Here is a 288,358-nt window from a genome sequence, read left to right as displayed (position 1 = left end):
GGGGTCCCATATCACTCCAACTGCACACGCCCCTCACAATTACAGAGCCTGCACTAAACTGAATAGTCCTCTGCTGACATGCAGGGTCCATGGATTCATGAGGTTGTCTCCATACCCGTACACGTCCATCCGCTCGATACAATTTGAAACGAGACTCATCCGACCAGGAAAGATGTTTCCACTCATTAATAGTCCAATGTCGATGTTGACCGACCCAGGCGAGGCGTAAAGCTTTGTGTCGTACAGTCATCAAGGGTACACGAATAGGCCGTCGGCTCCGAAAGCCCATATTGATGAAGTTTCGTTTAATGATTGGCACGCTGACACTTGCTCGGTCGCAGGTTAGAATCCTGCCTCGGGCATGGATGTGTGTGATGTCCTTAGGTTAGTTAGGTTTAAGTAGTTCTAAGTTCTAGGGGACTGATGACCACAGATGTTAACTCCCATAGTGCTCAGAGCCATTTTTTTGACACTTGCTGATAGCGCAGCATTGAAATCTGCAGCAATCTGAGGAAGGGTTGCACTTCTATCACGCTGAACGATTCTCTTCAGTTGTCGTTAGTTCCGTTCTTGCAGGATCTTTTTCCGGCCGCAGCGATGTCGGAGGTTTGAAGTTTTGCCGAATTCCCGATATTCATGGTACACTCGTGAAATGGTCAAATTGTCGTACGGGAAAATCCCCACTTGATCGCTACCGCGGAGATGCAGTTTTCCATCGATCGTGCGCCGACTATAACACCACGTTCAGACTTATTTTAATCTTGATAACTTGCTATTGTAGCAGCAGTAAACAAGTTGGTTGGTTGGTTGTTTGGGGAAGCAGACCAGACAGAGACGTTATCGGTCTCATAGGATTAGGGAAGGATGGGGAAGGAAGTCGGCCGGACCCTTTCAGAGGAACCATCCCGGCATTTGCCTGGAGTGATTTAGTGAAATCACGGAAAACCTAAATCAGGGTGGCCGGATGCGTGATTGAACCGTCGTCCTCCCGAATGCGAGTCCAGTGTCTAACCACTGCGCCACATCACTCGGTTAAATGAGTTAACAACTACATCAGACATTTGTTGACTTATAAAGGCGTGGCCGACCGCAGCACCGTACTCCGCCTGTTTACATATCTCTGTATTTGGATATGCATGCCTATACCAGTTCCTTTGGCGCTTCAGTGTACTATACCTCATTATTATTTCTCAGAGTAATACTATACAGGGTGTCTCAAAAGGAATGGTAATATTCAGGGATATGACAGAAATGGCCATTGAGAGAAAAAACTTCATGTGGACGAAGGCCCTAGCCGATCTGTTTCTGAGATATAACAGATCTAACGTTGATATTTATTTATTTTCTCTATTATGCAATACGTTGTCAGGTTTACAAATTTACAACAGTTGGTAAATGTTAAAACATGCGTTTTACAAAAAATACGTATTTTTGACACAGTCACCTCTAAGCATTATCGTACACGTCACATTACGACTGTTATAGCGTTCAAAATAAGTATTCGAATACCCCACATCAAACTTCAGTGCCTTTGAGCGTTCGTAGGAGAACGTTTTGTGGTGCTTGTGTGAGCGCTTCTACACGTTCCCAGATGCGGGCAGCTCACGTACACACCTTTCGTTTGTACACTTCAGACTTCCTCCAAAAATGTAATGACGTAAGGTCGCGCGATCTTGGTGGTCAATTAACTGTACTACCGCAACCAATCGAGCGATTAGGGTAAGTGCGACTGAGATGTTCTCTCACAAACCTGGGAAATTTTGGAGGGGATTCGTCATGCTGGAAGTACACTGCAGTCCAGTTGGCCAAAGGAACGTCCTCAAGATGTTTAAGAAATAGAATTTATCAAAAAATTCCACATATTCTGTCTCGTAATATCCAAAAAACACATGTACATTTAAAATGTTCTGTCTTGGAAACCATTCGGAATAGGGAATGGCCAAAGGAACGTCCTCAAGATGTTTAAGAAATAGAATTTTTCAAAAAATTCCATATATTCTGTCTCGTAATATCCAAAAAACACATGTACATTTAAAATGTTGTATCTTGGAAACCATTCGGAATAGGGCAAATGTCCATATTAAATTTTTTTACTTCAAATTATCGCTCCTGTCATATCCTAGAATATTGACTATTCTTCCTGGGACACCCTGGATTTGTTTTTTTCTTAGTAACTTGAGTGATACTGTACATGAAGTGTACGTAGTGGAAAGGAGCTGTTGACCGCCTAAAGTAAACATGTTTCTCTAGACAAGGTGTCCCAAAAAAACACCGACAAGGAAGGCAAATTAATCGGCTTTCAAGAAGAAACCAATATCCGGAAATGTTCAGCTTAGGTGCAGGAGAGCGTCTAACTCCGATAGCGAACGTTTTGTGACATTTCCGATTCATTTTGGGTGTTGGATAGGAAAGGTATGCAACCCTTTAGCCATCTGTGTACTGCGGATGGACGACGTGAGCCTAATAGCATTCCTGAACATGCGATTTATTTTTCCACATAACCCTTGAGTGCACCCTACTGCGGACCTTTTGTGGCATGCCAGTGCAGTAACGTTGTCGAAAAGAGTGCGAAATGTGCGAATACACAGCTGCAGAAATGACCGACGTGGTGCTTGCATACGGCAAAGCGGATTGTTATGGGAGAGCTGCCCCAAGACTGTATGCGGGACGTTTTCTACCTTCTCGGCCTCAGAGAAGCCGGAAAGTTGCACGTAGGTATTTCCCGCATGAGGTGTGTTCATTGTACAGTAAAGTAGTAACACTTTGTGCTTGGTACTTGCGAATACTACCCCAGTCAACTGTTTGTCCTCTGATAACTGCCGAGACGTGATGAGTGTCGTCCACGCTCGGATGGAACACCACAGTTGGAGGACGTGCTGACATTGTTGGAAGAGGATCCAGCTACCAGCTCTCAGCAAGTGGCATAGGCGCTGCACACAGGTAAAAGTACCTTGTGGAATGTTGTCCATGAACGCCCGCTCCATACATACCATCTGGAGAAAGTCCAGGCATTGCTGGAGGAGGAATACCTACGACGAGTATAGTCTGCGCAGTGGTATTTACAACAATGCTTAAGCCACTCATGACTCCCGAGTTGGGGCTATTTACGGAAAAATGCACGGTTAATAGAGACGGCGTATAAAACTTATCCAACATGTGTTTTTGGAATGACGAAAATCCGCTTGTGCAGGTGGTTCACAGTATCCAACACTGGATCGGTATTAACATTTTGACCGGAATATCTAGTGATCGTATCATCGGATCGTATCTAGTGCTAGGCAAACAGGTCCGATCTATTCACGTTTATTAGAGATGTTCTGCCAACTCTATTGGACGTAGTGCTACTAAATGTTCGGCTGGACAAGTATGTGACGGAGCTCTAACACATTATGACTTCAGTGTGTGGAATCACCTCAAGGTCTCATACCCCAATCGATGGACTGGCGGGAGTGAACCAGTTCCATGGCAAGCACTATCGCCAAATCTGACACTACTCGACTTTTTTCTGTCAATGAGTATCAAGAGTATCGTGCATGACACATATGTAACGTCAGCGGAGGGCATTATTGCTGGAGTTTACGGAGCGATTGGAGTACTTCATACGCTACCGCACGCATTGGTTCACGTGCATGGGCTCAGCAATGCTGATGTAGGCTCCAGACGTAGGCTCTGCATTGACGTAGGAAGTACGGAATTCGAAGTCCGGCCTTAGTGTAGACAGCGCGATATGCTACTCATGTTGGGTTTATTGGAGTAATGTGGAACGCGCTTCCATCACGGACTTCGACGCTCTCCAGCGCCCAAACCGTGCGTTTCCGGATATGAAAAGTGATCAGTGTGAATTCCCGCACAACAGATAAACAGTCGTCGTTTTTTGACATCCTGTATAAATTCCACAAATATTTTCGTCCTTGAAAATGAGATAATCTTTTTAGATCTTTTGTTTTAAAGCACTCCGTCTTCAGGCCACAAGCGGCCCATCGGGACCATCGGACCGCCGTGTCATCCTGAGCTGGGATGCAGATAGGAGGGGCGTGTGGTCAGCTCACCGCTCTCCAGATCTTTTCTTTTGTAATATGCTGTAATCAGCATTTTTAACTACAATGCTTGAAGAAATAAATGAAGAATCCAAAACGGAGAAGGAAATCTGGTCAAATTTTCAAAAAACTTGTCAGTATGAGCCCACTTATCAGTAAGATATTGTGCCCACTCTGGCCTGGATACAAGCACTAATTATACGAAGATCCTATCTGTTCTTTCGGACATGTCCGGAAGAACAGAAACTATCATCATATAGATAAGGCTTACCGGTCAATGATCTTCTTCAGTGTGGATGCACTCACATTGCTCAAACTCGTACGAGAATCGGTAGACTGACTGCCGCGAGTAATGAGTATAGTGGGCCGGGGCGCTACAAATGTAGTGTGTGGACAGTAAGTTGGAAATGTGGGTCTCACGGGGAGCGTACCAGAGATAATTCCCTGCATTCGCACTATCCTCTGTGTCCCCGATGACTCAGTCGGATAGAGCGACTGCCATGAAGGCAGGAGATCCCGGTTTCGAGTCCCGGTAGGAGCCCACATATTCAACTGTCCTCGCAGATATTCATCAACGTCTGTAAGCAGCTAGTGGCCTGGATTTCATTGTAATTTCAAGCATTAATTACATTGGGAAGGGTGTCATGAAGCCGTTTGTCCTCTCTTGGGGCAAGGTGGCCCATAGCTGTTTCAACTGGAACTTGATATCCCTAGTAGTAGCACTGGGCCAGAGTTGACTTAACAGTTGATCTCATAAATATTCTATGGGAGACACATCTGGTGACGTTGCTGGACGCAAGAGTACCCCTACATCACACTGACAGTTCTTAGAGAGACGTGCCATGTGTGAACAAGCATTGTCCTGATGTGGAACGGCACCTCGATAATGTCGCCTGAGGATGTACCGTTGTGCCATCAGAGTTTCCTGAGTCACTACGAGCCGTGACCTGAAGTCATACCCGAAGGCTCCTGACACCAGGACTTCAGGAGTAACATCACAGTGCGGCGACAAAACATTGGAAGAACAAGACATCTCCCCAGGTCGCCACCATATTCGCCGACGATGGTCATGCAGGGCGGTGTGAACCGCGAATCATTGCTTAGCTCAATCCGACGCAAGTCGTCAGCAGTGCATATTTCTCGGCCATGGCTCAACACTAAATGCAGCCTATGCGTGAGACGGTAATTCCCCGCTCGCGTTGCTGCTAGTCTGCAAACACTGGTGCGAGATGAAGAACAATGTTGCACGGTGTCCACTACGTATTCTCGAGTGGCTAGAGCACATATGAAGAGGTTACTAGATGCTTTGTGCACATTATGGCGATCCTCCCTTCTAGTGGTTATAAAGGGGAGGAGCAGAACCTGTACTCTCGTTCTCATACAGCTCATCACCGGGCCACTGTCGCTTTCGAGTGTCCCCCAGATCTGGATGTTATACGAGTCGACAAGCCGGCGAATAGGAGAACCGTAGTGAGGCCCCTTTCAAACTCAGTCAGGTGCTGGTAATGCTGAGACGCACGAGTACGTAGTTTCACTCAACATCTGGCGCTTATCATGCCCCCCCCCCCACCCCCCAGTACCGCAACAGGTTTGGTAACAAAATTAGACAGGAACAACACTAACGCGCTCAGGTGACCTGTCTACCTTCCATAGATGATTGCAACTTTAATCATAACAGTTGATGGTGTGTGCTAGTAGAAAGTTACATTGACATCTGACCATGTCTTCCACGTGCTTTACTGTTTCTGTCAGGCAGTATATTTTCTCTATTACCGTACTTAACATTTAATTTTTTGTTTAATTAGTATTAGGTCATCTAGAGTCACAATATAAGTTTATATTAACTTCAGTTCATGACGGAGCTTTGAGTAGATTACATTTATATTCTAAAGACGTGATGCGACAACCGTTAAATGGTAACATCTTTGAATTTACTTTTTATATCTCCTAATCAAAGTTTCTTAAGCTAGTTTTAAGAAATTAAAAATATATGCTACCACTCTATTTTCTCGCTCGTATTAATCTTTGTATATGTAAGTTCAAGTCGTCTCTTCGCCTCCGCTTGTATGTGCAGGCTAATCTTAGGAAATACAATAGGGATTTCGATCCGGTTTTCACTAACGGATACACTCATCCACGAGGAAGATTTTCGTATATAATCTATAAATATTTCGTTCAAGTTTTCTAAATTACTATGAATTAAAGTTAAGTTGTGAAACGATGCCAATGCCACCTAGCTACCAACCGTCATAACTGTACATAGAGCACCAGTAATTTGAAGAACCACAAAGCTTGGACAATTTTACAACTAGTGGAAACAGCTGCTGAGGCATCTAGTGTTTCTCGTAGCATTCCTCCCGCGGGTGGGGTAAATTCTTCGGATCGACCCAAGATTGGGGAATTCTTTCAGCCTTCTGATGATCGAATCATTCAGCAGCAGTAAATTGAGGCTCCCCTAAAATTACTTATTTCCTCGATGTCACCCATTCAGGTAACATCGTAACGACCGACTGTTGTTATTGCAGTGGAGGCGATTGGCGGCCAGAGAATCCTACCCGTCGACCCAAATGATGTAATGCCTGACCCCTCTCATGTGCGTCGATCTGAATGACAAGGATTCCATCCCGCACAGTGGGCCTCTGCAGCTCCTTGTTTGCCTCCTACTTTTGTTAATGTTCAGCGACTACCTACGTACCCGACTGCCGATGGCGTATTGTCTCGCAGTAGTTGTAAACAACGCGTCCAACCTGAGTCCATGATGGCCCGTAAAAAGAGGAAACAAAGATTCCAGAGGTAGGGAGCTTACCTCTGCCTCGTCAGTGGATTAAGCAATGGATCTTGGCACACACTGATGTCGTAATTCAGTTGGTCAGCAGATCGAATTTCGCTTCTTGTTATTCAAGTACGCCGAGCGGGATTAGCCAAGCGGTCAAGGTGCTGCAGTCATGGACTGGTCCCGGCGGAGGTTCGACTCCTCCCTCGGGCATGGGTGTGTGTGTTTGTCCTTAGGATAATTTAGGTTAAGTAGTGTGTAAGCTTAGGGACTGATGACCTTAGCAGTTTAATCCCATAAGATTTCACACACATTTCAAAATTTTTATATTTAAGTACGAAGGTTTATATGTTTTTGGTTTGAATGTTAATAGGTTGGAACGGGACCTGCGGCTCGCTTTGTTGCTTAAGTTTATCTATGACTGCTGTAAGGATGTCGTATTTCTTGTTTAATGTGGGTCCCTAATGTTCCATGGGAACTGCCCAGCTTCCTTTAAATTAGTCTCCCAGTTTTAATTTCTGTCGGGAATTGCATGACGTAGTTCGTTCCTCGTAACTGCAAGATGTTTGGGTCTGTAAATATTCGACTCTTGTTAGATTTACCTGTTTTACTACTACGTCTAGCAGTAGACTTGACAGATTTGTCTATCTGAGTGGTTGCGTAATAGGATTTTGCCTGTCGATGTCATCCCCACAAACAACTGTACGATGACTGTTACTTCAAAACACACGCGAAAGGATATTAAATTGTTTCGATTGCCTTGGACGCTGAATGTGGCGCACTTGGAGGATCCCTCTGTCTACGAGGTAATCCAGGAAGTGAGGGACCGTAGTCGTCGCTCACCGGTGCGATACGCCTCCATTTTCGAACAGTGTGATCAACCGGCAAAGCCTAGCCTCCGACAAACGTTGATACGATTCTGCGCTGATAGAGCATGGGAATTTCGGAGGATGCAAGAATTTTACTACTCCCTCTTACGTGTCTCTCTTGAAAGTGCTAATCAAGCTCCGCTACGGATTGCAGCCGTCAGGCGTGTAAAGGCCCAATTGTTACAGCTGAAGCCGCGTCAAATGGAAGTGTTAAGGATGCGATCCAAAGCATGTTCCGTGGTAGCGGCTGAAATAACTTTCCTATATTACCTGATTTGACATCATACATGTCGTCAACGTGCGTGTGTCACGTCTCTCAGGATTAAATATGGCAATGTTGTGACGGCACAGGTTGACATATTGCATGCTCAACATCAGTTCTGTGCTGGTCTGCATGAGGTACCAGATCCAGACGGTATGTCATCCGGATAGTTTTTTCGAGCTGTTAATCATAGACGTACACCTGCTCATAATGCTGCGTCTATAGACGCATTTCAGTGTGACGATGTGTACTACTTAATTGTCAAATCGTCTTCCTGTAAGTCTCAATGGTTGGATGGTCTGGCTTAGGAGTTTTATGTGCCTTTTTTGCCTTTTTTGGATACTACTTTTTCATTGGTTTTAAACGAAGGGTTCAGAAAGGGGGGGGGTTGTTCCCGACTTGTTTAAAGTCGGCAAAATTGTGGTAATTCTTAAAAGTTCTGGTCAGGCAGCAACTGATAAATTCTGATTATAAGACAATGGTAAGGGCGGTACTTAGCTGGGTGTCTGTGTCCCTTGGGAAAATTGTTACTGACCATCAAAGTTGTAATACTGGTCGTATTATTCCGAACCCTGGTAACTGAGTATCGTCATGTGACATTGGTGGCTGCTCTCACTTCTGTCCCTGGAGGTCTGGAAAGTTTGGATTTTAACAAGGCATTCGATGGGGTCAACCACGGCTTACTGTTTCAGGTACTGGAAGCCGTTGGGTTCACAACTGACACGCACAGGCTCCTGTACAATTTACTTACGGGTGTACAAAGAGGTCAATGGTCAACCGATACCACTGATTACCATCCGTAAGGATTTTCGTAGAGAAAGTCCGATTTCAATGTCTTTATTTTGTTCTTTTACTTGATCCCTTTTCTCGAAGAATCTTCGCTCAGTTACAAGGATGGACATTCTTGGGCGAGACGATATCGGTGCGCGCATACGCGGACGATGTGTTGGTGTCACTACGTTCTCCCGCTGAGATTCCATTGATAACAGCTACTTTCCATATTTTTTTGCCTTGTATCTGGTGCATGCATCAACGAAGGCAAATATCGAATGATGAATTTACGGGGTTTTGATAACGCTGTCATTTCGTGAGCGACGGCGGTCGATAAACACATATCTTAGGGAGTCATAACTGAACATTCTGCACTCCAAATGACTACACTTCCTTGCTAGTCGGTTACGAAGGATATACAAAATGCAGTTCTGGAACATCAAATGCATTCCCTTAACCGCTTCAGAAAGCCCGGATCCTGGATACCTGCGTCTTGTGCAAAGCATGTTAAATTACTCAGATCTTTCCCCTTCCCAAGATGATGGCTGTCTAGCCACTTATTTTAGTTGTCTAACTAAAATAAGTGGCTGGCAGTTTTCATGGAAGCATCACATTTCACAATTGTGATATGAGATTGTTGCGCGTACTCGTTCTATCGGAGGTTATGCATTCACGACTCTGTTATTTTACTGCCCGCACTGCCGGGCAGTCTTGAGACCCCTATCGACGTTCGTCGTACAATTTTCCAGTTAAAACATGTTAGTTAATTTTGTACTGCTGCCAGTTATTTTGGAGCTGACATTCTACATCGGTAGCATCTCACTACAAAATTTTTGTTTATGTGCATGAGAGGAATCGACTGTACTGCACATGTTGAACGGGTATCGCGTAACACTTCTTGGAAGACTGTGTGATTGGCTTCGGATTCTCCTCATCGACGAGTGCCGGATTTTTCTGACACCTGATGATCATCGTAGGTGAGTGCTGGGGCAGCTAGGTATCAATGCATGTTTGAAGCACGTAGTTACACAGGCTCAGCAGGGAAATGCGTCATTCATATTTTCGTCATTATAACATACATATGTTGCTCGCCTCTCATAGCTATCGAGGATGATTTGAGAGTTGTTCAGCACTAAAGCAGGAACTTTTAACGTATTGTCCGATCCCACAGTTATCACTTCGGTGACAGTTTTGTCTCTGGAAATAGTAATACACAAACACACGGCAACTCCATCATGGACACAGGTCTCTAGGAGTCAGGAATCAAATGAATGGACTGATCTGCGGTACCTGTTGACATGAACCCGACTGAACACTCTGGGGGCCAAAAGTTCCAGTATGTCGTTGTAGGAACACTCCTGACAAACTGGGCTACCTCAGAAGGGTTGCTGTAGATGAGTGGAACAGTATGTCAGTGAGGATCCGAACATGTTGCAACGCACATGGAGAGCAAATATCGCATTGACTATTATCCAGCATCAGATATTTGTTTCATAGATGTGCACTTATGAAAAGAATGCCTTTATTTCAGTTATTGTTTTGTTTCTGTCCCATACTAATATTTATTTTGTTTCATAAGGCTTATTCTTTCATTCCTTATCTTTTTCCGTCTAAGCCCACACATGTTCGCAGACATGCTGGTGGCGATAAACTTGTTTGAGTGTTACATCAAGAAGGAACAAGTAAAAATGGATTCTTGTAAAATGATACTAGTAATTCTAGATAATAGAGATAGATATAAATGGTAGGTAAGATAGCCCAATAAACTATGAACCATAAATGCATGGCTAACCTACATTTATAACTATTGTTGATAAAGAAGTAGAGATTTCAGGAAATGTGGGTATGAAACATAATCACTAGTGCCACGAGCTGTGGTGATGAATGTAGTGTACCATGGTGAATAGCGTCGCTGGCGGACATGCTGTGGGTCACTACTTGAATCTCGTCCACTCGCAACTATATGTTATTTAGTACTTATCATTTATGGAAAGTTCTTGAAGCACCTTATCTTTGTAATGGTAGTGTATTCTATAGTACTCTTGATTTGTACAAATACCAGCATTCTGGATTATTCCACGTTTGTATAAATTGTTGCACTCTCCATCTAGGACTTTAGTTGTACTCTGGCTGTACGTTGGTGTCAGTAATAAATGAGATTTCAGTTCTAAGTGTTGTGTTTGATTGATGCCCCCTCCTTCGCTGTGGCTCGAATTAGGCAAAGTAGAAAACGTCGCTTTCGTGGACGGGAACCAAAATACAAGCACCACGTCGTTCCTAACATCTTTGTATTCAAGAGACAGATGGATTCCAAAACAGTAATAAGACAGCTGCACGTTAGACGTTCTTCAATGTTTTCTGAAGAAGCTGGTCAGTACTTGACGAAATGGCTGAAAGGATTCGACAGAGTCGCCAGATGCAGTAGGTGGGATGACATGATGTGTCTTGCAAATGTGTACTTGAACTTGAAGGCCCAGCCAAGCAGTGTTTCGAAAACAAAGAAGAGAATTTTACATGATGGGATAAATTCCAGGTTGAAATGAAGAAAACTTTTCACAATATCAGCTGCGAGTCGATTAGCGGCAAAACAATTGAACTGGGGTCCAACGTCATGAACAAAGGACACACACGTACATACAGAATGTTTTGTCCCTACGCCAAATCGTGAATCCGAACGTGACAAAAGCAAGCAATATATCACTCTCCATGAAAAACTAACATAACTTATATACATAGTTCTTATGGTAAAGAATGTCACAACGACAGAGGAATTCATCAAGTGGTACCAGTGAAACGAAGAAATGGCACAGAGAAGAGTCGCACGAAAGAAGTACGACCGATTGTTGAATGTAGTTACTATAGCAGCTGTGGAAGACCACCATGAGCTCGCCTCTCTTATACCTTAGATAGTGAGAGAAGAGATAGAGCAGTCCACGGCAGTTAGAAATGACAGACCGAGTATACAGAAGATACAAGCCATAAATGTCGATCTCACACGTCTTGAGGTAGAAGAGAATGCCGAAGAAGTGTATCAGTCCTTAGCACTAATCTCCGCCGCTATTCGAACGTGCCATGAAGGAAGGACTCCCCCGAGTTCCCGGGTTCGATTCCCGGCGGGGTCAGGGATTTTTTCTGCCTCGTGATGGGTGGGTGTTGTGTGATGTCCTTAGGTTAGTTAGGTTTAAGTAGTTCTAAGTTCTAGGGGACTGATGACCATACATGTTAAGTCCCATAGTGCTCAGAGCCATTTGAACCATTTTTTTGAAGGAAGGTCTCCGCCATCTCGGACTTCCACCGCAACTGTCAAACGAAAACCCAATATTCGACCAAAGCTGATACAAGCAACTTCTCGTCCATGTACAACGCCCCGCAGAAGAACAGGTGTTTGGGGGACAGAGGACAACATGCCAGTGTGCTCCTACAGTGGACTCCCTGAACGCGTTGTACGCTGCTGCAGAGAAAGAAGATGAGATTTAGACGACTGCTAGTCGTCAGCCATCACAACAATTCTGTTCACTCCAGTCGACTGAAGATCATTATAGTCGATATGCTGCACGAACCTGGCCGCCGTAACCAGGACGAGGTTTCGCGCCAACATGCCTTAGGAATTACCCATCGCCGAACACAGGTACCAGCCGGTCCCTTAGCCGCCGACTTCAGGAAAACTACACGAGGCGAACATCTACGCAGATGAGGCCGCTACATATTCATATCCTCAGTGGAAGACAGTCACTAAGATATCAGGAAATCTCGCTGACATTATAATCGACGGCCAGCCTCTACCTTCCTTTTCTGTGATCACGGACGCTTTTCGTCATCAGCTAAGAAACGAGCACGAAAGCGACTGTACTGAAAGTCGAAAATGGGAAATAAGTCCAATCGACGGGAACATGAATTGCAAGAACAGCTATCAATGATAGACACAGTCCGAATTAATGAAATGTAGTCATAATGTTATTCTCAGATGGAACCACTTGTAGGTATCACAAGCATTGACAGCCTGTTGAAGAATGGAGCTACGTAACAAAGACTGCTCTTGGCGCTTGTTTGCCACTGAAGACGTTGTTACCCCACCATGTTCAATAAGACAAGTTGTAATCGACATTCGAGAGTGATATCCATTCTACGTCAAGCATCGGATGCTTTCAAATCCAGGAGGGAGAAAAGAGAAAGCAAGCGGCCCATGGTAAAACATCGTATCAACACTAAGGGATCATCCACCATTTAGGCAGCGCTGAACTACGGATAATCAGGGAGGAAGTATTGATGACACCTCAAACTTCCTGAGAGGAGTAAAGTATTTCACAACGATGAATATGCAGCTAGGCTACTGGCAGATCGTGGTTGACGAAACTAATTGCCTTCATACCTCCAGACGACCTAAATGAGTTCAAAATAATGCTGTTTGAACGACGTAACTGTCTAGTGGCCCCTTTTCGGTTAGAGGGCCCACACAACAGACAAGCTAGGTGGGCTGCCGACCTTCCTTCAAGAGAACGTATTCAAAACATCGCCAGTGAATGTTAACATCGAAAGACTTCCCGCATAAACACGGCACTATTTCGTGGAACGCCATGTGACAGAGGGCCACCAATTAGAATTAATGTGACTAAGTGTATCACTCGTCAGAATCGGTGTTATAAGCAAGCCAGCAGAATGATATCAGCAGTGCGTACCTACAGGTAGTACAGCTTCATCCAATACTGTAGCCCGGTAGACCCTCGCCCTAGTGCCCTGTACAAAATTGTATCTTGTTGGGCGTAACGCCACATTGGAATTGTGTAACGTAGTATTTTGGTTGTTAGTATTTCTTTTCATTGTGATGCAACTTTTATCTCGCTTTTGGCACCACAAGCCGGCCGCGGTGGTCTCGCGGTTCTAGGCGCGCAGTCCGGAACCGTGCGACTGCTACGGTCGCAGGTTCGAATCCTGCCTCGGGCATGGATGTGTGTGATGTCCTTAGATTAGTTAGATTTAAGTAGTTCTAAGTTCTAGGGGACTAATGACCACAGCAGTTGAGTCCCATAGTGCTCAGAGCTATTTGAACCATTTGGCACCACAAGAATTATTGTGTTTCTTGTTGTTCTTGAGTTTGGAAAGTACTGCACAACAGGAAGGCGTTTTAGTTAAATAAAGTGTGTTCATACTTGATCGTTAGTTCTTTCCTGGCGACCGCAGGACTCTACAAAAATCTTCCACCCACCTTAGAACTTACGATGGATTTTCGAAGACATTTGAAAAACACGTAAGCCACCTGTTACACATCTGAAGCGTGTCCAGACTGCAGGTCTCCTCCTGAATCCGAAAAAGTTCTCTTCATCCACTAAGAAATAAACAGATTAAGCATATCCAACGTAAGTACATAAAACTGCAACCAGTCACGTTTTTAAATATTTATTGTTCCATTGTGTGATGTGGTGCCAAGTGGCCATCACAATAGAAGCAGGCAGATGGATACTAACAAACAAAAGACACCCATACTGTCGTAGTAACTACAAAACTAAATTTGAGATCCAAAGCGACAGATGAACAATACTCATGGCGATGCATTATAGTATGTTCCATCCTCTTGTCACAGAACCATAAACGAGCATTATGGCTGAAATAGATATGTAACTTCCGGAAAATCATCTGAAGATGAGTCTGAAAAGATTAGAAAACCGGTTCATGGAATAACAAACAACTATTAGAAAAAGTTACAGGCGGCAGTGTTATATATTTATAAACAAAAAAAATGGTGGAGTACCTAGAGAATGGCAATAAGTCCGTCGCGATTCAAAGGAAATAAGAGCAGTCACAGACCTTCAGACTCGTCAGCGCAGTCGTGTTGTGAGAAGCTTCCTCGGAATGTGCACGTGCGAGGTGCCGGGGCTAGCAGTGTATTTAACACTAAATTCTTCTAGAATCTTCATATGTAAATGATGCTCTAAGCCCCCCCCCCCATCTTTTCTAACTCCGACTTCTGCTGTTGCATATGGATTAAGAAGAAACGCGAACTGACTGTAATTGACCCTGCAAGTTGAGTAGAAAAGAGTTTGGCACCTGCTAGAATTTAATTTGGTAGAAATTAATTAAATAAAGGAAAGTTTCATTAACGTAATGAGAATTGAAAAGGTTGCTCTACCGATTAACAGAATGAAAATTCTGTCCAAAATAACAATTTGATTTATTATGACTAAACTCAAAATAATAAACAAAACATGAAACATTTACAATACATCAAATTGGATACTGAAATAAATGCTGTGAAGGTGAAGTTGTCCATAAACTAGATTGTGACATTTATGACTAAGTGGTATACGGAGCCAATTCCTTGCAACTCAAATCTTAAGACAAACACCCAGCCAACCCAAAATTATTTGCTGCTACAGTAGTGAGAACTCAGACAATGAACACCCAATACAGAACAAAGTTAGAAACGACGAACAGGCGCGCTCTGCTGAGCTCTGGCTATCACCTAGCAAAATTCCCTAATCTGCAGGTGCTGCGGACATAAATTACCAAGCTGTCTTCTTAACTGCAAGAACACGATCTGGCGTACCGGAGGCGATGGCTGATCCCTTCGACGTCCCGTCGTGGTGATGATGATGATGTCGCGAGTATAACCAAAAACAAATTATCCTGGTCTGGTTGTTCCAGACTAAAGACTTCCTAGCAATACAAATGCGCCTCTGAGGCAGACGAACAAGGCCCGCCACACAATCACTGACGGTACAGTGATTGATTTTAACAAGTGAAGTCACACAGTAACTCAGATACAGTCACCTTTAGCCAAAACTGCTCAAGACAGACAACATAGGGCGCTTGTACGCAGAACGCTCAATTGCCAACTGTACTCGGAAAGTTAGGTTGAAGTCGAAACTAAAGCAACTTCGTTAAATAAAAGTATATTAGACAGCCAACGGAAGGCAGGCTGTCCAGAGCAGCGAAAGCTCAGTCTTGTAACCTACTCTGACCGAAAGGCGAGAGCCGACTCTCTGAAGAGCAACCGTACAAGCCGAACATAGAACATTCTCGCCCCCAAGAGAGTGGCCATGGTTAAACGTTTCAATCAGCAACTCGAAAACCGGCGGAAAATTCCTCTCTATTGCCGATGCACTACAAGTCCACCAATGGAGATACTTGGTGCCAATTTCTGCGCCGGTTTTGCTACGTGACGGTGCTATCCCGTGAGCAAGCCAATCACAGTTACGATTTTGCAGAAAACGCGGGAATTTGCCCGCCAAGACTGCCTGGGAACACAGGTTATTCCCACGCCTCGCCGGTAGCCCGCCAGAATGTGTTTTCACTATGTTTCTGCGAAGTATCGGAATCTCGAGCCCAGCCGCTCCGTCAGGCCCCTGTGGGCGTGTCGCCGCGGCTCTTATGAAAATGCCGGCGTCTGGAAAGCATCCACTCGACTCCATCACACCCGTCAGCTTAACCCTTTCAATTTCAGCAGAACCCGCTTGTCACGGAACCACCTTGGTGACTAGAGACGCTTGTGAAGTCCGCATGTGAAGGAATAGCAAATTTGACCGCATGCAATTAGAGAGGAAAATCGAATTAATCAGAGTATTATATAAATATGAGAGGAGTCTCATGCCACCTCTCACACGTACTACCGTGGGTTCAAAACAACTTCTATACCAAGGCATACCCCCGCAAGAACAACTACATGGGGACGCCAAATTTTCTGGAACGAGGCGCCAGAAAGATCTTTTCTTGTCCTTATGGAGGCGCTTTAATCAGCATCTAGCATTATGTAACGAGAATGACTAGACAGAACTGTACACTTTCTCAATCGGTTTTGGGATAAGGCTATATCTAGTTTCAGGAAGGTGCTAAGAAGATGATAGCTTTGAGTCCAGAGCAGGGAAGAGTGAAGGATAGTGTCCCTAGAAGCACAATATTTTTTTTTCGGTACTTCAGTTTAGTGACTGATTTTAGAATCACACGAAGTCATGCGCAATAGAGACCACCATAAGCATTTTTTGGTATATTAGTTTTGTTGTTGTTAGCGTGAAGTTTTGTTTCGCACAGCATTTGTAAATGTGTAGTGTTCTACTCATTTAACTTATATATAATACAGATCTTTAACATAATGCAGCGCTTCAGCAACCGTGAATGGTTCAGACAATAAGAGATTCAGCTGTCATTTGCAAGGTAAGATTTTTTAGTTTACCTAGGTTTCGATACCAATAATGATGTCTTCTTCAGAACCTAAAAATTAACCCATACGGACATATATAAAACATTGAAATACATAATCAATCTAATGATTTTGTAATGAGGAAAATCGTGATACTTACGAAAATTAAATTAATCGGTAGCTCAGATGGTATAGCACTTGCCCGCGAAAGGCAAAGGTCCCGAGTTCGAATCTCGGTCGGGCACATAGTTTTAATCTGCCAGGAAGTTTCAAGCTGTCTCAAAATTACTTAGCGGAACGTAAATTATAAACAAAATGTGACAGGAAACAACCCTTCAAATGGACAAATGCCTACCTATGGTATAGTACAGTAAACAATTTTCCTAAGAACTAGCTACTAAGTCAGAGCAAGAAAATTTACATTCAAATATTGTAATAAGAGGGCGAAACCCCACTACAACAACTAATAAAATAGTATGAGAGACACAGGCGTAAGAAGCATGAAATATCTTTAACATAAAACGGGCAAATTGAGAAACACCTTTGCAACTGGTGTCATTACCAGTATAATACAAAATAAATGGAGACATAACGTATATCAGAAGTCACATAGTGCTCAGAGCCATTGAACCACAATGTACAAAGGCACTATAATATAGGGGCATTGCAGATACGAAACAGCGTCGGCCATTCGAAGCGAACCGCGGGTCAACTCTACTGGAGTAAGGGTTGAAATCCTTCGAAATAATTAGTTTTTTAGTTGCAGCTGATCATTAAGTAAATTTTTTCTATCAATAATAAGATGTTTAAAAATTTGCACTTCTTCAAGGGTGTCTAACATACATCCTTTGACTTTAATATGCAAGCGATCTGCATCTTTTAGAGGCTTGGGAGCATGGGCCATTTGAACAAGATGTTAAGGAAATGTAGATCCTCGTACACCATTACCGCTTCTAGTCGCAGATGGGCCACACGGGGCAGCCGTGCGATCTAGGGCGTCTTATCACGGTCAGCGTGGCTCCCCCCGTCGGAGGTTAATAAACGACCTACCTTGTAGGATACGTTACCTATAAAGGGAACTGATATGTATTTCGTTGCCTGGTCTTGATTGTGGATACCTGATCTGGAAAGGGTGGTAGTCTTTCTTCGTGTATTTTTTGTTAAGCAACTGTCTCACTATACTGGAATTATATCTATTACTCTGAGCAATGTTTTCGAGGACCTTTAATTTGTTCAGTAAATTGCTGTAAATTAAGCTGCCCACAGCTAGAACACAGGGTTGCGAATATAATTTATTATTAAAAGAGAAGTAATTGTATTTGAGGGTGGTGCGTAACAGACCCATTAGTTCATGAGTCTCAGTGGCAGATAAATTTTATGTTCTCGCAAGTTGGTTTCTATTATGTCCATCGTCTACTCAACAGGTAAATTAGTATGTTGTTGTTGTTGTTGTCTTCAGTCCTGAGACTGGTTTGATGCAGCTCTCCATGCCACTCTATCCTGTGCAAGCTTCTTCATCTCCCAGTACCTACTGCAACCTACATCCTTCTGAATCTGCTTAGTGTATTCATCTCTTGGTCTCCCTCTACGATTTTTACCCTCCACGCTGCCCTCCAATGCTAAATTTGTGATCCCTTGATGCCTCAAAACATGTCCTACCAACCGATCCCTTCTTCTAGTCAAGTTGTGCCACAAACTTCTCTTCTCCCCAATCCTATTCAATACCTCCTCATTAGTTACGTGATATACCCATCTAATCTTCAGCATTCTTCTGTAGCACCACATTTCGAAAGCTTCTATTCTCTTCTTGTCCAAACTAGTTATCGTCCATGTTTCACTTCCATACATGGCTACACTCCAAACAAATACTTTCAGAAACGACTTCCTGATACATAAATCTATATTCGATGTTAACAAATTTCTCTTCTTCAGAAACGCTTTCCTTGCCATTGCCAGTCTACATTTTATATCCTCTCTACTTCGACTATCATCAGTTGTTTTACTTCCTAAATAGCAAAACTCCTTTACTACTTTAAGTGTCTCATTTCCTAATCTAATTCCCTCAGCATCACCCGATTTAATTTGACTACATTCCATTTTCCTCGTTTTGCTTTTGTTGCTGTTCATGTTATATCCTCTTTTCAAGACACTGTCCATTCCGTTCAACTGCTCTTCCACGTCCTTTGCCGTCTCTGACAGAATTACAATGTCATCGGCGAACCTCAAAGCTTTTACTTCTTCTCCATGAATTTTAATACCTACTTCAAATTTTTCTTTTGTTTCCTTTACTGCTTGCTCAATATACAGATTGAATAACATCGGGGAGAGACTACAACCCTGTCTCACTCCTTTCCCAACCACTGCTTCCCTTTCATGCCCCTCGACTCTAATAACTGCCATCTGGTTTCTGTATAAATTGTAAATAGCCTTTCGCTCCCTGTATTTAACCCCTGCCACCTTTATAATTTGAAAGAGAGTGTTCCAGTCAACATTGTCAAAAGCTTTCTCTATGTCTACAAATGCTAGAAACGTAGGTTTGCCTTTTCTTAATCTTTCTTCTAGGATAAGTCGTAAGGTCAGTACTGCCTCACGTGTACCAACATTTCTACGGAATCCAAACTGATCCTCCCCGAGGTCCGCATCTACCAGTTTTTCCATTCGTCTGTAAAGAATTAGCGTTAGTATTTTGCACCTGTGACTTATTAAACCGATAGTTCGGTAATTTTCACATCTGTCAGCACCTGCTTTCTTTGGGATTGGAATTATTATATCCTTCTTGAAGTCTGAGGGTATTTCACCTGTCTCATACATCTTGCTCACCAGCTAGTAGAGTTTTGTCATGACTGGCTCTCCCAAGGCCGTCAGTAGTTCTAATGGAATGTTGTCTACTCCGGGGGCCTTGTGTCGACTCAGGTCTTTCAGTGCTCTGTCAAACTCTTCATGCAGTATCTTACCTCCCATTTCGTCTTCATCGACATCCTCTTCCATTTCCATAATATTGTCCTCAAGTACATCGACCTTGTATAAACCTTCTATATACTCCTTCCACCTTTCTGCCTTCCCTTCTTTGCTTAGAACCGGGTTGCCATCTGAGCTCTTGATATTCATACACGTGGTTCTCTTAACCCCAAAGGTCTCTTTAATTTTCCTGTAGGCAGTATCTATCTTACCCCTAGTGAGATAAGCTTCTACATCCTTACATTTGTCCTCTAGCCATCCCTGCTTAGCCATTTTGCACTTCCTGTCGATCTCATTTTTGAGACGTTTGTATTCTTTTTTGCCTGCTTCATTTACTGCAATTTTATATCTTCTCCTTTCATCAATTAAATTCAATATTTCTTCTGTTACCCAAGGATTTCTAGCAGCCCTCGTCTTTTTACCTACTTTATCCTCTGCTGCCTTCACTACTTCATCCCTCTGAGCTACCCATTCTTCTTCTACTGTGTTTCTTTCCCCCATTGGTGTCAATTGTTCCCTTATGCTCTCCTTGAAACTCTGTACAACCTCAGGTTCTTTCAGCTTATCCAGATCCCATGTCCTTAAATTCCCACCTTTTTGCAGTTTCTTCAGCTTTAACCTACAGGTCATACCCAATAGATTGTGGTCAGAGTCCACATCTGCCCCTGGAAATGTCCTACAATTTAAAACCTGATTCCTAAATCTCTGTCTTACCATTATATATTCTATCTGATACCTTTTAGTATCTCCAGGATTCTTCCATGTATACAACCTTCTTTTATGATTCTTGAACCAAGTGTTAGCTATGATTAAGTTATGCTCTGTGCAAAATTCTACCAGACGGCTTCCTCTTTCATTTCTTAGCCCCAATGCATAATCACCTACTACGTTTCCTTCTCTCCCTTTTCCTACTGACGATTTCCAGTCACCCATGACTATTAAATTTTCGTCTCCCTTCACTACCGGAATAATTTCTTTTATCTCATCATACATTTCATCAATTTCTTCATCATCTTCTGAGCTAGTTGGCATATAAACTTGTACTACTGTAGTAGGCATGGGCTTTGTGTCTATCTATCTTGGCCACAATAATTGTAATATCAAATGGTACGAGTTTTGTGATGTCAGAACAAGCTAAATTTTTGATTTTATTGGTCAGGTCTGCCGAATTTTTGACAGAATAACTTTTTTCAAACATAAAATTCTCTTTCAATTTACAGTGTGGGAAGCTGCCTAATTTGTGATATGCACTGTTGGTACTGCCAACGATCGGGTGGTTAGGATGGGAACTTTTGTGAACCTTAAACTGGCTTCTTAAAATAGGTGGTTTATAAGGCATTTTTTATGAAACTCGCCGATTAACTTTTTTGTTCTATTAAGACTCGATCTGATGTCATTTTGGAGCACGGATGTGTTTGGTCCACTTCGATTGGCACGATGCAATTTTCCTCAAAAAACTTTGCTGTTTTGGGGATGTACTCGCTTTTGTAGGTGATAATTAACGAATTGCCTTTGTCGGCCTTAGTTATCAGTGCTTCGTTGTTTTTAAGCTTAAGATTAATACCCTTCAACGCTTTATGTACAGTAGAAACAGGATTTTTAACAGTTATCTTTGTAGACAATTTTACAGGCATCATAAACTATTCTTTGCGAATATTTTTTGCTATTTTAGAGGAACCAACACCAGCTTTGAGGTCGACAATAAAATTTTCTACGCTTTGAGAAGTACATCTAGATTATACATTAAACGTGAAACCTTTAAATAAAATGCTCCTTCTCTACTTCAGTACTCGTTCGCAAAATTAGGGAGGGCGGCCGCTCAATTACAAGTGTTATGAAGGCCAGAAGCATAAACACAGTTTAATAATTGGTAATATTGTCTGCCGCGAGTAATGAGTGTAATGGGCAGGGGCACTACGAATGTAGAGTGAGGACATTCAGTTGGGAATGTGGGTCTCACGATGGGCGTGCAAGGGATAAATCCCTGCAGTCGCACTATCCTCTGTGACCTCGGTGACTCAGATGGATAGAGAGTCTGCCATGTAAGCAGGAGATCCCGGTTTCGAGTCCCGGTCGAGGCACACATTTTCAACTGTCCCCGTTGACGTATATCAACGCTTGTCGACATCTTTGGGCCTTGATTTGACTATCATTTCAACCTTGTTTCCTTGCTGCTTACGTGTGACCCTTATTCCTGGGCCGGTGTAGCTCCGTCTACGTTTTTCTTATTGCTTTTAGTATTGACAGACATAATCGTATGATCATGCGTCTTTATTCTGTATTATTTTATTTTGCGACATGGACAACGTTTTGCCCTCAAAATAACTTAATTTTTGTAAGTATCACGATTTTCCTTCTTATAAAATCATCAGTTTGATGACGTATTTCAATGTTTAGTATGTGTCCGTATGGGCAAATTTATAGGTTCTGAAGATGATACCATTATTGACATCGAAACCTAGGTAAACTAAAAAAAATTTACCTTGCAACTCAAGGCAGAATTTCTTATTGTCTTATTAATAATATGTTAAAGCTATTTGGAATATACTATTAATTCTTCAGGTACAGTATTTTATGGTGTGAAAATTGACGTATATTTTGCACAGTTAAGGCATACTTCGTCGATTATACAACATCTCGTGCCTTGAACTACAAGAAAGTCTTTTACCATGGAACATGCGACACTTGCAACTGAACTGAGTGTCTCTAATTTCTAAACAGTTTTAACCGTCTTGAAAATGGAAATTTGTTAGTTTCAAGTAGCTTGTGTGTCGATATTTAACTTTTTGTTACTACTTATGCTTAACCTGAATTGACATAATTATTAGCGGTGTGTAGTACAGTAATAATGTAACAGGTAGATTTTTAAATACGGTATGGACAAGATTTTCTCGACTGTAACGCTTTTAAATATAAAACCAGCGTTTGTTCGTAGCTAAATAACGATGTTGTACCTTGGAACATGTTTTCATATTTGGAAAATTCCTAATTTTCTGGAGTAACTTTCGAAGTTTCAGAAAAATACTGCATCACATAGAAAGTGAATTACATCATTTAAAAATGGAACAATAAGGTATATTAAACTTCTATAGTAGGCTAGCTAAGAGCAAAAGTCTAAAACGTGTACTACAGTACCACACTCTCTCCTCGTCTCCAAGTTAGAAATGCACTACTCTTCAACCGAGAAAGGGTGTTTTTCAACGGTTTAGGCCATCAACAAGTTCCGCAGGAAGGAAGCAAGGAAGGAAGGAAGGGCATTAGAGACGTAGCAGAACTCTGATTTTGTCAAGGATGGAAAAGGAAACCGTCTGTGCCCTGTCAAAGGAACCATCCCGGCATTTGACTTGAGAGATTGAGGAATATCATGGAAAATCTAACTATAGATGGCAGGACGCAGGTTTGAATCGCCAACCTCACGAATGCGAGTCCAGTGTGCTAGCCACTACGCCATTTCGCTCGGTTACAAGTTCAGGTGGTATTTATTTGGCAAACCAGTCACCACTGCAACGGGCCATCGCTGTTGCTGTAGGTTGACTAGCCTGAAGGATTCGTAGGGTCTGTTGGTGAAGTGGGACTCTGGGTGTTTAGAAGTACGCCGTCACAGTGGCATACAACAACGGAGGCAAATACAACGACGCAGACTATCTTTCATGGAATCTTTTGGCGGAACACAACAGCGTGGAGGAAATGTGATTCACCGCTGCGAAACTGCATTGCTGCTGAACAGTGGGACAGTCTAATACTGCTGAAAATCGCAGAATCGTTGAAGGAGGAGAAGCCCACCACAGGGCAATTCCAATTAATTTAAGGAGATATTTATAATAAGAACTATTGCCTAATGGGGTGAAAATGGTTGCTTCCGCGACGCTCCAATACCTGGACATCTGAGATTTGTGACGACTGTAGATAGGGTCAGACGCAGGGATGCTTTTTCGGTTCTTTATTGATCCCGCGGACTACATGTGAGCCTCTGTAAGGAATGCCAATGCCGGAAGCACGTGAAGCAGTTACTTCTGGGGTATCTAGAACTGTAATCGATTTCTTGTGCGTGTGTATGTGGGGAAAGCGAGGGGGGAGGGAGGAGGGATGGCGAGGGGGTCACCGAAGTCGACTGCCGGAACTTCGGAAATTTCAAAGTTCCTTCTAGACTAAATTTGAGGCACAGAGCACCGCGTGTGATACTCTAATCTTGAAAAAGTTTTCCAGACGAGAGTGGTATCAGAGGTAATTTCACATTGCTACATCACCACATCACCTACAGGATGAAGACTGTCTACCATCAACTTTAATAAGATATGCTCTCGAGATCTCTTAACGTCGACCAGAGAGATTAGTTCACGAAGCTGCCCGTCGTGACATTCGTTCACAGCGTTCTTTCTGCTGCACGGTCGTGAGACCAAAACAACCATTGAGACAATGTTCCCGTTTCAACTGGAGTGTACTCGTAATGACTACGTAGAACAATCCATTGACAGGACTGAATAATCAAGGCAGTCTACTGATATGTGGATCCTGGACGCCCAGGAGCAGTATCGAAAGCGCTACAACGCGAAAAATCCAGCAGTGAGATGCCGACCGGGAGACATAGTATGGATTTTTGCGCCCACGGTAGACAGTTGACGAGGGTACGAACATACGGAATAGGTTCGGTACGAACATACCGAATATGTTCCCAGGCATGCGAGTGACCTGAATACCTCTTAAGTAATATTACTCTGTACGCTGTCCTCGGCGGCGAATATTCATCAGAGAAAAGGGTATCGTCAGGAAACTGTGATAGGATCGCTATTATTCCCTACATAAATGATCTGAAGGACAGGGTGAGAAGTAAGCCGTGGCTGTTTGCTGATGATACTGTGGTGTGCGGGAAGCTGTCGTCGTTGCGTGACTGTATAAAGATACACGGTGACTTAGACAAAATTTGTGATTGAAGTGTCAAATGGCAGCTAGCTCTAAATGAAGAAAACCATAAATTAATGCAGATACGTAGTGAAAACAGTTCCTTAATTTTAGAATACAGCATTAATAGTGTGTTACTTGACACAGTCAGATCTATTAAATATTTAGGCGTAACGTTGTAAAGCGACATGAAATCGGGTGAGCACTTAAGCTTAAGCAGATTCGCTGAACTCACAAATATTACGCAGATGCTTCGGGACGCTCTTTTTGAGGAACGCTAGTGAGATAATTTAGACAACTGGCAACTCAAGGTGTCTATAGAACGAGTCTGCTGCTATCAGCGTACATTTGGCGGAAGGATCAAGAACACAAGATAAGAGAAATTAGGGTTGGTACGGAGGGATATAGAGTCGCTTTTCCCTCACTCCCTTTGCGAATGGAACGAGAGGGGAAAGGACTAGTAGTGGGACAACGCACCCTCAGCCACACACCGTACGGTGGCTTGCTGAATATGTATGTAGATGTAGAAAGTTGCTAAAGTCTTATTTTGGGCCAGGTCGTATCCTTCATCGTTTGTCGGATGTCACACATAATGTCGAGGATTATGACCCTTCATCAAGAAGACAAAAACGAAAAGACATCGTCTATGTCCTCGGCGTGAAGTCATAATGGGGTCCAGAGGTGCAGGCTCATAAATGGAGTTCAAGAAAACCGAAGACGCACTCGACAATTGCAAAGCTTCGACGAGAGAGGCTACTTTCGATGTTCATCGTAGTGAAGAGGACTTAACAACACGACCAGAACGCGAGGATCCATCAGTGCCGCTATACCGAATGTCTACATCCAGGGTGCTGATCAGCTTACTTTTTCTTTTTTTTTTTGTGGACAAAATGGTTGTGCAGAGAAGCAGCGATTAGTATGATTAATCAATAATTCAAGAACAGTCTTAATTGCGTTTATTATTATTATTATTATTATTATACCGCCACCGGTTTCAACCCGACGTAGGGGTCATCTTCTGGGCGTTCTGTAGACAGGACTGACACCACCAGTAGTCGACCAATGGTGTAAACGCCCAGAAGATGATCCCTACGTCGGGATGAAACCGGTGGCGGTAGAATAATAATAATAAATGCGATTAAGACTGTTCTTGAATGATTGATATAGCTTACATTTTAATCTTCAAGAGGAGAGTAAATATAACCATATAGCCGGCCGCGTGGCAGAGCGGTTCTAGGTGCTTCAATCGGGAACCGCACGACCGCTACGGTCGCAGGCATGGATGTGTGTGATGTCCTCAGGTTAGTTAAATTTAAGCAGTTGTAAGTCTAGGGGACTGATGACCTCAGATGATAAGTTCCATAGTGCTCAAAATCATTTGAACCATTTATAAGCATATAAATATTTTTATGATCATGAGGTAATACTAAAAATTTTTGTTGCGACTAAAACTGGAAGAAGCATTCTAGTTTTTAATCATAATTACAGGAATCAGTAAATGTCCCATTAAAATTTAATGCAAGAATAGAAAATGACTCAACCATTCGCCACAGAATTGTTATAAAATAAACAACTGTGTTTCAAATTTCATAAATTATTTTTATATGCATGGGTTATTAAGAGAAATCAAGTAACGTGATGATATTGTAAAAATGAAATCTGAAAAACCAATTTTGGGAAGTTTACCGTATGAATCCACATAGGAAATGTATTGCAGTGACAAAAAGAAATATTCATTTTCCTTCTGCACAAGCGAATTCGTTTTTGTTAGATAATTCTTTTCATTTCATCAAAGTAGAAGTAACATTAATAGAAAGTAAAATTTCTCCTTTTTGGATAACGACAAAAAGTTTGGAAAGAAAATAAAATATGCTGTAGATGAGCAAATATTTTGTTTTAATTGACAGATATATTAAGGTATTTTGAAATTAGCACGAAGCACTTAAATGAGAATTATTTATTCATAACATATAAAGGAAAGAAGACAGTCTAGGCGTGATACTGATTTATCATTGCCGTAGTCTTTTGTTTTAGTTCAGATATAAGTTTTACTTTGATTTCACACAGCATCATGCATAGACGAAAGAAGAAGACTTTGTAAAATGCGTTAAATAAGTTGTCAACACTTTTCTTTTCTGAAATTTATAATTATTTTCTTAAAAATTATATTATGATGCAAGCGTTAGTTGGAATTGCTTAGATGATGGTGGAACATTGTATTTTCTTATTTATTGTATTATGTGTGCGGTAGTAACAACTTTCGCAAAGAATGGCCGCTGGAAAAAGTAGACTGAATGTTGTAAACTAAGATTTGCTGGTCACATTCGTTTTGACAGCACACGCCTTGACATTTATCTTGTTTGCTGTATGTACAACTGCGAACCCAGCCTGCGATAACTGAAAAAGAAGTTTCATATTTTTATGAAGAGTACTTTAGCATTAAAATTAAAAAAAAAGTAGTTTTCATTATCTGTGCAGACGTGACTTAAACGGGAAACAAATTATAGCTAAAGTGGTTCAGTGCGGCTGCTGAAGCTGGAAAGAAAAACCGTTCTGACTGTAATCCAATAAGAAGAGCTCCCTTCAGCTGCTGCCTTGGTCTTGACAGCTTGCATCGGCTTACGCTGTCAGAAATAGCATACGTCGACGAATGACAGGAGCTATAGATCTAAAATCCTGTTGTTGCCATCGTAGCTTCACATGTGCACAGTTGTCTTACTGGTTGACGTTCCAGACCCTTCAAATGTGTCTTTGGAGCCTTTATTCTTCATAAAACAATCACTGAGATTTCCTAAAATCGGTAACAGAACATTATGAAACTACGTCAACGAGGACCTCAAGAATTTATACTCAGGTACCGCTACTGAATAGTACTCATTTCATATAACACAAATGAGGCGTAAAGTGATACACATACAAGAAGTAATGGATCTGTTCCTCGTAAGGTGTGTAGTAGAGGATACTATATGTTCTAATGTCATTTCCCCCGTTTCCTTCCGGATGGTGCGCAAAAACGACAGATAGGAGGTCTGTGTATGAACTCAAAACTATCTAATTTTAACTTCACAGTCTTTTCGCGAAATATGTTTAGGAGGAAGTAATGAGTCGGTTGACTATTCTAGGGAAGATAGTCATACAATTTCAAAATTAAATCAGTGTAATTTACATAAACCTCCCTTGTAGCGTTTCTCATTGGAGTTTGATGTGCTTCTCCGTAACCCTTTAGTGGATACTAAACATTCCCGGGACGCACTGCTCTTCATTTGGATCTTCGGTCTTTGCTCTTTCAGTTCTACCTGGCAAGGGACCTAGACTTCTGAGGAATATTCAAGTATAGATCCCAGGACAGTTTTGTAAGCTGCCTCCTTCGTGGTTAGACTACGCTTCCAGAAGACCACGTGACAGAGGGCTCTCGTAGTCGGAGCCCATTACAGTAAAATTCTTGAGGAAGGATTCTTTCAAAAATAGCATCAATTGTTTTATTACATGAAGATACAGTCATATATCGAGAAGAATTTGATTGAAACTCCTGAAGAGTCTTCCAAAAACTCTGTCTGGAAACTGTCTTTCAGGTGATTTGTTTTATGTGATCGTTCCATTTCTAATCGCTCCGTACGCATACACCCAGATATTTAAAGGATGCAGCTTTTCCTAAGACTTTCAGCAAATGTTTAAGCAAACATTGAAGGGTCTATCCACCTATATATTCGAAATGCGTTACATCCAATAACACTGTGTCTCAACTACCAATCGCTGCACCAAACATCTATCCTCCGCATGTCTTAATCGATTTCGCTACAATTTTCAACTATATAGGAAGGTGGAATAACACTAATAGACTTTTAGAGGGACCTTGATCTAGAGACGAGAGGAGGGTCTGAAATAGAAGCTTCGCCGGGTCTGCGCCATCGTCTGTAGATACATCGACAAACAGTGCGCAGTGGAGACTAGTAAAATCATCCTAGATATGTCATACTGCACGTCGTAAACGGCCAGTCAGGTGTCACAGTGCGTATGCAATATACATAGTCTTTTTTAGATTAAACGAAACTCCGACTCCTTAATTACATAAAGCATAAGATAAGCTAATTATGTCAACAGTCAAATAGCAAATGTGGAGAAGGTGAGTCTAAAAAAGTGGGTTACTAAACTACCGGAGAATTTTCAGTAAGTTCCTAGAGCTCACCTATCTCCTTGTAAGTAGTCGCAGCCACATCACACTAGATGACTGAAACACGAAGTAGAGGATAGGGAAATTTTCAACACAAAGTGTGTTGTATATTGGGAAGATTGATTAGACTCTCCAGCGGGAGGAGCGTTTATAGCAACACGCAGAAGCGTTAGATCCATAGTGAAGTTCAAAGTGAATTTGTCTATGATATAACGTGGACAAGAGCAATCGGATCCCGTGGACACATATTAATAATAGGTGTTTCTACCGATAGCCAGATTCAGAGTCATCGGTCACAGAGTCATTCAAAGATTGCTAAAGCTCGAGGGCACGGAAATGCTCAGAGCACGTGGCGACTTTCACTTGCTAAAAGGTCGATTCGGAAAGCTGCGTATACGTTATTGGCGGGACTGATAAAATCTTGCGAAATAATAATGAAACCTTTGACCAGCAACTTGCACCGAGATTGTACAATACTTATGCATTTGTGTTGTTAATTCCCGCTACGTCATGTGTTAATGGGCGGAAGTGAAAACTTCGGCAGACAACTTCACTTCTTGCGAAATAATACTGAAACCTTTGACCAACAATTTGCACTACAAGTAAAGATATACTGATAGTGGCCCAACACCTTCTGTATAGTAGCTAGAAGCATCGTGGGTAGCCACATCTTATACTGATTTACATGGAGTGGAATTCGGACAGCAGTATTAAACAGTAACTAATTATACAAGACTGATACCAGTATATGCATCTTACAACATATAGCATTTATAATTTAAGTAGAAGACTCTCCCTCGTAAACTGACATACGGCCGGGAGAGCGGTGTGCTGAACACAATCCCCTCCATATCCGCATCCAGTGACGTCTGTGAGCTGAGGATAACATGGCGAGCAATCGGTACCGTTGGGCTTTCATGGCCTATTCGGATGGAGTTTAGTTTTTTAGAAGCCTCTGCGTCACCTCTTACCGTGAGACATAATATCTTAATACTTACCACACACGACGAAATTGTTACTGTGCGCATATTCCATGATCATTCGACTAGAGTTTCTCAGTTCAAGCTCAAGATGAATTTACCTATTGCTTTACTAAATTCGTACAAACAATCAATTACGGGCGTGCACCTAAATCGACAATGACCACAGACACCAGTTCTTGACCCCTGATTCCCAAGTTTGGAATAGATCCTAATAGTGCAGTCAAAGCTAGCACATTAATGTATACGTTACTTTCATGTCTTTGCACACGTAACGAGTACCATTATAAAAATCAGTAATTGAAACAAATTCTCTGAATAGAATCAACAAGGGAACTCGCACTGCATCGTCGCTCTCAACACAACGGAAACCTCACAGTAGGTACACACAATTATTCAACAAATGTAATAAGCTCCAACAAACTTCCATGTCATACGATTTCTTTTTAATAAAGAAACCTTATAAAACAGCTACAATCAGAAAGTGCATCTATGTGCGCTGTTGATCTATTTGTGTTAATGACGTCTGCATATCTCTTAAGTGATCACAACACTTGCAATACTCTTCCAGTTACGATGAATTATTATTATCAGTTATCAGATAAATAACTTACTGCTAAGGTTCCTGGTTTATTAAAGAAGCCTAATTTTTACAAACTGCATTTATCATCAAATTAATATCCAGAGATATGAACTGGTTACTCAGTCAGCGATTTAATCTACTCTGTCTACAGGCTGTATGTTTTTTTCACGTAAAGAAATAAATGTGTTTGCTACACGTCTATATATTTTTACATCAAATAAATAATCCAGAATTATTCTCTTGACATCTCCTGTCTTTAAGGTAAACGAACTGCTTTGAGTTTCTAGACTTGAGTCTGTAATTATTTTGTGATAACATTATCTCAGACCTGACGTCAAAATACTAAATTTTTAAACTTTGATTACTTCGTACATTTAAAGTTTAGCTTCAAATAACATCTATATGTGGTAGTACCCAGTGGTGTCTCCGTGAATGAACTTCATTATTTTCATTAAATTAATTCCCTTCTCTTCTTTAAGGAGAAAAGGTCTTTTACTATTCCTTCTCTTATGAGAATATTTTCAATGTTTTTTAAATTAAGAGCCAGAACTCCTTCTTTCAGTCTAACACACCTTTGCCTTATTTCCCTTTTGTACACAGAAAATGTCGGTGACGGTGAGCGAGTGACAGTAAATTACAACTCACAATAAGCGAGTCGACATTTAAGTAAGAAACTGCAGTCAAAAAACTTACGTGCTGCCATCACATCATATCTTACCATTTACTCAACAGCAGCAAAACTGAACCTCTTCAGGTATCGGCTGTTTGCGACCCACTATCTTTTCCTATATTAAAAAGTCACTCGTCATAAAAAAGTAAGTAATGGTAAAGCCTTGACGTGCATAAGTAAATGGTTCCTATTAATTATTAATCGACTTATAAAGAGGGATACTGGCAATGAATGGGTGAAATTAACACTGTACGAACAATCTAGCCAACTAATTATTAATCAGCTTTAAAGGTTAGGTCTTTTCAGTGAATGGGTGAAATTAACAGTGTACGACGAATCAGTCCTCACGTTCCAAAAGCTGGGCGCAGTCGCCGAGAGCGGTTCTAGGCGCTTCAGTCCGGAACCTTCGACTGCTACGGTCGCAGGTTCGAATCCTGCCTCGGGCGTAGATGTGTGTGATGTTCTTAGGCTAGTTAGGTTTACGTAGTTCTAAGTTCTAAGGGACTGATGACCTCAGATGTTAAGTCCCATAGTGCTCATAGCCATATGAACCATTTTTTTAACGTTCTAAGATTATTTCGTGCCAGCAAAGTACCAATCGTCACTAGCTGAATTCCTGTTACTGAAATCGGAAAAAATGACGTTTTTACAACAATAAGGCACTACGCTGTTTTCTCGGTGAGTGCATAATTCTTCAACCCTCCACGTCGAACACTCGATTCAGTCATAAAGCATCAAATTCCTACACTAAACAGTTACCACAACACCCAACCATAAATGAGTATGTGGTCTGGGCCATTGGTACGAATTTAGAGAACCCTTCGGATCAGCATGTGATTCCCATTTAAACTCATGACTCATTAACAAGAGATGGGTATACGTACAGTCTGCATAATACAACTCTCGTTTCCTATAAATATTTAGCCCACTACTCACTCTCAAATAGCCAGACCTTAAAATATTCACCACGTTAACCATTTATAAAGAATCCTCTAACAGCTGCAGTATGCAACGGTACCTAACAGTTACTGCTGCTGGGTGCACTTCCTAAACAGCATCTCATACGAGCAAGCCAGTTGCGTCTTTCCCTGTGGTTACTTGTACTTTAGATACTGGTAGTCGTACTATGCACAGCTATGTTTAAGAAGAATAGCTCGATGTAATCAGAGGATTGAGCAGCGCGCGTCTCCTTTCATGCACCGCGGAAAATTCATTGCAAATAATAACCTTAAGCTGTGATCGTGCAGTCAAATAGTCTACGCGTTGACTAGAATTGAGAGTTAATAAAATACACAGAAACACAAAATAGAAGGTACATGAATGATTTAATAACAAGGGTTCTGTTGTACTGTCTGTAACTGAGGTAGACGACAGACAATCATGTTGAATAATGTTTATTCAAGAAGGGATATCTCAGATAAATGGGAAATGGTCCTATGTCAGTCAGTGAAATTAGAAACAGGAAATGCCCTTATTAAATGCTACGTTAAGAACGTTAAGGGAGTGGTAGCAAAATCTCCAAACTAAATTGTAATCAAAGATACCTGAAAACTAAGACCATTTCGTGACCACAATACAAGGAACATTCACTAGCTGTACAGAGTTCAGAGGTAAAAATGATGATTTACAAGTTAGCATACGCGAGACAACTAACAGTAACTCATACAGTTTGTATCCTCAGTTCCGTAATACAAGCAAAAAGAGTTAGAGTCCTACGCTGGAGCACATCATCCCTCTCGAAATATAAAATCCTTTCAGAAGTTAGAGTATGGCAGCTGCCATTCGCAACCAAGAATCAGTACAAATCGTTACTACAGGCAGGTCTACTTCCTTTAAGCACAAACGTAAAAGTGTCACGAATCACTACCTTGAGCTCTTCACTCGAAAAGTCCCAATCCCCACTTGTCTCTAGTGGCATTTCGCTAATCTCTGACTTTCCGTTGGCTGAATGTCGTCCCCAACAAAAACACATTGTACTTAAGCTCTACACTCATGATTTGACTCATATGACAACTTCCCAGACTAAACTAATACATTACAACAATATTTAAGTAAAGAAATGTTATAAATATTCTGTCGCACTCAGCTCAGTTACAATAATTACAGATAAAGGAATGTTGATAAACAAATAAGATAGTGTTTCCGCACAAGTGGGCTCACGTTAAATGACAACGAATTATCGTTAAATACTATTCAAACTATTATTTATGCCTTCTTGACAGAAGCGCCTTTTGTTTCCCATTTTCAAATGTGGTTTCCATTATCACATGCAATTGACCACTTTTATAGCACTTATAATCAAAATTTAAATAAATTCAGTAAGAAAATAATAAAATGTTCATTAAATAACTACTCAAGTTTAGATATATATGAGGTATTCATGTTGCGTTCATTTGCTGTGTAATTGTGGAGAATACGATGTTGCGACAAACCTTTGCATCAGGGGTCTCCAAACTACGGCCCGCGGGCCGAAACCGGCCCGCGAGGGCCGGCAAACCGGCCCGCGTTAGCTGGCCGGACATTCCCGGTATCCGGCCCGCCAAGTATTTGAGGTGTTACCTAAACTGCCAACAATTGAGTTGCGAGGCCTATCGCGACCAATACACCGCGACATTGTCGGAGCTCTATCTTTACAAAGCGGAAGATCATGGTTAAACTTGTGGCTATCCACAATAAACAGACAGACCATTCTCCGTGCGATAGTGAAAAAAAAATCGGTTAACAGACAAGTTTGGCGAAAACATTTTAAGTAAAAAAATTCTTTGCATTTTATTCTACTCACTACTCTGGTGCAAGTCTTTCAAATGGACGCCACTTCGGCGACTAGCCTTAGTAATCAATCATTATGGAAGATGTTTCTTAAGCGAGGTTTCACTTTCTTTTGATTAAGTCGTAAAATACACATAGCAAGTAAATCGTATAAAATATTTTTATTTAAAGGCAATTGAAAGAAAATACAATACCTGGTGTACATAATGATATTGGATATTTTAGTTGCAACTGATATATAAAATTAACTGTAATTAATTTACATCTTGAAAAGTCACAGAGTATTCACGTAAAGAATTTTAACATCTTAGTGATAATTAGTGACTTTTATATAGCTGCAGCTTTTCTGTAGCCTTACATTACGATGATCGTGGAGTGCTAGGGTGCTTTAATCCCCCTAGGTAGATCTTGGCCCTTATGACTTCATGGATGAGTCAATGTGGCCCGCGGACTAAAAAGTTTGGAGACCCCTGAATTGAATAATAAAAAAGACACGAAACATGTCATAAGTCAGTAAATAAAATAGATACAGATTAGTGGCTTTCTGCTATGACAGCTATCGTGCAATCCTATTATCTGAGATATCGCTTGTTGAAATCGCGTGAAGCTTTTAAAAGCTGATAATTCAGAAATTCATTGTGAAAATGTTTATTCGCTGTGAAATATTAACTTTTGTAGTTTTAAAGATATTGAATATATTGTTGTGTCATTGGATGCGCAACATTTGCATGAGATCGCAGATTATTCAGATTTGCTGTAATACTTGACTGTGAACTATTACAGGCTCTTGAAGAGCTGTAAGAAGCCGTCGTTCAGCTTGTCTGACACTCCAGCATTTTGGTGCATCTCCTGCACAAAGGCGATGCGATCATCAGTCGTCCAAATTCCCAGCTTTTGCATTTCCTCATTTCCGGCGACGCGCGCCAGGTCTCTGCATCTGAGCTCGCCTGGGGTGGCGCGTGACGTCCTCGTCCCGCCGACTCACACCTAGAGCAGCAAGCAAACTACGCTCTCTTCAGTCCAGGCCTAGGGCGGTGAATAAATCACCCACATACTTGTAACTTATAAGTAGATATCCTCCGGCTACCTCGAGTCAGTCAGTGTTCATACCAATAAAACTTAATTCACTCCACACTATTCCACTCCATTTAACATTAATATAGATAGCAATAGATATTCACACGTACCTGTACTGAGAATAACTGGTTCAGTTAGGCTCTTCTCCATCAATTCTTCTCTAATAACAGTTCAACCCCGACTAATTTAATCACCTGTAAAACCATTTAGGAACCTTTTCTAAACAAATGTAGAACATACCATTGCTTTTAACAAATTATTCAATTGTTTGATGATCTCCGACTCTTCCTCTCATGACTAGCTGCTGTGAAAGTAGTCTTTGCAGCTCGAACCACTCAAGGTGCCTGGGTACGGTAAACAGCATCCTTTCAGCTCCCATTTGAATTTCAGCCACGCATCAGCATTAGTACACTATAAAATATGTTTCGAAACGATACATGTAAGCAACATATAATAACATGAAACACACATTCAATACACATTATTTACAAGTCGGCCACTACGAAAATATGTTAAGACGGTGCAGACTGCCATGACAACGCTTCAAATAATAGTATTTACTTTTGACTCATCACAAATGTCCTGTAACTAGCCTGACAACCCATACACGAAAAAGTATTGTAGATCTTCTAGTTACGAACAGAGCTAATCTTTAAAAAAACTGACCAGTGAGAGAAGGGCTAATGACCTTGATGCTATCACAGGAACAATGATCACAAAAGACATAAAAGTCATCAAGAAAGCTAGCAAAGTACGTTGGTTTTCATGACCAATTTCAGCAGCACCTGTTACATACCAGGTACTCAAAGCGCTGGTATTTCTGTCTCAATGTTACTGCAGATTAAATTGTATTAACCTTAAAACGAAAAAACTAATAATAACTGAAACTAGGAGAGTATTTGTGTTTCGTAGAACTGACAGAGTGTTACTATAAATTCATTTAAAAGGCAAACTGAGGACATTTATTTCAGATCTGACAAACGCAGAACAGCTGTGTTTATATTGAAAAACTACAGTCTGAATAAGTACGTTCCAAGTGAACTGATACAAGACAGAAAAGACCCATCTTGATTTAAAGGCACCTTTCGTAGATCGTTGCTAAAGCAGGTGCTACAACGCTTTCGCTACAAAACAAATTGCAGGGTACTAATAAAGAGAACTTTGTAGCAACTCTTGCATCTGTAAGAATATCATGCGTGAATGTTACCCTAACACTACACACTCATATGATGGCAAAAGATTAACAGCAAATTTGGTGAAATTTTGGTGAATGTAAAGTCAATTAATGGATCGAATCCTTCCATTCAGTCTCTCTGGATCTGTCTGGCGTCGAAACTGAAAACAACGCACTGAAAGCAGAAAATCTAAATATCGCTTTTCCAAATTTATTCACACCGCCACACATACCTGCAATAGAGAGATTTCGATGTTGGCTCCCTCGATATTGAAAAACGTAAGTGGTATTGAACACAAAACGAACAAGGCACCAGGCCTTAACGGAATTGCAGATTTTACGTTTAATGAGCTGCGGAATTATCTCCTTCCCTGTCTCTTATTTATCGGGAATCGCTAGAGCCGCGAACAGTCCTGTGGCTCCATGAAAAAGAAAGATTAATACATTGACGCATAGAATTAAACATTAATGTCGCTAACAGCAGTCTGTTGCATGATAGTAGAACTTATTTTAAACTCAAACATTATGATACTCCTGGACTAAAACATGTGTGTTGTAAAGAATGTACACGAACTGAGTAAAAATCACGCTTGTGAAACAGTGCTTGCGTTCTCATTCATAGCGTCTTCCAAGCATTAAATGCAGGCCAACACATTTATTCCGTCTTCCTTGATTTTCGAAAGGCCTTCGCTACTCTAGCATATTGTTTGATTACTAGCCCAGGTCATAGTGGTATTTTCACAAATATGTATCTCAAGGAATATTTCACGAATAGAATCCAGTACGTTATACTGGATAGTGAATGTTCCACAGAAACTAAAGCAACGTCGGGTGTGCGCCAAGGAAACATAATGGCACCTATAATGTTTTCAAATTACAAATGAGCCTGTGTGAATTCCTAAGGGACCAAACTGTCGAGAACTTCGGTTCCTAGACTTACACACTACTTAAACTAACTGAAGCTAAGAGTAACACACACACACCCGTGCCCGAGGGAGGACTCGAACCTGCGGCAGGAGTGTCCGCGCAATCCGCGACATGGCGCCTCTAACCGCGCGGCCACTTCGTGCGGCTTCAAATTACACAAACGATATATCAGGCTGTGTCGGCAGAAATACAAGACTGATTGCTCTGGTCCACATGAATGCATCGTCCTCGCATGATCGTAAGAAGCTGCAGAAAGCCTTATACACAACCTTTTTTTAAACGATGAAATGTTTTGCGAAACGTCTTTGAATGACGCTTGACCAATATTTCCAGGCCACCAACAGCAGACTGCACGCTCTATGTAATCCATTGTTCAATTATCCTCGAGCGCTTATTTAAAATTTTAGGATTCTACGTTAATCACCGAACTATAAATTCTCCGGCGGCACCTTATTTACTGTACAAGATTTCGAGAATATTTAGAAGTTGCGTCAAATATTTCTGTAATCTGCATTCTTTCTTATTTTGGACAAATCATTTCATAAAAATTTGGATTTTTTATAGCTTCATTTTATTTTCAAGTTTTGTTCTGAAATCATGAAATATAAAATATTTAAATCTCTTATTATTAAGATTATTTGCATCAAGACAAAGAAGACAAGTTTGAATTTTTGCTGAGATTAGATATTTGTTGAAAACATAGACGCCACACTGGTCAGTTTGATACCCATTTTGTTCTCTTCGTTTGGCTGTGAAAGTCAGACAAAAATTCATTGTGTAATTTTTAGGCAGCTTTTGCTAAATACCATTTTGGTGGATCTGCATCAGCCTTGGCCTCATGTGTAGCCGGTCGGTCCGCGAAACTCAAATGCTTGATAAAAGTTACACAAGGGATCGTTAATGGAAAAAGTGGATCCTAGTTTTCCAGGTACCGGTATTCCCCACAATTTACTGTTAACTAACGTCATGAAATTGATTTACTAATTACAAAGGAAAAGCTTGGAAAGATATTTATTACAATCCTGAGTTTGCACAAATTTATAAAGGGCACCACAAGATTTGTAATAAATTACACAGTACAAACATAAGAAATGAGACATTAAACTAAGTTACAATGAGAAATGGCACAGGTGGCAAAGATAATTTAACAGGGAAATGGGGTTCGAGCAAATCAACTTCTTTATGTATTAATACCGTCAAACATAACTGCAAAATGAAATTAGGGAATGCACGGTCGTACTGAAAGGAGAAAATTAGATTACATGCAACCTGCCGCCCACATTATCCTGAATTGCCAGCTTGAACTTATTTATTAGTTTACTCCTTAGTTTGCGTATCCAGACCAGGGCTTTAACATCCTAAATCTGCCTAGCAACAACACGAACCAAATATATTCCAAAAATATCCACTACAGTAATAATGATAATCGACACTAATAATAATAACAGTGGTAAAGTGCGTTAAGAACGATGTAGATTAGTTTAGCACATTTCAAGCCATGTTTAGTGTTGTCAGAAGTGGAATCAATAAAGGCAGAGGAGAAGATTAAAATGGCAGTAACAGTGGCTGTTAGAAAAGCACAAACATAGGGGAGAGAAAAGTTGTGGAGGAGATGGAACTGATGTGAGTGAGCTGCAGGCTAGTATATGGGAGAGACGGCTATTTTGATAAATGGACTATTACATGTCTTTTGAAGAGTGGAAGGAACGTAATTTCTCTGATATTTTGAGAATGATTGTTCTGAAGTAAGGTTCTTGATTCATAATATATTGAAACGTTATCAGATACTTGACTCCGTTCCGCCATAACCAGCTAATGCCGCTAGATACTCTCATACTTGTAAGTTTGCCATCCAAGAGCCACCTCTTAGCAGAAACCTGCTACTCGATAGAAAAATTCCATGAGAAAAAACTTATTAGATTGAAATCTGCCATGAGAATGATACTAAAATAATCAGAGCACACGTCTCCTGTGCTTGCTTTGCTCAGAGTCTCCATCAAAAAACCATTGCGCACGAATGAGCACAAATTTCGTTTCCCACTAAACAACAGAGTAATTCTTTATACTATTAAATTCTCCCACTATGTACCCTTCATACCGTTCTCAGAATTACAGGTAAGTGTGTAACGTTACGTGTCTTTAGGTGCGCTGATCAGCCGCCAACAATCGCTTTGAGGTAAGGTGTATTTGACGTACGGCTGAACGCTAGCTCCCCCGGAGCTCAGCGGGAACCGTTGCGCCAGCTCCAAAGGAGCTTGGTGCGTCAGCAAAGGAGTGGATGTTGGTTACACCCAGGACGGTCCCTTAGGAGAACAGACAATGCTTCGAAAATGGTGGAGTGTTAGACAATCTTACAAATGGCAAAGTTACATCTCTCTGAACTTCGACAAAACCACAGTTGCATATTAATGCTAATCTACATCAGCAATCTCAGACAAATGAGGCACATCCAATGACACAACAGTAATTCTGTACCTTTAAAACTACAGTAGTTAATATTTCACAGTTAATAAATATTTACACAATGAATCTCTGAATTAACAACATCTATATACTTAATTCGATTTCAACAAACGATATCTCAGATGATGGTGTTGCACTACAGCTATCATCCCTGGAAGCTATGTATCTGTATCTATTTTATTTATTGATTTACGACGTCTTTTATATCTTTTTTACTACGCTAATGCTTTTCAGAACACTATTTCTCCACATTTACACAGCATCGATACCTCTTAGTTTGTCATGAACAGTTTACTATTTGCCAGTAACTTCATTTAAACATTGACTGCAAGTGCTATTAAGAAACTTTGCTAATTTAGAAGTGGTCATTACATGTGTTAGCTGGCACCACTATTTAAAATAGAACCAAAAAACGATTCTATCAAGAAGGCATAAATCATCGTTTAAATGAAGTTTAATATCAAGTCGTTGTCATTTAGCGAGAGCGCACTTTAAGAAAAATACTAGCTTATTCATTTATTTTCAATTATTGTATGTGGTCTAGCGTGACCAAATGCTTAAAACATTTCTTTTATTTAAATTGTGTTGTAATATGTTAGTTTAATGCAGGAATGTGATCAAGATTAGTCAAATCATGTCTCTAGTATGTAAGAACGATGTATTTTTGGTGGGGATGCCCTTCAGCCAATTAACAAGCAGACAGTAGCGTAACACTACAGGAGTCAAGTGGAGACTGGGGCTTTTTGCGTGAAGAGCCCAAGTGGACGACTCCACGGTGTACTTGGTTTCGAGTGCTGGAAGAAGGCAGACCTGCCTATGGTAGGTAGATTTTGGGTGGTGAGCAGCCGCTGGGAGACGTTAGTTTTTAGAAGGTTTCAGAATAAATGAAAATCAGATTCGCACCTTTCATGAGAGATTTATACATCGCAATGGCAAGGTGAATATGACACCTAAATTAATTTGGCAGTAATGAGCCTATACAGTATGTAATGCAGAAAGGGATGACAAGCGATGGTAGTTAACACACGGTTCCTATAATGCATTTTTGAGTGGAAGGTGAAACAAGCAGCGAGGGGCGTTTTAGTCTGGAATTCAGAGGGACGAGGGCAGAGACAATGCTGCACTATAAGGGGTACAACGGAAACCATTTAAAGGGGTGTCCCAGGCGGAAGTCAACGAATGACCAGGTGGCTCAGAGAGAGAGAGAGCGAGTATAACGACCCATCTGAGGGAGGGCAGGAAAGAAAGCTTTTAGAAAACTGTATTTCGGAATTAAAAAATGGATACGAAACAAGACCAGTAACGCATTTTCGATCATATGTCCAGTGAGTGGTACACATGTGCGAGAGTCAGTGTACGCATTTAGGCATCTGGAATGGGTACAAAACATCTGATTGGCAGAAACGCTAGGAACGAGAAAAGAACCAAAGTTCCGACGCAATTTAGTGGCAGGGACCTTGTGATTGGTAGAGAGAGTTTCCACAAAATAAGGGGAACGCTCCTATTGGTAGAAAACATCCGTGTGATGTGGAGAACGAAAGAATACAGGTGGAAAGACAGTTTAGCTTTGAGTAAGACGAGACTGAAATTTTCGAGGACTCTTCTCTGAACTGGCGTCAAGTGCAGAATGGAGCGCATAATGCCCTATACGACGCAGAGGAGTAATTTGTGCAAAGACTGCGTTCACAGTGGCTGATATCCAGCTAGGAATTAGCTGTAGCATCGTTTAACTCCAACTGTGGAGAAATGAACAAGAAAATTAATTAACTGTTCTTGCGAGAACTGTGAGGGCATTATAATATGAATGCTACTCCAACCATGAGCGTGTATATCTCCACATTCCAAGGCTAGAGATGACTACATGTTCTCTCGTATAATGAGAAACGCAGGGAATGTTTCTGCTGAAAAATTCAGCAAAGGTGTAAGCAGTTTTATAGGAATTTCAGCGGAAGAGAGCGGCTCAGCAGACGACAGCTCATCATAGCTTAAGGTAAATACTGTGTGCAGAGGCGTAAACTTGTTGGTTCACTAGCTTGCGTCCACTATAAACTGGAGCGACCTTGGGTAATCTTTAGCTCAATTTGTCACACAGCTAACCACCCACTGTATACTTGATTGTCATTCTAAAAACAGTACCGAACTTTGAACAGAAATCGGGCGATTTTCGTAGTACCGACCCACATCATAACGTAATTGTGAGAACAATTTTGTAAAGAACCTTCTAGTTAAAATTTAATATTGTCGAGTTTAGGATAATTTAACCTTCTGAGAGTTAATATTTAATACTCTTGCGTTTAGGATTATTTCACTCTTTGATGTTGACCAGATACGTTAGCCGGCCGACGAGGCCGTGCGGTTCTAGGCGCTGCAGTCTGGCACCGCGAGACCGCTACGGTAGCAGGTTCGATTCCTGCCTCTGGCATGAATGTGTGTGATGTCCTTAGGTTAGTTAGGTTTAACTAGTTCTAAGTTCTAGGGGACTAATGACCTCAGAAGTTGAGTCCCATAGTGCTCAGAGGCATTTGAACCACTTTTGAGATACGTTATCCTGACAACTGTTTTTTGTTGAGACATTGAAAACTGTGTAAAAGCGTGTATTTTTGTGCTAATATTGCGACATTAAAGACGTCATTTCAACTTACACAGTTGTCTTCAATCCTAGAATAAGTAAACCGGAATTATTGTACCTTTACAAATGGCGACTCTGCCAGGATGGCAATTGGTCTGCCTGGATGGTAATCAGTTAAATTAGTCAGACAAATAAAAATTTTTCAATTTTGAAAAAAAAACAATGTTTTCGTATTGTTTTGCCACGAGATTACTCTGTGTATGTAAATGTATAGACGACAGAATACAGCAAATGTGTGATCCAATGTGTAGAAAAGTTGTATTAGCAAGTAGAAAAACATTTGTCATTGTGTAGAAGTAGGTTGTGCATGACCCTGATGGCGCGCTCGAAGTTGTTGGGGTGTATTTGAAAATCCATAAACAGTGTTTCTAATCATGTGTACATAATCTAAGAAACTTGATGATATTTTGGAAACATGTAAGATCATATAACTTTATGCTGACGAGAGTGCAAGCTCGCACAATTCTGGAAAGACAGAGGTTAGCGAGACGATCAGAGATGGTGGAAGAATGGAGCGTACCGCAGATAGATCAAACTGAAAATCTTGACAAAATAGAGATTGATGTACAACATAAAGTATCAAGTGCGAGTCACGGAAACTTAGGAATGGTGGCAGTTTCACGATTGGTATCAGAGTCGGGGAATTCACAAAAACGAACTAATGACGGATATAGTGGGTCAGAAATAGAATCATAGGACGAGCAACATCGGTACCTTGAACCAAATATAGTAGTTTTGAACGAAACAGGACAGTTTCCATCAGAAAGAATGTGTGTAAGTGCGTCTGCACTATGCACAGAAGTTGGTGAAACGCCATGTGAAAGAAGTGAACGGCAAAATTTTCATCAAATGGTGACAGGTGAAGATGGGGAAGAGTCAGACAGTGTGTTTGCAATATTGAAGCAACTCAATATTGTCGTAAAGCAGACAAATACAAGGTTAGCAGACTTAAAAACAGAAACGGCGGATTTAAAAGCAGAAACAGCAAATTTAAAAACAGCAACAGATGTCGGGTAATCGGCCACGAATGCTGCCTTAAATGGTCTCCAAATTGAAACCTATGCTGGGTTGGAAAAAGTCTTCGAAGATCAGCAAAAATTACGAACGAAGGTTAATGAAGAGTTTACGGAAATACAAAGAGAGGCGAGAGACTCGCGTCAGCTTATACTATCGTTAATGGCTGACCAGAAAAAGATGCGTGCTGACGTTGACCAGGTGCAGGGTGCAGTGTCTAACGTTAATCAAACAATGGATAAGTTATCACGTAAGACGCCTGGTAAGGCGCAACAGATCGTGGAAGAGCTCAATGTCAGAAAACGTGTCACGCGAACCGCATTAAAACGATTCGACACACACATTGAAAACATAGTCGTACAGAATTTAAACAGTATACCGAGAATCGTACATAAGACAGCAGCGAGGTGACGGAATCGGTGGTATCATCCGACACAGTGATGGACAGAAATCCAGAAATAAACAAGTCATTTGTTCAATATTCCGTAGGAGCAGTGGAAACACAAAAACGTCCTGAAATTCCAGTCATATATCCATAAGAGGTTGTGTCCATAATTACGGAAGCGAAACAAAAGCAGATAGGAAAAGGACAGTTAACACAGCTGAGCGAACCAGGTAGTGTACGGTGAAAGCAGACAATGGCGCGAGAAACGGCAAATGTGCACATTCCTGCAGAGCGGCAGCCGATTGTCCGAACCTACGCGAGTGACGCGAGAGAAGATCAAGTTACGGCGACACATATACAAATTGCGCAACTTCCAAGTTACAGTACAACAGGCTATAGACCCCAAGACAATATGAATCTAATAGGAAGGCAAAACATGGAACCAGTAACGGGAAACGTAAACAAATCTTTCAGTCCGATACACGAGTAACGGTACGGTACACATAATTGCACACCACTGCGTAGATACAATGCTAAATGGGGCATAAATACATCATATCAAGACCCAAATGTGGTAGAACGAGTACAGGAGAACATGACACGGTCGAAGGGAACGAGTAATGTTGTGAAAACACAAACGCCGTATGGTAAAAGAGAAAAAATTGACAATGATCACTTTTTGACAGTCAGAAAATGCCAAAATTACAAGGAAAGTGGGAACGGCTTACATCCATGCACATTTATAAATAAATTTCTGATCGGTTTACCAGAACATTGGCCACTTAGTCAAAAACTTGACGTAATTTGTGGGCATGTGGATGGTGCAATAGAGGAAACCATGCAAGAGTAGCATTAAACTGTCAGTCGTATTGTAAGGTCACAGCTATTTGCACGGCTGCAGAGTTTTGCAGTAAGTTTTATTCCATCAGGTCAAACTGTATTGGAGGCGGGCAATGAAGTCTCCAGCCTCGACCGTTGTGTAGTCAGCTGCTGGCGTCATAATGCCCCATCTGTCATGGTGTGCGGATCACGAGAACTGCTCTGTGTGGAGCGTACTAAAATCACTTATTCATCTCACCTAAGAAGCTACATAACTACGATAAATATGATCTGCTTGTTTTAAAAATTAATATATGAACTTTTATAATTTAGAAGAACAGTGCGTAAAATTTTCATGCGGATAACTTTAATGGTTTTGAAACTATAAAAAACCTTTTAAAACACATACTTTGTAAAGTAAATTCAGAAAGGAATCACGGCAGTTTAAGTTTCTTTGTCATTTGAAAATACTAACAGCACTCTCAGTGCACACGAGTTCTTTTTAAAGAATTTCAATTCTAAACAGTAAATAATTTTTGTTTCGTAAGGAAAATGATAATTTCAAAGTTGATAATTATATTTTGTGTTAGAGTGGGAGTAGATGAGAGTGAATGTGAGTGTGCATATGGGGACATACGTCAAATTTCAATTTTATAATATTTTAATCATCCGTAACTAGTAAGTGTTACGTAACTAGGATGTCCTGAAAACAGTGAATCCCTCTAACTGGTGGATGACGTATGTCTAGGAGCGTTTGCTTTTGTAATTAAGCAGCCAGGAAGATAGTAAGAGGATACTTAGTTCCAAAGTATATTTCAAACACAGTTTTCTTTTGAGTTTCGTTTGGTTTGGTTTCGTGGAACATTTGTGAAATTTTGCAATATGAAATGACATCTGCGAATGCTGATTGGAGTAAAGCGGTTTGCGCGCTAAATTGATCATGAAAGGTTAATCTGATTAGACGATCATTTTGATCAAGCACTGAGAGAAAAGTCTTTCCGCGTAATTGAATGAGTTGTATGCCCTGTGAGTGACGGCGTGGAGTTAGTCGTGGACTCGCTGTCGGACGAGGAGGTCATGTTAAGTGTGTCCGAAAAATTTATCTGTAAGATGAAGAAATGACGGTTTAATCACCCTCGGTTTATATCACCGTGCTCGCAGATGCAGTTACGGACATTTTGGTGAAGTTTGGAGACGTTTTGGAATGTTGTTTGCAGAATAAACCGCGTGTGAAACTATCGGATTTTGTGAATCTTCTACGTTGCGTGTTCCATATGCATGTACAAAACATTTTGACGAGCATCTCCTTTCGAAGAATCCACTGAAAAGGACCGAATGTGAACTCCTTTTGTAACAGCGTATTGCTTGTGTGAATCTCGTAATATTTCGGGTTGGACTTAGCACATTTCTGGATGTCGGTGGTTTTCTTCAACGCTGCTTTTCTCATCGTCTACGTAGTACATACGAATGCAGAGTAACAAGTGGTGAATGGACGCTATACTGAGGTTGTTGGACATCAATAATTAAATCACAACGCAGGGGGCCAACTCCGCCCCGCCGCAATTGGTGCTGTTAGGCCGGGAAATCAAATAAATAGTACTATATAGAGGTCGGAAGAGTATGAACTGTATATGAAAAAGCAGCAGTGTTTAATTGAACTCGTTAAGTGGTCACACGCGTGTGAAAAAAGGAACTGAACTGTAGGACGAAAGACACGTGAGCAATTAACTGAATGTGTTTTAGAAATACGACAACGAGTGGAACGAGGCAACGGACTTCGGCAGTGACATCAGAGATGCAAGGGGTGACATCGCGATACAGCAGCCAGGCAGACAGAGCAGTTGGCAGCAGTGGACGGAGCGGTGGCCCGTAAACTGGACCGGTGGAAGCAGGGCCTGGAGAACGGACTCGCGGTATCGCCTCAACGTGCAGATCGGCAGGAAGAGAAGATAAGTAGCGTTCTACTGAAAGTTTTATGTGTGTGCTGAAAGACTGTCTGAAATGCCTGAAAACAATCAGGAAATTGCAGATGAGGTAGAATTGGAGAAAGTTAAAGCTGAAAATGATTACATGAGTAGTAATTTCAGTTTTGAAGTATCATCATCAAATACGAGTAGCAGCTTGACAGACTCGATGTACGCTAATTATAGGACGGATATTTAGCACAAAGTATCGGAACCTTGTACCCCGATTGTGTCTGTAGCTATTCCAAAAACAAATCAGGAAAGAAAGTCAGTTACTTGTGTTCCAAAGGGCAGTGTTTCCGAAATGCTAACAAATATTTTGACGCATGTAAAGGGAATGGGCTTAGAACTTAATGGTAGAATTAGTGGAATGGATTCCAAAGTGACCAAAACGAGGTCAGACATAAAAACTTCACTATGCTCTGAAATAAATGAATTGCAATCCGAATTTGATCAGGAATTTAGTAACTTGTCAGTCGAGCTGGAATCTAAAATGGAGGACAAAATGTCTGAGTTATAGGAATCTTTGAAAAATGATATGACTTTGTTCTGTAATAATGTTAAAAGTGACATTAATCCGGTCTGGCGAGAATGTAACGCTGCTATTGCAATGGTGAAAAGTGAATTAAATTCGCGAATTGAGCAAGTTGCTGAGGATAGTGACAAATAAAAGAGGAAATAAATCTAGAATAAAGTAAAGTAAATGATCAGTTTCACAAAGCTGAGAGACACTGTGAGGATAGTCATGTGGTATTGGAAACACAAATTAATGAAAGGAAAGATGTGTGTGCAAGATTTGGAGTGCAAGTGTCCAGTAAGATCACTAACATTGAAACTAATATCGAGCAGTTTAGTACTAGCGTGAATGAGCAACTGTGTAACCATGAAAGTATATTACCAAAGTTAAACAGGATGTTGGTAACAGTAATGTTTGTGTTATGTCTAATGGTGTTGTGGAATCTTCAGAAATTGCCTATGTTACGCATTGCCATTTTCTGAAATTTGATCAAAATAAGAATGTTCACCCTACATTGTTTTGGAGTGATTTCTAAGACTATTACCTGAAGTGTGGAACGACAAGCAGAGGATTGGTAACCTCTAATCTAATGGGAGAAGCTAGAATCTTGGGAACGTGACCTCAAATAAATACGATAAATTAGTGGAATTTTAAGCAATCCTTTTTCGAAGAGTATTGGGGAAAAAGCAAACAGATTGAGATATTAAATAAATTTTGGGAAAAGTATGATCCAGAGAGAGAGGGTATTAGAAGATTTATACAGAAATGGGAAACTACACTGTTAAATATAGCTGGCAAGGTTGAAACAGAGCAAATTATTATGGGGATCGAAAACAAGTTCCCGTTGTACTGGAGAAATAAGATCATTTCAGCACCTAGGGATGACATTGACCGGTTTATTCATTATCTTGAGCGAGTAGAAAACATATTAAAAGAAGAGGAAAATAACAGAAGAGTGTATAGCCCTCTTGTTAGGTCAAATGACAACAGAGACGAAGTCAGTGTAAACAGAATAGGCATACAAAGAGCTAATGGTTAACGGGGTAGACACAGAGGGAGAGGAGGTACTGCTGGAAGCAGGTTCATTAACCCGCACTGTCGTGCCAGCTACTATCAGCTGAGAGACAATGACATAACGGGTAGGCGGTGCCTGACAGGTGACACAAACGTCAGAGGCAGTGACGTTACACCGGAGGAAAGCTGTTAGCAGTCTGTAATAACGCTAGCTTTTGCAGACTGAAATCACGTAAGTTAAACCCGCTATCGACGCCCTTTATTAAGAAGGCACCTACTAAACAACATGGGGCTAGCATACTAGACAGTAGAAGGGTAGAGGAGAATGACACTACGAAACATATTGGGTTAATTAAAAAATGCAGTGGGTTTTTGTGAAGGGGGAGCTCAAATAAAGAAATCAGGAACCATATTAAGAAGGACCTAAATACAGGAAGTGAAGACTCAGAGCAGGAGGTGGAGATAAAGCAGCACAGCGAAACCGACGTGAGACTACATGTAAAGTGTGGAAGTAACACTAGGGGGATACAAGAGGAGGTTGTGAATAGACTGAATCAAGTAATTTCGGAGAGTAAGGATGAAGGGACGGAAGTGAATGAGTTAAATAATTCTGACAACACCTTGTATAGGGTTGCAAATACAAAGAGTAGTGAGAAGGGTGAGAATTTAGAATGATGTTTTGATTTGTCTATAGTGGAACGGATGGTGAAAGCCGCCACCAATAATTAAGTGAAAGGGGCGGGCTACTTAAATTAAATGTGCTTTCCACAGAAGGGGTAGGTTTTGATAGGCGTCAAGTGGTGCAGGATTTACTAGATGAACCCGAGTCTGTAGCCAGAAAAGAATATAATGGACAACCTATAATTGAGGTGATAGCGTTTAAAGAAAATGTTCCTTGTTCAATAGATACTCGTTCGGAAGTATGTGCAGTGTCTCAGAATTTTGTGAATGCTCTCCCTAAAAGTAGACAGATTGTTATACTGCCTGTAAGTGGGTTGAAAATTGTGGTGGCCACTGGGAAATGTAAGTAGGTGGTTAAACAGGAAATACTGCTACCAATCATACATAGTAAGTGGATTACAAATAGAATTAAACTTTTTGATTATTAATGGACTCAGTGTTGAGATGTTGGTAGATGGCGACTTCGTGCATAAATATGAAGGATGGGTTAATTTTGGGACAAATGATGTGATTATTAGAGTAACTGAAAAACCTGTAGTTATCCCCTTTACAGGTAAAAGGCAAATAGTAAATGATGAACAAAGTGATATTCCAATAAGATACTGTAGGAGCACTCAGGTAATCGAGTGCTATAATGAATAAGGTGAAAGAAGGGAACTGGATCATTCTGAGAAAGAAAATGTCAGGATTAGGTTCGACGAAAAATTGGAAGAATTAACAGAATTGACTGACATACAAAAAGATGATTTGAGACAAATTTTGAACAATCATTGTGAAGCATTTTCAGACCAACCGGGCCTATTGCTATTTGACTGTAAAAGACTACGCACATTTTTTTCGAAAGCCATTCTCTGTGTCAGAAGTACATAAAGAAGCAGTGAGAGATATGATTCGAAAAAAGGCTCTGGAGAGGAAAAGGAGACGTGATGCGGGGGGCAGTCCAACCAGTTTTCAAATCGGTGGCTTAGCGCTTGAGAAAAACAAAGAGAAATGCAGATAGCTTACGGCTGAGACGAAAAAGTTTACTGATGAATATGTGGGACTTTTTATGATTATAGCCAAACCTCATGCCCATGCTTACAAAATAGAGTATGTGAAATCATACAAATTACTGGGCTCAAGAAATATTGTTGATTTAAGAAGGTATGTACTGAAGAATCAATTAAATAGCAGTAACTAAAAGCCTCAGGGGACACGCATTCTTTTGAGCTGTCAGGTGGTTAACGAGCACCAGACAACCCGAGTTGTGGGCGATACTATTTACTTTCTTTTCGTGTTGTCAACCTTACTCTTCATCATGCAGAACTATCGGTATCGTCTTTCCCTCTCTGGCGAGGCTGGGGGGAGTGCGGGAGGGGAGAATTGTCGGTTTTATGTTTGATTTTTGTAATTGTCGAGAAAAGAGCATGGTGTAGAAGAACAAATAATGAAAGATACTGAAGAGACAAGTTTAATTAAATCTATGGAATATTGAGTTACCTTGTGGGGAATAGGAATAATCAAATATGAATCCGCCGAGTCTTGTTTTATGCACTCTTAACAACCATCCTGTTCATCACTCAGAATTTTTGCTATTGTTTTTCCTCCTTCCTTATAATGCTATAGCTAGTAAATTTAATTAGAGGAATAAAATAACTAATCAGATGAGCGAGAATTGCCTATTAATGACAGAAAAGAACAGTTGAAAGCAATTTGGAGAAGTATGATCACGTGTGACTACCATAGTGTGAAGGGTTGTCGGAAGTTTTTGAAAAAATTAATATGTTCAAAGGCAAAAGAGGATTACCTGCCGAAAGAGTAAAGATAAAATTTATACTTTATGACTTTTGAAAGACACAGAGAGGTGGACTTATGTGTGTTTAATATTTTCAGTAATATAGGTTTTTCTTGAAGATTGTGTACGCGATGAATAGCACCACAGAAGTGGCATGAGTAATTTTTGAGTATTTTCTGCTAAGACTTTTGGTATGCTTTGCCAACAAATATGTATTTCTTATGTGTGTTAAATGTGAATACTGTATTGAGCCACTGAAGCTGGCTAGGATATTTTTCAAAGACGTTTCCTGAAAACTTTGTATGAAATAGGTATTCTTTGTACATAGTAGTATGTAGGACATGAGTAATTTTAGTGATGTCTCAAAATTGTTTTCTCTGTTTTGTATGATGTACATAGGAAGTATGGAGCAACTGCAGGAGGTGAATGTACTATTTTCAACGCTCAATAATTTTGTATCTATTGGTATAATGTCTAACGACAATTTTCGGTGCCGCTGAGTGTGGCAAACGTAGTTTTCCAGTATATTTTCTGAGGTTGTAATTATTCTTTGTGTATAATAGATTACCTGTAAAGCTAAGCAGTTTTCTGAAAGAAGGCTAGAATTATTTTTTGGAGCAGTAAAATTTGTAACAACAGCTTGCTTAACAATAAAAAACAGATTTTGGAAATAATATTTCAGTAGTAGTGCCAGTTTTGAGTGTACTATAAAAGATTTTTGATAGCAGTTAATTCATTTTTCAATGATTTAATTAGCATTAAATGGAAAGAGATGTTGAGCTGAAAATGAATAGGAATTGGCCTGGGAAAGAAAATAAAGCTTTGAGTAAATAATTACCGGAGTACAGCAAAGTTTTTAAAAGAATCCCTTTTTTCTCATGGAAATCTTTGCTATTGAGTTGAGAGCAGCAATTGTGGACTAAAGTGTATATATGTATGTGTGTTAGGAATAAGACCTAGAAATTAAGAATGGACATTGAGACGGACTGTATATTTCAGGCACGCAAAAATGTAACAGAGCCAGATACGCCGCTGGGAAAGAACTCCAGGACGGACGCTACATCCCCAGTGACATCCCAATATATGGTTACAGGTGAAATGTCAGTGATGTTTATATTCAATTGCTTCGTTAGTGGAAAAGCACCCAGTTATTGTTCCCACAATTACGTTATGATGTTGGTCAGTACTACGAAAATCGCCCGATTCCGATTCTATTCCGGTACTATTTTTAGGATGACAATCAATACGGTGGATGGTTAGTTACATGACAAATTGAGCAAAAGATTAACCAAAGTCGCTCGAGTTTACAGTGGACGCAAGCTGGTGAACCAAGAAGTTTACACCTCTGCACACAGTATTTGCCTTAAGCTGCGACGAGCTGTCGTCTGCTAGGCCGCCGCTCGCTTCCTCTGAAATTCCTATAAAACTGATTACACCTTTGCTGAAGTTTCCAGGAGAAACTTTGCCTGTTTTTCTTGTTATACGAGAGAATATGTACTCATCCCTAGTCTTGAATGTGGCGATATGCACCCGCATGGCTCGAGCAGCATGCATATTATAATGACCTCATAGTTCTCGCAAGAACAATTAAATAATGAGCTGGTTCGTTTCTCCACAGTTGGACCTAAACGATGCTGCAGTTGATTTCTAGCTGGATATCAGCCACTGTGAACACAATGTTCACACAAATTACTCCTCTGTGTCGTACAGAGAATTATGCGCTCAATTATGCACTTGACGCCAGTTCAGAGAAAAGTCCTCCTAAATTTCAGTCTTGTCTTACTCACAGACGAACTGTCTCCCACCTGGGTTCTTTTGTTCTTCACGTCACGGCTTCTTTCGACCAATAGGAGAGTTCCTCTTAGTTTGTGGACCAATCACAAGGCCCCTACCATTAAATTGCGTCGAAACTTAGGCTCTTTCCTCCTTCCTAGCTCGTTTCCGCCAATCGGACATTTTGTTCCCATTCCAGATGCGTAAATGCATGCATTGACTCTCTCACATATGTACCACTCGCTGGACATGTGATCGAAAATGCGACACTGTTCTTGTTTCGTATCCATTTGGAATTCCGAAACACAGTTTTCTAAAAACTTTCTTTCCTGTGCTCTGTCAGATGGGCCATTATACTTGCTCTCTCTGTCTGAGGTTCCTGACTTCCCGCCAGGGACACCCCTTTAAGTGGATTCCGTGGTACCCCTTGTAGTGCAGCCTTGCCTCTGCCCTCGTCCCTCTGAATTCCAGACTAAAACGCCTCTCGTCCCTTGTTTTACCTTCCGCTCAAACATGCATTATAGGAATAGTGTGTTAATTGCCATCTATTGAGTGTCATCCCTTCCTGCATTACAAACTGCTAGGCAAATTTGCTCATTACTGCCTAATTAAGTTAGGTGTCATATTCACCTTCTCGTTGCGATGTATAAAGCTCTCATGAAAGGTGCAAATCTGACTTTCATTTATTCTGCCACCTTACATGTCCTCCTCCTTCAGCATTCAATTTCATGCTGGGTGAATCAGTGGTTGAGAAATTGACTGAAGTCAGTGCAAAATTGGTTGCAACTGCTGACTATAGCAATTGACATATTTACTGGCCAACTTCCCATTTTCATATTTTATGTAACTTAAATAGTGGTTAGATTCAGTCTCATTATTTTACATTCTACTTGCTTTCATGTCTCTGGATTAGACCTCTTAAATAATTCTTTTTCCGAATTTAACATTGATTCTAATTTTATGATTTGTTATACAATTCTATTTAACTAATCTAAGAAATTTTTTCTTTAAAAATAGTTAACTACAAGTTTAATTTTGACTTTAATTTAAATTCTTTGAGTATATATACACTCTTGGAAATGGAAAAAAGAACACATTGAAACCGGTGTGTCAGACCCACCATACGGACACTGCGAGAGGGCTGTACAAGCAATGATCACACGCACGGCACAGCGGATACACCAGGAACCGCGGTGTTGGCCGTCGAATGGCGCTAGCTGCGCAGCATTTGTGCACCGCCACCGTCAGTGTCAGCCAGTTTGCCGTGGCATAAGGAGCTCCATCGCAGTCTTTAACACTGGTAGCATGCCGCGACAGCGTGGACGTGAACCGTATGTGCAGTTGACGGACTTTGAGCGAGGGCGTATAGTGGGCATGCGGGAGGCCGGGTGGACGTACCGCCGAATTGCTCAACACGTGGGGCGTGAGGTCTCCACAGTACATCGATGTTGTCGCCAATGGTCGGCGGAAGGTGCACGTGCCCGTCGACCTGGGACCGGACAGCAGCGACGCACGGATGTACGCAAAGACCGTAGGACCCTACGCAGTGCCGTAGGGGACCGCACCGCCACTTCCCAGCAAATTAGGGACACTGTTGCTCCTGGGGTATCGGCGAGGACCATTCGCAACCGTCTCCATGAAGCTGGGCTACGGTCCCGCACACCGTTAGGCCGTCTTCCGCTCACGCCCCAGCATCGTGCAGCCCTCCTCCAGTGGTGTCGCGACAGGCGTGAATGGAGGGACGAATGGAGACGTGTCGTCTTCAGCGATGAGAGTCGCTTCTGCCTTGGTGCCAATGATGGTCGTATGCGTGTTTGGCGCCGTGCAGGTGAGCGCTACAATCAGGACTGCATACGACCGACCACACAGGGCCAACACCCGGCATCATGGTGTGGGGAGCGATCTCCTACAATGGCCGTACACCTCTGGTGATCGTCGAGGGGACACTGAATAGTGCACGGTACATCCAAACCGTCATCGAACCCATCGTTCTACCATTCCTAGACCGGCAAGGGAACTTGCTGTTCCAACAGGACAATGCACGTCCGCATGTATCCCGTGCCACCCAACGTGCTCTAGAGGTGTAAGTCAACTACCCTGGCCAGCAAGATCTCCGGATCGGTCCCCCAGTGAGCATGTTTGGGACGGGATGAAGCGTCGTCTCACGCGGTGTGTACGTCCAGCACGAACGCTGGTCCAACTGAGGCGCCAGGTGGAAATGGCATCAAGCCGTTCCACAGGACTACATCCAGCATCTCTACGATCGTCTCCATGAGAGAATAGCAGCCTGCATTGCTGCGAAAGGTGGATATACACTGTACTAGTGCGACATTGTGCATGCTCTGTTGCCTGTGTCTATGTGCCTGTGGTTGTGTCAGTGTGATCATGTGATGTATCTGACCCCAGGAATGTGTCAATAAAGTTTCCCCTTCCTGGGACAATGAATTCACGGTGTTCTTATTTCAATATCCAGGAGTATATATATATATAAATTTGTATCATCTCAAAAATTTCGTTTTTGTAGACTGATTGGATTTTTGTTTGTTTACCTAATTTGTGTTAAATGCTGATGGATATGTATTGAAGTTGAGGAACCCTTCATTTAATATTATCCTCCCCTTTTATAATAAATGTTACTATTCTCTAGCTTTCATATTAATCCTAATTGAAGATATGTTCATTTCTTACAAGTAAGCTTTATCATCTGTAACTCAAACATATCCATTACTTTACAGACATAATTGTATACATTAATATGGTTATAGTCCCCAAAAGTCTTAACTCTAGACAATATGACATTACAAAAATTTTCAAATTTGACTTTTACAACCATATTAAATTTCTAATCCTACTAATTACTTTACAAAATCTAAATTGACCTCATGGAATACCTAAGCCCCTTCATATTTATCTATCCTATATTTTTAATGAACACATTATACTAGAATCTTAACCCTCCAAAAATGTTAATATTAGGTTTTCGTAACTTAAAAATGTTAAAAAAAGTAATATAAGAAAATATTATTGACATGTAAAGATGAAAAAACAAATCGTTAATAAAGATCAATTGCTAATACCTATAATCTTCAAATTCACGTATTTTTAAAGATAATAAAAATTTTCCTTTTTTCTCAGATAGTAGTCTGTCACAGACAGTCCTTTCTCCTATATTTTTAACATGGTTTACTAAAAATTGTTATTTCTTCTTCTTCGAGTGTCTCCTCCGAACATGGAATGACAGTCGGTCTTGTGACTCGCCGTTTTTCTGTGAGCATGGACGCTTGGTATGTGTCTCGCCGCGTTTCCGTTCAGTACGGAATGACCGTCAACAGAGAGAAAGGTTGCTGAAGGTCTGAGCGTGTCGTGAGTGCGTGGTTGCCTTTGTTTCATATTGCATATTCCAATGGTGACGTATTGCAGATCCCTTTTTGATAGCATTAACTTTTGTTCATCTTTCGTCGAGTCTTTATTCCGGTTCATCGTCGGTCACTTCGTCTCTAGGTTTCCATACGAGTTGTTATCTCCCATTTTTCGGCATGACATCTGAAGGTGTTGTAATTTGCCATAAGGAATATCGGATGTTTATATCGATAGAACAGTTAAATTGGATTCTCTTTGGTAGTTAAATGCAATAATGGTCTTGTATGGGAAGGGATTTGAAAAGGTTTCTTTATCTCTTCTGGTCCAGGCTCTTCCTTCTTCCAAACCTTCTGCGTTGCATCTTCTGTTCTTGGTGCATCTTGCTGTCTTCTCAGTTGTATCTTCGCTCTTCTCTGGACAGGGAAGTAGGATTGAAGACCTGTTTAACCTCGTTCTCATTTAATCCGTCCTTATGGCGTCTTCTTTGCAATTGTTGTGTATTCTTCATGGTAATCGGTTGCTCTAGCTGAACAGCCTTCCATCATTTTCTTGGTCCGTCCCATGAGTGTTCAGGGATTGTTTCGCAGTTATAGAATTTCGTATGGTCTGATAAGTGTCCGCTATTCTGCACATTGAGTTACAGAAATGCGTTTCTTCTTCTTCCTGTGGTGAGTCGAAGCCTCCGCTCACCTTCGTCGTAATATGTCCGCCTCCTTTCCGGTTCGGTGGACATCCACTATCTCTTCATATGCAGCTTTGAGTAGTTCGCGAAAAAAGTGCCAAATATTGAACACTTTCGCAAAACCATTGTTATAACGCTTGAGTATGGCTTTCATATGAATAAAGATCACGTCGTGGTACATGTTAATTGTATCCAGCCGGCCGAAGTGCCCAAACGGTTCTAGTTGCTACAGTCTGGAACCGCGCGACTGCTACGGTCCCAGGTTCGAATCCTGCCTCAGGCATGGATGTGTGTGATGTCCTTAGGTTAGTTAGGTTTAAGTAGATCTAAGTTCTGGGGGACTGATGACCTGAGATGTTTAGTCCCATAGTGGTCGGAGCCATTTGAACCATTTTTTATTGTATCCGGGATGTGTTGTAACTCTCCAAACTTTTCCATAGAGGAGTTGTCCTCTAGGAACGTTGCTTCCACCAAGGCCTCTTCTTTCGTCATCTCGTAGCTAACGTACCAGGCACTGACACTCAGTGTCTCTTCCTCTCACGCCTAACCGCTCTCTTGTTGTCGATCTGGCCGCAATGATGCCGCACCTTGTCTGCTGACTTCATATCTAATACAATGTTTCTCTCTTAAATTACAATAAAACTTTACAAACATTACACTTCTTTTCATGACTTTACAGAAAGTATTATTACTCTATCCAAAACACTTTTTCTTATTGCTATATATTTTTTTCCATTCTTTCCCTATTTTCTTTCCTTGATATAAAGGTCATGGTTTCCTCATCTTCATCACGATGTTTAGTAAGAGTGAAATTTATAGTGATGACGGTTAGTAAGTAAGTGACTTTCAAATTTTACTCCTTTTTAATTTTCTATTTAATGGTATATTATGTTATTTTGAAAACTTCGCACCTTGACTCCGACTCCGGCGTCCTTTTTTCTGCAATCTCTTCTTTTTGTCCTTAGCTGTAACAGAACTTCAAAATATACTTTATCTCTGCTTCATTGATATGTTTATCTTACAAAAATTTTCTATATTGTTCTATTGCGTTGTTTTTAAAGTTTAAATTTTTTTTCTCTGTTGTACTTATCCCTTTCTCCTTTCTTCTCAATAGTAAACTTTTATATTCCTTTGTTCCCTCATCATACTCGTCCTTATCTTTTCTGGGTTAGTTTTTCTTCCCACTGTTTACCTCCTTCCACGAAATAACATGTGTCTTGCGTAACTGCATACTTCAATTCTCTTTCCTAATTATTGCCTTCTAACGACTTATATTTATTTCCCTCATATCTCTCGTTCAGAATCAGATTGTGCTACTTTCCACAAATAATATATGCTTCACATATTCCCCCAAAACATCTCCTCAATCATTTGTTCACCGTGCTCGACAGAACAAATTAAAAATGCCTATCGTGTTCCCACCTAATTATCTATTTCTTTCCTACTTCCTCACTTCGAAATGGTTGAAATGGCTCTGAGCACTATGGGACTTAACTTCTGAGGTCATCAATCCCCTAGAACTTAGACCTACTTAAACCTAACTAACCTAAGGACGTCACACATATCCATTCCCGAGGCAGGATTCGAACCTGAGACCGTAGCAGTCGCGCGGTTCCAGACTGTAGCGCCTAGAACCGCTCGGCCACTCCGGCCGGTCTTCTTCACTTCCTTTCATATACAAAAATCAACTTCCTTATCCATCACGCTACAGCTTTAAGAAAGACTATACTACTATTTCGTCCAACTATCCACATGCTGATCTGTTTACCTCCTACTCTTTCCTCAGGACACATTTCGTTTCCAAAAGAGTTAGTTTTGTTGTTACTTTCCTGTCTTTTCTTCATAATGTCTTTTTACCTTCCTACGAAAATTTTTTTTATTTATCTAACTGAGATAAGTACAAGTTAAAAGCTTTATCTGTGTGCATTTTGTTATCTTTCATACCCTTTGATATCTGGACATTTAATACAACTAAAGTCTCGTTTGGAGTTACTCTTTTTTTCTTATGTCTACCCTTTACACAATTTCAAATGACTCACATGCTGCATATCCAATGATTTTCCTGTCCTATATATGTCAGCTGCCTTAGGCATCACTATTGGTGTTATCAATGGTGGTTTATTCTCTTGCCATACAATTTCTCTCTCTGTTTCGTGTAAATGACCTAAATCTTTTACAATTTGGTCATCATCATTTTTTGTACCACTGTTTATATTCACCGTTAATAATTCGTGTTCATAATCGGCCGATTCTTAGTGAATTGAATCCCAACATGTTGGTGTTTGTATCCGATTACTCTCTAAACCTACTTCAGAATAATGCCGTTCAAAACTAAGTATATTTACATGTTTAATTATGTAATTGACTTCATTTTGCGATTGAATCACTTGAGACTGGACTTCATACCGTTCATATCGTCAATTCTGTTCTTTACCTGGGTTTGGTGGCCTCAAATCGACTTCTTCTACCGGTTCAGTTCACGTGTTTTGTCCCGCTGAAGCTTGATTTTCCCAAACTTTCTGCGCTCTGGCCATTCCGTTAGCACCTGAATAACTTTGATTTTGCTGTTGAAAACCTCTGAACTTACCGCTTTCTTTCACACGGTGATTGTATCTCGATCATAGTACCACCGTATCTATGACCAAATCCACCATTGTAATTCCGCGGCCCACCAAAACCATAATTGTTATTTGCCCTCTGTGTGTTTCCAAAACCATAATTATTATTGTTATCCCATGGGCAATTACCACTATTTCCAAAACAATTACCTCTTCCTACGTTATTACTGCCATTAGAATTATTATTATTAAAACCTGATCGGTTGCTGTTATGCCCCCTTTTATTGTTTTCTCTGGTTGTACATTGTTTCTTTGCGTCATCTTCAATGAATGTGGATTTAAGTTCTCTTAACATTCCTTGTATATTGTCTCCTGCCCTACCAACCAATGACAGCCGATAACGTAACGGTAACTTCATTATGCACATCCGTACCAGTTCCCCATCATTGTGTGGATTATATAAACACTGATTCTTTTTTTTTCATTTCCTCGAAAAATCTAACGGGTTTCTTTTCTCCTGAATTTTCTAACAACTCCTTGTGTAACAACTCATACTTTATTCTGTTTTGTGTTTCTGTGGACCAGTATTACTCAAAGATTGCGGATTTAAATTGCTCAGAGCGCGGCGGGGCGGGGTTGGTTCGCTGTGTTGCGATTTAATTATTGATATCCACCTACCTCAGTATGCTCTACATTCGTAGGTACTATGTAGACGATGAGAAAAGCAGCGTTGAAGAAAACCATCGACCATATTTACGATTACTAAGTCCGCGTAGCTCAAGTAACAAGATGAACCTGTAAATCTCTAATAATAACGGGCAAAGTGGGTGCTTTCTCCCTTCATTGAAAATGTTTGTTTATAGATACTGATGTTGTATTACGGTCTCTTTAATTTATGGTGTCACAAAGCCCACATTTACGTCGGTAGTATATGTGCTACTAGTTCGTGCAGCTTATATCACACGTATTATAGCCACAAATGTGCTAAGTCCAACCCGAAATATTACGAGATTCACACAGGCAATACACTGTTACAAAAACAGTTCACATTCTGTCCTTTTCAGTGGATTCTTGGAAAGAAGATGCTCTCCAAAATGTTCTGTACATGCATACGGAACACGCCGCGCAGAATATTCACAAAGGCCGATAGTTACACACGCGGTTTATTCTGCAATCAACATTCCAAAACCTCTCCTAACGTCAGCGAAATGCCCGCAATTGCATCTGCTAGCACGGCGACATAAACCGAGCGCAATTTAATCGTCATTTCTTCATCTCACACATAATTTTTTCGGACAAATTTAACATGACCACTTCGTCCGACAGTGTGCCCATGACTGACTGAATGCCGTCGCTCACAGGGTATATAACTCATTCAATTACGCGGGAAAGACTTTTCTCTCATTGGTTGATCAAAATGATCATCCAGTCAGATTAACCTTTCATAATTAATTTCGCGCAAACCGCTTTACTCCAAACAGCATTCGCAGATGTCATTTCATATAGCAAAATTTCACAAAATGTTCACAAAACCAAACCAAACGAAAATCAAAAGAAAACTATGCATGAAATATGCTTTAGAACTAAGTATCCTCTTACTATCTTTCTGGCTGCCTTATTACACAAGCAAACGCTCCTAGACATACGTCATCCACCAGTTAGGGGGATTCACCGTTTTCAGGACATCCAGGTTACGTAGCACTTGCTAGTTACAGATATTTAATACATTATAAAACTGAAATTTGACTTATGTCCCCACATACACACTCACATTCGCTCTCACTCATCTACTCCCACCCTAACAGAAAATATAAATATCAACTTTTAAACTATTATTTCCTTAAGAAAGCAAAATTATTAAAGTTTAGAATTAAAATTCTTTTAAAAATAACTATTGCGCACTGAGAGTGCTGTTAGTATTTTCAAATGACAAAAAAGCCTTAACTGTTGTGATTCCTATCTGAATTTACTTTACTAAGTTCGGTTAAGAATTTTAATAGATTTTTTATATTTTCAAAACCATTAAAGTTATAGGGATGAAAATTTTACACACTGTTCTTCTAAATTATAAAAGTTCCCATACCAAATCTGAAAACACAGTTCATATTTATCGTAGTTGTTTAGTTTCTTAGGTGAGGTGAATAAGTGATTTTAGTACCCTCCACACAGAGCAGTTCTCATAGTCCGCACACCACGACAGATGGCATTACGACGCCAGCAGCCTGCTACACAACGGTCGGGGATGGAGACTGCATTGCCGGCCTCCAATACAGCTCGACCTAACGGAATAAAACTTACTACTAAATTCTGCAGTCGTGCAAACAGCTGCGACGTTACACACCCCCTAAGAAATTAAACATTTCTCTTTGAAATTTTTTTATGTTTCCTATAAGTTTTTTGCTGTAATGTTTTTTGCTAACTATACCGACACATTTTCATTAAACTGTTTTTTCGAGAAACAAAATTTTTCGTTTGATCAAAACCATTTAAATGATATAACGTCACGAGAGATATCTATTTATATCAATTTTTCATGGCTAGGGCTTGATGACGTACAGGAAATTAATTGCACAAAAAAATTATTTTTCATCAGCTGAAAGGAAATAACACATCTAATGCTCTTACAGGATTCAACAAAATCAAGTTGCAAAATTTACGCATTACAATATTCACTTTAGTTTACATTTTTTTCACAACCCAGTTGTGTCTTCGATCCTAGAATAAGTAAACAAGAAACATTGCACCCTTATATTTTGAGGACACTCTCCGATTAGATCTTGAAGGGGAAACTCTTATACGAGCATTTGCACTTCAAGGAGGCAGACTTACCTGTGGTAACGGGTGGTATTCGATCCTGTGTGTGACTGATTGTGGCCAGTGAGTGGCCACAACTATACTTTAACCTTTGAAGTGGCTTTGTATTTCGATAATTTGAATGTGCTCCAGACTTTAATATTTTCCACTTGTATTACGGAACTGAGAACAGAAAGCTACAAATTATTATTACAGCGTATTTTCTGTGGTGCATGAAAGGTGACGAGCGCTGCTCAACCCTCTGATTACATCGTGCATAGCTCAAGAACCTGAAGTACGAGTACCACAGGTAGATATGCAACTTGTTTGCTCGTATGGAAAACTGCTTGGAGGAGCAGCTACTTACCAGTAACCATAGGCTAGTATGGCAGGTGCACCTGCGTCAGTGCCTCATGTCCTAAACTACGAACCTGCGGTCTCTTCTCAAAAAATTGTGGGAAACGTTCAGTGACCTTACTTCTTTAGCTCTCTTTTTCAGAACACTCAAGTCGTAATTTTGTAGGCTGTGGGATGAAAAAGTTTTATCTGACTCTAATTGCCTTCTGCAAACTCGATTCCCTGTAAGGAAAGCACATTGCCGGAAGGTACAGACTATAAAACTTCCATTACAAAGAAAGACGAGTCACCATAGCGTATTCGCCTATCGGTGTGCCGTTCTTTGTTTTCCATGTTTATCGGTAGAAGACTGCTGCTTTCGTCAGTGCTGCGCCAGCAGGCCAATACATTCCCTGCATACCTGCATTGGGAGTAATCAGCAGCGCCTCCGTTATCCAGACTTTTAAGTTGCCATCTCGAAAGCGGCACGGCAGGGATTACTGGGCACTCCCCATTGTTTTCTATAACTGCTGGCTGCTCACAGCATCGGTCTGCAAACATATATTCTACATTCATGCACCAGGTCCCAATTGCCCGACAGAAAAGAAATTAATAAAGATGGCTTGACATATACGATCACTATCATAATACTCGTCACATGAATAAAACATAATGAGTTGATTGGCCTAACATGATTTTGATAGGTGTCAGCTGTGATTTTCATACCAGGAAAGAATGGAAAGTGTCAGGACGGGAAAGGCTTGATGAATTTCACTTGGTTTCACTCCGCTCAAATATTATGCCAAAAATTTCCATTTGGTGTGTTTGAACTGATGAAATGTGGGTAACTTATATTTCTTATAACAAAGAGACATGACCTGATAGTATGACTACATCTTTAGAACGTCACATCGTGTAAGTATGTATGCTCAATTAATACTAAGAACCTATATGAAATAGAATGATGACGCAAGATATATATTAGGGAAAGCCAATAGAAGCCTTAGGGAAGGATCCTCTTAGAATGTAATTCATCTAGAAAGTAAATAGCATACAAGACTCTAGTGTGACCTGTTCTAGCGTAGTGTTTCAGTGTTTGGAGTAATTATCAAGTAGGCATGAGAACAGGCATTGAATGAATGCAAGGAAGCGTTGCTATGATCGTAACAGGTCGGTATGAACCAAACGCGAGTGTAACCGAAATTCCCGGGGATCTTGAATGGGAGCCCTCGAAAATTCTTGTTTGGTAAATTTGGAGAGCCTGTGTTTGGTGAAAATGGAGCTACCATTATGCTACCACCAACGTATACCTCGCTTAGGGATTGGGAGAATAAGATGAGAGAGATTAGGCGTATGCAGGGGTATAGAAACAGTCAATTTTTCAAGTTAAAAACGCTAATTTAATAGGTAAAAAATCAGTGATATTAGTATCCGGTTATGTACTGTGCAGTGGCTGCTGTGTATACGTAGAGTTAGACTCATACACTAGAAAACAGAGGCACAGATCCTCTTCCGGCTATCCATATTCAAGTTTTCCGTGGTTTCCCTAAATCGCTTAAGGTGAAACCCAGGATGCTTCTCTTGAAAGGGAAAGGGCGATTTTCTTCTTAATCTTTCCCTAATCCGACCTTGCACTCCGTCTCTTGTGGCCTCGTCACAGATGGGACTTTAAACCATAATCTTCCTTCCTTCTTAATTCTCTAGCGTTGCAATTTCTCTGTATGCAGCATCTGTCAACAGCCTGGAGGAGTTCCTGTCTTTATCCACTAGTGACAAGGGCATTTACATACAATGTGTTTCTAAAAGGACTTATCAGCTTCGAAAATTCGTGTAGATGTAAATGCACACAGAAATAAATCTATTGACTTACAGTCATGGTTTTCTTGCCATTTTTATCAAAGTACATAAAGTTGTTTACCCTGTCACCAAAAAAGGTTGGGTATGACTTCCACTAGTTATTGGCGCACATCCCATCTGAAGTCAATTCCTTACCAAACTCGCTGCAGGCTTTCATGCGTAACTTGTTAAACGGCGACGTGTATTCTTCCTCTCGGCTATGCTAGAGAAGCTGTAAAGGGTGGTACAAACAAAGCATGAAACCACCTCATCTGTGGTGAGATTTAGATACATGTAAGATCATTCTTGTAACAAAGATATAATCCGTTAGTATCTCGCTTGTTGCAATACTTCGCTCTCCAGGACAAAAGAGATCTACTGAAGTCAACCCTCGACACGCTAGACTTTGCCAGTAACCAGGAACGTATGGTTCAACTGAAGTGTTTGCTTCACTCTGAAAGGATTGTGCGGCTTAAGAAGATATTAACTTCAGAGAGCCAACTGCAAGCCCTAACGCCTCGCGTCACGTCAGCAAAGCATACCCATTCGTGTTACAAAGAAGCGGGCCTTCTTAACAACTGAATGGAGGAATAAACTGTAAGTAATTCTTGTCTGTGTTCGTAAGAAAATCTAGGGTGCAGTCTACTGAGGAGCCTGTAGCCAACGATGAGAGATGTCGTAAGGAGCCAGTGTGGGATCGACATTGGAGTTCCCATGCCACACGCCAGCTGCCGCCTAAGGACTTCCCGACGCTCAAGTTCGGTAATTTTGTCACCCTGTGTGAAGACTAGGAGACACGCTTACACGCTGCCAGTAGTTCATTGGGCGAGACTGTAGACTGAGTTCAACAACAGCGAAGATAGTAAGACAGGAAATTCTGTGTCCTAAGGGACAGAGTTTGGTACGACGAACAAAAATACTGAGCATGGGTAGCCTCGTAAAGAGAGGAGGGCAGAAAGGCTGTAACAGATGAGGCAATCAGTATAATATCGGGAGGAAAGTGAGTGATCAATCAATGAAAGGTGAACCCAGAATGCCTGAGACGAAGTATTCACGAAGTTGCATCACACGAAACGTTATTTGTCTTGTGAAGGCATGTCAGTCTATTGTTGATACGGTTTCCCGACTTTGAGTCAGATCCCTATATTCATTCTAATGACGCGCCGTATTAGCAGAGCGGTCTAAGGCGCTACAGTAATAGACTGTGCGGCTGGTCCCGGCGGAGGTTCGACACCTCCCTCGGGCATGGGTGTGGGTGTTTGTCCCTAGGCTAATTTAGGTAAAGTAGTGTGTAGGTTTAGGGACTGATGACCTTAGCAGTTAAGTCCCATAAGATTTCACACATATTTCAACATTTCATTCTAATGTCTATCTTTTTGTGACATAATCAGTTTCCATTCCATGTAGGATGGATGTCCTTATGATCTGATGCTTCAGTGTTTAAACATCAAATTATGTATACTTTGTGTGACCTCAGCTTCCAAGTACATAAGTTATACCGTGTCTGCGAGATAAGCATCCATATAAACATCGCTGTTCGTAAGGACAACAACACCGGTTTGGGGGCCAGTCTTCGCTCTACCTGGAGACGCAGTAGTGCTGTACCATTGAATTAAACTGCCTCAGTGCCGCCAACCATCGCAGGATCCTGGCTATCAACGAGCAGTTAAACAACATAAGAGAAGATCAACACGGCACGCAGGCATCTAATCAGCTGCACACACCAGAAAATAACGTCATCTTCGTCGAATGGTAAAATGAAGTGGTTTACTCACTAACTTTCCAGCCACCCCTCCCCCCTTCCATATCAACTTGGCCAATTAATGAGTAGTGTCTGTGCCCAGTAAAACCAGCCCTGAGACTATATTTGTATAGTTAATTCGTGAATAATAATAAACCTAGATACAGGAGGAAAGCAATGATTAAATCCAATGGTGACAAGTGTAAACTTGTGCCGAGCAGGACTCGCATACGGATTTCCCGCTAATTGCTAGTGGTAACCTTTACTACTTTGGCTACCCGAATACTCTTCCCATCCAACACAAATTCCCAAATATAGCACACTACGAACGCAGTGCACCGTGGACATTATCCTCATTGCTCACAGCTTCATCTGATTCCCACAAGAAGTCAAACGAAGAGTGCATCCGCACTGAAGGAATCATTGTTCGCCGTCTACGCGCATATTTGTTTATGTGTGCTGTTTGTTCCTTCGAACATAATACATCAGCTGATCCACTAAAAAACTAGTTCAACATATATATCTATGAATTTCAACTTACATCTCTAAAATTTGCCTGAATGATTCCCAGCTTGTAAATGTATCACTTACTCCCACTGTATTTGTAGTCTCACTTGTTTAAATATTAATCTTTTAAGAGAGTACGCTTTTCGCTTTGGATCGCTATACGTAGAGAACAACTTGTACCAGCCAGTCAGGTGGCTCGCCACCGCTGACGAAAGCCATCGCACTGAAGTGGTATGTTTGTGTGGCCCAGTTATATGGCACCATTACAGTAACATGGAGACGTGACAGAATGACAGAAATGTGCTACTGCGTTTTGATTTGCCCTTGACCATACCGTCAGTGCAGATGCCCGATTTGTCGGTGTATCAGCGCCGACTGTCCAACACGCAGAGGAGTGGTGTAGCACCTGCAGTTTTACAACTTGGCGTAAGATCAATAATGGGAAAAAGGTGCTAATCGATAGGGACCGGAGACGAGTATCAAACCCTGTCGATGACAAGGCTTCAAATCTGACAGCAACAGCTGCTGGCAGTGAACACGCATCTGTCTCAACTGGTTTCCGAGCAAAAATTGCGAAGGGAACTCCATGAAATTGACATTTGGAATCTTTTCAAATGACGGAAGGCGTCGAGAACACCGAAGACCTATGAATCCCTTAACGAGTAGTGTGCGATAGATGTAGTTCAAGCTGTAGGAGGTTCTGTGGAGTTTCGGGATTATTTTTCGTACCACAACTTGGGCCCAATCATTCAGTTTATCCTGAACATTAACCACGATGTTTATTTCAACACTTTTGGGGACCAAGTGAGGTCATTTCTTCTATGTATTTATGGTGAGGTTGCTGTGGACACTCCCGTCCTCCAAAACCACAACAGGAATGTCCACAGGGTCGCACATCCAGGTATCCTGTCGTATCTCGACTTGATTTCAATCCCACTGCAAATTTTTGGGACTGTTTGGAATAGTGTGTGAGTTGTAGCAATCAACAACCTCGTAAACTGATAGCTCTAAGAACTGTCTTCCTCTCCTAAGTGACTAGGGGCTCTCACATATCGTTATCATCGTTTTCGTCTACATTTATGGCGTATTTGTTTCATTCGCAGGGCTTGACCAGAAATGAAAGTGACAGGAATAGGAGCTCCAGATCACAGAGCGTTTAGAAAAAAGTACGATTTTTGGTGCGTGCTGGGTGAGACATGAGCCACTTACGAAATTGTAGTAATCAGCCAGAAGTTGGCGCAGCAGAAGGAGTAGAGAACGGTAATCCGAAGGCTGAAACTAGTGTTTCCATGGGGAAACCAATTTTATATTCTATTTTTACACTGCAAATATGAACAAAGTAATCAAGTCGTATACAGCGCAAAATGCTATAACCCTTTCTTCAAAATCAATGCCAACGGTCTAAGTACACTTACAAGACAGCACTGACTCGTTTGGACCAAGGCTTGAAAAACCGATGGATGAGTAAGCGCCACTATATAGGAATGTTGTCGTTACTCCATAAAAATCTGGGGAACGTACCACGGCCGTATACAAAACATTTTTGACTGAAGTGATGAAGCTCTACGCGCAGGAAACAAATTTCCCCTGTTTACTGATTCGTGGTAAGAACAAAAAGTCCAAAATTGTTAAGAGGAACTATTTCGAGGTGTGGTCTAGACGGCTCGTCATCGTGCAGTACTCAGGTGACTACCCCAAAATGCGTTCCGCTACTGGAACCCTGCGATGCCTGTATTTGTGGTCACATAAATAATTTTATCAAAAAGTTCAAAACGGCTTTTATTTCCTCGTGAGAGAAAAAGAAATCACATCCAGAAAATACTACATCAAAATACGTTCCACTGCACACTTTTAGACATACGACGCGGTCGGGTGGCCAATATACGCAATGGCATCACAGAATTCTACATCCGGTCGTATGCATGATCTGGCAACACTGCAGGATGTGGAAGTATAGAGGAAGTGCTATCACTCTCCACAAGTTGGTACAATGCTGTACCTCTCTCTCTCTCTCTCTCTCTCCCTCTCTCTCTCTCTCTCTCTCTCTCTCTCTCTCAAAAAAAAAAAGTTCGAGTCCACTGCATTACTTTTTTTTGTTTTTTGGTTAGCACACACTAGCCTCGCATTTGGGAGTACGCTGGTTCAAACCCGCCTCTGGCCATCATGATTCAGGTTGTCTCTGATTTCCCTTAATCGCTTTGGGCAAATGCCGGAGTGGTTCGTTTGAAAAGGCATGGCCGTTTTCCTTCCCCATCCTTCAGTAATCCGAGCTTGTGCTCCGTCTCTAATGACCTCGTTGTCGACGGGACATTAATCTACTCCTCTCCCTTCTCCTCCTCCATATTTTTTAAATCGCATATCGGTTGACTGCTGAAGTTATCAGTATAATGGAATCTCAAAGATAATTTGCCTCCCTTTATAACCCAACTGTAACAGTAAAAACTTCCAGTAATAGTAAAAACTGTGGTGTATCGAGAGGTTGTAACAATGGAAAATTGTACTGAAATGCAGGAGGATCTGCAGCGAGTTGACGCATGGTGCAGGGAATGGCAATTGAATCTCAATGTAGACAAGTGTAATGTGCTGCGAATACATAGAAAGATAGATCCATTATCATTTAGCTACAAAATAGCAGGTCAGCAATTGGAAGCAGTTAATTCCAAAAATTATCTGGGAGTACGCATTAGGAGTGATTTAAAATGGAATGATCATATAAAGTTCATCATCGGTAAAGCAGACGCCATCCTGAGAGTCATTGGAAGAATCCTAAGGAAATGCAATCCGAAAACAAAGGAAGTAGGTTACAGTACGCTTGATCGCTCACTGCTTGAATACTGCTCAGCAGTGTGGGATCCGTACCAGATATGGTTGATGGAGGAGATAGAGAAGATCCAACGGAGAGCAGCTCGCTTCGTTACAGGATCATTTAGTAATCGCGAAAGCGTTACGGAGATGATAGATAAACTCCAGTGTAAGACTCTGTAGGAGAGACGCTCAGTAGCTCGGTACGGACTTTTGTTAAAGTTTCGAGAACATACCTTCACCGAAGAGTCAAGCAGTATATTGCTCCCTCTTACGTATATCTCGCGAAGAGACCATGAGGATAAAACCAGAGAGATTAGAGCCCACACAAAAGCATTCCGACAATCCTTCTTTCCACGAACAATACGAGACTGGAATAGAAGGGAGAACCGATAGAGGTACTCAGGGCACCCTCCGCCACACACCGTCAGGTGGTTTGCGCAGTATGGATGTAGATGTAGATGTAGATACTTGTCACAAGCCGCGGAACGGCGCTAGTCGCGACTCGCGGGTCCACCTATATCTATTACGGAGCGCGGTCGATATTTGCAACCCCTAACAAGTGTGGTATCGAACGCAGATACCACATTCCTCCACCGCAAATCTGCGAACGGCCGTTGAATGGCTTACGACCGCCGGGTGGAGAACCCCATGCTGACGTAGTTGAGGTGGGCAGCCTGACTGCAAGCGAGGCATGGCCACCCACACCCTGCCATTCGGACCGAGAGGAGACAGGAAACACCTAGAAACCTGCTCCAGGGTGCAGGTCAACACGAGGTGTCTGCGCTTCAACAACAAAGGGAGGAGCCTAAGGGTCGACCTTCATCGGGTCGCGGCACCCGACCGCCAACAATGACTGGAAACCAGGGAGTGCAGACTGTTCTACGGCGGTGGACGGCATTGTAAGCGGAACTTCACTGTGCCCTATCACAGTTGAAGGCACCTGGTCCATACGGTCATCAGTTCACCGCAGTACTGCGGGCGACTCCGGCGCGAGCCATGGCGTCCGCGCTGGCGCGTCGTCGCGTGACAATGGCGAAGCTACGGGAGCTGGCACCCAGAGGCGAGGAGAACATGGGAGGGTCCCCGTCGGCGCCGACACTGGAAACATGGGGCAGGCAGCAGATACCCCACGACAAAAGAGGAGCATCTGACTCTGATGCCTGCACACCTCAATAGATGGACCTGATATGACAAACAGAGCGGCCAAGATGGCGAAGAATGCGCCCTTTCAACCACCGGCGATTGTCGCGGAAATGACGAAAATAGGCAATATCATCTGCAAGAATTTATGGGTCTGCCGTGGCAAAGAAACGCGGTGCGGAGGGTGCAACAAATTCAGAGTTCGTTGAGGACGACCATTCAACAATTCAGCCGGAGAAGCAACGCCGCGGAGCTGAGATCGGTACGAAGGTAAAAACAACAACCGAGCGTAGTCGCGAGAATGAGAGTCGTTCAATTTAAACATTTGCGACTTAAACGTCACAATGAATCTTTCAGCGGATCAGTTCGATTGAGGAGAGAATGGTGCTGAAGTTAAATGCTGAATACCATTAGATTCACAAAAGGGTTCGAACTCTGCAGACATAAATTGAGGTCGTTGTAGGTGAGAATGACTTGTGGCAATCCTATGCAAAAGATAGAAGACAAGGCTTTGATGGTAGCTGACGATGTCGTTGACGTGCGAACAAAAAATGGAAAATCGCTAAACGAATCAACAAGAATTAACCACCGTGCGTCCCAAAAAGGTACACCGCATTCTAAATGTAAGCGAGTCCATGGCAAAGTTGTCTTAGGCCAAAAGAAAAATTTCAGGGGTGGTACGGATTGGTTTTCGGCACACACAGAACAAGAACAAAATATCTTGGTTATGTCAGCATCAATTCCAAACCAGGTACAGTGACGGTGAGTTGTTTTGTCCGTACTATACCCAAATGACCTTGGTGAGGAAATCGTAGCACAGGTGACTAACGAACGTGGAACAATAACACGTGACTGATCGTTCTCCGTGCAGAACAAGAGGTTGGTTGGTTGTTTCGGGAAGGAGACCAGACAGCGTGGTCATCGGTCTCATCGGAGTAGGGAAGGATGGGGAAGGAAGTCGGCCGTGCCCTTTCAGAGGAACCATCCCGGCATTTGCCTGGAGTGATTTAGGGAAATCACGGAAAACCTAAATCAAGGTGGCCGGATGCGGGATTGAACCGTCGTCCTCCCGAATGCGAGTCCAGTGTCTAACCACTGCGCCACCTCGCTCGGTCAGAGCAAGAGGACACCACGTTGTACAAAAAGTCGTTGTCGGTGCACAAAACAACAACGAACTAACGGATCTTCAATGGGATTTTTAAACAAAGGCCATTGCGTAGTGACATAATGCAAAACAACACTTAATATAGGGCCGTTAGCAGTTGTTGGGTTGCTTCAGCCAGGAACCGCGCTGCTGCTATGGTCGCAGGTTCGAATCCTGCCTCGGGCATGGATGTGTGTGATGTCCTCAGGTTTGTTAGGTGTAAGTAGTTCTAAGTCTAGTGGACTGATGACCTCAGATGTTAAGTCCCATAGTGCTCAGAGCCATTTGAACCATTTTGTTGTTGTTGTTGTTGTGGCTACACGACGAAAGGCAACAGGAAAACTTTCTACAACAGCATCATTTTGCACATCGATGAATATACAAGCCTGTTCGGAAGAGTCGAACAGCGTGTCTTTAGGTATTGGCAATCGGGATAGCGTGTCGGCGTTACCGTGCTGGGCAGTAGGCCGATACAAGATGTCGTAACGCTACTGCGACAAAAATAGTGACCAACGAATAAATTTTTGAGCCGTACGCGGAGGCACGGCCTTTGACAGGTGAAACAAACACATCAAAGGCTTATGGTAGGTGATAACTAAACTTGCGACCATATAAGAAGTCGTGGATTTTGTAACTCCAAAAATCAAAGTGAGAGCTTCCTTCTCAATCTGCGACTAGTTGGGCTGCGGAGAGAAGAGTAGCTTCGATGGAAATGCCATCGGGCGATCGCGCAAACCAAATATGTGAGCAAGAGCAGCTCCGATCCCGAAATTAGAAGCGTCAACCATGAGGACAAGAAGTTTTGCAGGATCGAAGGGCTTAAGAGATGTGCTAGATAACAATGCAAATTTAAGCTGCTAAAAGTCACGTTCGCGTTCAGACTACCAAATGAACGCAACGTTCTTTCGACACAGTCGATGTAATGGTGCTGCAAGAGATGTTGGGTTAGGCAAAAACTTGTGATAATAATTGAGCTTGCCTAGAACTGATAGCAATTCTTTAACCGTCTTGAATGCTGGTAGCTCTGATATTGCTCTTAAATGATCCGGACTTGGATGGATGCCTTGAGAGTTTATCACATGTCGTAAGTACGATAACTGTTCTGAAAATAATGTACCCTTGTCCTTATTGAGCCCAAGCCCATTTTCACGGAGCACTTCAAACAACTGTCTCAAATTTTGCAAACTTTATTGTTGTGTAGAATCATAAACTACAATGTCATCGAGGTAATTACACACTGAAGTATTCGACGTACAAAATGTCTGTAAGTACTGCTGAAATAGTGTTGGTGCAGAGGCACATCCGAACGGAAGCCTTTTAAATTTGTACCGACCTAAATGCGTATTCACGACGACAATCTAATGGGATTCTTCGTCCACAGGAATCTGAAGGTAGGCATCTTGCAAATCTAACTGAGAAAAATATTTGCCTGGACACAATTTGTCAAACATGTCTTCTGGACGTGGCAAATGAAATGTTGCAACAACAAGTTGAGGATTGACGGTGACTTTAAAATCCACGCACAGTCGCAATTTGCCTGATGATTTCGTTAAGATGACCAACGGTGATGCCTATAGTGATGCTGTCACCGGTTCAATCACACCTTGATCCTCAAGTTCGTGAAATGTTTTAACAATTTCGTTTCGAAGCGCGTGAGGCCTTGTGTGAGCACGGAAAAAATTAGGCTGTGCACTGTCCTTCAATTCAATATGTGCCTGAAAATTGTTCGCGCGACCTAAACGTGTGGCGAAAAAATGTCAGCAAACTTTTGATATAGTTCAGAAACACTGTTTGTGGGAACACTTTCAGTGACGGCTACTACGTTATCACGCACAGTTAAGGAGAGCCGTGCGGTATTAGCCGAGCGGTCTTATGCGCTGCAGTCATGGACTGTGCGGCTGATCCTGGCGGAGGTTCGAGTCCTCCCTTGGGCATGGGTGTGTGTGTTTCTCCTTAGGATAATTTAGGATAAGTAGTGTGTACGCTTAGGGACTGATGACCTTAACAGTTAAGTCCCATAAGATTTCACACACATTTGAAGTTAAGGAGAATACATCAAATAAATCAAGACCAAAAATATCTAGAGATGATGGTGAACACAGCATATGAAAAACCACCTGAGTTTGTCCACGGTATGTCGCTGGCAAACTACACATCCCTAATACAGGGATACTTTGACCATTGTAGGTAGCTAACGGAACATTTACGTTACGCAATGGAGGTGAACCTAGCAATTCGCAACTTTTACGATTCATTAGTGAAACAGACGCTCCAGTGTCCAACTGAAAAGGAATCTTATGATTCTGAATGTGGAAGTCGACAATAAGTTTGTTCTATCGTCTGCGAAAAATGTCATTCTGAGAAGCAATCCTCACTGACAAATGTTGACGGTCAGATCAGGCTTGGCGGGACTTTATTCGTCGGTGTGCACTGGCATCACAAGCAAAAGTGTCACAATCGGGCGGTACATGAGGCGAATTTACAACATTTATATCCATTGCATGTGGCTTGTTGTTATAGGAAGTCTCATTGCGGCAACCGTTCCGGCGGAAGCTACTTTGTCCTGAAACGAGATACTGTTTCTCAGAGTTCTGTCTTTTTAAGCACACTGCCTGGACATGTCCAGCTTTGTTGCAGAAATGGCACGGCCTTGCGTGATGGGCTATTCTGGGTCGAGTACTTGGAATTACACTGAGGGCGGCTGCGGCCGGCATTTAACAGGTGTCTTGTTTCCTGGAAGTGAATTGGGCCAGAAAGCGCTGAGCCGGTAAAGTGGCATTTATGCGTGATGCGCGCGCAAGCTGCCTTGCTAACCTGACAGCGGGAGGCGATTGGAAAGAATTTGCAGCAACGTCCGAAGTGTCCAGTCTGTCCAAAATGTCCAGCACTTGTTCTAAAGTGGGGTTGGATAATTTAAGAATTTTGTCTCTAATGCGTGTGTCTGACACGTTTTGCTCAATAGCGTCCCATACCATGATGTCGGAATATGATATTCCGCGCCGGCCGCGGTGATCTAGCGGTTCTAGGCGCGCAGTCCGGAACCGCGCGACTGCTACGGTCGCAGGTTCGAATCCTGTCCCAGGCATGGATGTGTGATGTTCTTAGGTTAGTTAGGTTTAAGTAGTTCTAAGTTCTAGGGGATTGATGACCACAGATGTTAAGTCCAAATAGTGCTCAGAGCCATTTGAACCATTTCATATTCCGCAAGAACATGAAAATTCACAGTCGCGAGTAAGGCCTTACAAAGTTGCTACACACTCACGGTAATTCTGATGAGGTGCACGTTTTGTGCGGAAAAATGGGTACCTTTTTTCTCCTTGTAATAATAGGCCAATGCTTTAACAAGTTTTTCGTAACTGTGCTGTTCTGGAGAGCTTCTCGAGAATAATTTGAGTAGCATGCGGTACGAGGCCACGCCAACGCAAGATAAAAGCGCACGCAGCTTTCGTTTTACCTTGAACGTTATATGCAGCCAGATGGTGTGAAAACTGAGTCTGCCACTCCTGCTCTCTACACTCGCGACGAAGGCGCGAAACGGCGGTGCTGTGGCCTGCTGTAGGTCGGCTCCTGTGCAGCCGGTATGTGTGGCACAGCTTCTTGTCCCTGGACGAGCTGTCCCAAGGGGTGCAGTAGTGCGTTGGACTGCTGATTCTGCAATCTTTAGGCTAGGCGCAAATTGATACGCGTCTAGCACGTGTGACGTGACACGATTTTGCCGCGCGGCGCGCGCGTTCGACACGTGTCGCTTGGTTCTGCGCATATTGAGACGCGTATGACGAATGTGCCCTTTAGTCGGTGAGACACACGCGTGCCAGACTCCGGATGCTGGCCTACTGCTTGTCAAACTGACGATGTGTGATTCGCGAGTAAGAGAGATGTTATTGTTAGACTTGAGTTCCGAATCAGATCCGGATACTAACGCTGAAGAGCATGTGCTGCTTTATTCATTAATAAATAAAAAATCAAATCCACAAATAAATAAATTTTGTATGAAAGAAAAATGTGTGGACAATTGCAAACTACGACCAAGATGAGTGACACTGATTTCACGAATTACTTCAGAATGACCAGAAAGCAGTTTTCTGAAGTACATGGAATAGTAAAGCACGCTATTGACTCAAATGGGTGTAATGCCTTCTGTCTAGGCATTTTATTTTCAGCTCCCTCACACAGAATCGATGGATGTTATATGAGTTTGACCCCTACGTGTGTGTGTGTTTGTGTGTGTGTGTGGGGAGGAGGGGGGGGGGGGCTGAGCGGGGAGGAGGGAGGGCATCGTAGCGTCGAATCTAATGGATTGATTTTAATGGTGTTTTTTTGTTTGAAATCTGGTTTAATCAGGAGTTTTCTTATCTCTGCTTACGCTCAGCCGTTTTTTAATCAGCCACATAAACTAAAAATGTTTTCTATCAGTAGGCTCTCTAGTTATACGATGGCTAAAGCATATGATCTACATCAAGGTACATAGTACCAGTACTCAAACAGTCGAAATAAAATTCGTCGAGAGCATCGGCTTATCTTTCACGGTTGAAATACAATGGCTATTTTTGTTTTAGGAAGGTGCCTCGCACCTTTATCGCTACTACTTACTCACTGTGATATCTAAATTATCAAACTATGTACTAAAACTTAGCCACAGAATATATCTACGAATCAGAACAAGAAAAATGTAAACCTAATAAGTGGATATTGAAGCATTAAAAATCCTTTTGTTTTTCTTTTCAATTCTGCCAAAGCAGATTTGTCGAGGGCACCAGGAAATTTCGTCAACGAATTGCAACACCCTGTACACTCTTCACGCAACTTAGAGCAATACAAGCTAGGTCTTAAGCGAATCTTATCTTGACAAAAAAATCATTCTGCTAGCTGGAGTAGGTTTTTAAATTTTTTTACCAAATTTCTCTTGTTAGTGTTTTATTGCAAATAATACATGTTCATAAACAAAGAATTTTAATTATAATTAATGAAAATCGGGATCGGTGTAGCGAAAACTACTCAGAAAAGAAAACGAAAAATACACAAAAAGCTGATACAAAAAAGAATTAAAATCTTAAGCAAACATAATTGTGATGGTCCCTTCAGATTTCTTGAAAACGCTGAACAAAAACAGTGAGATTAGACAAATCGGATTAAGTTGTGTCGACTTTCAAATCTTCCATCTGCTGCTGTTCGGAATAGTGAGACGCTGTCTGTTGGTCAGGATCTGTCGATGTATATGGCGATGAAGGATGAGAAAAAGGTGCTGTACTGTAAAGCGCTGAATTATTTGAAGACGACATCGAAAGTGTCTGGCTCCTTATGTTCATTATTTCTTCTTCTGCAAGTGACACAGCCTGGAAAAGTTGACCTCTGATTCTGTGCTGGTAACTTTGAGGCATGTTTTTAGTCAGCTGATGCATAGATATGAAAAAATTATAAAGAGGGTCATCTTTGATATAGTTTGACTCCAACACTCTTTTTTCTTCTGCTCTGTGTCTTGCTCTGTCGTCACGCCGTTGCATTGATTGTTTTAGCAGAATTTCAACGTCTTCCTGTTTTCTTTTTCTTGATTGATCTCTTTGAATAACTGGAGTTGAAGTAGCGTTGTGATGTGTTATGCACTCTGTTCCTATGCTCCTACTAGATACTTCGTTGCTGTCGTAGTTATTAATATCTTGACTTTGCTCATTCTCCTCATTGTCGAGTGAGTTGTTATCTTCTAATTCCTCGATTTCCAGTGCATCACTTCTTGCTGATGTTTTAGTTGTAGCTTGTAAGCTGTCATCACTTAGATTACTATCACGTGGCCCAGCTGACATAAAAGGCTCAAGAAATGACATCTGGTTTTGATATCTCCACGGCTTGACATTCTCAGCAGCAGCTCCGCTTTTTATATATTTCACCTCGCAGCTTCAGCCACAAAGTTTTTGTCTCTTCCCCTGCAATAATTAACAACGTATAACTCATAAGGCATTAATGTTGTCCCATATAGATAGACAAACTAAAAATAAGCAATATTAACCTATTGTGTTTGGATATAGACATATTTGCAATCTACTTTTATCGTTCCACATTAACAATATACTTTCGTTTTGTTTCAGAAAATTAGCCTCCTGTGACAGCTATATAAGTATTGCGTATAACTATCTCTTGGGAAATGGAACTGTATCTAATATTGTAAAAGAAGTAGCTATCGCTGTATGGAAAGAAATGCAACCAAAATATTTAGCAGAACCTATGACACAGATATGGAAATCAGTCGCTTCACGGTTTGAACATAGATCGCAATTCCCACACTGCGTTGGTGCACTCGATGGAAAACATGTTCTTATTAAGAAACCTCGCAAAAGCGGATCATTGTATTTTAATTATAAACATACATGCTCCATTGTTTTGATGGCGACGGTTGACGCAGATTACAAATTTCTCACCGTTGATGTTGGCGCATTGGGACGATTCAGCGATGGACATGTAATTCCTAGCAGTGTGTTGACCAAGAAAATGAGAAAAAAACAAGTTATTACTTCCCACTCCTGAACTAATACCTACAATTTCTGATCCAATGCCGTATGTGTTTGTGGGAGATGAAGCTTTCCCACTGTCGGAAAATATTATGAGACCATATCCAAAGAGACAGGTTACCGACAGTTACAAACGTCAGGTCTTCAATGCCAGACTTTCTCGAGCACGATAAGCTGTGGAAAGTGCTTCCGGTATGCTATCATCACGTTTCAGTGTGTTCAGGAAACCATTTGAAACCAAAGTCGACACAGTGAAAGATGTTGTGAAAGCAGCCTGCGCTCTGCGCGACTATTTAAGATCTTCAGTAGTAGTTGCAGATGATTCAAATGACATCGAACCGTTGCCATCAATTCAGTTACTTCGTGCGCAAGGGAACAGAAGGAGGACTTCATCAGCTGAATTCAAAGTGAGGAAAAGTTTCACTGAATATTTCAACACTTGCGGAGCAGTTCATTGGCAACATCAGTCAATTTTGCTTGGTAATTATTGACAATATAGCAACTTCCAATAATTGTACCATTATTGTGCTCCACAGGTTGTGTGCTCAAGCGACGTATACAGTGATATGTATTAACTAAAAAATTGTGAAATAAATATTGCAATACTTATCGTCTTTCAAATTCAGATCCTTTGCTATATCACTCCAAATCCGGTTCTTGAGTTTGACCTTCATGTAGTCTGCGTGTTTTGCGTCATACAGCTCTCTGTGTTCCCTCACTGCCTCTATTAATTTTTCTTCTGCCATTGTGAGAAGTAAACTATTCATCCACTGCACAACGTCCACTGCACAACGCCCACTGCACAGCAGAATAGCCTGTGTACTGTCAGTAGCCGTGGATAATAAACGCGACAAGAATGCAGAAGCTAGGCAGGTGTGTCTTGCGGAGAAGTTCACGTCGTTCGAAAAACTTTGTCATAAATGTTGCCTGTCGTTGTCTGAAATACTTTTCAATAAAGTAAATATATCAAATCGCCGCACTTTCTCAAAGGTACTCATACTTTCGGAATAATACCGACCACAAATTCATTTGTGTATCCTGTTACATAATTAACTTATTAATGCTGATGCAGTGTATACTACCACTGAGATGTTTTTCTCGTCATTCCACATGAAGGAACGCTCGTCTTTATTTTAATACTGCTCAGATCAACAGATCAAGAGAAGGAATAAAATCCTTTGGTAAGATTCCATTCCAGTTGCTCAGTGTTAAAAGTACGATGGGTTACGGGGATTCCACCAAAATTCCAACAGAACTGGCAATCTATTTTTGTGTGAGTTGTTAACCTTTTCTCATTCGAAGAAGCATCACCGTTTGTGAGTAACGACCACATTTCTCTTGGTGATTGGTTTAATTGTACTTCCTTTGTCACTGTGTAATTTACCAAACTCATCTCACAGCACAGAATTCCGAAACGAAGTGCCTTATTAAACAAGTAATTGTCAATCACAGAGCTCAATAGCTTACGAAAAACCTCATAGTGTCCGTTTTCAGTAACATAAAAGAAGAAATTTCATGTTTATTTTCATACTAGGAAGCTGTCGAAAACTTTTAAAAATTACAGTCACTGGGGTGAAACAAATAAAAAGGGAAGTATAAGTACTGGTATATCGCCATAGATAAGAAAGCTCCGCGTGTTTAAGAATTGGCAAAACACTCTTCTCCTTGTGTGCTACCATTCACCAAACTTTCGTTTCGATGTCTCGAGCAATTTAGGAGATATGAGAGATGTTGCGGGTGTGAGATCAGAAGTGAGCGCGCTACATAGGATCCATTTACTCGAGATTGGAGGCAGATAGAGACCTCCTCCCAAGTCTAAACAAAAATTCAACATGTTAGCTAAATTTCATACTCAGAAACATATGGTGTAACACGAACCAAACGCAAAATCACAGCGACCCCTAATTTTCGTTGCAAACTTTTTGAGTTTTGCGTAGTGTCTTACTAAAACGTGTACATCACTATAAGAATGGTCATTAGCGAGATGATGGGTTCTTCTCCACGAAGCTGACACCTAACGCTACAAGTAAGGCAAAAATCAAATATTTTCCGTGAATAGTTTCTGTAAAATCGTTTGAGAAATATAACTGGTTGCACGCGCTTCGTTTCTGTGTGCGCAGAGCGTCGCCAGTCGGAGCGTGCGAAGTTCAGTGTACGCGTCGCAATATGCGTTGCACCCCCGCGCGACTCGTGCGGCACGTGGGTGTCGCGCTGTAGGGTCGCGTCACGTCACACGTGCTATACGCGTCTCAATTTGCGCCCAGCATAACAGTTCGCAATATGCGTTGCACCCCCGCGGGACACGTGCGGCACGTGGGTGTCGCGCTGTAGGGTCGTGTCACGTCACACGTGCTATACGCGTCTCAATTTGCGCCTAGCCTAACAGTTCTGCTTGTATAGTTTGTTCCTCCGGATTTACCACCACAAATAAATCAAAGAAGCACAATCAGGAGTAGCAAAAAATTTCGTGCACAGGTTATTCATACAAATCGGAGAGAGGACGTCGTCAGTTATGACAGGTCGCCAATGCTAAATAGAAACATATACTGCAGGTTTGGCAGTGAAGTCAGCAAGGAGCTGGCTGCATAGTCTGATCTGCAACGACTGAAATAATTAGCAGGCCTTAGTAAAAAATAAAAAATAAAGATAAAAAAATATCCTCCCCTCATGAACCATGGACCTTGCCGTTGGTGGGGAGGCTTGCGTGCCTCAGCGATACAGATAGCCGTACCATAGGTACAACCACAACGGAGGGGTGTCTGTTGAGAGGCCAGACAAACGTGTGGTTCCCGAAGAGGAGCAGCAGCCTTTTCAGTAGTTGCATGAGGAATTGTCTGGAGATTGACTAATCTGGCCTTGTAACAATAACCAAAACGGCCTTGCTGTGCTGGTACTGCGAACGGCTGAAAGCAAGGGGAAACTACGGCCGTAATTTTTCCCGAGGGCATGCAGCTTTACTGTATGATTAAATGATGATGGTGTCCTCTTGGGTAAAATATTCCGGAGGTAAAATAGTCCCCCATTCGGATCTCCGGGTGGGGACTACTCAAGAGGATGTCGTTATCAGGAGAAAGAAAACTGGCATTCTACGGATCGGAGCGTGGAATGTCAGATCCCTTAATCGGGCAGGTAGGTTAGAAAATTTAAAAAGGGAAATGGATAGGTTAAAGTTAGATATAGTGGGAATTAGTGAAGTTCGATGACAGGAGGAACAAGACTTCTGGTCAGGTGACTACAGGGTTATAAACACAAAATCAAATAGGGGTAATGCAGGAGTAGGTTTAATAATGAACAGGAAAATAGGAATGCGGGTAAGCTACTACAAACAGCATAGTGAACGCATTATTGTGGGCAAGATAGATACGAAGCCCACACCTACTACAGTGGTACAAGTTTATATGCCAACTAGCTCTGCAGATGACGAAGAAATTGATGAAATGTATGATCAAATCAAAGAAATTATTCAGATAGTGAAGGGAGACGAAAATTTAATAGTCATGGGTGACTGGAATTCGGTAGTAGGAAAAGGGAGAAAAGGAAAAAATAGTAGGTGAATATGGACTGGGGCAAAGAAATGAAAGAGGAAGCCACCTGGTAGAATTTTGCACTGAGCACAACTTAATCATAGGTAACACTTGGTTCAATAATCATAAAAGAAGGCTGTATACATGGAAAAAGCCTGGAGATACTGACAGGTTTCAGATCGATTATATAATGGTAAGACAGAGATTTAGGAACCAGGTTTTAAATTGTAAGACATTTCCAGGGGCAGATGTGGACTCTGACCACAATCTATTGGTTATGACCTGTAGATTAAAACAAAAGAAAGTACAAAAATGTGGAAATTTAAGGAGATGGGACCTGAATAAACTGAAAAAACCAGAGGTTGTACACAGTTTCAGGGAGAGTAATAGGGAGCAATTGACAGGAATGGGGGAAAGAGATACAGTAGAAGAAGAATGGGTAGCTTTGAGGGATGAAGTAGTGAAGGCAGCAGAGGCTCAAGTAGGTAAAAAGACGAGGGCTAGTAGAAATCCTTGGGTAACAGAAGAAATATTGAATTTAATTGATGAAAGGAGAAAATATAAAAATGCAGTAAATGAAGCAGGCAAAAAAGAATACAGACGTCTTAAAAATGAGATCGACAGGAAATGCAAAATGGCTAAGTAGGGATGGCTAGAGGACAAATGTAAGGATGTAGAGGCTTATCTCACTAGAGGTAAGATAGATACTGCCTACAGGAAAATTAAAGAGACCTTTGGAGAAAAGAGAACCACTTGTATGAACATCAAGAGTTCAGATGGAAACCCAGTTCTAAACAAAGAAGGGAAAGCAGAAAGGTGGAAGGAGTATATAGAGGGTCTATACAAGGGCGATGTACTTGAGGACAATATTATGGAAATGGAAGAGGATGTAGATGAAGATGAAATGGGAGATACGATACTGCGTGAAGAGTTTGACAGAGCACTGAAAGACCTGAGTCGAAACAAGGCCCCCGGAGGAGACAACATTCCATTGGAAATACTGACGGCCTTGGGAGAGCCAGTCCTGACAAAACTCTACCATCTGGTGAGCAAGATGTATCAGACAGGTGAAATACCCTCAAACTTCAAGAAGAATATAATAATTCCAATCCCAAAGAAAGTAGGTGTTGACAGATGTGAAAATTACCGAACTATCAGTTTAATAAGTCACAGCTGCAAAATACTAACGCAAATTCTTTACAGACGAATGGAAAAACTAGTAGATGCGGACCTCGGGGAGGATCAGTTTGGATTCCGTAGAAATGTTGGAACACGTGAGGCAGTACTGACCTTACGACTTATCCTAGAAGAAAGATTAAGAAAAGGCAAACCTACGATTCTAGCATTTGTAGACTTAGAGAAAGCTTTTGACAATGTTGACTGGATTACTCTCTTTCAAATTCTGAAGGTGGGAGGGGTAAAATACAGGGAGCGAAAGGCTATTTACAATTTGTACAGAAACCAGATGGCAGTTATAAGAGTCGAGGGACATGAAAGGGAAGCAGTGGTTGGGAAGGGAGTGAGACAGGGTTGTAGCCTCTCCCCGGTGTTATTCAATCTGTATATTGAGCAAGCAGTGAAGGAAACAAAAGAAAAATTCGGAGTAGGTATCAAAATCCATGGAGAAGAAATAAAAACTTTGAGGTTTGCCGATGACATTGTAATTCTGTCAGAGACAGCAAATGACTTGGAAGAGCAGTTGAACGGAATGGATAGTGTCTTGAAAGGAGGATATAAGATGAACATCAACAAAAGCAAAACGAGGATAATGGAATGTAGTCGAATTAAGTGATTAAGTGATTAAGTGATGTTGAGGGTATTAGATTAGGAAATGAGACACTTACAGTAGTAGAGGGGTTTTTGCTATTTGGGGAGCAAAATAACTGATGATGGTCGAAGTAGAGAGGATATAAAATGTAGACTGGCAAATGCAAGGAAAGCGTTTCTGAAGAAGAGAAATTTGTTAACATCGAGTATAGATTTAAATGTTAGGAAGACATTTCTGAAAGTATTTGTATGGAGTGTAGCCATGTATGGAAGTGAAACATGGACGATAAATAGTTTGGACAAGAAGAGAATAGAAGCTTTCGAAATGTGGTGCTACAGAAGAATGCTGAAGATTACATGGGTAGATCACATAACTAATGAGGAAGAATTGAATAGGATTGGGGAGAAGAGAAGTTTGTGGCACAACTTGACCAGAAGAAGGGATCGGTTGGTAGGACATGTTCTGAGGCATCAAGTGATCACCAATTTAGTATTGTAGGGCAGCGTGGAGGGTAAAAATCGTAGAGGGAGACCAAGAGATGACTACACCACGCAGATTCAGAAGGATGTAGGTTGCAGTGGGTACTGGGAGATGAAGAGGCTTGCATAGGATAGAGTAGCATGGAGAGCTGCATCAAACCAGTCTCAGGACTGAAGACCACAACAACAACAGTAAAAAATAATATATATTGTACTTGTGTTACAGGCTTCTTCATATGATGCATACATATAATTACAAACAGATATCTAGAGAGGAATTACTTATGCCATACTTGAGTAAGTGTCATGTTAAAGGTTGCTTCCTATCAGCTGAAGGCTATGCTACATTCCTAGTTGACGTCCGGAGCAAGAGTGGACGCGAGCTTACTAGACACTTGTCACAAGCCGCGGAGCGGCGCTAGTCGCGACTCGCGGGTGCAGCGATATCTATTAAGGAGCGCGGTCGTTATCTGCAACCCCTAACAAGTGTGGTATCGAACTTCGATACCACAGAAAGCAAAGAGCTTGCAGTAGAAGAGGTTCAGTGTGAAATTTACCAGAATGATTTTTGTTTATAACTCTCGACTCGGTCGTTCCGGGACCAGGGTTTCTTACTTCAAATTCATACAATTACCTTTCTTCACGCGCCTTGAAAACTTGTATTACCATCAAGGAATCATGCGTAGACATAAATGTGCGTTCATTATCATAGGTTATGAGACATCAACGGTGGGTGTGCAGGATGGGGAGAGGGCGCGGGCGTGAGCAATTGTGTGGTGGACCGTAACAATTGTTTCTCGCCTCAACAACGGGGTGTCAGTCTGCTGCCGAAGAAATTAAGTTGTTCGCAGAAAAATTCAGGCGTAGAGGATTTTTCTGCCATTAGTTGGTATATAATCAGTTTGTGTTATTTGTGGGGTGCAGTAGCATTGGTGCTATTCATCCACTGTTGAACAGTTCTTCCACTGGTAGAAATTAATTCTGCGCTATAATCCGACGTTGTAGCCGTTTGTCTTTCTGAATCAGCAACGTATGGACAGTCTCGGCAAATTGTACAACCATCTGCCCACCTATACCGTCACAATAAAACTCGAAAAATCTCATCTGAATATTATGGTAGTTTAGAGGCTTCGGTCATATGAGAAAGTGAGGGTCAAAATCAATAACACTCGGCTCCGATGTTGCATAGAGTCTCAGAACCACGGTCAGATTTGTGGATCAGTTGTTATTTTGGGTTCTGTCTGTCTTAAACGTACTTTAAGCTGAAATCCTTTTCAACATAGACGCTTTTTGCTTTTATTAACTAAGCGTAAGCAGTGGTAATACAGTAAGCATTACAAGTAGATGATTTTGCTGTTGTTCCAGTATTCATGGACCGGATGACGGTTCTGCTAAAGGCTGAATTATTTTAGACACTACTGTCAGCGTTCTGAGTACCCTGTTCAACGTTGTGGTGTACAACTTTACATTATCCATTGATTACGAAATCTCTTTGTGGAAGTTCACGTTTTGGTCCCAATGCTGTGTTATTATATTTTCATTTGTTTTCCTCCGTTTTTGAAATAGAGCCAATGACTGCTTTGTTAAGGGAAATATTTTCAAAGTGTACAACGATCTAAAGACGTGTTGCTTACTCACAATGTTTACAGTATAACCACCAGAACACTCCAACAATGGGAATTCTATCTGGTGAATGAGTTTTTCAGAATTAAGTGCACTTAAGACAGAAAAAAGCACGGATAACTGTTACAGTTCTTAATTTATTGAATTAAATTTGCAGTCAGCATACCTATGTGTTATAAACAACTCCGCTTTAGTCCATATGAACATGCTCAGGGCACACACTGGCTGGTATTCTTCCTGCTGGAAGTATAATTAAATTTTTTCAACTATACAGAATACGTTTGGCAACTCTGTGACCGCTGAGTTACTTCCTGGATGGCACAGAATTATTCTGCTGGATTCACTTGATTTTACATGTTATTACCAATGAATAATCTTCGTGATTTTCACTTAAGGTGAGATATAAGTTTATCAATCTACGGGTTTGAGTCCAGGAGAGTTATTCCACGAGGAAACTGCAAATAATCTAGTCTTTCACATTGCGATTTATCTGTCCTATCCACCACTGAGTCAATAAAGAAGAGACTAATACCGCAACTATTCGCTAGCTCTGGGATAACGTGGTCGCCCGTCAAATGAAGGCTGAGTTGGCTAGCGGCTTCAGTCCCGATGAAGGCTATATTTCTAGCCATTCTGTTATAGAGCTGCAAGCATCTACATTGAAAATCAGTAAGAAAATATTATGAAAACGTCTCCATCGAGTATCGTCTCGCTACTTCCAGATTATCATAGTATAATGTCGAAAAACGTATGATGCTGCACAACTGATAGTGCCTCTTTCCGCTTCTGCTGACACAACTTTTGATTTTTGTGTATACATAATTTTGTTTATGAGATTCCATATATCTACAGTACTCGAGTATGACACACGACAGCAAGTAAAAATAGACCGCTTCGAACCACAGAATGAACAATATTTTACTAATTCATGCTGATAGGCATGTTCGTATAACAGATACTTCATGTCATATTAAAATAGAGTTTCATTGTAACGTTATTGAGGTAAGTGATATTTCATTTATATTAGTTCAGTGCAAATTTTAACGGCATGTTCCACTAATTTATAGAAAATATCAATAAATGTCAATCACTTATCAACAATACCTTCTCTCACGTTATCTAAAGCAGGCTGAGAATGCTCAGGTACTTTATCAATTCGATGCCTTTACAAACGTAGTGGTTCCGAGTTAAAGATGTCGTCAAACCAGGTGGGAAGTTCATTTTTGTCCAGAAACGAATTTTCTGGATGGTTTTCAATAAGGTGTGGGAGAGGTAAATATTTGAGAGCACAAGTTCAGAATAATAAGTCCGTCAGCTATGACTTTCAGAACAACCTCCCGGATAAAACTACCAGGGTTGCGTTATCGTATAGTCGGCAGACATGATGCAGTTTTGTTTGTCGTTCTTCTTACACCGTGACCGATAGTTGTCTCAATTGTTGCCAACAAATACCAGTTGCGATGGACTCACCCCTAAGGCCAAGTTGCTAGTGCAGAACACCCTTTCTCAGGCAACAGATACAAATGGGGTTCATTATGAACTTTGCCCCGGTATGTGTCTCTTGTTACGGCTCAACCGTTAATGATGCATCTATGTCAACTTCTTAAAGTTGACATAAATGCATCATAGCTTTTCACCAATAAGAATATTGCATAGGAATGCTCACTGTACGAACTGGTAGGCGTTCAAGCAAAAATGCAGTAATAATCAATCCTATGATTTTGGTTGCTTTCAGTTGGAGGATGGAATACATATGCTCCCGACTTATGAACCTTGGCTATTGAATGAAGATGTTTCACGGCGCTTAAGTGGTCGCATTTCATGGCATATGGTTCATCACCAGTCTGCTATCGAGACTTCCTGAACGTGGAAAATCATTCGTGCCAGAACGATCTTTCTTAAAACAAGAAAATTGTTTGCTGACGTGTTTTGCCCAAAGGCACTTGCTCCATACACAATAAAAACGTTTCGAGCTGCCTCTGCTGCCTTCACCACTCTATATTAAATCCTAAGCGAATAACATAAAGCAGATTTTAGACGTTTCTCCCACTTTAGAGTCTGCACGATGGATTATTCTATTATTATTCATTTAAATATCTGTTACTTGATATTTTAAAGGAAGCCGTACATTTACAGTCTTCGTTTGTCACCTTTTTCTGAAGCTTTTTGTTTTGTTTTTACCTGAAACATTTAACAAAGAAGAATACTGTCTTAAAATAACAATAATTTGTGATAAAAATGCGAATAAAATTTTGTTGTTTTAAGATTAATGTAAAAATATGGTGGAGAGGAGAGATTTACTAGTGCCATCACTGACTGTGACTGGCGGTGAATACTACTGCTTCAAATAACACAATGGCAGTTGATAAACACAGAAAAGCGCCGCGCCGCCTGACACCCGGCGGCGAGCTACGTGTGGCCGGTTGCTGGTAGCCGGTGGCTGCTGTAGAATGAGGAAAATCTCGAGCGTACACTAATATTGACGCTGCCACGAGCTGTCTTGACGAATTGTTTCTGCAACTTTTTGCTGTTATAGGTGGGTTAGAAAGTGAACCGAATTATCTATGAGGTTCTATCATACAGAAAACATTAGCAAAAAATGTTTCAAATGGCTCTGAGCACTATGGGACTTAACATCTATGGTCACCAGTCCCCCAGAACTTAGAACTACTTAAACCGAACTAACCTAAGGACATCACACAACACCCAGCCATCACGAGGAAGAGAAAATCCCTGACCCCGCCGGGAATCGAACCCGGGAATCCGGGTGTGGGAAGCGAGAACGCTACCGCACGACCACGAGATGCGGGCATAACATTAGCAGTCTATCCAAATGTGACTTAAAAATATAAGCAATGGAGTGTGCTGGAACTCAAAACCTTATATCTCTCTTGAGTGATGCTTACCACATTTTTTTTGAAAGAAATTTGTGATCCGGCTGGGGATACATCCCACGACCTCTCAGTTGCGTTTTACCGCTTTTTTCTTTTTTTTTTTTATAAAAAAAGGCCATTCCCCTTTTCTCAAATCCTCGAAAAGAATGAAACAAAAATCAAAGCCACCCGCATTTATCACCACCACTTTTACCCTATGTAATTATACCATTAGACAACAAGCAGATACAGCACTGAATCAACTCTTGAAGACTGATACAACTTCCTAGATTCATTTCTGCACCCTACAGTGTGGCTATATCCTTCATAGGACCGGAATTAGAAAGAATCCTGATGGGTGGCCTGCTATAATGGGTGCCTCAAGTGAACGACTCAGTCTCGGTCTCTGCGGCGCCAACCGGTGGCCAGGTTTTATGTATATGACTGTACATCACCAGCTATTCTAGCCAATATTTGACGTGTTTTACTGGAAACTGAGGGAGAACCTTTTCTGAATGTAAACCAAGTTTTTTTTTCTTTTTTTTTTTAGAAAGTTTGCGCCAATCAGATGATTGTGAAACATGCAGTTAGCAAGGTGTATAAGATGTGGAGAAAGGTACTATTTCCCTGTTTCCACTATGACTTCGCCTTAGCACACGTAAATCAGCAACATTAAAATAATAAAAGTAGTCTTACATAGAAAGTTCTCATGAACGCCTTACAGTCCACCCTGGAAATTTATTTGCAATGCTACGTTTCCCTTCGACTTTTGTTTTCATTACTTTTATGAAAATAATTAATAAAAGCAATACAGTGAGTATTATTTCGATTTATTTGCAGTGTTGGTGACGTAAGAGAAAATAAAATAAAAAACTTATATCTCCAGTGAGACTCGAACCGACGACCATCAAAGCACAGTTCTGTTCTCTTACGGCTGCGCCAAACGTTGTCTGGAAACTACGTTAACATACATGGCTCATGTCTTGCCCGATCTAAACCAAATAAGCTATTTTTTTTGTAAACGCTCCGCTGTCTTGAGCTCCCACCCTTGTCAGTTTTATTTCTGGCCGAGCCCTGCATGTATCACAAATGTAGACGAAATCGGTGACGACGCGTAGGTGTGTCCCCTATGAGTGACTAACCTTTTGTGCGATGTGCTTACATGACAGCCTATTTTCGTTACACCAGAAATAGGCTTCATTTTGTCGATCAGTAATTTTTGCTTTTATTTGGTCCTTATGAGACAGAAACGTGTAGCAATAGATCTGTGGATCTGTATATTCTTCATCTCTACAGTAATTTTATTTCAGTTACCAAACAAATTTTTACTTAGCATTCAAGAAAAATCGATCTCTTGATTTTCACTTAGTTGGTGCACCAACACCTTCATTTCGATCGTCAGATAACAACTATTTTTGTTTGTACTATGGAACCCCAATACATTACCCACCACGAAGTAGAGATTCTACCTTGCTGACTCGAAACGAGTTAATACTCTTCTCCTTGGGGCCGTCCGCTTTGGCCGAGTGGTACTAGGCGCTTCAGTTAGGAACCGCACTGCTGCTACAGTCGCAGGTTCGAATCCTGCCTCGGGCATGGATGTGTGTGATTTAGTTATGTTAGTTAGGTTCTAAGTCTAGGGGGCTGATGACCTAAGATGTTGAGTCCCATAGTGTTTAGAGCCATTTGAACTTCTCCTGTTGCAAATTGCCGTGAGCTGTAATGTTTGTGTGGAATTTTCATGTAGGGTTGAGTTGTTTGGGGGAAGAGACCAAACAGAGAGGTCATCGGTCTCATCGGATTAGGGAAGGATGGGGAAGGAAGTCGGCCGTGCCCTTTCAAAGGAACCACCCCGGCATTTGCCTGGAGTGATTTAGGGAAATCACGGAAAACCTAAATCAGGATGGCCGAACGCGGGATTGAGCCGTCGTCCTCCCGAATGAGCGCGTAGTGTGCTAACCACTGCGCCACCGAGCTCGGTAATTGTCATGTAGCTTCAGCTGCAACGGAGAATATAGTGGAGCAGACCACTCACCAATTCAGTCGTGAATAACCACCGTGGCAAAAAGTATCCTCATTTGATGATTCCATGATAATGAGCCAATATCTCATACTATACACGTTCTCTGTACTCGCTAAAACGCGTTAAAATTTTCGTTAATCCAAGGCATTTCCTTGGGTTTCTGGAGGCTTGGCATGAATGGACCGAATTCATACAATGGTAGGTTAATATTAAGTCCTTGAACACAGGTCAGTCCGGTAATCAAATTTTACTATGGAAAATGTTTACATATGTTGTAAAGATACTTCTGGAGATAGATTTCACCGTCGCACGAAACTGGGATGTCCTGACAAGTAAGTAAACGTTTTTCTTTTAACTACTGTACTGGGGGCCCGTATATTAGCAAGGCCATCATTGTACTCCACTATTTCTAGGTTGTTTGATGAACGATCAATGAACACTCCAAGTGGGCATGTTGTCTTAATTGGCCTTATACGCAAAACTGAGGCACTGCACTATTTATCATCTATCTGAAACATGGATCTCTATGCTTCACTGATAGCGTTTCGTAAGAACGTTGTTTTTCTTACAACAACTGAAATTTTAGGTTTATATGAACATAAACCAGTGCAACACTGAAAGAATAAGACATAAAACAAATACACGACATTCGCGTGAGACACCGATAGATACTTATCATAAGGCCTGTCCTTTGGACAGAGTGTGAACAACGGACTGAACATGAAAATTCTGAGTCTATAACAACTGTGTGGGACGTGCTGAAAGAATAAGCTGTTGGTCGATAATAGTACTGAGTTAGTTCAAAATGGTTCAAATGGCTCTGAGCACTATGGGACTTAACATCTGTGGTCATCAGTCCCCTAGAACGTAGAACTACTTAAACCTAACTAACGTAAGGACATGACACACATCCACGCCCGAGGCAGGATTCGAACCTGCGACCGTAGCGGTCACGCGGTACCAGACTGAAGCGCCTACAACCGCAAGGCCACACCGGCCGGCTACTGAGTTAGTAAACATTATATACATATGACACGATATCTTCGAGCTGACTTCGTGCAATTATTTTCGTTTCAAAGAGGTTATATTATACATTTGCTAAAATCATGGTGGTTCCTCAAAAGAACTCCATAAATTTTGTTCGCGATGTGAAAATCATACCTGCATTGTTGTCTAGGCCGGCCGCTGTTTCCGAGCGGTTCTAGGCGCTTCAAGTCCGCAACCGCGCTGCTGCTCCGGTCGCAGGTTCGAATCCTGCCTGCCTCGTGCATTGAAGTGGGTGATGTCCTTAGGATAGTTAGGTTTAAGTAGTTCTAAATCTAGCGGACTGAGAGCACTATGGGACTTAACATCTTAGGTCATCAGTCCCATAGAACTAAGAACTACTTAAACCTAACTAACCTAAGTGCATCACACACATCCATGCCTGATCAGGATTCGAATCTGCAACCGTAGCGGTCGCGCGGTTCCAGACTGAAGCGCCTAGAACCGCTTCGTCACAGCGACCGGCTGTCTCATACGGTGTGGAAAATGACACAGCTGGAGGGATGAATGGCGTATACTTATGTTTATTGATGAGAACTATTCTGAGTTAGCGTGAGTGACTGTCATTTGTGAGTGAGATATTGGGAAGGAGAGCGCAAACATTAGAGCGTATCAGGCAGCATCATGCATGTTCAGCCTGAAATCCGACCATTACATTTAAACTTCAATCTGTGAGTTCATACGTTACTATGAGCTCGATTTTAATGCCCTGAACATTCCGCATTTTAAACTAAATTTGGCCAATAAGTGAAATACAATCGGATCAGACTAACCTTATATGCTGTAGTGACGAGAAACTTCCTGACAGTGCAACGGAATGGTAAAATGAGATTTAATGTAAATGAAGCCAAGGTAACTTGGAAGTATAATCCTTATAGTATATTTCATGTGATTAGGCCATATCAGTGTTGGCGAATTTCTCCTTGTAGGAGAAATTTGTGCAACAAAGATGGAGTTCCACGTATTATAGAACACCTAGTAAATTATAATGAGCTCATGTGCTATGTAAAAATCGACGTCTTCGTCACTACAAACACGTGACTGGATTCTGCACTGCGAAACATGCATACTGTACTAGCTGAAAACTGCATTAGAAAATAAAACAATGTCTCCACTGAAGACAGATCATTCACTTTCTTTGTGAAATATAACTAAACTGAATTTAATTCTCTCGTGAAAGAGGTTCTTAATGCTGCCCGGACATATGAGCGCGTTAACGTGCCGCTTCCAGGATTCATGGAAGCGATTTACTCCAGACGCTGACAGGAGCGGTACACACATTTCCGTCTTCCGTCTCCTGTGGGAGGGGTGTCATCATGAGGAGCATCCGGCCGTCAACTGTCAATTACAATGCCACAACCCATATAACAACGCTGCAAGCCGTATAACAATGGTACAAACTATATAATAGTGCCACAACCCATACAACAACGCCACAACCCTTACAATAATGTCGATGCCTTACGGAACGGGAAAAGACGAAGGAGAAGAAGAAAAGAAGAAGAAGAAAATGAAGTGAAAGATATTCTTAAGGAATCAAATGTTAGAATTTAACTGAAGATCATAGAAATGAAAAATTACGTCTTAATAGTAGCAAACCACTTGAAAAGTGAAAACGAATTTGTATATTATGCAGAAAAGGAATACAAAGTTTTATATATTACATGTAAGTGCCCTTCAACAGGCTATGGGGCGCCTATAATCTTATTTAATGAACAAAAAAGCTAGGAGATAAACTACTTGCAGACTCAGATGAATGAACTGAAAACAGACTTCGATTTCCATGTCTTCCAACGAAGTTCTGAAACCGAAAAGAAGCTAACATTGCTCAGATGAAACGCAATTTGAAAGAATCTCGAGTGAATAAATCTGATAAACCACATAACTTACAGTTACCCAAATCACACGCAAGGAATCCACCATCTCACCATAGTCCTGCACGATGTCATTTCAATGAGCCCATTTCAGTATCAAAAGGCAAGTGTCTATACTAAATACACTACACAAAAGAATTAAAGGGTCACTTTTTCGAAACCCCGTAATTTCTCCCATTGAAAGAAATAAGTTTGAAATTTAGCTCAAAGGAGCCCATAATATTTCTCTGTATTGGTGTAAATGCCTGACCCCTGCAATGTCACCCTCGGGTTCGCCGACACTTCAGGCAGCCAGGTGTCGACACAAGTGGAAAAAAAGGCTAGAGCTCCGAAGATCATGTGAGGTGTGAGATGGGTTAATGAGGTCACAGTGGCTACAAATTTCATCATAATTCTGCCCAACGCTATGGTGGACGTATCACACTCTGGGAAGCTAGTCACAACTTCTCTTACCACATTTTACCTCTTCGTTTGACGACGTTGCGATAGAGGTAAGACTCCCGTCGGGCATGGACTTGTATGTTGTCCTTAGCATAAGCTAGTTTACGTTAGTTTAAAAGTTTAGGGACCGATAACCTCAGCAGTTTATTCCCTTAAGAATTCACACACTCTTGAACATTTGATGGAGGTCAGAATCGCGATACCAAGCGTTGAAATGACGTGGACTTGTTACGAGTGAAAGAGAAACGCATTTCAGACTCACCACCGCTCATAATCGACACGAAAAGGCCTCAGTAGGTCTCATAAAGGCCGTCAATGGAACCACCCCTTACCTTGGGGCGTTCATTTACAGACATTTCGAGGTTGAAAATGATATTTTTCAGTGCTATGTGAAATAGAAAGACGTTCTTGACACCTTTGATACTACTAACAAGAGGCCAGACGAGTCAACCTTCTTCTAAGGACATCGTTACGTTGCAATCCAACTGAACATGATCTGACCCTTTGGAGTGTAGCGCTACTGAAATTTGTGCTCAGGTATACAGGGTGGAACGACTAGGCACCGTTCAAAACCATTCGACGAAGCAGCTTCATTATTTTTGAATTGATAAATAAAATTATATCGGTCGGCGGTATTCCTCCTCCTGGTCACAGAAACGGGATTAAGTTCCATTCACATGTTTCCATATAAGACATATCCGCCTCACACGCAGCATTTTGGTCCGCAGCAGGGAAGGACAGTTATGCTTTTTCAGTCTTCTTCTTATGCACCCTCCTGTTATGTGATGACGGGTGGTACGGCATTGAAACGAGTATGTATTAGGCGTCAAAGGGTCCATGCAAGATACCCCAGCTTGGCAACACCCTCACTGTCACCCACAAACCTTCGTTCTACATCTACATATACGTGATTACTCTACTATTCACAGTTAAGTGTCTGGTAGGGGATTCAATGATCCACCTTCAAGTTGTCTCCACCGTTCCACTCTCGAAATGCGCGTGAGGAAAACGAGCACTTAAATTTTTCTGGGTGAGTTCTGTTTTCTCTTATTTTATCGTGATGATCATTTCGCCATAGGTAGGAAGGTGCCAACAGATTTTTTTAGCAATCGGAGGAGAAAACTGGTGATCGAAATTTTATGAGACGATTCCGTCGCAACGAAAAACGATTTTGTTTTAATGACTGCCACTCCAATTCACGTATCATGTCTGTGGCACTATCTCCCCTATTTCGCGATAATACAAAACGAGCCTCCCTTCTTTGAATTTCTTCGATGACATCCGTCAGTCCCAACTGATGCGGATCCCACACCGCAGAGCAGTACTCCAGAATAGGGCGGACAAATGTGGTGTAAGCAGTCTCTTTAGTAGACCTGTTGCACCTTCTAAGTATTCTGGCGATGAATCGCAGTCTTTGGTTTGCTCTACCCACAATATTATCTATAGGATCGTTCCAATTTAGGTTATTTGTAATTGTAATCCCTAAGTATTTAGCTGAATTTACAGCCTTCCGATTTGTATGACTTATCTTGTATTCGGAATTTAGCTGATTTCTTTTAGTACTCATGTTAATAACTTCACACTTTTCTTTATTTAGGGTCAATTGTCACTTTTCGCTCCATACAAATATCTTATCTGTCTTTGCAAGTCGTTTTGATCATGACTTTACAAGACGGCAAATGACAGCATCATCTGCAAATAATCTAAGAGAGCTGCTCAGATTGTCTCCTGTGTCGTTAATATAGATCAGGAACAATAGAGGGCCTGTAACGCTTCCTTGAGGAACGCCGGATATTACTTCTGTTTTATTCGATGACTTTCTGTCTATTACTACGAACTGTGACGTTTCTGGGAGGAAATCACGAATCCAGTCGCACAACTAAGGCGATTCTCTATAGGCACGCAGTTTGGTTAGAAGACGCTTGTGAGGAACGGTGTCGAAAGCCTTCTGGACATCTAAAAATATGGAATCAATTTGACATGCACTGTCGATAGCACTCATTACTTCACGAGTATAAAGAGCTAGTTGTGTTTCACAAGAACGATGTTTCCTGAATCCGTGCTGACTATGTGTCAACAAACCGTTTTCTTGGAGGTAATTCATAATGTTCTTTTAAATTTGGCATGTTTTTCAGTTGCTTCTGAAACAGCGATTTGACCCGTTTTGTGTATCATGGAAGATCAGTACCGTCACTCATTGATTTATGTGGCATATATCTCTCAATTTCCGTCGATACTATCTCTCTGAAATCATTTTACATCTTTTCTAATCTTACGTGATCAGATCGGAAGGAGTGGAGACAGTCTCTTAAAAAGGCGTTAAGAGCATTTTCATCAGCTTTTTTTAAATAGATGTACTTCGCGTTTCTTTTTGATTGTTGTAGGTGTTACGGTATTCAGCCTAGCAGCAACTGCCTTGTGGTCGCTAATTCCTATATTTGTCATGATACTCCCTATTTGTCTAGGATCATTTGTTGCTAAGAGGTCAAGTATGCTTTCGCAAACATTTACGCCTCGAGCGGGCTCATGAATTAATTGTTCAAAATAATTTTCTGAAAAAGCATTCAGTATAATTTCGGATGACGTTTTATGCCTGCTGCCGGTATTAAACGTATAATTTTTCCAGCATATCGAGGGTAGATTCAAGTCGCCAGCGACTATAATTGTATGAGTGGGATACCTATTTGAAATGAGACTCAGGTTTCATTTGAACTCTTCATCAACTATATCTTCTGAGTCTAGGGGTCGGTAAAACGATCCAATTGATAGTTTACTACTATAGCCAAGTATAACCCATACTAATTCGCAGGAACTATCTAATTCAATTTCACGACAAGGTAAACTACTTCTGACAGCAGTAAATACTCCACCACCAACTGTATTTAATATTTCCTTTCTGTACACTGTTAGGTCGTTTGAAAAAATTTCTGATGTACTTATTTCCGGCTTTAGCCAGTTTTCCGTACCTATAACTATACGAGTTGAAGTGTTTTCTATTAGGGCTTGGAGCTCTGGTTCTTTCCCAACACAGCTACAAAAATTTACAACTACAATACCGATCGTTTCTATAGCTACCTTACTGTGTTTTACCTGTCCCCTTTTAGACGGACACCCTTTCTGTGATTTCCTGAGACCCTCTAACCTAATAAACCCTCCCAGTCCCTTCCACATAGCCCGCGCTGCCCATGTAGCCGCTTCCTGTGTGTAATGAACTCCTGCACTGTTTATCGGAACCCTGAAATCCACCATCCGATCGCACAAGTCAAGGTATCTGCAGCCTACACGGTCACAGAACCACCTGAGCCTCTGATTCAGATCCTCCGTTCGGCTCTGCACCAAAGGACCACAGTCGGTTCTGTCGACGGTGCCGCAGATGGTGAGCTCCGCCTTAATCTCGCAAGCAAGACTGGCAGTGTGTGTCATTTCCGCTAGCCGTCCGAAACCAGAAAGAATTTCCTCCGATCCAAAGCGACACACCGACATGGGCCACCACCTGCAGTTGGTTGCACCCCTTACTCTTACTGGCATCCGGAAGCACCCTTTCAACATCCGGAATGACTCCTCCTGGTATGCACATGGAGTGCACACTGGCTTCCTTCCCCTCCTTGGCAGCCAAGTCCCTATGGGGCTCCATTACTACCCATTATGCACCTTAACAATGTACCTGTACGGAGAAAACTATAAACCGACTGCGAAGCCCATTCATCATCCTTCTGATTTTGCATGCTCGCAAGCATGCGCTAGAGCAGCCCCTTAGCACCACTCTGCCGTATAGTGCCGAAAGGGTTCCAGTCAGGAGGCGCCTAGAAATTGACCAAGCTGAACGGAGATCTATGGGTGGCACCAACGGTGTAGTCATTCTGGGTGTTTGAGAGGGACCATTTGCCATTTTATTCATGGATTCACACACGGGTCAACGCTGCCCCCTGATCTCATTGCAGGAGGGCGCGAAAATGGAGAGCTGGAAAAGCGTAGACACTCTATGCTGCATCGGATCACATTCAACTAAATGAGTTTTACAAAGCTCTTACAAAGATATGACAGCTTCAAACAAAATCGCTGTCGGTACTCAAACGTTGCTCTTGAATAAGAGTGAAGCTCATTCATGAGTTCATACGTCCTTTTCTCAAGACATTTCCACGTGAGACCAAGTCAGTGTTGCTGTAATAAATTTGGTAAATGCGCTCACTCTCCATATCAACTTAAATTCGTTGAAAATATCTTGACTTGAGCGTCTGATATCGGTCACTGACTGAAGAACCAATGAAAGACAGGGCTCATGACTTTTTATGCCAATGCTTCTCGGTGAATGGAACAGTGTCCATATGTACCCACGCCTGCGTGGTTTTCCCAATTAATTTTGGTTACTGACATAAAATAATCTAGTGTTTCAAAGAGCCATGTTCGTAGGGCATTTTCGTAAGGAACGGAAGTTCCTTCAAGGATGTCAGATAGAGAGCGGAAAAGGTGAAAAATCTGAGGCACAAGATCAGGTGAATAACGTGGATCTGGAATGACTTCCCAACCCGATTCCCGTATAGTGGTTTCTGTCAGGCGAGCAGAAAGCGGGTGGACGTTATCGTGGAGTAGCATCACTTCAGTCAGCCATCCTAGTCGTTGTTCTAGGACTGCTTCTGCAAGGCGTCTCAGTAGCTGACAATAAATGTCAGCAGTGATGGTTACACCTCGGAGACGCAACTGATAGTACACCACACCGTCGGTGTTCAACCAGATGTAGATCTTTTGTGGATGCGAGCAGGTCTTTGTACGGTGAGTTACTGCTTTTATTGGGCCCTTGTGTAAGCATGAAGAAACAGATTCTCGTCGCCAGAAGAATACGGGATAGGAATGGTCGGCGTTGATCACAAGCCACTTGATGTTGAGCAGGCAGAGATGCACATATGGCCACCAGCAGTTTTGTCTTAGACCATACGGTACCCATAAATCCGAATTTTGAACCCTCCCCACTGCATGCAAATGTCGCACAATAGTGAAACGGTCACAGTTCATCACATCTGCCAGTTCGAGAGTATACTGACGTCACTCATTGTGGATTCATTAATTTAAATGATCTTCATCAAATCCTGAAAATCTTCCTGAACATGGGTTGTCATTAATGTCAAAATGATCTTCCTTAAAACGAGAGAAACATTTTCTTGCCTCGCTCTGCCCAGTGGCATTATTCCCGCACACGACGCAAATGTATCTGGCTGCTCCGCTGCTCTCACCCCTCTATTGAACTCAAAGAGAAGAATATGTAGGAAATGATCCGATTTCTCCACTTGGCACTCCAATTCCTAGCGTCAACAGCTCCACTCACTATCTCCAAATCACAAAATAAAAACTCAAATGACAAATGTGAACTACAAATAAAAAATGACAATCGAAAAATAAACCCACAGCAACCGGGATTAAATTCATAACCAAACACACTAAGAAGTTATGCATCAAACTAATAAATATTTATTATTAATCTTCTTACATTCTTACGGCTGACATACCTAATTATTTTATATAATTTACAAATGCCGCACTCTAATTCAGATGAGGACCTTGTCATTCCTAATTATTTAATACACAAATGCTGCACTCAAGTACTAATTAGTATAAATTTCGTTGTAAACATTTCGACTACTATAAGGTCAAGTGAAAACTAACGCAAAATTTAATGTAGAAGTGGCAATGCATGTAGAAGGCATGTAACATTAATTACAGCAGACGATGTAATATCAGTAAAGTGGAAAGTTATTGGATGGTGTGCTTGTAATGAGTGGTGGTTTTGTTGGATGACACTCCTGGGTATCATATTCACAGATTAGTGATGTAGTAACCGCATTCTCAATAGATGTATCGCACGATTCATTGAAGAGCTCTTCACTTCGGTTTATAATTGTGGAACGCAATATTTGGACAATGGAGCAGCTAGCTATGTTCTTGCAGGTTAATACTATCGACTGCTTCAGTGATCCTCATTCAGTGGGTTAGCACTTGATGGACATTGGTCACTGTCCGGCAGGTAAATACCAGGTATGAATATCAGTCTAGACGTATCACACCATTACTGAACATGATGCGAGACTACCATTCCTGCACTTCTTCATTCTAGTTCTGTTGTTGTTGTGGTCTTCAGTCCTGAGACTGGTTTGATGCAGCTCTCCATGCTACTCATTCTTGTGCAAGCTTCTTCATCTTCCAGTACCTACGGCAACCTACATCCTTCTGAATTTGCTGAGCGTATTCATCTCTTGGTCTCCCTCTACGATTTTTACCCTCCACGCTGCCCTCTAATACTAAATTGGTGATCCCTTGATGCCTCAGAACATGTCCTACCAACCGATCCCTTCTTCTGGTCAAGTTGTGCCACAAACGTCTCTTCTCTCCAATCCTATTCAATACTTCCTCATTAGTTATGTGATCTACCCATGTAATCTTCAGCATTCTTCAGTAGCACCACATTTCGAAAGCTTCTATTCTCTTCTTATCCAAACTAGTTATCGTCCATGTTTCACTTCCATACATGGCTACACTCCATACAAATACTTCCAGAAATGACTTCCTGACAATTAAATCTATACTCGATGTTAACAAATTTTTCTTCTTCAGAAACGCTTTCCTTGCCATTGCCAGTCTACATTTTATATCCTCTCTACTTCGACCATCATCAGTTATTTTGCTCCGCAAATAGCAAAATTCCTTTACTACTTTAAGTGTCTCATTTCCTAATCTAATTCCCTCAGTATCAACCGACTTAATTCGACTACATTCCATTATCCTCGTTTTGCTTTTGTTGATGTTCATCTTATATCATCCTTTCAAGACACTATCCATTTCGTTCAACTGCTCTTCCAAGTCCTTTGCTGTCTCTGACAGAATTACAATGTCATCGGCGAACCTCAAAGTTTTTATTTCTTCTCCATGGATTTTAATACCTACTCCCAATTTTTCTTTTGTTTCCTTCACTGTTTGCTCAATATACAGATTGAATAACATCGGGGAGAGGCTACAACCCTGTCTTACTCCCTTCCCAACCACTGCTTCTCTTTCATGTCCCTCGACTCTTATAACTGCCATCTGGTTTCTGTACAAATTGTAATTAGCCTTTAGCTCCCTGTATTTTACCCCTTCTACCTTCAGAATTTGAAAGAGAGTATTCCAATCAACATTGTCAAAAGCTTTCTCTAAGTCTACATATGCTATAAACGCATGTTTGCCTTTTCTTAATCTTTCTTCTAGGATAAGTCGTAGGGTCAGTATTGCCTCACGTGTTCCAATATTTCTACGGAATCCAAACTGATCTTCCCCGAGGTCTACTAGTTTTTCCATTCGTCTGTAAAGAATTTGCGATTGCATTTTGCAGCTGTGACTTATTAAACTGATAGTTCGGTAATTTTCACATCTGTCAACACCTACTTTCTTTGGGATTGGAAATATTATATTCTTCTTTAAGTCTGAGGGTTTTTCGCCTGCCTCATACATCTTGCTCACCAGATGGTAGAGTTTCGTCAGGACTGGCTCTTCCAAGGCCGTCAGTAGTTCCAATGGAATGTTGTCTACTCCGGGGGCCTTGTTTCGACTCAGGTCTTTCAGTGCTCTGTTAAACTCTTCACGCAGTATCGTATCTCCCATTTCATCTTCATCTACATCCTCTTCCATTTCCATAATATTGTCTTCAAGTACATCGCCCTTGTATAGACCCTCTGTATACTCCTACCACCTTTCTGCTTTCCCTTCATTGCTTAGAACTGGGTTTCCATTTGAGCACTTGATGTTCATACAAGTGGTTCTCTTATCTCCAAAAGTGTCTTTAATTTTCCTGTAGGCAGTATCTACCGTACCCCTAATGAGATAAGCCTCTACATCCTTACATTTGTCCTCTAGCCATCCCTACTTAGCCATTTTGCACTTCCTGTCGATCTCATTTTTGCGACGTCTGTATTCGTTTTTGCCTGCTTCATTTACTGCATTTTTATATTTTCTCCTTTCATCAATTAAATTCAATATTTCTTCTGTTACCCAAGGATTTCTACTAGCCTTCATCTATTTACCTACCTGATCCTCTGCTGCCTTCACTACTTCATCCCTCAAAGCTACCCACACGCCCCTCTTATCCGCATCCTCAACTGAGGATGACACGGCGGTCGGATGGTCCCGATGGGCCACTTGTGGCCTGAAGCCGGAGTGCTATGGTGTCATGGGCAGTGCTGCAAAATGGCTCAAGTCATACCTCGCTAATAGGAAACAAAGGGTGTCAGTGCAAGGGAATAGTGAATTAAGTCATCACTCATCATCAAAATGGGAAGATATTATATGTGGTGTCCCACAAGGATCCATCTTAGGGCCATTGCTTTATCTTGTGTACATTAATGTTCTCTCATCAGTTACACTGCCAGAAGCAGAGTTCGTTTTGATAGCAGATGACACAAGTATTGCAATAAATAGTATGTTGAGTGTAGTTCTAGAAAGATCTGCTAATGATATTTTCATGGATATTAATAAATGGTTTAAAGCCAACTCACTGACATTAAACATGGAAAAGACTCACTGTATGCATTTCAGAACCTGGAAGAGGTTTCCACCCAGCATATGCATAAAGTATGAAGAAGAGCAGGTAGAAGAGGTTGACAATCTTAAATTCCTGGGATTACAAGTAGATAATAAATTCAGTTGGGAGGAACACACCACAGAACTGCAGAAACGCCTTAACAAATCTGTATTTGCAATTCGAGTGTTAGCTGACATAGGCGACATCAAAATGAAGAAGCTTGCATTCTTTGTCTACTTTCATTCCATAATGTCATATGATATAATAATTTGGGGTAACTCTTCAAGTGAAAGAAAAGTTTTCATAGTCCAAAAGCGTGTAATACGTATTATTTGTGGAGTAAATTCACGGACGTCATGTAGAAACCTCTTCAAAGAACTGGGTATACTAACTACTGCCTCTCAGTATGTTTACTCCTTAATGAAATTTGTCTTAAACAATATATCTCTTTTTCCAACAAATAGCTCAGTTCATACATACAATACCAGAAACAAAAATGGTTTGCACAAGCACTTAAAAGCACTTACTTTAGTTCAAAAAGGGGTCCACTACTCAGGAACACTCATCTTCAATAATTTGCCAGCAAACATAAAAAAGTTAGTTAAAAATAAAGATAAGTTTAAAAGGAGTCCGAAAGACTTACTAGTGGCCAACTACTTCTACTCCATTGACGAATTTTTGAACAGAAACAAATGATGAATTGTATATATTAATACTATTAGTATTGTTATTTCAGCTTAGAAAAAAATTGACATGCTCCACATCCACGAGGATCTCTTCAGCACGGATCTATGGAATGAAAAACTAATCTAATCTAATCACTGAACCTAATGACAGGCTCATAACGAAATCCAAAACCTCTCAGTACAGTTATCGAAAAATCGGTAGGAGGACCGATTGGTAACAGCTCTCAGAAGCTTACTGAATAAGAACTTCGGATAAAGAACCGAAAATGACGTCACCACTGAGGCTAACCTACTGCACCGATCTGTATGTATGAACGATACAGAATCGGGCGCTAGGCCAATGTTCCTCTCAAAAATCCCGCCGAAATTGATCGTAATTTCGATATGTAAGTGCTCTGAATCTCCAGATAGGTGTGCACACACGAACTTCATGTTTTGGTGGTGTGACCTTGACACTGGTAGAACGTGGTCGCGATTACTGGTCCTAATTCTTGGACGGAGTTCATCGGACTGATTCGAAATAAGACTTATATTATGGATTCCAATGTACTGTTGACACACCACGTCCTCTTCTTTCGTTCTTCGATTGTATTCAACTGATTCCCGTGCCTGTGGAATGCAAGCACTACTCACATTCTCCTCACGTCTCTCACGCGCCAATTTCGTCCAGTTCTTTTCCCCTCTCAAGTTAGGCTCCATATTCAGACTATTTCTGCTGCATTCTGCTTCTTGCATCTTTCTTTTTAACAACATCAGAGCTTGCTTGATTTTGTTTACTAGTACCATCAATGCTTTAACCACGCTCTTTACGTTGTTCACTTTCGATTGTACTAGTAATCCGCGACAACTTTGCGATGCTCTTCCACTGGTGTTGCTAATTCTGCTTCTGCTCGGCGCATCCCTTCATCTTGCTTTGCAAAAATTCTGTCTTGTGCCTGGCGTTATCACCCCGTACCTTTCTCTTCCAAGTCTGTAATTAGTTTCTGATCGTGTTTCTGGTAAAATCAGAAGTTTCTCGAATTTTGGAACACGATTTGTGCCTCTAAGTCGGCGCCAAATTTTATATCGTGGGACTATACCTCTCTAAAGTGACCCTCCTTTCTTCCATTGCTCGAAGCATTTCCCTAGTCCTGATACTTTGCGACTCTTGCCCCTTCCCGCTACTTTTCCATAACTCTTCACTGTTTCGGTGTATCTCCGCCACAAACTCTAAATAATTTTGGATGTTTTCTACTTACTTGTCCGGCGTGAATTCTTCCGATATTAATTCGGTAGACAACTCACGGTTCTTAATTTCCAGTTCTTCTTTTCCGTTGGTTGTAATTGCAGTTATAGTTTCAACTACCTCTGTTTGGCTAAGGGTTTGTTCCCTTATTACCTGTATTTTCCTACGCTCACCTTCGTCAAGCTGTCTCACTTTCACCTGTGCTATTTTCGTTCTAATCAATTTATTATCATTGTTAAGCTTAGATATTTCCAAGTCGAGATGTAATGTCTTCACCCAGTACTCAGCTATTTACGGAAAACTCGTCACTTTGCGACTCAGTATACTAATGATACATGGACATACACTCCTGGAAATGGAAAAAAGAACACATTGACACCGGTGTGTCAGACCCACCATACTTGCTCCGGACACTGCGAGAGGGCTGTACAAGCAATGATCACACGCACAGCACAGCGGACACACCAGGGACCGCGGTGTTGGCCGTCGAATGGCGCTAGCTGCGCAGCATTTGTGCATCGACGCCGTCAGTGTCAGCCAGTTTGCCGTGGCATACGGAGCTCCATCGCAGTCTTTAACACTGGTAGCATGCCGCGACAGCGTGGACGTGAACCGTATGTGCAGTTGACGGACTTTGAGCGACGGCGTATAGTGGGCATGCGGGAGGCCGGGTGGACGTACCGCCGAATTGCTCAACACGTGGGGCGTGAGGTCTCCACAGTACATCGATGTTGTCGCCAGTGGTCGGCGGAAGGTGCACGTGCCCGTCAACCTGGGACCGGACCGCAGCGACGCCAAGACCGTAGTATCCTACGCAGTGCCGTAGGGGACCGCACCGCCACTTACCAGCAAATTAGGGACACTGTTGCTCCTGGGGTATCGGCGAGGACCATTCGCAACCGTCTCCATCAAGCTGGGCTACGGTCCCGCACACCGTTAGGCCGTCTTCCGCTCACGCCCCAACATCGTGCAGCCCGCCTCCAGTGGTGTCGCGACAGGAGTGAATGGAGGGACGAATGGAGACGTGTCGTCTTCAGCGATGAGAGTCGCTTCTGCCTTGGTGCCAATGATGGTCGTATGCGTGTTTGGCGCCGTGCAGGTGAGCGCCACAATCAGGACTGCATACGACCGAGGCACACAGGGCCAACACCCGACATCATGGTGTGGGGAGCGATCTCCTACACTGGCCGTACACCTCTGGTGATCGTCGAGGGGACACTGAATAGTGCACGGTACATCCAAACCGTCATCGAACCCATCGTTCTACCATTCCTAGACCGGCAAGGGAACTTGCTGTTCCAACAGGACAATGCACGTCCGCATGTATCCCGTGCCACCCAACGTGCTCTAGAAGGTGTAAGTCAACTACCCTGGCCAGCAAGATCTCCGGATCTGTCCCCCATTGAGTATGTTTGGGACTGGATGAAGCGTCGTCTCACGCGGTCTGCACGTCCAGCACGAACGCTGGTCCAACTGAGGCGCCAGGTGGAAATGGCATGGCAAGCCGTTCCACTACATCCAGCATCTCTACGATCGTCTCCATGGGAGAATAACAGCCTGCATTGCTGCGAAAGGTGGATATACACTGTACTAGTGCCGACATTGTGCATGCTCTGTTGCCTGTGTCTATGTGCCTGTGGTTCTGTCAGTGTGATCATGTGATGTATCTGACCCCAGGAATGTGTCAATAAAGTTTCCCCTTCCTGGGACAATGAATGCACGGTGTTCTTATTTCAATTTCCAGGAGTGTATTTTCCACAGAAGTATCACTATCCAGTGGTCACCGTAACTCTTTTCAATCGCCTCCCCCAGTGTGGTGCCTTCGTTTCCTGGTTTTGTGCACTTCTACGAAAAGTTTCCAACTTTCCTTCACACGTCACATCACGATTACAGCTGAGTGAACAAGAAGATTCTATTTCCAGCGATACTGATATCGCAAACCTATGTAAGATCATGAACCAAACCAAAAATGTCTTAACAGAATAATATTTAGAAGAAATCCAGAATATAACGCTCCACGGTACAGGTTTTCGTTGAAGTTACCAACCAACAGTTTTCCCGTTACTAGACTACCTAAATCATTAACGCAATCCATTGCCTATTGGTCTCCAAAAATAAACAACAAGTTCGTCTCTACTTTCTTTTCCTGTTACACAGCCAAGCACATTCTCGACAGTAAAGTGCGCAGTGCCCGTAATGTTTACAAGTTTCACAGAATTCGGTTATAGATGGGTTACAGCGTGCGCTGGGACCATTAAGATTGCACTGAGTGTACCCAGTTGGATGTAAACTACCCATCTCACGCGTGCTTGCCTTGAGATGGCGCAGATTAGTCAGGACATTTTCCTACAGTAACTTCACCTGAACAGGTAGACATCGCGACATGTTTCTGCCTTATTTACACGAACTACTACTCGACATATAAACTCATAGAATTCCTATAGTTCAATAATTTTTCATACACGAAACAATATCTACAAAAAAAACTCTCAGAAATACAGGCACATTTGAATATTTCCTCTTGATAACCAAATTCGTCCACTAAATTTCACGGAATGCAAGAAAATCCTAACCAGACACAAAACCTAAAAATATTTCTCCCAAAATTTTTATCGACGAGAACTCAGGACAACGAGGTTATTTAAGTCACCAACCTTTTTTTGTTTGCAAGGGAAAGGAACAAATTAGTAAAAGTGCAAGTTTTTAACTAGATAAGATTTGATGAAGTTCAGTTATTATTGGGTGTTCGTCCCACTTTTCCATTTAAAATCAGTTAAAAGAAAATTTGGATACGATAATCAAAGGATACCAGCCTCCGAAAATCCTGGATAAGTGTCAAAAATCGTAATTAGGTGGCTCATAAGACGACTGAATGAGTTCGAAAACTACCAGAGATCGGAGTCCTGGCTCAAGGTCGCCAGAATCTAGCGTGCGGTGTCGGCTGTGGTTGAGTTCTGGTATGCACTGTACCAAGCTCTCGTGAACAACAAAGGGAGAAACCAACCCAAATATACAAATGGACTAATTTAAAATGAAGGTCCTGAACAAGAGGGTACCATAAAACTCACATAGAGATGTTAATGGGAGGAAGAATCTTCTAGATATGAACGGAAACAGTCACTATAACAATTAGATTTACTCTCTTTCGACGTGAAAAATACCCACTAATATTTATAAAAAAAAAGCTTTGACAAACGGATAAGGAATTATAACTTTAAGGTACACCCTTGGCACAGGTGTGTGCGGAGGATAAAACACAGTTACGTTAATAATCCGCGGATATGGCCAGTGATTGCATAAGTTGTTAGTTAAATGTGGTAAGGACACGGAAAGACAGGAGCGAACACCATAAGCTTGGCAAAATACGCATTAAGAGCAACAAGCTGTTTGCGTGACTTTAAAATCGCACAATCGGCTTCTGAAGGGACCGAAATAACTTCGCGTCTGAACGACGGCCGCGCATGCAACGCACATTCATTTTATCAGGCGCGGAGAGCTCGAATAAATCGGACGGCGGCGCTAGCGACTGGAGAGTCATATTCAACCATCTTTTCGTACTTAGTGCTTAAGTGCAGACATCCTTCCAGTGGCAACAAGGCTCGTCTCATCAGTCATCCCTCCTGTCATAACCTGAAGTTGTAACTCTGCGGAAAGTCTAACATGAAGTCATTACTCTGCCAAGGCTCAGACCGAAGTGTTCTCCTTCTGGTCACTCTGGAACCTTGCTGTTTTTCGTCAGAGCAGGAACTCGCTGGTCAGTGATGACAACGATTGCGAGCGCCGACCAGGAAAACTCAGATAAAGATTTTAAATAATCTCTCACTCTCGTATACGTTTTCTATGTTGAATCAATAGGGCTCTTGAGTGTGGAAGACGGAATAAAATCCCTCCCACTCCATGGCAGAGTCCTGAAAGGAGCGTATCCAGTGCTCTGCAAGTATGCACAGCGAGAAAGCGTGGGCTCTCCAGAAACTAACAGCTGGGTCCAATCAGAAAGCTGGACTGTGAAAGTTTAAACCGAACCTTATTCTGAGCCGTCGTAACGAAAATTCATACGCCATTTAGGAAGTCACATCTGTGTACTGCGCTCTAATCTTGCTAAAGTCCGGCCCCGGTAGCTGAACGGTCAGTCTGTCTTTGGCGGTGCTACGGCACGGACGTCTGTTTACGTCCCTGCCGGGGAATTTCGCGCTCGCGCAGTTTACCACTTCGGCGTACTCGCGCGTTTGGAAGACTCGATATAGAATGGAACATGCACACCGAAAGTCGACTCTCAATATTAGTTTTTCACATGAATATGCGAGACCTAAAGCCTGCGAAATCGAAAGGTTATTACCAGACGAAGTTAAACTTGACTACAACGAACTTATTGGAATACACCTCTCCATAGTGAGCAGTGTCGTTTATGTCAAACTGATTAACGATGCAGTATGTGACAGAATCATCCGAGATACTAAACGTGGACTCAAATTTAGTCACTCTGATAGACATGTTGGAGAAGTAACTATTGATCACGCAGGACTGGGCTTACGAAACATACGTATTTTCGAACTTCCCTTCGAGGTTCCGTCTGACTTGGTCATTGACGCCTTACGCCCATATGGAAGAGTGCTTAGCCACGTTGAGGAAAAATGGTCCAACTTCACGACTTACCCCGTTCTCAATGGGGTGCGTCAAATCAGAACAGAACAGAACTCGTACTTGTTCATCGGCGAATGTAGAGCTATAGTCATCTGCGATGGACAACCCAAAACATGCTCAGGCTGCGGGAAAGAGGGTCACGTGCGTTCCGAATGTATGCCTCGGAGGATTGTGCAAGTTCCAAATGGCGAACCCGTGTCTCCATCCACGTTGACGCCGCTGACACTAACGTATGCGGACGCGTTTCGAACAGATCCCATCCCGAAGAATGACCAGCTCCAATATCCTGACAGTTTACGGCAACCGACTGCAGCATGCAGCAGAGACCGCCACCTCTGACGAAACGACGTACGCTTCTGCCACTATGTGCCGACGACGTCCTTAACCGACCGAAAAGGACTGCAGTCAACATCAGACGGACTTATGTGTAACGTCGATACAGTGTATCCGGATGCGCAACGGGAGGTTCTACCTCCCACACAGCAGTACGGCGCGAATCATGTTAGACAGGGGTTGAATACAGACACACCGGACGGAAAGCCGACGGAAGGAGTCCCTTCACCCACCGCAGCATCGCCACCGCCTTCGGTCAGCCAGGCCGGAGAAACACGACGGGAGCTGGACCTCCAGCACAGGAACTGGACCCATGAATCCGATGCTGACCCACAGACCGACGACGCACCCGCAATGGCGAGTGCTGCGTCCACCGGATGTTAACCACGTAGAAGATGCAGACTGCCGCACAGACAGCATGTCGCCGAGCAGCAGCACACAAATTAACATGAGCGTTCATGTGCGCTTTACGCACTAAGGAACAGCGGCAAGCACATCGAACAGCCTCTATTAATGTCAATACGATCAGAACGCCTGTCAAATTGCAATTATGACGAAACATGTTGCATGCGTCAGACTTCGACATCGTTCTTCTGCAGGAAGTATGTGTTGAGAGCTTCCCCGACCTCTATGACTACGATACATACATTACACCTACTACCGACGGTGGCAGCGGAACAGTGATACTTCTACGTGGCGGCATAGTAGCCGAGAACGCGGTGTACGTTTCCGTCAGCGCGAGGACTGGCGCTTATAGTGCTGGAGTACGAATCGTTAAAATTTACGCACCGTCGGGGTCCGACAGACGGCGCGATCGATCCCGGTTTTACGCAGAGGAGATTGCAACATTATTCTTAGGTCGGTATGAACATGTCTTATTTGGAGGCGAGTTGAACTGCGTGCTCGCACCAAGAGATCAACACCCACGTTATACCTCATGCCCGGAGCTGCGGCTACTCATACAGGACATGAATCTCATTGATACATGGGAGACGATACATGGTGACAGACGCGGATACGCCTACGTGAGAAGTCATTCTGCAAGTCGTCTCGATCGCACTTACGTAACACGTCGTCTCGAACCTGCGATCCTCGATCCGGAATTGTGGCCTGTCTTCTTTTCAGATCATATAGCATATATATGCACGGTCTCCCTGAGTTGCCAACAAGTGTGGAGGAGTCACAATGTTTGGAAACTGAATACAGCACATCTCAGGGAACCTGAATACAGACGCTTAACCGAAGACACTTGGCACATGTGTGAACGACGCCTCCCGACATATCCGACGACGTTGCAGTGGTGGCTGGAATGCGTTAAGCCTGCAATGTGCCGAGCGTTAATTGCATACGGAAGAGAGTAGATGATGTGGAGGCGACACACGACGGAATTTTATTTCACGATGCTCCACGAACTTTCTGTACAAGCACCTTCACAGGAGAGTAGCGCCGGTATAAAACGAGTACAGGTCCAAATAATTTCCGTAACGCGCCGCCGTCTGGAGGGTGTCGCAATCCGTGCAAGGGCCATTGAACGAGTCCGTGGAGAATCACCGTCGATGTATCAAGTTACCAGAGAAAAACAACGTAGCCGCAGTCACAGTTGACGACGTAGTGGAAGCGCTTGATAAGGGAGCGTCGCACAAATCGCCGGGTCCCGACGGGTTTCCGTTAGAGTTTTATCGTACATTTAAAGATCACATGACTCCACGATGGACTGCCATGTACTGCGAATTGATGTCTGCCAACGTGCCTCTTCCACCCTCCTTCGTGGAAGGAATGATCATCCCCATCCACAAACCACCCGGCGGCACAGGGATACAGGCCTACCGGCCACTGACCCTTCTTAATTGCGACTACAAGATCTACACCAGGATACTTGCAGCACGCTTTAAACGCGTAATACGCCAAGTGATATCACTCGATCAAACCCATCTAGGAGGGGATAGTAATATACAAACCGCACTCAGCGATTACCGCCATGTTATCGCACTGGCATCAACATGTCGTCTCCGGGGTGCATTGGTATCGATAGAATTCGATCGCGCCTTTGACAGGATGAGCCATGCTTATCACACGGAAGTGATGACGCTAATGAATTTTCCAGAAAGTTTAGTCACCGTCGTTATGAGACTACTCCACGGAGCCGCATCCAGAGTGCTCATCAACGGACGCTTGGTGGGGCCCATCACCATCTAACGATCGGTCAGACAAGGGTGCCCGCTGTCGACGATATTGTATGCCATCGCTATCGAGCCGCTGCTCTGCGGGCTCCGGAATCGACTCCAAGGAATGACCATAAGCCGATGACCTAGAGTTTTTAGCACGGTTAGGCGACGAGTCAAGAGCGACCTTGCAATGGATTGATTTGTATTGTATGGCTACGGGAAGTCGCCTGAACATGGCGAAGTCGGGAGCGATGAACATCGGGAAGACTCCCGACACGAAGTGTAGCACCATTACAGCCGCTCAACAAGATGAAATGCCTAGGAATTATCTTCACTACAGACGTTCAACGCACTGCGGCACTGAGCTACATACATCTTCTGCAAACAATTCGTGCGAGTGTCCGAAGTCACAGGTTACGGCACTGGATATGATACTACGGGTCACCTTTGCCAACACTTATCTAGCATCCCGCATCCCGCACGCGGCACAAGTTCTTCTTATGCCGGTGGTGCTAGCCCGCCGAATCCTGGCGGCATTAGGATATTTTCTGAGCACAGGTCTGCTTTTTAAGGTCGGATACGAAACCCTCACCCTTCCTCGTAGTCGTGGATGTCTTGGACTAGTCCACGTACGCAGTGGCTATTTATGTAACAACGATGATAAAGATGTGGACAAGACACCGGACACGTCTGACGGGCACGTTGATAGACGAACTCGCTCCACCATCTCGTTCGGCTCTGGTAGCGGTGTCTCACATCTCACCATCGCTTGCCATATGCGAAACTTTTTTGTAGAATAAAGTTATGTACATATGGAACTACCGACTACCAGGACGGCAACGGCACGTGATATATATCACATCGTGACTCGACGATGGCCGAATAATGCCGTAGAGCGCCGCCAACCAACAGTTACGTGGTCAATGGTATGGCGTACAGTGCACCACCCACACCTTGATACGGGAACGCGCGCACTGTGGTATCAGGTGGTAAATGGGAAATACGTGACTCGTTCCAGGTTGCATACAATTCATAATGCGGACGAGCCACTGTGTCCGCAGTGTAATGTTATAGACACAGAGGAACATCGCCTGACATGCGGGCCTTCGGCGGACGTATGGTGTTGGGTGAACAAAATGACCGCCTTCCTCCTTCGGGTGGGGCCGCAAGCAATACAACCACGGATACTACTTCTCCCCTATATGACCTATTATCCCCGAACAAAGACAAACGCAGTGACTTGGATTCGAGGTTTGACTGTACGCTATCTTTTCCGAGACGGCAGTAAGAATGTACTCGACCTTTGGGCCATACTTCAGGAACATCAGTCACAGCTTATTAGACATCCGAGATATCAAACATATTACGCTAATTTTTTAGGGAGTGCCTTGCTTGATCCCCCACCCAGTTGGGGTGTCCCGGGTAGGAGAATGTAGTTATTGCCTATAAGTATAGAACAAGAAAGCACCAGGACATTGGAGAGCATCCATCACCACACGTGAAGACGTACCCGACACCAACGCGAGGTATAACGGGATTAGCGAGGTACGCGCCCAAGAAGATGAACGTGGTCCGTTATTGGTTTGTACTGACAGAAGCAGGATATTTTTTCACTATTATGTAAGAAAAAGTCCACTTACTTACGTTTCCCAGAAATATTTTATTTTTAAAGGTCATCGTCTTATACATTTTTAAAAAAATGCTAGAAGCAGGTGATCCCTTGCGATACGTGGGAAATCCAGGTTCGAGTCTCGGTCCAGCTTAAATTTTCACTGTATAAAAAAAAAAGTCAACGTGACAGATTGTCAATTCACTGGGCCCGAGTTCGATTCCCGGCTGGGTCGGGGAAATTTTTCCGGCCAGAGACTGAGTGCTGTGCTGTCATCATCATCATCGTGTCATCCTCATCGAATGCAGGTCACCGAGGTGGCGTCACATTGAAAGAACGGCGCCGGCGAACTGTCTGCCCAACGGGGGGCCCTAGCCATAGGATTAGATAAATAAATAAATCTTGCTAAAAGCCTTCTGTCAAGAATTCCATATTTCTTTCGACAGAACAACGCTCGTACTGTATCCCTCCTGCAGAGTGAGGTGGAGGACGGGAATGGTCGCGAGTGCAGATCTGTTTACCTTAGGCTGCGCCTCTGCCCAGGGATCAACATTTTTATGATGACAAATACCCCTTTGGAAAGATCCATATCTGGTGCAGCCATCTTATAAGCTTTCAACTCCTTGAAGCTTCCAACGTACAAGGTAGGAAAGGTCACGAAACAAACACTGACAATGTAGATCGAAATCTGCAATTACAAAACATTGTTTCTGAACGAGTACTTGATCAAGACAATCCGCGTATCATCCTCTGAAATATGTTAGCAGTCAGTTTCTGATAAATAATGGCCAGATTTCAGTTGCCGCGATGCTACCAGTATTGCCAGCATTACTTGTTCGTCATTTCAGTGCAATAATATGTATGGAAGCGGCTTACTTGACTCTGCATTTTGCGTTTGTGGACTAGAGGCCTTTTAGGTGATTAGAGCAAAAGGATGCTGGGGAGAGGCGCTTAGTGTCCTTATTCAGGTACATTGCCAAGAGCTCCTGCAGCAGACACATAGTGGGACTTGTAGCAAATCGAGTACGCCCTGCAATCTGAGGCGGTTGTCTGTGATTGGCTACTGGCTGGCAAAGCGGCCGTACTTACGAATACACATCCGGAGCAGGGTTTGTGTGGACTCTGGAAGTAGCCGTTGCGCATTTTGCACTTTTGAAATAGAAACGTAATTGTTTCCTTCCTTCCAACTACACTGTGTCATACATCGTGACTGCGTAAAAAACACCTGTGTTAATTGTTACTCATGGAACCATGGGCTATCAGCGTAATCTGTTTATGCAGCTCCATTTACCCCAGGTTTACACTGAGCTATGTCCACAGTAATGTCATATCGTCAGACTTAACCTGGGTGGTCACATTTGATAGTGAAGCCTCAGTGTGTCGGATATATTGCGTCATACAGGTAACTTACAGTAATTAAAGTAAGGCTACACTAGAAAAACATCTGGCACTCATCTTTGGTCCTATACTATAGCAACAAAGATAATCGTGGCATCAATAATGCTGTATGGTATAAAGCAGTCTTAGAAAATATCTAGCAGCCATCTTGAGTAATAAATCAGATCATAAATATACCAACAGTAACAACACAGATCGCCTACAGGGAGAGGGGGACGGGTAGGCGGCACGGCACGGTGAGGGGCAGAGGAGGGGGTATCTTTGAACTAACAGGCGGTCTTTGTTTATGTGAGTGTCATACGTCACTGTCCCATGGCTGGCTCTGTCCTACTACTCAATAATAAAACCAATCAGGAACATATAAAATTAACTGTTGCGATTAATAACATGTTCCGCAACGAACAAACAAGATGATAATTCACGATAAGATACAAAGAATGTGTAAGCCGAAGTGAAAACAGTCTCTCCACATTTAGTAAGCAGCCTCGGGAAAATCGACACTGTACGGTAGACATAAGCACTAACCTTTTCATTCTTCATAGAACATGAAGGAATGTTATGCAAGTATCTTAGATAAAATACTATAGAAATCCAGTCAAAAAATCCAGTTTACGTTTTAAACAAATAAACAGCACTTAAAAATAAAAACAAAAATATTTGGGAAAAACTTTCAAAACCTAAGATCTAATGAAGTGACAACCGGTTTTGACAGCTGTAATTGTCATCTTCTGGTCTTCAAAGGTTTTTGTTATAAGATGCGTTCCAGTGTGAGTCAGTAACTCACACCATATTGTCGTTATGGTTGAGAAAAAACAGCACATTGTACACAAGTTTGTCGACAACGAAATCAATTACATTTAGAAAGCAACTTGTGCACATGGGCATGTTCGCAAACGTAGTACTCACAGAAGTTTCTTGTTTCTTAAAAGGCACGATATACAGTAAAATGCACATCTGCGCAACTACATATGTTTGCGTGACTTGTTACATGCATCGTCGATCCACCTCACACGAAGTACACGGTTGCACCGTAGAAGAATCGAATAAATATGGCAAGAGGCATTCAGCCTCAAGGGCAAAGTATTTAACCCGACTTCCAAGTTTATAAATTTGGTCAATAAAAGCATTGGGTACAGATCAGTGATAACTGCAGTTGAATAAAATAATAATTGCATGGAATTCTTATTCGTTAACTGTAAACTGAAGTTCTGTAAAGTGTGAATGATGAAGACCGCCAGAAACTTAATGAAGGTGCTGTGATTAGCAGTAAACAAAATGCCTCTTTTAACAGTTGATATCGTTCATGGGACGTATGGCAGTGTGTGTTCACTATTCTGATTGCATTGGTGAAAGTCAAAGTAATTATACTGGTAAGTTATTTAAAACACAAAGCTGAACATTATGTGGCTGCATGCGACCTTATGAAAAGTGGTAAGATGGTACTTACAACATTTTGACTGTCCAACAAAATTTCATGTGAGATAAATACCGGGAAAAGCATCATAGATAACTCAGTAGTACTTGATGCACCAAGAAGAAAAGCACTAGTCATATTCCACTTGATTACTTGACGCGACGGTTTTGGTCCCCAACCTGTATAAGTTCTTTATCCTGGTGTCTCCAGAATATGCTCTGTGTCATAAGATTCGTTCGATCATAAAGTAAGAACACCTGAAAGTGTGTACAAAACTGAGTGATTGTAATTCAGAGTCAACAACATTATACTGTGGAGCAAGAAGGCGAATGACGATAAGTCGAGTGTCAAAATATTGAAATAAGAAGAATACTTTTTGATTGTCTTCTGGTGCTGGGCTTTACATTGCCTTCCGACATTGCGTAACCTTGAAGTTTAGGGAGGAACCATTCAATCAAAAAATGAGAAAAGTTATCCAGAAGTTTTTTATCAACATAGAGAGGGGATGAAATACCGGGTGATGAAGAAGTCTGTATAAATTTGAAAACTGAATAAATCACGGAATAATGTAGATAGGGAGGTACAAATTGACACACATGCTTGGAATGTCATGGGGTTTTATTAGAAGCAAAAAAATACAAAAGTTCAAAAAATGTCAGACAGATGGCTCTTCATCTGATCAGAATAGCAATAATTAGCATAACAAAGTAAGACAAAGCAAAGATGATATTCTTTACAGGAAATCCTCATACGTCCACCATCATTCCTCAACAATAGCTGTAGTCGAGTCATAATGTTGTGAACAGCACTGTAAGGCATGTCCGGAGTTATGGTGAGGCATTGGCGTCGGATGTTGCCTTTCAGCATCCCTAGAGATGTCGGTCGATCACGATACACTTGCGACTTCAGGTAACCCCAAAGCCAATAATTGCACGGACTGAGGTCTGGGAACCTGGGAGGCGAAGCATGACAAAAGTGGAGGCTGAGCACACGATTATCACCAAACGACGCGCATCTGTCGGACATTTTGTGAACTTTGCTTTTTTTTTGTTCTAATAAAACCCCATGTCATTCGAAGCATGTGTGTCAATTTTTACCTCTATATCTACATTATTCCGTTGTTTATTAAGTTTTCAAATTTATACTGACTTTTTGGTCACCCGGTATCATATTCTGAAGTGCAGAGGAATCTATTTTCAGTGGCGCACTGCTGCTAGGCGGTAGAACTGTAAGCTGAGAGAGAGAACACGATCCGTATAAAACGAAAGTGGTTAACAATCCAGGCACAGGTCGCTGACGGCGGAGGAAAGGGGGGAGGGGACGAGTAGTAGCACACGAAATTCGATAGCTTCCATCGGAAACGGTCATAGATACAGCTCAATTTAGTAGTAATTCCACGAGTAGTAGATGGCTTTCATCTACTGTTAAATATGAAAAAATGCAATAGGCACTACGTGAGACACATTCGGATGACCCGCCGCTAAAAACTCGCGTCGCAGAGGATATAAATGGGAAGCAGTAATTAAGAAGGTAATGAGACAAGATTATAACCTTTACATCATGTTATTCAATATGTTAATCTTGTACACGAAACTAAGTAGAAATTTGGAACTGGAGTTAAAATTGAGAGCGAACATATAAAATCTTTAAAATTTGCTTGTAGCACAGTAATTCTGTAAAAGATGGCACAGAATTTGGAGGAACAATTGAATAGAATCGATAGCGTACTGAAAAGAATTTGTAAGACAAATACAAATAAAAACAGCTATTTGGGGAAGCAAAATAATTGACGATGGCAGAAGTAGGCAAGATATAAAATCCAGATGCGTAATAATAAGAAATGTTTTGTGAAAGTAGTAAATATTTCAACATCCACTATAAATACAAGTATTAGGAAGCTTTTTCTGGAAGTATTTGTCTGAATTACATGGGAGTGAAATATTTATGATGAATAGTACATTCAATCGTTTTAATGTCCAATGTTGCAGCATTCCCTAGCTAAATTTAATATGCTGGCACCTTCGCTCTGCTGGTTTATTAATTTAAATTTATCGGAAACGCTAATATCAAGGCATACTCTTCCGGAGTCCATTGCAAACGACAGAACAATTTGTTATAAGAAAAGTTTCTGACGTCGTTAAAGAACATAAAAGACGACGGTTGGCGGGAAGGGGAAAATAGTGGAAAAGTGCAGGCCGGCGTTAGCAGAACTTGTACATGATACGCGTGTATTGGAAATTGCTGGCTGGACAGCTTTCAGTTAACCGAATTTTCAGTTGATTGGTATTGAGATAACGCATGCTAGACTGCATACGTTAGCTTTCCTCCAAAAATCAGTATGGATTTTGAGAGCATAGCTCATGTGAAATACAGCTCGCCCTTTCACACAAAATATTCTGCTAATCGAGGGCACAGGTCAACAGGCAGATTCTACGAGGGCGTGCTGAAAAGAAGGTAATGTTTCCGAATTTCTTACGTGAGACCTCTAACAGATTTCCAAATAACACAAAGGGTATTAACACCCTATACCTTTATTCTTCATGTCTACATATTTGCACTCCTTTGCCACTAATGGGCTCCAGATTGTAGCGTGTGTATAACAAAACTATGTCGGTGCGTAAGAAATAGAGTGCTGCAATGAAGTTTACAATTCAAAGAGCTCCTCCACACGTGGAGCACCCACTCTTTCAGCATGAAAGTGCTAGGTTGCACACGAGCGCTACGACATCTGTAGCATTTCGACGCTTTGGGTTCATTGTCATCCATCATCCTACATGGAGTCCCCATTTGGCTCCATACGATTTTCATCTGTTTCCAAAACTAAAAGAACGCCTTCGAAGACTTCATTTTGATGGTGATGAAGTTGTGCTCGCAAGTCAAACATTCCACGGTGACGGTATCAAGAAACTGGTCTCTCGTTGGGAGGAACGTATTCGTCGTCAGCTTGACTATGTTGAGAAATAAGTTTGCAGGCATGAAGAATAAAGATGTAGAATGCTAAGAACTTTAGTTTCATTTCGAGACCTTTAAGAGTTTCCACATAAAATATTCGGAGGCATTAGTTTTCAGCACGCCTTATTACAATGATCAACCAGAACATTGTGACAGCATACCCAATAGCCAGTACGTCCACCTTGGGCGACGCGTCGTGGCATGGATGTGGTGAAGCCTTAGCGGGTCGCTGGAGTGAGTTGACACCACATCTCTACACACAAGTTACCTAATTCTAATTCCCGTAAATTCCAGGGAGGTGAGGGGGGGGGGGAGGAAGGGTCGATGAGTTCTGACACCACCTTCAATAACATCCCAGATGTGTTCGATCGGATTCAGATCTGGCGAGTTGGGAAGGGCGGCGGGGGAGGGGGGGGAGGGCACATCAATTGTAACTCACCACCGTGTTCCTCGACCTACTCCACACACTTCTGGCCTACGCATTATCATGCTGAAAAATGCCATTGCTGTCGCTAAACATGATCAAGGAGTGTACGTGGTCTGCAACCAGTGAACGATACTCCTTGGCCGTCATGGCGCCTCGTACGAGCTCCACTGGACATAATGGAGCCGCCTCCAGCTTGTCTCCGTTCCGCAGAACAGGTGTTCTGATTGGCGCCCTCCCATCGGCATGATGAAGAAGTTATCTGGATTCATCAGACTATGCAACGCTCCGCACTCCAACGGGGAGCGCCGATGGTCACCTGCCCATTTCACTTGTAGTTGAAGATGTCATGGTATTAACATTGGCATATGCATGGGTCGTCGGCAGCGGCGGTCCATCGTTAGGAGTGTTCGATGCGCTGTTTGTTCACACACTTGTGCTCTGCTCAGCATTAATGTCTGATGTCAGTTCCGCCACAGTTCGTCACCTGTCCTGTTTTACTAGTCTGCCCAGGGTACGACGTCTGATATCTGTAACGAGTTGTGGCTGGCCAACCCCACGGTGTCTGGTCATGGTTTCACCTTGGTTTTGCTACGTGTTGAAAACACTCACCGCAGCACTTCTCGAACAACCGACAACTCGTGCAGATTCTGTTGCTGATGTGAAGTATTTTAGTGTACCAACATCCATTCCTACTGTACCGAGCCTCTGGGCCATCACAATCTGCCCTCAGTCCAACTCAGGTAGATCGGGCGCCTTCCCCATCCCTCAGATGGACAACGCGTTCTCTGATACTACGTGTACACTACTATCGCGTAGACTGGTTTTATATCGATCGTAGGTCTGAGGTCATAATGTTCTGGCTCATCAATGTATACATCTAGACTTCCGGAAACTATTCGATATTTGCACTATAATGTATACTTTTAACTGAGGTCCGAGCATATGGAACCAGCGGAAAAATGCTCCTATCGGAGCACAAAAAGGCGAATATGCTCCAGTTTATTAAAATACTGACTGAAAAATGGGGTAGCAGCTGCCTCATTCTACCATTCTCAGCACTTTTAATAATTTTTCACAAAATTTTGGTACACGAACATACTGACGCTCTTTTTAACTCACCTCTAACACCCACAAGCTTCCTAAGTCTAGCTCGCTCACATCTACTTGTTCATTGCTGTAAGTCGCTCATACCCATTCATTTCCACTTGTCCATCCTCACTCACTCACTTATTCAGCTCAACTTATTGCCATTATCTCTTTATGTCTATCTAACTGTCACTGTCATCTTTCTCATATCTACAGTCTCCTTTGTTCTGATCTACTAACACTGCCACTGTCTCCCTCTTACTTTCTCTTGCTGCCACTATCTCTTTCATTCCTTCTCAGTGCTGCTGTCTGTTCTCACTGTCACTATCTCACTTTTCCTCATTGTCATTTTCATAGACTCTGTCTCTCATTATCACTGACTCTCACTCATCTCCACTTTCGCCTTCTCTTTATTCCTGTCCCACTGGCAGTGTCTCCTTCATTCTTTTCCTAGGAAAGTTCTGTTACTGTCATCTACGTTTCACTGTCACTTGTTCCTTTCGTTGTCTCACATTGCCATTGCCTCCTTCGCTCTTACTATACTATAACTACAGCCTCCATTTTTCTAGTATTTATTACTTTTCCGTCTGTTTCCCACTGACACTGTTTTTGTTCCAGTGTAAAGTCAAGCGCCGGCACTCCAGTCGAGAATGCTAGAGTAGAGAGGGCTGTGAAGAAGCCGTCAGACAATTGCATGCGGAGCGACCCCTCTCTAGGACGACAACCCAGTGACAGCGCCATCGACAAAAAGAGGACACAAGCGCAGCGCCGCTTGGCAGCGGCCCATTTCAAGATAAGGAACCATTTCTGCGAGATCTACTGTAGCGAGTTCAAGAATAGCAAATACTACTCATTTCGCTTCTACTATACAGCACTGTCTATACTGAAGAAAAAATGGCTCTGAGCACTATGGGACTTAACTTCTAAGGTCATCAGTCCCCTAGAACTTAGAACTACTTAAACCTAACTAACCTAAGTACATCACACACATCCATGTCCGAGGCAGGATTCGAACCTGCGGCCGTAGTGATCACGCGGTTCCAGGCTGTAGCGTCTAGCACCGCTCGGTCACGCCGGCCGGCTATACTGAAGAGATTTCTTATTTTGTCTGTCTCCTTTTGCCTACGACACATCTGTATTTCACGAAGTTAAGTATTGCAATCATTCCCTTTTGTTATAAACTTCATTAATACGAATAATGCTGAACTTTTGCTTAGTGGCCCGAGAACGCAGACTTCTTAGGCACCCCATATTCGGCGAGTAGGCAGGATATAACAGTTTCCTTCTCTCTCAGTATAAAGAAGAGCAAATATGCTCTAGTGCCAAAATTTTTGGGATAAGGTTTAAAGAAGCTGAAAAAATTAGAATGAGGTAGCTGGTACCCCCATTTTTCAGTCAGTCTTTCAATAAAAAGGAGCATATTCGCCTTTTTTGTGCTCTGATAGGAGAATTTTGGGCTGGTTCCCCTCCTTTCCCAACTACAGTAGGGCATGTCGCTCATATGAAATGCATTTTATGGGTCAGTAAAATTTTGATACTTTGTTACGTGAAACTAAAATAACGCAAAACTACATAATTTCGCACCTCATACCAGATTCTATGTGCACAAATATTTTACATGTGCTTCAGTAGCACAATAAAGTCACTTTCCCAGAACGCTTCTGATGATAATAGAGACACTGTACGGCATATTTCTCCGTGGTACCTCATTTTATAAGCCCACACCGGATTTTACGTGTAGGCCTACGAGCAGGGTAACTTTCATCGTCTGTATCTTGGAAACGGTTTCAGTGTTGTTTCAGATCGGGATCTTAGGAACAAATGGTAAAACCTGAGCCATTTGCTATGGATAGCCGTCTTGGACTCCACGGCTCGGTTGTAGTATCCAGAAAACATGTTTTTCAAATTATCTCAGGAACCACCCACGAACTAAATGGTGCCTCCATTATATTCTTAGGACGCACCGTAGACCACATGTAATGCAAAAGGAACCAACCCATTTTCTCTATTTGCCTAAGCTGGTGGAAGTGTGTAAAATTAAAACATTGGTCTTGTAGTGTAGGATAGTTACAGTAAGATGATCCTTTGTTCGGTATACAAATGGTCACTAGCCCACGAGCTCTTCAAAACACTTAACCCTACTCTTACATCACCAATAGCACGCGAAGCATGAGCTCTGGAGGAAACAGTGCGGTGTTGTGGAACATATCAAGGAGAGCATTTTATCGACTGCGTACCGATAAGTTCTCAAATATGTGATCAGCTGCAAGACCATTCGAGTAATAGAACTCAGTATGTTGATCTGCGGGATGTTCATTCGGACAGAAGTACGCCACAAGTTCCCCTGGTAAGTACAACAGGACCGCTCCTCTTCTCAGATGACAATGAAAGTCTGTCAGCTCGGATGGACTGAAATATGAGATTGTCTGCTGATGAGATATGGATAAGTATTATCTTTGGGTGACTGTACAAGAGGCGAACTGGCCTACCTAGGTGTTATAAGTACATGACTCGGAGCGGCGCGTTAGCACAACAGAGGCGCACAGCCGTGTATAAACAGGCGCCAGTTCACTAACAAGGAATTCAAGTGCGACAGCTCTCCTGGATGGCAGGGCGTGTCACACCACCGACTAGATGAAGCAGCAGATGGGGTGCAAGCATTCCAGTCCACGGCTGGTCTCTGGTTCGACCCTTGAGGCCAAAGCATGGTCTGCGGCTAGCCAGCTGCGGGCCACGCCATGGCTTGCTACTGCGGGCAGTCTTATTGGCTCCCAACATACGACGGAGTCATCCCAAGGTGGAGGGCCGCAGATTCGGATGCCGGATCACGGTCGCTTGTCGTCGCCACAAACTTAGGCATAGTGGCGAGGAATCACGCCGTGCAGCTTCCAGCAGGCAGCGCTGAGGCAGCAGGGATGGAGACCACTGAGTCGACTGCTGGTGCATCCTGACATCGTCAAACTCTGTGGCCGTACAAGGCCGACAAACAGTAGTGCGTTGCTTGGGTCGCTGAGGCCGCCATTCCGCACCAAGGCTTTTCGCAGACAGCAAAGACGTGTCCTCAGCATTGCGGGACCCAGTGACACAGACTGAGAGGAATGGGGTCACTGTAGCTGGAAACAATAAATCACTTGGGAAACTCGGACGAGTTTTAATACAGCACATCCTGACAGTTTCCATCCTCGTCCAACATTCCTCTACATTTGGTGTCAGAATAGTGGGCGTCGTCTGCACAGTAGGACATTCAAGTCCACCGCCTGCATTACAGTCACAAAATGTGGTGAGTGTTGACCAATTTTTCTTTATGAGTGTTGGACGTTTTCTTTTTTTTTTTTGTTTGTGTTTTGAGAGTGGATCCTGGCAGGCCATTTTAAATGTTTTGCGGAGGCATATTATTTTTTTTTGTCAGAAAAAGTGTTAGTGTGTTTGGGTCAGTAAGATATTGTTTTTCGGGTCATTTGATTACTTTTGTATGGTATAGGATGATACTGAGTATGATATGGAACTATAGGAAGTCAGGTTATTCTTGTACTTAAATGTTGTGTTTTGGGACTAACTGCCAATGAAAATAACACAATAACAGAGTCAGGGATTCAAGGTGTGTCAGAACCAGAAGTGGTACGGATATTGTGGGAAAAGGTAGCACAACTGACAGCAGACAATACGCATTTGAGAAGTGAATTAACATCTAGAAGTGAGTGGGGAACCACATCAGATCAGTCGTTTTTGCCTAGGGTGCCGCAGCAGGATATTGAACCAGCCGCCCTGAGTTTGATTATTCCATTTTCTGGAAAGGCATCTGAGGATGTGCGTTCGTTTGTGGAGGACTTGGAAACTTCAGCTGTGATGAATGGTTGGTCTGTTGAACAGTTGTTACATGTAGCGAAGATTAGATTAATGGCTGAAGCGAAGACATATGTAAGGTGTTCTGAGGCCTTAACGAAGGTAGGACAGTTTATACAGTTGAAAGAGGGGCTTTTACAGAGGTACAAGAAACAGAATAGCGCTCGGTACTTCAGGGACTGGTTGGGTACAATGACGAAGAGGCAGGGGGAGACAGGGAGAACTTTGCGGACTGGATAAGAGAAATTAACGAGTAAACCAACGAGTTGGTTCAGAGCAATGAAGAGAATGGTGTTCTGTTGCAGGAAGCCAAGCAAAGGGCACTTGATGTATTTTTTAGGGTGTTACCAGCGCATATGTCGCGGAAAGTGCGTGAAGGGACTCCAAAAGATTTGTATGGGGCCATTCAGCTGGCAATTCAACATGAAGAAATAGACGTGCAACGAGGGTACATGACAGACAAGCAGTATTTACAGCGGATGTAAATTGTTATAAGTGCGGTCGTATGGGACATGTGCAAAGGCAATGTACCCAGTCACCGAGGAATAGAGGAATGGGAGGAAATCAGCACTGTGAAATTAGCAGAGGTGGATAATCGTTAAACAGCAGAGGGGGCCCAAGAGCCACCTAAGGGAGCTCCCATTTAATTTCAGAGCTACAAATACACATGCAGAGGTGGAATGTTCAGTGGTAGGATCCATTGGAACTAAAAAGTTTAAGATTTTGTTGGACACTGGGGCGCAAGTATCAGTGGATACTAAGAGTTTAATGGGATCCACCACGTTATAGGTTGCGTGGAGTGAGAGATAAGGAGGTCACGCCCTTGGGGTCAGTGACAGTTGACTTTCGCACTGGGGACGTCCTATTTGAAGCATGCATGGAGGTAGTACCATGGGTAAGCGATGGAAATGACATGATCCTAGGAGTAGATTTCTTGCATCAACATAATGCCAAAATTGACCTTGGACAACGAACTGTGGAACTTGGTCGAATATTATTTCAGCAAGGAGAAACTGTTGTCGATGCAGAGCTGTCACGAGAGGTGTTGAAAGTAATGAACAAACCATTTGAAACGCGTTCATTGGCATTGAGGCTGAATTCGCATAAGTCACTTTGGGTCAGTGTAGTAAAATCTGCCTGTGGGTACGGTATGTGTTATTGAACCATAGGAGGATAATGAATTTTTGGATCCATTAGGATGTTTTGTGAAACGTAGTATTGTACGTGTACAAGAAAGAAACGACGGGCGAGTAGTCCCTGTGAACGTGGATAATTTAACTGCTGTAGACGCGAATTTGAGAAAAGGAGTTTTAGTAGCGAATTTGGATGTACCAGATGATGAAGACTCGTGTTCGAGAGGTAGGCGTAGTGATCAACCACTAACTGCTGATAGAACTGCATTGCGTAACCAAGTTAAGCATTTGAAAAGAGAAGAAAAAGAGCACATGGAAGAATAGTTGTGAGAATTTAATGATTTGTTTTCTCCGCGAGGGCCGTTACCAGTAACTCCATTGGTTTATCATAGGATACCAACAGGGAACGAAGCACCAGTTTACCGTAAACCATACAGAATAGTGAGATATTTGCAGCCGATTGTGGATGGTTTCATTGATCAGCGTCTTGAGGACGGTATTATAGAGCATACTAATAGTTGCTGGGGAGCGGGTATTGTCGTTGTGCCTAAATAATCTATGGATGGAACTAAGAAATACAGGTGTTTTGACTACCGCTACCTCAATGATAAGACGATAATGGATGTATACCCCATTTCCAACATATTGGAGACTTTGGATCACTTAATACAGTGTCAGTACTTTTCTACGATGGATTTGGCAAGTGGTTATCATCAGTTAGAGGTGGTTCCAGAGGATCGTCCAATAACTGATTTCTCTACTCATGGAGGCCATTATCAGTACATCAGATTGCCATCGGTTTGAAAAATTCTGCGGCAACGTTTCAGAGGTTGCTAGACAGTGTGTTAAGGGGTTTGAAACCATGGCAGTGTCTTGTCTATTTCGATGACATTATAGTGTTTTCAAGTAGTATGGATCAACATAGACAGCGGTTAAGGGAAGTGCTCATGAGGTTAAGAGCAGTCCGTTTGTCGCTGAGCCTGGAGAAGTGTCATTTTGCATAGGAGGAAATGCAATATTTAGGTCATATCATCAGTAAGGACAGAGTGCGAACAAAATCCGAGGTTGGTACAGGCTGTAAGGGATTTTTGGGAACCGAAAACAGTTAAAGAAGTGCAATCTTTCGTCGGAATTTGCCATTTCTATCGAATGTTCGTGAAGGGTTTTGCAGATTTAGCACAGCTAATGACGTGTTTGTTACGTAAGGGTGTGAAATTGGAGTGGACAGAAGAGTGTTAGAAAGCGTTTGACAAACTGAAAGAAGTGTTAACATCAAGTCTGGTTCTTGAGCTTCCAGATTTTGGAAGAATTTATTCTAGCATGCAATGCATCGAATCAAGCATTAGAGTGTGTTCTTAGCCAGTAAACTGATGGGAAATGACATCCTGTAGCCTATGCATCTAGGCAGTTTAATGCAGCAGATAGGTAGATGCTTAGCATAATCTATGGAATCACATATTTTAAATTTTATTTATACTGGAGAAGATTTCGGGTAGTGACAGATCATGCTGCATTGAAGTGGTAGTTGGGGTTGAAGAACCCGTCCACTACACTCGCTCGGTGGGCTGTGAGGCTTAGTGAATTCGACCATGATGTGGTGTACAAGCATGGGACGAAGCATGGTAATGTGGATGCACTGAGTAGAAAGGTGGCAAAAGTAGAAGTCATAGGTTATAACCAAGCAGTATGGCAAGAATTACAAAACTCTGACGAAAATTGTAAATTGTATCTGACACAGCCACAATTTAATATGTACGATGGTCTTCTGTGCAAGGAAACTAAGTTAGGTCCAAGGGTAATAGTGCCAGCGAAGTTGAGAGATGAAGTTTTAAAGGAAGCACATGATCACGTGTTATCTGATCATGGTGGGTATAGAGTGACGAATTGGAGAGTGGCAGAGAGGTATTGGTGGAGAGGAGGAAAAGTGTATGTAGATCAGTATGTCAAGAAATGTATACCATGTGCGCAGAGAACAGATTGGAATCAGAAACGGATACAGCTGGAAGCGTCATGTCCATTTTCTGTATTGGGAATTGATGAATTAGGACCTTTCAGTCGAACACCATTGGGGAACAGATTCGTTCTGACAATATCAGACCATTTTTCGAGGTATGTGGAGATGGTGGCTATGCCAAATAAACAGGCAGCAATGGCCGCGCAAGCTTTAGCAGACAACTGGATTTTGAAGTTTGGTGTAGCGGAGACTATAATAACTGACTAAGGGACAAACTTCATGTTGAATTTAACGAAGGAACTGTGTAAATTGTTGAGTGTAAAGAAGTTGAGAACGAGCGCGTTGCATCCACAGACGAACGGAAGGACAGAACGGGTGCACAGAACAATCGGAAAGATGCTGAGTTTTTATGAGGATTCTCATCACCGTCAGTGGGACGACTATTTGAAGCATATTGTATGTGCATAGAATGCAAAAGTCCATACCAATACCGGTTTATCTCTGTGTGAGGTAGTGTACGGGCGAAAAATGCCGTCACCGTTTGATTTAGTGAAGCTACATAAAGGAAGGATCGGTCAATCTGTACGTGAATTCACGAGGACAATTCAGGATATTTGTAAGTGGGTACAAAAGGCGAATACGAAGGCTTTGGAAAGGCAGAAAGATGCAGTGAAGCGGAAAGGAAGTTTATCGCAGTATAGAGTAGGGCAATGAGTGATGCTATCCAGCCCCTATACACCAAAAGGGAAAATGAAGGATTTCGTCACGAGGTATCAAGGGTCATACCAAGTAGTTGAAATACCATGCCCCGTTAATGTTAAGCTTCAGCTGCCAACTAGAACAATGATAGTACACATTGGGTGGGTGACATTTAAGGGTTGTCCGGATGTGATTCCAGGCATGTCACAGGAGGGGAAGAGGAAGAAAGAGAGAGTGGAGAGAGGTGTTAAGTGCAGGGGAAAACCAGGAAGATAGGGTACAGCATAATGTACTGCATGCTTAGCAATCCGGAAAGTAATAGAGTATTTGTGGTTTTTCGTTTTCTTGTTATGTATCATAGGGTTTGCATTGATTAATTAGGCATTGTATTTTCATATGTCGTATGTGTTTTCGAGTATTGTGAGCCTGCTAGGGTCAGCAGCCTTTTTGAAGAGGGAGGAAGGATGATGGTGATCCCTGTCCTTAGGTCACTGAAAAGGGGAGCGTTGAGCATCTTTGTAAAAGAAAAAACTGAAGAGGTATTACTGATCTTGGCACTTAACAGCCGGTATGCCGAGACGACAAGAGAGCAATTACAGAGCAGCCATAGACTAAGGTAACGGTGTTTCCAGGCAGGATGGTAAGCACGAATCTGGACACTTGCACAGTGCAGTTATTTTTAGCAAGGAGGAAGGAAATAGACTGCCCAAGGGACATCAGGGGGTCAAAATTGAGCTAGCAATGGGTCGGGAAGCATAGGATCTTCTCCACTTACAAAAAATTAATAGTAGTAGCAAGTTCTTTTGAGCAGGGAGTATTTGCCGAAGCGAAACGTATAGAGCTCGAGGGGAGCGGAATTTTAATCAATGGAACTGCGTGTAACATAATAGGACCAACCTTTTGTCGGCCGGCGTCTGTTTCAGGAGTCACGCAATTGAATGTTACACAGCCACAGCTGCACTGGCCAGAAGGAACTTAAGAGTTTTTGCCAAGGCAGAATCTAACCTTGTTAAATCAAACTCTGGAGTCAGGTCTGTTGAGGTCCGTAAACCAGTTCATTTCAGATCAAGAGGGGCGCATGTCAGCTGAGCAGCTTGTGCAGCATGTCGCTCAATATAGGGAAAGGCAACGACAAGTAATGATCCTTTTGAGCACCTCTGTGTCAAGTGCCATTGCAGTCTTAACTTTGTCATGTGTTGTTTTCATTCTGATCAGGTGGAGAGCCAGTTCCAAGAGGGAACCGATGATAGGCCAAAGCCCAGTGGATGCAATAGCGATGGCATAAGAAGAGTAGGTAAGGAGTTGATCGAGCATTAAGTGGAGTGGTCATCCAGTAAGGAATTTTTACGTTTTGTTGCATGTCATGTGTTTTAAGAAAACTAGACCACATCTAAGTTTTTTAAGAAGTAGTAGTAAATATGCCATAGGTACGTGCCAACCCAAACAGGTTTAAAAAGAGCCGGCCAGAGTGGTCATGCGGTTCTAGACGCTACAGTGTGGAACCGCGTGACCGCTATGGTCGCAGGTTCGAATCCTGCCTTTGGCATGGATGTGTGTAATGTCCTTAGGTTAGTTAGGTTTAAGTAGTTCTAAGTTCTAGGGGACTGATGACCTCAGAAGTTAAGTCCCCTAGTGCTCAGAGCCATTTGAACCAATTTTAAGAAGAGTCAGAGGTCGACCCGGGGACTAGGTTTTTCCAAAGGGGTGAATAATGTAGCGGCACCACTGTTTAAGATAGGTAAAGTTAGATCTGGTGCAATATTTCTGAGTGCACAAGTTACAGCCAGGCACTGGCCTGCTGACAGTAAGTTATGCTACCAATGGTTGTGAAGTAGAATGGAGGCCACAGGGCCATAGAACCGCAGAAAAGAGTAAACAGCGGTTTGCATGGCGCAAGTTACAGGTAGAAGGGCCCACTGGCCTACCTAGGTGTTATGAGTACAGGACTCGGAGCGGCGCGTTAGCAAAACAGAGGCGCACAGCCGCGTATAAATAGGCGCCAGTTCACTAAAAAGGCATTCAAGTGTGACAGCTCTCCTGGATGGCAGGGTGTGTCACACAACCGGCTGCATGAAGCAGCATATAGGGTGCCAGCATTTCAGTCCACGGCAGGTCGCTGGTTCGACGCTCTGAGGCCAACATGGGGTCTGCAGTCAGCCAGCACCGGGCCACGCCATGGCTCGCTACTGCAGTCAGTTTTTCTATCCCAGTTGGTGAACCACTCCTTAATTGATTTTTCAGTTCCGTTGTTGCTCTAACAACGTCTGACCCTTCTTCTATGACCGGTACTACCTCATTAAGCACTTTACTTGTGCCTGCAGCTACCTCAATTATTGTAATTGCGTGTACGCTACTCTCTATGCTAACACACTTTCTCCCTCTAATCGTGTTCTGCCCAATCAGATTTATCATAATGATACTTTCGTTGTTTGTTTCTGGACCGCCAGTATTTAGCCACGTCCGTTTGGCCGCTAACCAGTGCGGTTAAAGATTTTCATGACAACGCCGCATCTTTCTCTCTGTAATTTTGATTCCCTCTATCCCAATTATTTTCCCTTCGTGGTCCTCGTACCATGTTTACCTGGTACTGGCCTCTTTCATTCCTATCATTATTACTATTATTATTGTTGTTGTCACTGTTGCCACCGTTTGTAAAACTTTCGTAGTTATTCCACCAGTTGTCCTCGTCTTCAGATTCCAAAAATGGTTCAAATGGCTCTGAACACTATGGGACTTAAGTTCTGAGGCCATCAGTCCCCTAGAACTTCGAACTACTTAAACCTAACTAACCTAAGGACATCACACACATCCATGCCTGAGGCAGGATTCGAACCTGCAACCGTAGCGGTCGCCCGATTCCAGACCGTAGCGCCTAGAACCGCTCGGCCACTCCGGCTGGCGTCTTCAACTTTCTATAAAATTGTAGTAATCGTGTTGTAATTACTATCAACGTATCGCTCTGAGTCGTCGGGAAGCTACTGCCAAAGCTCCCAAACGATCTCCGATTGTGACCGATTTTCACGAAATTAATCTAATTTGCGGACCCAATTTTCGCAAAACTCTCATCGAGATCCAAGTGTTGGGTTATAGGACCTCGATAATACACAATCCTTTCACACTGTCTGTTGCTTCTGTTCCTACCAATATTACTTCAAGAATGCATTTTTGATATCTTGGAAGCTCATGTTAGTAACATCGAGGTACATAGCCCATCCCTCAACCTCTCCCGCTACCACGTCGATAACAGCGTTGATTTTTTGTTTATCCCTCCACGCTGATGGTGTGGAGTCCTTAGTAAAATCCATCCCATGTAAGCCACCCTGCTATTTGAGTGGGTCGAAGCGCTCCTCTTTTGCTAGTATCTCTCAGTAATATGTACCTGACACAATACATTGTTTTGTCTTTTCTGCAATTTCTGTTCTAATTTTGCTACTTCATTCACTACCACGTAAGTGCTTACGGTCAACCTTTCCACCTCTGACTTTATCTTTCCGCAAGTGTCACGCTATTTATCAACCTTAGTGTCTACTGCGGATACCACAGTTTTCAAATATGAAAACTCTTTCACCTGCGGATACCACAGTTCTCAAATTTGAAAACTCTTTCGTGTTTTTCGTTTGTACCGCTCATATCTATTCGACGAATCTCTCTTGAAATTCTTCCGTCTTACTTTCCACAATAGATCCAATATTTTCTTCAGTTTTAGTATTTGTGAGTAAATCGACTGTTTATATCAATAACTTGTTAATGTACCATCGCCATGACAAGTTCAAGATTGTCGATTTCGGAATTCATAGTTGCTTTTTATTTTTTGACAGCATCAACTTTTCTCTTTGCCGTCCATACGTTGCTGTTAACACTTTTGATTGTTTCGGTCTGAGAATTCGTGTTACTCGGCTGGGACCCTAAGTGACAAGGTCAGGTACCTACAATTTTTACTTACATCATTTATTATTGCAATAAAATTCACTGAAGTTTCTGACGTGAACGAAACCAAAACAGCATTACAGTTTCTCGTAGATGTTAAACCGTCGTCTTCGTTGTTTCCTGGTGGCCTTATTGCTCTATGTAACATTGGGGGCACACCTTGATTTGCTATGAGCAAGTATGGGGCTCGATCTTGATGTTACTGGAGCCTCTTACATCTCCCCATACCCTTTATGCTCTTGGTGCCTCACTAGTAATAATTGCACTTCCATAGTGCCGGCTGTGTGCGCCACTTCCGCGTGTTCTTCATTTTTACGTCTTACTACAAAGTGTCTCCTGCGTGCTCTGCTCCGACGTCACACTCGCCTCCAGAGAGAGCGCTCCTGCATAAATCATAACTCTCTACCAACGATATTTCTTTCCTTAATTTTCCCTAACGTTATTAAACCAGAATAAATACATCATAGTACAAAATAATTTTTACCGCTTACAGTACATATTACAGTTCTAATTAACACATGGTATCTAAAGATTTACAGAATAAAATAAATACATCATATTTACAATGAACATAATGGGCAAAATTTTTAGGGGGCAGATCTATGATATGTCTCGTAAACCACAGATGCGTGACCTGAGTGAAGGTCAACTAGCCCGTGGAACAATACACAACCACAAACATACGCACAAACACACACACACACACACACACACACACACACACACACACGAACACACACACACACACACACACACAAAGAGAGAGACATGATGGCTGGGTGTTGTGTGTTGTCCTTAGGTTAGTTAGGTTTAAGTAGTTCTAAGTTCTAGGGGACTGATGTACATATATGTTAAGTCCCATAGTGCTCAGAGCCAACAAAGAGAGAGAGAGAGAGAGAGAGAGAGAGAGAGAGAGAGAGACTACGCCGCTCCGAGGGCTATACAGAAATACGTTTCCCCTTGGTGGTGGTGCATGGCGGCTGTGCGTACTGCTGTGGATGTACAGATGTATGTAGGTGCCCAACAGTGGTTGGCGGCTAGCTGGGCAGCCTTCCACCAGAGTGGGCTGACCTAATTGATTAAAGAACATGTGTCGGGCCGGCGCCTCGCGTTCTGTTCAGCTTTGACGGGAGTGCAGGTACGATGTAGTAAACACGGGTTATTGCATCTGGAATGTTCGTCATTCCCACCAGTGCGTTTTAAAGAGCAGTATCTAAGAAATTCTGAGGCGTTTCTGTCACTACCACAGTGTTGTGAAAATGATCTGTAAGGTGAGACGAAACGTTGGAGGTATGCAGATTAAATTTTACTAAACGTTACTGAGGAAGTTTAGAGAACCACGTTTTTGTCAGATAGCTGAACAAATGTGCTGCCTCCAACGTAAGGACTGTAAGGACAAAATAAGTGAGATTATAGCTCGTTCAGTTTCCTACCAGAAAGCCGGCCGGTGTGGCCGAGCGGTTCTAGCCGTTTCAGTCCGAAACTGCGCTGCTCCTACGGTGGCAGGTTCGAATCCTGCCACGGGCATGGATGTATGTGATGTCCCTAGGTTACGTTTAATAGATCTAAGTCTAGGGGACTGATGACCTCAGTTGTTAAGTCCCATAGTGCTAAGAGCCATTTGAAGCTACCAGGAAGCTATGCCCCGCTCCATTTGCGAGAGGAACGGAAAGGTAATGACAATCATTGATACAAGGTGCCATCCGTCAAACACTGTATAGTAGCTTACGACGTTAGTATGAAGATGTGTAAGTTTAATATCGCATTTCATAGCTGTCACTGGAGACGAAGTACAAGTTTCTGAACAAGGACAATTCTACATCTACATCTACATGACTACTCTGCAATTCACATTTCAGTGCTTGGCAGAGGGATCATCTAACCACAATCATACTATCTCTCTACTATTCCACTCCCGAACAGCAAGCGGGAAAAACGAACACCTAAACCTTTCTGTTCGAGCTCTGATTTCTCTTATTTTATTTTGATGATCATTCCTACCTATGTAGGTTGGGCTCAACAAAATATTTTCGCATTCGGAAGAGAAAGTTGGTGACTGAAATATGGTAAAAAGATCTCGCCGCGACGAAAAACGTCTTTGCTGTAATGAGTTCCATCCCAATTCGCGTATCATATCTGCCACACTCTCTCCCCTATTACGTGATAATACAAAACGAGCTGCCGTTTTTGCACCCTTTCGATGTTATTCTGTGACCAGAGTAATAGAACGAAGACAAGCAATTTTAATTAAAGAAATGTTTGCAAAACATCGAGAGTGTTACATTAGATTACTTAATGTAATAGAATGAAAATCCAGTTTCAGATTTTTAAATCAATTTGTAAGAGTCTATTGTTTGGAAAGAAAATGACTTTAACTGTGGGTGGAAAAAGGAATAATACTTTTGAATCTTGGAATTACATCTTCCTGGAGAAACAGCGAGTCTCCACCTTATTTCCGATAAGCAGAGAAGCGGAAGTAGTGAATTAGAATTTGTTCAAAGGCCAGGACTTAAGCCGACGTCTCCTTCGTACTACATAGATTTGCTATCCAACACTGCACGGATTATCCTGGTCCAATCCCCTCACTAACACAAACTTCAATTCGCACCTCAGGCCATCTTTATTTTCCCCTTCTTAAATGGTCAGTGTTGCCGAGGCTCTGGAACAGCGCCCCATTTATGTACGCAATGGGGAAATCCTGCCTTACCTCAGGCGCTGGTGATCTGTTGTCTCCTGGAAAATTTAATTCCGTCGTATTAATGGATCACCTACATTTGAGGTACAGGAACTATTAAGTACAAAGTTGGGATGTTATTCCATCATCGGTGAATCTCGGCAATACTGACGACTTAAGATGAGGAAAATGAAGATGGGCTGAGGCCTAAATGGAAGTTTGTGTTAGGGACAGCGCTGAAGTACTGCAGTCCGTACAGCTATGTTAGCTGCAGTGCTAGAGTAACGTACTGCATAGCATACATCCCTTGTAAGCAGGCATCTCGGGTTCAAGTCACAGCCCAGGCACAAATTTTAATTCGTTACTTCAACCTCTACCCTTATCGAAGACTTTTGAAGGGGTCTGCACAAGTTCTATATTTATGTGTCGAACATGCATTGAGGTAATAGCTAAACATATTTGGTTTAAAGCCCCTAAACACTTTCCAGATGCTTGTCTTTAACTTTCTTAAACAGATTACTCGTGGTCAGTCTGTCGTTTAAAATAGCTGTTAGTAAATTCGTACCACCCAGGTCATATGAATTTAGGTAAATGTATGTGAATATCAAGAACAACAATTTATCGCTGTCTGACAAGACCGGTGAAAGGTATTCAGCCACTGCTAAAAACAGAATTAAATATAAATAAGAAAATTTGAGATTAAGTGCTTCCGTTCAGACATTAAAATAAATTTAGAAACTTTGTGATAATGCAAATATATATAACCAAATTTATTCAGCGATACACACAGAATTATAACAACTGTTTCCATTCACAAATTTCAGTTGTTTTACGCCCAGAATATGTATCTTAATTAGTAAAATACAATACATTCTTGTAATACTCAACCTTTATAAACTGCATGAATTTGAGTCTGCTTATGAGTACATGGTAACAGGAGAAATAAAAAGGAAGGAAAAGAGTTTAATGTTGCAACCTTATACATGAGAACCATTTCAATTTTTCGACGCTGCAGCTTTAAAACACGGCAAGTTACCATTTCAGTTACACGAAAAATCCTTTGGGGCTAGCACACAGCAACGTCACTGCTCCCAAAACTCAGCAGAGGAGTATGAAAGATGAATGCCCTACTTTCTTTCTAAAGAGGTATTAGGTAATCATTTAACTGAATGCGTATAATTTAAACAGGCCAACAGTGTCATTCTGAATACAGGTAAACAGTATCCAAAACTTGATAGGTCCAGCATCAAAACGCAACTAGTGTTTGTCATATATCCAGTGAGTCGAAAAGGTTTCGCGACTGAATTAATAGAAATCAGAGAAAAGTTAATATGGCGTTTTTAAAGTTTCACGTGCTCTACAAGGTCTCCCCCACTTGAGTATAGCGCATACAGAGTTCATACAGCCATTTTAAACTCTTAGGAAAGTCCTTTGGGAAGTTGTTCAACTCATGCGTCACTTTCGTACCTTCTTCACTCTTGGCGAATCATCAGAAACCCATTCTACACTCTCTCGTTTCGTAGTAGGTTCGTTCTGATAACACCAAGTCTCATCACCAGTCTTGATTTTTGTGGAAAGGTACTGTGGGCGTTTCTCAATTCAAGTAAGTCACTACAGGCCTCCATGTGTCGTTGTTTTTGCCCGAGAATCTAGGTGTGCAGATCAAACTCTGCACACACTTTACTCTTCCTCGAAACACTCTAGAGAATGCCTTGAACACTTGCTTTAGGTGTGTTCAGTTTGTTACACCATTGCCATTTGCGGCACAACTACGTTAACAATATGGTCGCACGTCCATTACTTAAAACTGCCTGCTCACAACTGACTGGTCGAATGCACATCTGGTCTTTATAGCTGCTGGTACAAGCTGGCCGGCCGGGGTGGCGAGTGGTCCTAGGCGCTACAGTCTGCAATCACGCGACCGCTACGGTCTCAGATTCGAATCCTACCTCGGGCATGGATGTGTGTGATGTCCTTAGGTTAGTTAGGTTTAAGTAGTTCTTAGTCCTAGGGGACTGAAGACCTCAGACGTTAAGTCCCATTGTGCTCAGAGCCATTTGGACCATTTGATACAAGCTGTCACTGTAGTCACTGCACTGACGTCGCTTATACGCCAGGAATAAAATCAGTCTCTGAACGTTTTAGACGTATGGTGTATGCTAATCGGCCGCTATGAGCGAGCGGTTCCAGGCGGTTTAGTCCAGAACTACGCGACCGCTACGGTCTCAGGTTCGAACCCTGCCTCGGGCATGGATGTGTGTGATGCCCTTAGGTTAGTTAGGTTTAAGTAGTTCTAATTTCTAGAGGACTGAAGACCTCAGATGTTAAGTCCCATAGTGCTCAGAGCCATTTGAACCATTTCATTTGTGTATGCTTGTATTGAATTGTTACTACAAGTAGTTGCTCATGTAACTGGTAACCATATTCTCGACAAACACATCTGAATGTAGCATACATATGCTCACAGATCACAACTGACAAGCCGGTTGTAAGCACAGTTAAGATCAAAGCTGTTGCGACCACTCGCTCCTGTGGTTAATATTGGCTCTTAACAAAGGCAGATATGGGTCGCAACGCCGTCCCTGTGGACTTGCTGTTTATGTTCAGAATTGGTATTCCATTGAGTAATACTTAGAGTCAATTGACGACCTCTGCCAGAGAGAGTCTTCTCCAAACAATTGATTGCTCGTTATATATAAGTAGAAAATAATACTAAGCGTCACAAATTCGTGAGATGCAGCGTTTCAGCAACGGGGTGATAGTTACGAGATAGGAAACGATGATGCAGTGATGAATTGAAGATGCTGATAAAATAAAGAAAAATTACCTCGTGTTCAGGGACCGTGGTAAATAATGGAGAAGGGGGCACAAATTTCGTCAGTTTAGTGCATTAGGAGCTGTATAAGTTCTGAAAGAATACATAAAGAGCTACAAACTGTACCATATACAGGCTGGTCCATTTGTCGTCACCGGGCCAAAAATCTTACGAAACAAGCGTCAAATGAAAAAAAAAAAGCTACAAAGAAACCAGATGGCGCTATGGTTGACCCACTAGATGGCGCTCCCATAGGTCAAACGGATATCAACTGCGTGCTTTAAAATAGGAACCCCCATTTTTTATTACATATTCGTGTAGTACGTAAAGAAATATGAATGTTTCAGTTGACCACTTTTTCGCTTTGTGATAGATGGCACTATAATAGTCACAAATATTTGCCTCACAATTTTAGACGAACAGTTGGTAACAGCTAGATATTTAAATTAAAATACAGAACGTAGGTACGTTTGAACATTTTATTTGGTTGCTCCATTGTGATACATGTACCTTCTTGAACTTATCATTTCTCAGAACCCATGCTGTTACAGCGTGATTACCTGTAAATATCACATTAATGCAATAAATGCTCAAAATGATGTTCGTCAACCTCAATGCATTTTGCAATACGTGTAACGACATTCATCTCAACACTGAGCAGTTCGCCTTCCGCAATGTTCTCACATGCATTGACAATGCACTGACTCATGTTGTCACGTGTTGTCGGTGGATCACGATAGCAAATATCCTTCAACTTTCCCCACAGAAAGGAATCCGGGGAAGTCAGATCCGGTGAACGTGCGGGCCATGGTATGGTGCTTCGACGACCAATGCACCTGTCATGAAATGTGCTATTCTATACCGCTTCAACCGCACGCTAACTATGTGCCGGACATCAATTGAGTTGGAAGTACATCGCCATTCTGTCATGCAGTGAAAAGCTTGTAGTAACATCGGTAGAACATTACGTAGGAAATCAGCATATATTGCACCATTTAGATTCCCAGCGATAAAATTGGGGCCAATTAACCTTCCTCCAATAATGCCGCACCACACATTAACCCGCCAAGGTCGCTGATGTTCCACTTGTCGCAGCCATCGTGGATTTTCCGTTGCCCAACAGTGCAGATTATGCCGGTTTACGTTACCGCTGTTGGTGAATGACGCTTCGTCGCTAAATAGAACGCGTCCAAAAAATGTGTCATTGTCCCGTAATTTCTCTTGTGCCCAGAGGCAGAACTGTACACGACGTTCAAAGTCGTCGCCATGCAAATCCTGGTGTATAGAAATATAGTACGGGTGCAGTCGATGTTGATGTAGCATTCTCAACACCGAAGTTTTTGAAATTCCCAATTCTCGCGCAATTTGTATGCTACTGATGTGCGGATTAACGGCGACAGCAGCTAAAACACCTACTTGGGTAAAGTCAGGACATGCGGGGACCAAGCAGCAATCGGTGTTGTAATTGTAAACTGTCGAGCTGCATTGGTAAAGTTCCGGAACTTCAAGTGCTGATAGAAAGCACCGAAGCTGAAATCGTTATAGGTACAGAAAGCTGGCTGAAGCCAGAGATAAATTCTGCCGAAATTTTTACAAAGGCACAGACGGTGTTTAGAAAGGATAGAGTGCATCCAACCGGTGGTGGCGTGTTTTCCGCTGTTAGTAGTTGTTTATCCTGTAGTGAAGTAGAAGTGGATAGTTCCTGTGAATTATTATGGGTGGAGGTTACACTCAACAACTGAGCTAGGTTAATAATTGGCTCATTTTACCCACCTCCCGACTCAGCAGCATTAGTGGCAGAACAACTGAGAGAAAATTTGGAATACATTTCACATACATTTTTTCAGCATATTATAGTCTTAGGTGGAGATTTCAATTTACCAGAAATAGACTGGGACACTCAGATGTTAAGGACGGGTGGTAGGGACAGAGCATCGAGTGACATTATACTGAATGCACTATCCGAAAATTACCTCGAGCAATTAAACAGAGAACCGACTCGTGGAGATAACATCTTGGGCCTACCGATAACAAAACGCACCCGACCTTTTCGACTCTGTAACTGCAGAACAGGGAATCAGTGATCATAAGGCCGTTGCAGCATCCCTAAATATGGAAGTTAATAGGAATATAAAAAAGGAGGAAATTTTATCTGTTAAGCAAGAGTAATAGAAAGCAGATTTCAGACTACCTAACAGATCAAAACAAAAATTTCTGTTCCGACACTGACAATGTTGAGTGTTAATGGAAAAAGTTGAAGGCAATTGTAAAATGCGTTTTAGACAGGTACGAGCCGAGTAAAGCTGTGAGGGACGGGAAAAACCCACCGTGGTTAAACAACAAAGTTAGGAAACTACTGCGAAAGCAAAGAGAGCTTCACTCCAAGTTTAAACGCAGCCAAAACCTCTCAGACAGACAGAAGCTAAACGATGTCAAAGTTGGTGCAAGGAGGGCTGTGCGTGAAGCGTTCAGTGAATTCGAAAGTAAAATTCTATGTACCGACTTGACAAAAAATCCTAGGAAGTTCTGGTCGTACGTTAAGTCAGTAAGTGGCTCGAAACAGCATATCCAGACACTCCGGGATGATGATGGCATTGAAACAGAGGATGACACGCGTAAAACTGAAATACTAAACACCTTTTTCCAAAGCTGTTTCACAGAGGGTGACCGCACTGCAGTCCCTTCTCTAAATCCTCGCACAAACGAAAAAATGGCTGACATCGAAATAAGTGTCCAAGGAATAGAAAAGCAACTGAAATCACTCAACAGAGGAACGTCCACTGGGCCAGACGGGATACCAATTCGATTCTACACAGAGTACGCGAAAGAACTTGTCCCTCTTCTAACAGCCGTGTACCTCAAGTCTCTAGAGGAACGTAAGGTTCCAGATGATAGGAAAAGAGCACAGGTAGTTCCAGTCTTCAAGAAGGGTCGTCGAGCAGATGCGCAAAACTATAGACCTATATCTCTGACGTTGATCTGTTGTAGAATATTAGAACATGTTTTTTGCTCGCGTATCATGTCGTTTTTGGAAACCCAGAATCTAATCTGTAGGAATCAACATGGATTCCGGAAACAGCGATCGTGTGAGACCCAACTTGCTTAATTTGTTCATGTGACCCAGAAAATATTAGATACAGGCTCCCAGGTAGATGCTATTTTCCTTGACTTCCGGAAGGCGTTCGATACAGTTCCGCACTGTCGCCTGATAAACAAAATAAGAGCCTACGGAGTGTCAGACCAGCTGTGTGGCTGGATTGAAGAGTTTTTAGCAAACAGAACACAGCATGTTGTTATCAAGGGAGAGACGTCTACAGACGTTAAGGTAACCTCTGGCGTGCCACAGGGGCGTGTTATGGGACCATTTCTTTTCACAATATATTTAAATGACCTAGCAGATAGTGTCGGAAGTTCCATGCGGCTTTTCGCTGATGATGCTGTAGTATACAGAGAAGTAGCAGCATTAGAAAATTGTAGCGAAATGCAGGAAGATCTGCAGCGGATAGGCACTTGGTGTAGGGAGTGGCAACTGACCCTTAACATAGACAAATGTAATGTATTGCGAATACATAGAAAGAAGGATCCTTTATTGTATTATTATATGATAGCGGAACAAACACTGGTAGCAGTTACTTCTGTTAAATATCTGGGAGTATGCGTGCGGAACGATCTGAAGTGGAATGATCATATAAAATTAATTGTTGGTAAGACGGGTACCAGGTTGAGATTCATTGGGAGAGTCCTTGGAAGGTGTAGTCCATCAACGAGGGAGGTGGCTTACAAAACACTCGTTCGCCCTATACTTGAGTATTGCTCATCAGTGTGGGATCGGTGCCATATCGGGTTGACGGAGGAGATAGAGAAGATCCAAAGAAGAGCGGCGCGTTTCGCCACAGGGTTATTTGGTAACCGTGATAGCGTTACGGAGATGTTTAGCAAACTCAAGTGGCAGACTCTGCAAGAGAGGCGCTCTGCATCGCGGTGTAGCTTGCTCGCCAGGTTTCGAGAGGGTGCGTTTCAGGATGAGGTATCGAATATATTGCTTCCCCCTACTTATACCTCCCGAAGGGATCACGAATGTAAAATTAGAGAGATTCGAGCGCGTACGGAGATTTTCAGACAGTCGTTCTTCCCGCGAACCATACGCGACTGGAACAGAAAACGGAGGTAATGACAGTGGCACGAGACGTGCCCTCCGCCACACACCGTTGGGTGCCTTGCGGTGTATAAATGTAGATGTAGATATAGATCATTTGTTGCAGGTCGTGGTTGACGTTTCACATGTGGCTAAACACTTCCTGTTTCCTTAAATAACGTAACTAACCAGCGAACGGTCCGGACGCTTGGATGATGTCGTTCAGCATACCGAGCAGCATACATAACACACGGCCGTTGGGCATTTTGGTCACAATAGTCATACATCAACACGATATCGACCTTTTCCGCAATTGGTAAACGGTTCATTTTAATACGGGTAATGTATCACGAAGCAAATACCGTCCGCACCGGTGGAATGTTGCGTGATTCCACGTACTTATACGTTTGTGACCATTACAGCGCCATCTATCACAAAGCGAAAAAGGTGGTCCAACTAAAACATTCATATTTCTTTACGTACTACACGAATATGTAATAAAAATGGGGGTTTCTATTTAAAAAAAAAACGCAGTTGATATCCGTTTGACCTATAGCAACGCTACCTAGCGGGCCAACCATAGTTCCATCTGGTTTCTCCCTTCAAGCTAGACGAGTTTCGTTCTTTGTAGTTTTTTGGTTTGATGCTTATTTCGCGAGATATTTGGCCCAGTCACTATCAATGGACCACCTTGTATTCCTGAATTTATGCTGCCCGCGAGGACAAGTTACAATAAAAATGTATTAACACACTAAAGTCGGTATTTGACATATTGTAGTATCACTGGTAATCTGCGTATTAATGGCGTCAGTACTTGCATCTGTCATGAAACTCATGTAGAACGCGACGAGCTGGGGATGTGCTAGATCAAGCTACTGCCAATGAAACCATGCTGCATCTATTCGATAGTAAATGCGTTAATAGGAAGGAACAGTTATGAGGAGTGACGCAGTTCGCGCAAGAAATTACTGAATGGAAGTGGTAGGTTCTATTTTGCTCACTACCTATATTCTTGCCAATTTTAAGACTGTTAATATAGTTTTCCACACTCGTCATATATTTGAAATTGCGACTATGCCGAAACTGCTGTGGAAGAAGGTACTACATTGGGACAGGGATCTAGCCTGTGATGTTTTATGGCATATAATTTGGCTTAAGTTTTATACGTTGTCTTCAAGAAACTTTCGACTCACGCGTTCGGATCCTATCATCTGTACTGAACCCTCACGGTGGTCTGGGGTATGGTTCTCGACTGACTATTTTCTTAACCAAATACTGACTTACAACAAAGCTTGCAGGCGGCGGAAAAACGGCTTATTTACATTTCCCCATGAATTATAATATTTAGTTTTAAGGTTACTATGGGGTAATTTGTCTATTTTGTGTCCAGTGGCTCTGCCTAGGGAAAAAAAGCACCTGCGGATAGATGCTCAGTGCATCACATTTTACTACATACAGGGTGTGCATTTTAACTGCAGATATTGGAATATATCGAAAACTACAGATCGGATCGAAAAAAGTTACAATTACAGTTTGTTTGTCTCGGAGTGGGGCATCCAACGATACCACAGTCGACGCTCCACTCCATCCCTCGCGTGGGTGGCGGGAGGCAACTTTGAAATATTCAATGGGAATCCCTGTTTTTTATTGCAAAGTAAGATTCTGCGGAAAAATTTGTATATGTTTTGTCTGAAGCATTTTGTTCATTTAGCCACCTTTATCACTGTAATCGAAGATATAGAAATGAGTTCAAAATCGTAATTTTCGACGTGCTAATCAATGGTCTTTAACGTCCAATGGGACGTCGGACTACCTCTATGTTGAGAGGGTAGGACAGGCGACTATTTCATATGTTATAATTGGAAATCCCATTCACAACGTTGTATCCTCCGACAAAAAAGGGACTACTCGACGCGTCACTGTGGCCGTGTACCGAACTACGACGTACTCTATGTGATCAAAACTATCCGGACATCCCAAAAAATACGTTTGTTATATTAGGTGCATTGTGCTGCACTACTGCCAGGTACTGCATATCAGCGAACTCAGTAGTCATTAAACGTCGTGAGAGAGCATAATGGGGCGCTCCACGGAACTCACGGACTTAGAATGTGGTTAGGTGATTGGGTGTCACTTGTGTCATACGTTCAAATGGTTCAAATGGCTCTAAGCACTATGGGATTTAACATCTGAGATCATCAGTCCCCTAGACGTAGAACTACTTAAACCTAACTAACCTAAGGACACCATGAGTTTCATGACAGATGCAAGTACTGACGCCATTAATACGCAGATTACCAGTGATACTACAATATGTCAAATACCGGCTTTAGTGTGTTAACACATTTTTATTGTAACTTCGCCTCGAGACACGGTCATAGTGGCTATTCGATATGACCGAGGACTACAACGTTATGAATGGGTTTTCCAATTAGAAGGAATGAACGTTGGCCTGTACTATCCTCGCAGCATGGAGGTGGGGCCCCACGTCCCATTGTCGTAAATCACGATTGTGAAGCCGTTTCTATCCCTCCGATTACGGCGCCATCTGTGGCGAAATGAAGAAAATGGTTCAGATACGGCGTAAGTATATTTTGCCGTAGAATCGTAGTCAGCAATAAAAAACGGGGTTCCCATTGAAGATTTCAGAGTTGGCTCCCGCCACCCGCGCACGGAGTTGGATGGGGGTTCAAGTCTGGTATCGTTATGTGTCCCCCTCAGAGACAAATTAATTAGAATTATAACTTTTTTCTATTCAATGCTTAGTTTTCGACATTTTTCAACGTCTTTAGTTAAAATGCACAACCTGTATTGCTTATGCATTGGGCGTCAATTGTATAGCACAACTTGTTGTCAGTGTATGCCGTGTATGTGTTGTACACAGACCATCTGTAAGAAGTGGCATTTATACTGATTATGGTTTATGCCTGCTACTGTGTGTGTTAACCTTAGTTGACAGCTCTAGTCATAGGCGTAGGTACTGAAAGCTTATACATCCCTTTGCAAGCTCTCTTTTCAAGGGAGAGTTTGAGTTGTCGACACGAGATTGTATATAATGGTGTCACGGAGTATTGAAATTTAACTTGTGCTGGACACGCTACGGTTTCCTATTTTTTAATTTTTGTTAGTTTCATCTTTGAAACTTGTTGACTTGCGTGCCCGTGTAAGATTCTACCTGCAAGAACAGAGTTGTACTTTTATTAAAAATTAATGAAATGTTAATGGATTTAGTTTTCAACTTTTTCAACGTCTTCAGTTAAAATGCACACCCTGTATTGCTAATGCATTGAGCGTCGATTGTACAGCACAACGTGTGTGTGGCGGTAACAAATTAATTTGCGCTTCCTTCAGAAGATGTTACGTTTGTGTATTGTGTGGTATCAACGTTCGACACCACACTTGTCAGGGGTTGCAGTTACCGACCGCAGACCGTACTAGTATCGCTGGACTCGCGAGTCGAGACAAGCGCCGCTAAGCGCTGCTCTGCGGCTTGTAAATCTCCAGCGTGCGCTCGGCCACTCTCGCTCAGGACGTCAAGTACGAAAGTAGTGTAGCCTTCAGCTGATAGGAAGCAACCCCTAACAAGGCGCTTAGTTACAGTATGGCCTATGTGATGCCTCTATAGCTCTCTGTTTGTAATTATATTACTCCTGACTATGAAGACTCCTGTACCACCATTTAAGTACAATATATTATTTTTTTACCAACGACTTCTAATTATTTTAGTCGTTGTAGACCCAGACCATGCATCCAGCTCCTTGTAGTATTCACTGACAAACCTGCTGTAAATGGAAAGAAGAGATTTGTATGTTTTTATTTAGCATTGGCCACCAGTCATTCACATTAACGACGGTTCGTTCGTCTTCATCACAACATATTGTAATTATTTCTATATTTGTCTGATTATAGTGTATGTATTTCAGATGAGCAAAATTGTCTACTTAGGTACCGTATTTAAGTTGGTGGCGAAGAATCATCGCCGGCCTATGTGGCCGTGCGGTTCTAGGCGCTTCAGTCTGGAGCCGCGTGACCGGTACGGTCGCAGGTTGGAATCCTGAATCGGGCATGGATGTGTGTGATGTCCTTAGGTTAGTTAGGTTTAAGTAGTTCTAAGTTCTAGGGGACTGATGACCACAGATGTTAAGTCCCATATTGCTCAGAGCCATTATTTTAGAAGAATGATCACTGTAACTGACGACCCGTATATAACGAATGAGCATATAAAGATAAAAAGGGGTTTAACAGAACTATGCAAATACTGCGAGATACGCATGCTTTAACATAAAGACAGATGCTACCAAAGGTTGTTGCGCTGTTATGCTTGACCACAGAGCGGTGTCATGCGTACTTGAGAGTGCCTTATGTCCGAGCTAACTTATTTGAACAAGGGCAAATCGTTGGTGGTCGTATGGTGGGTGCTTTCGTAGCGAAGGGAGCCGAAGTGTTTACAGTTTCAAGAGGCACCGTATCGGAGATATATACCGCATACAGAGAAAGCGGAAGGACATCATGCGCCAAGTGACAACGCGGAGGAAAGAGTGTGTTGAGTGATCGTGACGGACGGTTATTGAAGTCGATTGTGATGAAAAATAAGGCGGCGACAGCTGCAAAAGCCTTTGCAGAAATGAATGTCGCACTCGTGAATACTGTCAGCACTAAAATGACACAAGGGCGGTTCATAAGGAGGGGACTGCAAGGCGAGGTGGGAGTTCAAAACCACTCATCATATGTTCATAACAATAAAACAGGAATAGACAAAAATCCTGAATAATGGAGCTATGGAAGAAAGTCATATGATTGAATTAGTGTTGTTTCTCACTGTTTCTTACTTCTGGCCGAGCTGACACACACGAGCGAAATATGGCGGGGAATCAATGAAGATTGAAGTAGCCGTATTGTGGTAGTGCATAGGCCTCCTAGTTACTCTGCAAAGCCGCATAACTGTCAAAGATTATGGGGCTCATCTGGTCCACCCCACGGTAAAGTAATTGTTCCCTAATCTCGATGCTGTGTTCCAAGCCGACGGGCCCGTTCTTACATAGCTCGTGTTCTCCAGGATTGGTTTAGTGAATACGAGGATGAATCGTCGCATCTCCCTTGGCTGCCACTACCTCCAGATCTCAATATTACTGAACTAATGTTGTCTAATTTGCAGATAAAAATGCATGATCGCTTTCCACCTTCCTCATCGTTACCTGAACTAGCCATTGTTTTGCAGTTAGGCATGGAAATGTGCTATGTTTGTCGTGTTCCATTTTTTTGTGACATGTAATTGTTATATACTGGCTTTCAGAATTTTTAACATTTGTAATATTTAGGTCATGAATGTTAACAGGTCATTTTGCTCATTAATTACTCGTGAGGATAACACAGCAAGTACCATGCCCAGTTTTCCAGAAACTTCGCTCTGTGAAAGAGGGCTCAAAATAAGCGAACACGTGTCACGGCTTATTTACATCTACATACATACTCCGCAATCCACCATACGGTGCGTAGCGGAGGGTACCTCGTGCCACAACTAGCATCTTCTCTCCCTGTTCCACTCCCAATCAGAACTAGGGCAAAATTACTGCCTATATGCCTTTGTGCGAACCCTAATCTCTCTTATCTTATCTTGTGATCTTTTCGCGAAATGTACGTTGGCGGCAGTAGAATTGTTCTGTAGTCGGCCTCAAATGCTGGTTCTCGAAATTTCCTCAGTAGCGATTCACGAAAAGAGCGCCTCCTTTCCTCTAGAGACTCCCACCCGAGTTCCTGAAACATTTCCGTAACACTCGCGTGATGATCAAACCTACCAGTAACAAATCTAGTAGCCCGCCTCTGAATTGCTTCTATGTCCTCCCTCAATCCGACCTGTTAGTGATCCCAAACACTTGAGCAGTACTCAAGAATAGGTCGTATTAGTGTTTTATAAGGGGTCTCCTTTGCAGATGAACCACATCTTCCCAAAATTGTACCAATGAACCGAAGACGACTATCCGCCTTCCCCACAACTGCCATTACATGCTTGTTCCACTTCATATAGCTCAGCAATGTTACGCCCAAATATTTAATCGAAGTGACTATGTCAAGCGCTACACTGCTAATGGAGTATTCAAACATTACAGGATTCTTTGTCCTATTCATCTGAATTAATTTACATTTATCTATATTTAGAGTTAGCTGCCATTCTTCATACCAATCACAAATCCTGTCCAAGTAGTCTTGTATCCCCCTACAGTCACTCAACGACGACACCTTACCGTATACCACAGCATCATCAGCAAACAGCCGCACATTGCTATCCACCCTATTCAAAAGATCATTTATGTATAGATAGAAAACAACAGCGGACCTATCACACTTCCCTGGGGCACTCCAGATGATACCCTCACCTCCGATGAACACTCACCATCGAGGACATCTTACTGGGTTCTATTACTTAAGAATTCTTCGAGCCACTCACATACTTGGGAACCAATCCCATATGCTCGTACCTTAGTTAGGAGTCTGCAGTGGGGCACCGAATCAAAAGCTTTCTGGAAGTCAAAGAATATGGCATCCGTCTGATACCCTTCATCCATGGTTCGCAAGATATCATGTGAAGAAAGGGCGAGTTGCGTTTCGCAGGAGCGATGCTTTCTAAAGCCGTGCTGATGCATGGACAACAACTTCTCTGTCTCAAGGAAATTCATTATATTCGAACTGAGAATATGTTCGAGAATCCTGCAACAAACCGATGTTAAGGATATTGGTCTGTAATTTTGAGGATTCGTCCTTCTACTCTTCTTATGTACAGGCGTCACCTGTGCTTTTTTCCAGTCGCTCTGGACTTTACGTTGGACAAGAGATTCGCGATAAATGCAAGCTAAGTAAGGAGCCGATGCAGTAGAGTACTCTCTGTAAAACCGAATTGGAATCCCATCGTGACCTGGCGATTTATTTATTTTCAACACATTCAGCTGCTTCACAACCCCAGGGTTGTCTATCACAATATCCTCCATACGGGAATCTGTACGAGACTCAAACGGCGGTATGTTTGTACGACCCTCCTGCGTGAAAGATTTCTCTAATGCTAAATTTAAAATTTCAGCTTTCGTTTTGCTGTCTTCCGTTGACAGACCAGACTGATCAGTGAGTGATTGGATGGAAGCCTTCGACGCGCTTACCGATTTTACGTAAGGCCAGAATTTCCTTGGCTTTTCAGCAAGATGTTACGCTAAGGTATGACGGTGGTAGTGGTTGAACGCTTCGCGCATCGCTCTTTTTACAGCAGCACGAATGTCTACTAACTTTTGCCTGTCCTCATTCTCCCGATCTTTCTTGTACCGGTAGTGTAACTGCCTTTGCTTCCTGAGCATTCTCCGAATTGCGCTGTTAAACCACGGTGGGTCTTTTCCGTCCGTAACCCCTCTTTTTCGGCACATACTTGTCCAATGCGTGATTTAAAATGTGCTTAAAATTTGCCCATAATTCTTCCACGTCCATCGCACTGGAAGTAAATTAAGCCGATTCATTTACTAAGTGGGATGCTAACAACTGCTTATCTGCTCTTTCTAGTAAGAATACTCTCCTAGCCTTCTTGACCGACTTTTTAACTTTCGTAACCATAGTCGTAATGACAACATCATGATCACTAATCCCTGTCTCAACACTGACACTGTCGACAAGATCTGGTCTGTTCGTGGCTACCAGATCTAAAATATTCCCATTACGCGTTGGCTGTCGATTTAGCTGCTCAAGACAGTTTCCGTAAATACTCGACGTTTCCGAAAACACGAGTCAAAATTTTCAAGATTTTTGCAGGTACTTTATATGCCTTCTACCGCGTGGTATCGTTAGACGTAATGTTGGTACTGTGGTTAATGCTGCAGCCTCTTAATTTTGTACCCAATCTTCGAAACCCGATTATTACTTTAATTTTTGTTTTTCATTTATATTCACATGGCTGCAGAAGTTTACCACAAGAATGTTTTCCAGTGTATATTATTCATCTACTAATTGTATATCAGATGAATAATAAAATAATTTGGAAGAATTTCCGGTGAAATCTATGAAATTGGAAACGTCAGTTTTCAGAAAGTGATCCGTTATGCATGGTTTGCCGTGAAATTATTGTCTATGCGCGAAGTCTTCAGCAATGTTAGCGACGTTTCTTCCCCTGGTGAGATTCCCATGACGGAACGGCACTGTGTCAAACCTACCTTCGCGAATGCTCGTGGTTTTCGGCATATCTATGTTTCGAATGTTTCTGCATCCTAGAGTAAGCACCAAATCTTCCTGAAGAATAAATGTAGGAATAAAATATAAGAATTAATATAAGAATTGATATGACAATGAAGTATCACAATATGAGAATCCAAAAAAGATTTTAAACCTTCAACATGTCGTTGACACGTATGTAGTGAATGTGTGTTTGATTGTGAAATTCAATTGTTATTTTACAATTAATATAACGTCCTTGCATTCCCTAATTTGATAAGAAACATCCGGGGCGCAAAATTAAGAAACCACGACGAGAACCACTGAGTCTCCATTTCGTCTGACGATAACGAGCGGTAAAAAGCACATAAAGTACCTCGATACCTCGAAAATACCTCGAAAACGTTGACCGTCGTTTTTTTTAAGAACGGTCGAGTATCTATGGATAATCCGAGGCACTTCTACTGAGCGAAGTTCCTAGGAAACAATGTGATGGCACTTACCGTGCTCTCTTCGTCAGTTGATATTTCCCACTACCTACCACTAAAAAAAACCTTTCAAACCCTCTGGCTACATCTGTGTGCATTAACTTTTACTGTGTCTCAGCTGCAACAGAATAGCAGTGCTGCGTAAATCGTGACCATTAGAATATACGGATGTGGTATTTTCGCTACATGCCAGTGTATGAATTACTATTGTTATTGTTATTTTGCATGGCAACTACTGAATGATCATTTTACTATTTTTTACAATAGAGAATATTTCGTAGTTGGTTATTAAGTCCACATAATGAAGCCAAATGTACAAAGTATGTTTTGAAAACGGATGCAAATATTTGTCAAATTTTGCGTCTAAAATCATTAAAAGAGGACATAAAGAACAATTTTCCGTCCTTCAGAAAAAAATCAGGTTTGTAACACCGAAAATGCACATAAAATACCTTCTGCACCAGCGAAAATTTTTACCGTTTAATATCCGTTGATAATTTGTACTGTTCTTCTGATTCTGAATCTGTAACCTTTATTATAGAAACCGTATTCAATAAGTAATCAATGTGACAGTGTATTTATTTCTGACTGTATATAATTGACAGTAATTACAATGAAAATATTTTAAATTGCTGGCTAATAGCCAAGGGGAATGTATTTGAATGTATCGATAGCAACGACGAAATGGCAGTAGCTGTGCCGTTATTTATCTTTTTGCGTATCGAGAGCCTCTGTCGCGGAAAGGAAGTAGAGCAGCTTGAGTGATGAAAGAGTGCGGCAGTTTTCGGTGGGCGCCAAGGCAGGAGCGGTGTGCAGCATGCTCGCGCTAGTGTACACGCACCTGATTCGTCAACCCGCGATTATTGAGAGCGCGGCATCAGTGGACAGGCGGAGGAAGCTGCAATTCTAACTGTTGCCTGCCACATAAATATCCGCGGCTGTGGAGACGACTCGGCGATCTCAACCAGCAGCAACAGCTGCAGCTCAGCATTGTTGTCGGCTGCATTCTTCGTCGTCCGCGCAGCTACCAGATGGTAAGACTTAACTGACAGATGCTCGCGCTAGTGTACACGCACCTGATTCGTCAACCCGCGATTATTGAGAGCGCGGCATCAGTGGACAGGCGGAGGAAGCTGCAATTCTAACTGTTGCCTGCCACATAAATATCCGCGGCTGTGGAGACGACTCGGCGATCTCAAACAGCAGCAACAGCTGCAGCTCAGCATTGTTGTCGGCTGCATTCTTCGTCGTCCGCGCAGCTACCAGATGGTAAGACTTAACTGACAGATATAGTAATGAACAAACATTACCCATTTATTTCACAAAGTATGACTAACCTGAATAATAACTTGCAACAGTGAAAACTTTTAGGCCACCAATGTTGTCATTGTCCTCAGACATTATTACCAGGCAGGGTCCCTTTCTTTTGCATGCAGTCTCCGAGTGTCGTAAGGATATGAAAATTAAGTAACAGTTTACTGACAGATTTGTTTGTTTGATAATCACCATTTTCAGTCTAAATTTTCTGCCTCAGTATCTTTTCATTCTTGGCTTTCAAAAAAGAATCTTAACTAGTTTGCAATTTTGAATATTAACTTCCTTCACTTAAATTAACGTAAAATTTCACTGACAAAACTAATAACTGACGATACAGCACAGATTAAGTGAGTGCAATTTCATTTACTCTGTATTTAGCTTAATGAGTGACTTCTGCTGGCGTGGTATGTATTTTATTACTTTAAAAGTAAAATCAGATGCTAATTTGCTTAAAGTAAGTTCAATTCTCTCACTAATCAAAAGTAAATTGCTTGTCTTTTTCTAAATTTAGAATTACGTTACACTGAGGTTGCTGAATGTCATTTTTACATAAATTTTAAATTAAGCTAATCATTTATGAAGGTTGTATACATGGAAGAACCCTGGAGATACTAAAAGGTATCAGACAGATTATATAATGGTAAGACAGAGATTTAGCAACCAGGTTTTAAATTGTAAGACATTTCCAGAGGCAGATGTGGACTCTGACCAAAATCTATTGGTTATGACCTGTAGATTAAAACTGAAGAAACTGCAAAAAGGTGGGAATTTATGGAGATGGGATCTGGATAAACTCAAAGAACCAGTGGTTGTACAGAGTTTCAGGGAGAACATAAGGGAACAATTGACAGGAATGGGGGAAAGAAATACAGTAGAAGAAGAATGGGTAGCTTTGAGGGATGAAGTAGTGAAGGCAGCAGAGGATCAAGTAGGTAAAAAGACGAGGGCTAGTAGAGATCCTTGGGTAACAGAAGAAATATTGAATTTAATTGATGAAAGGAGAAAATATAAAAATGCAGTAAATGAAGCAGGCAAAAAGGAATACAGACGTCTCAAAAATGAGATCGACAGGAAGTGCAATATGGCTAAACAGGGATGGCTAGAGGATAAATGCAAGGATATAGAGGCTTATCTCACTAGGTGTAAGACAGATAGTGCCTAAAAGAAAATTAAAGAGACCTTTAGAGAAAATAGAACCACTTGCATGAATATCAAGAGCTCAGATGGAAACCCAGTTCTAAGCAAAGAATGGAAAGCAGAAAGGTGGAAGGAGTATATAGAGGGTCTATACAAGGGCGATGTACTTGAGGACAATATTATGGAAATGGAAGAGGATGTAGATGAAGATGAAATGGGAGATACGATACTGCTTGAAGAGTTTGACAGAGCTAGATGTATGAGACAGGCGAAATACCCTCAGACTTCAAGAAGAATATAATAATTCCAATCCCAAAGAAAGTAGGTGTTGACAGATGTGAAAACTACCGAACTATCAGTTTAATAAGTCACGGCTGTAAAATACTAACAGGAATTCTTTACAGACGAATGGAAAAACTTGTAGAAGCCGACCTAGGGGAAGATCAGTTTGGATTCCGTAGAAATATTGGAACACGTGAGGTAATACTGACTCTACGACTTATCTTAGAAGCTAGATTAAGAAAAGGCAAACCTACGTTTCTAGCATTTGTAGACTTAGAGTAAGCTTTTGATAATGTTGACTGGAATACTCTCTTTCAAATTCTGAAGGTGGCAGGGGTAAAATACAGGGAGCGAAAGGGACATGAAAGGGAAGCAGTGGTTAGGAAGGGAGTAAGACAGGGTTGTAGCCTCTCACCGATGTCATTCAATCTGTATATTAAGCAAGCAGTAGAGGAAACAAAAGAAACATTCGGAGTAGGTATTAAAATCCATGGAGAAGAAATAAAAGCTTTGAGGTTCACCGATGACATTGTAATTCCGTCAGAGACAGCAAAGGACTTGGAAGAGCAGTTGAATGGAATGCACAGTGTCTTGAAAGGAGGATATAAGATGAACATCAACAAAAGCAAAACGAGGATAATGGAATGTAGTCGAATTAAGTCGGGTGATGCTGAGGGAATTAGATTAGGAAATGAGACACTTAAAGTAGTAAATGAGTTTTGCTATTTGGGGAGCAAAATAACTGATGATGGTCGAAGTAGAGAGGATATAAAATGTAGACTGGCAATGGCAAGGAAAGCGTTTCTGAAGAAGAGAAATTTGTTACATCGAGTATAGATTTAGGTGTCAGGAAGTCATTTCTGAAAGTATTTCTATGGAGCGTAGCCATGTATGGGAGTGAAACATGGACGATAAATAGTTTAGACAAGAAGAGAATAGAAGCTTTCGAAATGTGGTGCTACAGAAGAATGCTGAAGATTAAATGGGTAGATCACATAACTAATGAGGAAGGATTGAATAGGATTGGGAGAAGAGAAGTTTGTGGCACATCGTGACCAGAAGAAGGGATCGGTTGGTAGGACATGTTCTGAGGCATCAAGGGATCACCAGTTTAGTATTGTAGGGCAGCGTGGAGGGTAAAAATCGTAGAGGGAGACCAAGAGATGAATACACTAAGCAGATTCAGAAGGACGTAGGTTGCAGTAAGTACTGGGAGATGAAGAAGCTTGCACATGATAGAGTAGCATGGAGAGCTACATCAAACCAGTCTCAGGACTGAAGACCACAACAACAACAACAATCATGTATTTAACCAGTAACTTCATTTACTTTACTTTCAAAATTTAGTACTTCAGAACAAGCACCTGCAAGCTCAGTGAACTGTTGTGTTGTGGAAAAGCGTGACAACCTTCTGTTGCCACGCCAGTTATTATTGGCTTGAATTTCTTTGCCATTACCTGTCTTAAGTTTCTGGAGATTCATTTCCCAAGAGAGCTGGATTAATTATTCCCTTTCTAGCTAATCAGTGTGTCCTTTGTATTACCAGTAACACTGAGGTTAATATTACGTGGTACCGTTTCCCCCTGTGTGGTTCGTGAGCGATTGCAGTATATTCCACCCATTTCAAAATTATGGTCAGTAATTAGATCAGATTTAGAACAGATTCTTCCTTCAAAATGGTCTGTTGTACATTTTCCTCCAACTTTTTCTTCGGCAACGATAGCGTTACTCACTGTTAAATTTCTTTGGGCATATGCGAATAACTGTCAGTTATATCGCACCTAAGGCTGCAAAAAGCAGTGCCGCTTTCTTAGTATCCGATGGTGATTCGGATTCCCCATCTAGCCCGATTATTGATAGGTAGAACATGTAAGAGGTACTCGGGCTACAAAGACAGCCGCAGCTTGCGCCCGCTCGAGGCAAGAACATCAGGTGGCGGCGCTCGCTAACTAGTGTGTGTGCTAAATACCGCGGCCCGGCTTGCCTCTGAAGCCTCTAGTTAAGCGCCCTTCAATAGCTGATTTTTGACGTTTTCTGACTTACAGAGGTATGTGCATATTTATACAGGTGGTTGCAGGTCCTCCGCTGGTCAATATAAAATGTTGAATCAAAACTCCTTGAGACGTCTAAATTTCCAGTTATTTTATTTGAGCAACGAGATCCACTGCTAAATTATTCCATCTACAGGTCGCTTGACCGACGTGATGATCGAATGGATCGCTGTGTCAATGCTGGCCCCTAATTTGATTGGACAAAAGATGGGATTTTTTTTACAAGTCGAAAGGGGGCCTAAAGATGGCGTAATGTAGCGTTGAAGCAGATTGCTCAAATAAAATACCATCTGGAAATTTAGATGGCTGAAGGTGAGCTGTGGTAGAAATTGCTGTTTTGAAGAGCGCGCCGCAGCGAGTAGTGTGAAGCAGTCGCCTTCCGTTTCTGGTGGTGGCGCCGCTGTAGCAGTCGCAGCTTTGGTGTCTCCCTCTGGTGGGAAAGGGGAAAGGTTGCCTGTTCACGTGCATTTAAGGGGCGCTATGAGCTCGCTAGTCGGTCGGTGGGAGTCAGTCTGGGAGTCGGTGCAGTCAGTCGACAGAGTCAGTCAGAAGGCAGACCCATGTTAGTCAGTCGGCTCTAAGTCTCAGTCGCTGTTGAGTTGTGGACTGTGTCGCGTTCGTCGTTACTCCGCTGTTGGACGAGTTGGGGGTCAGCAGGAGGCAGGTCCGCACGATGCGAATACGCGCCGGGACCGTGGTCGATGCAGACGGAAGGCCTTTGGTCGATCGGTCGGCTGGTGGTCGGATGGCGACATGTGGTCTGCTGAGCACTGACACCAGTATCAGTCGGGAAGAGTTGGCAGCCAGCAACAGTCGGGTCCGTATGGTGTTAGTACTCGCCGGGACCGCTCTAGGCGAAAGCGGGCTGCCGTTGGTCGTGTGCTCGGCCGGTCGTCTTAGTCGACGACGTGTTGGATCCTCAGGATGGACGCCATTTTCCGGGTCGGGATGTGGCTCGACCTTGTTGGTTCGTTAGAACTGAGCAGCGCGAAGCCAGGCCGGGACTTTTGGCGGTGGGCACGCGCTGTTGCAATTGGAGGTGCTAGCTGCGAGAACGACCTTTCGCTTTCCTCCAAAGCAGGATCCTCAAGTTGAGTAATTAGGTACTTCTTTTGAATCTCGACTGTTACGAAATGGTGTGTGTTGTTGTCTAGAACCCGCAGCCTTCTTCCGTAGTGATTTGACAGTTGTGACTTGTGTTTTCTGTATTCTTTTAAACTTGTCTTGAGTGGTGTTTGATGCCTTGATCTTGGTGATGCCGAGTTAGAAGGTGTAGGGGTATCTTGGTTTACTCGACATCGACCGATATTCTCTGTTTGTGCAGTTGGATCTGACGGTTGGAAATCGGTCAGATTCTCGGTCGGAGTGCTGTTATGTCTGTCTTTCGAAGCTGCCTGTGTCATGTTTGTCGGATTCGGTGTGTTAACGAATTTACTGCTTCGAGTGTAACGGCCTAATTCCTGAAATATGTTTTGATCTTACTTATCATGCCGGCCGAAGTGGCCATGCGGTTCTAGGCGCTACAGTCTGGAACCGAGCGACCGCTACCGTCGCAGGTTCGAATCCAGCCTCGGGCATGGATGTGTGTGATGTCCTTAGGTTAGTTAGGTTTAATTAGTTCTAAGTTCTAGGCGACTGGTGACCTCAGAAGTTAAGTCGCATAGTGCTCAGAGCCATTTGAACCATTTGTCTATCATCTTGAGAGGCGATATCTGTGTACTGTAGAGCATGTTAACTTGTTTGGCTAACCTTGTATTATTTTATATAAGATTGCATTATATGGGCTTTATACTTTAAATGGTCATTTTAGAAGTTGCCAGCCTTCCACCGCAAGACTTTTCTTACAAATTAAAATCAAGTTGCACCTTAGGTCGCAAAGTCAATATTTTAATTTTATTGTTTTGTAACATTTCCATCCCTCCTGTGGATAATTTGTGTGCTTGTGTGAATTGTTAAAACTTTTAGTTTAAAGTAATCTGGTGTGTTGCTGATTTGCACCGGTGTAGTGTTTCAGAGGTTGTTGTGAGCGGTCGTGACTATGGCTGTGTCAATAGGGAGGGGCAAGGTTCTCAGCCCGAAAACTCATACAGTCAAAAATTTGTTTCTCTCTGCCTCTGAATAATTTGTAACTTGATATTTAGAGGGTGCTTTCTGATTATAATTTTAAATCTGTTTCTTAAAAGAAAAAAGGCCTTTACGAATAAAATTCCCATTTGTTAAAAGATATTTCATTATGATTTCATCAGTTACTCCCTGGCAACTACTTCCACGCTCACATAGTGTGATTAAATGTGCTAATGTTCTTGATGAATCGCTACTAAATAAAATAATTTTTTAAGAACATTCTTTGAAATTAAATCCACGGTTGAGAAGCTGTTTTCACTCGAGATTTTATATCTGCCTGTCTTCCGTTTGTGCTTTGGATTGCCCTCTGTGCCCACTGTGTACGGCTGAGACTACTTTGCTGCGCTCTGAACTCCACGGTCGTCGACCTCAGGAACCGCCTGTTTTCTTTCCACGGATGTGTGCGCTACGGCCAGTGAGTGATCATGAACATACGCTGAGTAGAATAGAAACATTTAAATTGAAGATTACGGGAACATGAATGTAAGACGTAATTTAAAATACAGTTTCAAATTTAAAATGCCAAGAATATTTCACAATCCTCCAAATTAATTATGCTCATTTTACACTTACTACCCTGTACGAAAAAGTGAAAGCCATGTTTCCTAAATATTAACACACACACACACACACACATAACATATACTCCTGGAAATTGAAATAAGAACACCGTGAATTCATTGTCCCAGGAAGGGGAAACTTTATTGACACATTCCTGGGGTCGGTCAGATACATCACATGATCACACTGACAGAACCACAGGCACATAGACACAGGCAACAGAGCATGCACGATGTCGGCACTAGTACAGTGTATATCCACCTTTCGCAGCAATGCAGGCTGCTATTCTCCCATGGAGACGATCGTAGAGATGCTGGATGTAGTCCTGTGGAACGGCTTGCCATGCCATTTCCACCTGGCGCCTCAGTTGGACCAGCGTTCGTGCTGGACGTGAAGACCGCGTGAGACGACGCTTCATCCAGTCCCAAACATACTCAATGGGGGACAGATCCGGAGATCTTGCTGGCCAGGGTAGTTGACTTACACCTTCTAGAGCACGTTGGGTGGCACGGGATACATGCGGACGTGCATTGTCCTGTTGGAACAGCAAGTTCCCTTGCCGGTCTAGGAATGGTAGAACGATGGGTTCGATGACGGTTTGGATGTACCGTGCACTATTCAGTGTCCCCTCGACGATCACCAGAGGTGTACGGCCAGTGTAGGAGATCGCTCCCCACACCATGATGTCGGGTGTTGGCCCTGTGTGCCTCGGTCGTATGCAGTCCTGATTGTGGCGCTCACCTGCACGGCGCCAAACACGCATACGACCATCATTGGCACCAAGGCAGAAGCGACTCTCATCGCTGAAGACGACACGTCTCCATTCGTCCCTCCATTCACTCCTGTCGCGACACCACTGGAGGCGGGCTGCACGATGTTGGGGCGTGAGCGGAAGACGGCCTAACGGTGTGCGGGACCGTAGCCCAGCTTCATGGAGACGGTTGCGAATGGTCCCCGCCGATACCCCAGGAGCAACAGTGTCCCTAATTTGCTGGGAAGTGGCGGTGCGGTCCCCTACGGCACTGCGTAGGATCCTACGGTCTTGGAGAGCATCCGTGCGTCGCTGCGGTCCGGTCCCAGGTCGACGGGCACGTGCACCTTCCGCCGACCACTGGCGACAAAATCGATGTACTGTGGAGACCTCACGCCCCACGTGTTGAGCAATTCGGCGGTACGTCCACCCGGCCTCCCGCATGCCCACTATACGCCCTCGCTCAAAGTCCGTCAACTGCACATACGGTTCACGTCCATGCTGTCGCGGCATGCTACCAGTGTCAAAGACTGCGATGGAGCTCCGTATACCACGGCAAACTGGCTGACACTGACGGCGGCGGTGCACAAATGCTGCGCAGCTAGCGCCATTCGACGGCCAACACCGCGGTTCCTGGTGTGTCCGCTGTGCCGTGCGTGTGATCATTGCTTGTACAGCCCTCTCGCAGTGTCCGGAGCAAGTATGGTGGGTCTGACACACCGGTGTCAATGTGTTCTTTTTTCCATTTCCAGGAGTATATATATATATATAAATTTCTTTTCAGTAAATATAGCAACGTTATTTACATTTACTTTCTCACCTAAGGTTAAAGAAATAATTTAAATTTAAAGGATTCGTTCTATGTATAGCCATTTAATTAATAGATACTCCGATTATATTTTCTGAATTATTACTAGGACTGTGTGTTCCAGAACCGGTCTGTGATGAAAATAAAAAGGGATTAAAGTACGAACGTTCATTACTCCCGGATACCATAATAGGTGTCGACATTTGTGTATGCTGCAATTGTTTCTGAGGAACAGATGACGACGACAAAGTGTCTTCGAGTGTGCAGAAGGATCTTTGAAGGAATGGACGAAAATTAAAGTTTAGTGCTTCCTCGACGATGTCATTAGAGACGGGAGGAACTTTGAGACGGCCGTTAAAGTAAAACAGCAGTCAGAAGCGTTAATGGTGCGTGGGTTCTCATTGCGGACTGAACCGCACCGGCAGCCAACATTAGCGGACGCTGACAATTGCGGCCCCTTTGGCGTGAGAAGTTCACTGAGGCGCCGGAAGCGTAAAGCCTGCTTCATGTGCCATCTTCACAATGGAGAGGCATAACGATTTATGCACACATACCACTTTTGTGCCGCAGACAACTGTCGCTGTGTTTCTGCTCAGAGCACACATCATCAGAAATGTACGACGTATGGGGAGTTCCATCTCATTTCAGACAGCAGGGGATCTCGCATTTTGTTTTTGGGCTTTCAATTTCTGTTATCTAAACCAGACGGTCAGTTAATCTTTTGCAAATTCGCAGTTGTGATAAACATGTGGTACCTATTTTGCTAAGGGTCAAAGTTCCCACAATTTAATAAAACCGAAGGTTCTGAAACTCGTTGCTCAAAAACTACTCGGAATAATATTCTTTAATAAATTTTTAACTGTCGGGAATACTGTAAAATGTTTTTTACAACTTAATTTTAACGTCAATTTTCATTATTATTGACATTTTAATCTGAAAAACGCCACTTTAAATGCAATGGAGAGACGTAGGAAAAATAAAAGGTGAGTAGAAATAGCAGAATCACCCATAAATCATTACGAGACCGTTGTCGATCGTCTGCTGCTTATGTTTCACGGCAGCCCATAGTAAGCTAGATATATTTTTTTCACGTTTCAGACAAGAGGCTCCATAAATCTTAAAACTGAAATAAATTTGTAATAAAAAGAGGTTCTACACTGTTTAAGTTCGATCTTTATGAAAATGGTGGTTATGCTTAATACTTGAATAAAAGGTTTTTAAAAATTGTATTTATTATTGCCGTGTTCTTGTTCTATACTTCCATCAAGAACAGACATTCAGTTTCAGAATGAATCATATTTCACTTAAATTTGATGTAAGGTTTTTGAGCTCCACGGCAGATAAATTATCACGATCGGATAATTACTCAAAATTTACTCAATTTTAACTCAAGAATTAGTAAATATTTTAGAGATAACTTTGTGATAGTTATTTCTTTTACAGTACTTAACAAATGTAAAAACTGTTAATGATTTTAAAAAAATAAGTTCTCATTTTTCGTCCGATTTGAAATGGAATAACCTATACATCTGTGAAACTGTTCTTGTCACTGAACTCTGCATTATCAATTTATATTGCTTTTTATCGTGGTTTTTATAAACGGGCGATCATAATTAAACTTTCTCTACTTGATATGGCTTCCATGAAAAACGAGTAATCGTGGGACAATTAACCTTTTCGGAAATATTCGTAAGAATACGCAGAAGAGAAATAGCGAATAAACCATTCAAAGAAACATATTTTGAATTCCACATGAGAGGGATAACCATTGTTAATTGCGTACCATGTTTACGTTCCAGGTCGCAAACAGTCCACATTGTGCGGACCACTTCCATTAACGACAGCCTGGAACAGCACTAAGGATTACAGGCCAGTTGTTCACAGCACTTTACGAATGGTGAACCGTGGAATGTTCAGCTGTCGTGACACAGTTCGTGCAGTGCTTGCAGGTCGCACATTGTGTTCGGCTTTCTCAGCCATGGCAACAATAACTTCTTAAAAAGAAGGCGGTCGCCATCTCCTAGGATCAATTCTCAAATTGCTTGTTAATTCTATGTTTCGAAGCATGTTATTCAACCCCGACGCGGAAAGAGGACCTTTCAGTATTCCTATAAAGATTGGATACTCGCTTCTCGCGATTCTGAGACCCGTAGCTGAGAAACTATGCAAAGTAAAATTCTTAAATAAAGTACAACCTTAGGTCATATTGTTTAGTTTGTTGCTCACCTTGTCCAATATGATGTTAAAAGCGTAAACCTGTAATGTACACCGATGTTTGTGTTTCAGCCCTACGTCGCTGCACCAGTGCCGGCGACTAACGGCAAGTCCTCACACTAACGCTACTACCATCGTAAATCATGCAGCGCACACTTTGAACTGTGCTGTAAAGTGGGATAACCATGCGGTAAGTAGCTTTCTGTCTACTTTGGCTCAAGAAATGAAATGTTAGTTTTAATTACTCTTTATTTGATAATTGTCCTATAAACGCAGTAGATGCCACAAATCAAGGCTATAGCTCGATGCCTAGAAGATGGAAAACAACATAAGATTTAACCTTCTGGAGACGTGTAGGTCATTAGTGATGTATCGCAATTTCATAATGCAAATGGATTGGAAAGGAAGTCAGGATGATTTTAAATTTGGAAAAGCAGTAAACGGATACTTTAGGGTGTAGACATAAAACGTAAACACATCAATTCCAAAAACCCAAAATAACCATAGCTACAGATGGAAATAAACATACAGGAAGATTAAAATCCAGTATTTTTTTTTTACTTAGATACTACCATGACGCAAAGATTGCCTCATAGACTATGAGAAATTTCAGAAAGGAACGGGGATCGGACATAATACTACGAACACGCATGTAATAGCAGTACAAGGGAGCCAGACGAATGTTCCCCCTGCACCTACCAGTATGGTAGAAAATGCACAAAGAGAAATTAAAAATCTTAATTAATTTTCACCTTTTGTTTATTGTGTGAATGCATCAGCTTGAAATGTAATGATAAAAATTTTTGTGCTGATTCAGGATCCGAACCCAGATTTGCTCCTTCTACGAAGACCTAGAAGAGTTGAAATCTTTGGGAAACAACGAAACTATGGAACTAATTCGTCACAAAGGGTTCAGATCCCGCGAAAATGAAGGTAAGAGTTGAAATTCAAATGGCTCTAAGCAATATGGGACTTAAGATCTGAGGCCGTCGGTCCCCTAGACTTAGAACTAATTAAACCTAACTAACCTGAGGACATCACACACATCCATGCCCGAGGCAATATTCGAACCTGCGAGCGTAGCAGCAGAGCGGTTTCGAACTGAAGCGCCTAGAACCGCTCGGCGAAAGATTTCGAACCCCATTCCAGCACAACTACCTCCAACATCTCTCCTACAAATACAAGACAAATAAGTGTCCTGTGATCTAACATGACGATTATTGCATTGATAAAATAAAACGTGTAAGAAAACCGGTGACAGAATTCTTACTTGCCGCGATCCACTTTCTCGTCGAGGTATTGCAGTCCCGCTCATTCTCCATCTCTTGAGCGTGGACACCTTCCCGTGTGCGTTTTCCTGCACCCACTATGCAGTGTCGTTTTCTGCACAGACGATGACCATGAAATTCTTTGCACCTCATATGCAGCACGGTAGCCAGTCCGTTGCGGTGGGGTCGCCATGTACCTTGTTGGTTGTAGCCCTTCATGCCTGCGCCGTTAACTCCCCACGTATGCCAAGGATTCTGTCATGAACCTTATCTACAGCAACACTCCTGCGGTCCATAGCGAAGCGGCATCATATTTCATATGGATTTAGAACCAGCGTACAACATAATGCCGATCAGTTGGCTTTAGCAGTCGGGAAGACTGTTTGTTCGTGTTTGTTAAAAATATTGCCTGAAGTGAGAATCAAAGACAGAGCTTTAGAGCATGAAGCTAAAATCGTTCAAACAGAACACCGAACTGCGCAGACGACTAGCTCATTATCTGTCGTAAGAATGAAAGCTCCAATTTAGATGTGTAATTGAGTCCACGGAGGTAGGATAAAGCCTTTTAAAAATATTCCGCATTACCATTCACCAGCTGCCCTGCCTACGCTAACGTAATTAACCTCCTTTTGTAATCTCTGTATTAAAACAACATAACGTCGCCGGCCGCGGTGGTATCGCGGTTCTAGGCGCGCAGTCCGGAACCGTGCGACTGCTACGGTCGCAGGTTCGAATCCTGCCTCGGGCATGGATGTGTGTGATGTCCTTAGGTTAGTTAGGTTTAAATAGTTCTAAGTCCTAGGGGACTGATGACCACAGCAGTTGAGTCCCATAGTGCTCAGAGCCATTTGAACCATTTGAACCATAACGTCGTTCTGCACGAAACTGTAACATGCTAGAATGCAGGAATTTGTGCAGGAAATGTTGCATTCCACTTGAACTACTGTGATGTTTGTATTGATGGTCTAATTGTAAATTTAGCGAAATGCAAACACAAAGGCGTGTTATCGAATACACAGTTTTTTTCTCTCTTTCTCGTTCTCTCTCTTTTTTTCTCTGCCCCCCTTTTTTTAAACCGCGTTTTTTTCCCACGTAATTTCTTAGTCAAGACGTTGTAACCTATTCTCATTCAGCATAAGATGTAAAGCATATTGGTGTATGTAATCTACCAGGGCCAAATGTAACAGCGAAATGAAGTATGGTCGTATGTTCATAGAGGTTTTCTTTGGGCATATTTTCAAGCAGGCTGCTGTAAGTGCATTTATCAAGTGTCATGATTTACACTCCTGGAAATTGAAATAAGAACACCGTGAATTCATTGTCCCAGGAAGGGGAAACTTTATTGACACATTCCTGGGGTCAGATACATCACATCATCACACTGACAGAACCACAGGCACATAGACACAGGCAACAGAGCATGCACAATGTCGGCAATAGTACAGTGTGTATCCACCTTTCGCAGCAATGCAGGCTGCTATTCTCCCATGGAGACGATCGTAGAGATGCTGGATGTAGTCCTGTGGAACGGCTTGCCAGGCCATTTCCACCTGGTGCCTCAGTTGGACCAGCGTTCGTGCTGGACATGCAGACCGCGTGAGACGACGCTTCATCCAGTCCCAAACATGCTCAATGGGGGACAGATCGGGAGATCTTGCTGGCCAGGGTAGTTGACTTACACCTTCTAGAGCACGTTGGGTGTCACGGGATACATGCGGACGTGCATTGTCCTGTTGGAACAGCAAGTTCCCTTGCCGGTCTAGGAATGGTAGAGCTATGGGTTCGATGACGGTTTGGATGTACTGTGCACTATTCAGTGTCCCCTCGACGATCACCAGAGGTGTACGGCCAGTGTAGGAGATCGCTCCCCACACCATGATGCCGGGTGTTGGCCCTGTGTGCCTCGGTCGTATGCAGTCCTGATTGTGGCGCTCACCTGCACGGCGCCAAACACGCATACGACCATCATTGGCACCAAGGCAGAAGCGACTCTCATCACTGAAGACGACACGTCTCCATTCGTCCCTCCATTCACGCCTGTCGCGATACCACTGGAGGCGGGCTGCACGATGTTGGGGCGTGAGCGGAAAACAGCCTAACGGGGTGCGGGACCGTAGCCCAGCTTCATGGAGACGGTTGCGAATGGTCCTCGCCGATATCCCAGGAGCAACAGTGTCCCTAATTTGCTGGGAAGTGGCGGTGCGGTCCCCTACGGCACTGCGTAGGATCCTACGGTCTTGGCGTGCATCCGTGCGTCGCTGCGGTCCGGTCCCAGGTCGACGGGCACGTGCACCTTCCGCCGACCACTGGCGACAACATCGATGTACTGTGGAGACCTCACGCCCCACGCGTTGAGCAATTCGGCGGTACGTCCACCCGGCCTCCCGCATGCCCACTATACGCCCTCGCTCAAAGTCCGTCAACTGCACATACGGTTCACGTCCACGCTGTCGCGGCATGCTACCAGTGTTAAAGACTGCGATGGAGCTCCGTATGCCACTGCAAACTGGCTGACACTGACGGCGGCGGTGCACAAATGCTGCGCAGCTAGCGCCATTCGACGGCCAACACCGCGGTTCCTGGTTTGTCCGCTGTTCCGTGCGTGTGATCATTGCTTGTACAGCCCTCTCGCAGTGTCCGGAGCAAGTATGGTGGGTCTGACACACCGGTGTCAATGTGTTCTTTTTTCCATTTCCAGGAGTGTATTTGAGGCTCTAGAATTGCTCTTGCGGTGACTTGTTGAATGTTCAACATTTGAAAGTTACGAGGCTTGTTAGTTAAGCGTTAGAAAACAACGTGAAACGGAAAAATGGCTAACATTTTTAACATTTCATTGTCTTTAAATTTAACAGAGTTGCTTGCACAGGAGGCAGCTGTAAACGTTTATGCAACGTATGTAGGGAATTTAATCGAGGAAATCACGTCTGGAGATAGTTTTCTCGTTTTAGTAGGATCGTCCCCCCCTTGCGGGCCTGGGGGTTAGAATATGCCTGAGGTACTCTTCATTGTCGTAACGGGCAACCGAAAGGAGTCTCACACCTTTAGGCCTTTATATGATGGTTCCCTGTAGGATTTGACCTCCATTTTTTCAAAATTATCCCGAAGAGAGAGTCAATTGGGGAAGGGTGCCTTAAATAGTGCATAGGACATCACACACATCCATGCCCGAGGCAGGATTCGAACCTGCGACCGTAGCAGTCGCACGGTTCGGGACTGCGCGCCTAGAACCGCGAGACCACCGCGGCCGACCGAGGCAATGCAGTCCCGCTCATTCTCCATCTCTTGATCGAGGATACCTTCCTGTGTGCGTTTCCCTTCACTCACTATGCAGTGTCATTTTCTCCACCGACAATGACCATGGAATTCTTTGCACCTTATATACAGCACGATAGCCAGTCCGTTGGGTGGGGCCGCTATGTACCCCGTTGGTTGTAGCCCCTCATGCCTGCGCCGTTAACTCCCCACGTATGCCAAGGGGTAGATGCCCGTCACCCTGGGGCATTGGGACTCCTGGCAATGGTCACCCAGCCTGGTTCCCTTTGCTGTGGCTGGGTGGCGCCGGTGGGGAGGGCCCAGGGTAAGAGTGGACGGCATCAGGCTGGATGACGCGCGATGAAGCGTACCACGACATCATTTGCTGGTGATCAAGCGCCAGCAGTTTCTAAGCGTTCCAAGTCTCAGTACAGTGCTAGGAAGTATGATCCTAAATCGTTCCCTCCCTGGCCACACCATGTGAAGAATGGCAGGCTAAGGATTGCAGCAAACCTTATTCACTCCGGTACCTCGTATGTACGAGAGCTGATGGAGACCCCTTTGTCTCGATGAGGCCTCAGTTTTTTAGAGCATTTAGAGGACAAGTGTGGAGAGGTGGAGGGCTTGTCCAAAATGTGGTCAGGGTCAGGATAAAAACGGCAACCTCTGTCCAGTCACGGGCATTACTCGCTTGTGACAAGCTGGGGGATGTTTCAATTACCAATGCGACACATAAGATCTTAAATAGGGCCCTGGGACCTTGTTTTGTAGCCCAACCACGAGCTGCACGCCTACTTAGAGCGACATGGAGTTCATCTCGTCCAGCGAATCCATTGGGGTCTGAGGGATAATCAGGTTGCCACTGGTGCCTTCATGTCGGCCTTTGAGGGTGACATATTATCCGAGAAGGTCAAGGTGATGGTCTACTGGTGAGATGACAAGCCAGTTATCTTTCCCCAAATGCAGTGCTTTAAGTGCTGGAAGTCTGGCCATATGTCTTCCCGCTGTCCTTCCAGCATCACATGTCGAGATTTTGGATGTCCATCCCATCCCAATATTCCATGTGCCCTGCCTCCCATGTGTGTCAACTGTGGAGAGAATCATTTCCCTTGCTCAACAGACTGCGGGATTTTACAGCCAGAAAGGCAGATCATGGAACACAAGATCCTGGACTGACTGACCCACACTGTGGATAAGAGGAAATTTGAGTGCCTACATCTGCTATGAGAACAGTTGTAGCCCCATCAGTTCCATGAGTTCCAGTCGGCTCTGAGCCAGAAGACTACACCTGCCCCCCTCATGGTGAGGGGCACTTTGCTCCATGTTGCTCTCGCACTACGTACCTCAGGAGCACTTTCTTCCCAACCATCGGGGACACCAGTCCCCACTTCTCAGCCAGAGAAGCGTAAGTCTTCTTCGGATCTTCTCGCCAGGAAGGGATCCCTTGGGTCACTCCATTCCCGTTTCTGCTCGTGGGAAAGATGACGCCCGCCAGTGGCTCAAATGCCCAAAAGCAGCTGGTCATAGGGATTCACGATAATCCTCCATCCTAGAGATAGAATCAATGACGCCCTTCCAGCCAGAGAAACCCAAGAATCAGCGAGTGAAAACCAGCAAGAAGACCCCCAAAACCAAGGGAATTGTGGAGGCACCCACACCAATGCTATCTTCAAGCTCTGTGTCTGAGGATGAGGTGAAGATTCTGGTGTCCACTGAGGACCTAGACGCCGCAAGACCCTCAGGCAGTTCAGGAAATAAGTCTTTGGCAGTAGGTGGACCTGAGGCGCAGACTGCCTCATTGTGTGTTTCATGCCTTCCCAGCCTCACGATCACGTCATCCTCCAGTGGAATAGCGGCGTTTTTTTCCACCACTTGGCTGAGCTATGGCAACTGTTAAGCTTTAGACCTGCTTTCTGCACTGCCCTCTAGGAAACCTGGTTCCCAGCAATGCAGACCCCTGCCATTCGCGGCTACAGGGGATATTACAAGAATCGTAGTGAATATAATAGTGTCAAGTGGAGTTTGCGTTCATGTCCTGAACTCGGTATGTAGTGAACCTGTGCCCCTTCAAACTCCTCTTGAAGCTGTGGCTCTCAAGATACAGACAACAGGAAATAACTATCTGCAAAGTAAATTTCCCTTTAGATGGTGCGGTACCTCTGAATGCGTTGGTTGCACTGACTGATCAACTCCCTTAACCTTTCCCACTTTTGGGAGATTTCAACGTCCATAATCCCTTTTGGGGTAGCACCATGCTTACTGGCCGTGGCAGAGATTTCGAAAATTTACTGTCCCAACTCGACCGCTGCTTCTTAAATACTAGAGCCACCACAGAGTTCAGTGTGGCTCATGGTAGTTACTAGGCCATTGAATTACCAATATGCAGCCGAGGACTTTTCCCATCTGTGCACAGGAGAGCACATGACATAGAGTGTGGTAGTGACCACTTCGTCCCCTGGCCTCGTGCCCAAATAGGCTTTAAACATGGCAGACTGGGTAGCCTTCACCTGTGCTGTCACAGTTGAATATCCCCCACATGGTGCCATCGATGTTGCGATTGAGCAGGTCACTACAACGATCGCTTCCGCGGCGGAAAGCGTGATCCCTCGTTCTCTACTGTGCCCCCAGCAAAAGACAGTCCCTTGGTGGTGGCTGGAAGTCTCTGAGGCAATTAAAACATGGCGGCGAGCTCTACAGCGACATAGGCGGCACCCTTTCCGAGAGCAACTAACAGCCTTTAAGCGGCTCCATCCCCACTGCCGCCTGCTTATAAAACTACGGAAAAAGGCGTGTTGGGAGAGGTACATGTCTACCATTGGGGGCCATAAGTCACCTTCCCAAGCCTGGACGAAGATAAGACGTCTTTTTCAGTACCAGACCCCAACAGTTGCCCCTGGCGTTAACAGCAATGGCTTGCTCTGTACCAACACAGACGCGATTGCCGAGCACATTCCTCCAACATAGTTCCTGGGCCCGATCGGATCCACAGGCATATGATTAAACATCTCTCATAAGATTTCAAGCGACATCTCCTCGTGCTCTTCAACCGGATGTGGTGCGATGGCGTCTTTCCATCGCACTTGCGCGAGAGCACCATCATATCAGTGCTCAAACAAGGCAGAAATCCGCTTGATGTTGATAGCTATCGGCCCATCAGCCTCACCAACGTTCTTTGTAAGCCTCTGGAACGTATGGTGTGTCGGTGGTTGGGTTGGGTCCTGGAGTCACGTGGCCTACTGCCTCCGCCAGGGTCCCTCTGATAATCTTGTGTCCCTCGAGTCTGCCATCCGAACAGCCTTTTCCAGATGCCAACACCTTGTTGCCGTCTTTCTTGATTTACGAAATGCGTATAACACCACCTGGCGACATTATATCCTTGGCACATTATGCTAGTGGGGTATTCGAGGCGCCCTCCCTATTTTTATCCAGAATTTCCTGTCGCTTCATACTTTCCGTGTCCAAGTTGGTGCCTCCCATAGTTCCCCACATATCCAGGAGAATGGGGTCCCGCAGGGCTCTGTATTGAGTGTATCTCTATTTTTAGTGGCCATTAACGGCCTAGCAGCTGATGTAGGGCCCTTCGTGTCACCCTCTCTGTATGCAGACGACTTCTGCATTTCGTACTGCTCCACCAGTACTGGCTTCGCAGAATAACGCCTACAGGGAGCCATCCACAAGGTGCAGTCGTGGGCTCTAGCCCACGGCTTTCAGTTTTCGGCCGTTAAGTCGTGTGTTATGCAATTCTGTCAGCATCGAACCGTTCATCCGAAACAAGAAGTTTACCTTACTGACGCTCCCCTCACTGTTGTGGAGACGTATCGAGTTTCTGACTGGTTTTTGACGTCCGATTGACTTGGATTCCTCACCTTCGTCAGCTTAATTGGAAGTGCTGGCAGCATCTCAATGCCCTCCACTGCCTGAGCAACACCAACTGGAGTGCAGATCGCTCTACGCTGCTGCAGCTATACAGAGTCCTTGTCCAAACCCGCCTTGACTATGGGGGTGTGGTTTATGGTTCGGCGGCTCCCTCAGCATTGCGTTTACTCGACCCAGTGCACCACTGTGGCGTTCGCCTAGCGACAGGAGCTTTTAGGACGAGTCCGGAAACCAGCGTCCTTGAGGAGGCTGGAGTTCCTCCATTGCAGGCTAGGCATGAACAAGTGCTCGCTAGTTACGTTGCACACATTTGTTTACGTCTACGTCTACGTGATTACTCTGCTATTCACAATATAGTACCTGGCAGAGGGTTCAATGAACAACCTTCATGTGGTCTCTCTACCGTTCCAGTCTCGAACGACACGCAGGAAAAACGAGCACTGAAATTTTTCCGTGCGAGCCCTGATTTCTCTTATTTTATCGTGATGATCATTTCTCCCTATGTAGATGGGTGCCAACAGAATGTTTTCGCAATCGGAGAAGAAAACTGGTGATTGAAATTTCATGAGAAGATCTCGTCGCAACGAAAAACGCCTTTGTTTTAATGATTGCCACTCCAATTCACGTATCGTGTCTGTGACACAGTCTCGCCTATTTCGCGATAATACAAAACGAGCTGCCCTTCTTTGTACTATTCGATGTCATCCGTCAGTCCCACCTGATGCAGATCCCACACCACACAGCAGTACTCCAGAATAGGGCGGACATATTCGTAGTTCTCCTGCGCATCCGAATTACAGTCTCCTTTTCCCATCCACGTAAGTTCATTTCCCGCATCGGCGGCCCAGGTCAGAGCTTACAATTGCAGTTCGCATCCGTTTCCTTCCATCTGAACTGGAGTCCTTGCCTTTACCACCTATACTTGAGGTCCAATCGCGTACACCTCCATGGTGTACATCTACGCCGTGGCTTCACCTGGACCTTTCACATGGCCAAAAGGACTCAGTTCACCCCGAGGCTCTCCATTGTCACTTCATCTCAATGCTTGACATGTACCGAGGTGAAGAAGTGATTTACACCGACGGCTTGTTGGCTGATGGTCACGTTGGCTTCGCGTATGTCCATGGAGGACATAGTGAACAGCATTCCTTGCCCGATGGCTGCAGTGTTTTCACTGCAGAGCTGGTGGCTATATCTCGTGCTCTTGAGCACGTCCGTCCATGCCCTGGAAAGAAGTTTCTTCCGTGTACTGACTCCTTGAGCAGCCTGCAAGCTATCGACCAGTGCTACCGTAGTCATCCTTTCGTAGTGACCATCCAGGAGTCCGACTACGCCCTGGAACGGTCCAGTAAATTTTTTCAGCTATGGGAGACGGAATGGTATAATCTCAATACGCCCAACAAACTGTGTGCCATTAAGGAAACTATGAATGTGTGGCAGTCCTCCATGCGAGCCTTTCACAGGGACTCTGTGGTTCTCTGCCGGCTCCACATTGGCCACGCTTGGGCGACCCACGGCTACCTCCTTCGCTTTGAAGACCCGCCTCAGTGTCGATGCGGCGCCCATTTGATAGTGGCCCATATTCTGGTGCACTGTCCCACTTTGACTGCTGATTTAGTTTTAAGTTTTATTCGTGGGAGTGGGTTTTATCATTTTATCTAAATTTTAGCTCAAGCCCTTTGTCCCTCTGTTTCCTCCAACCTAGTGATTTTAGGCTGGAGGTTTTAATATGTTACAGAGTGGCTGGCTTCTCCTTTCTATTCTTATGGTCAGCCAGCCATAGTAATCTGTTTTGTCGTTTTAATCTCTTCTACCTGTTATTTGCGTTTCTGTGGTTTTCTCTACTTTTTTCCATTTATGTGTCTGTCCCCCTTCCGACGTTTTTGTGGTTTTTCCTTTCTCTCCATTTTCTGTTGTCAGTCTTTCTTGTTTTACTCCCACCCTTGTGGCATTGTTTCATTCGGAACAAGGGACCGATGACCTAGCTGTTTTTTCCCTTCCCCTCCTTTAAGCCAACCATCTGACTACAAGTGATATTTCCTCGTGATCTTCAACCGGATCTGATGCGATGGCGTCTTTCCATCGCAATGGTGGGAGAGTACCATCATTCTGGTTCTAAAACCCGGTAAAAATCCCCTTGGTATGGATAGCTATCGACCAATCAGACTCACCAACGTTCTCTAATGGCTCTGAGCACTATGGGACTTAACATCTCAGGTCATCAGTCGCCTTGAACATAGAACTACTTAAACCTAACTAACTTAAAGACATCACATACATCCATCCGCGAGGCAGGATTCGAACCAGCGACCGTAGCAGCAGCACGATTCAGGACTGAAGCTCCTAGAACCGTTCGGCCACCGCGGCCAGCCCAACGTTCTCTGTAAGATGCAGGAATGTATTCTGTGTCGGCGGTTGAATTGGGTCCTGGAGTCACGGGGCATACTGGCTCTATGTCAGGGTCGGTCTACCACTGAGAATCTTGTGTCCCTCGAGTCAGCCATCCGAACAGCCTTTTCCAGACTCCAACACCTAGTTTTCTGACTTATGTAAAGCATGCGACACGACCTGCCGACATCATATCCTTGCCACGTTATATGAATGTGGTCTCCGGGACCCACTCCCGATTTTTATCCCAAAATTCTTGTCACTCCGTATGTTGCGCGTCTTAGTCCGTGCCTCCCATACTTCCCCAGTAATAAGGAAAATGGCGGTTTACAGGACTCCATATTGAGTGTATCTCTTATTTCAGTGGCCATTACGGCCTAGCAGCAGATGTAGGGCCGTCGGTCTCCCCTTCTCTGTATGCGGATGACTTCTGCATTTCGTATTGCTCCTCCACTACTGATGTCGCTGAGCGCCGCCTACAGGGTGTCATTCACAAGGCGCAATCACGGCCTCTAGCCCACGGCTTCTCGTTTTCAGCCACGAAGTCGTGTGTCATGCACTTCTGTCGGTGTCGTACCGTTCATCCGGAACCAGTACTTTACCTTACTGATGTTCCCCACACTGTAGTCGAGACGTTTCGATTTTTTAAACTGGTTTTCGACGCCCGATTCATTTGGCTTCCTCACCTTCGTCAGCTTAAGCGGAAGTGCTGGCAGCATCTCAATGCCCTCCGCTACCTGAGCAACACCAACTGGGTTGCAGATCGCTCTACGCTGCTGCAGATATACAGAGCCGCTGTTCAATCCCACCTTGACAATGGAAGTCTGGTTTATGGGTCAGCGGTGCCCTCAGCGTTGTGTTTACGCGACCCAGTGCACCACCGTGGCTGTCGCCTAGCGACGGGAGCTTTTAGAAGGAGTCCGGTGACCAGTGTCCTGGTGGAGACCGGAGTCCCTCCATTGCGGATCCGACGTGCACAACTGCTCGCCAGTTATGTTGCACAAAATCTTAGTTCTCCTGAACATCCGAAATACCGTCTCCTTTTCTCACCCACGTCAGTTCATCTCCAGCATCGGCGGCCCAGGTCAGAGCTCACGATTGCGGTTGGCGTGCGATCCCTTCTCTCGGAACTGGAGTCCTTTTCTTTACCACCTCTACTTGAAGTCCATTCACGTAATCCTCCTTGGTGTACACGTCGGCCGATGCTTCGCCTGGACCTTTTTCATGGCCCTAGGGCTCTGTTAATCCGCCGCTCTCCGCTGTCACTTCCTCTCGTTTCTTGACGTGTTCCGCGGCTCTGATGTTGTTTACACCGACGGCTCGATGGCTGATGCTCACGTCGGCTTTGCTTACGTCAATAGAGACAAGATCGAACATCATTCCTTGCCCGCTGGCTGCAGTGTATACACTGCAGAGCTTGTGGTCATATCTCGTTCACTCCAGTACATCCATTCCTGTTCTGGTGAGTCGTTTCTTCTCTGTTCTGATTTCCTGAGCAGCTTAGAACTATCGACCAGTGCTGCCCTCGCCATCCTTTGGTAGCGAACATCCAGGACTCCATCTATGCCCTGTAACGGTCCAGTCGCTCAGTGGTGTTTGTGTGGGCCCCAGGACACGTCGGAATCTGAGGCAACGAACTTGCTGACAGGCTGGCCAAGCAGGCTACGTGGAAACCGCTCCTGGAGACGGGCATCTCCGAAACTTACCTACGTTCTGTCTAACTGCCGCTATGTTTTTCAGCTTTGGGAGACGGAGAGGCATAACAGTATGCACAACCAACTGCGTGTTATTAAGGAGACTGCGAATGTGTGGAAGTCTTTCCTGCGGGCTTCTTGCAGGGAATCAGTTGTCTTTTGTCGGCTCCGCATTTTCCATACATGGCTCTCATCGTTACCTTCTCCGTCGCAAGGACCCACCTCAGTGTCGCGTTGGCTCCCAAATGATAGTCGTCCACCTCAAGCTGAACTGCCCTCTTTTAGCCACTTTGCAGTGGACTTTTAATTTACGCAGCACCCTAAATTCGAGGTTGGGTGATAATGCCTCAACAGCAGCTTTAGATTTACGTTTTGTTCGTGAGGGTTTGTTTCATCATTTGATCTGAGTTTTAGCGCATGTCCTTTGTCCCTCTGTGACCTCCACCCTAGGAGTTTAGGGTGGAAGTTTTAATGTGTTGCAGAGTGGCTGGCTTCTCCTTTTTAATTCTCATGGTCAGCCAGCCATGGTAATCTGCTTTCCTTTCTAATCTAGTCTCCATCTTTCTTGCGTCTCTCTGTGGTTTTCTTGTCCTGTTTTGTCCGTTGTTCTGTCGTTCTTATGGTTCTTCCTTTCTCCTGTTACTGTATCGTACTTCTTTTTGTTTTCTTGTTTCCCTTGTATGATTGTTCTACTGAGAACAAGGGACTGATGAGTTCGCAGTTTGGTTCCTTTACCCTCCCCCCCCCCCCCCTTTTGAACCAACCAACCAATCAGTAGGATCGTTTCTATGTGAATTAATTGCTACACTGAAAACGTTCAAAGGGGTTTGAAGAAGAGCGTTTTCACTAATTACCACTGTTGTCCACCCAGTTACTGGCAATTGTGATGAGCTGCAAACTTTAAACTCCGTGAGACACTTGCATTCAGTGAGCAATGATTGCGGAAAGGAAAAGGAAGAATTAATAGGATTAAATATTTAGTTGATGAAGGATTGATAAAGACGGGAAAAGAAATCGACTGCGCCGTTTCAAAGGAGAAGTTCGCAGCAATTGCCTTAATCGATATAAGAAAATAATCCAAAACCTAAATCCTCGTGGACAGATGTGGGTTTGAACCACTGTGGGTTATCTTCATAAAAAGGAAATAATGGTTGTCCCTAACCAAAATTTTCTGAAGGGAAGACTAGTGTGAGTCCTCAAAATGTAACATTAAGCATCTGTTATCACAAAAAAGGTGTTACATGTTACAAACTGCATCCCAGGTATGCGTCTGTTGCAGTTGACATCTGTAACCAACAACTGAGACGCCTTGTTGCCATATAAGAAAACGGTCCAAGGAAACTGTATCAAATACTGCTATTGCACGAGAGGTCACGTCTGCTCTCTGGTGAATTCTGTTAAGAATCTATCCAGGAGTGTGGCTGGAAAGCCATACTAACACACTTACTCTTCTAATCTTATGCCCTCAAACGTTACCTTTCTCGCTCCCTATCGAACGACTATAAATAAAGTTTATATACCGCCTAAAATGTGCTTTAAATTTGTGTTGCCGACATCTACATCTCCAAACCAGTAGTATTCTTCCGGCGTGGAATCCAAAAACTGCCTGAGAACTGTCAGACTGTCTTAGCTACTGAGAGCAAAAATATTGTTGATGATTATTTTCTCCCTTACGTTTTTCTGATATATTCAATAAACCAACAACAAAACACTGTAAAGATATTCGTTGCCCTAACACAGATTAATTATATGTTACTGCGATAAACTTATGAACAAAATTTACCTTAATAAACTAAAAGCATTCGTAATAGGAGTCTGTCCAAAATTTCAAGCATTAGTAGGACGTTATGCACTTCTGGCCTTGTTATGGTCTCTGTCTACGTGAAGTTCTGTGTCATACCCAAGAATAATTTTGGGACCACTATAGAAGTTCGTAACCCTGGGATAAGGAGTAGCCCTAAAAAGAAACTCAGTTTCATTATTCAGTCCCGCTCATGAATCACCCTAATGGTATGTTCACAAAAACTAAAAATTAAGTCGGTATAAGCAGAAAAATATAAGTTTTAACAATGGCGGAATGGCCTAATTTCTCAAATTTTTCACGTTTAGATCTAGGAGAACAAAATCAAGATTATGAGTTTGTTTAATATGGATAAATTAAGATTTTGTTACGGACTGTGGATCAGGAAACTTGCAGTTCGCTAGCAAAAGATACAGAAAGCAGAAAATTTTTACAAGTCTCCAGACAGATCATAACCAAGAGCTACTGCATCTTCGTCTTTACAGATTGACGATGTAACCACTTTGCTCTGATTGCCGTAGAGATTCATAAAACAAGTAATTCACACCGTAAACTATAAGATTTGTTGTAGATTTTGCATGGAAATAGGTACATTGAGCCAAAACATATTTTTGGTGACCAAATGTTACACCTTAAATGGGAATCATTCAGCTTATTTATTAGGAACAAGAAAAATAAAATGAATCTGGTCGCGTCATGCTGAACCACTCCAGGAAGTAAATCGACAGTCGCATATTTGCGAAACGCACTCTAAAATGTTACCAGTTCGATTGGTGTCTGGCGACAGAAAGAATACGACTACAGAGACGATGTGTTCCTTGAGGTGGCTTGCGATCGCACTCAAGAACATATTCAGGATTTTTATGTGATTCTCGGATTTCAACATATCGTCCTTGAAAACCAACCATGTTCAAGGCTGTGCGCTCCCGTTGAATGAAAGAGACAAGAGGCTTCATCACATCATAATTTATGAGTAGATGAAGAAAATTCATCAAACGACTCTAGCCACAATTAAATGTCATTTAATTTCGGGGCTCGTTACCTTATCGCCCTGAGTTTTCAGCCTTCACGTCGTCAGTGTTCAAAGTTATACGATGTTCGTTTCTGTTGTAGAAAATGAAGACATATCAGCAGTGTTGCTACATCTCGTGCTTCTCGGAAGACAAAGACGCCCTGTGACAGAGCGCTAGTGCATTAAATTGAATCGGACAAGCAACATAACTGTTAACTAATCTCCGAAGATTAGATAAAACAGTAGTTCAAGTGGGCACTCGAGCTTGGGCCTCCTTTTTTAACTGGAAGATGTGTATAACGCTTGGATCACCAACGCTACGACCATTTTCTAAGAGTGGCAACATAATTTGGTCATAAGGAACAGATAAAATATACTATAATGGCAGAAGTGTATGAAGCTCGTAGACAGACGAATTTATTTCTTTATTATCAATTAAATAAACGCTGACAAAATCTTTGGCTAAAACGTTTGCAGCAGATTCGGTTTCTCAGTTTCGTATCAAATAAGATTATGTTTAAAGATATCTATGAACTGTACGAAGTTTCCTGACGCTTTTTATCCAAGACATACGGCCTCAGCTCCATATAAAGGAAACCGCTGTTCCGCTTTCTCCGAGCGCGTCCAATATCTCGCGTTCTGCGTGACGGGCTCAAGGCCTACAAGAACTAAATGTCATCACGCCGATTTAGTCTAGCTCCTTGGTGTGTCCATTAGTGGCTTTTGAATAGGCAGCCGACTTGCTTAGACTGTGTGGGGAGTTAAAATCAGTGAATGCTCACTTTGTGGATACGTTTGATAATCCTCGACCACAAGCTTTATTCTCTAGATTAAAATGGGACGAATGGTTCACCAAGACTGAGTTTTCTGATGTTAATGTGCAACTCATCCTGCATCCGGAATCTAAACATCTTCTAGTTGTGAACACGCCATTCGGCTTGTAACAATATCAGAGATATGTCACAGACAACGTTTTGGAATTTCCAGTACTCTTGCTCTTTTTCAAGGCTATGTAGAACAGCTGACCCTCTTATATCCGGCTTGTCGCAATTATCTGAACGATATAATTGTTACGGGAGCGAATACAGCTGAACACTTACACAATCTTCGCATACTGTTTACAATATTGCAGGAGGTTGGCCAAAATGAAATTTTAAGAAGCATCAATTCTTTCAACAATGGGTGGGATCTCTAGCGTTTACAATCAGTAATAAAGGTATTCTATCAGTGAGAAGGCACACACAGGCCATTCAGAGCATGGCCCTCCTCGCAGTCTAAAAATACAGTAATCGTTCATGGAAAAGATCAATTACTATGGCTGGTTTATCAATAAAATAGCACAAATTTCTCATCGTCTGAATGACTACGAAAGAAAGGAGTTAAATTTATATGGTCCTTAGAGTACGATAAAGGCTTTTTCATCCTTAAAAGGGTACTTCCATCAACATCTTTTGTAGTTCAGTACTCCCCAGGCAAACCACTAACACTAGTCACGGGTGCCTCAAAGTATAGTATTGCAGTAATCTAATCGCACCGTAAGCTAGATTGGTCCTACCATTTCATTGCGTTCCTCCCGGCTGTTAGCTACCCTGTTCGCAAGTTCCATTCGTGGGATAAAGTTGCATCTGGTCACAGGCCAGAAACCCTGGCTGGCATTGTTGTGTCCCTAGTTCCCTCTACCAGATAAAACAGCCCAACACCTGTAGTGTTGGGCCCTGCTCCCATCGGCGTAGAATTATCACTTTATATACAAGCCTATCAGTTATGATGCCAACGTATTATCAAGGCTCCTGAAGGGTTCAGACTCAGATTTCGACCAACAAGAAGTACATTTTTTCGAAACAGATTTCCCAGTATACCACGCTGTCGAAGATTTTTCGATTTCCATATCAAAGATCGGGAAGGATCCGGTCCTTTGGCAGGTACGAAAGTGGGTGAGATTAGGCTGGCCTGACCTCTTACTAGCAAAGGTCACTGCTGTATTGAGAACATATTTTTCCATGTGGCAGCGTGTAACAATTCAGGATAACGTGCTACTTCTTGGTACGAAAGATGAGTCCTACCGATTGTTTGTAGCACCTGCACTACGAAAGTAGTTTTACTATTTTATGCAGAACACAAGGGCAATATCTGCATGAGGACCTTGGCCCATCGTCAGGTTGTAACACCGAAAATGCAGGATGTATGACACCTGCTACAGATATATAACTTTTTTTGAATTGTATGTAAATATTTGTAATTTAAATGCTTTCTTTTAATAAGTAAGGACATTGCTTCACTGCATGTGTACATTTAGGTAGAAGTCCATTAACGTTTAATTGTATTTATCTGTATTTTACAGTGAAACTTATAATCTCTGGGAAAAAGCCAAAGAACTTGTTATTTGTATCGACTAGCAACGATAATAGCAGTGCTTGTGCGTTGTAAAATCTTTGGGTAGGGAGTTGTTGCGCAGAGCGCGCGGAGAGAGCGGGAGACGGGTTCCAGCGCTTGCAGTGTGCGGAAGTGGAGTACCATTTTTTGGCGGCATCATGTACGCGCGTCGGCCAGATGTCTAGAGCAGAAGTACGGACAGTGGACGGGCGGAAGAGGCTGTATTGATTACGATTGCCCGTTCCTATAGCTAGCCGGGGCTCCACAATATGATATCGTATTCAACAACAGCAGCAGTTCCAGCAACACAGCTTCGCCGTCGGTTTCGAGTTTCGTCGTATGCACAGCACTGAAGTAAGACTGTTCATTGGTAGAAAATATTAACGGCTAACCCAGCAGCACAACTGAATGTGATCTGATTGATAAGATTTATTTAAATAAAGTCAGGGTGATTGTGTCTTCATTGCCCCCCATACATTGTTACCAAGCAGGAATCTTGCTCCCTTTTTTTCCTAATATGCTAACTGAGTGTCATAAGACACAAATTGAATAGTTACAGACAGTTTATTAATGAATAAATTCTCTTTTTAAGAATTTTAGCCTCAGTCTACTTTCAATTAACTGTTGTACAACACAGGCTTAAGTATATGACTAAAGTAAAGCAATTTCATTTTTCAAGTTTGAGAATCACTCATTGGAAAAAATCCAAATCTAAAGAAATGCACAAATTAAGAGTGCGGAAGTTATATTTATTTTATATATAACTTGGAGCACATCGCTGTTTGCTTTTGTACGTATTCTGGTATTTAATTCTGTTCAAGTCAGCAAGAAAGGCTCAGTTGTTCAATACGAAATTCAATTTGCAAAATAAGTATAGCAAAGTAAAAAGTGTTTGCTTTGTATCTAACTTTCTTTGATGAAGTTATGGCGAGGTCACTGAAAGTCATTGTTCACGTAACGAAGTTCAGTACTAACATACAGTTTAACTACATATTTTCAAATCATTACTCGATTATTATTTTTTTTCAAAATGTAATGCCAATCATAACGTAAGAGTGGCTTCTCAGTTTTCTTTATTATTACATACTCACTTAAAATTAGTGCATAAAAAGAAAAGAAAAGTGACAACCTTCTGTTGCCACGTCAGTGTTTGATCATCATCATCGTCATCATCATCATCATTTAAGGCTGATTATGCCTTTCAGCGTTCAGTCTGGAGCATAGCCCCCTTATAAAATTCCTCCACGATCCCCTATTCAGTGCTAACATTGGTGCTTCTTCTGGTTCATGGTGTGGGTTCTTGTAGTCATGTCGTAGTTCATGAACCACGGGCGACGTATGAGTGGCCAAGTAAGTGGTGCCGACAGTCGGGATACCAGTTACTTTGGAATAAGGCAGGGCATCTCGGACATAGTCTGAGTCGTGGTCACCTTTGTGCTCATACGGCAAAGACTACCAAATCCACCGGTTAGTCCCTCAACCATTAGGGGTAATACCCAATGGGACTCAGGGCAAGTAAGGCTAGCAACCTGCTCCCCTGGTACTTTAAATATGATGCTGGCAAGAATCAGAGCAAAATGCCTCGGACATTTGGAGGTGACGGAGTCACACCTCTGACAAACCAGGGACTCCTAAGATACCTCTAGCAGTGTTTGATAATTCATGTTTTTATTTCTCATCATCTTGTACAGGATTTTGGATGTAAATTGCCCTAGTGGGCTGGCGACCGTTAATTATTTCCTTTTCGTTCATTAGTGTAACTTATGGATTCATGATCTGTGGTACACCTTTTCTGTCCAGTGTTGTACGTGAGTGAATGCACAAAAATAACTTTCATTTTCCAAATTATAGCCCTGTTCGGTTTAATTACTTTAATATTAGTAGACTTTCTATCAGAAGGGTCGGTTTTACACTTTCCTCCAACTTATCGGTATCACTCCTTCGGGAAAGATAGCTTTATACAATTAGAAAAAAATCCATTAGGCATAAACGCGACCCACGGTCATATTTTACATCGCAAGCAGGATAGGCCGATTAGTAAGAGGTAGGTTACAAGGTCTGCTGACCAGCACTTGACAAGGGAATCAAGCACCTGGCTTCTAGTGCGGTTCTAGGCGTTACAGTCTGGAACCGAGCGACCGCTACGGTCGCAGGTTCGAATCCTGCCCTGGGCATCGATGTGTGTGATGTCCTTAGGTTAGTTAGGTTTAATTAGTTCTAAGTTCTAGGCGACTGATGACCACAGAAGTTAAGTCGCATAGTGCTCAGAGCCATATGAACCATTTGAACCTGGCTCCTACATGTTTGGAGTGAATACCTAGCTTGATTGGTCCTCCTAACGTTTTCTCTCCGATTCATCAACCATATAGTCGTTGGGACCAGGAACTTGTCGACTTAGCTGGACCGTTTCTGAATACTATGCGTATTGTAGTTGTAAATGCTTTTTCGAAGTTCCCTTGTTAAGGTGAATTTGTACAACAAATGCAGAAAACGCAGACAAGTCGTTGACTCATATCATCGCCATTGAGGGTCTTTCAGAGACAGCGGTGATCTACAATACGTACAGTATACTTCAGCCACCAATACAAATTTTTTCTATCCAAAGAGAACTAAAAAAGTCTGTACTGCTCCTTTCCACCTTCAATTCAGTAGAGGTGGAGCGAGAAATAAAGGCAACGGTTCAGTCTACACTCACAGAAGTACTTAAAAGGCTAGCTCAGTTGCTGTAAGTAGTCCTGCAGAACTTGTACATGGCAGACAACCTCGAACCAACCTCCACCTACCTTCTCCATTCACAGCAACACGAGCGAAATTCAGAGCGCCGGTTATTCCACACAGGCATCACAGTGTGGGTACGAACGTTTGACAGGCGCCCGGGACTAGCACCCGCAACTCTCACACGCCCCCAGGTACGTCCCCTTTATGACGTGGAGGTAGATGGCTGCCAGTGGCAGCGCCATCAGAACAAGCTGAAGCGTATGCCGCCCCCAACGCGACGTTCCACTTGATATCATTTGCGACCTGGGCTGCGGACAACTTGGCCTCAACCAAAGCTTCCTATTCAGAAGCAGCTGCAAGGACCGTACAGGAGCCGGTTCTCTGCTCGCACCGTCTAATAGCTCCCCACGTCCTCTCCAAAGCAAGAAGCGGTAGCATTTGCTGACGACACGGACCCATTGAACACTGTGAGCATCAAAGGCGTTCACACTACTTTCCTCCCAATGGCACCGTCACTAAGAGGGTCATAGATGCAGCAAAGTCCTTCAGCGTACGGCTCCACTGAATAGAAATGTCCAGTTGGATTAAGTGCATCCCAGAGCGTCCCAAGCAGCCCTTCTCCCTCCCCGTTGGAGCCACCGTATGTTTCCCCGACAGCTGCACTACATGGCGTTGGAAAAGGGGAGGCATCTTGCATCCAGAAAATCGGATAGCGATACATGCTATTTGGTTTACGCCGTCCCATCATCAGCCGTGCACGGAGAACTAAGTTTACATTGCTAGTGGTGCTACAAGTTGGGGTGCCACCTATACATAATAATAAATTATTATAATTTATTTCGGGCAATTCTTATCTATACTTTTTGATGTCAATAAAGTATGTAAAAATACTTTATATCACATGGTTGGATTTATTCTAGGATCCATTTTACGTAAATCATTAAGACCAGGTAAGCTGATCGTCATTTCACATATAACTAAACCACGAACTGAGTACTCGTTTTTGAACGCAACCTAATCTAAACTATCAATACGTCAGTGTTAGACTTCGTTAGTACACCGATAAACCAGCCAAAGTTGCAAATTTCACTTTTTCGGGCCAGGACGCAGTTACAAATCATCCTACATGATAGAAAACCAAATTTACACTCACGTATAAAATAGATATTACCATTTTTAAGCATATACCAAAAATACAGAACCCATCATTAGAAGACTTACATAACAGATAGCCAAAATGGTACTTCCGAAAATTCAGAACCCATGTAAAAAATATATACGTAATATACAGTGCTAATGAAGAGTCACAGGGTATACAGATAACTGGCAGTCCACTCCTCCCACTGCCGTCAGGAAACCTCGATAAGGTGGCGCGGTATCAAAATATAGGACGCCTTTATTACAATATTCTCAAACCGCCAAAAATATAACAACTAACACAATAACAGTACAGGTGAGCAATAAAATTAATACGTTTAAGATGCTTACCAAAAACGAATACTTAAAATCACTGAACAGTGAAACACAGCAGCGCCACATACGGCACATATGATAAAGTTGTACGGCATGTTGGCACGTAAAAATCATTAAATGTGAACCACAACATTATTATTAAAAGAAAACAAAATAAGAGGACATTACAAATCTTCACCACATTCAACCCTTTACAAGCATAAAACCTTACCATTACAAACTTCACAAAATGTGTGAAGATAAACAATTTTTTTCTGACATATCCCAGGCAGAAACATACGTCAAACCACAAAGATGTTTCCCACAAAGCACCAAAAATGTACTTGAACTCCTGGAGAAAGGCACAGCATAAACACACTCACAGGCGTATAGGATGGGTTGGGATTGGGTTGTCTGGGGGAGGAGACCAGACAGCAAGGTCATCGGTCTCATTGGATTAGGAAAGGACAGGGAAGGAAGTCGGCCATGACCTTTCAAAAGAACGATCCCGGCATTTTCCTGGGGCGATTTAGGGAAATCACGGAAAACCTAAATGAGGATGGCCGGATGCGGGACTGAACCTTTGTCCTCGGGAATGCGAGCCCACTATGCTAGCCACTGCGCCACCTCACTAGGTGTAAAGGATAGGAGTGGGATTGTAGATGATGAGGGCGGAGGAGATAGGGGGAAAGGATGGATGGCTCGCGAACGGGTGGGTTGGGGGAGGAGCAGGAATATGAAGAAGCGCAGAAAGGTGATGAAGTGGGTAACATGGCAAGAATGTCTTCTCCAGGAAGGCAAGTACATTTTTGGTACTTTGTGAAAGACAACTTTGTGGTTTAATGTCTGGAACATGTCCGAAAAAAAGTGTTTTATATTCGTATACTTTGTAAGCCTTGTTTTGTTAAAGTTCTAATATTTATAACGCGGTGGAAGTGTTGCTTATAAAGGGTCAGAAGTGATGAAAGTTTTTTAATGCCCTATTTTTTGTTTTCTTTTAATATTAGTGTTGTTCTCACCTTTGATGATTTTTACGTGCCAACATGCCGTACAACTTTATCATATGTGCCGTATGTGGCGCTGCTGTGTTTTACTGTCCAGTGATTTTATGCGTTTGACAGTTTTTGGTAAAGATTTCAAAAACATTAATTATTTTATTGTTGACTTGTACTGCTATCGTATTAATTTTTGTAATTTTGATGGTTGGAGAATAAAGTAATAAACACAAAAGGTTTGCTATGTTCTGATAGGATGCTCCCTACCCGAGGATTCCTTACGGCAGCGGAAGGAGTAGACTGCCAGTTATTTCTATGCGCTGTAACTGTTCATTTGTACTTGATATTATGTATATATTGTTGACACGGTTTTTACGTTTTCGGAAATACCGTTTAGACTGTCTGTTATGTGAGTCTTGTAACAATATGTTCTGTATTTTCTGTATGCGCTTTAAAACTGGTAATATCTGTATTGTACATGAGTGTAAATTTGGTTTACTGATGCGCTTTGAAAATGCTAATATCTGTATTGTACATGAGTGTAAATTTGGTTTACTATCCTGTACGATGTATTGAAACTGAGTCCCGGTCTGAAACTAGTCATGTTGCAAATGAAAACTGAAATTTGCCACTTTGGCTGGTTTTTCGTACTCGCTACATATTGGCACTAGTTGCATAATTTCGAGTCCTTACGAGGCTATAGTTGCAAACCTCAGAACTAACAGCTGTAGCAATATTGTAGCGTGGCAAATCCTGGTGTTCTGTGTTTGATTTATCTGAGGAGGAGTTTTCGCTTTAATTGCTTAACATAATAGTGTCTCATTGATGAGGTAACTTTAGTAAACTGTTTACTCCCTGTACATGTACAAAACTGAAAAAAAATGCGCCAAAAAGGTTGGCATGACGGCTCAGAAAACGAAAACGGTTCAGATGTATAAAGGTCAAGAGAAATAAAAAGATGTAGCTTGGTTAACTAATGATACAGGAACTAACATAGTGGAAAATATAAATTTTGTGGAGTCAGATTTGCAACTGCTTCCACTGTAATGTGACAGATAAGTATGAACATCTTTTGTACACGCATTCATGGTGTATATGTGTATGTACGTTTTGTTTTGGTTATGATGGCTTGACTGGTGGTTGGTGGTGGGTGAAATAAAGGGTTTGTTATTGTTATTTTCGGGTTAAGCAAACCCTAGAAAGAAAACATCATAAATCACAATCAAAAATGCGAAAACAGGTTGAAAGCTTAAGAAATTTCTGGACTCTGATTCTGCCTCTACATCTAAAGGTTCATTTTACAGTGGTCAAGGAAATGTTACTGCAGCCTAACGAACCTAAACATATCACACTACCTAGCGAGGTGGCGCAGTGGTTAGCACACTGGACTCGCATTCGGGAGGACGACTGATCAATCCCATCTCCAGCCATCCTGATTTAGGTTTTCCTTGATTTCCATAAAATCGTTTCAGGCAAATGCCGGGATGATTCCTTTGAAAGGGCACGGCCGATTCCCTTCCCAATCCTTCCCTAACCTGAGCTTGCGCTCCGTCTCTAATGACATCGTTGTCGACGGGACGTTAAACACTAACCACCACCACCACCATATCACACTGTAAGACATGAGTTGTGTTACAACAGTATGGGCTGGATCACAAAACTGAATCAAATGATTTACGTTATTCAAGCACAGCCAGATTCGTTGGAGGGAACCATATCGTCATCATCATCATCATCCATCATCATCATCATTTAAGACTGATTATGCCTTTCAGCGTACAGTCTGGAGCATAGCCCCCTTATAAAATTCCTCCATGATCCCCTATTCAGTGCTAACATTGGCGCCTCTTCTGATGTTAAACGTATTACTTCAAAATCATTTTTAACCGAATCCAGGTACCTTCTCCTTGGCCTGCCCCGACTCCTCCTACCCTCTACTGCTGAACCCGTGAGTCTCTTGGGTAACCTTGCTTCTCCCATGCGTGTAACATGACCCCACCATCTATGCCTGTTCGCCCTGACTGCTACATCTATAGAGTTCATTCCCAGTTTTTCTTTGATTTCCTCATTGTGGACACCCTCCTGCCATTGTTACCATCTACTAGTACCTATAATAATCCTAGCTACTTTCATATCCGTAACCTCAACCTTGTTGATAAGGTAACCTGAATCCATCCAGCTTTCGCTCCCATACAGCAAAGTTGGTCGAAAGATTGAACGGTGCACAGACAGCTTAGTCTTGGTACTGACTTCCTTCTTGCAGAAGAGAGTAGATAGTAGCTGAGCGGTCACTGCATTAGCTTTGCTACACCTCGCTTCCAGTTCTTTCACTATGTTGCCATCCTGTGACAATATGCATCCTAAGAACTTGAAACCGTCCACCTGTTCTTTGTTCCTCCTATTTGGCACACAATCTGTTTATATTTCTTTCCCACTGTGATTAATTTCATTTTGAAGATGCTAATATTCATACCACAGTCCTTACATTTCTGATCTAGCTCTGAAATATTACTTTGTAAACTTTCAATAGAATCTGCCATCACAACCAAGTCATCCGCATATGCAAGACTGCTTATTTTGTGTTCACATATCTTAATCTCACCCAGCCAGTCTATTGTTTTCAACATATGATCCATAAATAATATGAACAACAGTGGGGACAGGTTGCAGCCTTGTCTTACCCCTGAAACTACTATGAACCTTGAACTCAGTTCATCGTCAACTCTAACTGCTGCCTGACTATCCATGTAAACACCTTTAATTGCTTGCAAAAGTTTGCCTCCTATTCCATAATCTCGTAGAACAGACAATAACTTTCTCCTAGGAACCCGGTCATATGCCTTTTCTAGATCTATAAAGCATAGATACAGTTCCCTGTTCCACTCATAACACTTCTCCATTATTTGCCGTAAGCTAAAGATCTGGTCCTGACAACCTCTAAGAGGCCTAAACCCACACTGATTTTCAACCAGTTGGTCCTCAACTAATACTCGCACTTTCCTTTCAACAATACCTGAGAAGATATTACCCACAACGCTGATTAAAGAGATACCTCTGTGGTTTTTACAATATTTTCTGTTTCCATGTTTTAAGATTGGTGTGATTACTGCTTTTGTCCAGTCTGATGGAACCTGTCCCGACTCCCAGGCCATTTCACTTATCCTGTGTAGCCATTTAAGACATGACATTCCACTGTATTTGATGAGTTCCGACTTAATTTCGTCCACCCCAGCTGCTTTATTGCACTGCAATCTATTGATCATTTTTTCCACTTCCTCAAATGTGATACTATTTCCATCATCATTCCTGTCCCATTCTACCTCGAAATCGGAAACATTACTGATCGTATTTTCACCTACATTGAGCAACTCTTCAAAATATTCCCTCCATCTGCCCAAGGCATCAACAGGATTCACCAGCAGTTTTCCTGACCTGTCCAAAATACTTGTCATTTCCTTCTTACCTCAGTTTCTAAGACTGCTAATTACAATCCAGAATGGTATTCCAGCAGCTTGACACCAAAGTCTTCCCAAGATTTCTTCTTGGATGCTGCAATTATCTGTTTGGCTTTGTTTCTTTCTTCAACATAACTTTCTCTGTCTACCTGAGTTCTAGTATGTAGCCATTTTTGATACGCCTTCTTTTTCCTTTTACAGTCTGCTTTGACTATGTCATTCCACTAAGCTGTTTGCTTCATCCTACTTTTACACACTACTGTTCCAAGACATTCTTTAGCCACTTCTAGTACTGTGTCCCTGTACCTTGTCCATTCCTTTTCCAATGACTGTAATTGACTACATTCAACTTACTGGTACCTTTGTGAGATCGCTGTTATGTACTTGTGCCTGATTTCCTTATCCTGAAATTTCTCCACTCTTATCCTTCTACATATGGACCTGACCTCCTGCAGTTTCGGCCTCACAATCCCAATTTCACTGCAGATTAAATAATGATCAGTGTCATCAAAGAATCCCCTGAATACACGTGTGTCCCTCACAGCCTTCCTGAATTCCTGATCTGTTATTATATAGTCAATGACAGATATAGTTCCCCTGCCTTCCCGAGTATACCGGTGAATGTTCTTATGTTTAAAAAAGAAGTTTGTGATTACTAAGCCCATACTGGCACAGAAATCCGAGAGTTGTTTCCCGTTCCTATTGGCCTCCATATCCTCTCCAAATTTACCCATAACCTTTTCATACCCTTCTGTTCGATTTCCAATCCTGGCATTAAAATCACCCATGTCCTTGTCCTTTACTCTAACAACTACATCACTGAGTGCCTCATAAAAACTATCCATCTGTCTGTCCCTCCACAATGCAAATATACTGACACAATCCTGATTTTCTTGCTAGACACTGTCAAATCTATCCACATCAGTCGTTTGTTTACAAACCTTATTGCAACTACGCTGGCTTCCATTTCATTCCTGATGTAAAGCCCTACACCCCATTGTGCTATTCCTGCTTTGACTCCTGACAGGTAGACCTTGTATTCTCCCACTTCCTCTTCTTTATCACCCCTTACCCGAATGTCACTAACAGCTAAAACGTCCTGCCTCATCTTACTTGCAGCCTCTGCCAGCTCTACCTTCTTCCCAGAGTAGCCCCCATCGACATTAATAGCCCTCCATCTCATTACCATTTGTTTGCCAAGTCGTATCTTAGGAGTCCCTGGTTTGTCAGTTAGAGGTGGGACTCCGTCACCTCCAAAGGTCCGAGGCATTTTGCTCTGATTGTTGCAAGCATCATATTTAAAGTACCAGGGAAGCAGGTTGCTAGCCTTACTTGCCCCGAGTCCCATGGAGTTTTACCCCTAGCGGTTGAGGGACTAACCGGTGGATTTGGTAGTCTTTTCCGTATGAGCACAAAGGTGACCACGACTCAGAATATGTCCGAGATGCCCAGCCTTATTCCAAAGTAACTGGTATCCCAACTGTCGGGACGACTTACTTGGCCACTCATACGTTACCCGTGGTTCATGAACTAGGACATGACTACAGGAACCCACACCGTGAACCACTGGGAGCCATATACTGTTCAAAATAAAACTGACGATCCAAGCATAGGCAATTTATTTTACTACGTAAAAACTGATGCTTGTAAGAAGAAAAGAGCATCAAACTGTTGCCGTTAGTGGTCCAGTATTTTGTAACCTAAAGTGATATTCAGAAAAAATTAAGACTTTTATAAAAACAGCGATGTGCCTATTGATGCCATGTTTCAAGCAATTCAAGTCAATGGCGAAATATAAATTATCTTTCATAATGTTTCTGAGATAACTGCTGACCAAACAAGAAATACACTCCTGGAAATGGAAAAAAGAACACATTGACACCGGTGTGTCAGACCCACCATACTTGCTCCGGACACTGCGAGAGGGCTGTACAAGCAATCATCACACGCACGGCTCAGCGGACACACCAGGAACCGCCGTGTTGGCCGTCGAATGGCGCTAGCTGCGCAACATTTGTGCACCGCCGCCGTCAGTGTAAGCCAGTTTGCCGTGGCATACGGAGCTCCATCGCAGTCTTTAACACTGGTAGCATGCCGCGACAGCGTGGACGTGAACCGTATGTGCAGTTGACGGACTTTGAGCGAGGGCGTATAGTGGGCAACCGGGAGGCCGGGTGGACGTACCGCCGAATTGCTCAACACGTGGGGCGTGAGGTCTCCACAGTACATCGATTTTGTAGCCAGTGGTCGGCGGAAGGTGCACGTGCCCGTCGACCTGGGACCGGACCGCAGCGACGCACGGATGCACGCCAAGACCGTAGGATCCTACGCAGTGCCGTAGGGGACCGCACCGCCACTTCCCAGCAAATTAGGGACACTGTTGCTCCTGGGGTATCGGCGAGGACCATTCGCAACCGTCTCCATTAAGCTGGGCTACGGTCCCGCACACCGTTAGGCTGTCTTCCGCTCACGCCCCAACATCGTGCAGCCCGCCTCCAGTGGTGTCGCGACAGGCGTGAATGGAGGGACGAATGGAGACGTGTCGTCTTCAGCGATGAGAGTCGCTTCTGCCTTGGTGCCAATGATGGTCGTATGCGTGTTTGGCGCCGTGCAGGTGAGCGCCACAATCAGGACTGCATAAGACCGAGGCACACAGGGCCAACAGCCGGCATCATGGTGTGGGGAGCGATCTCCTACACTGGCCGTACACCTCTGGTGATCGTCGAGGGGACACTGAATAGTGCACGGTACATCCAAACCGTCATCAAACCCATCGTTCTACCATTCCTACACCGGCAAGGGAACTTGCTGTTCCAACAGGACAATACACGTCCGCATGTATCCCGTGCCACCCAACGTGCTCTAGAAGGTGTAAGTCAACTACCCTGGCCAGCAAGATCTCCGGATCTGTCCCCCATTGAGCATGTTTGGGACTGGATTAAGCGTCGTCTCACGCGGTCTGCACGTCCAGCACGAACGCTGGTCCAACTGAGGCGCCAGGTGGAAATGGCATGGCAAGCCGTTCCACAGGACTACATCCAGCATCTCTACGATCGTCTCCATGGGAGAATAGCAGCCTGCATTGCTGCGAAAGGTGGATATACACTGTACTAGTGCCGACATTGTGCATGCTCTGTTGCCTGTGTCTATGTGCCTGTGGTTCTGTCAGTGTGATCATGTGATGTATCTGACCCCAGGAATGTGTCAATAAAGTTTCCCCTTCCTGGGACAATGAATTCACGGTGTTCTTATTTCAATTTCCAGTAGTGTAGTTCTGGAGTTAGTCATTGTTTATTTACAAAAAAGGGGAGATTTACTACTAGAAAGGCTAATGGAAATTGTCATGCACACGTCCACACGTCTTACACAACCGCGTCAGTCATGCCATGAGGAGAAAACTGTCCAACGTTTTTGCAAAACTTGTTGGTGCCGAGCACTGACAATGAACTGACTGAAATTTGCTTGCAGTTTTGAACTGACTAGTAAAATTGACAGAAATTTTTTCTTATTTGTTGACTAAATTTTGAAATACCTAAATAAATTATTTGGTTTTCGTGGCACAGCTTGATTATTTGCACTAAACAAGATAAATTTAAACAATCGGTATTTTAATTTGACAATTTAGTTAACATAGTTGAGAAAAGCTGCAAAAATAAAATTTGAATATGGATGATCTTCGTGAGGAAACTATTACTAAACAAGTATATGATCATATATATGGTTCGGACCATTTTTCAGAATTATCCATTGCAAGTAAATGGCAAAAATGCGAGGGTTGGAACTTTAGTAGTGGCTACTATTTATTCACAGCTCGTACAAAATAGTTTTACTGACCTTCAGAGTAGTCACCAGCATTGTGTATAACCCGTTGCCAGCGATGTGAATGTCGTAGGATACTCATAGCAGTGCTAGTTGTGTTGACAGTTAGAGCGGAGCGTCTATTGCCCGACGAATTTGTAGCAGTTCTCAAGGAAATGCCGTGAAGTGTTTCCTTCAGTTTAGAAATCGATCTTAACTCACGAGGGCTTAAGTTAGGGGAGTGCAGTAGGTGGTATAGCAAGCACTTAGCAGCCCCAGCAGTCAAACAAATCAGTAACAGCTTGCACTGTAAGTGCTTGAGCATTGTTCTGCAACATGATGGTCAAGTCCTGCAGAAAGTGTCATCACTTTTGTCTCTAAGCTGGACGTAGGTTGTGTTCCAAAAATGAACAGCATAGAGACAGAAGTGATGACACTTTCTGCAGGACCTGACCATCATTTTGCAGGACAATGCTCAAGCAGGTACAGTGCAAGCTGTTACTGATTTGTTTGACTGCTGTGGCTGCTAAGTGCTATACCACCTACTGCACTCCCCTGACTTAAGCCCTCGTGAGTTCAACTCGATTTCTAAACTGAAGGAAACACTTTACGGCATTGCTTCAGAACAGTTCCAAATTCGTCGGGCAATAGACCGCGCCGCTCGAACTGTCGACACAACTGGCATTGCTATGAGTATTCTACGACTTCCACATCGCTGGAGACGGAATATGCACAATGCCGGGGACTACCATGGAGGTCACTAAAACTTCGAAACATGTATCTATTTTGTAAGAGCTGTAAATAAATAGTTGCCACTATGAACGTTCTAACCTTCGTATTTAACAAGATAAACGATCTTCTCACAAAATGAAGAAAACCGCCACAATATTTGAATCAGTGGCATTTTATTGTTTAGGACCGGTTTCCGAATAATAAAATTCCATCTTGTGGCATACACTGTAACAAAGGAAACTGTGCTACAATTATGGATAAGCAGTCATTCGAAACTGAAAATGTAACAGATAACTGATCACTGGGCATTACTCACATAAAGCGTAAAAGAACTTAGGTTGTCTTCCTATCTATGGTGTCTGTGGAACAAAAGTTCCATGTCTCACTTTATAAAATAAGGAATGTAAGTAATTACCAAAATTTAAAAAATAGTTTAGAAAACCAATATTCTCAGAATCCTAAAAGCCCTGAGAAATAGTAAAAGCAGGAAAATGACCACACAATAAGTGAAAGACAGTTACATAGAATCCTTAGAACAACTGCTGGCTTGCTCGTTTCGCCGTGCTAAGAAGAAAACTGTGAACAGCAGAGGAGACAGACAAGTGAGATCGGGCGCCACTCGTGAAGAAAACAAAATTTTGGTATGCAGATATGAGGTTTAGAGCCCTTTGTAGCTAAACCAAATAGAAGAATATAGACTCTAAAGATCAGAGAGGAAGAAAACCAGTACATGTAGCTATAAAGCACAAAGGTGTCTAACTGCCACATAAATCAGTTGTATAGAAGAAATGAGGCCAGTTAATAAACTTACAGTTAAAAGAGAAAAAAACTTCAAAACAGGCAAAACAATGAGAAAACCTAACTTAAGTGATAACCTGATGTATTTCGTAATTAGCTAAAACTGCTAGTAATGATTTAGTTAAGTATTAGAATCTCAGTAAAAAGCATTACGTTGAATTTCGGAAATCATTAAAATAAACGAAGATGTTTCTGGATGAAAAGTGGAAGAACCACCTTCTGGTTATGAATCCAAAAGCACCTAGACCTCGGGTAACGATTAATCTCCGTAAGTCACATAATTAATGAAGGTGTATTCAATTAACATTGCTATATTAGGGAGTCCAGAATGAAAGGAAACAGGGAAAACTTAATCACATTTTGTAAGAACTTGAACATCCCAGTAGGTACTCACATGACGATTTTCTATCTTTGTAGTATGTAGACTAATGTCCCTAAGATGCAATTTGACCATTTTTTCGAAAATCTTAGTAGATTAAGCTGTAAGCAACCTGATGAAGTTAAGGACGTTACAATTTTACCATTGGCTTTCAGTTATAGTGTTTTTACATTTGGTGCTCAAGTGTATAGGTAGCAACTGGATTTGGCTATGGGCTCCCCCATCCTTTTTGGCCAACATTATTATTTCGCATTTTTAGGAAAAGGTTTGTAAGATCATATGCAAGACGCATACAGATATGCTGGAAACATTATGTAGGTGATTTTGTACTCCACCAAGAAAGAGAGTGTTTTTGTACTCCATAACGGAAGTAAAAAAGAATGCGACAATTTGGTGAAAAAAGTGAACGCATTCCATGAGAACTTTCAGTTCAACTTCATGTTAGTGGGATTTTATCTTTCTTACATTTGAAGACCTCGTTAAATGCCAACAGATTAGTATATTACATACATAGAAAGAAGTCCACTGCTGACTTAGTTCTTCATGATGGTTCTAAGCACACATAAAAGTATTAAATTGCTGCCTTTAGGTCCTTCCTTGGCAGATTAGTGTTCCGCTTAAGTCTGAGGCATAAGATAAGGCATTTGATACAATTAGATATATTGCAGCACGAGATGGTTACTCTCCAGCTATAGTTGATAAAATGAATATGAGAATTGAAATTTAAGTTGCCTGGGCATGGAACGGAATCACTCTCACTCCCGGTGAACGAAAGAGCAATATTAGGTTCTTTAGGATCCCATATAATGGTTGTGTATAAGGGTTTGAGTTCCTCGCTGCAGCGTGTATATTTGCACCGACATGTAGGCAGAGGGTTATTATTGCCTTCGATAGGAAACTTTTTGATCACACTGTATCTGAAAAATTGGAAGAAAACATTTTCTACCGATAAGTTAAAGAACTACGTTAATAAATCGTGACGCATGTAAGAAGGAATCATTCTCTGAATCTGGCGTATATCGTACTGACTGTATTCAGGACAGATTTGTAATAGTAGATACATTGCTCAAATGGCAAGAAACTTTCATACCATATTTAAGGAATGTGAACATACTGATAACTCCTGGTCAGGATTGACCATATACTTGACTTATAATCCGCGTGAATTACAACAGGCTAACAATTATTTTGGAGCCTTGCACACTGTAGGCAAAGCTCGCATATTTTATGTACTTTAAGGCTCAGTAATTCCACGAAGTCTCCACTGTCACCATCATGAAACTATTAGCAAACGTACAGATTTGTACCTTACAAATACACTCCTGGAAATTGAAATAAGAACACCGTGAATTCATTGTCTCAGGAAGGGGAAACTTTATTGACACATTCCTGGGGTCAGATACATCACATGATCACACTGACAGAACCACAGGCACATAGACACAGGCAACAGAGCATGCACAATGTCGGCACTAGTACAGTGTATATCCACCTTTCGCAGCAATGCAGGCTGTTATTCTCCCATGGAGACGATCGTAGAGATGCTGGATGTAGTGGAACGGCTTGCCATGCCATTTCCACCTGGCGCCTCAGTTGGACCAGCGTTCGTGCTGGACGTGCAGACCGCGTGAGACGACGCTTCATCCAGTCCCAAACATGCTCAATGGGGGACAGATCCGGAGATCTTGCTGGCCAGGGTAGTTGACTTACACCTTCTAGAGCACGTTGGGTGGCACGGGATACATGCGGACCTATATTGTCCTGTTGGAACAGCAAGTTCCCTTGCCGGTGTAGGAATGGTAGAACGATGGGTTTGATGACGGTTTGGCTGTACCGTGCACTATTCAGTGTCCCCTCGTCGATCACCAGAGGTGTACGGCCAGTGTAGGAGATCGCTCCCCACACCATGATGCCGGGTGTTGGCCCTGTGTGCCTCGGTCGTATGCAGCCCTGATTGTGGCGCTCACCTGCACGGCGCCAAACACGCATACGACCATCATTGGCACCAAGGCAGAGGCGACTCTCATCGCTGAAGACGTCACGTCTCCATTCGTCCCTCCATTCACGCCTGTCGCGACACCACTGGAGGCGGGCTGCACGATGTTGGGGCGTGAGCGGAAGACGGCCTAACGGTGTGCGGGACCGTAGCCCAGCTTCATGGAGACGGTTGCGAATGGTCCCCGCCGATACCCCAGGAGCAACAGTGTCCCTAATTTGCTGGGAAGTGGCGGTGCGGTTCCCTACGGCACTGCGTAGGATCCTACGGTCTTGGCGTGCATCCGTGTGTCGCTGCGGTCCGGTCCCAGGTCGACGGGCACGTGCACCTTCCGCCGACCACTGGCGACAAAATCGATGTACTGTGGAGACCTCACGCCCCACGTGTTGAGCAATTCGGCGGTACGTCCACCCGGCCTCCCGCATGCCCACTATACGCCCTCGCTCAAAGTCCGTCAACTGCACATACGGTTCACGTCCACGCTGTCGCGGCATGCTACCAGTGTTAAAGACTGCGATGGAGCTCCGTATGCCACGGCAAACTGGCTGACGCTGACGGCGGCGGTGCACAAATGCTGCGCAGCTAGCGCCATTCGACGGCCAACACCGCGGTTCCTGGTGTGTCCGCTGTGCCGTGCGTGTGATGATTGCTTGTACAGCCCTCTCGCAGTGTCCGGAGCAAGTATGGTGGGTCTGACACACCGGTGTCAATGTGTTCTTTTTTCCATTTCCAGGAGTGTATTTTAGCTAGTTATGACACAATTTAGGCAATTGCTTGAATTATGTTTTTTCTTCAGTGTTTTATGTTTTTCTTAGAGCATTTCCTCTTTTAACTGTAATTTAATTAACTGGCCTGAGGTCTTCTATAAAACTGGTTAATGTGATGGTTAAACACCTTTATGCTTTACGTCTAGATTTATATTTTCTCTTCTTCCCTAGTGTTTATGGTATTTATACTAATCTATTTTGTTTAGCTGCTCGCCATTTTAAACCTCCCACCTGTCATAGCTGCATGCAAAATTTTGTTTGCTTCACGGGTGACGCCCACTTTCACCGGTCTCTCCCCTCAGCTGCTTACTGTTTTCCCGTTACCACGATAAAACAAGCAAGCCAGTGGTTCCTGTCGGGATTCTATGTACGTGTCTTTCACATATTTTATGGTAATTTTCTTTTTCTTAATATCTCTAAAGGATTTGGTGATTCTGAGGATAGTGGTTTTCTAACGGAATCTTTTCGTTTTGCTAACTTCTTCGGTTCCTTGATTTATAAAGTGGGTCACGGAACTTTTGTTCCGCAAAGAACATTGGCTAGAAGACAATATAAGCTCCTTTTCGGTTTACGTGAGTAATGCCCAGTCATCACTTTGCTGTTACATTTTCATTTTTGAATGACTGCTTGTAATAATATAACATAGTTTCCACACAGTGTATTCCAGAAGTTCGAATTACATTACTGCGAAAACCGGTCGTAAACGACGAAATACTGTTATGGTGTTCTTCCTTTTATGAAAATGGGACCGAACTAGTAGGAAATTCATTTACTCGGGTTAGAGTCGTGGTCATGATGTTTTAAGCATGTTGGGAAGACGTATGAGTGATGTACATCGAAAGTCAGTTTGAAGTTTTCATTAATGTAGGTTTATCAACTCTCTACCCTTCGGATGGAACTAGTATTTTATTTTATAAAACCCACCAAAGGGTCTTTCGTTTTCCCGGTCCATTTTAACAACAGGTGAAAGATTGTTATAATTCCAACTTTCGTTATTGCACGTTACACTGTCATATTTTCGCATTTTGAAGAGATCTGAGAGATTTCTGGGTGTCCTGGTAAGGTATTCGGTAGGAAAATCATTCATCAAAGTCGTGCATTGGGCCCCTTCTTCTCGCCCTTTCAATCGTGTCATGATGAAATAAGGTTGACTTGTCATCTGTCTTCCCCCGTCGGATGTTCGAGTCCTCCCTCGGGCATGGGTGTGTGTGTTATCCTTAGCGTAAGCTAGTGTAGGTTAGACTAAGTAGTGCGTAAGCATAGGGACCGGTGACCTCAGCGGTTTGGTCCTATAGTCCTTACCACAAATTTCCTATTTTGTCATCTGCCTGTGGACAATTACACATAAACCTCCTTGACTATTAGTTGTTTGAGGTTACTTCACTACAGTATAAGTTGATTGAGACATTTCCTTCCTTTTTTTGTACTGGAGCTTCTGCGATTTTTGGAAACTATATTTATATGTTTAATAATGTGTTGTGAACCTAACTAGGAGTGATCTAATACCGCGTATGGAGCGTGATGATCTGAATTCCAACAACATGTCCAACAGATTTAGAAAAATGTGTGTAAGCCATAAACATATTTCACATATTTCTACGCTCCTGCTGTTGACTAGTTGAAATAATACTCAGACGAGCTGTATCAGTTCAATAGCTTATTTAGAGGACACTCAGGTAGTCAGTTTCCTTCTGCGCAGTGAGCAACTGAATTTGATACATCGTGACAACAATACGGATATGAACAACCTGCTGGTTGCTAGACTATAGCATAAATATTAGTTCTTTTGCTTGGATTTTGCTAGCGAAATGCACAATCACGAGTATCATTGTTTAAAATTTTTACTTCCTTGTGACTGAGAAAAAAACCATAAGATGCACATGGAATATACAAATAACCAGTACATATGAATTATTCATGCTTGCAACAAAATTGAGTGAACTACACCTTTTCCATTCTTCTCTTTAATTGGGTTCAGATAAGATATATTTGAATGTGTATTGCCATTAACACATCGATGCCATAAAATCAGCACTTACCAGTTTTCCTTATTGGATATCTAACTCCACGACCTTCTGAATCTAAGGACAGTTACAAATTTTTGCAACAGTTTTCATCTTGGTACAGATGATTTTAGTTTGAGTTGATATCATGCACAGCCCTCTGGTATGATGACTGTAAGATAACCGTTATTATTATAGAACTAACGACGCACACCAAATATAATCTAAAAGTTTTTAAATTTTCTAGAGAAGCACAGCATTGTAATTTATTATGTACAGGGAGTTACAAACACTGTTACGTGTATAGCTGTTCACCATTTTTTCCAAATAATGTCATCAGGGTTAGACTTTCGAACAAGTTTACAACATTTAATGCTACGCTGTATGCGATCCTGCTGGCACTGGAATATCGTGTCATCGCAAGACGAAAATTTATGTGCTGTGATTCCCTACCATAGCTCTACCATACAGAGAAAATAACCCTGAACTTACATAACTCATACTGTCCTGCGACAGGAGTAGCGTGCGCGACTATTACTTTACTGGGCACAGGGGCATTTAGGAATATGGGAACATAAGATTTAGCAGCTAAGGAAAAGTGTACGGAATTAACTGTGTAAGGTGCAATATTTTGGTTTTACTTATTCTAGGACTGAAGACAACTGTGTAAGTTGAAATGACGTGTTTAATGTCGCACTATTAGCACAAAAAACACGCTTTTACTCGGTTTTCATTGTGACAACAACAAACACACAGTGTCAGGATCTCCTCATCAAAAAGTGAAATAAACCTAAACACAACAATATTAAATATTAACTCTCAGAAGGTTAAATTATCCTAAACACAACAATATAGAAGTTTAATTAGAAGTTTCTTTACAAAATTGTTCATACTCTTACGTTATGATGTTTGTCAGTACTACGAAAATCGTCCGTTCCGGTTCAAAGTTCGGTTATATTTTTAGGATGACAATCAAGTGTACGGTGGATGGTTAGTTATGTGACAAATTGAGCAAAAGATTACCCAAGATCGTTCGAGTTTACTGTGAACGCAAGCTGGTGAACCAACAAGTTTACGCCTCTGCAAGCGGTATTTACCGTAAGGTGCGATGAGCTCTCGTCTGCTAGGCCGCTCTCTTCCACTGAAATTCCTATAAAACTAATTGCACCGTTGCTGAAACTTTCCCTATGTTTCTCGTTATGCGAGAGAACATGTACGCATTCCTAGTCTTACAACGTGGCGATATACACGTGCATGGTCGGAACAGCGTGCGTATTATAATGCCCTCTGAGTTCTCGCAAGAAGAATTAACTAATTGGCTCTTTCGTTTCTCCACAGTTGGAGATAAACGATCCTACAGCTAATTTCTAGCTGGAGATCTGCCGCTGTGAACGCAGTGTTCACACAGATTACTGCTCTGCACCGTACAGAGTGTTATGAACTCCATTCTGCTTGACGCCTGTTCAGAGAAGAGTCCTCGAAAATTTCCGTCTTATCTTACTCCACCTGCGTTCTTTCGTTCTTCCTGTCACGGCTTCTTTCGACCAATAGGAACGTTCGTCTTATTTTGTGGAAACTCTCTTTACTAATCGGAAAGTCAGTACCATTAAATTGCATTGAAACTTTGGCTCTTTTCTCATTCCTAGCGCGTTTCCGTCAATCGGACGTTTTGTGCCTGGTCCAGACGCCTAAACACGTACATTGACTCTCACGTGTGTACCACTCGCTGGACACGTGGTCGAAAATGCGTCACTGGTCTTGTTTCATGTCTCTTTGGCATTCCGAAGTGCAGTTTTCTAAAAGCTTTCTTTCCTGTCCTCCCTCAGATGGGCTGTTATACTCGCTCTCCCCGACTGAGTCACCTGGTCAGTCGTTGACTTTCCATCTGGGACACCCCTTTAAGCGGTTTCCGTGATACCCCCTGTAGTGCGGTCTTGCCTCTGCGTCGTCCCTCTGAATTCCGAACTAAAACGCTTCTCGCTGCTTGTTTCACCCTCTGCTCAAACATGCATTATGGGAACAGTGTGTTAATTACCGTCGATTGAATTTCATACCTTTTTGCATTACATTCTGCTAGGCAAATTTGCTCATTACCGCCGAATTAAGCTAGGTGCCATATTCACCTTCCCATTGCAATGTATAAAACACTCCTGTAAGGTGCGAATCTGACCTTCATTTATTCTGCCACCTTACAACTGTAACAAATAGTATCATTCCACTAGGGGCTGGCGTCTTAATGTAGAGTGAAAGAGCCATGGGCCTGTGAGAGCAAGAGTGGCTGTCAGTGAGGATTATTAAGCTTTAGCCATCGAACTGTCCAACCGCGGCATACCTCACACAAATCACTCTGAAGCGACGACATCACTGTGATCCATCTCCAAACTGGACACCACTGCTCATTAATGCACAATTTCATACTCCAATGGGAGGCAACCCCAGTCTGTGGTACTTGTGGTGTACGAATGACCATATACCTCGTTTTAATGTAGTACATTTTATATTCTGACTAGAGGGAAGGAGCGAATGTAAATGGGAATCTGTACTCTTTCATATGTCTACAAGACGTGTATGACGAAACTTGTACGGTTTTGTGAATTGTGTGAACTGCAGCCTAAACTCATACGCTGGATGTTTTAGTGTGTCAGAGAGCTGTTGCCTTATCTGTTTTCTAGCCGAGTGATCAGCCAGCCACAACTAAGAACTGTCGTGGATCAAATTTCCTATCGAGCGAGGTGGTGCAGTAGTTAGCACACTGGGATCGCATTCTCGAGGACAACTGTTCAAACCCGAGTACGGTCATCCTGGTTTAGGTTTTCCGTGATTTCCCTAAATCGCTTCAGGTACATGTCGGGATGTTTCCTATAAAAGGGCAAGGCCAATTTCCTTCTCGATCCGTCCCTAATCCGAGCTTGTGCTTCATCTCTAATGACTTTTTTGTCGAAGAGACGTTGAACACTAATCTCCTGCTCCTCCTCCTCCTCTTAGGAATACAGACATGTAGAGTTGCGGTTGCCTTACGAAAAGAACTTTTTGAAGACAAAGATGTTTTTACAGATTTGAACTTTTTACTTTTTCTTCTGTTGACTCCTGCCACTTCGGCATTCACAGAGAGGGAGTTTTCTGTCATGTTTAATAAGTGATGGGGCGAAAGAAAAGAAGCGTCTCTGAATTGGATAAAGATGAATTACTTATTTATATTAACTTAAATTTAAATTGAAAATATGCTGTGAAGCTGTTTCACAGTGACAATTGTTTAAATATTGATAAAACCAGTAAAATGAATTATTAAACAAAATAATGAAGCCAAATAATTCATACTTCATTTTGATACAACGTACTTTTTTATCTTACTCATAACAAGCTGTATATTTTATTTGCTAAAAAAAATTACGATGGCCACCTTAGCTACGAAGTAGGAACACGCCCCCCGGCGCCACGTGGTATCACGTGGCGCTAGTGAACTTACTCCGTCTCTAATTATAGGTGCCAACACGCGCAGAACCACTTGCGTGTTGTTCTCAGTCAATGATCAAATCCTGTGATCCTACTACTATTTACGTAACTACCAGACCGACGGAACTGGACTTCCTGAGGTTTACTGTACTGGGCTGATCCTAACCTACAGCTCAAAATCGGCCACGAGAGGACTTCGTTTTGAATTTTGTACTTGCATTTTGCGTAGCCTGTGTTTTGAGCTTAGTGAACGAGCCACATTCTACGACTGCTACCAGAAGAATTCGAACGAAACTGCCCAGACAATGGAGGAAGATTTTGTCAGAAAGCCATCCCCAGTCGCGGGCCAGCTTCCCAGCGCCACAAATTGCCACTGACAGGGGACACCTTTGACCTCGAAGGCCGGGACAGCCCGAAACCATGCTTAGAGCAACACTCGATCATAAAAAACCGTTGCCTGTGTCATTTGCATGCAAAATGTTGAATTATACCACAAGTGACATTTTATTGACGGGAAACAAAGTAACAAGTTACCAATACCATAGGAAGGAAGTTGCACGTAATTCAGTGACAGTCAGTGTAACATTACACTTCCAGTCAACAGTGCCAAAAACTCTGTTTAAGCTAACAATAACAAAGCAAAACACACATATCCCATACAACTGATAGTGCTTACATCAGTCTCCGTAGTACATATGCGGCATTTCTTTGAAGTGGTTAAAAACAAAATAGAAGAGAACAATGCGAGCACCTCACTAAAGCCACGTCTTTACGTTCAGAATCGCTTTCACAGTCCTATATCACAAGCCACACTAATTTCATTTTCAAACCATGATACGGCTATGTAAATGTCATTACCTGCCTTTCATGAAGCAGATTGCGACATAGGCAGATACTTGGGGTCAGAAAATTCTTTGTAAGTCGCAGAGTGAAGTTTGATGATGAAATAACGATCATGTATCTTCAATTATGGTTTGCAGATTGAAGTCTTACAATATCAGCAATCCTTCTGAAATACAGCTTATATTCACGGAAGAAGTAGACATCAAGGAGCTGGCAATATTTTGTTTTCGGTGTCAGTATCTTCAGCATAATGTCTTTGGTTGGAAAACTAGCATCTAGAAGGTTGCGATTTGTATGACCTGACCAGGAATCATAGAGAAATAGGCTTTTTTCACTCGTTAAATTTTCACCAAGGACTGAAGTAGGGAAACGTTTCACGCGTTCTTTAGTCATTTTTCAACGATTGATCGCCTCCACATGAACATTTTGTGCTGCACTCCTTTCCCAACCACTGCTTCTCTTTCATGCTCCTCGACTCTTACAACTGCCGTCTGGTTTCTGTAGAAATTGCATATCTACCCAGTGTAATGTCATGTATTCCTATGTCTGCGTCATAATATTTCTGAGTTTTCATGTTATACACTGAAGCGCCAAAGAAACTGGTATAGCCATGCGTATTCACATACAGAGATATGCGAACAGGCAGAATACGGCGCTGCGGTCGGTTACACCTTTGTAAGGCAACAACTGTCTGGCGCAGATGCTACTGCTGCTACAGTGGCAAGCCATCAAGATATAATTGAGTTGAACGTGATATGTCGGCGCACGAGCGATGGGACACAGCACCTCCGAGGTAGCGATGGATTGGGGATTTTTCCGTTCATGAATGTATGGCATGTGTACCATGAATATGAGGAATCCGGTAAAACATCAGATCCTCGACATCACCGCGGCCGGAAAGAGATCCTGCAAGAAGGGGACGAACGACGACTGAAGAGAATCGTTCAACGTGACAGAAGTGCAACCCTTCCTCAAACTGCTGCAGATTCCAATGGCTGGGCCATCAACACGTGTCGATGTGCGACCCATTCAACGAAACATAATCGACATGGGCTTTCGTAGCCGAAGGCCTACTCGTGTAGCCTTGATGACTGCGCAACACAAAGCTTTACGCCTCGCCTGGGCCCGTCAACACCGACATTGGACTGTTGATGACCGGAAACACGTTGCCTGGTCGGACGAGTCTCGTTTCAAATTCTATCGAGCGGATGGACGTGTATGGGTATGAAGAGCTCATGAATCAATAGACCCTGCATATCAGCAGGGGACTGTTCAAGCTGGTGGAGGCTCTATAATAGTGTGGGGTGTATGCAGTTGGAGTGATAGGGGACTCCTGATACATCTAGATACGGCTCTGACAGGTGACACGTATGTAAGCATGCTGTCTGATCACCTGCATCCATTCATGTCCATTTTACATGCTGACGGACTTGGGAAATTCCAGCAGGACAATGCTACACCTCACACGTCCAAATTTGCTACAGAATGTCTCCAGGAACACTCTCCTGAGTTTAAGCACTTCAGCTGGCCACCAAACTCCCCAGACGTGAACACTATTTAGAATATCTGAATATCTGTGAAGCCTTGCCTTGCAACGTGCTGTTCAGAACAGATCTTCACACCTTCATACTCTTACGGATTCATGGCGAGCCCTGCAGGATTCATGGTGTCAAATCCCTCCAGCACGATTTCAGGCATTAGTCGAATACATACCACGTCTTGTTGCGGCACTTCTGCACGTTTGAGGGGGCCCGACACGGTAGTTTTTTTGGCTCTTCAGTGTATAATATCTCCACGACCTTTGTATCCTCGACCCCGATTTCATTTTCATATTCATCATTTGTTCCTAACATGTGGATCACATTCGTAGGACAAATTCTCTTCATGACATCCCTCCAAGAGACACATTCGTACTGCAGCTATACAATTTACATAGCTCCAGCACTTAGTGAAGCTACATATCACCGACTGATGGCGCTAGCAGACAAGTAAGTCGTTCGTCGTGGAAATAACACAGACAACTGTTTTTATGATCGAGTGTTATTCTAAGCATGGTTTCGTGCGGTTCCGAACGTTCGAGGTCAAAGGTGTCCCTTGTGAGAAATGTGACTAGAGCTTCAATTACACGAATGATGAAACGTGTGATTACGCCCTCTTAATGTGGGAGCTGAATGCACCATTGCCGGCGGTTAGTGACACATCATCTGGTCTTCATTAGGTTCATTAATGACAGCATTTCGTAAGTTGTTCATCATTTAGGGGAGCCTGAACCCAAAAAAGAGCTATGGAATCAATGAGCATTTTGAGCTAAATTTTGATATGTAATACATATGGAATAGCAGAACTGCATACATGTCCACACCTTTATTTTTGTACCTTCATCAGAAGTACTTGCGAATACACGTTTTGATTCTTGTGTGATATAACTGAATTATTTCACAACTCTGATTGAAACACAGTTTACCTTTTTCTTTCGTTACAAAAAAACTCTCGACGTAAGACATGCTAACTGTACAATTCAGCTGCATTTTCTGACACATCTTAATCATGGTGGTAGACTATATGCTTAAAAGATTCTCACGGCATTTGCCACACGAGCAGTTGCCACATCAGTAACTTTGCCATTCCTGTGTCGAAATTTTATGACACTTGCATTAGCAATCATTACGTTCTACGCACTCGTCATCTCGAAAACAAGCGTACCTGATATAATCTAGAAGACTACCTACTGTGTCACTTTGTCTACTTCTGTTTTTCGTAACTCCATTCATGGAATTCAGATTGCCTGTTTGTGTTTTAATCTCAGGTTTTTCAGTGTCGCTTTCACTGGATATGTCACAGCCTTTCTCCATGGAAACTAACACAGCAACTATGAAGAGCATTATACAAGCCAAAACGAGAGTAGCAACATATCCCGGAGATTTCAAGCAGTCGCGACGGTAGGCAGAGGACACCATGGTGTCTAGGCGGCCTGCAGCAGCAGTCACCACCCGCACCCGCTGTGTTGGGGGTGGACATCGGAGCACCTAAGGATTCACAAGTTGACACCCAGCCTAGAACTTTGTCTCAAATACATTTTTGCTCTAGATCACCATTAGTGACGAGTCGAAAAGGGGATATTAAGATTCTGCTTCGGTTAGTCGTATGATTTTAGTATACATAGAAACTGAAATATAAGGAGTGGATTTCAGTGTGCTTCTTAGCGCCGGTTACCACCAGGCCATTAGCAGATGCAGCACTAGATGGCTCTTGCAGACGATAACATTTCCTATACCATTTTCCGCATCAGACAGTGTGGTCAGTTTGTGCAGGCTGCCAGACATAGAGCCCTGAAGATGATCATGTTTATTACCGCTTGTTGTTGTTGTTGTTGTGGTGGTCTTCAGTCCTCAGACTGGTTTGATGCAGCTCTCCATGCTACTCTATCCTGTGCAAGCTTCTTCATCTCCCAGTACCTACTGCAACCTAAATCCTTCTGAATCTGCTTGGTGTATTCATCTCTTGGTCGCCCTCTACGATTTTTACCCTCTACGCTGCCCTCCAATACTAAATTGGTGATCACTTGATGCCTCAGAACATGTCCTACCAACCGATCCCTTCTTCTAGTCAAGTTGTGCCACAAACGTCTCTTCTCCCCAATCCTATTCAACACCTCCTCATTAGTTATGTGATCTACCCATCTAATCTTCAGCATTCTTTTGTAACACCACATTTCGAGAGCCTCTATTCTCTTCTTGTTTAAACTATTTATCGTCCATGTTTCACTTCCATACATGGCTACACTCCATACGAATACTTTCAGAAACGACTTCCTGACACTTAAATCTATGCTCGATGTTAACAAATTTCTCTTTTTCAGAAACGCTTTCCTTGCCATTGCCAGTCTACATTTTATATTCTCTCTACTTCGACCATCATCAGTTATTTTGCTCCCCAAATAGCAAAATTCCTTTACTACTTTAAGTGTCTCATTTCCTAATCTAATACCCTCAGCATCACCCGACTTAATTCGACTACATTCCATTATCCTCGTTTTGCTTTTGTTGATGTTCATCTTATATCCTCCTTTCAAGACACTATCCATTCCGTTCAACTGCTCTTCCACGTCCTTTGCTGTCTCTGACAGAATTACAATGTCATCAGCGAACCTGAAAGTTTTTATTTCTTCTCCATGGATTTTAACACCTACTCCGAATTTTTCTTTTGTTTCCTTCATTGCTTGCTCAATATACAGATTGAATAACATCGGGGTGAGGCTACAACCCTGTCTCACTCCCTTCCCAACCACTGCTTCCGTTTCATGCCCCTCAACTCTTACAACTGCCATTTGGTTTCTATACAAATTGTAAATTGCCTTTCGCTCCCTGTACTTTACCCCTGCCACCTTCAGCATTTGAAAGAGAGTATTCCAGTCAACATTGTCAAAAGCTTTCTCTAAGTCTACAAATGCTAGAAAAGTAGGTTTGACTTTTCTTAATCTAGCTTCTAAGATAAGTCGTAGGGTCAGTATTACCTCACGTGTTCCAATACTTCTACGGAATCCAAACTGATCTTCCCCTAGGTCGGCTTCTACAAGTTTTTTCCATTCGTCTGTAAAGAATTCCTGTTAGTATTTTGCAGCTGTGGCTTATTAAACTGATTGTTCGGTAATTTTCACATCTGTCAACACCTGCATTCTTTGGGATTGGAATTATTATATTCTTCTTGGGTCTGAGGGTATTTCGCCTGTCTCATACATCTTGCCCACCAGATGGTAGAGTTTTGTCAGGGCTGGCTCTCCCAGGGCGATCAGTAGCTCTAATGGAATGTTGTCTACTCCCGGGGCCTTGTTTCGACTTAGGTCTTTAAGTGCTCTGTCAAACACTTCACGCAGTATCGTATCCCCCATTTCATCTTCATCTACATCCTCTTCCATTTCCATAAAATTGTCCTCAAGTACATCGCCCTTGTATAGACCCTCTATATACTCCTTCCACCTTTCTGCTTTCCATTCTTTGCTTAGAACTGCGTTTCCATCTGAGCTCTCAATATTCATACTAGTGGTTCTCTTTTCTCCAAAGGTCTCTTTAATTTTCTTGTAGGCAGTATATATCTTACCCCTAGTGAGATAAGTTTCTATATCCTTGCATTTATCCTCTAGCCATCAGTGTTTAGCCATTTTGCACTTCCTGTCGATCTCATTTTTGAGACGTCTGTATTCCTTTTCGCCTGCTTCATTTACTGCATTTTTATATTTTCTCCTTTCATCAATTAAATTCAATATTTCTTCTGTTATCCAAGGATTTCTACTAGCCCTCGTCTTTTTACCTACTTTATCCTCCGCTGCCTTCTCTGCTTCATCCCTCAAAGCTACCCATTTATCTTCTACTGTATTTCTTTCCCCCACTCCTGCCATTTGTTCCCTTACGCCGTCTCTGAAACTCTGTACAACCTGTGGTTCAGTCAGTTTATCCAGGTCCCATCTCCTCAAATTCCTACCTTTTTGTAGTTTCTTCAGTTTTAATCTACAGTTCATAACCAATAGATTGTGGTCATAGTCCTCATCTGCCCCTGGAAATGTCTTACAATTTAAAACCTATTTCCTAAAGCTCTGTCTTACCATTATATAATCTATCTGAAATCTGTCAGTATCTCGAGGCTTCTTCCATGTATACAACTATTACCGCTTAACGAATCGGTTCTATCTTAACCACTCCAGAGGCTGCTGACAATCTAGTGTTTTGGTCAAAGACTACTATTTCCAATACTTTCAAACTGACATACTTTATACGTAAAATTTAACCCATGTCTCTCCTGTAATTGCAAGTGTTTAAGTGAAGATGTGACATCACAGACAATAGAATGAGATGTCGTAATACCAGTGTACACTACTGTTATAACGGTGCAGTGGTTAAGTTGGTAAATTTCTGATCTGCTGGTAGTAAGTCTGTTTCCTGCGACTTCCACGAATTTAGAGCACTAACGACAAATACAGCGTTAAAGTATTCATAATTATGTGACCTCGGAAGTATTGGATTCAAACGCTCAATTTTGAGTTAACACCGCAGACCTTCCGCAACACTTTCTCTTTAAGTATGGTGCTTTCCGCTCGCCGTTAAGAGAACGTGATATCTCGTTTATGCTTTCGCCGGTATTGACGTCCAGCCTGCATGTAAATAAAGGGAACACAAATTAATGTTATGTCTTCTACTTGACATAAAAAAATAACGTTCCACGTTTACTATATGATTGAGATCAGCACCTTCGGGAGGCCGACCCAACGGATCATCTTCTCCGTTCAACTGAAACCAGTGTTTTGCACAGTTCACTGTGTGGACTGAAGATCGGTCATGTTCGAAGATCATTCCGCCTCCCGAAAATCTCTGATGAAGAGAAAAAAATGGTTCAAATGGCTCTGAGCACTATGGGACTCAACATCTGAGGTCATCAGTCCCCTAGAACTTAAAACTACTTAAACCTAACTAACCTAAGGGCACCACACACATCCATGCCCGAGGCAGGAGTCGAACCTGCAACCGTAGCAGTCGCGCGGTTCCGGACTGAAGCGCCTAGAACCGCTCGGCCAACGCGGCCGGCTCTGACGAACAGAAGGAAGCAATATGTTCTCCATTATTTGACAGTAGTTGTGACTAGAAAGCAGACGGTCCAATCTCCACAAAACACCTCAGCCGTTTACTGATATCCATTCCCATATTGTGACAGAAGTTCGGTCACACCTGTACCTCTGATGGACCTAATTGATGTTGATTCTCCCACCATTTGACGATATATATGGATTGAACTGTTTGGTGAAGCAGGAAAACACATTCTCCTCCGTAAATAAAAGCGGCCTCGTTCTGTACGCCAGTGCGAAGTTTAGTCTGGGTGCCTTGCGTTGCTCTTTAAACATTTCCTTAACAGCTGATTTTCGGCCATACCTTGCTCTCTCGTTGAGACGAAGAAGTATGTCCGATCTGTTCACGCTTAGCTGAAGGATGTTCCTCTTTTCTGTGCTGGTCCTGAAAGGGTGTTCGTCCGTACAATGGAGTATACTGTCGTCTTGATTCTCCGTGGTAGTCCGTGGACGTTAAGGGCTCCTACGACAGTTGCCGTGGCGGTCATCCACTATCCTCTTTACCCAGAGATGAATCGTAGATTTGCTGTGTAATAGGGCAGGGAAAATGCCACAATAATGCGTCATTTATCAAATTGCTTGACCTATGGCATATTGCAAGTAAGAGGAAACCAAGCCGAAATGTATTTTTTCTCCAAATATGATACGTAGAAATATTGACAGCGTTTTTTAGAAGTCAGAAGTAACATTAGGACCACGTAGATATTTAGGTCACGTTGCTCCGGCTATCGTCTATCTATATCTAAAATGTTACGTCATTTACTACGCCATGTAAGTCGGTAATAGTACTGTACATTAGTGGAAGGACAGCGTAGTGCAGGGGTGGGCAAAAGCGCTAATGCGGATGCGGGCGCCCGTGTGGGCTCGCACTGCTTGTTCGTGGGCGGTGTCAGCCAGCGATTCCCCATCCACATCTCTGTGAACGTTGTCCGTTTGCCACCGGCGGGCGCTATGCATAACACGTCTCTTTACCTTTTTCGCTTGCGCTGTCAGTATCGAAGTCTCTTTTGCGTTCGTTGTAAGACAAGTTTAGTGGGAACAAAATGGTTGAGGGAGAGTTAAGGCCCTCAAAACGAAAATCGACCGGACTCCTACGCTTCCACCCTCTGTGGGAAGACTATTAGTTCTTTTTATTGAGACACAAACAGGCTTTTAGTGTCTCTTTTGTAATGTTTTTTTATCGGCATGGAAATAGTACAACGTGAAGCAACATTTTCAGTTTCTTCGTGAGAAACTAGTGATCACTTTGGATACTGAAGAAATGAAGGCCAAACTTCTCGAGCTAAAACAGGAGAGAGAGATAGAGAGAGAAGTAAGTCCAAATAGATATGTATTGTTTCTTGGGAATATTCCATTATTTATAAAGCGTTACGTGGTTTTCTCTCGTTTTTACTTCTTCCTTCAAACGTATTTATAGGGAGAGAACCATGTCATTCACAGTAATGGGGTCATTGAGTGTTAGCTATCACATAGCTCTTAAAACAACCAAAAGAGCCAAACCCTTCAGCGATGGAGAATTTATTACAAATTGTTGTTTGCTGCCATCACATTCTTGTGGCCTGTGACTCTTTCTGTGTTCGAAACAGTTCCTCTTTCGCGGCGAAAAGTCTGCAGACGCATCGAAGAAATAGCAACTGAAATATAAGACTAACTCATTAGCTTTGGGTAAACGCATGGATGTAATGGACGTTCTTCAGCCTGATGTATTTTTGAGAGACGTTGACGCCGAGTTCGAAGTGATAAAGGAACTCATTGATTTATTGCCAATGCACGATGCAATAACGGCCGAAAACATATTTTCTTGTTTAGAAAAAATTGAAAAATTGACTTTTTCTGGGAAAAACTTTACTAGATTGCAACAGATGAATCTCCTGCAGTCACTGGGCAATAGTCTGCTGTTGTTGCTGTCAAAAGAAAGAAAAGGTGAGAGATGGTGGTATCCAGCCGGAAATATACGCGATAAACAGCATCCTGCATCGCGTTAATCTGCTGGTAAAATTGGTTCATAGACGTTGGTGCAGAAACCAATAACAAACTGAGATCGCACGATTTGAGACATAGGCAGTTTAAATCCTCCACGTCAGAGCTAGTTTGACTACGACGATGTGCCGTACTTTTGGAAGTACGCTGGTAGAGTTTAGGCATTGTTTTAGAAAGTTTTTATCAACTGGCATAAAGAAATAGGTTATTAATGGACATGAAAGGAACGTCAGTAACAGAGTTTGACGACATGAGTACATATTATATCTTTCATTTACAACTGACATTACAAAGAACGTTAATGCCTTGAGTACAAATCTGCAGGGTAGATTAAACTAATTAGATGGTTTTGGTACCGGTTTGGTTCTAAAAGAAAATCGTTGTTGTGAATAAAGCAAATTACAGGATGTGTAATCATGCCCTCCTCGATTGTTGCACTAGTTATAAATAAAACAGATCTTGAAAATGAGACAGTGAGCGAATAATTTTATGAAATTGTTACTGTGCTAAACGCTTTGTTAGAAAACTTTGTTAGTAGATTTAGTGACTTAAATCGATCTGAACTCTGTTTCAGTTCTTGTGTAAATCCTTTTGCAGGTGACGGCGAGAGTGCGTTTGCTGAAATTCAGTTAGAGTTCACTATCAGTGTAGTGGTGTGCTCTGGGAGAGGTTTCGCACTGTGAAAAATATTGATACGGTTTAGAAGAACTTCCCTCAAGAATTCCTTTCGAATAGCTGCTCTAGTCTTCAGTATGTCTTTGTGTAAAAGAGTTTTCTCAACAATGAAATTAACTAAACTGAAGCTTTGGAAAAGTCTCACTGACGTCCATCTGACTGGGCAATGCATTTGAGGAAAAGTAATCTCACTTCAAACATCGAGATTTTAGTGAAGAAACATTTAAAACCAGTTGTAGTTTGATGAAAACAGATGTATCTTTCTATTTTACAAGTTCTAAATCAGCTCCGAGCTTATCACTTCTAAACAGGATTGCATGTATTAAGTTAATAGATGTTTAATAAAAAAGAAGCGTGTGCCCTTTGCTTATTACTTTATGAAACCTCCACCCCCACCCCCACCCCCCACCCTCCGTTTCTCCAGTGCGTAGAATGACAGAACCTGGGACGTATCGTACTACTTGTACCTGCTGACAATCTACGCAATATCTACATCTACATGCCTACTCTGCAAATTATATTTAAATGCCTGGAACATGGTTCATCAAACCACCTTCGCCGGCCGAGGTGGCCGAGCGGTTCTAGGCGCTTCAGCCCTGAACCGCGCGACTGCTACGGTCGCAGGTTCGAATCGTGTCTTGAGCATGAATGTGTTTGATATCCTTAGGTTAGTTAGGTTTAAGTAGTTCTAAGTTCTAGGGGACTGATGACCTCAGATGTTAGGCCCCATAGTGCTTAGAGCTGTGTCGTTAACATAGATCAGGAACAATACAAGGCCTATAACAGTTCCTTGGGGAACGCCAGATTTTACTTCTGTTTTACTCGATGACTTTCCGTCTGTTACTACGAACTGTGACCTTTCTGACAGAAAAGCACGAAACCAGTCGCACAACTAAGGCGATACTCTGTAGGCACGCAGTTCGGTTAGAAGACGCTTGTGAGGAACGGTGTCGAAAGCCTTCTGGAAATCTAAAAATATGGACTCAATTTGACACCCCCTGTCGATACCACTTATTATTTCATGAGTATAAAGAGCTAGTTGTGTTTCACAAGAACGATATTTTCTGAAACCATGCTGACTGTGTGTCATAATGTTCGGATATAGTATATGTTCCAAAATCTTACTGCAAATCGACGTTAGTGATATAGGTCTGTAATTCAACGGATTACTCGTACTTCCCATTTTGGGCATTGGTGTGACTTGAGCAATTTTCCAGTCTTTAGGTACGGATATGTCTGTAAGCAATTGGTTGTATATAATTGCTAAATATGGAGCTATTTTATCAGCATACTCTGAGAGGAACCTGACTGGTATACAATCTGGACCGGAGGCCTTGCCTTTATTAAGTGATTTAAGCTGATTCGTTACTCCGAGGATATCTACTTCTACGTTTCTCATCTTGGCAGTTGTTCTTGATTGGAATTCAGGAATATTTCCTTCATCTTCTTTGGTGAAGGAGTTTCTGAAAACTGTGTTTAATAACTCTGCTTTAGTGGCACTGTCATCAGTGACTTCACCGTTCTTATCGTGCAGTGATAGTATTGGTTGCGTCCTGCCTCTGGTGTGCTTTATGTATGACCAGAATCTCTTTGGGTTTTCTGCCAGATTTCGAGACAGAATTTCATTGTGGAAATTATTAAAAGCATCTCGTATTGAAGTAAGCGGCATATTTCGAACTTCTGTAAAACTTTGCCAATTTTTGGGATTTTGCGTTCTTTTAAATTTGGCGTGCTTTTTTCGTTGCTTCTGCAACAACGATCTGACTTGTTTTGTGTACCATTGGGGATCAGTACCATCACTTATTGCTGTTGATACTATCTCTTTGAAAACATTCTACAACTTTCTACATTTGCATGATCAGATCGGAAGGAGTGAAGACTGCCTCTCAAATAGGTGTCAAGAGCATTTTATCAGCTTTTTTTTTAAATAGATATACTTTGCGTTTCTATTTGATGCTTCTAGGCGTTGCGGTATTCAGCCTATCAGCCACTGCCTTAGGGTGTGCAGCCTCGCTATGACAACTCTGTCCACTAATCCCTGTATCTGTTTTGACGCTAGTTATTAGCTCAGAATTGGTTGTTGCTATAAAGTCAAGTGTATTCTCACAACCGTTTACTATTCGAGTGGACGTAGGCAATAATTGCTGGAAATAATTCTCGAAGAATGTATTTAGCACAGTTTTTGATGTTTTGTGCGTACCTCCGCATTTAAACATGTATTTTCGCCAACATGTCGAGGGTAAATTGAAGTCGCCTCCAACTATAAGAGATTCAAGCTTTCTTTGAACCTTTCAGCAATTGTATTATCTGAGTGGAGAGGTCGTTAAAACGATCCAATTATTCTTTTGTATCAGTTGCCAAGAATGACCTCTATCGATACTAACTCATAGTAACTATCTACTTCAATTTTGCCTCTACATAAACTACTTCTAACAGCAACAAATATGTCACCGCCAGCCGTATTTAACCTATGCTTTCTTAATACCGTTAGGTCCTTCGCAAAAATTTCAGCTGAATTTATCTCCGGCTTTAGCCAGCTATCAGTGTCCACAACGAGTATCAGTGCTTTCTATTAGCACTTGTGGCTCTGGTACTTTCTCAACACAGCTACAACTATTATGAGCCTTAAATGCGCCCAGTCCACGCCACACAACCCCGTTTGGCCCCGTAGTCGCCTCCTGCGTATAACGGACTCCTGACCTACACAGCGGAACTCTCAAACCCCACACCCCATGGCGCAAGTAGAGGAATCTGTAGCCTACACAGTCGCAGAACCGTCTGAGCCTCTTATTCATACCTTTCAGTCGGCTCTGTACCAGAGGTCCACAATCGTTTCTGCTGACTAACGCTGCATTTGGTGAACTCTGCTTTCGTCTCACAAGCAAGACTGACAGCCTTTACTACTGCTGATAGCCACTCTAAACAAAAAAGAATCTCTTCCAATCCAAAGCGACACACATCACTGTACCGACATGAGCCAATACCTGCAGTTGACTTCAATTTGAGTTCTTCATGGAATCCAGAAGGACTTTGTGTGGTTAGGGTTTTTTTTACTTGCTTATTCTTGAATTGAGAACAACTGTGTGAGGTGAAAAGACAAGTTTAATGTCGCAGTATTTCTCACCACATTACAGCTTTTCACACAGTTTTCAACTCGCCAACATAAAAACAGCGCAATGTATAACGCATCTTGCCAACATCAAAAAGTGAAATAAGTTTATACACAATTTTAAATGTTACTCTCTGAAAGAACATTACTCTCAAGTACAATATTATGAAAGTTTATAAGGAAGTTGCTTTATATTAATCCCAAGCGCAATAATATGAAAGTTTAATTGGACGTTTCTTTACAAAATTGCTCCTACAGATACCTTTTGATGTTGATCAGTACTACGAAAATCGTCCGATTCCAGTTCAAAGTTCGGTAATATTTAGGATGGCAATCAAATCTTGGGTGGATAGATAGTAAAGTGACAAATCTGAGGGCAAGATTACCATAGGCTGCTCGAATTTACAGTGGACGCAAGCTGGTGAACCAACAAAGTTTACGCCTCTGCACGCGGTATTTACCTTAAGCTGCGACGTGCTGCTGTCTGCAAGGACGCTCTCTCCCACTGAAATTCCTATGAAACTAATCTGGCCTTTGCTGAACTTTCCAGCAGAAACATTCTTTATGTTTCTCGTTATACGAGAAAACATGTACTCAGCCCTCTTCTTATTATGTGGTGATATACACGTTCATGGTAGGAGCTGCGTGCATATTGTAGTGCCCTCTCACTTCTCGCAAGAACAATTAATTAATTTGGCTGGTTCGTTTCTCCACAGTTGGAGCTAAACGTTGCTACAGCTAATTTTAGCTGGAGTGTAGTCACTGTGAACGCAGTGTCCACGCCAATTTCTTCTCTGCATCGTACGGAGCGTTAAGAGCTCCATTCTGGACTTGACACCAGTTCAGAGAAGAGTCCGCTCACAAAATTTCTCTCTTGTCCTACTCGTGGTAGAATTGCCTCCCTCCACTTGGATTTCTTTTTCACGTCACAGCTTTTTGCGACCAATAGGAGCATTCCTCTTATTTTGTAGAAACACTCTACCAATCGCAACGTCACATATATCAAACTGTGTCGAAACTTCAGTAGTTTTGTCCTTCCTAGCAAGTTTCCGCCAATTGGACGTTTTGTGCCCGCTCTAGACGCCTAAAGTACATTTTACATGTGTCGCACTCGCTGAACTAAAATGTGTCACTTGCTTTTGTTCGTATCGCATTGGAATGCAGTTTTCTAAAGCTTCTTCTCTGCTCTTGTACCGATGCCCTCGCTACAGGCGGCCCTCCAGCTTGAGTCACGTGGCCCGGGGTCGCTGTCTTCATTCCTGCCACCCCTTTAAGTGCTTGCCGACGTAACTCCAGCAGCATGGTTTCGTTACACAATTGTGAAGCTGGCTTTTCAAAACTAAAAGCGACTCGACTCGCGTTCCCTGTTCTACCTTCTGCTCAAAGACATGCGTTCTATAGGACTAGTGTGTTAATTACTGTCGATTGGCAGTCGTCCCTTTTTGCATTACATATTGATAAGCAAATGTTCTCATAACTGTCGATTGACGTTGGGTATTATCTTCACCTTCTCATTGCGATTTGTAAAGGTCTGATGTAAGGTGCGAATCTGACCATTTATTTTGCCACCTTACATATCCTCCTCCTTCCATCTTCAATATTGTACTGGTCAATCAATGGTTGAGTAATTGGTTGAAGAAAGTGCAAAATTGGTTCAACTGCTGACTGTAGCAACTGAGATGTTTACTGACCAACTTCCTATCATAATATTTAGTATAATTTACGCAGAGGTTCTATTCAGTCTCCTTCATTTACCTCAGACTTGATTTTCCGATTGATTGTACTATTCTATTGATCTAATTTAAGGAATTATTTTCTTTCAGTTATTTTTGAACATAGTAAAATTGTTATTGAAATTACAATGTGCGTATGTTTATAAATTTGTATCATTTGAAAAGTCTCCTTTCTGTTTTATTCAGGTAATTTATGTTAAATAATGAGGGATATGTATTGAAGTTGAGGAAACCTTCATTTTATATTATCTTCCCCATTTTATAAAAAAAGTGTTACTTTTTCTTTTAAATTATGTATAATCAAAGACATGTTTAATTCTCACAGTTAAACTTAATAAGCCACGACTCAACCTACCTCATGATTTTACAGCTGTAATCCTATTTATGATTCTATTTACATTCTCCAGAAGTCTTAATTCTACGCATCATGACTTTACAAAATTATCAATATTGACTTTCACAAACACTGAATTTCTAATCCTAATTTTTACTTTACAAACTTTACATTGACGTTCTGCAATAGCTAAATCCATTCACGTTTGTCTATCGTGTGTATTTTTATAAACACGCAACACTCAAAAATTGTTAATCGTAGGTTTTTATATACTGAAACAAGTTAAAAAAGCTGAAATATAAGAAAATATTATTTACATGTCAAAATTACAACCAAACATCGTTAATAAAGATTTATCACTAACACAGGAAAAGTTTACATTAACATATCTTTAAATACAATAAGAATTTAAGTGGTTGTTCCTTTTTTTTTTTTTAGATAGTAGTCCGTCAGAGACAGTGGTTTCTCCTATCTGCACCATGGTTCACTTTTTCTTGAAGTGTTTTGACGTGTTTCCGTTGAATGTGGAATGACGGTCGACTGTGTGCCTCACCGTGTCTCCTTTGAGTATGGTATGACGTTTAGTATGCGTCTCGCCGCGTTTCCGTTGAATGTGGCATGACGGTTGCCCGTGCCTCGCCGTGTTCCCATCTAGAACGGAATGACGATCGGCAGAGAGAAAGGTCTGAAGGTCTGAGTGTGTCGTGAATGCGTGGTAGCCGTAGTTCCATTATGCATATGCCTGTTGTGCAGTTGAATTAGAGATCCATTTTTGGCAGCCAAAACTTTTCCGCTTCCACATTCGTCGAATCCTTATGCCGATTCACCGTGGGTCATTTCGTCGGTAAATTTCCACACGAGTTGTTCTCTTCCATCTTTCTAGTATGCTATCTGAAAGCGTTGCAATCTGCCATAAATAACATCGAATATTCTCTTCCATCTTTCTAGTATGCTATCTGAAAGCGTTGCAATCTGCCATAAATAACATCGAATATATATGCTGTTAGAACAATTAAATTATATTCTCGCTGGTAGTGAAATGTAATAGTGGTCTTTTATAGGAAGGGATTTGAAAAGGTTTCCTTATCTCTTCTTGACCAGGCTCTTCTTTCTTCAAAATCTACTGTGTTGTCTTCTGTTGTTGGTGCTTCTTGCTCTCTTCTTGCTTGTGTCTTCGTTCTCCTCTGGACCGGGAGTTAGGATTGAAGGCCTGTTTAACATCGTTATCTTTTATCTATTTTTCACTGTAATCGGTTGTTCATGAAGATAAGATGAACAGCCTTCCATCCTTTTCCTGCTCCGTCCCATGTGTTGTCAGGGTTGTCAAGCAGATGCTGAATTTCGTATGGTCTGATGACAGTTTCCGCTATTTTGCACATTGAGTTACAGAAACGAGTTCCTTCTTCTTCCTGTGGTGAATCTAAGCCTCCGCTCGTCCTCGTCGTAATATGTACGCCTCCGTTCCGGTTCGGTGGACATTCTTTATCTCTTCATATGCAGCTTTGAATAGCTTGCGATAGAAGTGAAAAGTGGTGAACACTTGCGCAAAAACCATTGTTGTTACGCTTTTGGGTGGCTTTTGCAGTAATAAAGCTCACTTCTGAGTACAAGTTGCTTGCATTCAAGGTGCGTTGTATCTCTCCAAACTTTTCCACAGAGGAGTTATCCTCCAGGAACGTCGATTCCACCAAGGCCTCTTCTTTTGTTATCTCTTAAGCTGACGTACCAGGCACTCACACTTAGTGTTCCTTTCTCTAACGCCTAACCGCTCTCCTCAGTCGCGTCGTCGATGTGGCCGGAATGATGCTGCGCCTTGGCTGCCGACTTCATCTTCAATATGTGACAATCTTACTTTCCTTACATCCCTAGATTACTCTATCAACTTTACACTATTAACTTTACAAAAATTAAACAAATTTTTTATATGGGTATACAAAAAGTATTATTATTTCTATCAAAATTAGCTTCCCCCTTGTTTTTCATTCAACTTAATTCTACTATAAGATAAAGGTCATGGTTTCCTCATCTTCATCACGATGGATAGCAAGAGGGAGATTGATGGTGATGACGGTTACTTTGTTAGTAACCCTTTCTTTTTTTATAACTACAGGTATATTATGTTGTTTTGAAAACTTCGCATCTTGACTGCGACTCCAGCGTCTTTTTCTCTGCAGTCTCTTCTTTTTGTCCTTAGCTGTAACAGAACCTCAAAATAGACTTTTTATCTATTTTTTGTTATTAGCCTTCAAAAACCGTCTGTATTGTTCTGTTGTATTGTTTTTCTTCGTACTTATCCCTTCCTCCTAATTTTTCGATCGCAAACTTTTACGTTCCTATCTTCCCTCATTGTACTCTTCCATATAGAAATCTTTTCTGGGTGAAGTTAAGCTCCTACTTTTCTACCTCCTGCCACGAAATAACCTGTTTCTTGCTTATCTTAATATTTCAATTCTCCTTTCTAGTAGTTACTTCCTAACGACTTCTTATTCTTCTTTCTCTCATCTTCTATTTCAATATCAGATTGTGGTATCTTCCACAAATCCTATATGCTTCACATGTTCCCCAAAATATCTCTTCAATTATTTGATCACTGTCTTCGACGGAACAAAAATTAAAATGCCTATCTCTTTGCCCCTTAATCATCTATTTCCTACCTACTTCTTCACTTCTTTTCTTCTACAAAAATCAACTTGCTCCTCCTTCACACTACGTCTTTAAGAGAGAATCTACTACTTGCAGATCTCTGTTTTCCTTCTTACGCTCAATTTTTTCCCCAGAACACATTTCGTTTGCAGAAGAGTTACATTAGTAGTTACTTTCCTGTCTTTTCATCATCATTATTAATTTGCTTCCTTACGAAATTTATTTTATTTAATTAATCGAGGTAAGTACAAGATAAAAGTTTTACTTGTGTGCTTTTCGCTTCCATTCCTATTCTTTGCTTTCAGTTTCTTTTGTCTAACCTTTGTATATAGAAAAGAATTTTACTTTCAACGATGAAACCTTCCCATCGCTTGGTGCTAATTTACAAAATGTCTATGTTTTATTTTAGTTACTGGTCTGACTTCACTTCTAACTTAGGTATCACTATTGGTGTTATCAATGGTGCTTTATCCAAATTACCTTCTCCGTTTCGTATAAACGCGCTACCTCTTCTACAGTTTGGTCATCATCATCAGTTTTTGTCCTACTGTCTATATTCACCGTTTCTGACTCCTGATCCTTATCATAATCGGTCGATTCCCAGCAAATTGAATCCCAGCATGCTGGAGTCTGTATTCGACCTCCTCTTAAACCTACTTCAAAATCTGGCTTATCAAAACTAGGTCTATTTACATGTTTGATTATACAATTAACTTCATTATTCGATCGAGTTACATTTGACTGGTCTTCGTACCGCTCATCTCGACAATTTTGTATTTTACATGGGTTTGGTGGCCTCACCTCGACTTCTTCTATTGGTTCTGTTCGCATGTTTTGTCCCGCTGAAGTTTGATTTTCCCGACCTTTCTGCCTTCTGACCATTCCACTTCCACCTGAATAACCTGGATTTAGCTGTTGTAAACCTCTAAACCTTCCGCCTTCGTTTGCACGGAGATTGTTTCTCGGATCATGGTTACCACCGTAGTTTCTAGGACCAAATCCCCCATTATAATTCCTTAGTCCGCCGAAACCGTAACTATTATTTGCCCTCTGTGCTTTACCAAAACCATAGTTATTATTATCCTCCCATGGGCAACTACCACTCGTTACAAAACCATTGCTTTTTCCTATGTTATTCTCACCTTTGGAATTATTATTAAAACCTGAAAGGCTACTGTTACTCTCCTTACTGTTGTTTTCTCTGCTTGTATGTTGCTTTCTTGCGTCATCTTCGCTGAAGATGAATTCAAGTTCTCTAAATATTCCTTTAAATGGTTGTATGTTATTTCCTGCCCTACCAACCAGCGACTGCTGATAACGTAACGGTAACTTCATTGTGCACATCCTTATCAGTTCCCCATCACTGTATGGATTATCTAAGCACTGATTTTTTCTTTGTCATATCTTCGAAAAATCTAACGGGTTTCATTCCCACGGAATTTTCGAACAACTCTTTCTGCAGCAACTCATACTTTATTTTGTTTTGTGTTTCTGTGGAACAGTACTACTCCAAGAATGCAGTTTTAAATTGCTCATATGAAAGACAGTTCGCCGCTACTCTTTGCATGGTTTCCGCTATTGCTCCGTCCATATGCCCACAAATGAAGTCAAGTTTATGGCTAAGCGGCCAGTACTCTGTTAAACCGATCAGAAATTGATTTGTGGACGTGCGTGGATGTAAGCCGTTTCCACTTTCTTTGTAATGTTATAATTTTCCGATTGTCAAAAAGTGATAATTGTCAACTTTTTTTCTCCCACTATACGGCGTTTGTGTTTTCACTACATTACTCGTTTCTTTCAATTGTGTAATATTCTCTTGTACTCGTTCTTCCACATTTGGGCCTTGGGCTGACATATTTATGTCCCATTTAGCATCGTATCTACGCAGTGGTGTGCAGTTGTTTACACTGTACTGTTCCTCGTGTATCGGATTAAGAGATTCGTTTACATTTCCCGGTACTGGTTCCGTGTTTTGCCTTTCTATTAGATTCACATTAGCTTGTGTTGTGTAACCTATTGTGCTGTGACTCGGAATTTGTGGAATTGGTAGTTGTGTCGTCGCAATTTGCTCCGCTCTCTCGCCACCCGCTTACTCTCGGAGTGTCGGCTGCCGCTCCGCCGGAATGCCCGCGTCTACAGTTTCTCGCTCCCTTGTCTGGTGTGACCGCACATAACCTACTTCGCTCCCCTGTGTTAACTGTTCCTTCCCTATTTGTTTTTGTTTTACTTCCGTAACCTCCTGTGGATGTACGACTGTAATCTCATGACAGTTTTGTGATTCCGCTACTGCTACGGAAGATTGCACAAGTCACTTTTTCCTTTCCGGATTTCTATCCATTACTATATCGGATGATACTACCTATTCCGGTGTCTCGCTACTACTTTCTGTAAGATTCTCGATACGCTGTTTCAGTTCTGTGCGAAGGTCTTCAAACTGTTTCTGATTTTTCGTAACTATGTTTTCAATGCGTGTGTCGAATCTTTTTAATGCGGCTCGTGTGACACGTTTTCTGACATTGAGCTCTCCCACGATTTGTTGCGCCTTCCCAGACGTCTTACTTGCTACCTTATCCACTCTTTGACTAACGTTAGACCTGCATCTGGTCAACGTCATAACGCATCTTTTTCTGGTCATCCATTAACGCATGTATCATCTCGTATGAGCCTCTCGCCTCTCTCCGGATTTCGGTGAACTGTTCATTGACTTCTGTTCGTAATTTTTACTGAACTTCGCTGACTTTTTCGAACCCCTCCCAAATTTAGAATTAGAGACTAATTAAGGCAGCATTTTTCTCTGTTTTTAGCTTTGCCGTTTCGGTCTTTAGATCTGTTAATCCTGCATTTGTTTCAAGTTTAAAATTCTTAAACCGTGTATTTGTTTCTGTTTTTAAATTCACCGTTTCGGTTTTCAAGTCTGCTAACCCTGCATTTGTCTGCTTTGCGACCATAGTGAGTTGCTTCAGTATTGCAAACACACTATCTGAATCTTCGCTATCATCACGTACCACTATTCGATGAAAATTTTCCCGTTCTCGTCTTTCACAGTGCAGACGCATTTACACACATTCCTTCTGTTGCAAGCTGTCCCGTTTTGTTCAAAATTACTATATTCGGTTCAACGTACCGACGTTGCACGTCCTCTGACTCTATTTCTGACTCACTAGCTCCGTCATTCGTTTGTTTTTGCGCGCATTCGCTGACTGTGATACAAATCTTGAAACTGCCACCATTCCCTCTGCACTATCGCTACGCCCTGTTTCGTGACCTGTACTCGATACCTTTTGTTCTTCATCAATTTCTATCCTGTCAAGATCTGGAGTTTGACCTATCTGCTTTACTCTCGGTTCTTCCGCCATTTCAGATCGTTTAGCTAACCTCTGTCTTTCTCGAATTGCGCGAGCCTGCACTCTCGTCAGCATCAAGTTATAGGGACTTACACGTTTCCAAAATATCATAGAAAGTCTCTTAGAGTACGTAAACAACATTAGCAACATTGTTCACTGTTTGTGGAATTTCAACCCAACTCAACAATGCCATGAATAACTTCGCGTACCAGTGAGTTAATACAAAATCTACTTCTACTCAATGATATTTCGATTCTACGTGTCAGTACAATCTTTCTACACTTTCGATCACACATTTACTGTAAATGACCACTAAACATTTACTTACATTGGGTAACCTCGTCACAAAACATGTCATCCAGGCAGACCAATTGCCATCCTGGCAGGGTCGCCATTTGTAAGGTTTGGGGGGGGGGGGGGGGGGTTGTCTTTGCTTTCTTGTTCTTGAATTGAGAACAACTGTGTGAGGTGAAAGGACAAGTTTAATGTTGCAATATTTCTCACCACATTACAGCTTTTTGCACAGTTTTAAACTCAACAACATAAAAACAGCACAATGGATAAAGCATCTTGCCAACATCAATAAGTGAAATAAGTTTGTATACAACAATGTTAAATAGTAACTCTCTGATAGAACATTACACTTAAGCACAATATTATAAAAGTTTAATTGGAAGTTTCCTTACATTTATCCTAAACACAATAATATGAAAATTTAATTGGACATTTCTTTACAAAATTGCTCTTACACATACATTATGACGTTTCTCACCATACAGAATTTCTCTCTAGATCATTTTGTAATTGGAATTGATTGTCTGATGATTTTACTAGACGCTAAATTACAGTGTCATCTGCAAACAATCTAAGAGGTCTGCTCAGATTATCTACTAGATCATTTATATTAACTGGGAACAGCAGAGGGCCTATAACACTACCTTGCGGAACGCCAGATATCATTTCTGTTCTACTCAATGATTCACCGTCTATCACTATGGACTGTGACTTCCCCGGCCGGGGTGGCCGAGTGGTTCTAGGCGCTATAGTCGGGAACCGCGAGGCCGCTACGGTCGCAGGTTCGGACCCTGCCTCGGGCATGGATGTGTGTGATGTCATTGGGTTAGTTAGGTTTATGTAGTTCTAAGTGACTGATGACCTTAGCAGTTAAATCCCATAGTGCTCCGAGCCATTTGAACCATTTGAACTGTTACTTCTGTGAGAGGAAATCACGAATCCAGTCACACAACTGAGACGATACTCCATATGCATTCAATTTGATTAATAGTCGCTTGTGAGGAACGGTATCAAAAGCCTTCTGTTGGAAATCTAGAAATATCGAATAGATCTGAGATCCCTTGTCGACAGCACTCATTTCTTCATGGGAATAGAGAGCTATCTGTGTTGCACAAGAACGATATTTTCTGAACCTGACTGGTATACCATCTGGACCGAAAGGCTTGCCTTCCTTAAGTGATTTCAGTTGTTTCGCAACACCTAAGGTATCTACTTTTATGTCACTCATGCTAACACCTGTTCTGGTTTCGAACTCTGGAATATTTACTTAGTCTTATTTCGTGAAGGAATTACGGAAAACTGTATTTAGTAACTCCGCTTTAGTGACACCGTCATCGGTAACATTTCGATCGCTATCGCGCAGTGACAATGTTGGCTGTTTTTTGTCACCGGAGTACTTCACATACCACCAGAATCTCTTTGGGTTTCTACCATATTTCAAGACAATGTTTCATTGTGGAAACTATTAAAAGCATCTCGCATTGTAGTCGACGCTAAATTTCGAGATTCCTTGAAACTTTGCCAGTCTTGGGGATTTTGCGTTCTTCTGAATTTGGCATTCTTTTTTCGTTTCTTCTACAACAGTGTTCTGACATGGTTTGTGTAACATGGTGGATCAGTCCCGTCTCTTATTAACTTGTGCGGTATGAATCTATTTATTGCTGTCGATACGCTATCTTTGAATTTGAGCCATATCTGGTCTACACTTACATAATTAGCTTGGAAGGAATGGAGACTCTCTCTTAGCAAGGTCAAGCGAATTTTTATCTGCTGTTTTAAATGGATATATTTTGCGTTTATTTTTAGCGGTTTTGGTTTATATGGTTTTGAGACTCGCTGTAATGACCTTGTGTTTACTAATCCCTGTATCCGTCATGACGCTGTATTAGATCAGGATTATTTGTGACTAAGAGGTTAAGTGTGTTTTCGCAACCATTTACAATGCATGTGGGCTCAAGAACTAATTATTCAAATTAATTCTCAGAGAAAGCATTTAGTACAACTTCGGAAGATTTTTTTCTGTCTACCACCGGCTTTAAGCATGTATTTTCGCCAACAAATGGAGGGTAGATTGAAGTCTCCACCAATTATAACTGTATGAGTGGGGTACTTATTTGTAATGAGATTCAAGTTTTCTTTGAAGCGTTTAGCTATTATATCATCTGAGATCTGAGTTGTGAGGGGGGGGGGGCGGTAGAAGGAGCTAATTCTTATTTTGGTACGGCTGTTGAGTATAACCTCTACCCATAGTAATTCACAGGAATTATCTATTGCAGCTTCACTACAAGATAAACTACTACCAACAGACACAAACATACCACCACCTACTTTAATTAATCTATCCGTTCCAAATACGGTATGCGCCTCTGTAAAAATTTCGGCAGAATTTATCTCCAGCTTTAGCCAGCTTTCTGTTTCTATAACGATTTCAATTTCAGTTATTTCTATCATATCTGAAGCTCTGGTACTTTTCCAACACAGCTACGACAATTTACAACTACAATAACGACTGTTGCTTCGTCGAATTTCGTCGTTTTTTTGCCCTGTACCCTTTGAGACTGTAGCCCTTTTTGATCTTTCTTAAGACTGTCTAACCTAAAAAGCCAGTCCACGCCACACAGCCCCTGCTACCCGTGTAACCGCCTCTTGTGTGTAGTGCACACCTGACCTATTTAGCGGAACCCGAAACCCCACCACACTATGGCGCAAGTCGAGGAATCTGCAGCCTACACGGTTGCAGAACAGCCTGAGCCTCTGATTCAGACCCTCCACTCGGCTCTGTACCAGAGGTCCGCAATCGGTTCTGCTGACGATGCTGCAAATGGTGAGCTCTGCCTTCATCTCGCTAGCAAGACTGGCAGTTTTCACCAACTCAGATAGCTGCCGGAAACCAGAGAGAATCTCTTCCGATCCATAGTGACACACATGATTAGTGCCGGTATGAGCCACCACCTGCAGTTGGCTGCACCCTGTACCGTTCATGGCATCCGGAAAGACCCGTTCCACATCTTGGATGACTGCCTCCGGTATGCACACGGAGTGCACACTGGCTTTCTTCCCGTCATTAGCTGCCATATTCCTAAGGCGTTCCATCACCCGCTTAACACTGGAGCTCCCAATGACAAGTAATCCCACCCTCAGCACTTGTCCGGACCTCTCAGGAAGACAGATGCGAAGCAATCGAGTGGCCACGACCGGGCGATAACAGTGATCACGCCGAACGCTGGGGTCAGAAATCGCGCTGCAGCAGACGAGGATCGGGTCTCTCAGCAGCTTCTGAGAGAGGGGCGAAAAGAACAGTGTCCAACGGGAAAGGGCTCAGATCAGAAGATGGGCATGTCCGATGCAGGCAGCTGGGCTGATGATATCGAGGACATGTCGGTGGATCGAGGACTGACTACGTCTGAACCACCAAAGGAGGCTATGCTAGCCGGGAGAGCGGAATTAATTGTGACACGACAGCTTTCAACGAACCTGAGAAAAGATGATGATTCGGATATGTATTAATTTCCTCACCGACATCATGCTTGCGCTGACTGCTCAGCGACTTTTAACATAGAGAACTTCATGCCTCCTTTTCAGGACTACAAGATAGTCACTGTAAACATCAACAAAATAACTTCAGAGCAGAAGATACACAGTCTCCGCGATTATTTGTATAGCTGTGATGCGGACATCAAGATGCTGTAAGAGGTGGCACACCATTTTCTACCTGACTTTCCTGGGTATGACGTACTGACAAATACCATCACAGGTAGCTCCTCAGGCACAGCTCTGTTATTCAAAGAGGGTACTATTGTATCGGACGTCTGGCAGAGGAATCTCGTGCCTTATTAATGGAGTTCGATTGATAAACATCTATGGTCCCTCGGTGAATCAAAATAGAACTGCCAGATCACATTTTTACGCTACTGACTTATTGTATCTTTTACGGAGGAATGAGGAGGACGTGGTCGTGTTTTAAAGCCTAAAGACCAATGGCTGAATTTTAACGGTTGTGCGATATTTGCCGAAACTGTCCGACTGATGTACCTAGAAGATGGTTCAAATGGCTCTGCGCACTATGGAACTTAACATCTGTGGGCATCAGTCCCCTAGAACTTAGAATCACTTAAACCTAATTAACCTAAGGACATCACACACATCCATGTCCGAGGCAGGATTAGAACCTTCGACCGTAGCAGTCGCGCGGTTGCGGACTGCGCGCCTAGAACCGCTAGACCACCACGGCCGGCGGACCTAGAAGACACCTGGGAAATCCTGGACGGGGACTGTAGGGAAACGCCTGAGGGACAAGACCTCTGCAAAGGAGACGAGTCCGCCGTATTTCCCCAACCACGAGGCATATCACTGTACAATCCGAATGGTACGGCAAGGAACGTACCGTGGCAGAGCAGGTTGGAAACTGAATGTTTCAATACTCAATGCTCAAGGTCTAAGAGAACGGGTGCACGAAGTATGGGATCTCTGCTCACGGCGCCAACAAAATTTCCCGTCGGTCACGCTGTGGTGGTGCCGCTGCGCAAAGCCCAAACATATTAATTGCCTGAAAGGTTACAGCTATGAAAGGAGCCTGTAGCAGAAAAAGCTTTTCTAATTTTATTTTCGATGTCTCCGTGAGCTGTATTCTGCTACTCATGTCACACAACAGAACTTTGTACAGATCAAAAGGATTAAGGCGAAGGTAACACTACTGAAACGAAGACAACTGGAAGGAATTAAAATACGTTCTAACGATGGTAACAGCGCCTGTGACGAAAGCCCATCCTCCTTCCATCTTGCGAAAGAGAAACGCCGCGCAAGACAGAAATTGGTTCAAAGATTAAAAAAAGAAGATGGCAGTGTCGCCACAACCCAGAATGAGATAAAGGAAAATATAACCGCCTATTACCGACGGCTATACGTGTCAGAGCCCACGAATGACGACGCAATTACGACCATGAAAAACTACCTTACAGCGACCCCCGACGAGAAAGACAGACAACTGTTATTGAGTGATGTCATTGAGGAAGAACTTCGGGAGGCTTTGAGGAAGGCTCAGGGTAATAAATCGCCAGGGGAAGATGGACTACCCATTGAATTCTACAAACAATTTTGGTACTTACTCGAACATTGCTTTCTGAACATATGTAATGAAATTAAAGCAGGTCGGCCACTACCAGCAGGGTTCAATGATAGTCTAATTGTACTCGTCCCTAAAGAATATCCACCAGATGATGTCAATAAATTTTGTCCCATTTCCCTTCTCAACTCCGATTACAAAATTGTGGCCCCCGTTCTAGCAGCGAGAATCAAACATGTTTTACAGAAAATCATACATGACAGTCACATAGCAGCCTTCCCTGGTGAACAATCTTTAAAAGTCTCGCAGATTATAGGGAGAGCATTTCCTTTAGTGCTATTACCCAACCGGAAGCAGCAATTTTAGCTCTAAATCAATGCAAAGCCTTTGACAGGATCTCGCACAGCTACCTTTTTCAAATTATGAACCATTTAGGTTTTGGTGATGGTTTTATTACCATGGTGAAAAATATGTACACCTCTGCTTGTTCTAGGATCGTAATCAATGGGCAACTCTCCCGGCAAATAACTATTGAGCGATCTGTACGACAAGGGTGCCCCATGTCAATGCCTCTTTTTGTCATTGCCATTGAGCCACTTGTCCGTTTGCTGAACCGTACACTTGAGAGCTTAACCTTGTATACGACGACTGTAAAATGTGTGGCATACGCGGATGACGTAAGTGTCATCGTACGTTCGGAGCGAGACCTACAAGAAATCACTAATAGTGTACGGGAGTATGAACGAGCCTCATGCTCAAAGCTCAACTATAGAAAGACTAAACGAATGCCGATCGGCAGAGGGTTTAGAATCGAATACAACTACCCATATGTAGTACAAGAGTGTCAATCTTTTGGGAATACGAATGAGTCGCTGCGCTTTGAAAACTACTACGGACAACTGGCAGGAGCTTCTCACTATGACGAGAGGTTGTCTCCAGCAAAATAAAGGCAGGGAACAGGACCTCGTACAAAGAGTACAGTTTATCAATAAAATGATACTTTCGAAAATATGGTATGTAGGGCAGACAATCCCTGTGGGCAACAGTATTTCCAAGCAAATAATGACGGCATTTGGTTGGTATATTTGGAGGGGCGAAATATTCAAAATGGGAATTAATGTTCTTACTCTCCCACCAGAGAAAGGGGGCCTAGGGCTAGTAGATGTTGACATTAAATGCAAGGCTCTTCTTACGCGGAGAACTATTCAGCTGTGTCAAGACTACCCAGACAGCGCGCTCCATATGGCCCTACGGACGTATACACCTACTAATATGGCAATACCGGTAAACCTGGGGGAAACCCACTACAAAGCCAACCACATCCGGATGTTTCTGCTGGAAGTTACTTACCTCCGAGCGAAACTGAGTGCACCACTACAGGACCTTACAACCGCCCAACTACACCGGATAATGAATACTGGTGGAAGAGTAAACCGCATGGAAACGAAATATCCCCTACGGGATTGGGATCAAATCTGGAAGAACATCCACAACAAAGTTCTCGGAACGAATATCAGATCAGCGTGGTATAAACTAGTTAATGAGACCATACCTACGAAAGAAAAATTACACAGAATACGATTGACGGCAACTGACAGATGTGGGGAGTGTGCCCTCATAGACAACTTACAACACAGATGTGTCTGCGGAGAAAATAAATTGGTCTGGGAATGGTGCAGAATGAACCTTGCCTCTATCTGCAGGACAGCTAGACAGACAGCCTCCATCACATCGGTGTTACAACCTGATGGCACTTACTATCCCATCATGAAGAAAAATACATGGACATGTCGGACAGGACATACTCTAATTCAAGCCGAAAATGCGCCATCTTACCGGAGCTACAGAATATATCTAGCCACACAAGCACAACTGCTGACGAAGGATGAAAAATACAGACAAAAGTTCGCGAACTATATATCATCATTGAGAATAACGACACTATGAACGACAAAGACGATGAAGAAAAACCAACAAGGAACGACGAAGTAGATGTTGGCACTGCGGCAGACTGTTCATAACGTTGACAGCAGTGTGTTATGTATTTTTATTTTCCTTCACTTCCATATACTCCACATCACAACCAGTGTGTAGCATCCGGCAATTGGGCACTCAGTGCTAAGAGAAGACAACTGCTGACATAGGAGATACCATACAAATGGGGGAAATGGAACGAGACCAAGCATATGCTTGGGGTATACCATAATTGGCAACCCTCGAGAAGACGAGCGTTAAGTGCCGTCAATAAGCCGAGATATCTCACGCAAAGAATAGTGGAAACAAACAATTTAAAAAACTTTTTTGTATATTAAAAAAGTTATAAAAACAAAAAAGAAAAAAAGATGAAAATAAAAGCTTTGCAGCAAAGAGTCATCGACAGGAATGAAACGTTTCCTTTGCTGCAGAAGCACTGCACCTTGAAATTTCCATTGCAGTGACAACAGTGTGTTCTTTTCTTGATGCAGAAGAAGCATCCTTTGTATTAAACGTTCTTCTAACTGCAATGAAGCCAGGCCGAGAAGGCAGAAATTGGCGAGCGTAAGGATGGGTTGAAGGGGAGGAAGGAGATAAAAAAAAGAGCAAATAAAAAAAAAGAAATAAAAAGTTGGTAGGTCCCGAGTTCGAGTCTCGGTCCGGGACACAGTCTTAATCTGCCAGGAAGTATCATATCGGCGCACACCCCGCTGCAGAGTGAAAAGGTCATTCTGGAATCAATCCTAGTCAGGATTTCGTAAAATGTCACAAAATCGGTTACCTCCCTGTTGCTGCTCAGTCTTGGCCGGCGGTTGCTGTCTGATTGACTAATGGCTATATAGCGCTGCTCTGCTCAGTGCGGAATTACGCTGTGGGAAGCTTATTCTTTATTTGTTGCTTTGTCGCTGTGCTGTGCCTCTATCGAACTGCAAACGGCAGTCGCTTTTCTATCGTCTGCTCACCAGATCTTACACCATGTTCCACTTAACTCTGCGGTCGAATGTACCGTTTTCACTCCGTTCGAAGAACCCAAAGCCAGGTTACACAGCCTCTAGGTTTTTCGAACGAAGCGAGGACGGTAAATCAGAGCTCAGAGGAAAGTGTAACATGGCGTAACAGCTGGTCGCACAGGGAGGAAAAAAAAATCAAAAATAAAATTTTCCTCACTGACAAACACAGGAAGGCAAAGCGACTGCCTTTCCAAATTGACATGCAAGGCCTTAAGTGGCGAGATTGCACATAAAAAGATGTACACTACTGTAAATTCATCTGATTTTCTTCACGGCACAATAGTAAAAAGTTAATATTTTTTCATTCGATGACGCTTTTGTGTTACTCAAGGGAAGATACATTTCCACTAATACTACGGACATATTATATTTGCATTGGTCTATTATGATAATTACAATGCAAATAATACGAAACGTGACTACTTATTCGAGCGTCAGCAAACCGATCGCTTATTATCGGGAGTCTTTACTCCTCTTCGCGACGAGAGTGGTAGCTGCGCGCGCATCGTACCCGCACTGCGAAACACGCGACCACTGTGCCCTCGGGCATATCATGCGCTCAGCCCTGGTGTAGTGGATAAAGCAATAAGTTTGTAGTTCATCGTTGTCGCGTTCTTATCATCTCACTCCTACAAACCGTAATTCGTAGTGTCGCAATGTTAGTTGTAGTCAAAGTATTGACAGTAGTGTACATACATCGTGTAGATAGGTTCCTATGCACGCCGGAGAATGATGAAAGTCTCCGCTAACTTCTGTATTACTACGATGCTTCCTTTTGAGGATGAACTCAGCGTTCGGTTGATAATCGTTTTGTATTTCTAGCAGCACCGTACCTTTATATGCTAAACTGTGTTTCAAGTAGTGACCTTCACAGTTATAGGAACATACTTGTAATAACTCTTGGGCAGAATATTTGTGCAGTGCTATCAGACGCTACGATCAAACTGCCCCAGATCTCACGGACTTCTATTTTCAGCCTCTTCCTACCTGGGCAATGACCTCTTATTTCGGGGCGTCTGTGCGCCTTTTAAGAGGAAATTAAATTCCGTCTTCTACGAGAACATTAAAAAATCTTAGCAGTGTCTAGTAGGGATTTATGAATCGATTACTCGTCGTATTTAGCCCCATTACGCTGGTTGGAAGGGATAAAGTTGACAGACCAAAAAAAACTCTGATGTTCTGAGGTCATGTGATTTTATTTCAGTGACTGGAATACTAAGTGAAGCGAACAATGAAGCTGGCAGTAGAATCAAACGGCTGGTTCCTGTGTGACATTGCACTACCTGGCGCCTGAACCGATACAGGGCCTGTTCAGGTCAGAGGAATACATAAGTGGAGGCAACGGCAGTATTCATTTCGTTAGCTCGTATTCATTGCTTGCACATAAAATTACTGTTACATTGTAGTTCTGGAGCCCATTAAGTCAACTGCATACTCTCCGGTCAGAAAAAGCGCTTGAAAATAGTTTTCGCTATGTAACATTACTGAAACTGGTGTTACACAGAGTTAGAATTTATACAAAGATAAAAAAGGTTAAGTCAGCTGTGCAAGAAAACATTTATTTCGTGCAGTTTACCGGCTTCCACGGCTTAAATAGTCATCTTTAGAAGTGTATTAGGATCACGTCACTGGTACGTCAACGTCAAAATAAGACTCGAAAGGTAGTGTCCTATACAAGACAGGAAAAAATACATATGTAAAGCATGTATGTTAAAAATAAATGTACAAAGATTCAACGGCAGAAGTAAACCAGGTTCGTTACTTCGTTAAAACAGACCTAAAATACTAAAGCTGATGAGCCACAACGTACCTTTGCTACCGAACCAATGAAATAGTGATATCGCTAAAAATATACGTCCTATGAGTGGCAAACAATTAACTATCAAATCTCACGTCGTACATAGTATATGCGATGAAAGTCAGCCACCAGACTCATGACATTAATAGAACTGAACATGCCTACATACAAAGTGGGAGGGCTAGTGTACATATAAACTGAAATAAATTCTGCGACAGTAGAAGTACATGTATGAATTAAATCTTGTAAAAGAGTAGAAAATGATTGACAATGGACAATAAACCATGAACCAAGTGTTAAGCAAACACACATACAAAAATTACATCGTTACAATATAAAGGGAGGTGAACGAAAGAACGTAAACTGTTCACATTTTATCATCATTTTATGGTTGCGCCATGGGCCACTGGAACAGCGGCGATACGTGGAACTGTTCCGTATCCTGCAGATGAGGCCAACCGCTTTACGCGCATTAAAGGGAAGCACAAATAGTGAGCCGCAGTCCGGCTTCGATAGCAGGAAGTGGACACCGCTTAGTTAAAGGCGTGCGAGGGGCCCCAGCGCGTATTTACAACTTAACTTGCTGTGTGGAAGCGTGCCTGCTGCGTGTCTAAATGTTAAGTAAAATTTGATATGTGGGAGCTAATAACCTTGGTAGGCATTTAATATGTCAGCGTGAGACTGTTACACATTAAGAGTAAGTAGTATTTCGAAGTTATACCAAGAAGGCACCGTCAGAACTTAAAAAAATCTGTTACATAGAAGCTATTAGTACATATTGGATAGAAAAGGTAAAATAATATTACTTTAAAATCTGTGAGCAAGTCAACTTCGACTGTGTAATCAAAAAACAATTTGCTTTTCAGTTAGAGTTGATCATTCAGCAAATTCTTAGAGTTAAGACGGGACTGTTTATAGATTTCCTCTAAGATATTCATTTTACACCCTTTGTCGACGATGTGTAAAATGTTCATGTCGAGTGAAGATGGCGAGGGGAAAATGTTTTTTCATTTCTGCGAAAGTTGACTTGTAAGAATTCTCATCATCTTTGTTAAGTAAGTGCACGTGAAAAGTGGTTTTAAAGGACTGCCTGTTTGTTCCATATAAAAGCGCGGGCACACATTGCGTTGAAGATTATAGATCCTAGATTTGAGATATTTGTCGGCTGTAGGTCTCTCATTAGCATAAACAACAACTTAGTGATGTTGTTAGTGGTAAACAACAGATTGACGCCATATTTTCTTAACAACTTGGCAATCCGATACGATATATACCCTAGCAAAGGAAACGCAAAAATCTTTTCCCAGTGACACCATCTTGATTAAGTAAAGAACTGGTGGGCTTACTAGTTTTAGCCTCATATAGTTTTTGCACAAAACTAGCTGGATACCAGTTGTTGACAGCAACGTACTTACGATTGTTAAGCTTTGTGACAATAGCAGAGGGACGAAGAGGAACCCCAAATATGCGGTCAATCACAGCATGAAAAAATGTCGTCTTGAGCCTAAAAGGGTGACAGTAAGGATGATGTTATCTATCGTAATAGACTTTCTATGGATGTTAAAACAAACTTTTCCATCTACCAGCCGCAATTTCAAGTCGAGGAAATTAAGTTCATGGGAGTGCTCTTTCTATTGCGTATGTAAAATTAATTTTTGGCCGGTAGCCGTTCAGAGAGTCACTAAGAAATAGGAAATCATTCATATCTCCTTTGAATGTGACGATGGTATCATCCACATTCCGTTTGTGGGATGAAATGTTACTAGCCAAAACGAAGAAAGAATTGAAAAAGTTAAATTTACAAAGACGGCAACAGCTAGGAAACCAGAGAGGTAGTTCCCCATAGACAACCTTTCATCTTAAATCACGGATTTTGTAACTGAAGCTGAAATAAATGAGTCTAGAACTCAACATTTTTATCATTTCGTTAATTTCGTCACAGTTCAGTTTCTTGTATTTTGAGGTTTTCTCTAGCAACGAGGATCGTTTCATCTATTGGGATATTGGTGTAGAGGTTTGTTATGTCAAATGATGCAAGATGATGACCAGAGGTAAAGGTAGCGTCTTTTGAAGAGTTAACTAGACCTTTCCTGTTTTTCTTTGCAAAATATGCACCGCATGTGTAATATTTCTGGAGAAGAAGCAGTATCTTCTTAGGCAACAAACATCTAGGACTACTAGTTCCATTAACAATCGGAAATACAGGCCAACTATTTTGATGACTCTCAAAGTTGGCGTCTTGAGATTCATGGTCAACAATCTAGCACGATCTTTGGGAGAGAAAAGTAAATTATGAATTACAAGAAGCAAAGGCTACTTTTAGCTGGCTTCCTACTGATGGCGTGAATATTATTTTCGGAAAAGAACTCTAATATTTTGTTTTACTTACTCGTCTTTATATAAGATGACAGAGGCGTTGACTCTGTCTTCCTTAATGATGAGCGCATTTTCTTCCCTGAGCTATATAAAGAAAAATGTGGGATGCTGCTTTGTTTCTGCTCCCACATTGTTTTTTTCTGCACATATTCAACAGCTGAAAACTTTTTACGGCGTTGCTGTGGGTTCATGCTATGACTGACCGCGTATCTGAGGTCCCTCTTAGTCCCTCTGCTACTGCCACAGACCTAAATAACCTTAAGTATATTGCTGTCAACAACGGATATCATGCTACACTTGTGCAAAAACTATATAAGCCAATTAATTCTTCTTTATTTAGTAAAGATATCACTGGCGGCGGCCAGTGTGGCCGAGCGGTTCTAGGCGCTTCAGTTGGAACTGTGCTGCTACTACAGTCACACAGTTAAGAACCGATCGACCGCTACGGTAACAGGTTTCAATCCTGTCTCGGGCATGGATGTGTGTGATGTCCTTAGGTTAGTTAGGTTTAAGTAGTTCTAAGTTCTAGGGTACTGATGACCTCAGATGTTAAGTCCCATAGTTCTCAGAGCCATTTGAACCATTTTTTATATCACTGAGAAAAATATTTTGCAATTCCTTTCCTATGGAGCATGTCGTATCGACTTGACAATAAGAAAATATGGCCTCAGTTGGGCGTTTTCCACAAATAATGTCGCGAAGTTGCTGTTTCTACATAACGAGAGAGCTACAGCCGCCAAATATCTCAAATCTGTGACACACAAAATTCAATGATATGTGTGCCCAAGCTTTTATATGGGACAAACAGGGAGGCAAGGATGGTGAGAATTCTTACAAATCACCTTTCACAGAATATCTTAAAACTGAAAAACGCACTAACACACTGCCATCTTTACTCGATATGGAAATCTTACGCATAGCCGATAAAGGGTGCAAAATGAAACTTTTAGAAGAAGCTGAAATTTACAACCATTTCCATTTTAACTCTAAGGATTTGCTGAATGATCAGCTCGCACTGAAAAACAAATTGTTTTTTGATTGTATAGTTTCTCTGTTAAATCATTTACAATGACGTACTTCATTTCCAGCTCTTGTTGCATTTGGTTATACAGTCGAAGGTGGCCTACTCATATATTTTAGAGTAATTTTATTCTATCTTCTCTTTCCAAAATGTACCAATGGCGTTTATAGAGGGCGAGACACGTAAAATGCAACAGTCTTTCTATTTCGCGAACACATATCAAAACACGGTTTTCGGCAAACGTTAGAACGTCTATAGGCACGTACTTTTTGTTTAGTTACTGTTTTCAGCCCTGGTACCAACGGAGATACTGAACTACATTTTTTAAAAGAAACCGTACTCTTTTCATAATTGCATTCGATAGCTCTCAAGAAGACAATTAGTGATATAGCGTTGGTAATATTGACGTTGAAACTTGTCGTACAGAAATTCGAGAAGTGTCCTAGAATTTGAGAGCACGACTAACCGATATAATTATATATCCGTTCACGTAATAGAAGGGTTGTTAGGTATTACGTGACTCACCCTGTGTAACACAGATTTTTTTACATTCGGTTTCTGTTTTTTGGTACAACTACGAACTGCTACTTATTTCTAATGTATAATTTTCACACGCTGACTTTTTAAACTCCTACCAAGGTTCATTGGCTCCCACATACCAAGTTTTACTCGGCATGTAACTACGCCACAGACACGTTTCCATACAGCAAGTCAACTTGCAAATACCCGCTGGGGCCCTTCTCCCGCCTTCAACTCGGCGGCGCCCACTCCCTGCTACAGAAGCCGGACTGCGGCTCCTTTACTTGTGTTTCCTACTAACTCGCGTCCAGCGGCCGGTCTCGTCTCTAAGATGCTGAACAGTTCCACATTTTTTCGCTGTTCCACTGGCCCATGGCGCAACCATAAAGTGATAATAAAATTTGAACAGTTTACCTTCCTTCGTTTATCTCCCTTTACATAGTAATCAAGTTATTTTTTATATGTCTGTTTGCTTAACACTTGGTACATTGTTTATTGTCTTTTGCTCATTGTCTCATATGATTTATAAGGTTTAATGTACACTTGCGCTTAAACTGTCAGAGAATTTGTCGCAGTCTATACGTACAATGGTCGGCCGCTGTGACCGAGCGGTTCTAAGCGCTTCAGTCTGGAATCGCGCTGCTGCTATAGTCGCAGGTTCGAATCCTGCCTCGGGAATGGATGTGTGTGATGTGCATAGGTTAATTAGGTTTAAGAAGTTCTAAGTCTATGGGACTGATGACCTCAGATATTAAGTCTCATAGTGCTTAGAGCCATTTGAACCATTTTATACGTACACAACCGCTCCCACTTTTATATAGGCGTGTTCAGTGCTCTTAATGTCATCAGTATGGTGGTTAACTTTAGTCACATGTTCTATGAACGATGTGAGATTTGATAGTTATATTTTTAGCGATATCGGTCTGTTTCATTGATTCTGTAGCAAAAGGTACGTTGTGGCTCTTAAGGTTAAACATTTTACATGTCTGTTAACAAACTTGTTTTACTTCTGCTGTTCAGTCTTAGTACATTTGTTTTTAACATACTTGCACTATATGTGTATTTCTTGCATAACCTTTGTAGGAAATTTTGTTGAAATATTCTGTAGCTGCTGAACTACACCAACAAAATCATAAGAGTTAGTTTCTGATTGGTAACTAAGTTTACGGCCGATGAGTGGGATGTGAGTTTTGCAACCGTAGAATGTGTTTCTACGTTGTTGAAATAGATACTAAATTTAAACTAACTCGCCTGAAACGTTAACTTGGACCATGGAGAATGCAAATTTGTTTATTGCGATGAAACTATAAGTTGATTATTTCCTATATTTTATTGTTGATGCTTCTTGAAATCTGGAAATAATGGCAGTGACATTTAACGGAAGATATTAACACTCTCTAACTTTCGAAGTGCGTGTACCTTAAGTGTTAGCATTTTAGATGCGTCATTGTTAAGCGCAAGTAAATGAAGTAATCCAACGCGATGTCTTTTATCAAGTAATGTCTTCACCAATTAATTTAGTTTTAACATACTCAACAAATAATTGGAGATGTCCGATATTAATTTGAAATGTAATCTCTAGACACGGAAAGAACTGTATAGTTACCTGTTTCTCGGCTATTGCTTCTAAATATGGGTAAAAGGCGTTAAATGCTTTCTTGAAGCAGCCATTGAGCTGCAGCGGATGAAGAGAATAATATCAGTAATGACATTAATAATCTACCTATTATCTTCTTACTCTGCATTAGTATTTTTCAAACTAAGACATCTCTTTAAATAGTGAAAACTTCAAAATGGTTTCGATTCGGCGCTGTGGTGACTCGAAGCATCTTTACATCCCATTGAAATAAGGTTATCATAATTTCCGTGCAAGAAGCTTGTTGAAAATCAACCGGTTAACTGGGAATGGGATTTAATTGACTGCGTTTAATGTTTAAGCTAAGCGCCTCTACTGTTACAACACAAATATGATTTTATGAATAGTAGGTGATGTGGACTGGTGGATTGATCCTAGTTTGATAGGTGCAAGGTATAGTTTCGATTCCTACTTCAGACGTTAATGTTCAACGGTGCGAAAAGATCTGTTCCACCTCTGGTAACGCCAAGTAAAGAATGTCGTGTTGCTCTGTAGTTCAGAATTCATATTAAACATCATATTCCTTCGCCACTGACTCGGGCGTGGCTTTGTGGCCATAGCGAGCAGGCGTGCCGGCGCGCTCGTGCCTACCGCTGTGTTTAATTGTTGTGAAAACTGTAGTCTGAAACAGACTTTGAACTGCGACGTTCAACTTTAAAGTCAACTTTCAATTTTGTGTCAGCCGTCCTGAAATCCTGAATTCGACATGTGGCTTTACGGAAAGTTCAACGTAACAGAACATGATGTTCTCGGCCTATAATACGTCTTTATTAACAACACGTTGCATGTTAAGTTGCGGAAGGTTGATGACTGCAACCGATTAATAACGCCGAATGTTACCACTATTCTGATGAGGTGCGTACTGTCAATATCACGTATGCCGAGATAGGAATTCGCTCTTTTAAAATTTACAAGATGATGGCTCTGAGCACTATGGGAGCTTTGAAACCTTTCACAGAAATAAATGAGTTAATATGAAAGCTCAAATCAATTCGGGAGACATGAAAACCATTGTCAGCTTTGCAATGCGTATTCAAATAGTTCAAATTGAACCATTTGAATACGCATTGCAAAGCTGATGATGGTTTTCATGTCTCCCGAATTGATTTGGGCTTTCATATTACCTCATTTATTTCTGTGGAAGGTTTCAAAGCTCTAGTGGTGTACGAAGGTCAACCAAGAATGTATTCGGTTTGTAGGCCTAATTTTACTGATCACCTCAGGGCAGTATGTACACACAGGCGTCGGTAAAGCATCCCTCTCGTGCTGTTGACAAACCAGGCTCGATACTCGCGCTTCCACTGCCATATGCTCATGCTGCAAGCAGTTCATTTACTTACGAAGATCCTCTTATCTCCAATGTTACCACTACGATGTACGATGTCATCAAGATGGTTCAAATGGTTTAAATGGCTCTGAGCACTATGGGACTTAACATCGGAGGTAATCAGTCTCCTAGAACTTAGAACTTCTTAAACCTAACTAACCGAAGGACGTCACACACATCCATGCTCAAGGCAGGATTCGTACCTGCGACCGTAGCAGTCCCGCGGTTCCGGACTGAAGTGGATAGAACCGCTCGGCCACCGTGGCCGGCTGCCATCAAGAGAAGGCAAGTTTGTTGTAACGGATGGCGATAAGACTACTTCCACTGCCTAGTGTGAGAACACTACGCATTCTGTTCCGAAGCCCGAAGACGAAACGTGTACTAATAAGGGGCCTTCTCACTCAACGAGCCTCAGCTGAAAATGAAAGAGCGGAAAGCATACGCAAAACTCCGAACAAGTCAAAAACAACCACGATGGGCACATCGAGTATCTGCTCGTCGGAAAAAAAGCATACTTGACGTCCTGGAGCGGCCAATATTTCAGAAACTGAAACCAAAAATGGAGAAGACGAAAGGGAAATTTGAGGAGGGGATTGGGGGATTGATGACGTGCTGTTCCCAGCGCTTGTTCCTAATGCAGAACGTATGGAAACCGATCCTATTTCACTCACAGCCCGCTGAATGAATCTTGGGGGCAAGACGGTCACAGTGAAGGGCACGAAGACGAAATTCCCCTCCAGTTGATTGATGGCCTTACTTATGGAGTCTCCGCCTCCATAAACAGATAGAGCATTGTCGTGACGGGGCAAACTTCTCTAGAATTAACATGCGTAGAGATAACGGTTAATTTAAAGTGCTACAAGTGTAACGGGAGACGCATCTCGTGTATATACGGACATCAGTTACTCATTTAGTAAGATTCGTTTTGATTCTCTCAGGCCTCCTCAAGTATCACCACCGATGATGACCGCATTTACTGAACATGAAGACTTTGCAATTCTTAGCCTCCTTCTAAGACCTAATCTATGTAAGATTATAAAACTGTGACGCTCAATATAAAGAGCATTCAGTCCATAGCTAAGCTCCAAGTGCTACGAGGCTATATCTTGGCTGCCGGCCAGCGCGGCCGAGCGGTTCTAGACGCTACAGTCTGGAACCGTGCGACCGATACGGTCGCAAGTTCGAATCCTGCCTTGGTCATGGATGTGTGTGATGTCCTTAGGTTAGTTAGGTTTCAGTATTTCTCAGTTCTAGGGGACTGATTACCTAAGAAGTGAAGTCCCATAGTGTTCAGAGCCATTTGAACCATTTATCTCTTTGCTGCAAAAAAATGTATTATTTTTCTACAAGAAATCACGACCTGTAAAATAAACCAAACACATAATTTTGAAGCAGTTATTGTTATTGATGGATCCTGTGGCACTGGAATTATGTTGAAGGAAGGTATCAGTAGACGATAAAGGCTGATTTCGACAGTGGAAAAGGCGTACCTGTCCAGCTGCAGGACACATTACTTGTCAGTGTCCGTGCGCCATCGGGAACAAACAACAGAGCGCATAGAAGCCAGTTTTGTACCGGCGACATAGTCGCGCAGTTAGCAGTCTTGTACCACAGAGTACTACTCGGCGGGGACTTCAGCTACGTAAGCAGCATCAGGCCCCTGTGCGCAGCACGTAGTCTCGCGGTCGCGTTCTCGCTTCCCGAGCATGGGGTCCCGGGTTCGATTCCCGGCGGGGTCAGTGATTTTCTCTGCCTCGTGATGACTGGGTGTTGTGTGATGTCCTTAGGTTAGTTAGGTTTAAGTACACTCCTGGAAATGGAAAAAAGAACACATTGACACCGGTGTGTCAGACCCACCATACTTGCTCCGGACACTGCGAGAGGGCTGTACAAGCAATGATCACACGCACGGCACAGCGGACACACCAGGAACCGCGGTGTTGGCCGTCGAATGGCGCTAGCTGCGCAGCATTTGTGCACCGCCGCCGTCAGTGTCAGCCAGTTTGCCGTGGCATACTGAGCTCCATCGCAGTCTTTAACACTGGTAGCATGCAGCGACAGCGTGGACGTGAACCGTATGTGCAGTTGACGGACTTTGAGCCAGGGCGTATAGTGGGCATGCGGGAGGCCGGGTGGACGTACCGCCGAATTGCTCAACACGTGGGGCGTGAGGTCTCCACAGTACATCGATGTTGTCGCCAGTGGTCGGCGGAAGGTGCACGTGCCCGTCGACCTGGTACCGGACCGCAGCGACGCACGGATGCACGCCAAGACCGTAGGATCCTACGCAGTGCCGTAGGGGACCGCACCGCCACTTTCCAGCAAATTAGGGACACTGTTGCTCCTGGGGTATCGACGAGGACCATTCGCAACCGTCTCCATGAAGCTGGGCTACGGTCCCGCACACCGTTAGGCCGTCTTCCGCTCACGCCCCAACATCGTGCAGCCCGTCTCCAGTGGTGTCGCGACAGGCGTGAATGGAGGGACGAATGGAGACGTGTCGTCTTGAGCGATGAGAGTCGCTTCTGCCTTGGTGCCAATGATGGTCGTATGCGTGTTTGGCGCCGTGCAGGTGAACGCCACAATCAGGACTGCATACGACCGAGGCACACAGGGCCAACACCCGGCATCATGGTGTGGGGAGCGATCTCCTACACTGGCCGTACACCTCTGGTGATTGTCGAGGGGACACTGAATAGTGCACGGTACATCCAAACCGTCATCGAATCCATCGTTCTACCATTCCTAGACCGGCAAGCGAACTTGCTGTTCCAACAGGACAATGCACGTCCGCATGTATCCCGTGCCACCCAACGTGCTCTAGAAGGTGTAAGTCAACTACCCTGGCCAGCAAGATCTCCGGATCTGTCCCCTATTGAGCATGTTTGGGACTGGATGAAGCGTCGTCTCATGCGGTGTGCACGTCCAGCACGAACGCTGGTCCAACTGAGGCGCCAGGTGGACATGGCATGGCAAGCTGTTCCACAGGACTACATCCAGCATCTCTACGATCGTCTCCATGGTAGAATAGAAGCCTGCATTGCTGTGAAAGGTGGATATACACTGTACTAGTGCCGACATTGTGCATGCTCTGTTGCCTGTGTTTATGTGCCTGTGGTTCTGTCAGTGTGATCATGTGATGTATCTGTGTCAATAAAGTTTCCCCTTCCTGGGACAATGAATTCATGGTGTTCTTATTTCAATTTCCAGGAGCGTAGTTCTAAGTTCTAGGGGACTGATGACCATAGATGTTAAGTCCCATAGTGCTCAGAGCCATTTGAACCATTTGAAGTTGAGATCCCCACAAACCAAAGATCATCAGCATCAGGCCTCCATCTTTAATTATTGTGAAGAACTGCAGACTGCAACAAGCGGATTAGAGATGGTAGAGACCTGGACGACACTGCTGCCAAACTTCACGACCAACACGTTTGTAGCGAAGAACAGCGCAAGTTGATTAGACAGAATTTTTGTGTCAAAGTCTCTGATGTCCAGTGTAACTGATACGGAGATGTGGCCGGTAAGTTTTTTTTTATGATTGTGTGTACCATATGTGGGATAATTTTTCTTAGAGCGCGTGGTACTTGATATCTGAACATATCTCTTCTAGATGAGCCAGTGCCGCAACAATGTATTTTAGAAGTTTGAGATACGTTATCGGAACCGTGAATATTGGTGGATGGAATACGTAAAACGTTAAATAAAGAGAACTATTACGTAGTGCGCCAAGGAATAAGCGAAATCGACTAATTAAACTATAGAATATTACTCATCTCAGAGAGTTAATCGCGCTTCGTGACGACTTGCAGCAAAATTTTGTCAAAATTAAAGCGACAATTCTCTCCTCAACTCGTCAGTCTTTGCATGGCGGAGGTATTCGTGCGCGAAACAATTATGATGTTCATTCGGAACGCAACTGTTTATTCCAGGAAACACGAGAAGGACACCGAGCTAAATAGAAGTTAATTAACAGCCTGAATGATGAACAACATATCATAAGGCAACATGTAGCAGACCATTTTACAGAAATTTATGCGACACTTATAACATCTTACCAGAGAAACGTAAAGTATTGAAATCTCAGCCGCAAATAAGAGCCTGTTATAATGTCTTAGCTCCCAAGAAATTCTCTTAACAATCAACGCTGCTCTTTAAAAAAAAAAAAAAAGGCCCCTGGGGTAGGCGAGCTTCCCCTAGAATTTTATGCTCTGATATGATTTGTTGTTGGCGATGAAATCACAGAAATGTTGAATGAAATACTTACGGGTGTTTGCTTCGCCGACGGCTTTACTGCGGGACTGGTGTTCCTGGTAACCAAAGTGAGGGAGTTAAGAATTACCGATTACTTTACTACACGCCGATTTTAAAAATATTCGCGTCTTTTTAGCGACAGATACAAACCGGCACTTATTAAACTCTTGGGTTCCTATCTAGCCAGCGTTGCAATTGGTCGCTTTATGTCCAATCTATTGTTGGAATACAGGTATATTGTCAATCTCACGTCACTATCCCATACCAAATTAGTCTTCATTTTCCTCGATTTTGATGAAGTTTATGATAGGATTAATTACTTATTTTTATTAAATATTTTGAAGATTGGGATTATTGAACAATATACGAGAATTATGCAAAAAAAATTTAACCGATGTCTTTTCAAGAACGAAAATCGACGGACAGCTTACGGGACCATTTACCGTTAAAAGCTAAATCTGAAAATGATGTCTCCCGTCAAAAGTGCTATAGGAAGTATGTGTGGAACTGCTACTCAGAAGTTATACCGAAGATTAAAAGGGCTGCAAATTTTGAACGCCAATATAGTTGTCAAGTATATGGGGATGATATTAATTTCATAGAGCATAGCGAACGATAATGAGGAAATACAGACAAACAAAAGCATTTTCGACGACTATTTTAAGGCAGCAGGAGTAAAAATTTGTTTTCTGAAATGTCAACTACTGGGAGTAGTCAAAGCGACCTCCTGTCAGAAGCCTGAATAACCATCTCTTACTCAGCAGCCGTGCAGGAAGAGAGTCCGGTCGGATTGAGGGAGGACATAGAAGCAATTCAGAGGCGGGCTGCTAGATTTGTTACTAGTAGGTTTGATCATAACGCGAGTGTTACGAAAATGCTTCAGGAACTAGGGTGGGAGTCCCTAGAGGAAAAGAGGCGTTCTTTTCGTGAATAGCTACTGAGGTAATTTAGAGAACCAGCATTTGAGGCTGACTGCAGTAGAATTTTACTGCCGCCAACTTACATTTCGCGGAAAGACCACAAATATAAGATAAGAGAGATTAGGGCTCGTACAGAGGCATATAGGAAGTCATTTTTCCCTCGTTCTGTTTGGGCGTGGAACAGGAAGGGAAAATGCTAATTGTGGTAGGAGGTACACTCCGCCACGCACCGTATGGTGGATTGCGGAGTATGCATGTAGATGTAGATGTAGGTGTAGATGTAGAATTAGGTTAGAGAAAGTACCGACGAGGATGTGGAGCTCTGCCGATTCTAGTGTCTTGGCCGGCTGTGCTAGCTTTCTCGGCTGAGGATCCGTGGCGTGAACAGCCCGATCGAGGTGGCCACACCGATTCTCTATTCGGTATAACAACGGGTAGTTTGGTGGCCATAGGAGAACGGTAAACCCATCTTGGAACTCTTCGAACCACACAGGTACACTACATGTTGTGTGACACGTTGCATTGTCCTGCTGGTCGTTGCCATCATGCCGAGGAAGAAAGCAGCTGCATGTTGGAGTGTACGTGATTCCCAAGGATAGATGCATTCTTGTGTTGAACCATTGTGCCTCCCTGAATGACGACATCGCCCAGGGAGTGCCACGAAAACGTTTCCCGGACCATAACGGTTCCTCCTTCAGCCTAGACCCTTCCGAAGGGGCATATAACTTGATTCTTCTGAGAAGGCCACCTGTCACCACTCAGTGGACGTCCAGTTGTGGTACTGTGGTACAAATTCCATGATTCCAAGATTCGTCACCAATAAAAAGCGGTCAGCATGAGTGCTTGAACCGGGCGCTTGCCGCGGAGGTCCATACGCAGCAACTTTTTCTGGACCGTAGTTGAGGAGACACAGTTGGTAGCAACCTCGTTCATCTGGGCTGCCAGTGCTCTAAATCTGCATGTCTATTCGCGCTTACACATCTTCGCAGCCGTCGTTCACCCCTGTCCTGTACGGCTCGTGGTGCACCACAGTTGCCTTGGCTCCAGTTTTGGATAGTGCCATTCTACATTCACGGTGTATTATAACCACGGCGGAACGCGAACTGTTTACAAGCTTAGCCGTTTCGGAAATGCTTTCACCTTTGGCGCGAAAGCCAATGATCATGCCATTTTGAACGTCAGACAAATCGTTCCGCTTCCGAATAACTACAACTGCACTGTTTTCCGCGTCTCCCCGACACGCTTTACGTACCCTTCGCTACTAGTGCAGCCACCTGCCATCTGAGAGTGGTTACTGAACACTGACGCCAAACACAGTCGGTGATCACATTAATGTGACTGGGTCGTTATGGAAGAATATGAACAGTCCTACCCTGCAGTCCAGTGTCAAGGCTGCTTGGCATGACGCCGTTAACGACACCATCCCCACTAGGGAAAATTTAAACAATATTAGTTTTATGCCAGGCATGATATGTCCACAACGCAAACTCGTTGACTCCCTCCAACACAGGTTATGTACAGAGAGATCAGGTCGAGACTTGGAAATTCATAAGGGAGAAAGTTGCGCCGGCCGGTGTGGCCGAGCGGTTCTAGGCGCTGCAGTCTGGAACCGCGCGACCGCTACGGTCGCAGCTTCGAATCCTGCCTCGGGCATTAATGTGTGTGTCGTCCTTAGGTTAGTTAGGTTTCAGTAGTTCTAGGTTCTAGGGGACTGATGACCTCACCTGTTAAGTCCCATAGTGCTCAGAGCCATTTAAACTTTTTTTTTTTTTTGAGAAAGTTGCAGCAATCACAAGAACCACCGAATCACAGAGAGACATAAATTATTTTATGGAACCTGATTCGAAATGGTATCCCAATGCAAAAACTAACAGCGGGACTTGGCTACTGGAGAATATGGTGTTATCACCATCGTCATCATAATAATTTTATGTTTCAGTTCCTCAATTCCTGCATAAACTGATGAGCCAAAATTTTATGGTCGCTCTCTACCATGAGATTTAATGATAATTGAATCAAAACCCTACGCTGCCGGCAGGCGTTGATATAAATCAACGGCGACAGTTGAAAATGTGTGCCCCAACCGGAACTAGAACATGGCAGACGCTCTATCCGTCTTTTTTTTTTTTTTAATCTCGTTTTGTTCGCTTTCGTTCGTTGCATCTGCTCGGGGCGGACGTCGTAAGACACTCGTTTAAGTTCGTCGTTGATCGATTAACTCGGTTTTTATTATTACGGAGGGCAGCTAACTTTCTGACCGAATACGCTGCCGGCGTCCATCTGAGCCACCGAGGGCACAGAGGATAGTGCGACTGCAAGGACTTGCACGCTCCCCGTGAGACCCACATTCCCAACTTGATGTCCCCACACTGCATTCGTAGTGCCCTTGCCCATTACACTCCTTACTGGCGGCAGACAATCTTACCGAGTCCCGTAAGAGTTCGAGCAATACGTGTGCATCCGTACAGAAGGAGGTCAATGGCCGGTTAGCCTTAACTATATGAAGATGGTATCTACTCTTTCGGACATGTTGATGTATATCAACGCCTGTCGGCAGCGTAGGGACTTGATTTAATTATCATTTCATTCTAGAGCGCTGCATGGTCACCGATGGCAATCTGTTCTTTCGGACATCTCCATATGAGATTCAATGGGGACTGTTGGCGTTGTGGGCACGTGAGGCGGTAAGGAAAGTATACAAGTGGAACGAAAACGAATGGGGATCATTCTACCGGCTATACGACCACAAACAGGGAAATACACTGAGATAATCGCCTGTGGCAAAGGACAGAGTCTTATATTTCGGCGCCTGAGAACGAGCATCTTGTGCACTAAGTGAATGGCATTGCGGACAACCTACATCCATTCTTCCTTGATGTCTTCGCTGGCGGCGATGGAGTCTTCCAGCAGGATAACTGTCAGAAGACCCGAATTGAGCTCCAGTTGCTTGAGGAACATAATAGTCAAGTCAGGTTGATGTCGTGGAATCAGGAGTTAACTTGATCTGCACTCAATGGAACACATCTATGACTCTACTGGACATCAGCTCCACGCCCACATGCCACCCGCCCGTAATTTACGAGAATTGTGTGACTTTTGTGTAGACATGTGCTACCACAAACCTTCGGAATCCGTGCCACGCAGATTCGCAGCTGTATTGCGTTTGCAATGGTCAGCCCGCTGTTAAGCAGGTAGTTATAATGTTTTGTATATCAGTGAGTTCTGTACGGTATTCTCCCTTGTGACGAAACACCATTAATCTACTTTGACGTATAGCTCCTTACACTCCTGCGCTGAGACGCTAAGGTGGCTTTAGGAGCTGCGAGCCACTTCCGCGAGCCCACCATTTGGTTTTATTAACACAAAACACGAGCAGGTTCTCAGGCGGTGGGTGTTGTGTGATGTCCTTAGGTTAGTTAGGTTTAAGTAGTTCTAAGTTCTAGGGGACTGATGACCATAGATGTTAAGTCCCATTGTGCTCAGAGCCATTTGAACCATTTTGAGGACGAGTCGCTGCTAGGTCGCAACACAAAACAGCGCTTGAAACAACACACGTTCATTGGTATGGAATGACCTACGCCTTAGCAAAGGCAAGCTCCAAGCAGAGACTCACGTCTATTCATACTAAAAATGAGCAGCTGTAAGTTGATTGAATCTGTAATCTGTTGTATCCCCCCCCCCCCCTCCCCAGTTTCAAAATTCTAAGAACAAACTGTTTCCGATTACTTGTGGTTCCTAAATGGATATACCTATACAGATTTCCTTCTATTTGTTTTAAGAAATATACGATGTCGTTCATGAGACTAGGATACTACTTTATACTTGTATAAAGCAATGTATATGTTTTACAGAAGTGAGCTGACAAGTCAATTAAAGGAGCAATAAGCATCGTTATAAATGCCCCCATTTATTATGTACACCTTCACGCAAGATTAATTAGCATCATCCAAAGACTTAAGACCGTCTAAAGTTACGACAGTTTACTACAAATAGGTAAAGCCTTTGGCGTTCCTGAAACACAGATCAAGTTTTGTTATAAACTGTTTCTCCCCGGAAAAAAATATAATTATTAAAAATTTAACGATTTATTACAAACAATACAAGAACATAACAAGCAGTTAACACAACACAAATTTACCTAGTCGTCTTTGTAGATTCCTTATAACACCGGTTGGATCATGGCACGAAGTCATGTCCATGGTACAGTATCACAGCATATCGACTGCGACAGCACTTCAGACAGATGTAATACTCCATCCGCCAGGAAATAGCGTTGCAAATGCCTGTCGCGGACATCACAGGGCTCTAGAAGTCCCGCAATAGCACAGTAACAAGCAAGTTGCTGCTGACATATGAAGCTGATCTTCGCGAACCCTAAACTCAACAGTGTATGACCTTGATTTACCACGGACATTTCTGCTATAGCGCTTAGTACTTGCGTGCTTATGGCTGTCAACAATTCCGCTGTTCAAACGGGTTCGCTGCGCTACAGTGTTCACTTCGTTGATATTAGAGCTCGGGAAGCAACTGCCACGTGTCACTGCATCTGGACGTAATAGACCACATTAACAGACTTTAGTGTTCTTGTGTCAGAGCACGATACCAAATATGACTACGTGGAACGTACTTATCAGTGCAACAAGTGTGCATTAGTCACTGATACATAATTCATAGGATTCTGAAACAGAAGCCGATGTTGTAAGAGCAGCAGCAAAAGCGCCTGATAAAATATACTGCAGCAGACTTTGACGATCTCAATTGTCGCAGGCATTCCCATTTCCTTGTTTCGAAAAATATTACAATCAAGGTCAAATAAAATTCAACAGTTTCTGCTACACTGCAAGGCAAGTAGAATCAGGGATCCAACCCGTCAAAGCTCTCAACTTCTTTCCTTCAGAAGCAAGTTATATAAACTAGCACAGAACTTACTACCACAAACAAAACCAAGTGGCCTTTCACTTTCTTCAGTCTGTGGTTTGCTAACTAGCCATTACGACCAACAAATGCGCATAGTAACCTCAAGGCTAAAATTTTAACAATGTAGCAAGCAGTCTGGTGAAGCATATGCGGCCTCGGCAATTCAGTTACAAGGCTTATCTCATCAGTGCCATTTCACATGTAAACCGTGCAATGAATCCAGTGCCGAGTAACGTATTAGGGATGTGACTCTTCGCTTAGTTCCCGACCGAGAAGCACAATTTAATCACTGTGGCAACCAAATCCTGATCTCAGTGAAATGTTGCACGTAGTTAAATAATTTGAAATTTCTACTTCCGCACAGAAAGTTTTTGACAACGGTATTGTGGTAGTCATCGTGTACAATAGCCGAAGTTGTTATCTGTAGTAAACAGGTGAACTAAACAGACCGTTCCTTCCTGAATGTTGACTCTCGCGCGGTATTTTGGTGACGCATGGCAGCTTAAGACATGAATTAACTGTGTGTAAGTTGCTCTTCTCCGTCGGATAGTTCTTTCGAACCTGATTTACATAGCCACCATCTACCTCCAGTGCAGTAGTGAGCCCATAAAGGGTCACATTTCCACCACAACGATATCGTGTGGCATTAATACCTAGCATCTACTTAAAGCATCTAGATTTACATCTGCATCTACATATTTATTCTTCAAGCCACCGTATGGTACGTGGTGCAGAGTACCTTGTGCGAGTGGTAATTTTCTTCCCTGTTCCAATCGCGAGTGGAGACTGTCTATGTGCGTACTTGCGGGCTCTAATTTCTCCTGCCTTTACGCGAAATGTACGTCGGCGGCGGATGAATCCATCTGCAGTCAGCTTCAAATGGCGGTTCTCTAAATTTTATCAGTTGTTTTCCTCTTCACTTGATTTCCAGGGGCTACTATTTAAATTCCCTATACATTTTCGAAGTTTTTACCCGTTGATCGAACCTACCGGTAACAAATCTAGCATCCTGCCACTGAATTCCTTCGATGTCTTCCTTTTATCCCCCCCTGGTCGGGATACCAGACACTCGAACACTCGAGCAGTACTCAGGTTTTGGTCCCCTAGTGCTCTATATGTGGTCCTCTTTACAGATAAACCACACTTTCCTAAAATTCTCTCAGTAAACCGAAGTGAATAATTCTCCAGCCCTACCACAGTCATTACGTACTCGTTCCATCTCATATCGCTTTGAAATTTTACGCCTAGGTAATTAATCGACGTGACGGACTCAAGCAGCACACCACTAATGTTGTATTCGAATATTACGGGACAGCTTTTCCTACTCATCCGAAACTTACGTTTTCCTACATTTACACCTAGATGTCATTCATCACAAAAACTAGAAATTTTATGTAATTTATCTTGTATCTTGCTGAAGTCGCTTACAGCATCATCACGAAACAGCCGAAGATTGCAGCTCATCGTACCCTGAGTGCCACAATAAACAGAGTGGCACCACCGTCCACACTGAGACATCAACTGGTTTTTCTGCAAGACGTCCAGACTTTTGACTTTCTTGTGTCTTTGCAGAAGTTGCGTGAACAGAACACGCAGTTACTCGAACTCTCATTCGACTGCACCACAAAGCATCAGGAACACACATAATTAAAACAATCTCTTTAGCGTCGTTTTTGTCAAGCTCAAAGTGTCCTGTTTGCTATGAGAGTGGCAGTCAAAGCAGAACACTGTTTCAGGACGAATGGTCAGTATTCAGGGATCTGACCGGAACGGTCATTTGAAACAAAAAACTTCCTAAGGACATACACTATGCGATCAAAAGTATCCTGGCTGAAAATGACATACAAGTTCATGACGCCCTCCATCGGTAAAGTTGGATATGGTGCTGGCTCACCCTTAGCTTTGATGACAGCTTCCACTCTCGCAGACATACTTTCAGTCAGGTGCTGGAAGGTTTCTTGGGGAATGGCAGGCCATTCTTCACGGAGTGCTGCACTGAGGAGAGGTATCGATGTCGGTCGGTGAGGCTTGGCACGCAGTCGGCGTCCAAAACATTCCGAAGGTATTCTATAGGATTCAGATCAAGACTCTGCACAGGCCAGTCCATTACAGGGATGCTATTGGCGTGGAACCACTCCGCCACTGTCCGTGCATTGTGCACATTTGCTCGATCGTGTTGAAAGATGGAGTTGCCATCCCCGAATTGCTCTTCAACATTGGGAAGCAAGAAGGTGCTTAAAACATCAATGTAGGCCTGTGCTGTGATAGTGTCACACAAAACAACAAGGGGTGCAAGCCCCCTCCATGAAAAACACGAACACACCATAACACCACCGCCTCCGAATTTTACTGTTAGCACTTCACACGCTGGCATTCGCCATACCCACACCCTGCCATCGGATCGCCACATTGTATACCGTGATTCTTCACTCCACAAAACGTTTTTCCACTGTTCAATCGTCCACTGTTTACGCACCTTACGCCAAGCGAGGCATCCTTTGGCATTTACCGGCGTGAAATTTTCTCACCTCCCCCTAACTGCCATATTACTTGCAGTGGATCTTGATGCCTGTTTGGAATTCCTGTATGGTAGTCTGGATAGATGTCTGCCTATTACACATTACGACCCTTTTCAACTGTCGGCGGTCTCTGTCAGTCAACAGCCGCGGTCGGCCTGTACGTTTTTGTGCTGTACGTGTCCCTTCACGTTTCCACTTCACTATCACATCGGAAACAGTGGATCTAGGGATGTTTAGGAGTGTGGAAATCTCGCGGACTGACTTATGACACAAGTGACACCCAACCACCTGACCACATTCGAAGTCTGTGAGTTCCGCGGAGCGCCACATTCTGCTGTCTCGCGATGTCTAATGACAACTCAGGTTGCTGATATGGAGTTCAAATGGCTCTGAGCACTATGGGACTCAGCTGCTGTGGTCATCAGTCCCCTAGAACTTAGAACTACTTAAACCTAACTAACCTAAGGACATCACACACATCCATGCCCGAGGCAGGATTCGAACCTGCTACCGTAGCAGTCGCACGTTACCGGATTGCGCGCCTAGAACCGCGAGACCACCGCGACCGGCGCTGATATGGAGTATCTGGCAGTAGCTGGCAGCGCAATGCACCTAATACGAAAAACGTATGTGTTGGGTGTGTGCGGATACTTTTGATCACATACTCTGTGTCATACTTCAATTTGTTTGCAATCTATACCACATTTAATGTACATTATCTTCGGTTTATTGTTTATTCGAATCATTGTCAGATATACATATGTAGTAAACAATGCAATGTGTTTTACAATGTATCTGTTGAAAAATACATATTTTTAAGATACTCATGTCTAAGCATTAGCGCATACGTCACATTACAGCTGCTGGACAGTACACAATAAATGTTTGAAAATTACACAGCTAGCTACAGTGCGGTGGTCCACTCGTGGGAAAACATGTTTTTTTACGTGCCTGAATGCCTCTACACGTTCCCTAAAAAGGTCTGTGTCCAAGAATCGACCAAGTAGTTCATATCGCGTATTCACCTTTCGTTTGCATACTTCAGACTTGAGTGAAACCCATAAATCAAAACCTAATGGCGTACGATCTGGCGACCACGGTGGCCTGTTAATTTTACCACAACGACCAATCCAATGATTAGGGTAAGTGCGCTTTTCATGTTCCCTTACACTTATGAACACTTCCGATAAAATATGGAGGAGTTCCGTCATGATGGAAGTACACTGCAGTCGCTGCGTCCAAAGTAACGTCCTCAAGGTGTTCAACAAACGAATTTTCCAAAGTAAGCTAGTAATTCTGTTCCGTCATCCGCTCTTCTAAATTGACTGGACCTATCAAAGTGGAACCGATCGTGCTGCATCACAAACTGATCGAAAAACGAACTTGGAAAACGGTTTCTGCTGTAGATCGTGGATAATCAATTATTATGTGTTGTTCATCCCATTTCGTATAAATTTGGCTTCATCAGTGAATAGTATTAATGCTACCAAATTGCGATTATAATTTAACCACTGAAAGAATTCAAGTCGTGTGGCAATGTCGCCAATGGACACGCTGTACGTCAAACGGTTACAAGCTTTCCCTGTGCAATGTTTGCCAAACATTTGTCCGTGGGGCACTAATACTTGCATCATTTTAACACTGAGTTACTATTCCTGCACAGATTTGAATAACACAGTGAGAAGAAAAATGAGGACTTGGAAGAATACAAGTCCAAGCAATGTGGTTAAAAATCTGGTAAACACTCTACAGTTCAACGTTTTGGAAAGCGCAGGCGGTATTTTTCGAAAGCAGGAGGAATACTAACATTTCAGGAAACGTAAGTAGACACCATATCTGCAATTTAGCCAGTTTGTGTATGTGGTATCGATAGCTACGATGCCAAGGCGTAGGTACAAGTTCTTAGGTTGGCACTACGACACCGACGACAGCGCACTCTAGCCGTCACTGTGCAGCTCTACGAATACCGCTCCAGATACTCCCCAATTGATTCCGAGCCGATGAACAAGCAACTTAGCTTTTACTTCATAGGGGGATAGCCATTACAGACTTTGTTACCTCAGTTACTTCAATGATACACTCCTGGAAATTTAAATAAGAACACCGTGAATTCATTGTCCCAGGAAGGGGAAACTTTATTGACACATTCCTGGGGTCAGATACATCACATGATCACACTGACAGAACCACAGGCACATAGACACAGGCAACAGAGCATGCACAATGTCGGCACTAGTACAGTGTATATCCACCTTTCGGAGCAATGCAGGCTGCTATTCTCCCATGGAGACGATCGTAGAGATGCTGGATGTAGTCCTGTGGAACGGCTTGCCATGCCATTTCCACCTGGCGCCTCAGTTGGACCAGCGTTCGTGCTGGACGTGCAGACCGCGTGAGACGACGCTTCATACAGTCCCGAACATGCTCAATGGGGGACAGATCTGGAGATCTTGCTGGACAGGGTAGTTGACTTACACTTTCTAGAGCACGTTGGGTGGCACGGGATACATGCGGACGTGCATTGTCCTGTTGGAACAGCAAGTTCCCTTGCTGGTCTAGGAATGGTAGAACGATGGGTTCGATGACGGTTTGGATGTACCGTGCACTATTCAGTGTCCCCTCGACGATCACCAGAGGTGTACGGCCAGTGTAGGAGATCGCTCCCCACACCATGATGCCGGGTGTTGGCCCTGTGTGCCTCGGTCGTATGCAGTCCTGATTGTGGCGCTCACCTGCTCGGCGCCAAACACGCATACGACCATCATTGGCACCAAGGCAGAAGCGACTCTCATCGCTGAAGACGACACGCCTCCATTCGTCCCTCCATTCACGCCTGTCGCGACACCACTGGAGGCGGGCTGCACGATGTTGGGGCATGAGCGGAAGACGGCCTAACGGTGTGCGGGACCGTAGCCCAGCTTCATGGAGACGGTTGCGAATGGTCCTCGCCGATACCCCAGGAGCAACAGTGTCCCTAATTTTCTGGGAAGTGGCGGTGCGGTCCCCTACGGCACTACGTAGTATCCTACGGTCTTGGCGTGCATCCGTGCGTCGCTGCGGTCGGGTCCCAGGTCGACGGGCACGTGCACCTTCCGCCGACCACTGGCGACAACATCGATGTACTGTGGAGACCTCACGCCCCACGTGTTGAGCAATTCGGCGGTACGTCCACCCGGCCTCCCGCATGCCCACTATACGCCCTGGCTCAAAGTCCGTCAACTGCACATACGGTTCACGTCCACGCTGTCGCTGCATGCTACCAGTGTTAAAGACTGCGATGGAGCTCCGTATGCCACGGCAAACTGGCTGACACTGAAGGCGGCGGTGCACAAATGCTGCGCAGCTAGCGCCATTCGACGGCCAACACCGCGGTTCCTGGTGTGTCTGCAGTGCCGTGCGTGTGATCATTGCTTGTACAGCCCTCTCGCAGTGTCCGGAGCAAGTATGGTGGGTCTGACACATCGGTGTCAATGTGTTCTTTTTTCAAGGGGACATTGAATAGTGCACGGTACATCCAAACCGTCATCGAACCCATCGTTCTACCATTCGTAGACCGGCAAGGGAACTTGCTGTTCCAACAGGACAATGCACATCCGCATGTATCCCGTGCCACCCAACGTGCTCTAGAAGGTGTAAGTCAACTACCCTGGCCAGAAAGCTCTCCAGATCTGTCCCCCATTTAGCATGTTAGGGACTGGATGAAGCGTCGTCTCACGCGGTCTGCACGTCCAGCACGAACGCTGGTCCAACTGAGGCGCCAGGTGGAAATGGCATGGCAAGCCGTTCCACAGGACTACATCCAGCATCTCTACGATCGTCTCCATGGGAGAATAGCAGCCTGCATTGCTGCGAAAGGTGGATATACACTGTACTAGTGCCGACATTGTGCATGCTCTGTTGCCTGTGTCTATGTGCCTGTGGTTCTGTCAGTGTGATCATGTGATGTATCTGACCCCAGGAATGTGTCAATAAAGTTTCCCCTTCCTGGGACAATGAATTCACGGTGTTCTTATTTCAATTTCCAGGAGTGTACTTTCGCCTCCGGCGTCGCCCGACTCAGTCCCATAAATCTTCGTTAGCGGACCTTCAGGCACTAACATCTGATTGTGACTTCAATTGCTCATGTGGACACTCATATGCGGACAGAATGATTAGAGACGCTATTGTGCAGAATGTGGCGGAGCACTGCATCCGCGAACAAATCCTCAAATTTAAAAAAAAAAGTCTTTGCAGGAATTAGTTGCCTTGCTAGACAGACAAGATACATTAGACATGGGTACTTCCGCGTTCGACGTGACCCCTGGTGTGTGAACTATTAGCGCGGCATAACACGTGCCCTCCAGCCTGAGCCCAGCACGGCACACCACGCCGCACCGCACGTGCGCAAGCAAAGAAGTTTCAAACCAGGCACCCACTAAGAAACTAAAATCTTGTCCGAACTGCTTTCGTGACCACCCACGGGACAGTAACCCATCACATCAAGCACAGTGTTATTTTCGTAATAAGAAATGACATGTGCAAGCTATGTGTAGTAAGAGGAACTCTAATTCACACCATGTGTCCCGTTCGCATGACTCGAGTGGGTGTCACCGCAATGGCAACCGTCGTAATAATGATTCACATAAGCCTATGGACATTAATTCCATTTAATCAAAGCCTTCTGCTTCACGTGCGTCTACTGATCGTCGTGTGAGTCAAGTTTTGCTAGACCCTTCCTTTCGCGTTGAGGAATATGCGAGGAAACTTTTTGTGACTTTCAACATGTGTGGACGTTCTGATCGCATGCAGATGAACACTGGTGCATCAGTTTATTTACTGGACAAATCAATGACTGACTTGCTTGGTTTGCCCCTGCTTCGTCGTTCGCATTCCTCGCTGACTGCATTTATTGGACAGGAAATCTCAGTGATCGGCGTGTGTAGTTTGCAAGCCACGTATATTGCAAAGACGAAAACTGTGTCTTTTCATGTGCTCTACACTAGTTATGCTCCGAACATTTTTGGCATGGACGCATTTGAACATTTTGGCCTCGCAATTCAGGACAATGAGCCTAGCATCAAAATGGTTCAAATGGCTCTGAGCACTATGGGACTCAACTGCTGTGGTCATCAGTCCCCTAGAACTTAGAACTACTTAAACCTAACTAACCTAAGGACATCACACACATCCATGCCCGAGGCAGGATTCGAACCTGCGACCGTAGCAGTCGCACGGTTCCGGACTGCGCGCCTAGAACCGCGAGACCACCGCGGCCGGCGTGCCTAGCATCAACGCAAGCGATCATGCAGACAGTGTTGCCGCACTATGCGATGATTTTGCTGAACTCTTTTCTGATGGACTTGGCTGTGCCACGGACTTTTCAGCGCGTGTTGTAGTTAAAGACAATGTCATGCATATTTTCCCGCGAGCACGCCCGGTACCTCACGCACTGCGCAACGCCGTAGCTTATTAATTTAAGCATTTGCAAGACAGTGGTGTCATTGAACCTGTTTCTGCTTCACCATGGGCTTCGCCTATAGTGTGTGTGAAAAAACCAAACGGTTGTCGCCGTATTTGTGCTGCCTTTAAGTCTACAGTAAATCCCCAGACAGTGGTAGCTACGCTTCCCTTACCACGCCCTGAAGACATTTTTGATAAGCTTTGTGCGGGAAAATTCTTTTCCACAATTGTCTTGTGGGGCGCCTACTTTCATATTCCGCTCAACGAACAGCCACAGTGGTGTTTTGTGATCAACATCCACCTTGGAGTGTTCAAGTTTCGCCAGCTTCCGTTTGTCTTACTTGCAGCAGTTGTGTGCCACTGCCCCTGGTTGTTCCAATTACCTGGACGATATAGTTGTATCAAGTCGCATACCTGACAAACATTTGCAGAATTTACGTGCCTTATTTACTGTACTTTTTCAGGCAGCACTAAAGTGTAACAGACACAACTGCAATTTTTTTCAAATTGAGATTCAGTGTTTAGGACATACTATTAACACAGGGTATCCAAACCTCGCCGTGACATCTGAGTGCGATTCGAGGCCTGCCAGCACCCAGGAACTTGAAAGAACTTCAGTCTGTATTAGGCAAAATTACATATTATATTTGGCTTATGACAAATGCAGCGCAGATTGCAGCGCGTTTTCATCGCTTTCGGCGTAAGAATGTTAGTTCTGTTTCGTCTTCGGAATGTGACACTGCTTTCCACAATCTCAAATCTGCTTTGTTGAGTGATCGCTGTTTGATTCCTTTCGATCCCTCCAAACCAGTTGTTTTAGCTGTCGATGCATCTTCTCATGGCAACTGAGCGGTTCTCTCGCACCACATTAATTCTGTCGATCGCCCGATCGCTTTTGCGTCTAAGTTGCACAGTTCTGCGCAGCAAATCTGTTCTCAAATCGAAAAAGAAGCTTTGGCTATTGTCTATGGAGTGACAGTTTCATGGTTTTTTGTACGGTCGCAAGTTCTATTTGGTCACCGACCATAAGCCTTTGACGTTGTTCCACCCGTCAAAGGCAGTTCCGGTCCGTACTGCACAAAAGTTGCAGCGTTGGTCTGTGTTTTTGTGTAACTACAGTTACGAAATTTTATTTCAGTCCTGACGAAGGGTTTGATTCTTCCGAATGCATGTTTATTGATTCGCAAGATAATGAATTAGCTGATGGTTTCCGGTGGATTTTCGTCGCATTGCTGCGGCGACAGCCGCCGATGCTCTTTTGCAGATTCTGTTGCAGTATATCCGTACTCAATGGCCTCCATCTGCTACACGGATTCGTGATCCACTTGTTCGACGTTACTTTGCGCAACGTCACAACTTGTCTGGACACCATGGTGCTATTTTGTTACGAACTGGCAACGCTCAGTCTCGTGTGGTTGTACCTCGTTCCTTGCAGTCGGAAATCCTCCGATTACTGCGCGCTGGTTCTTGGGGTATTGTGCAGACGAAGAAATTAGCGCTTCGTCACTGCACTTTGGTCGGCATTGATAAACAAATTGAGAATTTGCTTCTTAATTGTCGCTCTAGCGCGGAGCATCACTCTGCTCGCCGCCAGCGCTTCTTTGCGTGACCGACTCCGACTGTGCTTTGCCAGCGCGTTCATACTGCTTTTGCAGGGCCTTCCTGGGACACCCACTGATTGATAGTCATTTATGCCTACAGAAAGTTTCCTTCTGTTCTCCCTATGTCTTCTACTACATCTGTCAATACTATTCGGCTTTGACGTCTATTTTTTGTATTGAGGGCCTTCCTTAAGATATTGTCTCCGACAATGGGCCGCAATTTGTATCCTCAGTTTGAAGCGTTCTGTGCTACTAATGTCATTCGTCATGTGACATCAGCCCCATTCCACCCCCAGTCGAACGACGAGGCTGAAGGCTTTGTGCGTACATTTAAGTCGCAGATAAGTAACTTGCGCACCACGTACTCTCGCGAGCGCACACTATGGACTTCCCTTGGTTCATATCGCTCCGAGCCGCGTAGCACCCATTCCCCAGCGGAATTGCTACATAGCCACTCCCATCGGTCGCTCCAGCAGCTATTGCACTCGCCTCTGCGCGCTCCCGCTGCTTCGCCTCATTCTGGCTTGGCGCCGTATGATTTGGTGTTCTATGGCGTTTTCTCTGGCAGACAGCGCTGGGAGCAGGGGTGGATTCTTCGCTAACTTGTAGGCCCCTTATTTGTCATTTCTGGTCCCTCCGGCACTGTCAAGCAACACCGGAACCAGATCCGTTTGTGTCGTCCTAGGTTTCCTGCCACTGGTTGTTTTCCAGCAGAATTGGAGGCTTCACGACTTCCGCCGCCTCAGCCCACGACTCCACCGCCACGGCCCACGACGCCACCGACGGCGCCTCCACCGCGGGCGCTCCTGCCGTCGGCGCCGCTGCCGGTCCAGTCACCTCCACCGGACGGGAGCCTCTCGCCGCCACAACGGCCCCAACTCTGGCCGCTGCCATCGCCGCCCCCGCCGTGTTCATCCGCGATGCCGGAACTGATGGACGCTGAGGCGGTCGTCACACCACCGCTGCCGTCGCTCATGGAGGTTGTTGCTCAGTCTCCTCATCCGAGCATACCCAGTGGCGGTGTACGTTCTGGGGAGGTTTTCCACGGGGCGTTTTGCTGGACCCTTTGCCAGCAATTCGGGGATATGGGTGGGCAGCACACTCTGGCAGTTCCGCTGTCCGCCCCCTCAGTTGCGCCTCCCCTGGGTCCCTCCACCCATTGTCGGAAGCCCTACTCTACGACGGTTTCAGGGGGGAGAGATGTATCGATAGCTACGATGCCACGGCGTAGGTACAAGATGTTAGGTTGGCACTACGACACCGACACTGACGACAGCGCCCTCTAGCCGGCGCTGTGCAGCTCTACGAGTGCTGCTCCACATTCTGCCAATTTGATTCAGAGCTGATGAGCAAGCAACTTAGCTTCTACTTCATCGGGGGCTAGCCATTAGACTTTGTTACTTCAGTTACATCAATGATAGTTTTTTCCAACTAATAGTAGCTGTTAGCGTTGATACCTGTATGGCTTCATACCCGCGTGCTCATCTTTACCAAAGGTTGTCATTGACTAATATTCTCTATTAAATGTACTTTCATGTAAAAAGTTGTACGGAGAGTTTTACCACACCTGCTCCTACTCTCTTCCTACATTTTTGGCCTACCCTTCAGTATACAGGAGCAGACTCATGCGCGACCTTCCAGGTTGGATAAAAAAGTGCATAAGCACAGTTAATTGATTCTTTGCTTTGATACATTCTCAGTCACTTGCATTTTCACTCACAACCACACCGTAGAAATCTGTGCATTCAACAGCTAGTTTATAGCAGAAAAATGTACTGAGCAAGAAGCCTGAAAGCAATAAGGTAGTTTAGCTCAGAAAAAAACGTTTAAGAGGTTGGTTTGGAAAAACAAATACGTGCACGCCACCAGCCTAAAAACAAATGTACATTACATTAGTTCTCTCTCTGAGGCCATTAAGAACAGGGCATATGTCCATATGAAGTATTGGCTTCAAATGATCGTCCCTGTCATCTCCTTGAATATTTGCAATTCCTACTGGAACAGCCTGTACAGGCTTCATGAAGTAGGCGTTATGTTACCCGTATCAGCAACTGGTGGGTAATGCCTGGGACTGTAGTTAGAAAACTTAATAGTCATATCCAAATATATGGTGATTTTAGCGCACTATCTTAAACCGACATTTGTCCACTTCCACGCTTGGGAAAGTAACTGATACTGCAGATACGTGTTTACATTTACCATTACATGAACAGACATAACATATCCTGCTGCTCAGTATACGTTTGGCATGTACTATTATAATCGCTTACTTTGACATGGCTGGCAAGCCAACCATGTTTCATTGTTGCTTACTGCAAGATACTAGAAAATGTGCATGTAACTTGGCAATACTACTGAAGTAAGACCACATTGAGCAGCACATGTAGAGCCTTTAAAAGCTATTTATCTATTTTGAAGAAAACTGTTTGCATTGCTTGCTTGACAAGCGGTTTTCTTCGAGCCAAGCGTTAAATACCAAGATCACATTTTCAGGAAGAGCTCTCTTAAGTCTACATTGGACCATGCAGAAGTTATATTTAAGTTTCCTGCGCTAAAAATCTACAGGAATTTGAAACTTACCCGGCAATGAGCTTGTAATGTAATGTAATGTAAAGTGAAGTTCCCAATACCGCTATCTTATTCGAAGTATTCGATGCTATACTAGTCTGAAACCGTGCAATCTCTCTCTGTCCAAGCATTTATCCCGACTGGTGGGGTCTGCTGTTATGGTTAAGCGGATCTGGCGTGTTAATTTTAAGAGGTGGCCGGATGACCTTCCTGTTGCCATCCCGTGTTCCCCGGAATGGAACGTGTGTACCCCAACTGTCTGTCTAGTGTAATCCATGTAATAGTGCGAATGTGTTTCAAATGTCTGCATGTAACTGAGTCATAACGTGGGGACCAGCCCAATATTCACCTAGCGCGTTGTGGAAAACCGCATAAAAACCACATCCAGACTGGCTGGCACACCAACCTGGGTCGTTAGTCCGCTAAGCGGATTCGATCCGACGCCGGCACACCTACCAAAGTCCAGGAAGCTCTCGGCTACACTGACAGGATGTCTGAAACTGAGCAATGTTTGCAAAAACCTTGATGCATTAATGAATTTCTCAGCTATTACAGTTTCTTTGCGGTTGCTGAAGTGCGAAGAAGTCCAAAAAATTGTTCATTGTGATAATTTTGCGCCATTTGTGAACAAAAGTGTATGTTATCTTCTTCGTTTTTCATCCTCTCTTTCCACAGTCGTATTTATATTATTTATATAGGTTAAATACCGTGTTTTGCGATTGTAATAAAATATAATTAAGATCAAAGGCGTTTTGCTTTAGTTTAAAAGCATCTTCAGTTGTCAATGTAAAAGCATTATTTTTCTTGTCATTTTGGTTGGCTAGGGTCATGAACAGTTATCATGCTTTCACTTACTGCTATAAACAATGTAATTATTACCTTTTCTTACAGTTTTTTCTTTGTCATTCTCCACTTCTATAAATTTGCGGTACATTTCATGACCCACGACTTTCTCTAACTCTAAATATCTTCACGTTTTTGTGTTATGAAGAACCACTGCTATCTCGTCATTTAGTGCACTTTGTTTTGATATGCGAAATGCGTTCGTTTTTTGTCTAGGTTTGATGGCAGCGAAAGAGTCTGCTACTGCTCTGTATGATTGTCTTATTTTTTGGATGGTGTGTCTGTGTGTTTTAATAGCTATGTAAAAGGTGTATGTATTTCAGATACAGCTACATTACCGGTCAAAAAGCTTTGATCACTTATGGTAAAAGCAATATACTTTGTCATTGTAAAAACACATCATACAAATAAACAGACAAATAAAACAATTACTTTCTATCACAAAGTACGATACAATATGGTTTAGATTAGTCTCTTCAGAGTATCCAACCTTTGCTCCCAGACCAGCTGCAAAAACTCGTTGGCATTCCAGATACAGTTGTGCAGTGTTTTTCCAGATACTGCAGACCAGTACGTCTGTAAATTATTCCATAGGCCTTTGATATGTCTTCGATTTCTGAACTACCTGTCAGGTTCATCCCATAAGAGTGTGGAACTGCACAGTTAATCAGTATCCTATGATATCCTTCCTTCTTTGATTTTCTATTAATTCTCACCAGACTACGGACTAAATCACGCACAAAACAGCCTCACACCATGACAGACCCTCCACCTTGCTTCACTGTTGGCGCCAGACCCTACTCTTCATTTGTTCTCCAAGAAATCGACGAACGACCAATCGATGATAGCTTCCAAATACTTCAAACTCAGATTCGTCCATGAATAACACCTTGTATCGTTGGTGCACCTCCAGTTATATTAATCTGCCCATTGCATCAGTTAAACCTTATTTTGTACGTTTAAAAAAGTATTTTTGCTGCCATATACCCCTTTCAACCTCGTTTATGGAGACGGCGTCGCACTGTTGAGACGGAGATTAGAGTTGCTCTCATACTGTTTACTTCCTGACGAATTCCAGCTGCACTACTTGTTATCTGACGTTTGCTCTACTCATATAAACGGATCTGTGTATATTACTCGTTGTCTTCCAGATTGAGGAACAGTTACATGGTGCACCAGTTTGCTTGAACTCCTGCTATGTATACATAACTATACAATGGGCAACGTTAACTGGTTTTGCTGTTGTCTTACTAGAAGAGCCTTCCTTAAGCAAACCTAAAATTACAGCACGTTTTTAAACTCCATCTCCTACTTCTGCCCCATTAGTACGTAATACAGTATGAACCTGATAAGTTATACAAACCCACTACTAGATGCACACAACGCCCTGTCAACTAACAAGAAATGATTGCTATACAGACAGCTGTAGGAATGAGCCCTATGTGAGTGGAACTTTCTTAGGTAAAGGCACATCAGTATTGCTGTGGATACCCATAGGTGCCCTCTAGTGCCACAATCAGTGAGATGCACAACATAGGCCCTTAATCTTCACAAGTTTATGGTTCAGATGGTTCAAATGGCTCTGAGCACTATTGGACTTAACATCTGTGGTCACCAGTCCCCTAGAACTTAGAACTAATTAAACCTAACTAACCTAAAGACATCACACACATCCATGCCCGAGGCAGGATTGGAACCTGCGACCGTAGCAGTCGCGTGGTTCCGGACTGAGCGCCTGAACCGCTAGACCACCGCGGCCGGCCACAAGTTTGTAATTGTTATCAGAATGAGAATACAATAGAATATTCAAAACTAAATTCTTGTTTCAACCACAAATGCAAAGTTTTAATAGGTGATAGAAAACATTTTGACCAGTAGCGTATGCGGTATTATCTATGATATTAAGATCTAATAATCCCAATGAATGACTTATATATTGCTTATAGAGATACGTTGGTCTCGTCGGTTGTATAAACCATATTCTCCACAATACTAGTCAACGAAGAGTAACAGAACAGCTACACACAGAGATAAACACATTACAGAGAAATGCAAGATTCACTTTAGAGAGAACCCTCAGGGGGCTCGTCACTCTTTGGCAGGTTCGTGCTTGGCTGCAACGGGGTCCCAGCCTTTTCAGCACTTTTTCCCTTCGGTACTGTATGTCTGTCCTCTTGCTATTCTTTTTGCCCTCCCTTGGAGAACATGTCTGGGGTATTATTGGGAATGTTCTGCATTCTGTCGCTGACCTGCTAACAGTCTCAACTTTCTTTTTGGCTCCCTTTTCCTTTCTTTGTTTCCCTTCCCCTCTCGTTCCTCCGCTTCGGCGTTGGACGATCCTCTTCTTCCTCCCTGTGCGCTCCTGAAGGCTGGCCCACGAGTCTGATGCGTAAAAGGTGACTGGGTAACGTGTAATTCCCAGCCCCGGATCGACAGGTAGAGTTCACACGTACCCCATGATATAGGCCAAGTCCAGGGAGTGGTGATTTCCTGAGCTGTAACCTTCCCATATCGCCAATTGGTCCCTCCGTCAGGTGTTTGGGAAGTGTTCTGGAGGTGTTCGGGAGGTGTGAAGTCACCTAACGCGGGTGCGCTCCCTTGTGAAGGGGACCCAGTTGGAAGGAGTGCGCCATCGGAGACGCTGGAAATCATGGGGGATTGCTTTGCGATAAGTCAATCAACATCTCCATCGACGTCGATGAAACGTAAACGTAATAAGGCTACTGATTCGAAGATACTTCCTGTTGCACCACAGTTCCTTCTGGTATTACGTACTGAAGATGGTCAGTCCTTCGCCACAGTCAGTCCGTTTATTATTCAGAAAGGTGTTGATGCCATTGCTGGCCCTGTTAAATCCTGCTCTCGTTTAAGGAATGGCACTTTTCTCTTGGAGACGGCTTCTGATTCTCAAGCATAGCTACTACTTGCTGCCTTGCTTCTCCAAGGCTACCCTGTTCGCGTCGAGGTACATAGAACTTTGAATTATTTCAGGGTGTAATTTGCATCAGGCTGCTTGACAGTCTAACCAAGGCTGAAATACAATCTTACCTCACTGATCAGGGTGTCACTGCCATCCATTGTGTAATGAAAAAGGTCGATTCTTCCTTGGTGGCCACCTGCGCTCTTTTGCTCACCTTTGATAAGGTGGTGCTGCCATTAAAGATTAAAGCAGGCTATGAAATCACTGTCTGGCTGTACATTCCGAATCCGATGTGCTGCTACCAGTGTCAGAGTTTCATCCACACTCGAACATCTTGTCGACACCCAGCCAAATGCATAACCTGTGGCAATGATGCACACGTAGGCGAGTGTCCGCCTTCGTCTCCCTGCTGTATCAGCTGCAATGGCGGCCATGCCGCCGCCTCCTGGCATTGTCCCTTGTATCTACATGAGTGGGCTGTTACGAGATTTTGGTAAAGGAAGCTCTCAGGTTTCTGGCTAGTAGCAAACAGTGTTCTCCCGTCTGTTCTTCTTACCCCTCCCGCCATGATGTATATAGCCACGCAGACATGCGGTCTCAGATTTGGCTCTGAGGTTGTGAAGTCAGCCAGTGTCAAGGTAGCATCGCTGTCCCCACGTCCCGCTGTGCAAAAAACCGTCAATCTCTTGCCTAGAGGGATGACGCTACCCACTAAACATCCGGCAGGGAGGAAAGGACAGGAGGAGTACTCCTGAGTAGACTTCCTCTGTCCCTCCAGCCAAACAACACTTAAGTCTTCCTCTAACCAGAAGGGCTCAAAGAGGTCCGCTAAGGGCAAACGGTCTTCTTCACCAACTCGAAGATCCTGCTCGACGGTGTCACCACGTCGTCACTTAGCCCGCCCGGCCTCTGTCTCGCTAGTGCGCACCACCAACGGTTTTTCAGGTTTGGACTCCACAGACCAACCGCACAAGCACGTCGAAGCTTCTGTGGACCCCATGGAGCAGGATCCTCCTGCTTCGGTCCCCTGTAGTAGCGAATCGACACCAGCTGTCCCTCGGCGGCCGCCGAGTTGACACACCTACATCTCTTCTTCCTCATGACTGTCCTCCAATGGAACTTTTGCGGCCTTCGGTCCCACAAACAGGATTTACGGCTGCTTCTAGCATTGCATCATCCCCTTGTACTCTGCCTTCAGGAAACAAAACTGCGCCCTCAAGACCGCTTTAAGCATTCACATTACTGATTCGTTTTGACCCCCCTGAGGTCGGCATCCAATCTCATGGGGGCGTCATGCTATTCATGCGGGATTACCTTCATAGTCAACCCATTTCTCTGACTACCTGTATTCTATCTGTCGCTGTTTGCCTTTTCCTTCCCCACCTGACTTTATCCCGCTGTATCATTTGTGTAGCTCCGTCCTTCGATGTCACCAGGGCAGACTTCCTTCAAATTATTGGGCAGATGCTTTCCCCGTTTTTGCTACTCGGTGACTTTAATGTGCATCATCCCCTTTGGGTTCTCCGAGGACCTGTCAGAGAGGTGCCCTCTTGGCTGACCTTCTTAACCAACGAAACCTCTTCTGCCTTAACGCTGGAGCATCCACTTTCCTTTCTGACTCCTCGCACACCTATTCCCATTTGGACCTATCCTTTTGCATTGCGCAGCTTGCCCGTCGTCTTGCCTGCTCCGTTCTTTCTGACGCTTATTCGAATGACCATTTCCCGTGTGCTCTCCGTGTGCCGACTCGTACCCCAGTCACATGCACACCCAAATGGCAGCTTACTGAGGCTGACTGGCAGCTCTACTCCTCCCTGGCGACGTTCGCAGAACGAGATTTCCGCAGTTGCGATGACCAGGTGGACTATCTCAATCTCACAGTTATCCTTACTGCTGCCGAACGTTCCATTGCTCGCACTTCCTCTTTACCACGTCGTGCCCCTGATGCATGCCGCGAAAAAATTCGCGCAGAGACTTGCTCTAGGCGTTTTTAACCGTCACCCGACGCTGGAAAATTGCATTAATTATAAACAGATACATGCAAAGTGTCGTCGAGTTCTTCGGGATAGCAAAAGAGCTGGTTGGATTTCATTCACTAGTTCTTTTAACAGTTCCACATATTCCTCTGTCGTGTAGACCAACCTCCGACGGCTCTCTTGAACCATGATCCATTCCCTCATTTCCGGACTGACAGCAGGTGCCGATGTCATCGTGGATCCTATTGCTATCTCCAACTTGGGCCACCATTTTGTGGAAGTCTCTAGTTCTACCCACTATCACCCTGCCTTCACCCATCGGAAACGTGTGGAGGCAGCTCGGGCGATACCGTTCTCTTCTCCAAATCGTGTGTGTTACAATGCCGCCTGCACTATGAGGGAGCGAGATCATGCTCTGAGTTCATGCTGGTCCTCTGCCCCAGGGCCAGACGCTATCAACATTCAGATGTTGCAGCACCTCTCTCTTGCGGGCAAGCACTTTCTGCTAAACACATACAACGGAATCTGGGATGGGGGTTCATTTCCTGAACGCTGACATGAAGCCACCGTCATACCCATACCTAAGCCCGGTAAGGACAAAAACCTTCTTTCTAGTTACCGCCCCATCTCTTACCAGCTGCGTTTACAAGGCAATGGAACGTATGATTTGCTCCTGGCAGGTTTGGTGGCTCACGACTCGCCATTTACTCACTAATGCACTGCGTGGATTTCGAGCACAGCGTTCTGCAGTTGACCATCTCGTTATTTTGTCCACCCATATAATGAATGGTTTTCTGTGGAAATCCCAGACTGTGGACATATTTTTAGATTTAGAGAAGGCCTAAGACACCTGTTGGTGAAGTGGTATCCTCCGTACTCTTTAGACGTGGGGCTTCCGTGGGCGCCTGCCATGTTTTCTTTGGGCATTTTTACAAGACAGAGTTTTCAAGGTGTGTGTGGGTACTGCCTTGTCGGACACCTTTATTCAGGAAAATGGTGTGCCTCAGGGTTCCGTCCTGAGCGTCATCCTCTTTGCTATCGCCATTAACCCTATAATGATCTGTCTCCCACCGGGCGTCTCCGGCTCCCTTTTTGTCGATGATTTTGCCATCTATTGCAGTTCTCCACGGAGCTGCCTCACTGAGCGGCGTCTTCAGCGCTGTCTTGATCGTCTTCACTCCTGGAGCTTCGCCAATGGCTTTCAGTTTTCCACTGACAACACCGTCTGTATGAATTTCTGGCGGCGTGAATGGTTTCTCCCACTATCTCTACATCTAGGTCCTGTTGCCCTTCCGTTCGTTGACACTACGAAATTCATGGGGCTCAAGCTCGATAGGAAACTCTCTTGGTCCTTCCATGTGTCTTACCTGACAGCCCGATGTACGCAGTCCCTCAATGTCCTACGTGTCCTCAATGGTACTTCTTGGGGTGCCGATCGAACCACCCTCCTCCGTTTGTTCCGGTCCCTTGTCCATTCGAAACTCGACTGTGTGTGTTTTGTTTATGCATGTGCACTCCCATCCCTTTTACGCCGTCGCAACACTATCCATCATCATGGCATCTATTTCGCCAGGGCACCTTTTACACCACCTCTGCTATGCCTTCTTTGGTGATTCCTTTGATCGTCAGTATGGGGCTTGTCTCTCTTTTCTGTTACCTCCTGGACTCCGCTTTCGCCACTTGCTAGGGCTGCTTAACTTCACGCTACCTGCAACTTTCCCAGTGGGTGTGAATCCTTCACCACCTTAGCTTCGTGAAGCGGCCCATGCTAACCTTGCCCTTCATTCACTTCCTAAGGACACTGCTCTAGCCTCGGTCTATCGCCTTTAGTTTCACGACCTTCACATGGAACTTCGCGATAGTACCTTTGTATATACTGATGGCTCTCGGACTGACCATGGGGTCGGGTGTGCCTTCGCCATTGGCACCCATGTCTTTCGATATCGGCTTCTGGCACACTCCTCAGTATTTACATCCGAGCTTTCCGCCCTGTATCAGATCACGGAGCACATCCGGCGACACAGCCTTCCCAATTGTGTCCTCTGCTCGGACTCACTCAGCGCCCTCCAAGTATCTGTGCGCTGTACACTGCTCATCCCTTAGTGCAACGGGTCCAGGAAAACTATCACTAGCTCACTTTTGGTGGAGCCAATATAATGTTTCTGTAGGTCGCTGGTCATGTCGGTCTGCCAGGAAACGAGGCTGCAGTCCTCGTACCTCAGCCTGCGAGTTCCTATATTCCCTCCGATGATCTCTGCGTCGCCGTCTGTCAGGACGTGGTGTCCCTTTGGCATCGCCAATGGTCCTCCCTTCACGGGAATAAGCTTCGGCTAACTAAGCCTCTCCCGGCGCCTTTGACGACCTCCTCTCGGCACTCCCGTCGGGAGGAGATTATTTTAACTCGGCTACGTATTTGGCACTGCCTTTTAGCCATCGTCATTTTCTCAGTGGCGCTGCCTCACCACTTTGTACGCGTTGCTTCCAAATTTTAACTGTCCGCCACTTCCTGCTGGAATGCCCTTTTTTTACAAATTTGAGTTCCACCTTGGGTTTCCCCATCTGATTTATCAGCCGTTTTAGCAAATGACACGCGGGCTGTCGACCGCGTTTTACTTTTTATCCACCGAAGCAATATGGCGAAGGCCATTTAATTTTTGGTTTTGGACCTCCGTTTTTGTATGATTTTTAGCCCTATTGCCACGTGCCCTTTTAAGCTGTCTCCTATTCTGTCCATTGGGGCTGGCATATAGTCGTTTCCGTCGTCTCTGTGTTTGTGTTCTATAGTTTTGACTTGGGCGCGTATGACCCCCAGTGGTTTTTTGCGCTCTAAAACAAAACAAACTAACTAACTTTAGAGAAAGAACAATCAGATCAAACGAACTTCCTATCTATATCCGTCACAAGGAAAAATAACCAACGCTCATTTAGCATTTGCTGGAAAAACGCAACAGAGATCGTACTAAACCAATAATCAAAGCACCCACAGGGCCAACAGACATCAGCCCATACTCTACAAAGTAAGTTTAGTACAGTTTGACAAACACAACTGGAGCCTATAATAAGGAGCTGGGCATAATAATTCAGACAGCGAAAAGTAAGGGATACAAAGAATCTCTAGTTACAAGGTAGGATCAAAAAGTTTCCAATTGAGGGCATTACTGCAGTGTACATGCAACGTAACACGTTTCCGATGCAGGTACAAAAGCATCGACATGTAGGCAAGGGATTAGTGTAGCATTCGTGTCTTTCCGACGTGTGTGTGGGAAATGTGGAATTGTGAACTATCGCGACGTTGTTACCAAATGCGTCCATACAGGACCAATGTGCTGTTCTCTTCTTGACTGTCGAAGGACAAACAGTGGTGGACATCCACAGGAGAAGGAAGAATGTGTATAAAAATCTGGTATGTACTATGTCCAGTGTAACAGTTGTGATGCTGTGTACTTAGGGCAGACCAGAACCTTTAAATAAGGTATAAAGAACGTGAAAAGCACTTTCCACGAGACCACCGTCACCCTACAAGAACTGAAACAGGCACGAAAATATTCAGATAAAGTAATAAGAAACGTCTCTAAACCGTCAATAACAGAAAAGAAACACGTAATAAATGATGAAACAAACATCAGTAACCACTCGTTATTCAAATTAATAAAACATATAGTTGATAAAAAAACAATCCCTCTAGACACCACGACATACTAACACATAAAATAGACAATATATCCACCCGTGATCACACACAACTGTATCATAGTAAAGCAATAATGTAGACAATCGATCGGACGTTACGACCTTAGCTACCCTTACACACACACACACACACACACACACACACACACACACACACACACACACACATATATATATATATATATATATATATATATATATATATATATATATATATATATATATATATATATATACCAGTAGAAAAATAAGTGTATTGGCAGGGCAACAATATGGGAGAATGTGAAATTGTTCCGTAATTTCACAATTAGACATCAAGGAAATAAATTTATGGCACCGTAAAGTTCAATAAGTCTTTATTCGAGCTTGGCACATACTTCCTAGAAGAGTGAACATTTACTCAGCAAGCCATCATTTTGATGAGCCAAGCACCAGGTGGGTACCAATAATATATTTTACCTCAACCATATCCATACCCTTGGAGGTCTACTGCACTAATAATAGCGTCCCTTGGGCTAAAATACTGCACTTTAATCAAGAGAAGATTTTCGTCTCATTAATTATTGAAATAAATCGTATTTTTGCGTTATTGACTGAAGGGCTGGTTTCAATTGGTGGCAGCATGTGGGGTTCTAAAAATGAGTACTGGATACTGTTGTTAGCTTGTGTGTTCCAGATGAAAAACACGAAAATGTTTACAAATACTGTGAGAAAGACAATCACAACCAAATTATTTGTGTGGCTGAAGAAACTTGTTTTGATAGTGCAGTAATGAGTTGGTAGACATGAGTACAGCAACTGGACTGTAGCCAGTGGGTACGTGTTATCAATTCTGTACTTCTGATCACCTGTCTACTGATTACTATTGTTAGTAATGACAAAAACATGAATGTCCCTGGTGGTACTAGGGTAAAGGAGTATTAGAGTGTGAGTAATCCAAAAGACGTAAGGAGTCCCCTTTTGCAGGTAAGTGAGTAGAAAGTATCTTCCATGCAAAAAGGTGAACACATAAGAATAACCATAAGACATTCACAGTTAGAACTTCAAGAAATTAATGAAAAATTACAGGTAAAACTTGCAGAGAGAAATCAATAGTCGAAGCCGCAAGTAAAGCTAATTGAAAGTAATGAACGGCTGCTAGTAAAGCTAGATGAAAGTAATGAAAATTATTTTTAAAGATAGACAAAACCAATGTATAGTTCCTGAAGTTCATGGATAAAAACAGTGAAGAACTCTGCAAAGTCAAGAACCAAAGTCAAATCATCAAGGAAGAAATTGATGGCATAAAGGCCATTATTGAGAAGCCTTTCAAGCTATGAGTTTCAGAATGGGTGCAGTCGAAAACTGAATGGTTAATTAAAAGGGAATTATCAAAGGAACTAGTAGAAATGGAAACAGCTGTGAGAAAATTAGATCGGTTATTAAAGAGAATGATAAGATTAAAACAGAATAGAGCAGTGTAAAGGAAACATTAGAAAAATAAATAAGTAATTTAACTAATGAAATGGGGGGAAAGATTACTAAATAAGATGTAAAATCATGTGATGTAGAAAAGAATGTAGTCAATGACATTACTCTGTTAGACAACTGTCTAATGGTGGTACAAGCTAATGGAAATTTAAGATGGAGTGATGTCTAGAATTTTGTGTGCTATCAGTAGTGTTACAGAGACCAATCTCCTATAAGAAGTTCTCCTGATGATAAGTACATGCACAGACTTGTACATCTGTATACACTCTCCAACACCGTAAAGATAACTTTGTAACTGGTATGACTGACAATTAAAGAACAACTTTGCCAAACACTTTCTTGAAAAGGAAATCTGTTTTGGGCAAATCGAAATTTTGGCTTGTGGGAAACACTTACCACATTCGAAAAAGGGTTTGTAACTATATTTTGGACAAGTCATATTGAAGAGTGAATCTTTAAATGGACAGTATTACAGAGTGGCAAACAAAGGAATGAAGCATGTTAGCAAAAAAAAAGGTTAAAAAGATTAGTAGACTTGGATAGGCTTTTTTTATGAAGTGACACCAATTGTTTGACTTGCAAGGAGGCTACATGAGAGGTTGCAATGGGCTAAAATTCATGGAACTGATTATTCAATGGCTCTATTCTTAAAGTATGATGACATACCAGACAGGTCTTTGGAAAGGGTTAAGGGACAAAATTCCAACCAGCGGAATCATCAAGCAGAACATATGAAAATTTTAGAAATAGTCATCAGAATAGTGGACTGAGAATAGATTAGCGTATTAAATGAAAGTCAGACTTCAGACATTTACCGAAATGTTAAAAAGAGTTATAGACAAATGAGTTAGAAGGAAATGTCAGAACATTGAAACAGGTGAATATGTTTAAGTTCAATAGCGAATTTTGGAATAGTACGAGAAAGAATGATAAATTAGGGTGCTATAGTCGACAAAAATTGGTTGAAAACCCAAAGTTGGGTACTGGAGTTGGTACAGATTTACAAAGTAATGAAATAGGAAGTCATGATTATATTAAATCTGAATTGGTGGTTATATAATGAAGAAAGGTGTGATTTAGTGATGGGTAATGCTATAGCAATAATATCGATGGTCAGGTGCAGGGGATTGATGTGTGAATGTGTAGAAAATACTGTTATTGACGGTAACGCGGATCAGGAAAGAAATGTTGAAGGTGATAGTGAAGTATAGATTGTAGTAAATGATTAATACAAAGTAATTTAAAATGGGAATGGTTGTTTCAAATGACAGCACAAAGTGTTGTTACTAACGGATCTGCATCCAAAAAAAAAAGAGTTTCTGAATATTAGAGTTTGAAAATCACTTACTACCAAGGGATAGGAAATAAGTCATGACGATGTTTGTCAGTTAAGACTGTATATGAATGTTGAAGGAAAACGAGAAAGGTTTTTAAGGTCATTCTGGAATTCTTACGACGATAACAGCATTGAATGGTATTGGAAAACTCTTGCCAACAATTTCTGGAGCTTTATGTTTAATCTGGTGTGAGAAAGAAACACGTCAAGGAGAAAATATGTTACAACTGATTAACTGCTTAATAAGCTCAAAACTCAAGAATAGGTAGGGGAATATTTAATTCAAACTTGTAGTCCCATTTCCGGAATTACATAAAAGCTTATATACAAAATTTAAAAAATGGGAAATAATTTTATGAAAATGCCACTGGTGGGGGTGAAAGCAAAGTGAAAATAAAGACAGCCACAGAAACCAATAGCAAGGCATTAAAGAATCAAGTGATGTGTACTTCTAAACATGCAGATGTAACTTTTGAACATGTACTCCGAGTGTTTCCTGCTCTAAATGCAAATTTTATTATGGGGATGGAATGAGTATTAGAAATAAATTTTAGGTGGGAAATGAATAAGAAGTATTGACCTTATAAGTGAAACAAATTGCAAACCCGTTTTGTTCATTATAAACTGCGGCAGTTGCTGTACCCATATAAGGAATTACATGTTCAGAGGAAGAGTGATCATATTGAGAAAATGTCTTTGGATTTCCCATGTAATAAAAATTTTTAAGACTTGGTAAATAGTCCGATGTAAGCCGCTGTAATTTTAAATTCTATTCAAGAAATGAAATTACTAGCTCTATTATTCAGAAACTCACTTATCAAAGTAAAACATAATTAGTGAATATTACAACTAAAACCACCACTTATATAAAGCCATACACAATCCCATTTTCAAAGAGAGAAGCTGTTGAGAGAGAAGTTGAAATGATGGAACCATGGAGAATTACAGAACGGAATAGTGGACAGTACATCAACCATTTGGTAGTACTTCCAAAAAAGGATTGGGAGTTAAACTGTTTTTTTACACTTTTAAATAAATTTTTAAAAAGAAAGCATGACTATCCAAAAGACGTCAATGAATTTTTATCTAAATTTGAATGTGTTAAGAATGTCTAGTTCCGTCTCAACGTTAAGTTTTCATCAGATAGCACTTGATCCTGAACATTTTGGTTTACAAAGAGGTGCCAAAATTTATGGAACACATCCTAATGCCGTTCAGACCTCCTTTTAGCTGGAGTAGTAGAGAAACTCCATTTACCATGGACTCCACATATCTTTGGAAGTCCCCTACAGAAATACTGAGCTATGCTGCCCTATAGCTATCCATAACAACGAAATTATTACCGGTGCAGGATTTTGTACAAAACCTGACACCTCGACTATGTCCCATAAACGTTTGATGGGAATCATGTTGAGAGATGTGGCCAAACGATTAGTTCATATTCTCTGAAAATTCACAATGTTGTACCCCTCAAAAGGCCACAAGGAAGAAACTTATTTTCAGAATCACTTGGAATTATTTTGTTAACATTAACACTTTGTTGACCAATAAAATGTAAAACCCAATTGAATTTATGTATTCCATCGTTCTTCTAATCCAAGCAAAATATAAATGAGGGAGAGAGGAAGACTTTCTATAACATACTGCAACATAATTATGTCAAATGGATTAAAGATGTCAATAGCTTTGAGGATATGATTAATAGCATGCAAAATTCTTCCATCAGATTTTCTCCATATTAAATTATGTACAACATAATGACAGCCAATTCCATTTCTGAAAAAAATCAATACCCAGTTTGTAAAAACGGAATAGCACTAGAAACAAAGGAAACAGTTATGGAAATGGTGAAAAATCTGGGTGATTTAAGAGAAAAGAATCGAGTGTAATAGAATTTAGGAAAAGATGAAATAATTAAGTTTAGTATGGGAGACTTAGTTTTAGTAAAATGTCAAGAAAAATCTAAATACTAACTGCTGAATTAAAGAAGTGTTTTGACATCTACACATCTTCTTTTGAAATAAAGGAGAATCTTCATCCCAACTTATATAGTTTTGTTTATTCCAAGTGTAGGAAGCTGTTTGGTTTATGTCGTATAATTGAGTTAAAGCCTTCCACACATAATCCCTTGGTTGAACCACATTCTGTTTAGAAGATTATACAACGGTTCATGTAACTTAAGGACAAAGGTCACTTTAGTATGATATGTCACTGCTGAGTTACGCAGCTTGATCAAATATGAATGGTACATAGAAAGAACTGCTACTACGTGGTAAAGAATGTAACTGGAAGAAACAAGTAATGATAAACAAAAATGACAGTTTTATTCAAAGAAAAAAAATTACACTGAAGTCACTGCGGTTCATGGTTCTTAACAGGGTGTGAAATCACCACAGATGCTATGCATACACTTCAATCTGTTCTCATGCTGTCCACGAAGCTGGTAATGAATTCTTGTGTAGGACATTCCATTCCTCCCCCAGTGCTGTTCACAACTGCGGGATGGTTATTGATGCATGTAAATGTGTTACAGTACACCTTCCCAATGCTTCCCAAATGTTCTCCATGGGTTTTAGTTTTAGGAACGGGCAGACCAGTCCATTCACTGCATATCCCTTCATTCCAAGAGTTCCTCCAACTCCGCTGTTTGAGGTGGTCACGCAATGTCACATCCGAAAACGAAGTCAGGGCTGAATGGGCCCGTAGAAAGATGCACACGTATGGAAGGAGTACAGAGTCACATTAACGTTCACAGGTGAGCGGACTGTGTTCAAAGATTCGGAGAGTCACTGTGACCATGCAGTATTATGGTGTGTGGAGGTGTAACACCTAGATCGCAAAAATTGATCATATTCGATAATGCTGGATGTACACAATACGAGGTGGGAACATGTACATTGTTGTTGAAAATTTATATGTGCTTGTGACTGCAAAACTAAAGCTGCAATGGAGGCAAATTTTAATTATTTTCTAAACGTGTGCAAAAGGTCAGTGTCATTATACTTCTTCTGACTGTCTAACTGGGACTCCACATATTTTAATTTTGTACTAAATTGTCACAAATTTATAGTTGCAATTACTGGCAGGGAAACAGTGTCTCATATTATTGTCTTCCTATGGAAAATGATTGAAAAATAAAATAAATGTAACTTGTTCTATATTGATTGTATAGGTTTTGCAGACATTCGTATTTACGTTTTTCTTATTGAATGCTTGAAGTGTAATAGAAATTTGTGAATTGCAAAATTACGAATTGAGATACAAATACATCTCATGTAATGTTTATGGTGGATCCTAATGAAATAAGTTGTTAAAGGATCTGATTAGAGAATAAGTAAGGATGGAAGGACGGATAGGTATTAAAAGTCATCTCTAACATGAAGATTTTACTGTTTTCCGCACATAAAATTAACGTTACAATGTGCAATGCCATTTTCTGTTGTGGAAGTAAACTTTTAACTGGGAATTTTACGTTTTCGAAGACGGAAAGATTTATTTGAATCATTTATCCTGACTATTACGTATTTCTCTGTGTAAAAATAAGAAAGTCACCTAATCTGATTAAAAGCAGACACCACGGTTACGTTAGTAATGCCTTTGAAAGCTGTATGTAGTAAATAGGCTGTGCAGTTTTCTTGCTTCCCAAAATAAAATGCCTGTGAGAAATTTTCTGTAATGTCATTGCTCGTCAAAGTGAAATATCTCTGTTAGCATAAGCACACTACTGATGGATTAGAAATGATATAGTTTGCACAGCTATTATGCTAATCAGAATGAAACTCCTGTGCTGAGATAAAAAGGAACGTTATGGGAGTATTATCTAAAAACTACAAAATCTAATGATGTACGTGTAGATTTATAAGCTTCTAGTTTGTGTGTCACGTATTAACAAAAAATTTTAGTAGTAGGTAGTGTACACCAGCTTTCTCTGTTGACTTAGTCATCTATTGGAACGCCATAAAGTTCTGTACCTGAAGAATTAACGTTACATTCCAAAGCGATTCTATATATAATGCAGCGCTTAAATGCGTAGACTTGCAAATATTTACAAAGGCTTCCTAAAACGCCACCTCACGTCTAACATGAAAAATGGCGGAAACTGCTAATGGCAGTCGGTAGTGTGCGTTCCTTCATGTGATCCTTCATGCAGTCACTAGCCTGAAGTAACGACCTAGAAACATCTTGTGTTACCCGGTACACTATCCTCCAAGGACAACACTCTCATCTACTTTGTTGTGATAAGACAGAAAGCAGTAAGGGTCGGCTAAATCGAGCCCGTGCAAATGGGTAAACATTTGTTTAGACATGACCTGTTGTCTCTGCCTTTCGTTCATAATACAGTGGCGGTAAAAATCGCTGCACTAAAAGGTAATTCTCGTAGAGTAATGAAAGTACGGGAATACATTTGTCTAGGTAACATATTTGCAAATGTAAAATTCTGGTACATTAATAATCGGAATAGCCGCCAGAATGTTGAATGCAAGCACACAGATGTCAATGCATTGTTTCGTACAAGTGCCGGATGTTCGTGGAACAGAGTTCCATGGTTGCTGCACTTGCTCAGTCAGTACAGGGACGGTTAAAGCTGATCGTGGATGACGATGGAGTTGTCGTCCGAGGATGTACCTCAATCAGTACCCGGATGGTTAAATCTGATCGTGGATGACACTGGAGTTGTCGGCCGAGGATGTCACAAACATGCTCTATTGGAGAAAGGTACTGTGATCGAGCAGGACCACACAAAAGGTTGACACTCGCAGAGCGTGGGCGAGCTTTATCGTGTTGAAAAACATCCCCTGGAATGGTGTTTATGAATGACAGCACAACAGGTCGAATCACCAGACTAACGTACAATTTTGCAGTCAGGGTGCGTGAGATAACCGGTATGGCCGAGCGGTTCTAGGGGCTTCAGTCTTGAACCGTGCGACCTCTACGGTCGCAGGTTCCAATCCGGCCTCGGGTATGGATTTATGTGTTGTCCTTAGGTTAGTTAGGTTTAAGTAGTTCTAAGGTCCAGGGGACTGATGACCTCAGATGTTAAGTCCCATAGTGCTCAGAGCCATTTTTTTGAAGGCCTGGACACCGTGCGTCTGGTTAAGAGCTGTCCTTGAAGTAACAGATTTTTCACAGCTCTTTGTGTCACTGTGGCGCCAATTGCTTCGCCAATTGTTGCTGCAGATGCAGTACGATGCCCCAGAGCCATACACAGAACAGAACGGTCTTCCCTCGGTAGTGCCACGGGGCCGTCCAGAGGGTGGCCTTCTTGTGACTGTACGTTCTTGTTACCACCGGTGTCAGCTCTCACGTACAGTTATTATCTTCCTGCCAAGTTTTTCTGCAATATCATAAATGTAACATCGAGCTTCTCGTAGCCCTATTACACGACCTCGTCGAAACTCACTGAGATGTTGATAATGGCGTTTGTCGCCTTAAAGGCATTCTTGACTGACATCAGCTCACCATGTCCAGTCAAAAAAATTAGTAACGCTAACGAGCGTTGTAGAGTGTATTTAAGGCAATCTGGTTTGCACGCTCGTAGTGGTGCTACTACCGGCACAAATGCGCAGCAGACACGAAATATGAATAGAGATCATCTTTCAGCTGTAGACACACCCCTACCAACAAATGTTCAATTGTGTGTGAAATCTTATGGGACCTAACTGCTAAGGTCATCAGTCCCTAAGCTTACACACTACTAAACCAAAATTACCCTAAGGACAAACATACACACCCATGCCCGAAGGAGGATCAAATCTCCGCCGGGACCAGCCGCACAGCCCATGTACACCCCTACCAACTTTTGTTGCACAACTCCTTCTTGGTGTTGGATTTTTTTCCGTCACTGTATTTGTCAGCTATTTTTGACACTCTGCAACTCACTGAAAGTGCTACTTCTACTTAGAAAATGATGATCTTCTAAAGATTCACATCATGTTTTTATTGAATTGGAGTTTTAAATAGAAAACGCGTGACTCTTATGGAAGTCTCATACATTTATCTTAAATTTATGGCGTTCCCAGCAACTTTTGAAAATTACACTACTGTCTGGAAAAAGTGAAACGCCAAGACCAAGAGATGTGACCACAACGAAATTTATTCCACCGATTAGAGACATGACAGTACACAAATGATCAGCATTACAAACCTGTACGTGCTTTTTGAGTGTAGAAATTCAGCTCCAATCAGAGCCGCTAAAAGTCGCGGGATGAAATGAAATAGCACATAAATTAGCTGCAAGGAAATACTCCGGCACGCGGTTTGAATGCGCGCCCACAAAGCCTCAACTGTAAATGTAGGAAGATCTGAACGAAGAAGTTGCCGACCTACCATATCCCAGACAGATTCGATTGGTGGTATGTAAGGAGAACGGACAGAGAAGGGAAACAATAGTAACCGTTGTTCTTCGAAAAAGGCTTGACATTCCTCGCCACATGTTGCCAGGCGTTGTCCTGCTGAAGTGGGAGGTATGGCATGTGGAACGCCCTGCAGGAAGGGCAGTGCCTCAAGCTGTATAATCTCCCTGACTGATCGGCAGTTGTTCAAGTTCCCCTCAAGACGTGGAAGGCGACATCAGATATTGCAGGCAGTGGTGCCCCAAACTTGGCGTTAGTCCGCTATGCCATTCAACAAGACAGTCTGTCCCATTACATTCACCACGAAGGCATCGAATGCGAATGCGGCCTTCGCTTTAGGACAGGTTGATGCGGGACTCATCCGAAAACACTACCTTTTGCCACTCACCACGCCCGTGTCGGTGTTCACGTGCCGTTGCAATCTACGGCGTTGGTACGGTCTGTTCATTGGAAGCCAACACGATGGCATCAGTGCCACCTGTCCAGCCCGTAGAAGATGGCGTCGAATCGACGACCCAGATACGCCCACACCCGCTTCAGTGCTCCAGTAGTACATTACGTCCAAGCGGACAAGATGGCGGTCATTTCGCGCTATGGTCACATTGTGTTATCTAGCACCATGTCAGCTGCGTACGCCCCTCTTCTCTCCACTGACTCCACATACGCTTCACTATTGAGGAACCGTCCTCTGTACGAGCTGCAGTGTAACGAACGTCAGACCCGCCTCCCAGAGACCAATCATTCTGCCCCGTTCGAACACACTCACATGCCGATATTGCACCCTTTGATGTTGACGAGGTATAGTGGCACTTTGTTACACGTTTCCACTTCATATGATGGTTCGGCACCGACTGAGGGTTCTCTGACAATGACCTGTCTAGTCACACAAGTTTACAGCACCTCTCTAACATTTAACCCTGCAGTGCTACTGGTGGGTCTCCCGGACGCTGACTTACGTGAGCGATTCGATTTCGTTAGGTTCACAACACTGCACACGAGCAGCGTTCCTTGTAGCTTCCTATCTTACACATCTGTGCCATTTGCTCGTCAAGTGACGGCGAAAGTCCACTGTCTAGAAGTGCTTGTAGCGTGTTTGGGTTTTCCAGACCGACCATAGCAAGTAGATAAGTACTCGTTGGCGCTATAGGATACAGAGTAGCAATGATGATATCGTTTGCCCCAACACAAATACGTTTGTAGCACACATTCAAATTGCTGAATCAGCCTATTTATTTCAGACTAGGGCTATAATGGATGTAACAGAGGATCTGTGTAACGATGCAAAGCGAAATGAAATCGTTAGTGACGGATCAGGTGACGAAGGTGGAGACGTAGGCGTCGAACTATATAGTGAACACGATACGGAAAGTGACGAAAGTGGGGATGGCATTTGTAGATATCAGAAAAATAAGAAATATTTTGTTAGTAAGAATAAGCGTACTAAATGGATGAAAGACATGCCTACTCCTCCTATCAGAACGAGGTCACATGATGTTGTCACATATTTCTGGTGTGAGGGGAGTGGCAAAGAATAAAATGACAAAAGTAGAAATATGGCGGCTGTTTTTCACGGATGAAATAATTGATGAAGTAGTGATACATACTAACCTATGTACTGAATCCGCTAAGTTGAGATACTCTTCGTCTCAGACCTTCATTAATGAGCCAGATAAAGGTGAAATTTAAGCATTTCTTGGTGTGTTGTATTCGGGTGGAACCTACAAGGTTGTTAGGGTTAATTTACAGGAACTCTAGGAGAGAGATGGAACAGGTTTGGAATTATTCTACTCTACAATGACCCTACAGAGATTCAGGTTTCTGGCACAGTGACTGAGATTTGCCGATAAGTCAACGAGATCCGCAGGCGAAAAGATGATAAATTGGCTCCCATACGAAATATATTGATTTGTTCACCAAAAATTGCATAGCACACTCTTCTCTTGGAGAATATGTCACTGTAGATGAAATGATTGTCAAATTTCGAGGGCGATGTAGTTTTCGAATGTGCATTCCTTCCAAACCTGGCAAATATAGAATAAAAGTGTTCAATCTAGCCGATACCAGAACGGTGCACACGTCAAGTTTTGAAGTTTATGTAGGTGAGCAGCCAGATGGACCATATAAGTTGAGTAGTCGCGCAGCTGATGTGGTCAAAAGGTTGTGTAATCATATTTCCAAAATATCAAGGGACATAACTGTGGATAACTGGTTTACTAGCTATGAACCATGTATTAACACTTCTGGGAATAGCAAGGAAGATCTAAACGGAAATTCCCCCAAAATTCGTAAGCACAAGGGGCATAAATGCTTTTACAAGTATCTTTGGCTTTCAGGAGACATGTACATTAGTGAGTTATCTACCAAAGAAAAACAGGTGCCTACTTACAATGAGCACTAGGCACCATGACAACAAAATATATGCAACAGCTGGGAAAGAAATGAAGCCGGAGATGATAACTCTGTGTAATACTACTAAGGGTGGAGTAGATTTGGTATATCAGATTTGTGCCACCTATGATGTAGCAAGAACAACTAGAAGGTGGCCGTTGGCCTTACTCTTTTGCTTACTGAATGTAGCAGGCATAAATAGTCTCGTCATCTTCAGAGCCAACAACCAGGGGGAGACCACTTGGGGAGACTATCTGAAATCGCTTGGGAAGGCTCTTGCAGAGGCCAATTACTACACAGGGCTGGAAGTAAGCATATCAACCGACCCCTCAAAAGGTGTGCAAACAGACTGGCGTGGGTCGAACAGCAAGACGATGGGAGTATGAACCAGAGTGCGGTGTTATGGGTGTGAAGATAACAAAACGCAATATATTTGTTACAAATACTCTAAGTTTGCGTGTCTCTAAAAACACTCACGTTTAACTTGTAAAGACTGCATGTAATGGCCTGGTGTGGTAAAACGACATGTGGAAACAATACGTTCAAAGCACATTGTGAAGTCTCTCCGTTTACTTACGTTTTCATACATGTTTTCTACTCATCTGTTCATACTTGAGTTGGGTTATCGTAGCTTTCATTGTTCTACTTTGCGTGCTATGACACGACACTCATAATTGTGTAACAATTTTTGTTCTGTACGGTATGTAAATGTTAGAATCACTGTCTAATTTGCTTATGTAGTAATGAAGGACAACAGTTTACTCAAACTAAAAGCAAAACGTGTTTGTTTATTTCATCTAGACAACATTCGTGAATGTGAAGTCCTTTTGTGGTCGCTATCCTTAACAAATCAGACTGATACGCAAGTCGGCTCTGTGAGACCCTTCGTAGCAACGGTGGTACAAACGAACACAGTAGCAACGCAGAGTTAAATCACTTGCTATGTTTACATTGTTCTGCGCATCCTTTTATCGTGGCGTTTTGCAGACCATTGCTTCTGAGTGTTTCGCTTGCTACAAACAGTATTGTATATTTATTTAAAACTTGCCTCTGAATATTTTAATATGTGATGAGATAGCTTTGGTATGTTGCCATTTGCTTCTCTTGGAATAACAAAGGAAGAGTGGTGAAAAGTAGACAACTTATGGATGGAATTAATCAGTGCGTATAATGTTTTCCAACTCCAACGCGTTTGTGTATCGTCTAGCAGTTGTTAGCTGCGCAGAAAATTTGCACATACTGTTTATTTCTGTGTTAAATGGGACAGGTGTAGGGACGCGTTAGCAGAAAATTTTACCTTTCCAGAGTTATCTACAGGTCACTACACAGAAGTAAAATCAAGTCTCTGAAACTAGCTGTCCTCAATGTAATTACGTTACCACTATTTTTCTCTACTCTAAGTAAACCAGGCCACTGACATTTAAAAGGGCAAATACTACCAAGTCACAAGTTACGCAATACAGCACTCTTCTTGAAAATACGTGATTATCTGTCCTTCGACAATACAGCTTAATTTTTCTACGTTACAGAGTCACGATTATTTTCCGGAATTGAGGTTTTTAAGTTTAACGAAAATGGGATGTACAATAGATTGTATTTTCTTTATTTCTTCCTCAGTTTTACAAACTGAATCACTGAAGCATGTATTGTGATTTCAGTTTCTCTTCGGGAAATCTCTAAGTGTTTCATCATTCCTTATGAAGGAACAGTGGGCTAGATATTACAGCTCACCGTTGCTCAGATGGCCCGTCTTAAGTGGGAAGGCTTTCTGGAATTCGTTGGAACTGGAAAAGCTTTCCTCAAACAGATTACACAGATATACGTAATGTCCCACACGTAGTTCACACAAGCATCGATATACTGCAGCTGCGGACATAAATGGAGAATCCTTTGTGGAACCTTTTTTACCATCTCTACCCATAGATTCTGCAGCTTACGGCTGGGCCCTCACGCTCGGGCCATACGCCACACAATATTGTCATGCGGGTTGCCGCCCTGTCAATCGCAAGCTGACGACGCACCGCAACTCACTGTGACATCCGCTGCAGTGACGTGGGTGCCACAGTCAGTGAACACAGACGGCTCTAGCCTGCCTCCACGCTCACGTGTCTCCGTAGCAGCTTCATATGCCAGGTGGCCTTTATAGGACCGCCGCCTGCCGTTTTCCGCCAGTGCGAGATGGAGTGCAAATCCGGCATCAATAATCCGTGACTACGAATATCCACGTAAAGCGCTATAAAGGGTCTCCGTAATTAAAATTCCAGTTTCAAAACGCTCTAGAAAGAATACCATTGCTCAGAATGACCGCAATTTTGAACAGCGTATTACTGGCGCAGAGGGAAACGTCATGGAACAAAGCAAAATTTAATGAAAATTTTACCAATAGATTTCGCCGTAGCGTTTCTGGAATACCTCTGCACAGTAATGGGATCGGCTACAAATGGCACACGAACTGCAATACGACGGCTATGGTTTGAGTTGCGCATTGCACCATCCGTACTGTTCAATGTGCATGACTGTGTAAGTTCGTCAGTTAACAGTTGTGGCACTTTTAGTCAGGTAAGCCCATCTATCACAGCAAGGTCGCATACATCGGATCTGAAAAAGTCAGTTTCTAATATTCCTGAGGCCAAAAACTGCATAAAATGACATCGGGGTCTAATTGTCGTGACAGTGACGCAAGAGGTGTTCAGTATGCTATCCACTGTCTTCTGCCGCAAGTTGAAATCGAGAAACAGCCTGTTCCGCGACAGACCAGAGTGTCTCGTGGGTCACGTTCAGAGTGCGCTGGGAAATAAGTGGCTACGTGATTGGAGCAGTACATGAAACATCTTTCAGATAACCTGAGCCGTCCGCAGTGGCCGAGCGGTTCTAGGCGCTTCAGTCTGGAACTGTGCGACCGCTACGGTCGCAGGTTCGAATCCTGCCTCGGGCATGGATGTATGTGATGTCCTTAGGTTAGTTAGGTTTAAGTAGTTCTAAGTTCTAGGGGCTGATGACCTCAGCAGTTGAGTCCCGTCCCATAGTGCTCAGAGCCATTTGAGCCATTAGATAACCTGACAGCCAGAAGCCATATGGATTAAGATCAGGTAATCTGGACGGCCAGGCTGTAGGGAAATAACGGCTGATATTTTTAGCGTTTCCGAAATACCTCTGCAGCAGTCGTTTCACTGACTGTGCAATGTGCGGCGAAGAGTCATCTTGCATAATAATGATCCTATCACGTATCGACGCTGTTGAATGGTTGGAATGCCGTTGGTGCGCGAAAGATTCTCATAGCGTTTATCAGTGACGATACAGGTAACAGTATCCGCAGGACACATCCCCCTCGAAAAAAATACGGCCCAACGATAAACGGTGTTTTCAACCCGCAGCACACAGTCACCGGTTGATGTGCGTGCGGATTTTCTGTTGCCCATATTTTGCAAATTCTGCTTACTGACATGTCCTTGGAGATGGAAATGGGCTTAGTCTGTCTATTGAATGTTCCATGGCCATACATCGTTCTCTTCCATGCGAGCATAAAATTCCAGAGCGAGCGATTGTCTTGCTAGCCGGTCAGCGGGGAGCAACTCCTGAACATGAGTGATTTTATATAGATAGCAATGTAGGATGTTTCGTAGGATTTTATGCAGCGAGCTAGCAGGCAAGTCCAACGTTCGGGCAATTCCACGTGCACTGCATGTTTGCACACCGCCTGTCGACCACTCCTCTAATGCTGTGGCCACATCGTCGACAGACGTCGGTTCAACTGATTTACTCTCTGTGCCACACTGCCTTTCCAAACAACTTGTATTTTTGAATTTTGTAACCATTTTTTCTAGATGCTTAGCAGATGTCAGACCAGTGCCTTTCACCACACCCGTGAGTGTCCGGAACTTCTGCAGGGCTACTAGCGAACTGTCTTACCACCAGTGCGTGATCCTTCATGGAGACAGTCCTGTTGGGCGTCTCGTAAGCAAACTGAAGAGGAGCTGCATACTTCACGTTTGTTGGTGAGCATATTCTGATGCCTACAGCGCCATCTGTTGTTAAAATTTGACGTCATTGTTTAAATTTGGCGTAGTTCCGAGCAGTGGTTCTCTTTCTACAAACTCTTGAAATTGGCACTTCTATTATGGACACCCTGTACATCGGGAAATCAGACAACGCCAGTGAAGCCGACCGCAACCTTGTCTGCGACAGTGGCTCTCTATCACAGAGAATTGAGTGCGAAGCTTGCAGCTTCTACAACTGTAACCAATCAGTGACATTCTTCTTGTAGATCAGGAAGATCCTTTACGTTTCTTAACTGAGAAACTATTTTCTGTTGTTGTTTTACATTTTTGCATCTTGTAGAAATAAAGTTCTCTCGTCCGTTGTCATCTGGGCACCTTCTTCCTTTCTGCGTGCACCATCTCACGTCGGCATACATTAGATTCCTTTACTGCATTTGAACTCCTGAAACTAGTCGATCGTTCACCATGTTATCCGTTACTAAACTTGCAATTGTAGACGAACGTTTATAGCATCTGTCTTTCAGGGAAGACTCAAATGCACCTCATAATAATTCTTTAATTGACTCCTTCGAACAAGTTTCGGGCTCGGCATCAGTCCTTGAATTTGTTGTGAATTACCGTTCTGACTGCCGCTACTAGTCCTGCTGGGAATTTAATAATGCAGGGACATTTATTTCACTCAAGCCCCACACACTTGTGATATAGTGGCACCTTGACCAACATGAATGTTGTGTTCAAAGTGATAATGCATGGCCACAAGTATCTTCGAGGGAACTCGCTCACAGAAAAGAAGTGTGCGCTCACCTTGCATAACCTTATGGACTTGATTACACGCAGCTAAAATCTGAAGATATAAACGGCAGACGTTTCTTATGTGCTTCGAGTAAAATGATACCTTGATTTATACGAGTACTGTATTTGTGGTGTCACTGCCAGACACCACACTTGCTAGGTAGTAGCCTTTAAATCGGCCGCGGTCCGTTAGTATACGTCGGACCCGTGTGTCGCCACTATCAGTGATTGCAGACCGAGCGCCGCCGCACGGCAGGTCTAGTCTAGAGAGACTCTCTAGCACTCATCCCAGTTGTACAGCCTACTTTGCTAGCGATGGTTCACTGTCTACCTCCGTTCTCATTAGCAGAGACTACAGTTCAGCATAGCCTTCAACTACGTCATTTGCTACGACCTAGCAAGGCGCCATATTCAGTTACTATAATCTGAACAGATAATATTGTGAATCATGTACCGTCAAGAGCGACGTTCATCATTAATGGATTAAAGTTAAGTATCAAACTAATTACGTCCGGCTTCTGAATTCTAATTCCTCGTCATGTTCCAGACCTCACGTCAGTATAGTCCTTCCCTCCTCACGACATCCTGTGTGAGCTAAAACGCGTGCATTTCGGCTTCCTCTAGTAACACGATGTTGGCTCTTCTGCCAACACAACAGTATTAACGAGAATAATTTCTTTGTGTGGATGTACTTCAGAGGATTAGATTGAGGATATGACTTGTGCGCCCAATTCTGTGACATCTATGACCGTAACGGCAAACAACTGGTAATGATCGTCAAACACTCAGACTGCTGTAGTGGCGACAAAAACTAACTGCCGTACACAGAGTTATGAACGTGATAAAGACTTGAAGAGGTGTCGTTCTTACTTAATAGGAAAGTCGACTGCAGAGCAGCAAGTGACTACAATAAAGGAGGAGGGAAGTTAGTTATTTATGTTACGATGGCGTGTTGAAAAATAGTGCTTCGGCATTTATGTGAATACTCTTTGTTTTTTAAATAAAACAAAGAGCACTCACATTCTACACCTTTATTCTTCATGTCCACATATTTACAGCTCGCTGCCGCTAGAGGGCTCTGAACTGTAGCGTGTAACATGGTGATGTGTAACGTAACTAGGTCGGTGCGTGGAAAACAGCGTTCTATAATGGAGTTTTGCATTCGAAGA

This window comes from Schistocerca gregaria, chromosome X (genome assembly GCF_023897955.1).
Source record: "Schistocerca gregaria isolate iqSchGreg1 chromosome X, iqSchGreg1.2, whole genome shotgun sequence".
Classification (NCBI taxonomy): Eukaryota; Metazoa; Arthropoda; class Insecta; order Orthoptera; family Acrididae; genus Schistocerca; species Schistocerca gregaria.
The sequence above is the reverse complement of the archived record's forward strand: the minus strand, read 5'-3'. Positions refer to the sequence as shown.